The sequence below is a fragment of the Salvelinus fontinalis genome, chromosome 12 (genome assembly GCF_029448725.1).
Source record: "Salvelinus fontinalis isolate EN_2023a chromosome 12, ASM2944872v1, whole genome shotgun sequence".
NCBI lineage: Eukaryota > Metazoa > Chordata > Actinopteri > Salmoniformes > Salmonidae > Salvelinus > Salvelinus fontinalis.
In genome coordinates this window covers 19,248,189-19,450,688 of record NC_074676.1, presented here as the reverse complement: position 1 = coordinate 19,450,688, position 202,500 = coordinate 19,248,189, and the positions used below count along the sequence as shown (strand labels likewise).

General features: G+C 43.1%; 2 protein-coding genes across 7 annotated transcripts in view; both read right to left on the bottom strand.

Moving 5' to 3' along the window:
• Positions 1-15,897: 15,897 nt before the first annotated feature.
• On the bottom strand, positions 15,898-127,807 carry LOC129866921 (low-density lipoprotein receptor class A domain-containing protein 3-like). 2 transcript variants are annotated; one of them, XM_055939953.1, is made up of 6 exons: positions 127,455-127,807; positions 76,767-76,913; positions 55,065-55,190; positions 53,244-53,375; positions 21,600-22,002; positions 15,898-21,170 (listed from the first exon to the last, which is right to left on the bottom strand). In XM_055939953.1, exons 1-6 carry the CDS (start codon positions 127,504-127,506, stop codon positions 20,954-20,956), a joined length of 1,077 nt encoding a protein of 358 aa, XP_055795928.1. In that variant the 5' UTR covers positions 127,507-127,807; the 3' UTR covers positions 15,898-20,953. The 2 variants fall into 2 exon arrangements, with proteins under 2 accessions (XP_055795928.1, XP_055795927.1); XM_055939952.1 differs by having other exon boundaries at positions 53,244-53,378; positions 127,455-127,806.
• A 63,533-nt stretch (positions 127,808-191,340) lies between these two features.
• LOC129866920 (tripartite motif-containing protein 44-like) overlaps positions 191,341-202,500 on the bottom strand; it is a 91,020-nt gene continuing 79,860 nt past the window's right edge. For 3 of the 5 annotated variants that reach the window (XM_055939950.1, XM_055939951.1, XM_055939949.1), the window contains exon 6: positions 191,341-194,370. In XM_055939950.1, the coding sequence (XP_055795925.1) occupies positions 194,286-194,370 (85 nt within the window). In that variant the 3' untranslated portion in view covers positions 191,341-194,285. Of the gene's footprint in view, positions 194,371-200,163; positions 201,612-202,500 lie in introns of all 5 variants that reach the window. The other 2 variants (XR_008761551.1, XR_008761550.1) reach the window with 1 other exon arrangement.

Genomic DNA, 202,500 nt, shown 5'->3' with positions numbered 1-202,500 from the left:
TGGTCAAATAATAATAATCACAGTAGTTGTCGAGGGTGCAACAAGTCAGCACCTCAGGAGTAAATGTCAGTCGGCTTTTCATGGCCGATCATTGAGAGTATCTCTACAACTCCTGCTGTCTCTAGAGAGTTGAAAAGAGCAGGTCTGGGACAGGTAGCACGTCCGGTGAACAGGTCAGGGTTCCATAGCCGCAGGCAGAACAGTTGAAACTGGAGCAGCAGCACTGCCAGGTGGACTGGGGACAGCAAGGAGTCATCATGCCAGGTAGTCCTGGGGCATGGTCCTAGGGCTCAGGTCCACCGAGAGAGAGAAAGCAAGAGAGAATTAGAGCATACTAAAATTCACGCAGGACACCGGAAAAGACAGGAGAAATACTCCAGATATAACAGACTGACCCTAGCCCCCCGACACATAAACTACTGCAGCATAAATACTGGAGGCTGAGACAGGAGGGGTCAGGAGACACTGTGGCCCCATCCGATGATTCCCCCAGACAGGGCCAAACAGGCAGGATATAACCCCACCCACTTTGCCAAAGCACAGCCCTCACACCACTAGAGGGATATCTTCAACCACCAACTTACCATCCTGAGACAAGGCCGAGTATAGCCCACAAAGATCTCCGCCACGGCACAATCCAAGGGGGGGGGGGGGGGGTGCCAACCCAGACAGGAAGACCACGTTAGTGACTCAACCCACTCAAGTGATGCACCCCTCCTAGGGACGGCATGGAAGAGCACCAGTAGGCTAGTGACTCAGTCCCTGTAATAGGGTTAGAGGCAGAGAATCCCAGTGGAGAGAGGGGAACCGGCCAGGCAGAGACAGCAAGGGTGGTTCGTTGCTCCAGTGCCTTTCCGTTCACCTTCACACTCCTGGGCCAGACTACAGTCAATCATAGGACCTACTGAAGAGATGAGTCTTCGATAATGACTTAAAGGTTGAGACCGAGTCTGCGTCTCTCACATGAGTAGGCAGACCATTCCATAAAAATTGAGCTCTATAGGAGAAAGCCATGCCTCCAGCTGTTTGCTTAGAAATTCTAGGGACAATTAGGAGGCCTGCGTCTTGTGACCATAGCGGACGTGTAGGTATGTTCGGCAGGATCAAATTGGAAAGATAGGTAGGAGCAAGCCCATGTAATGCTTTGTAGGTTAGCAGTAAAACCTTGAAATCAGCCCTTGCCTTAACAGGAAGCCAGTGTAGAGAGGCTAGCACTGGAGTAATATGATCCAATTTTTTGGTTCTAGTCAAGATTCTAGCAGCCGTATATCGCACTAACTGAAGTTTATTTAGTGCTTTATCCGGGTAGCCAGAAAGTAGAGCATTGCAGTAGTCTAACCTAGAAGTGACAAAAGCATGGATACATTTTTCTGCATCATCTTTGGACAGAAAGTTTCAGATTTTTTGTCCTTAAAACAACCTTGATATGTTCGTCAGTATGGTGTTGAACGCTGAGCTGTATTCAATGAATAGCATTCTCGCATAGGTGTTTCTTCTGTCCAGGTGGGTAAGGGCAGTGTGGAGTGCAATACAGATTGCATCATCTGTGGATCTGTTGGTGTGGTATGCAAATTGGAGTGAGTCTAGGTTTTCTGGGATAATGGTGTTGATGTGAGCAATGACCAGCCTTTCAAAGCACTTCAGGGTTGCAGATTTGAGTGCTACGGGTCGGTAGTAATTTAGGCAGGTTACGTTAGTGTTCTTTGGCACAGGGACTATGGTGATCTGCTTGAAACATGTTGGTATTACAGACTCAGACAGGGAGAGGTTGAAAAATATCAGTGAAGACACCTGCCAGTTGGTCAGCGCATGCTCGGAGTACACGTCCTGGTAATCCGTCTGGCCCAGCGGCCTTGTGAATGTTCACCTGTTTAGAGGTCTCACACATTGGCTGCGGAGAGCGTGATCACAGAGTCGTCCGGAACAGCTGATGCTCTCATGCATGTTTCAGTGTTACTTGCCTCGAAAGTGAGCATAGAAATTATTTCTCTCGTCTGGTAGGCTTGTGTCACTGGGCAGCTCTCGGCTGTGCTTCCCTTTGTAGTCTGTAATAGTTTGCAAGCCCTGCGACATCCGCCGAGCATCGGAGCCAGTCTAGTACGATTCGATCTTAGTCCTGTATTGACACTTTGCCTTTTTGATGGTAAGTCGGAGGGCATAGCAAGATTTTTTATAAGCTTCCAGGTTAGAGTCCCGCTCCTTGAAAGCGGCAGCTCTACCCTTTAGCTCAATGTGAATGTTGCCTGTAATCCATGACTTCTGGTTGGGTTATGTACGTACAGTCACTTTGGGGACGACGTCCTCGATGCACTTACTGATAAAGCCAGTGACTGATGTGGTGTAATCCTCAATGCCATCAAAACATATTCCAGTCTCTGCTAGCAAAACAGTCCTGTAGTTTAGCATCTGCTTCATCTGACCAATTTTTTACAGACCGAGTCACTGGTGCTTCCTGCTGTAATTTTTGCGTGTAAGCAGGAATCAGGAGGATACAGTTATGGTCAGATTTGCCAAATGGAGGGCGAAGGAGAGCTTTGTACGCGTCTCTGTGTGTGGAGTAAAGGTGGTGTAGAATTTTTTTCCCTCTGGTTGCACATTTAACATGCTGATAAAAATTAGGTCAATCTGATTTAAGTTTCCCTGCATTAAAGTCCCCGGCCACTAGGAGCACCGCCTCTGGATGAACGTTTTCCTGTTTGCTTATGGCGGAATACAGCTAATTGAGTGTGGTTTTAGTGCCAGTCTCGGTCTGTGGTGGTATGTAGACAACTATGCAAAATACAGACGAAAACTCTCTAGATAGATAGTGTGGTCTTCAGCTTATCATGAGATACTCTACCTCAGATGAGTAAAACTTTGAGACTACCTTAGATATCGTGCACCAGCTATTGTTTACAAATATGCATAGGCCCCCGCCCCGTTTCTTACCAGAGGCAGCTGTTCTGTCCTGCCGATAGAGTGTATAACCCGCCAGCTGTATGTTTTTAATGTCGTCGTTCAGCCACGACTCTGTGAAACATAAGATATTACAGTTTTTAATGTCCCGTTGGTAGGATATACGTGCATTCAGTTCATCCCATTTATTTTCCAGCGATTGAACGTTAGCTAGCTGAACGTTAGGAAGGCAAGGGCAGATTAGCCACTCGTCGCCTGATCCTCACAAGGCACCCTGATCTTTATCCGCAAAACCTGCATTTTCTTTCCCAGCAAATCACGGGGATCTGGGCCTGGTCGGGTGTCTGTAGTATATACCTCGCTTCCGACTCATTGAAGAAGAACTCCTTGCCGAATTTGAGGTGAATAATCCCAGTTCTGATTTCCAGAAGCTCTTTCCGGTCGTAAGAGAAGGTAGCAGCAACATTATGTTCAAAACAAGTTACGAACAACCCGAAAAAACAAACAAATTAGCATGGTTGGTTAACCTCTAACGAGCCTCAACCCCGGATCCGGGAGCAACCCCCCCCCCCACTGATTAGCATCGCTAGCATAGCGTCACAATTAAATAGTAGCATCTAAATATCATTAAATCACAAGTCCAAGACACCTAATGAAAGATACAGATCTTGTGAATAAAGCCACCATTTCAGATTTTTAAAATGTTTTACAGGGAAGACACAATATGTAAATCTATTAGCTAAACACGTTAGCAAAAGACACTATTTTTCTTTGTCCACCATATTTTCTCAACACCAGTAGCTATCAGCAATTCGGCTAAACTAAGATATTGATAGCCACTAACCAAGAAAAAACCTCATCAGATGACAGTCTGATAACATATTTATGGTATAGGATAGGTTTTGTTAGAAAAATGTGCATATTTCAGGTATAAATCATAGTTTGCCATTGCAGCCACCATCACAAATCTCACCAAAGCGACTAGAATTACTACAGAGAGCAACTTGTATTACCAATTTACTCATCATAAAACATTTCTTAAAAATACACAGCACATAGCAATGGAAAGACACAGATCTTGTGAATTCAGACAACATTTCAGATTTTCTAAGTGTTTTACGGCGAAAACACAATAAATCGTTATATTAGCATACCACATATGCAAACGTTACCCGAGCACTGATTCTAGCCAAAGAGAGCGATATCGTATCATCGCCAAAATATATTAATTTTTTCACTAACCTTCTCAGAATTCTTCAGATGACACTCCTGTAACATCATATTACAACATACATATAGAGTTTGTTCGAAAATGTGCATATTTAGCCATAAAAAAACGTGGTTATACAATGAAAATAGTAGCAAAACAAGCCTGGAAATGTCGGTCGCCATCTTTGAGTGATCTAGTTTAACCTGTTTGGGGTGCAAGCCCGACCTCGGACCGAAAATGACAACAGCTGCAGAGCGCGAAATTCAAAATCTATTTTTTAAAAATATTTAACTTTTACACATTAACAAGTCCAATACAGCATTTGAAAGATAAACATCTTGTCAATCCAGCCAACATGTCCGATTTTTTAAATGTTTTACAGAGAAAACACCACATATATTTATGTTAGCTCACCACCAAATACAAAAGTGGACAGACACGTATGAATTATGATTATGAAGTATGAATTATGATTGAAGTAGCATGCACAACCAACCGAAATAAACTAAAACCAACCTAAAGAGCCCAGAAAAAACGACCTCAGATGACAGTCATATAACATGTTACACAATAAATCTATGTTTTGTTCATAAAAAGTGCATATTTTAGCTATAAATCTGTTTTACATTGATGCTACCCAAAAATGCTAATACATAGCTACAGTCTGAATCCAGCCGGGAGTAGCCAGAGAAAATACATACACCAACGTCGGCTACTAATTACACCTCATAAAACATTTCAGAAAAACATATGGTGGATAACTAATGAAAGACAGATATCTTGTGAATACAGACAACATTTCCGATTTTTGAAGTGTTTTACAGCGAAAACACAATATATCGTTATATTAGCTAACATCATAAGCTAGCATAAGGCAGCATTGATTCTAGTCAAGCGCTAGCCTAGCATAGTTAGCAGCGTTAGCATTCAACAGTTCGACATATATATGAAAAAGCATCCCAAATTGGGTCTTATCTTTCTTGGTACTCCATCAGAATGTTGTAACGGGGTCCAATGTCCAGTAGAGTCTTTAGTTGGGTTCCAGAACGAATTATTTCCCTCTTTGGTTAGCTAGCACGGTAGCATTGCTGCGCCAGAAAGCGTTTCTTCAAAAAATTCTTCCGTCGTTTCACATCTAAAGTCCAGAATAAATTGCAATAATATAATTAAAGTATATTGAAAAAACCTACTTTAGGATGATTTTGTGACATGTAGCAAATAATATCGTAGTCAGGCATCATATTCAACGTTACCTACCTTGTTCCAGAAGCCGAGATCAAATTATCCTTCGCGCCCGGATTTTTATTTTAACTGCGCAGCTCTCACAAGAAGTTCTGTTATTCAGTCCAGGGACGAGATATTCGACTCCCTTCAATTCTCACTTCCGCATTACAGTCTGACGTACGCCTCTGACGTGTTTATATGGTCCCAAGTCAAATGGCCTTTTATAGAGAAGGTCTTAAAGAGACACATCGCATTTTGGGAAACTCAATTCGGCTGGGAAAATGGCTGTAAAAATATTTCTGTTCGACTTAGAGAAACAATTCAAACCTTTTTAGAAACTACAGACTGTTATCTATCCAACAGTAGTAAATATATGCATATTGGAAAATAAAAAGTTTCTTAGGAGGCCGTTTGAAAATGTGCACACATTTTCCAGTTTTTTCAATATTCAGCGTGCAGCCCAAACAGGTTAATCAATAGCTAATCATATACTTGACAAAAAAATACAGGGTTGACAGGAATCGAAAGACAAATTAGTTCTTAATGCAATCGCTGATTTACATTTTTTAAATTATCCTTACTTTTCAATACAGGTTGCGCCAAGCGAAGCTATACAAAACAAAATGGCGGCGTAAGCGTTTAACATTTTTCGACAGAAACACGATTTATCATCATAAATTGTTCTTACTGTGAGCTGTTCTTCCATCAGAATCTTGGGCAAAGAATCCTTTCTTGGGTCTAATCTTCTTTTGGTCGAAAGATGTCCACTTGTCCGTCGAAATGCCCACTAACGTACGACCGGGACCCCGAAATGTGCCCAGCGCTTCAAAGTGCACAACAAAGCAATGCCTCAAAATCGCACTAAAAGGATATAAATTGCTATACAATGGTTCAAATTAACTACCTTATGATGCTGTTAACACCTATAACGGGTAAAAACATGACCGGAGAAATATTACTGGCTAAACTAACGCTTGGAAGAAGGCGAGTCAGAAACTGATTGCGCAATCGACACCATTCAAAGCGTCATCACGCACTGACATCCAGGGAAAGACGTAAGCAGTGTCTGTTTCTCCATAGCATTTACAGTGAGCTTTAAACTGACTCCAGATCAGTGGCCAAAATGTTTGAAATCTGACTCCCTATCATGAAAAGCGCTGTAGATTGAGTTCTGTTTCACTCAGAGACAAAATTCCAACGGCTATAGAAACTAGAGAGTGTTTTCTATCCAATAATAGTAATAATATGCATATTGTACGAGCAAGAATTGAGTAGGAAGCCATTTAATCTGTAATGCAAATTATGCTAATGAGAAAACAGCACCCCCTATAGTCGCAAGAAGTTAAGAGCCGATAAGACAGCAGCCCTCCCCTCCAGCTCCATCACATCACATTAAACATTACACTCACAAAGGTTCCAAAAGAATAAAAATATTTCAAATGTCATATTATGTGCAAATACTGGAGATAAGGTTCAGGGGAAATAAATAAACATAAATATGGATTATTTTTACAATGTTGATTGTTCTTCACTGGTTGCCCTTTTCTTGTGGCAACAGGTCTAAATCTTGCTGCTGTGATGGCACACTGTGCTATTTCAACCAGTGGATATGGGTGTTTTTCAAAATTGGGTTTGTTTTTGAATTCTTTGTGGATCTGTGTAATCTGTGGGAAATGTGTCTCTAATATGGTCATACATTTTGCAGGAGGTTAGGAAGTGCAGCTCCACCTAATTTGATGGGCAGTGTGCACATAGCCTGTCTTCTCTTCAGATCCAGGTCTTCCCATGGCGGCCTTTCTGTCACGATCGTCTTTACGTGAATGAGTGGACCAAGGCGCAGCGTGAGAGACATACGTCTTCCTTTTATTAGACGAAGACGAAACACTCTTACAAAAGTGAAGCTATAAACGAAAGTGCACACACAAGCTACTAACGTTCAACATTGACAATTACCCACAAAAGCCTACTGCCTATGGCTGCCTTAAATATGGCTCCCAATCAGAGACAATGAATGACAGCTGTCTCTGATTGAGAACCATTCAGGCAACCATAGACTTACCTAGACACCTACACTCAACACAAACCCATACACTCTACCAAAACCCCCTATACCATACAACCACCCCAGACGAGACAACTATACACAAACATCCCCCCTGTCACACCCTGACCTAACCAAAATATTACAGAAAACAAAGATAACTAAGGCCAGGGCGTGACACTTTCTCAATAGCAAGGCTGTGCTCACTGAGTCTGTACATAGTCAAAGCTTTCCCTCTACAGGATCGGTGCACCCCCCCCCCCCCCCCCATATTCTCCTACATTAATTTCACATTTCCACAAACTTCAAAGTGTTTCCTTTCAAATGGTATCAATAATATTCATATCCTTGCTTCAGGTCCTGAGCTACAGGCAATTAGATTTGGGAATGTCATTTTAGGCAAAAATTCAAAAAAAAGATTAGATCCTTAAGGGGTTAATTTCACAGTAGTCAGGTATTCTGCCACTGTATACTCTCTGTTTAGGGCCAAATAGCATTCTAGTTTGCTTAGTTTTTTTGTTAATTATTTCCAATGTCTGAAATAATTGTCTTTTTGTTTTCTCATGATTTGGTTGGGTCTAATTATGTTACTGTCCTGGGGCTCTGTGGAGTCTGTTTGTGTTTGTGAACAGAGCCCCAGGGCCAGCTTGCTTAGGGGAATCTTCTCCAGGTTCATCTCTTTGTAAGTGTTGGCTTTGTTATGGAAGGTTTGGGAATCACTTCCTTTTAGGTGTTGTAGAATTGAACAGTTATTTTCTGGATTTTGATCATTAGCGGGTATCGGCCTAATTCTGCTCTGCATGCATTATTTGGTGTTCCCACGTTGTATGCAGTGGATATTTTTGCAGAATTCTGCATGCGGAGTCTCAATTTTGTGTTTGTCCCATTTAGTGAATTCTTGGTTGGTGAGCGGACCTCAGACCTCACAATCATAAAGGGCAATGGGTTTTATAACTGATTCAAGTATTTTTAGCCAGATCCTAATTGGTATGTCAAATTTTATGTTCCTTTTGATGGCGTAGAAGGCCCTTCTTGCCTTGTCTCTCAGCTCGTTCACAGCTATGTGGAAGTTACCTGTAGCGCTGATGACTAGGCCGAGGTATGTATCGGTTTTTGTGTGCTCTAGGGCAACGGTGTCTAGATGGAAAGGCAACTGGACCTTTTTTGGAATACCATTATTTTTGAATTACTGAGATTTACTGTCAGGGCCCAGGTCTGACAGAATCTGTGTAGGTGATCTAAGTGCTGCTGTAGGCCCTCCTTGGTTGGGGACAGAAGCACCAGTTAATCAGCAAACAGTAGACATTTGACTTCAGATTCTAGTAGGGTGAGGCCGGGTGCTACAAGCTGTTCTAGTGCCCTCGCCAATTCGTTGATATATTTGTTGAAGAGGATGGGTCTTAAGCTATATCCCTGTCTCACCCCACGGCCCTGTGGAAAGAAATGTGTGTGTTTTTTTGCCAATTTTTACCACACACTTCTTGTTTGTGTACATGGATTTTATAATGTTGTATTTTCTTCCCCCGACACCACTTTCCATCAATTTGTATAGCTCTCTCTCTCACACACTCCCTGTTTATCTCTCAGTTTGTCTCACTCTCATTCTCTCTTTAGTTTTCTACCTCCCTTCTCACATGCAGGCCACTGATCCACACCACTGAACACCAGTGATCTGAGCCCTGGGTGTAGAGTGGAGTGGAAGGGCCCCTGACGCCCCTATTGGCCCTCTGAGGGAGGGAGTGCCCGGGGAGGCGAGAGGAGGGCCGGGGCGTCCTCTTTTGACAGCCCAACACAGAGAGGTTGCTGGTGACCAGGGGGCCATAGAGGGGGCCGAGCCTCCTGCTTTAGAGAGCACCACACCCCTTCTTCAATACACCCCGTCCCCGGCCCTTGTCCCCCCTCAAGAGAGGGTGTGTTTGGGGGAGAGGCCGGCGAGAAGAGGCAGGGCATGGGACAAAAGCCTGGTCCTCAGGCCAGCACTGTTCTGCATGGTAGCGGCCTTATTCTTCTCCTCTTTTTGCCTTTTCTTTTCTTCTCTGGCTGGTATTGTGGGGCTGAGTTGGAGGCTGGGGGGTTGATATGATGGATGGGGCTGGGGAGATGGAGGGATAGAGGGATGAAGGGATCAGGAGCGAGGAGGTTTGGGGGGGGGTGGGGGGCGCAATGTCATGCTCACTGTCTGAGAGGAACGTGCGAGGCGTGGGGCTGCCCTGGAGGGTGGGCGGGTCAGTTCGGGGTGAGGGAGGTGAGGATGGGGGAGAAGTGTTACGTGTGGGGTGTAGAGAGGGGGGAACTGCATGTTTGAATAAGGGTGTGGTGGGGGGGGGGGTGTTGCCTCAGAGAAACATGCAAGGCGTTGTGCTGCCCTGCAGGGGTGGACGGGTGGAAGGGAAGGGTTGAGGGATGGATGGAGAGGGGATATGTATGGGTGGGTCAGGGAGTTGAACTGGGGTATATGTGACAGTGTAGTGGAAGTACGTGTTGGGATGTTGGGGGTGAAAAGGGGGGTACGTGTTGTGTGCAAGGGAGTGTGTGGGTTGAAGAAGTGGTACTTATGTGAGTGGTGTAGAGGGGATCCAGCATGACGATGTGGTGGAGGATGTGAGACAATGGCTCAGACCCGTCCTAGTTTAGTGTTTCACCTCCAGGCTCTCTGCATAAATATGTCTGTTAGAGAGCCACGAGAGCTGGAATGTTAACATGGAAAAGATGGTGTTTGGGCATATATATTCTAAAGTATTGCCCTTGCACTTCGGGCCATAAGAACTATTGATGATACTTCAATCGGGGGCGCAACATTCACTGAGTCATCCACAGGGTGTAGAGACAGATGAGGGCATGTTGGGTCCAGGCCACCATCTTTCATCACAGACAGGATAGAAAAAAGGCTGGGATAACAAGAGTTTATAATAATAATTATCGAAATCTTGTCTACCACCAACACTACACAGTTCCACACACTCTGCAAAAAGCCATGCTTCATCTTTTCAGACAATATCTTGAACTCCCTCTTCTTTCTCTCTCTCACACACACTCTCTCTCTCTATTTATTTTTCACTCTGTCACCTCTTCTGTCTCAAGACGGGACCTCTCTGCACCTTGCACTGTGGAATGTCCACACACAACCAATCAATGGCTGACTCCCCCTTTCCGATCCTCTCAGCCTCTCTCCCAGCTCTCCACCTTGTGATGAGGAATTCACTGGTCCTTAGGGACATACAAATAGACACTCTCCCCAGGACTGTCCCAAAACTCTCTCCCCCTATATCAAAGCCTTCTCAGCCCCAATTGACACCAATCCCTCCCTAACACAAAGATTGACAGTGGTGAGTGTATTCCATCCCTACTGCAGTCTATCAGGCCAGCCGGGGGGCTTTGTTTCTCACACAGACCACCCGCTGTAAGACAGCCACCACACGCCACACTCTCACTACCCAGAGACAGCTAACATAACTCTCCCTGCGCATCCCGGACAGAAAGGGAAACAAGGACAAACGCCAATCTTCCGCCCGTCAGAAATCTGTCAGGGCTTGGCAACGCACTGTTTGCTGCCCAGGAGAAATGAGGCTTTAGGATTTGGCAACCTGCTGGCTAAAGCAGGACCATCCAGGCTGGTGGTTGTCACCCAGTGCCCAGAGAGAGACATCGGCAGTGGGCTGCGTGGGGACAAAGGTGGCCTGCCCTGGGGATTAACTATTAGCATGCTGGTGTGTGTGTTTAGGCCTGGTCTGAATGGGGAGGACAAGAGCCAAGGACCCGGGCTATTCTTAAACAGGGAAGTATTTCTGTTTCAGCTGCTAATGCTTCCCCCTGACTTATACATACATGCATATATATGAGAGGAGTCTGATTATCTATCGGTATGTGGATTTTTGTGCTGCGCTGACGGTTGGGTTTTAGGAATAACATTTTCTCATACAGGAAATACGATATATGAATGAATTACTGTATTTGAATTGTATGTATGAAATACTTTTAAAACAAATAACAAAGGCTTGATGAGGAGTGACACCTGCAATGTGTGGTTGGCATGTGAATGAAGAAGGGAGGTAGCAGAAGACAGTAAAGTTGGTGTAGGTTTACTGTCAGTGACACAGACCAGTAGCCCTCTTCTTCCTTCAGTGTAGTGGGTCTTGTACTAAGCTGACATATTCAATTGTTTTAAGATAGTCTTACCATGGATAATTTAGCTATTTCATTTTGAATTTTAGGACCCCTTTAGGTATCAAAAAAACATATAAAAAAAATATTTGATAAAATATAGAATTTGGCCTTACTACTGTAGCCCATAGCAACACATTGAATAACACATTTAAAAGTGGCAAAAAAGGCAATCAAAAGTGTCTGTCCTAAATCTAGGAGATTTAAGAAATCTCATAAAATAAATATATATGTCTTTTTTTTGGGACACATATTTAACCCTTATTTTTATTGGCACCAAGCTACCTCCATACTTCCATTATTTTGTATGGGTTACCTTTAGACGAGTCCTGTCACACTTGTGGAGAACACCATTGTCTCCATCAGTCTCCCCATTCCATAGAGTGGTCAAATTAGTTTTGTAGGCCAAACCGTTTAGATGCTATAAATGATTTCGGGAGAAGACATATTTTTGGGACTTCTCATGGTCTGACAAACACCTCTGTAGCTCGGCCACCTTCCACTGCAGATGTGGAAAGGCAACATACTGTAGGTGTTGGCGGATGTGGTAGATTGAGACGCAGCCCATGCAAAAAAACTGATAGGCCTATCTACTGACAGATTTTAATGGAGATATTTTTATAATGTTACTTAAATTGACGGACGGGTGCATCAACAGACTCTTAAGGATTTTAAAAGACTGGAAAAGAAACAGACTGCTTGATCCATCTTTCTTTCTGTCTGTGTGTGTTTCTTTGTGTGTGTTTTAACTTATTTGAGTGCGTATGTGTCTGTGTGTGAACGTGATTTAACGCACCTGATGTGTGTAGTCATAAAATTGGTGTGTGTGTGTGTGTGTGTGTGTGTGTGTGTGTGTGTGTGTGTGTGTGTGTGTGTGTGTGTGTGTGTGTGTGTGTGTGTGTGTGTGTGTGTGTGTGTGTACTGAGGCATGCTGGATAGTGGCTGAGCTTAATGCTGGTGTGTGTCAGTGTGTGATTTTCTGTGTCTACTCTGTATGTGATTGAGCTTGTGATTTTGTGATTGTGGTATGTGCACACCCTCGCTGGCCGGTGGCTGATAATAACACAAGAGACTGTGTGTGTGTGTTTGTGGACATCTTAGCGTTGGGCTTTCCCACCGTGCTCAGTGCGTCTGGGCTCTGTGTGTTTTGGGGTTGCACGCGTGACTCCGCCAGCTGTTCTATTCTCCCCTCGCTTCCCCCCCCCCCCCCCCCCCCCCCTCCCCCTCTGAGGCCTGTTCTTCATCTGATAAGGGTCCAGCTCACCAAGCCCTCAGCAGAGCCCCTCAGAGCTGCTCCACACGAACAATACGGCCGCCTTCCATCTCCTGCCCCTCCACAATCACTACATTTACATGAGAAAACACAGTCTAATCTCCAGTTCACTGGAGCTATGGCAGAGCAGCCCAGTAGCAGAGTGTGTGTGTGAGCGCAAGTGGCTGTGATTGAGAGTGTAAGAGAGTGAGAAGAAAATGAAAAGCTTGTGGTCCACTCAGTGCACCATTGTCATTTCACAGAGATACACTTTTTTTGTGAGAAATCTTTGAAAAAGAACAGGAATTTCACATTAATATGAAGTGTAGACTAAAATATCAAAATACTACATGTCATGTCTCAAAAATGATACCAACTTACCTCTATATAACGAGTTCAACGGTAAGCCTGTCAGTTAGCCTTAATTCTCTCACAGCAACCTGATGCAATGCTATTTTCCCATTTTTGTAACCTCTTTTTTTCTCTGGCCTCCATTGATTTAGTCACCCTAATTTTGGCCATCCTACAAAGGTAAAACCGACAATAACATTTAAATGGATTATGATAGAGACATGTTTGGAACATTGGTAAAATATGCCTTTTTGATTGGACACCTTACAGTATACTCATTCAGTTATAGTAAAGCTGTATAGGCCTACTTCAGAATGGCCATAATTATTACAAGAGGCAATGTGGAATCATGGGATGTATCTATAAGAGTATGTAATGACTCTACAATGCATGTTTTAAAACATTTGAAAGGAAATGTGGCACCAACCAGATGCATCACACGTGTAGTGCATCCAACAGCCATGGGCGGTGGTAATGTAATACAAATGAGAGTCCCAGGAGAGAGAAATCCCTTGCCCCTTAGCTATATACCCTGCCAACTTATTATAGCATGTGCATCATCACACTACCACCATCAACACCACAATTAGCACTTCAACAGTCATGTATGAGGTGATATATATATATATACTGCTCAAAAAAATAAAGGGAACACTTAAACAACACAATGTAACTCCAAGTCAATCACACTTCTGTGAAATCAAACTGTCCACTTAGGAAGCAACACTGATTGACAATACATTTCAAATGCTGTTGTGCAAATGGAATAGACAAAAGGTGGAAATTATAGGCAATTAGCAAGACACCCCCCAAAACAGGAGTGATTCTGCAGGTGGTGACCACAGACCACTTCTCAGTTCCTATGCTTCCTGGCTGATGTTTTGGTCACTTTTGAATGCTGGCGGTGCTCTCACTCTAGTGGTAGCATGAGACGGAGTCTACAACCCACACAAGTGGCTCAGGTAGTGCAGTTCATCCAGGATGGCACATCAATGCGAACTGTGGCAAAAAGGTTTGCTGTGTCTGATTTCACAGAAGTGTGATTGACTTGGAGTTACATTGTGTTTTTTAAGTGTTCCCTTTATTTTTTTGAGCAGTGTATATATAATTTTATTTAATGACACCCCCTGGGCCATTAAATCAGTGTTATGGGCTTGCTCTCATTCCCTTGGGGACCCAGTGGTCATCATCTTCATATACCGCGGGCCATACTAAATCAACACTTCACCTGTGTCTTTGTCTGTGTCGCCACGTCGTCTCTTCCTGGGTAGCTATTGGCTGTTCTCTCTCCTCCACACCAGCTGTCTGGTAGGCCTGGTCTGCCTAACTCTGAACTACAGATTAATTATGAGGTCCTAGCAGAGTTGGAGACACAGGAGAGAGAGAGACACAGGAGAGAGAGAGACACAAGAGAGAGAGAGACACAAGAGAGAGAGAGACACAAGAGAGAGAGAGACACAAGAGAGAGAGAGACACAAGAGAGAGAGAGACACAAGAGAGAGAGAGACACAAGAGAGAGAGAGACACAAGAGAGAGAGAGAGAGAGAGAGAGAGAGAGAGAGAGAGAGAGAGAGAGAGAGAGAGAGAGATAGAGAGAGAGAGGAGAGAGAGCAATCCTTTAATTAAGGCTTGTGAGGATGGGTTGGGACTATGCAAACAGGGTCCCCCACCTCCGTGTTTGGGTAGAGAAGAGAGAGGGGCCGAGGCAGACAAAGGGGTAGACATGGGGAGATGGGGACAGAAAGGGATGAGAGGGTAGAGAAGGGGAGAGAGTAGACTAGGGACAGCCTGATTCAGAGATGTTATGATGCTATCTGTTGTTTCCTAATTTAATTTTTTTAAACCTTTATTTAAGGGGTGAGGAAGGTGGGGGGGTCTGAGCGTTCAAACAATACACCACTAAGAATGGGTGACTGGCCCAAAGGCATTATACCTGTTCACTATGACATTAAATTCAAACCCTTGACAAATATTAGATTTTTACTAGTTGTACCCTGATATCGATCAAAGCACAGACATACTAACATCATAAAATGGTGGAAGCCCTCTTTGTGACAACAGGCACAACTCCGACATAAAGTCATTTTTGGGTAAGTTGCCAAAATGCCACGTGCGTCCACTTATATCTTAGGGGGGCTCCTGAGTGGTGCAGCAGTCTAAGGCACTGCATCTCAGTGCTAGACGCGTCACTACTGACACCCTGGTTTGAATCCAGGCTGTATCACAACTGGCTGTATCACAACTGCCTGTGATTGGGAGTCCCATAGGGTGGCGCACAATTGGCCCAGCATCGTCCGAGTTTGTCCGGTGTAGGCCATCATTGTAAATAAGAATTTGTTCTTAACTGACTTGCATGGTTAAAATAAAGTGTCATAACCACTTAACCATCATGAAACTTCTATTCAATCAAATAAGCCTCACGTAGAAAATTAGCAATTACATTTTTTGATGACCAAATTCGGCACTCATTGACCATACAAAAATTCCTCACTTCATGGGCTTATTTTCATGATTTTGGGCAGAGTCAAACTTCTCGCTTCACCTCTTTCTCTCTGACTATAGTGGTTTAAAGACTCAGATTCAGACAACAGCGTCCCTAAGCCTGGCCAATTGTATTGTAGGGAAAGAGTGGCACCAGGTGGTAGGATGATTGAACTGAATCCCAGGCACAACCATGTGGAATGAATCAACAATAATTACATTTAACATAGATTATGATGGTAAACAAAGACTGAATCTAATGAGAAAAACACTTGACACATATTTGAATCAGAACCATTTTATATTACTTTTAATGTACAGAATATATTTGATCAGACAGAAAAGCAAAGCACAAAAAGGTGGTGTGTAAAAGATACAAACAACATGAAACACAAGTCTCCAACAGAATGGAACAACAAATCAGTCATCCCTCTATATCGCAAACGAAAGCATAGTGTCATGTGAAAAGACTATCAGACCATTGTAACAGAAAAGATACAGACCAGGGTTGCATTCATGAAAGTGACAATTGACTATTTCAGTTAGTTCCTCAGCATTTCAGCCCACTTGCTTCTCTTGGCTCCTCGTGAATACAACCCAGATTGTCCTGAGACTGAGTAACACCACTCCTGGTCCTCTAGTCAGTTAGGTATCTGACACAAAACGAGACACAACACTACTGGGGACGTGACTTTGGAGAGTAAGCCTTATCTTCTGGATTTTATAATTATAATGAATGATAATCTTTGGTTTATAGGTTGTTCAACACCACCAGCCAAATGACTGCTGGGGATATACAGTGAGCTCCAAATGTATTGGGACAGTGACAAAAGTTTTGTTGTTTTGGCTATGTATCTCAGCACTTTGGATTTGAAATTATACAATGACTATGAGGTTAAAATGCAGAAAGTGAGAAAGTTAGAAACACAAATATCATACCCCCCAAAACCAACAAAAATGCTAACCTCCCCTGTTATTGTAATGGTGAGAGGTTAGCATGTCTTGGGGGTATGATATTTTTGCGTCTAACTTTCTCACTCACAATTCATTCAGGATTATCTGTAATCATGGTAGCGTCCACATGAATGTAGAGGTGTTTAGAAACTTGTTATTCTTATTTACAATAAAAGGGACTCCAAAATGACACTACAATGGGGCACAAAATCATCAGAAACAACCAAAGCAAAACAGCAAATGCATTCAACAAATGTGTAGTCACAAGCTTGATTTAGTCATTGAGAGCTATGAATATGAGACCAAATACTTATCTTTTTACTACTTTAATACACATACGTGAATTTGTCCCAATACTTTTGGTCCTCTAAAATTGGAGGGGGGGGGCTATGTACAAAAAGTGTTGCAACTTCTAAACGGTTCACCTGATATGGACGAAAATACCCTCAAATTAAAGCTGACAGTTGAATCATTTCAAATCCAAAGTACAGAGCCCAAAACAACAAAACATTTCAAAGTAATATGTTTGATAATGAAACATTATTTTCTTAGTTTAAAGTCTAAATATGATGTTTTTAAATAAATGTCTCTACTCTCTCACTCTCCGTATATGTACATGGTCACACGAAACCCTTGACAAGTTCTGAAATGGAAATGACACGACAACAACAATACATTACAGATCCTTCAGATAGGAACTTTACCAGTCAGTCAATTAATCATTCTAGTTATTGCACAGTGGGCTGGGCGGTACAGACAAGACAGACAAGACAGACAAGAGAGACAGACAGACAGACAGACAGACAGACAGACAGACAGACAGACAGACAGACAGAGACAGACAGAGACAGACAGAGACAGACAGAGACAGACAGAGACAGACAGAGACAGACAGACAGACAGAGACAGACAGAGACAGACAGACAGACAGACAGACAGACAGACAGACAGACAGACAGGGAATGGCAGTCTTCTCTCTCTCACATCATCTGTACAGCTGAGACTTACATATTTCTGAACAATGAATTGGGACACTTATAATAAAAAGATTGAGTATTTTTCTTCTTTATCCAAACATTATTTGGCGTCAATTAAATTGGTCAAACAGCTATGGTAGAAATTCAGAAAATAGTCTGTATAATAGGAATGGCAGTTACAGCATTTGAGACAGTTGGGATCCTATGAGTATGTGATTGAGTACGAATCAAAGAAATACAGTAAGAGAGACATTTTAACCAAGTTACTATAGGTAAAACAGTCCCAAATGGAATGAAACTTTCACTGCTCCATACAAAATGCTTGTCTTACTTTACATTATTTTCTGTGACTTCTCAGATGCTCTTATCCAGAGCGACTTAAAGGAGCAATTAGGTTTAAATGTTTGCTCGGGATTCAAACCAGTGACCTTTCTGTTACTGGCCCAGTGCTGTTAACCGATAGGCTATCTGCCACCCACATGTCTGCCTCAGCAACCCAGTAAGGATACTGAGCTGATACAGTTCTGTTGAAGTACTACAAGAGGTTACAATGTTACGTATGCAGTCAAAACAGTATATATCCTTAATCTATCAAAATGCAATTTGTAGAGCAACATTTTTTTCCTTCTGATTGACATATTGAAATACACTTTAATACTATTTAGTGTGTGATAACACTGCATGCGCGACCAACCACATCTGTGATGATTCATTTCAGTTTGTCAGGAAATACATGCTGGGAGATGGTGCAGTCAGTAACACATCATTATGGAACCAAGGAGAAAAAGTCTGATCATTTTTGTCAGAGAATATATGAGAGTCAATTGAGCAAATACTTTTTTACTGGGTTGAATAATGCTCTTACAGTTTTTTCTCAGTCAAGCATTTTTTTGGAACTGTGGTTAAATGTCCGTATAGCAAAACAACAATGATCAAATGCTTAAATACATTTGTAGATTGTCTGATCATTTTCTTGTTTTTGTACCTGGATTGCATATTTTAGATTAACTTTAGCAACAATGTCAATACAATTGTCATTTAAAAAAAAAAAAATCGCTGATAAGTGTTTTGTTCACAGAATGTCAACACATTGTTTTCATCAGAAGAGAAAAGGTTGCAATGTGTTCCCTGTTTCCGACAATCAGTTAATACTACTGCACAAAATAGACAATGGTTTTATTCATAGTAAATCCGGTACAGTATAGAGAAAGATCTACGCAATGCGGACAGCCTAAGTTTTATGATTGTTTCCAACATGCAGAGATGCAGAAAATGAAGTTCAGTTCCTTCCAAGTACTCATGAGACAAGTCATCTCCAATATTACACACCTTTGGTTTGGTGAGGATTGAGGCCTATAAATTCAGTTGTTTTCCTCCACTGTATTCACCTGTCCTTATATCTATTGGGGATTGTGTGTCTGCTTGCCAATGGAACATCTACAAACCTATGAGCAGAACAGCGTATGTATTGAATACATGGAATTGGATTGTGATGATACCAGTGAATGAATTCTGCAAACCATGTGCTTTGTTTCCATGTTCTTTTTGATCAGGAATAATACTTGATTTGATGTGTATGAAATAGTTTGGTAAAGTATGCATAAAAGGAGAGTAATTGTCCATAGTTCTGCACCCTTTGATAGTTGTATTTCCTGTTTCGATCATCATGATGTAGTAGTGACTGCAAAGAAAATCTATTGACCAACTGGTGTTTTTAAAAGACAGAATAACTTTCTGTTTTGTCAGCTATATGTACAGTGCATTCGGGAAAGTATTCAGACCCCTTGACTTTTTCCACATTTTGTTAAGTTACAGCCTTATTCTTAAAATGGATGAAATTATTTTTCCCCCTACACACAATACCCCAATACACTGTATGTTTGTGTTGATGTTTTTGCAGTAAGTCGTCTTCTTTTGATGAATTTGCAATTTCGGTCTCATTTAGCCTTGCTGAATGTATTTGTGTATTTACTGTTTTGCAAGCAGCCACATAGTTCTGTGTGTTGTGAGCCTCGTTTTGAAAAAAGACATTGTTCAACAAAAATGATTGTATGCAATTGAGATTTGTTTTTACTTGAGGATAATCCCGAATGCTTATTTAAATGTACACACTTGTGTTCCAAGGCACCGAGTGGAAGGGTCTCTGCTCCAGTCCACATCATTTCTGCACTTCCTCTTTATCTCTTCCCTGACAAAATGTTTGTCCTGTGCTCTCAGGCAGCAGAGTGTAACATTCATCAACATAAAAACACTAGCCAGACATGAAGTGCAGTCTGAACATTCTGCTCCTCTCTGCCAAAGTGTCTGAGGAGATATATCAAAATAAAGCAATTTGCACTGTTATCATGGGCAGTAGAACAAGATCTCAATGAACAGCTGTCAAACTAGACCCTGAGTGGACATACAGTTAACTTATATTTTAGTGCTTTGAAAAGGCACAGATACCAAAATAAACAACCTCACTTTGGGACCTTACTCAGTCAGAGAATTTTCATCCACATGTTCTCCTCCTCAAATAATACTTCCATTTGAGTTCCTGCCAAAACATAAGTTACGTGCATACCCAACAATCACCACAAGTGCTCTATAACAGAGAAATATGATTCCAGTTATTCCTATGAAATGAAAGAGATAGCCAATGAGAATAGAGATTGAAGAGAACCAGCATCATGCAATATGGATGGGAGGGAAGTGCAGTATGTCCACTACCCAAGAGCTTCTGTGGCTAGCTGGTTGTCCTAATGTGCTAAACTGTAACATTACAGATATGACACTGTGCCTTTTTCACTATTCTTAAACAACATATACATCTGCCACTGTAACACCATGTGACATTTGACCCATTATGAGTACCACAAATACTGTTAGTTAGTGCGACTCCTACTTCATTGTTAATGCATGACTGTACTACACAGGTTGACCATCTATCCAGTCAATTTAATCCAAGCTAAAGGATCTCCGCCCAACCACCCAACTGGTCTTCACCAGTCCAACAGGAGATGAATAGTGTTGGGAGGCTGTGGAAGTTTTTCTCAGTCTTTAGAAGTTTAGGCTCTGGTTTCTGTTAAGCAGACTGTGGGAAATTAATTTGTAAAAAGCACTATATAGCCACAGATTAAATGCAATTGACTGATGATTGACTGATTGATTGAATGAGTAGTTAGCCCAGTCAGGGATATGTAGATACATTTCCAGCAGAGGGCGCCAACGTACAAGAGTAATGATTCCAAGTGTCTCAGTAAGTCAGTCAGTTGTAGCTATAGGTAGAATAGTGCCTTGTCTCTCATTCCCACAGCAGGCAGGACAGTGCTTTGGGCCTTAACATATCGCACAGCTCTTCTCTCTTCAGCCATCCACAGCGCTGAGGCTGGGTACTGTAGTCCTACGTAGATGCAGTAACCAGAGGACTACAGCTGGTCCGACTCCTCTCTGGAGCTGGAGCTGAGGCTAGGCCGGGACAAGCCTGGGGCCACAGTTCTGGGTGTAGGGGGCTCAGATGGGCATGTATTGGGCTGAGTGGAGGGCACTGTGGGGGCTTCGTACTGGGGCAGCTCACCTTCTGACGGCAGCTCCTCCCCGTCTGGGAGGTAGGGAGGCGGGGGGAGGTCGAACCACGGAGGCCGGCTGGAGGCGAGATGGAGAAATAGATAAGTAAAGGAGCGTACATATAATTATGCTACTATTGCACTGTTGCATTCTAACGTCCTAACTAATACATTGCCAAATTATGGTCAGAAGTATTCTGAATTGTATTTAGTTAAGTTTAGAGACAGATCAATTCTTAGTTAGATTTGTGTGTATTAGGTATTTGTTGTGAAATTGTTAGATATTACTTGTTAGATATTGCTGCACTGTCGGAACTTGAAGCACAAGCATTTTGCTACAGCCGCAATAACATCTGCTAAATATGTGTACGTGACAAATACAATTTGATTTTGAATATAACAAACACATTAAAATAGACAAAGCTACAGCTGGCAAAATGATAAGCCTCACACTACCCCCTCCAGTACACTACATTTACAGTATGTCTCAATCGGACTCTCAGCCTACCTGACATCCAGTACAGCCTGGGAGTAGGAAGGTGGTGAGTCCATGGGCATGCCAGCTGGGTAGAGGGCCCCAGACAGCAGCTGTAGCCCTGGGGGACCTGCAGGGTACTGGGCCGCAGCAGACGGGGAGGTGGGGGAGAGGCCAGGGCCAGCCGGGTGGACATGTCCCCGGTCTAGGATGACCAGGCGGGACAGCAACAGGGGCTGGTGGTGGTGGTGGTGGTGGGAGGACCCCCGGACCCCACGGGGCAGCAGCACGCTGCGCTTCCTCTGATGGTGCAGGACCAAGGCCAACAGCGCCACCACCAGGACGAAGATGACAGCGCTGCCGATGACCGCGTAGGTGATGCTGGGGTAGTAACGCAGCCGGTAGTCCAGGGTTACAAAGTCCTGACCTGGAGCCTCTGGAGGAGAGAAGGGAAATATATGGATCTGTTTAATGTAGGACTAGATCTAAGGGGGAAATGATCTTACAGTTATTTTCTAGAGAACATGCAGAGTTCAGGAGCTTCGTGTCTGAGATGAACAGAGAGACATGTCTGAGATGAAACAGAGAGCAACACTACGGGGAAGGTCAGATTACTGCTGTTGAGGAGTGAGCAATGCGTGCACACACACGAGAGTAACACTTAGGAACTCACAGGTCAAGATGAGAAAAGGGAACAGTGGGATAGTAGTCAGAAACACAGCAGCAGCCTACTGGTTGACATTAACAGGAGTTGCAACACTAATAAGGAGCACTGTGCTTTATTATTCCAGATGAGAGGAGGGAAACATTTCCTGTATGGGGGCGGGTAGTCTGGGGAGACCAAGGGCCGCACTCAGAACTAGCCTGAATAAAATGTGCGTCCCCCCTCCCCCAACAGTCGCTACTAAACAATCACCAACACCCCTTCCCCTGTCATGGTGATGCTCATTCACTCAGACCGGGCCGTTCCTTCCCTCAGTTCCTTGGTCCTATTCATTATGCGCTGAGCTCTGCAGAGAGCGGTCCAAAACAAAAATTAAATACTACAGTAATACTTTTTTATACCACATAAATGATCAAAATGACAAGCGACTCTGACATTTACATACTGCGATCAATAAAATGAATCCTAAATCCTTCAATCTCCTTGAAAGATATACAGTAAGTAAGTAACCGGCCGAACTAATCGCATTTGAGACCAGATGAAGTTAAACACAGCCACCTCATGAGAAAAAAATGTAACATTTCAGCACATAAGAAATTACATGGTGTTTTTGGCATAACAGTGGCCTGACATTATCATGTTATTATATTCGGTTTATATTCGGATTGATAAGTAATCATTAAGAGATCTTGAGAGACATAGCACCATTGTGAAAAGTGGGGGTGCGTGGCTCTGTTGCGTACCAGCAGCACTACGCCCCTGATTATAACGGTTAGATGACTTTGGGAGTTAAGTGGCACATTCAGTTGACACATTTTGTTTTACACCATTGCAGCAGCGCAAAAGCTTATTGGCTGACCCAAAATCATTCGGGACTAAAGCCCCAAAAGCCAGGTCCTGGTGACGTCCATGCTCATAATGCCTCCACATACACACTGGGTAGGTATTTGGTGTGTTTAGCGATAGAGGGCCTATATGAAAAGGATACTGTTCTGTCTCTACTGCACTACCTGCTCCGTGCTAATGAACTGCTGTTTCTGATGCAGACACATCAGAATAGAAGCACACACGCATTTTTCTATTCCATAAGGGAGCTTTGCCACTCCCAGATGACACCATCACCTCTAGCAGAGTCTCTATACTCTAAGTGCTCATAAACCTTTCCCCCCAGAAGAGGTAGAGGGCCAGGGATCACACAGGCTCTGCCTGCTGTTCCCACAGACCACTTTAATCATACCAGAGTGGCTTCTCTCACCCCCTTCATCTCCCATCCTCGCAGCGCCTGCTCTCCCTTCTTAGTACCTGCACTACCTCCTCCTTTCTCCCAGCTCTCTTCCATCTCCCCCAGCCTCTCCTCTATAGGCAGTAATTTACTACCATGGAGATGACATGTAGCTGGAACAGGAACATGTCATACATCAACTGCATTCAGTCTCTCTCTCTCTCTCTCTCTCTCTCTCTCTCTCTCTCTCTCTCTCTCTCTCTCTCTCTCTCTCTCTCTCTCTCTCTCTCTCTCTCTCTCTCTCTCTCTCTCTCTCTCAGCAGTTCGTCTGATGCCTCCACTGTGCAGTGGTACAGGTCATTCTACAGCCATGCTTCTCCACCTCTTATTAAAGGGCAATGAAAAAACAGACTGCTGACTGTGTGAATCAATTACTAGAAAACTCAACAGTGTGTTCTCTAACATTACGGCCGAGACCATATACGGGTGTAGGATAAATGCCAGTGTGTTTGACAGCCTGACTCAGAAATGCAGTCCCACCAGGTGTATTCTTGTCATTTGAACTGAGAGAGGATGTGGAGTGGAAGGTAGATCCTTTAAAGTGTCATCACAGAAACACAAGGGTGCAGTTACAGTGTGACACACAAACCTAAAAACAAAGCCTGACAAATAAAGTCATTTCTACCTGCCTAATCTCTTTCTTGCTCATGATCCAGATGCATAGACAGGAGTAAGACATACAGGAAAGTGAGACACGGTATTGGAGAATGCCTGCTATATTGAGGGCCAACATATTGAACATGCAGTGGTTATAACGAGCAGCACTGAAACTCTTCTTTGTCTGATCAAATCAAACTATGACAGACATTAACAGAACACTGCCATTTTATTGCTGGGATACAGGGGATTTCTTTGAAGCGCATTCTTTCATCCTGATTGGACACCTGCCGGCAAGTATGCTAATGAGCGACTCATGTCAAAATGAATGACAAAAGAGAGAGAGAAATAGGGAGCTGGCAATACTGGAATAAAGGAATAGAGACATTTTCCCTGCTCATACTCCAGGAGAGGAGATCCACATCCATACAAATAAAGCCGTACACAGCACAGCAAATCCTTTCTCTACGTACCTTAACACATAATGTATTCACATACTCTCCTTTAGAAGAGAGAAAAAGAAAACAAGGGGAAAAACATCTCCTGCTATAACATTCCACTGCCTCGTCTCCAGTTGATTGGTGTGTTTGCCTCATTCCATGGAGGTGGGGAAACGCCGTGTGACGGTTGATAATTACAGGTGTTGGTTCAGCTGCCGGCACGGGCATGACAGCGAGAGAGGTTTGTGATGATGGTGCAACAATGGAGTCAGTGACAAAGCTGGCCGCTCCTCAGATCAACACATTAGCTTGAGCCAGAGTAAAGATGGCCATGCCGTGGAGTGGAGCAGTGGTGAGACGTACCACTAGGGGGCAGTCTGTTCCTATATTTTCACCACATTTTGGGAAAACTGGTTCCCCTCAGTGCAGGCCTAAAACCTCAAACAGGACTATTCCTCCTGTCCAAGCTCCCCCAGTGAAGGGAGGCCGACACCCCTCACCCTCTGGGCAGCCCTCCAGAGCAACAGCCGAAGAAGGGGTAAAACACAGCCCAAACAGGCGGACAAGCCATCTGCCTAACAGGCTTCAAATATACCCCGGCGCATGTGCGCACTCACACACATACTAAGTGAGAAAAAAAGCAATTAACACTATTCAAAAATTACAACACGTCTTTCATTCTGGTCCAAATCTGCTAACTAAATCCTAACCCACATGGAGGGAAATCTATAAATGAAAAACGACAAACAAGTAGTAGGGGCCATGCTGTTCATGCCCCCTGGGAGTACTATTCATATGCTAGCTACTCACTCTCAGATTCCTCTGTCGGTGGAACAGTATGTAGAGAGGGAAAAAACAAACTCTTAAAAATGACTGTGGTGGATGTGGTGGGCAACTTGGCTGAGGGACTGACACCATACTCCCCCTCTCCTCTCAGAATTCCATTGGCTGTCTGGCCATGCTGCTCTCTTTAGCAGTAATAGCATAGCGTAGCATGTTAGCTGCTCCCTGACAGACACCATTACTCCTCCCTGCCTGCTGCTGCTGCGTTACTAGTGTTCATATGTCATGTCCCGTGTGACCCTCTCCTGTTATTATGTTCTGAGAGAGGGGAAGTGAATGACAGAGAGTGTTTGGATGAGTGAGAAAGTGAGAATGAGAGCGAAAGAGAGAGGTAGGGTGGGATCAACAACATGGAGGAAACAACAGAGAGAAAAAGAGAGAGTGAGTGAGGCCACGATAGAGAGTGAGAGAAAAAAATAAAAGAGCCAAAGGTAGTGAGGGAGGGAGAGAGGCAGCCCCCAGCGCCACAGAGCTGGGAGGAGAGGTTTTCATGCTCTATCAAGTCTCCATTTGCCTGTCCTGTAATAACTTGTCCGCTCCATTGCCTGCAACTATCACCACGGCCATTACACTCTGTCACACGGTTACAGCAGCACGACCAGCCATGTTTGGAGGCAGGCAATGGAGACCACTAACAGATTGCACCACATCCATACACACTGGGAGAGGACGGAGGGATTGAGGAATGGAGGGGTTGAAAGACTGCTAAAAGGAATAGAAGTGAAGAAGAATGAGTGATGCAGGGTGGAGGGAGGGACGTTGGGACAAAGTGAAAGAGTGGATTAATAAAATGTATTGCAGGGAACCAGACTTGGCTGGAATAGTGCAACAATGACTTGTCATTAGGGATTCCAGTGAAGAAAAACGTCTGGGTGCTTTGGTGCAACACAGAGTGTGTCAAAGACTTTCAAATGCAGAATTCCTTACAGATAAGCGGTGGGGTGCTGGTGTGATGTGTGTGTGGTTGGGGGGACAGAACCTTCTGCAGGAATAGTAAGACAAGGGAAGGGTCAGTGGTTAGAAAGAGCTTTGACTACAGGCCCCTCCTACTGAACCTGAGGGGCCCGTCTCCATAGTAACTGTGTGCTTTGGGCCGAGAGGTGAGAGAGGAAGGGAAGGGTGGGAGAAGTGGCTGTACACACACACTAATGCCCCCTGGGAGTACTATTCATCCATGTCAGAGAGACAAAGGGAGTCGGTCTGTCCATCTGTCTGTCTGTCTGCAGTCTGCAGGATCCACAGGTTGAGGACAGACCTCCCAGAGGAGACAGCTATGCTGTGTGCGTGCGTTCAAAGGGAGCTATCACAAAACCCCATGGATGCAGCAGGACACTATGAGAGAGATACAGAGTCATGGATGCAGCAGGCCACTATGAGAGAGATACAGAGCCATGGATGCAGCAGGCCACTATGAGAGAGATACAGAGCCATGGATGCAGCAGGCCACTATGAGAGAGATACAGAGTCATGGATGCAGCAGGCCACTATGAGAGAGATACAGAGCCATGGATGCAGCAGGCCACTATGAGAGAGATACAGAGCCATGGATGCAGCAGGCCACTATGAGAGAGATACAGAGCCATGGATGCAGCAGGCCACTATGAGAGAGATACAGAGCCATGGATGCAGCAGGCCACTATGAGAGAGATACAGAGCCATGGATGCAGCAGGCCACTATGAGAGAGATACAGAGTCATGGATGCAGCAGGACACTATGAGAGAGATACAGAGCCATGGATGCAGCAGGCCACTATGAGAGAGATACAGAGCCATGGATGCAGCAGGCCACTATGAGAGAGATACAGAGCCATGGATGCAGCAGGCCACTATGAGAGAGATACAGAGCCATGGATGCAGCAGGCCACTATGAGAGAGATACAGAGTCATGGATGCAGCAGGCCACTATGAGAGAGATACAGAGCCATGGATGCAGCAGGCCACTATGAGAGAGATACAGAGCCATGGATGCAGCAGGCCACTATGAGAGAGATACAGAGCCATGGATGCAGCAGGCCACTATGAGAGAGATACAGAGCCATGGATGCAGCAGGCCACTATGAGAGAGATACAGAGCCATGGATGCAGCAGGCCACTATGAGAGAGATACAGAGCCATGGATGCAGCAGGCCACTATGAGAGAGATACAGAGCCATGGATGCAGCAGGCCACTATGAGAGAGATACAGAGCCATGGATGCAGCAGGCCACTATGAGAGAGATACAGAGTCATGGATGCAGCAGGCCACTATGAGAGAGATACAGAGCCATGGATGCAGCAGGCCACTATGAGAGAGATACAGAGCCATGGATGCAGCAGGCCACTATGAGAGAGATACAGAGCCATGGATGCAGCAGGCCACTATGAGAGAGATACAGAGCCATGGATGCAGCAGGCCACTATGAGAGAGATACAGAGTCATGGATGCAGCAGGCCACTATGAGAGAGATACAGAGTCATGGATGCAGCAGGCCACTATGAGAGAGATACAGAGCCATGGATGCAGCAGGCCACTATGAGAGAGATACAGAGTCATGGATGCAGCAGGCCACTATGAGAGAGATACAGAGCCATGGATGCAGCAGGCCACTATGAGAGAGATACAGAGCCATGGATGCAGCAGGCCACTATGAGAGAGATACAGAGCCATGGATGCAGCAGGCCACTATGAGAGAGATACAGAGCCATGGATGCAGCAGGCCACTATGAGAGAGATACAGAGCCATGGATGCAGCAGGCCACTATGAGAGAGATACAGAGCCATGGATGCAGCAGGCCACTATGAGAGAGATACAGAGCCATGGCCACTGCCAAACTTTTTATCTGATGTCCTTTATCATTTTATTTATGCAGGTGAGGCTCTTTGAGATAAAACATCTCCTTTTCAAGTGTAAAACAGCAGAAATCAGACTCATTAAAAGTGAAAAGTATACAGACACAGACATATATAGATATAGCTCCACAGCCAGTAAGCAGGGTAAAATAACAACCACTAACTTCATGACAGGAACAGGAAATTAGACCATTTAGATTTTTCACAAAAGTACCCAAAAAGGCTGTTTTTAAAAATGTGGATCTAGCTGCTGTGCTTGAAGTCAGGGCCTGACGAGGAGAGTTGGTGATGCTGTTACGGGGAGAATTGCCGCCATCGGTGGCGATATTTGGAGCTAGGGAAAGGGGGATACCTAGTCAGCTGTACAACTGAATGCGTCTTCCCCATTTAACCCAACCCCTCTGAATCAGAGAGGTGTGGGGGGCTGCCTTAATCAACATCCACATCTTTGGCGCCTGGGGAACAGTGGGTTAAACTGCCTTACTCAGGAACAGAACAACATATTTTTACCATGTCAGCTCTGAGATTCGATCCAGCAAGCTTTCGGTCACACGAGAGAGAGAGAAGAAAGGCATAAAAACAAAGAGAGGGAATGAAACAGCGGTGAGGAGCAAGAGAGAGAGAGAGAGAGAGAGAGAGAGAGAGAGAGAGCTGTATATGGTTGTATGTTTTATTGAGTGTATAATATAGACTGAGTGCAAAACTGGAGACAAATTTAGCTCCAATAACTCCTGTGGTATATGTGTCAACAGCAACCTTGGGAAAATCCTCTGCATTATCATAACAGCAGACTCCTACATTTCCTCAGTGAAAACAATGTCAAATTGCCATATGACAGACCATGTATTCACCCTGCACACACCAATTGACAAACAAACAAAACAAAAGCAAAGTCTTCTCATGCTTTGTTGATTTCAAAAAAGCGTGTGACTCAAATTTGCATGAGGATCTGTTATATAAGTTGATGGAAATCGGTGTTGGGGGAAAACATAGTATATTATAATATCCATTTTTCAAAACAACAAGTGTGTGGTAAAAATTGCCAAAAAACATATTGATTTCTTTCCTAAGGGCCAGGGGCCGAGACAGGGATGCAGCTTGAACCCCACCCTCTTCAACATTTATATCAACAAATTGGCGAGGGCTCTAGAACTATTTGAAACACCTGGCTTCACCCTACTAGACTCTGAAGTTAAATGTTTACTGTTTGCAGATGATCTGGTGCTTCTGTCCCCAAACTAGAAGGGCCTACAGCAGCACCTAGATCTTCTGCATAGATTCTGTCAGACCTAGGTCTTTAGGCTCAGTTCATCTCAGTAAGACAAAAATAATGGTGTTCCAAAAAAGGTCCAAAGACCACAAATACAAATTCCACCTACACAAAAAATGCTCCCTACCTTGGCCTAAACATCAGCACTACAGGTAACTTCCACAAAGCTGTGGACGATTTGAGAGACGAGGCCAGAAGGGCCTTCGACGCCATCAAAAGGAACATGAAGGCTGACATCTCAGTTAGGATCTGGCAAAAAATATTAAGATCAGTTATAGAACCCATTGTTCTTTGTGGTTGTGAGATCTCAGGTCCATCACCAACCAAGAATTCACAAAATGGAACAAACACCAAATTGAGACTCTGCACGCAGAATTCTGCAAAAATATCCACTGGGTACAACATAAAACACCAAATAATGCACATAGAGCAGAATTAGGATGAAAATAATCAAAATCCAGAAAAGAGCAATTATATTCTAGAACCACCTAAAAGGAAGCGATTCTCAAATTCTCCATAATAAAGTCATCACCTACAGAGAGATTAACCAAGAGAAAAGTCATTTCAGCAAACTGGTCCTTGGGCTCTGTTCACAAACACACACAAGACAGCAACACAACTAGGCCCAACCAAATAATGAGAAAACATTTGTGACCTGTTGCCACAAGAAAAGGGCAACCAGAAGAGCACAAACACCATTGTAAATTCAAAAATATTTATCTGTTTATTTATTTTTCTTTTGTACTTCAACTATTTACACATTGTTATAACTCTGTACATAGCCAATAATAGAACATTTGAAACGTCTATGTTCTTTAAATAATTTTGTGAGCTTAATGTTTACTGTTCATTTCTGATTGTCTATTTCCCTTGTTTATTTCCCTTTTGTTTATTGTCTATTTCACTTGTTAAGGCAATGAAAACATATGTTTCCCATGCCAATAAAGCCCCTTGAATTGAGGGAGAGAGCAAGAGTGAGAGAGAGAGCGAGAGAGACACACACACACCTAGAGATGTATAATAAACAAACCGGTCCTTTAGCTCACCCATTCTTACAGCAACAAATCCTCCTCTACCCCATGCCCTAGGTTATGAAAACTAGCAGAATTTAGGATATGTTCCCCTTCAAATGTATGCAGCTTATATCAAATCCCATTAGATTAGCCTATAGACTCAGTCAGCACTGGGTATTTATCCAACTTAATACCTTCCTTGGGGTTCCTGTCCTAACGTTCACAGGCTTTGAACAGGGAAATCCAACTGGGTACATGTTAAATGTTAGACATATTTCAAGCTACCTTTAGAGGACTTTATATTGCTCCCCTTAGATCTAATAGAATAGAATATGCCTCACACTAAATGATACCAGGAGAATTGTAGCTACAGGATTTTAACTCAAAGTGCTCCCCCTCTGGCCAGGAAAGCATATCGCAGTGGCTGGAGAAAACATAGTCAAGTCTTTAGATTTAGATTTGATTAGGATCCCTATTAAGCTGACGCCACGACAACAGCTAGTCTACCTGGGGTCCAACAAAATAAAAAAAGACATTACAGACAAAAAGGTTTGGGAGCATAGATGGGACACTGATCTGCAAATGGGGTTGGGGGCTGACACACAGGCACAGACCGAGCGTTTCTCATTGTAACTCTAGCCACATGGGAACTGGTGGTGACAGGAGTCTTTGTGAGCGTCTGAAGATCAGGTTGAAGGTCATTTAGTGCTCAGCACAGGAGATCATATATGGCAGGGGTAATGAAAATACAACGTGAGTGGGTCCTCCATATCTCTGTCACACACACAGATGCACACCCCACAATTGGACCAGTCTGGGCATGGCTTATCTGCAACAGTAATAGAGACCAGTGGTTTTTCCACATAGACCCAGTGTCTCCAGCCATGACATGTTCTGATAAAGTTGAGCCCAGAGTGCTGGAAGGGAGGGAAGACCGGAGGGAGGGAGGCTGGCTCCTGGTGAGTCGATCAGAGTAACATACATCCATCCTGTTTGGCCAATACACACATGCAGTACATGCAAGTACTACAGACAGATAAACATGCATATTACCCACACATGCACACACACACAGACACTACCCTTGGTTATGAAATGCACCAAGGTTTCAGATGCAGATCATTGTATCGAATCGCCTCTCCTCAAACACTGGGCCTGTCCAGCCCTACGGACGGGAGAGGGCGTTGGTCTTATCACTGTCCACAACACAGCCCATATCTATGGACCACACTACTGCAGATACAGTTGAAGTCAGAAGTTTACATACACCTTAGTCAAATACATTTAAACTCAGTTTTTATTTCAGCTTTTATTTCTTTCATCACATTCCCAGTGGGTCAGAAGTTTACAAACACTCAATTAGCATTTGGTAGCATTGCCTTTAAATTGTTTAACTTGGGTCAAATGTTTTGGGTAGCCTTCCACAAGCCTCCCACAATAAATTGGGTGAATTTTGGGCCATTCCTCCTGACAGAGCTGGTGTAACTGAGTCAGGTTTGTAGGCCTCCTTGCTCACACAGGCTTTTTCAGTTCTGCCCACATATATTCTGTAGGATTGATGTCAGGGCTTTGTGATGGCCAGTCCAATACCTTGACGTTGTTGTCCTTAAACCATTTTGCTACAACTTTGGAAGTATGCTTGGGGTCATTGTCCATTTGGACGACCCATTTGCGACCAAGCTTTAATTTCCTGACTGATGTCTTGAGATGTTGCTTCACTATATCCACATAATTTTCCTGCCTCATGATGCCATCTATTTTGTGAAGTGCACCAGTCCCTCCTGCAGCAAAGCACCCCCACAACATGATGCTGCCACCCCCGTGCTTCACGGTTGGGATGGTGTTCTTCGGATTGCATGCATCCCCCTTTTTCCTCCAAACATGACGATGTCATTATGTCCAAACAGTTCTATTTTTGTTTCATCAGACCAGAGGACATTTCTCCAAAAAGTATGATCTTTGTTCCCATATGCAGTTGCAAACCGTAGTCTGGCTTTTTTTATGGAGATTTTGGAGCAGAGGCTTCTTCTTTGCTGAGCGGCCTTTCAGGTTATGTCGATATAAGACTCGTTTTACGGTGGATACAGATACTTTTGTACTTGTTTCCTCCAGCATCTTCACAAGGTCCTTTGCTGTTATTCTGGGATTGATGTGCAATTTTCGCACCAAAGTACGTTCATCTCTAGGAGACAGAATGCGTTTCCTTCCTGAGCGGTATGACGGCTGTGTGTTCCCATGGTGTTTATACTTGCATACTATTGTTTGTACAGATTAACGTGGTACCTTCATGCGTTTGGAAATTGCTCCCATGGATGAACCAGACTTGTGGAGGTCTACAATTTTTTTTCTGAGGTCTTGGCTGATTTCTTTTGATTTTCCCATGATGTCAAGCAAAGAGGCACTGAGTTTGAAGATAGGCCTTGAAATACATCCACAGGCACACCTCCAATTGACTCAAATGATGTAAATTAGCCTACCAGAAGCTTCTAAAGCCATGACATCATTTTCTAGAATTTTCCAAGCTGTTCAAAGGCATAGTCAACTTAGTGTATGTAAACTTCTGACCCACTGAAAATGTGATACAGTGAATCATAAGTGAAATAATCTGTCTGCAAACAATTGTTGGAAAATTACTTGTGTCATGCACAAAGTATATGTCCTAACCGACTTGCCAAAACTATAGTTTGTTAACAAGAAATCGTGGAGTGGTTGAAAAACGAGTTTTAATGCCTCCAACCTAAATGTATGTGAACTTCCGACTTCAACTGTATTTGGCTCTACTCAGCTCTGCCTGGATGGAAGAGAAGGCAAGGTGGCTCTTGGGATGTAGCAAGATTCCCTCGTTGCATTGTCAAGTCTGTCTGTTCACATACCTCTCTCTCTTTCTCATAGGAGCTTTATTGGCATGGAAACATATGTTAAGCAATACATATTTTTTATAGTAAACATTACACAAAAGTTCCAAAAGAATAAAGGAATTTCAAATGTCATATTATGGCTATGTACAGTGTTATAACGATGTAGAAATAGTTACAAAAGGGAAAATACATCTTCACTGGTTGCACTTTTCTTGTGGCTAAAGGTCACAAATCTTCCTGATGTGGTTGCACACTGTGATATTTCACCTAATAGATATTGGAGTTTATCAAAATTCGATTTTTTTTTTTGAATTATTTTTGGGTCTGTGTAATCTGAGGGAAATATGTTTCTCTAATATGGTCATATATTTGGCAGGAGGTTGGGAAGTGCAGCTCAGTTTCCACCTAATTTTGTGGGCAGTGTGCACAAAGCCTGTCTTCTCTTGAGAGCCAGGTCTGCCTACAGCGGCCTTTCTCAATAGCAAGTTTATGCTATTGATACCTTAAAAAAAAGGTAGGGTGATGCGCCGGAGGGGAAGGCTGCTGTCTTATCGGCTCGTCACCAACCATGCTATTTATTTATTTTTTTGCGTTGTTTGTAACTTGTTTTGTACATAATGTTACTGCTACCGTCTCCTATGACCAAAAAGAGCTTCCGGACATCAGAACTGTGTGTCACGACTTCCTCCGAAGTCGGCCCTTCTCCTTGTTCGGGTGGTGTTCGGCGGTCGACGTCACCGGCTTTCTAGTCACCACCGATCCATTTTTCTGTTTCGTTTTGATTTGTCTGCATAATTACACACCTGGTTTCAATTCCCCTATTATGTTCCCTATTTAACCCTCTGGCTTTCATTTCTGTTTTGTCCGTGATTGTTTGTTACGTTAGTGGTTGTTGTTATTTCTTATGATGTTTTGTAATTATTCCCTTTGTGGATTTTTGCTGTGATTTTGAGTAAACGTTTTGTGTTTTGCTCAACACCTGTGTCCTGCATTTGACTCTGCTACTTCGCCGCACACAACCCTGACACTGTGATTTCTCACCTCAAACTGGACGAAGAGTTCTTCTTCAATGAGTTGGATGGGAGGTATATACTACAGACACCCAACCAGGCCCAGATCCCCGTTATTCGCTGGAGAAGGAAATGCAGATTTTGCGGAAAGAGATCTGGGTGCTTTGTGAGGATCAGGCGACGAGTGGCTAATCTGCCCTTGCCTTCCGTCCTGCTAGCTAACGTTCAATGGCTGGAAAATAAATGGGATGAACTGAAAGCCCGTTTATCCTAAACTCAGCAAAAAAAGAAACTTCCTCTCACTGTCAACTTAACGTTAATGTGTAAATATTTGTATGAACATAACGAGATTCAACAACTGAGACATAAACTGAACAAGTTCCACAGACATGTGACTAACAGAAATTGAATAATGTGTCCCTGAACAAAGGGGGAGGGGGGGGGTCAAAATCAAAAGTAACAGTCAGTATCTGGTGTGGCCCCCAGCTGCATTAAGTACTGCAGTGCATCTTTGTGCAGATTTGCCAGTTCTTGCTGTGACGTGGTTTGCCACTGAGGACGATCAGCTGTCCGTCCTGTCTCCCTGTAGCGCTGTCTTAGGCGTCTCACACTACGGACATTGCAATGTATTGCCCTGGCCACATTTGCAGTCCTCATGCCTCCTTGCAGCATGCCTAAGGCACGTTCACGCAGATGAGCAGGGACCCTGGGCATCTTTCTTTTGGTGATTTTCAGAGTCAGTAGAATGTTTTCATAACTGTGACCTTAATTGCCTACCGTCTGTAAGCTGTTAGTGTCTTAATGACCGTTCCAAAGGTGCATATTCATTAATTGTTGGGAAACAGTGTTTAAACCCTTTGTGAAGAAACCCAATGAAGATCTGTGAAGTTTTAAGGATTTAAATAAATTATCTTTGAAAGACAGGGTCCTGAAAAAGGAACATTTATTTTTTTGCTGAGTTTACCAACGGGACATTAAAAACTGTAATATCTTATGTTTCACTGAGTCGTGGCTGAATGACGACATTAAGAACTTACAGCTGGTGGATTATAGACTCTACCGGCAAGACAGAACAGTAGCCTCTGGTAAGACACGGGGGCCTATGCATTTATTTAAACAACAGCTGGTGCACGATATCTAAGGAAGAATCTAGGTTTTGCTCGCCTGAGGTAGAGTATCTCATGATAAGCTGTGGACCACACTATCTACTTAGACAGTTTTCATCTGTATTTTTCATAGCTGTCTACATACCATCACAGACTGATGCTGGCACTAAAACCGCACTCAAAGAGCTGTATACTGCCATAAGCATATAGGAAAACGTTCATCCAGAGGTGGTGCTCCTAGTGGCCCGGGACTTTAAAGCAGGGAAACTTAAATCAGTTTTACTTGATTTCTATCAGCATGTTAAATGTGCAACCAGAAGGAAAATAATTCTAGACCACCTCTACCCCACACACAGAGACGCATACAAAGCTCTCCCTCGCCCTCCATTTGGCAAATCTGACCATAATTCTATCCTCCTGATTCCTGCGTACAAGCAAAAATGAAAGCAGGAAGCACCAGTGACTTTGTCTATAAAAAAGTGGTCAGATGAAGCAGATGCTAAACTACGGGACTGTTTTGGTAGCACAGACTGGAATATTTTCCGGGATTCTTCCGATGGCATTGTGGAGTACACCACATCAGTCACTGGCTTTATCAATAAGTGCATCGAGGACGTCGTCCCCACAGTGACTGTACGTACATACCCCAACCAGAAACCATAGATTACAGGCAACATTCACATTGAACTAAAGGATAGAGCTGCCGCTTTCAAGGAGCGGGACACAAAACCGAAAGCTTATAAGAAATCCTGCTATGCCCTCCGACGAACCATCAAACAGACAAAGTGTCAATACAGGACTAAGATTGAATCGTACTACACCAGCTCCAACGCTCGGATGTGGCAGGGCTTGCAAACTATTACAGACTATGAATGGAAGTACAGCCGAGAGCTGCCCACTGACGCGAGCCTACAAGACAAGCTATGCTCGCTTCGAGGCAAGTAACACTGAAACATGCATGATAGCATCAGCTGTTCCGGACGACAGTGTGATCACGCACTCCGCAGCCGATGTGAGTAAGACCTTTAAACAGGTTAACATTCACAAGGCCACAGGGCCAGACCGATTACCAGGACGTGTACTCCGAGCATGCGCTGACCAACTGGCAAGTGTCTTCACTGACATTTTCTACCTCTCCCTAATACCAACATGTTTCAAGCAGACCACCATAGTACCTGTGCCCAATAACACTAAGGTAACCTGCCTAAATGACTACCAACCTGTAGCACTCACGTCTGTAGCCATGAAATGCTTTGAAAGGCTGGTCATGGCTCACATCAACACCATTATCCCATTATCCCAGAAACCCTAGACCCACTCCAACTTGCATACCGCACCAACAGATCCACAGATGATGCAATCTCTATTGAACTCCACACTGCCTTTTTACACCTGGACAAAAGGAACACCTATGTGAGAATGCTATTCATTAACTACAGCTCAGCGTTCAACACCATAGTGCCCTCAAAGTTCATCACTAAGCTAAGGATCCTGGGACTAAACACCTCCCTCTGCAACTGGATCCTGGACTTCCTGACGGGCCGCCCCCAGGTGGTAAGGGTAGGTAATAACACATCCGCCACACTGATCCTCAACACGGGGGCCCCTCAGGGCTGAGTGCTCAGTCTCCTCCTGTACTCCCTGTTCACTCATGACTGCACGGTCAGGCACGACTCCAACACCATCATTAAGTTTTCTGATGACACAATAGTGGTAGGCCTGATCCCAGTCAACGATGAGACAGCCTATAGGGAGGTCAGAGACCTGGCCGTGTGGTGCAAGGACAACAACCTCTCCCTCTACATGATCAAGACAAAGATGATGATTTTGGACTACAGGAAAAGGAGGACCGAGCACTCCCCCGTTCTCATCGACGGGGCTGTAGTGGAGCAGGTTGAGAGCTTCAAGTTCCTTGGCGTCCACATCACCAACAAACTAACATGGTCCAAGCACACCAAGACAGTCGTGAAGAGGGCACGACAAAACCTATTCTCCCTCAAGAGACTGAAAAGATTTGGCATGGGTCCTCAGATCCTCAAAAGGCTTTACAGCTGCACCATCGAGAGCATCCTGACGGGTTGAATCACTGCCTGGTATGGCAACTGCTCGGCCGCCGACCCGATTGTAGTGCGTACGGCCCAGTACATCACCGGGGCCAAGCTTCCTGCCATCCAGGACCTCTATGTCAGAGGAAGGCCCTAAAAAAGTCCACAACTGGCAGATTCATTAAATAGTACCCAGCAAAACACCAGTCTCAACATCAACAGTGAAGAGGCGACTCTGGGATGCTGTCCTTCTTCTCTTTGACTTGTGAGGCGTCTGTTTCTCAAACTAGACACTCTAATGAACTTGTCCTCTTGCTCAGTTGTGCACCGGGGCCTCCCACTCCTCTTTCTATTCTGGTTAGAGACAGTTTGTGCCGTTCTGTGAATGGAGTCTTACACAGCGTTGTACGAGATCTTCAGTTTCTTGGCAATTTCGCGCATGGAATAGCCTTAATTTCTCAGAACAAGAATAGACTGACGAGTTTCAGAAGAAAGTTATTTGTTCCTGGAAATGTTGAGCCTGTAATCGTACCCACAAATGCTGATGCTCCAGATACTCAACTAGTCTAAAGAAGGCCAGTTTTATTGCTTCTTTAATCAGACAACAGTTTCCAGCTGTGCTAACATAATTGCAAAAGGCTAACACAACGTGCCATTGGAACACAGGAGTGATGGTTGCTGATAATGGGCCTCTGTACGCCTAAAAAATCTGCAGTTTCCAGCTACGATAGTCATTTACAACATTAACACTGTCTACACTGTATTTTTGATGAATTTTATGTTATTTTAATGGACAAAATAATAGCTTTTCTTTCAAAAACAAGGACATTTCTAAGTGACCCCAAACTTTTGAACGGCAGTGTATGTGCGGCTGTCATGTTGAGGTCCTTGCTGCAGGGGCGGGGTGCAGAAGGGGCGTAGGTGGGATCTGGGGAGGCCTATATAGAGTGTGGCCAGGGTTTGCTTGGGGGGGGGGGGGGGTCTCAGCTGGATGGGGTGGGGCTGGTGATGTTGTGGTCTGGGTGTAGGTCCTCTTGGCGTGGGTTCTCTTAGTGCAGGTCCTTCGGGAGGGTGTCTGGCTGGTCTGGGTGAGGTGTCCATTCTCTGAGACTCCTGTGTGAGGTGCTGGGGCAGCATTTGAGGGTGCTGCAAGTGGGGGGCCCGGGTTATACTCTCCACTGCACTCTTGGCTATCTTGATCAAGCATTCCTTCCTCCATCTATTCCCTCCTTTACTCCCTCTCCTTCAGTATCTTTGTTTTTATGCCTTTCCTTACCCAGTAATTAGCCTCGCTCTCTCTTTCTCACTCTCTCTCTCTCAGCTAATTTGCATTTGACTGTAAATCAAGTGCGCCTGGAAATAGCAACCCCTCCCCCACGAGAGAACAACGGTCAATCAGGAAACGCAACACAGAGAAAATGCTATTGAACGCCGCTCTCCTGGCTACCCAAAGCCCAGAGTGCTGCCTGCTTACCAGGAACATTTGACACTGGAGGAGGGACAGTCAAAACGGAACCAATTAAGATCAATGCTTGCACAATGAATTATGTATGGGTGTATGTGAGAGAGCTGCGGAGCTAGATAAAAGCATGGGGCCTGCCAGTGGGGGGCCTGAGTTATACTCTCCACTCTTGGCTATTTTGATCAAGCATTCCCTTCTTTACTCCCTCTCCTTCAGTATCTTCATTTTTATGCGTTTCCTTACCCAGTTCTTCTTTTTTTTTTTTTTTTTCTCTCTCTCTCTCTCTCTCTCTCTCTCTCTCTCTCTCTCTCTCTCTCTCTCTCTCTCTCTCTCTCTCTCTCTCTCTCTCTCTCTCTCTCTCTCTCTCTCTCTCTCTCTCTCTCTCTCTCTCTCTCTCTCTCTCTCTCTCTCTCTCTCTCTCTCTCTCTCTCTCTCTCTCTCTCTCTCTCTCTCTCTCTCTCTCTCTCTCTCTCTCTCTCTCTCTCTCTCTCTCTCTCTCTCTCTCTCTCTCTCCTCTCTCTCTCTCTCTCTCTCTCTCTCTCTCTCTGCACACACACACACACACACACACAGCTGCTCCACATATAAACACACACATTTGATCACATACAGACACTCATAATCACACACACAGCTGCATTGTTTTCATTCTTAGTGATGGCTCTGTTGTTCGATATGATAATAAGCCACAATAGTACCTGCACGCAGCTTTTTGGGGGGGTGAGCGCCAAGGAAGGCATATATCGACATCTTTAGGCCCTCTTCAACCATCCAAAATCGACGGATGTTTCTAGTGACCAGGCTGACAGCACAGCCACAATACAACACAGCCACACTACAACACACCACTATACAAAGGATCTCAGGAGAGAGAGGCCAAAGGTAACACATACTCAGAGAGAGAAAGTCTCTTTCTGATTTTCTCTCTCCATGCCTCTAGCGTGTAGGAGTCCAAAGAATCCTACCCCACAGAGACACTAGAGAAGAAAAAGAGAGAGAACATAGAGAGAGGATAAAAACCACCACAGGAGCAGAGCAGAATTACCATTTCAGGCATCGTATACAAGTTTTCCCTGTGAACACAGACTGCTAGAGGAGAGGAGAGGAGAAGAGCAGAGGGGGGAGGGGGGAGAGTGAGTCAGGATGCATACAGGCCCCCACTGGCAAACAGGGATCAGAACATAAGAGGTGTATGTGTTGGGGGGGGGGGGGGATGAAGAGAGCAGAAGACACATTTCTGTTGTTCGCTGTAACTATGGACAGTAAAGTTGTATTGTATTGTGTGTGCGTTTGTCATCACCACACATGCTATAGTCTAGTAATGTACAGAGAGACACATGCCCTCCAAATGCGTTTTAACCTTGTCCACAGAAAGAGAGGGGGAGAGAGAGCGGAGAAGGAGAGAGCGAGTCCAGTTGAGCTCAGTAATTACCATTAATGAAAGCAGCGTTGCATGCAGGGACTAATCCTGCTCTCCTATTCACTCTCTGGGCCTCAGGGACCCAAAATCACACTCTCTATCAGACCAGCTCTATCAGTCTCTCCTAATTCTTTCTCCTTCCTCATCTTTCTTCAACTTCCCTGTCTGTCTCCCACCTTTTCCTCCGCATTCTCACCGACTCTTTCTCAATTTCAATTCAATTTATTGCCATGGGAAACATAGGTTAATATTGCCAAAGCAAGTGAACAAGATAATAAACAAAAGTGTGTTGGGGTTTGTTCTTCACTGGTGGCCCTTTCTTGTGGCAACAGGTCACAAATATTGCTGTGGTATTTCACCCTATAGATATTGGAGTTTATCAAAATTGGATTGGTTTTCAAATTATTTGTGGGTCTGTGTAATCTGAGGGAAATATGTCTCTAAAATAAGGTCATATATTTGGCAGGAGGTTAGGAAGTGCAGCTCAGTTTCCACCTAATTTTGTGGGCAGTGTGCACATACACTGTCTTCTCTTGAGAGCCAGGTCAGTCTATGGAGGCCTTTCTCAATTGCAAGGCTATGCTTACTGAGTGTGTACATAGTCAAAGCTTTCCTTAAACCAAACTTCTCTCTCTCCCCTTCTATCTATTACTCTCTACACAATGAATCCGGAGGGTTATATTTTGTACATCTCCATCAACTCCCTATTCTTTCTCTCCCCGGCTCTCTGCCGCTCCCTTGCTTTCATCTCCCTCACATTCCACTCTTTTTCATCCCATATTCTATCTCATTCTCCCCCACCCTCCTCCTCTCGCATTTCTATCTCTCTATCGTTCTCCGACACACAATCACTCTTCCCGCTCTCCTGGGCACGCTTTGGTCTCGCTCTAGTCAAGCCTTTTTCCTCCTGCATTTCCCTGACGGATACACACACACCTCCACCATCCTGGAGACGTACGACGTACGCGCGCACACACACGCACACGCGCACACACGCACACGCACACGCACACGCACACGCACACACACACACACACACACACACACACACACACACACACACACACACACACACACACACACACAGCTCCCTGATGGATACGAACACTTACACCTCCACATACACCCTGAACGATTCAGACACTTAGCTCCATACCCACACACACCTCCCTGTCTGCACACCTACAACATATGCTCACAGTATTGTGTTGTCAGGACACAACATCCATTAGTAGTAGCCTATTAACAGTAATCCAACTCTGCCAGTCATAATGCCAATGGCACAATACAAACACATTGGCGAGAGAGAGAGAGACAAACATAAATACATAAACATGACCTTGTAGTGATGGGCCCAGCCTCCTAAGTGACTGTCCACACTGTATGCAAGGATTTCCTTTGTGTTGTCTTAGGAATGCTGCATTATCTCACCAACCCCCTCGTCACATCTCTGTGAACCAATTGATGCTTTTGCTTTTACATCTTGTAGGTCTGATATCTGATTGGAAGTTCACTTTTAGAGTATTCTATTGGTCAATGACTCAGATTTTGAATCCAAACATGGTCAAATGTTATAAAAGGGGCTTAAATTCATTGTCTCTTTCTCTCTTTGTTCCTGACCTGCTGTGGTGAGATATACTCTGTCTCTTCCCTCTCTCTCCAATGAGCTATGGCCCATTTTATTTTTTATTTTATTTAACTAGGCAAGTCAGTTAAGAACACATTCTTATTTACACTGACGACCTAGGAACAGTGCGTTAACTGCCTTGTTCAGGGGCAGAATGACATATTGTTTTACCTTGTCTGCTTGAATCTTCGGTTACTGGCCCAACCCTCTCACCACTAGGCTACCAAGCCATGGTTTCTTTGTATCTCTCTCTCCCTCTCTGATCATGCATATATTGTAATTATTGTTAATGCTTTGTAACTTAAACTTGTGCTTTGTATGTGAATTTATTGAATTTTACAATGTAATTAAATCTATTTGCCTTTTATAGACAACTCTCAAAACTTTCTTGGTAGTTTAATCCTGTAACTGAACAATAGTCCTGCTTGCATGTTGTTGAATCATCTTTATGGAATGAGTTGTCATATTAATTGCATAGTCTTATCATAGGTCCGTTGTGAGGTACGCTATATATAATATGACAATATTTACCCCACTACAACCCAATGCATCGTGCTTATTAACTCATATTCATTAACATTGATGGATTCACTGGCTCCTCTCCATGGTGTCCCTAAAAACAATAGCAGCTACTGTATGTTGGCACTGCCATGTTGAACTGAGCCTTGCTGTTGAAAAACCTCTACAGTGTCCGACTTTCGACTGTCGCAGACGCAGCTCCCCCAACTTCACACACCGACTATCGTCTACAGTCGGCTACGTTAGTCTTATTGCCCAAACACAACCTGTATCTTACGTTAGATGGCGTCAATCCTAGGCAAAGCATGTCTCTCAACCGATCTGCCTTACAGGTCGTGGAACTCATATTCAAATTTTAAATATTCCAGAACGAAAACATAGTTCCTATATTTTTTTTTATCACTGCGCTCTCTCATGACTCTCCATGGAATAGACAGAATAACTAAATTATTAAAAACGTTATTACAGTGATTTTGCAATTGTGCAAAAATAAAAAACTAAGCGGTGGCTAGCTCCTGCACAAATTCTGTGCAAGGACGTCGGTCACCAACGTGACTTGATCAGCTGCTTAGCTAACGTTTGCTGCTAGTTTACTGACATAGGTAACGTTAGTTATCTAGCTAGCTCTACCTTCAGTTAATGACATAAAAAGCTTGGTTAGCCTGTTTAAAATATCCTGAAGTTGTAGACATTAGGAGGGACAGAAATCAGTCTGTAAATCAGCATGTTTCTCCACTAACGCTAACATACATCTTTGTATTGTTGGGTCAACTGAGTACAGCAGCTGACTCAGGAGGCTACTGCAATGACTCGCGGCAGAACAGCTGCTTCATGAAAACTCTTAATAATGTTAGCATTAGCACTACTACAGTAGCTTACTAGCTAGCATTTGTTGGAAGCATTCTACATTGTGTGTGCTGCACTAAGTAGGTAGCTGGTTGGTTAGCATCATTTCAGTGACTGGCTCAGCTAGCAAGCTATGTAATGTTGGCTTTCGTTCCCATTGTCTTAACGTCAGAAATACTGCTCCATGAAACACAAAATCCTTAGCTAGATATAAAACGGTGGGACTAAGACGTCCTCAACAGACAAAAAGTACACATTGTTGAATGATGTATTGTTCTACAGTAGCTTACATTCATTTAGACTGTTTTGAGGCAGAAATGGGGTTCAGCGGGGTATGTCACCAATGTAATATTTTTTGCCAAACTACTTTGGATCTATCTCATTACCATTTGTGAAATTCGAGACAGAACAGTGCAAATGGAATCAACGCGCTATCTGACGTAAGACAATGACAGACTCTGGCATTACCTCCCAGTGATTAAAAGTTTTTCAGCCTGTTTGACTTGTGATAGCCTATTCTATATGACCTTCTGAAGTTACTCTGCTGCTTATGGATGAGCGCATTAGGCATGTCACCCAGGTAAAGTAATGATATGATAAAAATAGTGTGCTGGTGAAATGGCCTTCTGGGCACATCACTACCTCTTAGAGTAGGTCTATTTTTAACACATTCATCATCAACCCTCTGCCCAGGAGAATGAAGTCATGTGGATCACACCTCTTCACTCTAATCCATTAATTCCTCTTAATGAAACATTTTATTAAATGGCAGAAAAGGTTTTTTGCATACCCCCTAGGCTAAAGAGGTCTGAACTAATGGCGAGCTTCCTTACTACGCATGCAGAAGTGTCTCAACATTATAACAACGTGGGCAAGGTCTAATTATTCCATGTGTCTTGAGTTACTTGATAACACGTTCTCTTCAGCAATTACGTTCTGGCCAAGAGGTTGAGATGGTTATGTAAAGAACAGGCTGAGGGGAGAGGAGGCACAGTGGAGTGGTTCCTGAGCCTTATTCAAACACAGATAATGGGTACGGAAGAGCAGGCTCTGCTCACGCACACGCACACACCGACACACACTAGAGAGGGGCTATGGGTATTAGTAACAGTAAAGCCTCGACTGGAATTCCTCTTCATGTCCGTGGGTGGAGGTTGTACCAGTTGACCACCATCGTCATGGTGACTGAATGGGGTTGGATGTAGCAGAGAAAGGTTGTTAATTTTGGGGAGCTCAGACAGAGTGGAATGGCTGGCCATCGTTTAATGACATGGGGATTCATTCAGACACAAGTGCAGTGGGAGGGCTCTTTCTGGCCATGGCCAAGACAGTTAGGCCCTTACACTGACGCTCAGCCATGGTATAGGTTAGAGCAGGGGTATTCAGCATGGGTGTCTGCAGCCCCCCCCAATGTTTTTATGAATATTGCTAGCAACAACAAAATAAACACATTTTTTTATGACATACCTACAGTAGAAATAGGAGAATATACTATTTGTAATGATGTCAACTTTATTTCTTAACTCCTAATATTGAGCAAATTACACTCATTGGAGCCAATTGTACTCACTGGAGTAGGTAACATAGCCGCTGGCTGCTGGTAAGGTTTCTTGACTTGGACATTTTTGCCAACACATGGCTAACCTTTGTTAAACCAGCTAAACAGCTGCTCTTAGCGAAAATGTGTTTTGAGTTTCCATTTTAGCTAATAGGAGTTTACACTTCCTCTTCCAATTATAATGTGGGGAGGTCAAAATAATAAAAAACTATCTACCAAATCTATTCAAAATGTTTTTTTGCTAACATATGATGGGGGTCCCTGGGTCGCCGGTTTGCCTGGGAGAGGCTCCCTGGGCAATAGAATAATGAAGACCCCTAGGTTAGCGGGCTACTTCTAATAGAGGAACAGGGAGGGGAGGGGGGAGAGGAGAACAACAAAAGAGGGAAGAGAAACGTGGGTACACACACACACACACACACTGAAAGTTGAACTAGTTGAACTCCCTGGGCAGTAGCGTGTCCAACCTCTTCTATTCTGCTCTGTCCACTGAGTGTTGGCTCTGATAAACTAGCACTATTATATTCCACTCTCCCATTCCCCTCCACCATTTTACGCTTACTCCCACGGCATTCTCCCTCTGTCCTCGCCTTCTGTGGTAATGACGGCGCAAGACAGACCCACACCTTACACACAGATGCCCGCATGCACACACACACGCCGCACACACACATACACACACGCTGCACACACACACACGCCGCACACACACGCACACTTACACCTCCACCATCCTGAAGACGTACGTACGTGCGCACACACACACACACACTTACACCATCCTGGAGACGTATGTATGTGCGTGCACACACACACACACACACACACCCAAAACTCCCTAGGATTAACTTGTTATTTTAATCTATAGCACCTATTCTCTGGCCCAAATTCCAGCAGAAATCAATGGGGGATATGGAGGCTGATAAGCCATTAAAAGTAAAGGGATACCACCAGCGATGAACACAGCCCATGAATCTGTAATCACACTGACATTCTAGATTCAGTTTATATATCAGCGTGACGGCAGGTCCTAATGTGTGCTTTAATGTGAACTCTAATGGTGAGGTGGAAATTAGTGTTATATATCGTCAGTGTACACACAAATCTGTGTAAATGACGTCTGTTTATGAGCTGGTGTAGACGGCTGGCCCTGGGATCCAGGTTTCTCATGCATAATGGTTATGCAAAGCAGAAGATGCAGCTGTGAATCTCCTCTCACACAGAGGAAGGCGATATTAAATATATAGATTATACTCTGTAGACGTAGTGCTTCTCTGGAGTTCAAAAGAGGCTCTCAGAAGTTTTTACTGGGAGGAAGGAGAGAAAATTCTGTGTCCAAAACTTCTGAACCCAAGGATTCAGAAGCCAGCTTCAAGGGGTTCTTAGACAGACAGTATGTAGTGGTAGATATAGGGGAGAGGGGGAAAAAAAGGGGAGATCACAATTCTGTTTGCACAGTTGTTTACATGGATACGCTTCTTAATAAAAACCTATTTGAAACAAGCCATTACATTTCGTTATTATCATGGCATTTCATTATTATTCAGGTTCTTACTTTTAAATATGAATCAACAAATTAAGAGGGGTTCTGTTGCATTTTTGTATTGACAACATTAATTAGGCTAGGGTCTATTTTACTCCACTTCCTGTCTGACTGACATGCCCAAAGTAAACTGCCTGTTACTCAGGCCCAGAAGCCAGGATATGCATATAATTGGTTCCATTGGATATAAACACTTTGAAGTTTGTAGAAATGTTAAAATAATGTATGAGACTATAACACAATTGATATGGTAGGAGAAAATCCAAAGAAGAGCCCATGCTCTTACAATGGAAAGCTATGGGTTATATGCAATTCCAGCTCCCAGATTGCAATTCCTATTGCTTCCATTAGATGTCAACAGTCTTTGTTCAAGGTTTCAGGCTTGTTTCTTCCCAAATGAGGAAGAATTTAGAGTTTTGGTACTGGGAGTCAGAGTTAAAAATCAGTCTGTGCGCATGCAACGAAGAGGCATTTGCTTAATAAGCATTTGCTTATTTTGCTTTTCAATTGAACATACTTATTTCCGTATGAAATATTATAGTTTAATTACATTTTAAGGTACCCGAGGATTAAATAGAAACGTATTTTGACTTGTTTTAACAAAGTTTAGCAGTAGCTTTTTGGAATCCTTTCTCTGCATGTTGAACGAGTGGATTACTCAAATCGATGGTGCCAAATAAACTGACCTTTTGGGATATAAAGAAGGATTTTATCTAACAAAACGACCATGCATGTTGAAGCTGGGACACTTTGGATTGCAAATCAGAGCAAGATTTTCAAAAAGTAAGTGAATATTTAATCACAATTTGTGATTTTCTGAAGCCTGTGCTGGTTTAAAAATATTTTAATGTGGGGCACCATCCTCAAACAATCGCATGGCATGCTTTCACTGTAAAGCCTATTGTAAATCGGACAATGCAGTTAGATTAACACAAATGTAAGCTTTTAACCGATATAAGACACTTGTATGTACCTAGATGTTTAATATCCATAATGTTTATGACTATTTATTTGAATTGCACGTCCTCCAAATTCACCGGAAGTTGTCGACAGTTGTCCCGCCTATCCCAGAGAGGTTAACGGAAATGTATGAAGGAATTGACAAGGAAAGTATGAAGGGGACACCTATGCTATAGTATGAAGATGAAATTGACAATCATTAAAATAGAAACATGCAACATGTCCATAGCCTATTTATTAGCAACACTGATTGTCAAGGGAGAGAGTATTGGAAAGCTTTTTCAAATACTGTGAGGAACTATTATAATTTGAAAAGATGTTAAAAAAAAACCAGACCTTTGTTGACATACTGTGTGAGGTGAAGAAACATTACTGAGAAGCCCAGCTGGGCAGGTACTTCTACGCTTGAATCGGCATGCACGCTCCGTCAACATGAGCAGGACAAAGAAAGCAGACACATGCTCATTGTTCACATGGAGTGCATAAATGATGGTTATGAAATAAACCACAACTTGTTTCTCATAAGTGTAGCAGGTTGTGAATGTTTCCACTCCGAGAATGAGAACAGTAAATTACTGTAATTAATACATGCATAAACAGAAATTAATGTAACCAAATGAGAGAGATTAACGGTAAATTGCCTGTTTTACAAGCAGTCGATTACCACATGGGCAATGTTCCCTCTAAGCTGTGCACGTGCGTGGGTGAGCAGTAGCACTGAGACTGCTGCGCAGCTCCCTGAGCTCCCTGGACTGGTGTACAGAATGCAGAAGAAATATCAGCCCACAAAGAGAAGCACGAGATTTACCTTCACTCAACTTTCTAGAGTTTTCCCTGTTAGTTAAGACTACCAACGTTTCCCTTTACTGTGGCAATTGTGATCGAGTCAACGCAATATTAGCCACTTTCAATGCAACATACCGGAACAAAACAAACTATGCAAGACATTTTGTTATAGGCAGAACGCATAGGAGTAAGATTCTATTGCGCACGACTCAACGGCACAGCCAATCAGAGCTGCAGTAGGCCTACCTGCAAATAGACCATTGCCATATATGAATCTGCGCTATTTAGCTTGAACTGGACTGTGTTTACAGCTGTGGTCTTGAGTAGATGCACTTGTTTTGAGATCAAAGCAAGAGCTGCATGTAGCCAGATGTGCAAATTTTGTTCATATCCTTTGCCAGTTAGTGAGTTATTAGCCCAGTTATATATAATTTGTAGTCAGCAATAGAGGAGTGATTGCTTCCTACAAGAGCACAAAACGTGTACATTTCTAGACATCGTTGAAAAGCAGGTTAGGTAAAGAGCTTTTTTATGTCTTAAAGGGGCAGTGCTGTATTTTGAGACAGCCAAGTAGCCAATAGGCAGAGGGTAGCATAATTTGTCTGATTGCCTGTAATAATGGTATGAGAATAATAATACATTTTGTTTTATAAAGTTGTTTCCTGCATCAAACAACGCAGCAACATTTTCAGTCAAATCCTTGTCAGAAGGACAAGTGGATAAACAGGTTAGTGTCTAAAGTCTCATGGAATGTAGGCCTACATTGAACATCACACATTGGCTGCTACTGAAGGCTGAATAATTAAACAGTCATTTCCATGTTAAAATGTTATGGGATGCATTTTCTCCATTGTTTTTGATGGTAGGTCACTCTGGTAGGCCTACATTATGATCTCATAGTCACAGTAGACAACTTAGCCAATGTCTGAAACTGCAACTTAAAGTGGGCACAGCCTCAGTGTTCACAGTAAACGTGCACTGGAAGTTGCACAGAATATTGGCAACATTCAGGACTGGGCATGATCAGCATTGATTAGTTTATAAATTAAAATATGCCATATCGAATTATACCATGCCAGGTTGGAGAGGACTTGCCCATTGTCCATTTGACACAACGTTAGCGCATTATAGGCCACAGAGCCAGAAAACTGGACTTAATATCAGGAGTGTCTGCTAATGATTATAAGCAATTGTTTTGCTAACTTAGTCTGTCTATTCAACTTTCTATATCTCCTCCTCTTTCCAACTGATAATAGGTGCTATAGGCTATGGTACTTCAGTAAAATTTGGTTTGATTTGTGGACTTTTATACAATTCACATTTTAATTGCTTGCTAGTATAAATCTCTCTTCTTTTCAAAAAGGTTTGATGTGTCTGTCTATTGATTAATGATTTAACATCTTTCGACAAGGCGTTTACCTCCATGGAACTGAAGCGAATAAAAAATAACTGAAATCTTAAAATGAACGTAGGTTTATTTAAACGGTTTTGATGGTTATTTTATTTACATGGTCTTCATCCATAACCATCAGTGACATGGTTATTGAATTACCGTCACAGCCCGAATGTCAGCCTCTTTCCCTGCTCCTTCTGGGTCTCTTCTTACATTTAATTGGCTGTCTGACAGTCCTCTATGGACCTGTAGGCCACTGATTACACTGATGGGGTCAGTGGCAGGGACAGTAATGTGACCAAATACATGTTGTGACAGTTGTATGGTTACTGAAGCAGCAAGGGACATATTTATGATGAGAGGGTTTCAGTTCAGCATGAAACTGGACTGCAGGCCTTGAAGATATCATGGTGTATTGGTGTGTGTGTGTACTCTACAGCATCTTTGCATTTGTGAAGTGTGTGTGTTGCATATGATAGTGTTTGTAGTTGCCACATATTTAGCATTGAAGGACTTCAGTTTAATGGTCACCAGGCCTCCAAACAATCAGGATGTACAGTGTGACTATCTGTGAGGGGGAGTGGTAAACATAGCAAGTCACTATGGTTCGATCCCTTAAAGTAATGCTGCAGGATAACCTTGATGAGAAAAGTTGGTTATAAATAGGCTTTGTTGTGATGTGAAGGGATATGAATGTAAATGACATGCAAATGTGTCCAACAAACATTGCATCTGTATTCAAATGTGCCTTAGATACTGAAATGTGAGTAAGGTTTGGGACTGGGGACATGAAACAGAGCTTTGGTTGAAAGTGGATGCGAATATGAGCAATAATGGAGAAGTTTCCCAGAGCCTTCGTGAGCTCTACTCTACATGAAGAAACTAGCATAATCCACACTGCATTTCTGAATTCCTGCATATTGTTTGGAATGTAAATATTTAATGATAAACTCTATTTGAAAATGGTTATGTTCAATTTTTTGAAAAAGTGGAAATGTTGATAACTAACTTTAAAAATGATCTATGTTTTCTACAGTCCACTGGAGAGATTGGTGCTGATTATTCAAACACGCACACACAGACAGACGTGCGCATCCAGGGAGCGTGCCAAAACAAAAGCCTTTGATGCCGGTGATCAGACAAAGCATGCAATGTCTTCAGAAATCCACAAAGCCAGTTGAAAGCTTCACAACCATCAAATCCTCCTCTACCTTTATGTCACTTTGTTTTGTTTCTCTCTCCATCTATTTCTCACAACTTCAGCAGGGATGGTCATCAGATGTGAGAATGAATCACTCCAACATCACCATGTACATAATACACTGTGTCATTAGTCTACTGAGACAATTCAATGGCTGTACTTTGAAAGAATGTCCTTTCTTAGCAGATTTGAAACAACTTTCACCCATTCTGTGAATTAATGTTATTACTTAGAAAATAAACTCTTCAACTTTCCAACTCAAAGAGAATACTTCATCCACAGTCGGGCATTAAGCAGCACTCTGCATGTCTCTCACTATTTCACATTCACAAACTTCCTGATATTAGACTGCTGACGGTCAGGGAGTTATACTGGGTGTATTAATGCTTTAGTGTGTGTGAGAGTGTATGTTTGGTGCTTGGGTATGCAGAGTGCTTCTCTGGACCCCAGTATTCAAGTGTGTGTGTGTGTGGGGTGTTCCTGTTCCTAACCCCCTCCAACACTGTGCACCCAAACACACATTTGAGAGGAAAGGTAAATCTCTCTCTTTCTCTCAGACTACTGCCCACCTCTCTAAATGTCCCTCTAAGTCACTTCTATCTATTCAATTCCCCTCCTCTGGCTTCCATTTCACTATTCCTCTGTCTTCGATCTACAGTGGGGAGAACAAGTATTTGATACACTGCCGATTTTGCAGGTTTTCCTACTTACAAAGCATGTAGAGGTCTGTAATTTTTATCATAGGTACACTTCAACTGTGAGAGATGGAATCTAAAACAAAAATCCAGAAAATCACATTGTATGATTTTAAGTAATTAATTTGCAGTTGAAGTGTACCCAAGATAAAAATTACAGACCTCTACATGCTTTGTAAGTAGGAAAACCTGCAAAATCGGCAGTGTATCAAATACTTGTTCTCCCCACTGTATATCAGCTCCACCATCTCTCATTCTCATTCTCACTATCCCTCTCCCATTTACCTCTCTTTCAACCTTTCATGTATTTTATTCCTACCTTTTCTATTGCTCTCTATTTTTCTCGTATTCTCTCTCTATACACTCCCTATATTACACCACCTATCCTTCCCTCTACGTATCTCTCATATCCCTCTCTCAGCATTTATTGGATCAGTGCATTTATAGATGCTTGTATATTGAATTATTACATTGTTTGCCACTTCCCTCCTCCAAAACCAATTATGCAATAAATAAATAGATAAACAACATAGCGGCCATCCTTCATGGCTGTCTAACAGTGCCAAATGGCCTAAATCAGATTGCCGGAATGAAACAATAAAAATATAAAATGCTGAGAGTAGGCTAGATTAAATTATCAGACACCTTAGTGGCAGGTAACCCAAACAGCATTTGACTACAGGAGATGTCCAACCTAGCAGATACACAATCCAGGGAGGGGACTAGGAGGACATCAGAAAGTAAGATAGGAGGAGAGGAGGACAGGCTGAGGAGAAGAAGAATGTAGTGGGGGTAAGGGAGCAGAGGAGGAAGAGGAGAAGGAGGGAAGGAAAAGTACATGTGGGGGAGGAAGAGAGGAGTAGAGGCAGAGAAAAAGAAAAGGAATGTGATGAGGAGAGGCGAAGGAGAAGAAGAGGGGAGTGTGGGGGAAGAGGAGAGGTAGAGACGCAGAGAACAAAAAGAAGCGGTGAGTGTGGGGAGTAGGACAGGAAGAGAGGTGGAGGATAATATATATAGAAGAAGTGGGGTGTGGGGGGAAGAGGACTGTAGAAGAGGTGAAGGAGAAGAAGAGGTCTGTGTGGAGAGGAAGACGGGATTGTAGGCTGAGCTCAGGTGTCTTAAAGCAGATATTACTGCCTTATCTGTCACCTGCAGCAGCTCAGCTATTATTTTAGAGAGAGAGAGGAACTGCTAGGGGAGGGAACATAGATGGTGTGTGTGTGTATACCTTTGGGTGTGTGTGTTATGTAGATTAAATTCCCCCTTCTCCTCCTCAGCACAGAGGGAAAATAAACACGGTAAACACTGAGCTTCACTTCTCTGCTGTGCTGTAATCTGTTCTGAAGGCCACGGGGGTCTGGGAGATGTGTATGGAGGCACATGTCAACTGTCTCTGCAGGAACAACAAGCTAGAGTCTTGCTTCTGACTGCAAAAGTTGGCTTGGAGTGCAAGAGGAAGCCAAGTATTGAATCCTGGTGAACACTGTTAAGGATAATAATGGTGCCTTGTGACTGTGATCCCATTAGCTTGTAGCCGTGATAGTGTGTAGTTTGCGCATAGTTAGCATGTAGCTGCGTACCTGCAGTGGTCAAGCAATGCTGCTCTGTTTCAAGTAGTTGGCATGTAACTGTCGAATGGCCGTCTTTCTACGGTGGTCATTAGCATGTAGCCGTGTTAGCGTGTAGTTATGCAGCATATAACTCCTTACCTGCGGTGGTGAGGCAGTGTTCCTCATCGCTGTTGTCCTGACAGTTGTCTTGTCCATTACACAGGAAGCTACGGTCCACACAGCGCCCGTTACGACACTTGAAGCGGGCCTCCAAGCACACCAGCGGGTTACCTGCTGTGAGAGTACCACAACATGACTCAGAGGTTAGAGGTCATGGGTTAGAGATGAGGTATGTGATAAACATACTGTAGGCATTGTTTTGATTTGTTTTTATAACCACTAGCTCCTTAACACTAGAAGTGCAGAGACCAAACTGCGCACAGCTCACCTGGCAGTTGCCCTCGGAACAGAACCTACAACATCTGCAAGCGAAATGTTTATGGGAAGTGTTGCAAGCCAGAAAAAGCGAAGATTTGTCGACTCTTAGGACAAGGGATAACAGCAAAAAGAGATCCAACTGATGCCATTGCATGAAGACAGATGCTTTAATGTAAGCACGAGTGAGGCCAAAAATAATATGTCCAATAAATGACAATAATGGACTATTTTTACTTTCGTGCTGTTTTGACTATTTATCAAGGCCACTTTGAACTGATACTGATGTTTAGGATAATGATAATTTATTAATTGCACCGTGTGTCTTGCTGACCGTGCGTCTTAGTGGTTTGGGTATTTGCATTTGTTTTGTCGTTATAGAATCAAGTTGTTACCATGTTCCAACGCACATGCTTTTTTTCAACATAGTTGTACAAAGGAAAAACTATGAATAAAATTGGTTTATCACTTGAAATTCTGTGCTTTTAGTGTTTTTCATTTTTACATATAGCCTAGAGTAACATAAACGAATAAAAATGCTATTATGTAAAAATATATATTTTTCCGTATTCTAATGTTACCTAAGACCTTCATAAACACAACCAAAGGATTATTTTCCCGATAACATTACATTTATTTATTAGACTGTTAGAATGTTGATGCCCCAAACGTCATTGGCTCAAAGTGGAGTCCCTCGAGGCCTGGCACTTTAGGTGTTAAACTAAAGAGCAGAAGCTGTCCAAAAAAACAAGAGAAACCTCAAACCTCAATCCAAAACATATACTGTAACACAGTCCAATTTAACAGAAACGTTGGGATTTTAGACTATCCAAAATTATCAGACATTTGAAGAGGGGAGTAATGAAAAAATGTAACACATCACACGGGATCGAGAGATACAGTAAAACCATTTGATCAGGGTTTTTGATTAGATACAAAAAAATCTAACTCCAACTAGCATGAGAGACATCAGAACAGTTCTGATTCCTCTTTGCACTCTGTGCTGCTTGGCCTTTGTTCCAAGCCTGGGCAGAATTAGGCGGAATTATCTTGTGAGACGATTCCGACAATTACCCAATGGAGATGATGTGGTCGGCTCTGAGAGTGTGCCGCTCCCAGCACAGAGCACACGGAGGGATAACAGCTCCATTGAAATAGCTAGATTAGATGTGTAAGCCGCGTCAGCGTGGGGGCCTGCGGGCTAGGCATAGTGTTTTTGACGATGGAGAGTGATTGGTTCGTTAGAAGCTGCCCGATTGAGATGGAGAGAGACAGGAACAGAGACACCACTCCCACCAATCCCTCTCCCAATCCTCCACTATAATATACTACAGCTGGCTCCCAAATGATTCCTATCTCTGTACCGTGTCTGCTAACAAGAGGGCAAATCGCACTGACTATAGGTCCAGAAGACCAACCTGAGTGTGAATACAGTATGTGGCTAAATAGAGAGTGGTTTCCATGATAATTGTATATTAGGGTCATGATGAGGTTTGGTTGTAAGGGTTATTATGGGATGGGAGGTGGTTGCCGTGGGATACTCACTGCAGTTCTCCTCGTCGCTCCCGTCAGGACAGTCACTGAAGCCGTTACAGCGGAAGCGCCCGATGATACAGTGGATCCCGTTGGCACAGGCGAAAAATGTCGGAGCACACTTGGACTTTATCTTGGCTGTGGGGAGGAGATAGGGAGAGAGAGAGAGGGAGAGAAGGGTCTGTTATTTAGGACGATGGCAAAAATATCTATGGATGGATGATGCTGTAGTTTTAAGTGTGTCATAATAGAGTTGAGCTGTGGGGATAAGAGAAGTAGAGAGCGAGAGAGAGAGAGATAAGGAAAAAAAGAGAAGGAAGCAAGGACAGCAGGAGAGAGATGGAGAGGAGAGGGAAAGAAAGGGAGGGAAGGAAGGAGAGAGATGAAGAGCAGGACAGGGAGAGAGCGGGAGAGAAGGAGTGAGAGAGAGGAGGAGAATGGTAGGGAGAGAGGGATGTGTTATATGGGACATACCAGACAACCACTGTATATTACAGGATGTTGATGGAGTGTCATTCATGGCCTTAAAGGATCCTCTTATTCTGGCAATGGTATTCTGGCAATGGTGCACTTTGAATACAGAACTGTTGTTCTGTCATACTAAAGGTCAGTGAATTAATCTGTTCTACTTATCCTGCAGTACTTCTTTGCACTTTCTCTATTGGCCTACTGCCCTCAACTTAAGAGCTACTGGTTGGAGACAGAATGGAAAGCAGTTAGGAAGGAGAGCAGGCAGAAAGCAGACAGAGACAAAAAGCGAACAGATAGTGGAGGGGACCCTTGGAATAGATCCAACACCAGTCAGTCTAAAGGAGGGTAAATGGAGAGAGGGCCAGAGGACAGATCTCAGTGGACAGCCAGGAGATTGACGAGCCTCCACCCCCATCATTCAGCACCGTTTAACACCAGTAGCACCTAACTTCAGCTGCATGCCTCAGACATATTGATCTCCTCTCTCTGGAGGAGGAAACACTGTGCAGGAATTGCTACACCACAGACAAAGACTTGTGGGGAGAAGTCAGACCAGAAAGACCTTGGATACTTGGTTACTGCTTTTCAATCCATTGCCGATAGTGGCATTCTAGGGCCAGGATTGACATTTTGAGAAGTGCATTGGATTTGCACATGGAGTCTGTCCCATAGTGTGACCCAAACCTGCCATAGCAAGATGAGTCCACCATCTGGGACATGCTACTGTGCAAATCAAAGAACCCCTGAGAGTGTTATCTAGATTAGAAATCCACTAACTGGAGAGAGAAAGCTGAAAACATGTCTAAGTCCATGTTTAATTCCCCCTGGAAAATGTATGCAACACACAAGCTTAGTAACTCAGGCGCTTAAAGTATAGATCAAACTTTCTGTCTAAGTAATCCACCTCATACGAGAGCTACAAAAGTAGTTTGCATAGCTAGCAGCCAGTTGAGCAACCACTGCCAGTAACCAGTTAGCCACCAGTATGTGGGCACAGACACTGCATACATAACAGGCGGCTCTAGTAAAACCCAGCATTTGAAAGCAAGGCCTCAAACCCCCTGAAGGCGGTGTAGTGAGTGGGTACACAGTACATCTCTCAGCCAGCCAACAGCCAAACATCTCCCTGTGTTTTCCCCACTCTTAATAACAAAGAGAATCGGCCTGTCCATGGCTTGGCACAGCAATGTTTCATATGCTAGTGGCTCACATTTCTCCCCCTACAATCTATTGTGGTAGGCCGATTTATGAGCTCTTTCAAGCTGTGTCGATAATGTGTGGTAGAGGGAGGGGTACGCAGGGCACCCGCATATTCTCCTCTCCTGGCTGAGGAGTGGGTGTGTGTGTTTGTGTGTGTGCGTACAATCTGGGAAGCCTTTGTTTACTGCCACAGAGGAGGCCCTGAGCGCTTAGAGCCCATTTTGCATGGGTGGTATATCACATTCATTAAACAAACGCTGGGGAGAAAAAGACATGGCTCCGAGCTGTAGCACAACATTAAAGCAAGGATCTAAACAGGCTGTGTAGGTGTACATTAAAGCTAATTTGTCCGCAAACAATGAAGAAAACTCAAAGGTTGTTGTTTTTTCTTCATATTTTCTCTCACTCTGACGTAGAAAAGAATAAAAACAGGTTCCCGTCTATCACATATCATGTCTTGTTTGTATTTCATGTATTGTTTGTATTTCTCCCAGAAAGTGAGAATTCAAGCTGAGAATGATTTGTGGGTATGAGGTGGCTACATGGATCTGAAGTATCAATCTGCCTCTTGTCTGCTCCTTTCCTTTATCATCTACTCATACCATAGAGAGGGGTCAAGGAAAGGAAGCCATTTAACACCATTGAGATGCACCCCTGTGGAGGTGGGTAGTAACCACATGCTATAGCGTGGTATGAAACAACTTCTAATTGAGGAACCACTGTATCACATCCGGTTGGGGTCGCCTTGTCCTTCACAGGTAGAACAGAGTGCAGCTCTCTGGACATAACAAACAATCAAAGTTGATTGGAGAAGCCATTTTGGAGTAAAATAAAGGAAGTGAAGAGGGCAGGGACTTAACAAAATAAAACTCAGACCCTGTTATTACATTTTCTTTGTTTCTCTTTGTTTTTGTTGCATGGAATTGTTCGCTCTCCACCTCTCTAAATTGAAGAACTTCCATGTTGCTGTTTTTTCCTCTCAGAGCATTGCTCTTCAACCTCTCCCTCTCCCCCTACCTCTTTCCCTCTCCCACCCGTCCTGTGACTCTTTCTCTCGTAGTTGAACTTCTTTCATTCTGGGCCAAGTTTTTTTCCTTTTTCTCTGTGCCTAAATAGAAGTTGTTTACAAAAAGCCCCAGTTTTTTTTCTGTGTTGAATGGCTTCCAAAGTTAGTGGCAGTGTTCAGCTCAGCAGAAAAAATGAAAACGAATGGGCCTGCAGTCAGGCCGAATCCTCTAGATTCTAGATCACCAGCAGTAAAACACAACCTGATCTCACTGACACACACACTAACACATGGACGGAAGCACAAACAAGCGCAGAGGCATGCCCACGCACGCACGCACACTTCAGGGGTGAGTGCTTTTCCTTTCAAATCTCTCCTAAACCTTATCCAAGAGAGCATTCTTAATTGCAAATTTGTTTGCCATAAAACTTCGAAGCATGCAAGCAGCAAATAACATTTTTTCATTGCTTTAATTAAATACTAAGGTTTTCCCTTTTCATGCAGACATTTGCAGCCAAACGAAGGCCATTGCTGCATAGTACACATACTGTTGAACCTTTGAGTAGCTGGTGATTCATCTGAGTCCCTTTATAGACGGACAGCATGAAAAGCAGCGCATATTAAAACACATTATCGTTTCTTTAAATCAAATCAAATGTTATTTGTCACATGCTTCGTAAACAACAAGTGTAGACAAACAGTGAAACGTTTACTTACAGGCCCTTCCCAACAATGCAGATATATATATATTTTAATAATAGAAAAATAATAAACATGAGGAATAAATACACAATGAGTTACGAATCGTTGGCTATGTACACAGAGTACCAGTACCAAGTCGATGTGCAGGGGTACTTGGGGTAGATAGGTAATTGAGGTAGATATGTACATATAGGTAGGGATAAAGTGACTAGGCAACAGGATAGATAATAAACAGTAGCACCAGCGTATGTGAAGAGTCAAAAACATAGTGCCAAAAGGGTCAATGCAGATTGTCCGGGTAGCTATTGGTTAACTATTTAACAGTCTTATGGCTTGGGGGTTGTTCAAGGTCCTCTTGGTCCCACACTTGGTACATCGGTATCGCTTGCCATGCGGTAGCAGAGAGAACAGTCTGTGACTTGGGTGCCTGAAGTCTTTGACAATTCTTAGGGCCTTCCTCTTACGACGCCTGGTATAGAGGTCCTGGATGGCAGGAAGCTTGGCCCCAGGGATGTACTGGGCCGAAATCACTAACCTCTGTAGAGCCTTGCGGTCGGATGCCAAGCAGTTGCAATACCAAGCAGTGATGCAGCCAGTCAAGATGCTCTCAATGGTGCAGCTGTAGAACTTTTTAAGGATCTGAGGGCCAATGCCAAATCTTTTCAACCTCCTTAGCGGGAAGAGGTGTTGTCGTGCCTTTTTCACAACTGTATTGGTGGGTGTGGACCATAATAATTCCTTAATGATGTGGACACCAAAGAACTTGAAGCTCTTGACCCGCTCAACCTCAGCTCCGTCATTGTGGATGGGGGCGTGCTCGGCCCTCCGTTTCCTGAAGTCCATGATCAGCTCCTTTGTCTTGCTGTTGTTGAGAGAGAGGTCGTTGTCCTGGCACCACACTGCCAGGTCACAGACCACCTCCCTATAGCCTGCGCATCGTCGTCGGTGAGAGAGGCCGAGGAGTTGAAAGGACATTATCTGACCTTGCCTGTGCGTTTGTGAGGGAAGGAAAATCGATGGGTAATGGAGTCTGGGTGAAAGAAAGGAGGGCAGCCAGAGACTGAGGCAGTCTGCTAGGAGGCTGGAAGATCAAACTAATCAATCTGGCACCTTCAGGGTCCTGGCCCAGTCTGGCGCCGTACAATACAATAACCTTCTGAGGGAGAACAACCTACAGTAGGTTTCCCCTAAAGAGCCGCCTTCAGCCTTGCTTTCTCTTGGCCCTGAACCTTTAATGGAACTTTATGGTCACGCCAGGCCAACAACGTTCAAGCCATGTTACCGATGTGCAAAAGAGGAGCAGTGAGTGACTCCCATATGCTGTACGTATTTACAATATTTGAAAATAACAACATTTCAATCAGCCGACATCATAAACCATCAAGTCATTATGAGCAAACGTTTTCCTAGTTGGTGATGCCACAGGGCAAGCGACCTTCTGTCAAGACAAGTGTGTGCAATATCAATTATGAAAACATCATTTCCAACGCATCTGCATCTAGAAAGCTGGCTTTTTTAACGGATGGTAAGACAGAGAGCGATACAGACAGGCTACTTGGTGTAGAGAATGAGCGTTGTTTAGTGCAGCGATAGATCTCCCCAATAAAGACTCTGTTGCAATATTCATCAGGGGGGCTCATATCTTCTAATAGCCTTGTTTCAAGTCAGTGCATCCGACAATGTGTGCTCTACAACGTCACATTAGCATTTCTTTTTCTTTTGTGGATTTCAGGGAAGCCGCTTTGCTGGAGCGCAACTGTCTGAGGGGCAGGGAGGGAGTTCAATCTGAAGTAGAAAGAGACAGAGAGAGAGGAGAAAGAGAGGAGAAAGAGAGAGGAAGAAAGAGAGCGAGGCCTTAATCAATATTTCATCCTGGTCTGTGGTATTAATTGCAGAAGCTCATTGATCAGTCATCCATTAAGCGTCTGCACCAGACCTATTCTACATCCCTCTGCATCTACTCTGCACTCCTCTCCTCCTGTCCCCATCCTTCTACTGCCCCCTCCTCTTCTTCTCCGCTCCTCTACTATCTTTCTATCCCCTCCCCTTCCTCCTTTTCTCAATTTTGTGTCTTTCCCCTCTTTTCTTTTCCTCCCCTCCTTACTTCTCTCAGTTCTGATGTATTTTTTTATTATCAATGAGTTTAATAAAAAAAGGTGTTCCTTTAATGTTGAAATAGATGGTCTCTTCTCCTCTGTGGTGTGTGAGGACTGTGTCTGAGACAGAGCTGTAACAACAGATATAAAACCACACACACACTCCCTCTGTAAGCCCCACAATCCTCTCTGGCCTCTCCTCCCTGATACAGACTTTCCATAAGCTCCACACTCCCAATGGCCCAGGGAGGACATGGAGGGACAAGGGAGAGATGGAGTGAAAGAGAAAGAGAGAAAGCGAGAGAAAGAAACACATGTTGCATGCTCGTTTCACAGACACACACAAGCTCAGAGACATTGTGGTGGAGCTGAAAGGATCATGGCCAAACAGCCAGTAGGAGATGGATTCCTACACAGAGAGGGCAAGGCTTTCTGGGATTTACTCATTTTCATCCCTTTACTTTTTCTGCCTATATTCCCATCTCCCCCTTTTTCTCTCTCTGTCCTTTGTCCATGCCATCACCACCTCTCTATCTCCTTCTCTTACCATCTTCCCTCTCTCCCACCTCTCTTCCCCTCTCTCCCTCCTTCAATAAGGCTGGTGGTTAATCTCCACTAAGAGGGCATGGACCAGTAAGCCCCGTTAGCTCTCCTCTCCATACATATAACACATTTACATGCATGCATGTATGTATGTATGTATGTATGTATGTATGTATGTATGTATGTATGTATGTATGTATGTATGTATGTATGTATGTATGTGCAAACTACCAAACTGAGACACGCACACAATCTATTTTCCACCCTTAGGAGCTAGAAGCAGATGTGCCATATCTGTCGGCGCCATCTGTAAGCAATAAGCACACAAAACACTGCATTTCAGGAGTTCTGTACTAGACGTGTTCATTTGGGACACAGATGTAATGTGAAAAATGCTTCATTTGTAAAGGGGATTGACCTTGCATTGGCTTTGCAACACAGTAACCAAATAACTTACATGTGTAATGTAATGTAATAATGTATTTCAAGGTTATGTTTTAATTCTCTGTCTTGAGGAGATATACAAGGACATGGAGATATTAGGCTTTTTTTCTCTGAGTGCTGTAGATGTTGAATGCTTTTTCAAAGCGAGCGGCCGTATTAACATGGCTCTGGCTGACCTTTTTGCTGGAGCGCAATTGTCTGAGGGCAGGGAGGGAGTTCAGTCTGAAGTAGAATGATAGATAGAGAGAGAGCGCGAGAGAGATAGAGAGGGGGAGAGGCAAAGAGAGAGAGAAGCACACTCAGTTCTATCAGGAAGAATGTATGCTGGCAGAGAGAAAGAGAAAGCAGAGAGAATGCAGGAAATACAGGCCAGGTTTGTATGACTCCCTGGGCCAAACTTTCAACTGGTTGTCATGGGGATACGATGCAGGAAGGAAGATAGCAAAAGCTACTGGGACATCGAGATAGCAGCATATTTCCTTGGATATGATCAAGGTGTGTGTGTGTGTGTGTGTGTGTGTGTGTGTGTGTGTGTGTGTGTGTGTGTGTGTGTGTGTGTGTGTGTGTGTGTGTGTGTGTGTGTGTGTAACCATGTGTGAAGAAAATAAGTGTGAGCTATTATTGTGTATGAGGTGAGTGTACAAGTACATAGCTGGATATGTTTACTTGTGAGTTTGTGTGCTTGTGTGTTTATATTTGTTAGTGCATGCGTGTGTGTGTGTGTTTATACATTGTCTGAGTTGCATATGCACATGGGTCTCAGTGTGTACAAACAAGTCATTTGCATGTCCAGATCAGCCTGTCAGCCAGCACTCCAGTCCGTTCCCCCTTGGCTACATAAATTCTAAAAACAAATTCTCATTAATGAGTCATGGGGGATATCTGATTGAATATGACCTTTACTTTCAGCTCTGCACGAAAAACCCAATTTGTGTGAAGGCCGCCCACATCAGGGCTTACCACTGGCTAAGTAGCCTTGTCTTCTGGGGGGTTAAGAAACCAGAGTAATGATTCTCATCCACCAGACAGAGGCAGAGCAGGGAGCTAAAAGGACAATGATACTGTACTGCATGGACTGGTACAACCTTCTGGTGCAATACAGCTGCCATGGCATCACTCACATGGGTGCTACATGTTAGTAGTTGAGTCCTTAACTTCCTACCTTTAGTATGTAAAGCACTTTGAGCACCTGGGAAATAGGCTATACCCAGACAAAGTAGTCATTCTTATGCAGGACACAGAGGTAGGGCAGCTAGCTAGCTAAAGGCTAATCGAATAACAGGGCAGTCCAGGCTTCATTCAGCCAGACTGCAAATTGACTGTAAGAAGCCTTAACAGATATATGAAAATCTGGATACCGCCCAACCCTAATAGAGTTGTACACTGAATGTACAAAACATTAGGAACACCTTCCTAATATTGATTTGCACACCCTTTTGCCCTCAGAACATCCTCTATTCGTCGAGGCATGGACTCTTTATTTCCTTCTTAATGCGTTTGAGCCAATCAGTTGTGTTGTGACAAGGTAGCGGTGGTATAAAGAAGATTGCCCCATTTGGTAAAAGACCAAGTCCATATTATGGCAAGAACAGCTCAAATAAGCAAAGAGAAATGACAGTCCATCATTACTTTAAGACATGATGGTCAGTCAATGCGGAACATTTCAAGAACTTTAAAAGTTTCTTCAACTGCAGTCGCAAAAACCATCAAGCTCTATGATGAAACTTGCTATCATGACAACCACCACAGAAAAGGAAGACCCAGAGGTACCTCTGCTGCAGAGGATAAGTTCATTAGAGTTATCAGCCTCAGAAATGGCAGCCCAAATAAATGCCTCACAGAGTTCAAGTAACAGACACATCTCAAAATAAACTGTTCAGAGGAGACTGCGTGAATCAGGCCTTCATTGTCGAATTGCAACAAAGAAACCACTACTAAAAGACACAAATAAGAAGAAGAGACTACCTTGGGCCAAGAAACACAAGCAATTTGTCAGGACCCGGTGCGAGAAACAGTCACTAATAAATCGGCAGAACCCAGAAGATGAGGCAGACACAGCAGTACTAACGATGGTGGTTTAATAAAAGAACAAGATCTTCAGGCAAAGAATATAAATCCACAATGTCCAAAATAAAGCCAAAAGGCAAAAATGGATATCTTCCAAAATACAAAGAAAATCCACAAAGTGGTAAGAACAGCAAGGGAAAAAAGAAACCTCAAAAGACTAATCCAAAATACACAAGAACAAAACCAGAGAACCTCTGGAAAATCCAACAAGAGAAAATATATGTTCACAACAAGGCTGGGGCTGGGTGCTAACATACAAACACTGAGCAAAGAACTGAGGAACACACAGGGTTTAAATACTAACAAGGGAACGACATACAGGTGCAAACAATAATTAGAGCAAGGAAAAAACAAAAGGTTCAAAAAAGGTGCAATGGGGACATCTAGTGACCAAAACCAGAACAGTCCTGGCCAAAACCTGACACAATTGACATTAGACCGGTGGAAATCTGTTTTTGGTTCCAACCGCAGTGCCTTTGTGAGACGCAGAGTAGGTGAACGGATGATCTCTGCATGTGTGGTTCCCACCGTGAAGCATGGAGGAAGAGGTGTGATGGTTTGGGGGTGCTTTGCTGGTGACACTGTCGGTGATTTATTTAGAATTCAAGGCAAACTTAACCAGCATGGCTACCACAGTATTCTGCAGCGATACACTATCCCATCTGGTTTGCGCTTAGTGGGACTATCATTTGTTTTTCAACAGGAGAATGACTTTTTCACGGTAGGCTCATTTACTTGTGTGGCTGCCAGCCAAATAGCGTTACACTTCTATTGTCATCTGATGAAAATGAAGCTATTTTCTGCCGAATGTGTTGCTTTAATGTATTTTCTGTGAAGGAAAACTTCTATTGAAGCACAAAAACACTCTTGACTTTCAATTTAAAACACGACACCTGTCAATACACAGCTGGACTGACCTGCTCCTGCCTTCTACCATTGTGCTATTTACAAACAAACACGTGACTGGCTCACCTGTTCTGGGGAACTACGGTAAGCTTCATAATGTAAAATAATGTGACCGGTGAAATGAAGAACGCGATCTGCTTTATCTCCTAAATTATTATAACAAGTATACTGCAGGTGTTTGCATAATAAGTAGCTACAAATATGAAAATAGAGTAAAAAACGTCAGCATTGGTGATATTGAAAAACAATCCTGTGGCTATTTCCAAATACCCCGGTATACGGTATATACGTTATACCACCCAAACATACTCTCTATTATGCATGGAAATACTTTGGAACAGATTAAAATCACTTGGAGCTGATATGCTGGTGTTTTTACAGTCTTTTTGACATTTTCTAATAATAACATGTAGATGTTTGTTTTGCTCAGAATACTTGGAGGGGCCAAATAAAAAGCCAGTTGGGGAACCCTGCCCTACAGAGAATCAGAGATATGGCCTCACAACTAGAGATATGAAACATGAGGTGGCAAACATCCTCTCTATCAAACTAGCAGCAGCTCATATCGCAGGTGACACATATTTCCTGTTGCTGCTGCTGCGTTGGCAGAAAGGAAGCAAGGTTAACACTAATGGTAGTCATAGTGATAAGGGTTGCCATGCATACAGATAAGCACGGAAGAACCCGAGACAAGCAGAAATGGAAAGCATGTGTAGTACTGGTATGGAGGTGGATAGACAGTGCTTCCAACCTACATGTTGAGTGAAGGCACAGCTCTAAACGACAGGTTTGTACTAAAAAACTAAACATTTGTTGAATTCCCAATGTGTTATCACTATGCTTACTACCATCTAATAGAACAACCAAATTCCAATTGGAAAACAATGTTTGATTTTTGGTGTAGTTGTCATTAAAATGGGCTATCACTGCACTTTCAACCATTTAATGCACAACAAAGTTAAAATGGGAATACAATGTCAGATATTTTGTATTTATACAACAACGTCATGTCTTTTCACTGTGCTTCATAAAGATGTTTTATTGTCACATGCACCAGATAGGTGCAGTGAAATGTTTTGTTTTATAGGGTAAGTCATAGTAGTAAGGAACCTCCTGGAGCAAATTAAGATTAAGTGCCTTGCTCAAGAGCAAATCGACAGATTTTTCACAATGTCGGCTCGAGTATTTAAACAGCATCCAATTTGTTTACAAATGTATAATTGACATGTTGGATTCACGTCTCCATCTCAAACAAACATCTAATTTAAAGAATAGAACTAAATCTAATCAAACTTTAATTGCACTTTAAACAACATTTTATTTGATTTAGTCTTATTCTTGAACCCTGGGTTAAATTGAAAGAGCTGTTAAGGACTTCGCAAACGCTACATAGACCTAAATAGCATTGTTGTAGTCGAGTCACTAAACCTCAAGTCCAAGTCGAGTCCAAAGTCTCCAGTGCTCTGAGTCGAGTCACAGTATACAGTCTACCGCTGTCGGCGTACCTGGAAGAGGGCTTAGTCCGCTCTTCTCAAGACCATCTCCAAGTATTGTCGAACAGGCAGATCGACACCGGACCCCGGCTCCCTGCTCTCATCTTGGGCAGAGGGTATGGCTGTCTAATCGGGTTCTGCCCCACCGGGTAGAGTCCCGTAAACTTTCCCCCCATTTTATCGACCCTTTCCCAAGATCCCTAGCACCTCTGCTGTTCATCTTCTGTTGCCCAGCATCCTCTGTATACATCCCATGTTTCATGTATCCAGGATTAAACCTCTGTCTCACAGCCTTCGTCTACTCTTTGTTACTTCGAACTGTCTGCACCTGTGTCTTATCCTGAGCTCTGATAAAAATAGTGTTTAACATAATTTTTGAATGACTACCTCATTTCTGTACCCTACACATACAATTATCTGTAAGGTCCCTCAGTCGAGCAGTGAATTTCCAACACAGATTCAACCAAAGAGCACGGAGGTTTTCCAATGCCTCGCAAAGAAGGACACCTATTGGTAGATGGGTAAAAATAAAATAAAGCAAACATTGAATATCCCTTGAGCGAAGTTATGAGTTTGAGTGAAGTTATAATTTCACTTTGGATGGTGTATCAAAACATCCAGTCACTGCAAAGATACAAAAGTCCTTCCTAACTCAGTTGCTGGAGAGGAATTAAACCGCTTAAGGATTTGACCATGAGGGCAATGGTGACTTTAAAACAGTTACAGAGTTTAATAACTGTCATAGAAGCAGACTGGGGATGGATAGACAACATTGAAGTTCCTCTACAATACTAACCTAAATGACAGAGTGAAAAGAAGGAAGCCTGTTCAAAATACATATATCCAAAACATGCATCCTGTTTGCAATAAGGCACTAAAGGAAATTGCAAAGAAATGAACTCTATGTCCTGAATACAAAGCGTTCTGTTTGGGGGAAATCCACTCTTCATATATTCAAGCATGGTGGTGGCTGCATCATGTTACGGATATGCTTATCATTTTGCAAGGACTAGGGAATTTTTTGGGATAAAAATAAATGGAATAGAGCTAAACACAGGCAAAATCCTAGAGGAAAACCTGGTTCAGTCTGCTTTCCAACAGACACTGGGAGAGAAATTCACCTTTGAGCAGGACTATAACCTAAAACACAAGACCAACTATATACTGGAGTAGCTTACCAAGATGACATGAAATGTTCCTGAGTGGCCTAGTTACAGTTTTGACTTAAATTGGCTTGGAAATCTATGGCAAGACTTTAAAATAGATGTCTAGAAAATATCAACAACCAACTTGACAAAGCTTAAAGAATTTTTAAAAGAATAATGTGCAAATATTTTACAATCAATGTGTGCAAATCTATTAGAGACTTAACCAGAAAGACTCACATTTATTTACTCAGGGGTGATTGACTCAGGCGTGTGAATACTTATGTAAATGAGATATTTCTGTAATTCATTTTCAAAAAATTTGCAAACATTTTTGAAAACATGTTTTCACTTTGTCATTATGTGGTATCATGTGTAGATGGGTGAGAGAGAACATTTAATTGAATCAATTTTGAATTCAGGCTGTAACACAACAAACTGTAGAATAAGTCAAGGGGAATGAATACTTTCTGAAGACACTGTATAGTGAAAGCAGGTGCTTCCACACAGGTGTGGTTCCTGAGTTAATTAAGCAATTAACATCCCATCATGCTTAGGGTCATGTATAAAAATGCTTGTCAGGATGTTATTTTGGCTATCATGGCTATGCCCCCATAGGATGGCAATGCCAACATCCACAGGGCACGAGTGGTCACTGAATAATTTGATGAGCATGAAAACGGTGTGTGTGTGTGCGTGTGAGCACATGATGGAGCCGGAGGGTAGGGCTGCCATATTATCGGCTCTCAAGCAATCATGCTATTTTGTTTGTTTTTTCGTGTTGTTCGTAACTTGTTTTGTACATAATGTTGCTGCTACGGTCTCTTATGACTCAAAAGAGCTTCTGGAAATCAGAACTGGGATTATTCACCTCAAATTTGATGAGGAGTTCTTCTTCAATGAGTCGGAAGCGAGGTATATACTGCAGACACCCGGCCAGGCCCCGATCCCTGTGATTCACTGGAGAAGGAAACTGAGATTGAGGCCAAAGATCAGGGTGCCTTGCGAGGATCAGGCGACGAGTGGCTAATCCGCACCTCAATTCCGTTCTGCTAGCTAACTTTCAATCGCTGGAAAATAAATGGGACGAACTGAAGGCCGAGCACATATATCCTACCAACGTGACAATAAAAACTGTAATATCTTATGTTTCACCGAGTCGTGGCTGAACGACGACATTAAGAACATACAGCTGGCGGGTTATACACTCTATTGGCAAGACAGAACGGCAGCCTTTGGAAACACACGGGGCGGGGGCCTATGTAATTTATGTAAACAACAGCTAGTGCACGATATCTAAGGAAGTCTCAAAGTTTTGCTCGCCTGAGGTAGAGTATCTCATGATAAGCTGTGGACCTCAATGTCTACCTAGAGAGTTTTCATCTGTATTTTTCGTAGCTGTCTACATACCACCACAGAGTGAGGTTGGCACTCAATGAGCTGTATTCCGCCATAAGCAAACAGGAAAACACTCATCCAGAGGCGGCACTCCTAGTGACCGGTGACTTTAATGCAGGGAAACGTAAATCAGTTTTCCCGAATGTCTATCAGCATGTTAAATGTGCAACCAGAGGGAAAAAAATGCAAGACCACCTTTACTGCACACACAGAGACGCGTACAAAGCTCTCCCTCGCCCTCCATTTGGCAAATCTGACCATAACTATATCCTCCTGATTCCTGCACACAAGTAAACATTTAAGCAGGAAGCACCAGTGACTAGATCAATAAAAAAAGTGGTCAGATGAAGCAGATGCTAAGATAGAGGACTGTTTAGCTAGCACAGACTGGAATATGTTCTGTGATTCTTCAGATGGCATTGCGGAGTACACCAGATCAGTCACTGGCTTAATCAATAAGTGCATCGAGGACGTCGTCCCCACAGTGACTGTACGTACATACCCCAACAAGAAGCCATGGATTACAGGCAACATCCGCACTGAGCTAAAGGGTAGAGCTGCCGCTTCAAGGAGCAGGACTCTAACCCGGAAGCTTATAAGAAATCCTGCTATGCCCTCTGACGAACCATAAAACAGGCAAAGCGTCAATACAGGGCTAAGATCGAATTGCACTACACTGTCTCCGACACTCGTCAGATGTGGTAGGGCTTGCAAACTATTACAGACAACAAAGGGAAGCACAGCCGAGAGCTGCCCAGTGACACAAGCCTACCAGACGAACTGGGCCAGACGGATTACCAGGACGTATACTCCGAGCATGCGCTGACCAACTGGCAAGTGTCTTCACTGACATTTTCAACCTCTCCCTGTCTGAGTCTGTAATACCAACATGTTTGAAGCAGACCACCACAGTCCTTATTAGAGGTCGACCGATTATGATTTTTCAACGCTGATACCGATTATTGGAGGGCCAAAAAAAGCCGATACCGATTAATCGGCCGATTTTTTGTGTTTATTTGTAACAATGACAATTACAACAATACTGAATGAACACTTATTTTAACTTAATATAATACATCAATAAAATCAATTTAGTTAGCCTCAAATAAATAATGAAACATGTTCAATTTGGTTTAAATAATGCAAAAACAAAGTGTTGGAGAAGAAAGTACAAGTGCAATATGTGCCATGTAAGAAAGCTAACGTTTAAGTTCCTTGCTCAGAACATGAGAACATATGAAAGCTGGTGGTTCCTTTTAACATGAGTCTTCAATAGTCCCTGGTAATAAGTTTTAGGTTGTAGTTATTATAGGAATTATAGGACTATTTCTCTCTCTACCATTTGTATTTCATATACCTTTGACTATTGGATGTTCTTATAGGCACTTTAGTATTGCCAGTGTAACAGTATAGCTTCCGTACCTCTCCTCGCCCCTATCTGGGCTCGAACCAGGACCACATCGACAACAGCCACCCTCGAAGCAGCGTTACCCATGCAGAGCAAGGGGAATAAATTCTCCAAGTTTCAGTGCGAGTGACGTTTGAAATGCTATTAGCGCGCACCCCGCTAACTAGCTAGCCATTTCACATCGGTTACGTCAGCCTAATCTCGGGAGTTGATGGGCTTGAAGTCATAAACAGTGCAATACTTGAAGCACAGCAAAGAGCTGCTGGCAAAACGCACGAAAGTGGTGTTTGAATGAATGGTTACAAGTCTGCTGGTGCCTACCATCGCTCAGTCAGACTGCTCTATCAAATCATAGACTTAATTATAACATAATAACACAGAAATACGAGCCTTAGGTCATTAATATGGTCGAATCCGGCAACTATAATCTCAAAAACAAGACGTTTATTCTTTCAGTGAAATACGGAACCGTTCCGTATTTTATCTAACGGGTGGCATCCATAAGTCTAAATATTCCTGTTACATTGCACAACCTTCAATGTTATGTTATAATTACGTACAATTCGGGCAAATTAGTTCGCAATGAGCCAGGCGGCCCAAACTGTTGCATATACCCTGACTCTGCGTGCAATGAACGCAAGAGAAGTGACACAATTTCACCTGGTTAATATTGCCTGCTAACCTGGATTTCTTTTAGCTAAATATGCAGGTTTAAAAATATATACTTCTGTGTATTGATTTTAAGAAAGGCATTGATGTTTATGGTTAGGTACACATTGGAGAAACGACAGTCCTTTTTCGCGAATGCGCCCTGCATCGATTATATGCAACGCAGGACACGCAAGATAAACTAGTGATATCATCAACCGTGTGTAGTTATAACCAGTGATTATGATTGATTGATTGATTGTTCTTTATAAGATACGTTTAATGCTAGCTAGCAACTTACCTTGGCTTCTTACTGCATTCGCGTAACAGGCGGGCTCCTCGTGAGGCAGGTGGTTAGAGCGTTGGACTAGTTAACCGTAAGGTTGCAAGATTGAATCCCTGAGCTGACAAGGTAAAAATCTGTTGTTCTGCCCCTGAACAAGGCAGTTAACCCACCGTTCCTAGGACGTCATTGAAAATAAGAATGTGTTCTTAACTGACTTACTTAGTTAAATAAAGGTGTAAAAAAAAAAAAAAAAAAAAAAAAAAAGGTAAAATCGGCATCCAAATTTACCGATTTCCGATTGTTATGAAAACTTGAAATCATCCCTAATTAATCGGCCATTCCGATTAATCGGTCGACCTCTAGTCCCTATGCCCAAGAGCACTAAGGTAAACTGCCTAAATGACTACCGACCCATTGCACTCACGTCCTTAGCCATGACATGGCTCACATCAACACCATTATACCAGAAATCCTAGACCCACTCCAATTTGCATACCGCACCAAGAGATCCACAGATGATGCAATCTCTATTGCACTCCACACTGCCCTTTTCCACCTGGATAAAAGGAACACCTATGTGAAAATGCTATTCATTGACTACAGCTCAGCGTTCAAAAACATAGTGCCCTCAAAGATCGTCACTATGCTCAGGACCCTGGGACTATACACCTCCCTCTGCAACTGGATCCTAGACTTACTGACGGGCCGCCCCCAGGTGGTAAGGGTAGGTAACAACAAATCCGCCACGCTAATCCTCAACACGTGGGCCCTTCAGGACTGAGTGCTCAGTCTCCTCCACCCTGTTCACTCATGACTGCACGGCCAGGCATAACTACAACACCATCATTATGTTTGCTAATGAAACAACAAAGGTAGGCCTGATCACCGACAAAGATGAGACAGCGTATAGAGAGGAGGGTGGACCTGATCGTGTCTCATCGCTGTAGTGGAGCAGTTCCTTGGCGTCCACATCACCAACAAACTAACATGGTCCAAGCACACCAAGACAGTCGTGAAGAGGGCATGACAAAATCTATTCCTCCTCAGGAGACTGAAAAGATTTGGCATGGGTCCTCAGATCCTCAAAAGGTCTTACAGCTGCACCATCGAGAGCATCCTGACGGGTTGCATCACTGCCTGGTATGGCAACTGCTTCTACAGAGGGTAGTGCATACGGCCCAGTACATCACCGGGGCCAAGCTTCCTGCCATCCAGGACCTCTATACCAGGCGGTGTCAAAGACTCCAGCCACCCTAGTCATAGACTGTTCTCTCTGCTACCGCACGGCAAGTGGTACCAGAGCGCCAAGTCTAGGTCCAAGAGGCTTCTAAACAGCTTCTACCCCCAAGCCATAAGACTCCTGAACAGCTAATCAAATGGCTACCCAGGCTATTTACCCCTCCTCCCACGCTGCAGCTACTCTCTGGTATCATCTATGTATAGCCACTTTAATAACCCTACCTGCATGTACATAATTACCTCAATTACATCGACACTGGTGCCACCCGCACATTGACACAGTACCGGTACACCCTGTATATAGCCCCGCTATTGTTATTTACTGCTGCTCTTTAATTGCTTGTTTTTCTTATCTTTAACACATTTCTTTTTTAGGTATTTTCTTAAAACTGCATTGTTAATTAAGGGCTTGTAAGTAAGCATTTCACTGTAAGGTCAACAACATTTGATTTGATGTGTGTGTGTGTGTGTGTGTGTGTGTGTGTGTGTGTGTGTGTGTGTGTGTGTGTGTGTGTGTGTGTGTGTGTGTGTGTGTGTGTGTGTGTGTGTGTGTGTGTGTGTGTGTGTGTGTGTGTGTGTGTGTGTGTGTCAAGGAGGAGACAGACAAAAACAACTAAATGCTCTGACAACAAAGTAGGGATATCTATAAGGTATTTTAATACCAATGCATCCACTCGGCTTCAGTGTCAATTAGAGTAACTTCATGCGAACCCATTCACAATGTTTCAGCATCAATTCAAATGATTGCATACGAAGGCGATCACTGCACGTTAGCATCAGTGCAATGGTGAGGTTAAAACTCTTGACAGAGCAGAGAGCTGTCTGAAGAACCAAGCCTAACCTAACCTGTCTGCTCTGCCAAGACCAGGAGGTGAAGTGATGGAAGTGAAGGGGATGGGTTAGATGGATTACAGAGACCTCAGGCTGAGAGAGGAGAGGAGGGAGGAGGAAAATTCTGTCCAAAAAAGTTGTACTGAAATGAACAAGAGTGAGTGAGAGAGAGAATGAAAGAGAGAGAGAGAGAGAGAAAGCGAGAGAAAGAAAGAGAGAGAGATACATGCAGAATTCTGTCGGAAAATCCTACAAGTCCAGAGAAATACACCAACTAATGCATGTAGGGCAGAATTGGGCCGCTTTCCAGTAATAATGAAAATACAGAAAAGATCATTCAAATTTTGGCTACATCTAAATTCAAGTCCAAATTCGAGTCTGCAATTTAAAGCACTTCAAACCCAAGAGCTGAGCCCAGAAACGAGCCCTCTCAGTCAGCTGGTGTTGGACCTCACAAACCAAGCTGACACCAGCACTGCTTCAAAAGAAAGAATTCCAATAAACAAAATCATGAACCAATCAAAGGACTCATATACACAACATTGGAAAAACGAAACAAAATCCCAAAGCCGACTAAATTGCTATCTGACCCTAAACAGAGAATATGAATTGGCTGAATATCTCTACTCTGTCAGAGATACGAAGCAGAGACAGATCCTTACCAAGTACAGGCTGAGTGACCACCGATTGGCAATAGAAACCGGCAGAAATAAAAAGACATGGCTACCCAAAGAGGAGCGTGTATGTGGTCACTGCACGACAGGGGATGTAGAAACAGAGATGCACTTTCTCCTTTACTGTGATAAATATTCCTCACCAAGAGATTCATTATTCACAGAAATCTCTACATTTATTCAAAATTTTAACTTATTAAACCCAGAGGAAAAACTAAAAATACTCATAGGCGAAGGAGCAATGGCTCCTCTTGCAGCCAAATATGTATTTGCCTGCCATAGCCTGAGGGACACTGAATAATAACATCTGCATAGTAAGCAGTATTATGACTGTTACTTATTATGACTGCTATTGTTATTACTGTTATTGTTATTTCTATTATTATTGTTGTTTATCATTCCAAGTAGTAATGGTATGGGTGGTAATGGTAATGATAGCAGTTTAATGATGGTGGTGGTGGTAGTAGTGGTAATGATGATAGTAGTTGTAGTACCAATGTAATGGTGAAGATGACCGTTATTAAGTTATAAGTTAGTTATAGTTTCATTTTTTTTATTACATTACATTCGATTATTGACTGTTACCATTTTATTGTTACTATTTTTATATTTAATTTTGTATTATTATTATTTACTGCCATTCTATATTATTATTTGTCATTGTTTATAATTTTATTACAATGTATATTGTATACATTGTTGCTTTGAAAATATTAACACAATGTTTTTCATGCCAATAAAGCAGCTTGAATTTGAATTTGAATTTGAGAGAAAGAGAGAAAGAAAGCGAGAGAAAGAAAGCGAGAGAAAGAAAGAAAGCAAGAGAAAGAAAGAGAGAGAGAGAAAGAGATGGAGAGAGAAAGAAAGAGAGACAAAGAAAGAAAGAGAGACAAAGAAAGAGAGACAAAGAAAGAGAGACAAAGAAAGAGAGAGAGACAAAGAAAGAGAGAGACAAAGAAAGAGAGAGAAAGAGAGACAAAGAAAGAGAGAGAACGAGAGAGAGACAAAGAAAGAGAGACAAAGAAAGAGAGAAAGAGAAAGAGAGAGAAAGAGAGAGAAAGAGAGAGAGAAAGAAGGAGAGAAAGAGAAAGAGAAAGAGAGAGAGAAAGAGAAAGAGAGAGACAAAGAGAGAGAGAGAAAGAGAGACAAAGAGAGAGAGAGAAAGAAAGAGAGAAAGAAAGAGAGAGAAAGAAAGAGAGAGAAAGAAAGAGAGAGAAAGAAAGAGAGACAAAGAGAGAGAGACAAAGAGAGAGAGACAAAGAGAGAGAAAGAGAGAGAAAGACAAAGAGAGAGAGACAAAGGGAGAGAGTCAAAGAAAGAGAGACAAAGAGAGAAAGAAAGAAAGAGAGACAAAGAAAGAAAGAGAGACAAAGAAAGAGAGAGAAAGAAAGAAAGAGAGAGAAAGAGAGAGAGAGAGAAAGAGAAAGAGAAAGAGAGAGAAAGAAAGAGAGAGAGAGAAAGAGAGAGAGAGAGAGAAAGAAAGAGAGCGAGAGAAAGAGAGAGAGAGAGAAAGAAAGAAAGAAAGAAAGAAAGAAAGAAAGAAAGAAGAGAGTGAGAGAAAGAGAGAGAGAAAGAAAGAAAGAAAGAAAGAGAGAGAAAGAAAGAAAGAAAGAAAGAAAGAAAGAAAGAAAGAAAGAGAGAGAGAGAGAACAACAATCCATGAACAACTCCAGTGTGACTTGTCATCTTGGGAATCAGGGTCCCGTTGGCAAAATGTTGGCGAAGAAGGAGAGGACATGGGGAAGGACTGTGTGTGTGTGTGTGTGTGTGTGTGTGTGTGTGTGTGTGTGTGTGTGTGTGTGTGTGTGTGTGTGTGCGTGCGTGCGTGCGTGCGTGCGTGCGTGCGTGCGTGCGTGCATTGGGTTATGAGAGTTAGGAGGGTATGTAAACTGGGGCTGAGCCACATGTACATTTCCCAGAGGCGTCTTAAAGTCTCAGCAGAGCCAGAAGGGAAGGGGGTGAGTAGATGTTTGGCAGGGACCTGATGAAGACAGCTTGCCTGTCGAAACGTTGGTAATTAAATATTTTTGCATCTGAGCTCCTAGAGTGTGCGGCTCTCCTTTATTTTCTACCTAACACCCGTCCCACCCAACATGAGGAGGCAACATGTTCCTTAATTGGAGAAAAAAAACATTAGGTGTGTGAAAGGTAGGGTAACAGTCATCAGAGGGGAATGAGGGGGAAAACCCACCTGGAGATGAAGAGAGGGGGCGAGAGAGAGCGAGCAAGAGAGAGAGAGAAATGTGATACTTGTAGACATATTCACTTAAGAAGGGAGAATGAGACGGGGTGTGGAGGGGGTGTCGATGCACTTGAGATGGGAGTTCCCCTTAAAGGGGTAATCAACAATTGCTACATCCATTATTGTACTTGTAAATTCACGATATGTACCCATTGATTCTTGAAGAATATAACTTAGAAATGCCTCAGGTGCTTAGTTAACTGTCTTACCCCATCAGAACCCAATATATGAGGTTGTTTTACTCCAATGTTAGTGTACATTTACTTTGTTTACAAACACTGTATATAGGCCCAAAACATGACTAAAACTATCATTTGGATATCATGGACGGTCAGTTCTTGCATCCATAGCTGTCTATGAATTTGAGATCCAGCCCCATCCCTCAGCTTTTTACCAAAACAGGGGTGGGGAAACGCTTTGTTATTGTTTCTACTGCTGATTGCCTCTTTAAATATGTCAGGAGCTCAAAGTCAATGCTTATCAACATTCCCATCTTTATGTGGAGGAGGGATAAAGAGGTGAGAGCGGAGATAGAGAGAGAGAGAGAGAGAGAGAGAGAGAGAGAGATAGCAGGATAGACGAAAGCTCAATAAAGATCAAAGCCAAGCAACACTAGTAGGATCATGACTTTACTGGATTAAATTACCGTGGTGTTACAGTAGCATTATAATGTGCTATTTCTACACAGAGGCGTAATCGTCCATTGCTTTGATGGTATTAAGTTTCCCCAAGTGCTAAACTGGGGCTATGGGTTTGGATAGGGGGATGGGGGTGAGGGGGGCTAGACAAGAAAGAAGGGGCGAAGCAAGAAGCACAGGACTAAACCTGGTCTCTGGTTCCCTTAAAATGCTTAGAGAGAGAGAGAGAATGAGAGAGAATTAGAAAGTGGAGATGGTGAAAGGGAGCTGTACTCACGGCAGCCTTTCTCGTCGCTCTTGTCGAAGCAGTCGGGCAGTCCGTCACACTGCCACCCGCCTGGGACACACTTCCCGTCCCCACACATGAAGTTCCCTGGGATGTTACACTCGGTGGTGAAGTTGTTCCCCGGAAGGAGCTGGCTCTCTGTAGGAGAGGAGGAGAGAGGGAGGAGGAAAGGAGAAAATGGAGGAGAGGGGTGGAGGGGAGAGGAGAGGAGAAGGACGAGGATGGTGAGGATGAGGAAGGAGGATGGGAAAGATGAGGAAAAGGAAGATGAGGAGGAAGAGGGAGATATTGTACAATCTGAGAACTTGAACGGTAGAAGGATATTGCATTGAAAAGATAATAATCTCACAGTCAAAAGGCAGGCTATTTTTATCTCCAAATGGAAAATATTAAAGGCATTCCTATATCAGTATCCAGGCAGGTCATAAAAACAGAGGATAGCATCATGAATACCAATATGAAAGTATGAAAGGGTCATAATGGTGATAACAGTCAGTCTCTGAGTCAGTCTACTGCTGGCTAATATAAAGAAGGGCAGATAAGGACACACACATCAAGCACACACACACACACACACACATTTTCCCTCTGATTTCCCTATCGCTAAATACGACAAAACGACAAATGATGTGTCCATCATTGCATAGTGAAGCTTCTTTTCTAGATTCCTATGTAGACTATGACCCATTTGCCTTAGAAGGCAATATGGGTATGTATGGCATCAAGTACATTTGCAAAGCTCTTCCATTGTATGATCCATTGATCCACAAGCAGAGCAGCAGAGAAGCATAGTGGCCTGTGGGCAATTCCACAATAACGGTAACAGACACTCAGATTGCCAAACAGTATACCAAACAAAAAACATTGATTTTAAAGTTTAACAAACCATACAACTCTATGCACAATGACTACTTTTAACAATGTACACAGAACATAACACATTTACTGGAAGAACTGTGCAGATGCAAAGTTTGGTAACAGAATTACGGTAAAATCTCCCTCAGATTTTTGTGTCCACGCTTTCCAAAAACTCTGTTAGATCTCTGCTCCAAATGAAGAGTTAAAGATGTCTGCAGGAAGAATGAGGGTGAAGTGGATTTACACCCGGTGACGGAATTGCGGTAACAAAATTTCATCATGGGTCCCTGATCTGTACTACACAGAAATGCATAATTTTGGATATGAATGTCATTTTCTTTAAATAGGTACAGAAAGGTATAAATATGCAATATCCTTCTTTGCATATTTAGGTATTATTCTACACACTAGCTATTCTTTTAATAAGATCTGCCCCCAAACAAGACCAAATTCGGTTGGTCCGGTCTGGGCCAAATCTAAACCAATCATAGAAATCAACGTACAGCACAGTAGAGTACAATAGAGTACAGTACAGTAAAGTGTTGTACAGTACAGTTCAGTACATTCTAGTGCACTCAACTCTAGTGTGCTCTACTGTGTAGTGTACTCTACTTTACCTTAATGTACTGTACTGAACTATACTCTACATTTATTTTATTTGGTAACGAAATTGAGTTTTAACCACTTAATAAACAAAAATGCATAACAGTAAAAACACTAACTAATTGATAGGTCTACCTTTAAATCTTACTTCTGTGAACTTCCATTATCCTCCCTCCTCATGACGGAGAGAAATGAGAAAATATCTTAAAGATATTTTTTTTTGGTAATAGAATTTGAACTGAGAGATGGCAGAAAAACTTATCCGAAACAAAATATAAGTGTTGATATTAGTTAGCATGGGTCTTTACTTCAACATTCTTATGTTTTCATACGTTTCTCATACATTTTTAGACTTTTCTGGTAGATGTTTTCATAGAACTCTTTTCTATCTCTCTGACCAGAAATCAAAGCCTTTGCTTATTCCTAATTTTTAGGATGGACAATTGTTGGAAAATGTACACACTACCGGTCCAAAGTTTAAGAACAGACCTACTCATTCAAGTGTTTTCTTTATTTTTACAATTTTCTACATTGTAGAATAATAGTGAAGACATCAAAACTAGGAAATAACATATATGGAATCATGTAGAAACCAAAAAAGTGTTAAACAAATAAAAATATATTTTTTTCAAATAGCCACCCTTTGCCTTGATGACAGCTTTGCACACTCTTGGCATTCTCTCAACCAGCTTCACCTGGAATGCTTTCCCAACATTAGTGAAGGAGTTCCCACATATGCAGAGCATTTGCTGGCAGCTTTTCCTTCCTTCTGCAGTCCGACTCATTCCAAATCCTCTCAATTGGGTTGAGGTCAAGGGGATTGCGGAGGCCAGGTCATCTGATGCAGCACTCCATCAAATTCCATATACGATTTTTCATAGTTTTGATGTCTTCACTATTATTATACAATGTAGAAAATAGTAAAAATAACAAAAAATCCTTGAGTAGATGTGAATGAGAAGGTGTTCTAAAACTATTGACCGGTAGTGTATAAGCACTGTACCTTAATTTCAAAGGAATATAGACTCTTAGCTTTCATTTGACAGCCAATTTAACATGATCCTAAGAATATCACATGTTGCTGCTCATGGGTATTTTACATGGAAATGACCCTGTCTGATCTTTAATAAGTGGGATAGGGCTGAACTTGTTGATGCACTCCAGCAATAGACTAATGAGTTAGAATGTAAAACATGTGCTGCTGGGCTGGCTGGCTGGCTGGGCTCTGACACTGTGGTGGGGAAGGACACACTTAAGTGATAATGCCCGAGGAGCCGGTGTTTGGAGGATATACAGTTGAAGTCGGAAGTTTACATACACTAGGTTGGAGTCATTAAAACTCGTTTTTCAACCACTCCACAAATGTCTTGTTAACAAACTAGAGTTTTCTCAAGTCGGTTAGGACATCTACTTTGTGCATGACACAAGTAAATTTTCCAACAATTGTTTACAGACAGATAATTTCACTTATAATTCACAGTATCACAATTCCAGTTGGTCAGAAGTTAACATACACTAAGTTGATTGTGCCTTTAAACAGCTTGGGAAATTCCAGAAAATGATGTCATGTCTTTAGAAGGTTCTGATAGGCTAATTGACATCATTTGAGTCAATTGGAGGTGTAAGTGTGGATGTATTTCAAGGCCTACCTTCAAACTCTGTGTCTCTTTGCTTGACTTCATGGGAAAATCTTAAGAAATCAGCCAAGACCTCAGAAAGAAAGTGTAGACATCCACAAATCTGGTTCATCCTTGGGAGCAATATCCAAACACCTGAAGGTACCACATTCATCTGTACAAACAATAATACGCAAGTATAAACACCATGGGACCACGCAGTCGTCCTACCGCTCAGGAAGGAGACGCGTTCTGTCTCCTAGAGATGAACGTACTTTGGTTGCGAAAAGTGCAAATCAATCCCAGAATAGCAAAGGACCTTGTGAAGACACTGGAGGAAACAGGTACAAAAGCATCTATATCTACAGTAAAACGAGTCCTATATCGACATAACCTGACAAGCCGCTCAGCAAGGAAGAAGCCCCTGCTCCAAAACCGCCATAAAAAAGCCAGACTACGGTTTGCAACTGCACATGGGGACAAAGATCAAACTTATTGGAGAAATGTCCTCTGGTCTGATGAAACAAAAATATAACTGTTTGGCCATAATGGCCATTGTTATGTTTGGAGTTAAAAGGGGGAGGCTTGCAAGCCGAAGAACACCATCCCAACCGTGAAGCACGGGGGTAGCAGCATCATGTTGTGGGAGTGCTTTTCTGCAGAAGGGACTGGTGCTCTTCACAAAATACATGGCATCATGAGGATGGAAAATTATGTGGATATATTGAAGCAACATCTCAAGACAGTCAGGAAGTTAAAGCTTGGTCGCAAATGGGACTTCCAAATGGGCAATGACCCCATGCATACTTCCAAAGTTGTGGCAAAATGGCTTAAGGATAACAAAGTAAAGGTATTTGAGTGGCCATCACAAAGCCCTGACCTCAATCCCATAGAAAATGTGTGGGCAGAACTCAAAGTGTGTGCAAGCAAGGAGGCCTACAAACCTGACTCAGTTACACCAGCTCTGTCAGGAGGAATTGGCCAAAATTCACCCAACTTATTGTGGGAAGCTTGTGGAAGGCTACCAGAAACGTTTGACCCAAGTTAAACAATTTAAAGGCAATGCCACCAAATACTAATTGAGTGTATGTAAACTTCTGACCCACTGGGAATGTGATGAAAGAAATAAAAGCTGAAAGAAATAATTCTCTACTATTATTCTGACATTTCAGATTCTTAAAATAAAATGGTGATCCTAACTGACCTAAAACACATTTTTACTTGAATTAAATGTCAGGAATTAGGAAAAACTGAGTTTAAATGTATTTGGCTAAGGTGTATGTAAACCTCCGACTTCAACTGTATTGTCAAGGATGTTGTTAGGCCCGTGCCAATATATCCTCCAAACACTGGCGTCGAGAGTATTATCACTTTTATACAACGGTTTACCAACATATTCAAATAATTATTTACATATTTTCATTAAAAACTTTATTTGGAGGAATGTATAAATACTTTTTCATCCTTCCACAAGATATAGTCCCGACACACATCTAGGGTTGCTACCCAAGCCGGCTGATCGTTCATTCTATCGGTTTGGTTGCTAGAGACGCGACCCAGTCATTCAGCCTTTTGTTCTGTATCTATGGACGCGACCCAGTCATTCGTTCTTGTCACGATCGTCTTGATGTGGAAGAGTGGACCAAGGCGCAGCGTGATACGAATACATATTTTTATTATAACGAAGACGTAACACGAAACGAAAACACTTAGACAAACTAACAAAAACAACAAACGACCGTGAAGCTACAAATGAAAGTGCATACACAAGCTACTAACGTTAGACATAGACAATTACCCACAACCTACCTAATGCCTATGGCTGCCTAAATATGGCTCTCAATCAGAGACAACTAATGACAGCTGTCTCTAATTGATAACCAATTCAGGCAACCATAGACTTTCCTAAACACCTACACTGAACACAACCCCATACATACTAAAAACCCCTTAAACAATACACACACCCTAAACTAGACAAAACACACAAACATCCCCCATGTCACACCCTGACCTAACTAAACTAATAAAGAAAATAAAGATAACAAAGGCCAGGGTGTGACAGTTCTAAATGTTCCATTGCCATAATGGCTGGCAACGTTCTTATCCTTTGCTTCCTTGTTAGCCAACTACAGCTAACTTACAGTCACGTCAAAAAGTGCAGCCAGAATAACAGCACAGTAGCTGCAATTGCATTTGTTTAAGGTGTTTCTAGTGACATTTATTTGGATACATCCATAACATTGAGCTAATGAGGCACGATTTCACCTGGCATAGAACATGTGCTCACTCGTTAGGACACTGTTGTTCAGAGGAGCTAGCCACACCACCGCTAACACAATCACTTCACACTGAAGATGGAAAGACTGCAAACTAGCAGCACTTCGTTTCGTTGGACCTTTTTTCAATTGACATTTCTTTGTATATATCCATAAAAATGATGCCAGCTGATTCATGATTTCGACTGGCTGAGAACCGCTGCCTGTCTGTCTCGTCCCAACTTCCGACATGTTCATTACTATGGGACAGCTGGAGATCGAATTTGAATACTAAAACAATTTTGCAAATGTCGGAGACAACCAGCAAGGTTTAAACAACTCTCCACTTTGAAAACTACATGTTAGTCTAAAGGAAATGTGAGATAATGTCTAGATGCTTTTTATAGAGGAGATAAAGTTTATAAATTGCTTGGCTGGGTTGATGAGACAGTGGATTGCGCAGTCAGATCGAACAGAGTAAATAGGCATTTTAACGTCATAGATTTAGCCGGTGGTAACTTGTGGAATAGACACCGGCTGGAATGCGGTTTTAACCAATCAACATTCAAGATTAGACCCACCCATAGTATAATAACAAACAACACTACTCTATAGTCATCTAAATTATAACTTAAGGACACCAAGGCACAGGATGTGTCCCAGATAGCACCCTATTCCCAATACTGTACAGTGCACTACTTTTGACCAGGGCCCAGAGGTCTCTGGTCAAAAGTAGTGTGCTAAATAGGGATCATTTGGGACGCATCCACAGTTTCACTCGGCAACCCAACCTGTACCAAACTAGGGGAGGAATACAAAGTTGTAAAAGTCCAATTTATAAATAGGCCTGTATTATAATCAGTGGTGTAAAGTACATAAGTACAAATACTTGAAAGTACTACATAAGTAGTACTTAATATTTACATTTTTGAGAACTTTTACTTCACTTAATTTCTAATAATGTCATTTTTACACCATACATTTTCCGACACCCAAAAGTACTTGTTACATTTTGAATGCTTAGCAGGACAGGAAATGGTCTAATTCACACAATTATCAAGAAAACATCTATGGTTATCCCTACTGCCTCTGATCTGGTGGACTCACTAAACACATACTTTGTTTGTAAATTATGTCTGAGTGTTGGAGTGTGCCCCTGGCTATCCGTTAGTACATTTTAAAAATAATTTTTAAAATGATGCCATCTGGTGTGCTTAATATAAGGCATTTGAAATGTTTAATACTTTTACTTTTGATACTAAGTATATTTTAGCAATTACATTTACTTTTGATACTTAAGTATATTTAAAGCAACATACTTATAGACTTTCACTCAAGTAATATTTTACTGGGTGACTTGCACTTTTACCTGAGTCATTATCTATTAAAGTATATTTACTTTTACTCAAGTATGACAATTGGGTACTTTTTCCACCACTGATTATAACTAAGGTAGACAAACTGGATTTAGTAAGAAGATTGTGAGCTGTGTTATAAAGTTGCTGCCTGTAGTGACTATGCTTTTGTCGTTGTTATTGAGGTGCAACAGGCCCAGTATTTTAAACATGTTGTATTATTAATTAACTGGTAACAGAATCAAAATGTTTTCCTCTATTTTCATCAGCACACAGAAACAGTGAAAACATCAACCCACGTGTTCTGGAGGGCAGAACACACTGTTCGCACTTTGTTTCATTAGACTATATGTGAGTACATCATCAAACACACCTACACAGACACCCAGAAAACCTGCTAGGCAAGAACCTCGCTGTACACCTGTGTTTTTTCCCCTGACCATCTGATCCAAAAAATACCTCTTGGTCCAACAGAGCTAAAGAGTCCTGTCTACTTGTTATACATCTCTTCAGATCCAGCCACTCCCAGTGCTACATCTGAGTGATTGACAGCTGGTATGAGTCATAAAGGGATTACAGCTGTATGAGAAATGCTTCATCATCACCCTGGCCATTTCACACTTGAGGTTCTGGAAATGTCTATATAACATCCCTCTCCTCACCCTCTCAGAGGGTGTGATGCAGGATACTCTCTGTTTCTTTCAATTAAAATGAGAGAGGGATCGAGGGAGAGAGGGACAGGGAGAGAGGAAAGCTGTTGCTAGGTCAGGCTTTTATATGTAGCATACTAATTGCTATTTCTCTGCTTGGCAGTAGAACGTGCCAGCGAGTTTTGTGGGATGGCTACACTGGGTTGTTTCTAACAGCTCGAGAACAGAAATCCACATTGGTGCACATGCACACAACATGCATAAAGACTTGAGGGAACTAGGCTGTTTGACAAGAGGCAATGGGTTCATTGGAGCTGCTCTGTGACGCTGTGTGTGTGTGTGTGTGTGTGTGTGTGTGTGTGTGTGTGTGTGTGTGTGTGTGTGTGTGTGTGTGTGTGTGTGTGTGTGTGTGTGTGTGTGTGTGTGTGTGTGTGTGTGTGTGTGTGTGTGTGTGTGTGTGTGTGTGTGTGTGTGTTTAGCTTATCACTATGATTTGATACAGGCTGCTCCACGGCCTGGTACTGTTACAGCAAACCCCAGCAGCACTCCTGACACTTCTTAGATTGGAACTAGCACTACACAAGGATATTGACCTACACTCAGACACTCACATACGCACACATGCAGGCACATACACACACACACACAGACACACACACGTTGATCCCTAGCCTAGCTGTACCCTGGGCTGTATCAATCTATAACCTCAATCTATAACCCGACATTAAAGTGGCCTCTTTGACCCAGCCAGGTTAACATATCTCCCCGCCATTGATCTGGATGGAGGAAGAGGTGAGAAATAGATTGGAATGGCGTTAGAAAATTCTTGAGGGAATTTTAGCAAAGGGTGTATACAATGTACTGTAGCACTGATGTTAGCATTGACACACACTGTCTGTGAGCAAAGGCACTCCGCTCCCATGGTTACTGCAGACAATGGTCCACAACATAGCTACACGTCGTGTCACACACACACCCCAATTGAGAAAATACAGACAAAGTAACATTTTCAAGACTCCAAATCTAATGAAAATGCGGAAGGGATTTTTGTGTTTGACGAAAATAAGAATAAATTAGGGGATGGATCATTATTGGACAGCTCAGAATAAGCCTGGCTTTTTATGGCTAGATGCAGGAACTTGTTTTCCAATTACACACTGATTTTAATGGGCTGGCTGTATCAGGAGCTTCTGAAGCACAGAGGGTGGTGGAGGGAAATTGGAGCCCCATGTGTGTGTGTGCGTGCGTGCATGACTTTGTGTGTGTGTGTGTGTGTGTGTGTGTGTGTGTGTGTGTGTGTGTGTGTGTGTGTGTGTGTGTGTGTGTGTGTGTGTGTGTGTGTGTGTGTGTGTGTGTGTGTGTGTGTGTGTGTGAATATGTGTGAATATGTGTGAATATGTGTGAATATGTGTGAAAGTGTGTGCATGTGACAGCTCATAGAGAAGGACAGGATTCTCATCCCTCTTCCTTAGACTCAACGGAGCGAATCACAAATGAGCCGACAACCTTTGGCCTGGTCAATTAAAGACACCACAAACAGAGAGAGAACAGCTGGCTGCAACACACACACAATTAACACACAACTCAAGGATCTCAGCCACCTCGCTACCATCTAGTAAGGCAGGGACAGTACAGGTTCATCAATGCTGATAAACAGCTTCTATCTCCAGGCCATGAAACTGTTAAAAAGTCCCCACTAGCCAGCCTCTGCCCAGTACCCTGCACTGAACCTAAGTCACAGTCACTAGCCAGCTGCCCCATGTACATAGAGTTATTGAACACTGGGCACTTTAATAATGTTTACATACTGTTTTACTCACTTTAAATGTATATACTGTATTCTCCTCATGGCTCATCTTATATAACTACTGATGTACACACGTTTTCTATTCACATAATGTCCATAAATCAAATGGAAAGTATTGGTCACATACACATATTTAGCAGATGTTACTGCGGGTGTAGCGTAATGCTTGTGTTCCTGGCTCCAACAGTGCAGTAGTATCTAACAATTGAAAACAATACACACAAATCTAAAAGTAAAAGAATGGAATTAATAAATATATAAATATTAGATTGAGCAATGTCGGAGTGGCAATGACTAAAATACAGTAGAATAGAATACAGTATATACACATGTAATGAGTAAAGCAGTATGTAAACATTACTAAAGTGACCAGTGTTCCATTATTAAAATGACCAGTGATTCCATGTCTATCTACATGGGGCAGCAGCCTCTAGGGTTTAGGGTTGAGTAACCGGGTGGTAGCCGGCTAGTGATGGCTATTTAACAGTCTGATGGCCTTGAATATTAGAAGCTGTTTTCAGTCTCGGCCCCAGCTTTGATGCACCTGTAATGACCTCGCCTTCTGGATGGTAGCGGGGTGAACAGGCCGTGGCTAGAGTGGTTGATGTCCTTGATGATCTTTTTGGCCTTCCTGTGACATTGGGTGCTGTAGGTGTCCTGGAGGGCAGGCAATGTGCTCCCAGTGATGCGTTGGACAGACCGCACCACCCTCTGGAGAGCCCTGCAGTTGCGGGTGGTGCAGTTGCCATACCAGGTGGTGATACAGCCAGACAAGATCCTCTCAATTGTGCATCTGTAAAAGTTTGTGAGGGTCTTAGGGGCTAAGCCGAATTTCTTCAGCCTCCTGAGGTTAAAGAGGCGCTGTTGCTCCATCTACACCACACTGTCTGTGTGGGTGGACCATTATAGATTGTTGGCGATGTGTACGCTGAGGAACTTGAAGCTTTCCACCTGAAGTACACGATCAGCTCCTTCATTTTGTTGACGTTGAGGGAGATGTTATTTTCCTGGCACCATCCGGCCAGGGCCCTCACCTCCTCCCTGTAGGCTGTCTCATCATTGTTGGTAATCAGGCCTACTACTGTTGTGTCATCAGCAAACTTGATGATTGAGTTGGAGGCGTGTGTGCCCACACAGTCATGGCTGAACAGGGAGTACAGGAGGGGGATGAGCACGCACCCTTGTGGGGCCCCTGTGTTGAGGATCAGAAGAAGTGAAGGTGTTGTTTCCTACCACCTGGGGGCAGCCCGTCAGGAAGTCCAGGACCCAGTTGCACAGAGCAGGGTTCATATATATTCCGTACTCTGACTTTGCTCGTTCTGATGCATTCTGACACAGTGATGCATGAGCCATGTGCCCAGTGTTCCCTGCCCTCTGTACAGACCAATAACAACCCAGGAGAGAGGGATGACTAGGGAGGAAGAAAGGAGCTGAGGAGGAAGAAAAAGAAGGTTAGGGGAGGAGGAAAAGATGAGAGGGATGAATGGAGAGTTGTGCATCAGTCAGCCCTCTATTGATGTGACCTTGGCGTCTCCAGCCAAGACTCCCTGATGTCTCTATTTACACACGCACGCTCACCCACGCCCGCTGCCATGCCCACACACAGCAATGTACAGGAGCCTGTATAGCAGAAGCTCTCTCACTAGAGGTGGGATAGTGGCAGCTCTGCTTCTACCTGCTAAGCAACTTTGCAGTATTTTGTTTTTTGGTTATTTCTTTCATCTTTAGCCCAGCATTTTTTTGTGTTATTACATACAGTTGGTTAGAACTTGTGGATATCAGAGTGATGGTAACTCACCCGCATTACGAACACGATTACGACTTTACCAAATTGGATCGTTTGTTCGCACCCCGCAGGGCAATTTAACTTATCCCAGAGGCTGCTCCTAGACGCCGTCGGCTGAGAAGAGGTATTCGGAGTGGACTTCTAGTCCGACTCAGGACGCGGGCACACCCTCCACCGCTTCACAGTCTCTGGACAATAAAGTAGACGAGCTCAGGGCGAGGATCTCCTTCCAGAGAGACATCAGGGACTGTAACATACTCTGTTTCGCAGAATCATGGCTCTCTCCGGATATACTGTCCCCATTCATACAGCCAGCTGGGTTCTCAGTACACCGCGCAGACAGAAATAAAGAACACTCCGGGAAGAAGAAGGGCAGTGGTGATTGTTTCATGATTAACCACTCATGATTGTGATAATGTAGAGAAACTCAAGTCCTTTTGTTCACCCGAGCTAGAATACCCTACAATCAAATGTCGACTGTATTACCTACCTCGGTTATAGTCACAGCCGTGTATATTCCCCCTCAAGCCGATACCACGACGGCCCTCAAGGAACTACACTGGACTTTATGCAAACTGGAAACCACATATCCTGAGGCCGCCTTTATTGTAGCTGGAGATATTAACAAAGCAAATTTGAGGAAAACGCTACCGAAGTTCTATCAACACATTGACTGTAGTACTCGAGCTGGGAAAACACTTGCCCACTGCTAGTCTCTCTTCCGGGATGCCTACAAGGCCCTCCCCCGCACTCCATTCGGCAAATCAGATCACAACTGAATTTTGCTCCTCCCTTCCTATAGGCAGAAACTAAAACAGGAAGTGCCCATGCTAAGATCTATTCAACGCTGGTCTGAACAATCAGAATCCATGCTCCAAGATTGCTTTGATCACGCAGACTGGTTATATGTTCCGGGTAGCCTCGGAGAATAACAATACATGAACGGACATGGTGACTGAGTTGATCAGGATGTTGTTCCCACTGTGACTATTAACTTCTTCACTACCGTCCCACCTGCCCAACATCTGGTGAAATTGCAGAGCGCCAAATTCAAAGTACAGAAATACTCATAATAAACATTCATAAAATATACAAGTGTTATACATTGGCTTAAAGATTAACTTCTTGTTAATCCAGTCACTGTGTCAGATTTAAAAAAGGCTTTACGGCGAAAGCATACCATGCGATTGTAAGCGCCCTGCTTACAAAAGCATACAAACATTTTCCAGCCAAGTAGAGGAGTCACAAAAGTCCAAAATAGCGATAAAAATAATAACTTACCTTTGATGATCTTCATATGGTTGCACTAACAAGACTCCCTGTTACACAATAAATGTTAGTTTTGTTCGATAAAGACCCTCTTTATGTCCCAAAAGCTCTGTTTTGTTGGCGCGTTTTGTTCAGTAATCCACTGGCTCCAAAACATGCAGACGAATACATCCTAATAATACCGGTAAAGTTCATCGAAACATGTCAAACGATGTTTACAATTAATCCTTAGGTTGTCTATTGTCTAAATAATCAATAATATTTTAAATGGACAATAGCGTTTTCAATAGAAAGGAAAATCAACGAACGGCGGTTTTCGCCTGCCATATCAGTTCTGTTATACTCACAGACATCAGTTCTGTTATACTCACAGACATTATTTTAACGGTTTTAGAAACTTCCGAGTGTTTTCTATCCAATACAACCATGCATATGCATATCCTAGCTTCTGGGCCTGAGTAACAGGTAGTTTACTTTGGGCACGTTTGTCATACAAACTTCAAAATACTGTCCCCTACCCAAGAGGTTAAAACTTACCAAAACCAGAAACCGTGGATAGATGGCAGCATTACAGCTAAACTGAAATCACAAACCATCTCATTTAACCATGGCAATACAAACAGTGTAGTTATTTCCTCCGTAAGGCAATCAAACAGGCAAAACATCAGTACAGAGACAAAGTGGAGTCGCAATTCAACGGCTCAGACACTGTTGAGGTGAGGAACACAAGTATTTCGCAACACCCGAATAACATCTGCTAAATATGTGTATGTGACCAATAAAACTTGATTTGATAACACACAGAATATTAGCACAGTTAGCCAGGCCAAATCCCACTACGTAGTAGACTGATTTTTCTTTTGAGCCCTCCTGACTCAACTACAACAGAATATCACAAGGCACAAACAGCACAACACATCTGTTATCTTACTATTGTACATGTCTACCAAGATCTTGAAACTCTGGTTATAAACACCAATCAAAAAACTGCTCTTGTTCAGTCACATTAAAAAAATATGCAGAAGCAAGACCCTACAAAGGCCTTTCCATTGGAGTGTTGATTGATGAAAGGAGGCTTGCATAAAACAGGCAAATGCGCACACAGCTTTCTCCAGAGAAATGTATCCAGTAAACAAATACGTCTGGAACCCCGCCCTAACCCCCAGGACACATGCACTACACTCTGAGTAGTAAACAAGTCGCTCCACATGGGTCTGGGCTCTAGGATAAGTGTACTAACAAAACGTATGCAGGGTTGTTCCACCTCATAAAGCACCCACCATCTCAGATTGTTCTGAAATTGTTTCTGTATTTAGTAACAGATACAATTAGCATTCCTGAAACATTATTTTGTTGAAATATAATTTAATCTCTCATTTAAAATTGTAGGATTCAGATAACATTCAATAAATATAGTACCCAACATTTGATTTGGCCCAAACTTCCTACCAACAAGTAAGACACAAATGGATCCCCAAAAATGTTCCAAAGCCACCCACGGACCCCCCACCTCACATGCTAATCCAATCTAAACAACCAGTATACAGTATTGGTTCTCTGAGTTTGACAAGAAGTATGACGCTTTGGCTTGGAGTATTGCTTCTCCATACTATATAATGTATTCCCTGTGAATCTAGTTTTCCCCTGTTGAGAAAAATGTGTCATTAAGTCACTTGCATTATTTACCATAAAGAAGTGCGGAAGTACCATGTTATGACCACTAGATAAGAAGAGGTTTGGTCCAAATAGGATGTTGAATACCATATTTATTGAATATCATCTGAATCCTATAAATGAAAATGGCCAATTTGGGTGCAATCAATTTCTCCAAGATCAAATACAATTTCAACAAAATTATGTTTCAGGAATGCCCGTCTTTCCTGTTTTTAACTACATAAATGATTTCAGAACAATCTGAGATGTTGAGTGTCATGGCTTGCTGAAATGACATGAAGCGGCTCTGCAGTCTATTGTGCCTAAAACAGTTGGTGCCGCACGCTCTTTTCTCTTGTTGTTGGAAAATAAAAAAGGCGCCTGAAAACAATAAAGTGCACATTAACAGCGTCCCAGCTAACTGAGCTAAACGACTACCGCCCCGTAGCACTCACTTCCGTCATCATGAAGTGCTTTGAGAGACTAGTCAAGGACCATACCACCTCCACCCTACCTGACACCCTAGACCCACTCCAATTTGCTTACCGACCCAATAGGTCCACAGACGACGCAATCGCAACCACACTGCACACTGCCCTAACCCATCTGGACAAGAGGAATACCTATGTGAGAATGCTGTTCATCGACTACAGCTCAGCATTTAACACCATAGTACCCTCCAAACTCGTCATCAAGCTTGAGACCCTGGGTCTCGACCCCGCCCTGTGCAACTGGGTCCTGGACTTCCTGACGGGCCGCCCCCAGGTGGTGAGGGTAGGTAGCAACATCTCCACCCCGCTGATCCTCAACACTGGGTCCCCACAAGGGTGCGTTCTGAGCCCTCTCCAGTACTCCCTGTTCACCCACGACTGCGTGGCCATGCACGCCTCCAACTCAATCATCAAGTTTGCGGACGACACTACAGTGGTAGGCTTGATTACCAACAACGACGAGACGGCCTACAGGGAGGAGGTGAGGACCCTCGGAGTGTGGTGTCAGGAAAATAACCTCACACTCAACGTCAACAAAAAAAGGAGATTATTGTGGACTTCAGGAAACAGCAGAGGGAGCACCCCCCTATCCATATCGACGGGACAGTAGTGGAGAAGGTGGAAAGTTTTAAGTTCCTCGGTGTACACATCACGAACAAACTGAATTGGTCCACCCACACAAACAGCGTTGTGAAGAAGGCGCAGCAGCGCCTCTTCAACCTCAGGAGGCTGAAGAAATTCGGCTTGTCACCAAAAGCACTCACAAACTTCTACAGATGCACAATTGAGAGCATCCTGTCGGGCTGTATCACCGCCTGGTACGGCAACTGCTCCGCCCACAACCGTAAGGCTCTCCAGAGGGTAGTGAGGTCTGCACAACGCATCACCGGGGGCAAACTACCTGCCCTCCAGGACACCTACACCACCCGATGTCACAGGAAGGCCATAAAGATCATCAAGTACAACAACCACCCGAGCCACTGCCTGTTCACCCCGCTATCATCCAGAAGGCGAGGTCAGTACAGGTGCATCAAAGCAGGGACCGAGAGACTGAAAAACAGCTTCTATCTCAAGGCCATCAGACTGTTAAACAACCACCACTAACATTTAGTGGCCGCTGCCAACATACTGATTCAACTCCAGCCACTTTAATAATGGGAATTGATGGAAATGTATGTAAAAATGTATCACTAGCCACTTTAAACAATGCCACTTAATATAATGTTTACATACCCTACATTACTCATCTCATATGTATAGACTGTCCTCTATACCATCTACTGCATCTTGCCTATGCCGTTCTGTACCATCACTCATTCATATATCTTTATGTACATATTCGTTATCCCTTTATCCCTTTGTGTGTATAAGGTAGTAGTTGTGGAATTGTTAGGTTAGATTACTTGTTGGTTATTACTGCATTGTCGGAACTAGAAGCACAAGCATTTCGCTACACTCACATTAACATCTGCTCACCATGTGTATGTGACAAATAAAATTTGATTTGATTTAGCTAGCACATAATGTTCTGAGAACAATATGTTTCTTAGAGCTTGATGAGAGTGTGGTTGTCCTATGGTTATGTTACATACAACCTTCCCACTGCTTTCTGGGAATGGTGCAGGATAGTTGCTTGGCTTTGGATCATTCTCATCACATTAAGGAACTTGACAAAAAATATATTTTTTGGAAATTACTTTTTATTTTATTTTTTTAAACGTGGTTACACTTAATTTCAATTTTGGTAATGTTCTCAAACTGGTTTGTATTTGGCAATGCTCCCAAATAATTCAGATAATGTTAAGAAACAATGTTCTTCTGTGGGAATTTCAGCATAAAGTTTCATATAGGTTTCCTCGTGGTTCTATTTAAAGTTAAGTTCTCAAATTGTTCCAAAAACGTTATGAAACAACATTCTTCTGTGGGAATTTCAGTACATCTGCATAATGTATCCTACATGTTTCCTCATGGTTCTAATTAAAGTCATGTTCTGAAATTGTTCTGAGAACATTAAGAAAACTTTCCATAAAAGCCACAAGAGACTTAATGTTCAGAGAATGCTCTAGGAATGTTATTAAAAATGATATACATTCCATTCTCAGCATCAACAAAACTCTTTCTGTCCTTTATGTTGTTAAGTGTGTTCAGGTGTGTTTGCCGTGCCCAATAATTGGCCACACCTGATCTTAATGAGTGCTTGTTTCCTTTGAAATTAGGTCTGGTTGAATAGACTGAAATGAACTGTAGGGTTGAATCTCACTGAGGCTGTGTAACAATAAAAATTAATATGTTTGCATGATTAGGGCTGTGGGGTCACAAAATTTCATCAGTCAGTGATTGTCAAGCAAGTAACTGTTGATCTCACGGTAATTGACCATTAACCTGTCTCGCCCCTCCCCCCACATTCCACTGAAAAGGCAGCGAGCGAAATGCAAAAAATATTTTTTTGAAATATTTCACTTTCACACATTAATTAACATGAACACATTCATTTTTTTATTTATCCATGTAATATAGCCTACACCTTCACAATAAAGCCATTATTTATTTTAGACAGGTCTAAAAAAGCATGAGATGAAGGAAATGTTGTCTATTTCAGAAGAAAACAATCGCATACTCTGAGTTGTCCTTATGTTATGTCCTGATCTGGCTATGCCAAATGGCTGTGAGCTACACTAGTTCATTTAGCAGACAACACCTGCTTAGAATTTCGTGGCATTATTTTATAGTTTGAATAATACAATTGAACAAAGCTGAATACAATATAAATATTTTCTCAAAACGATTTGAGGGAGTGCACACAGGCGGCTATTCTGTGTTGAGTAGTTAAAATAGGTACTCCCTATATGCTTAATTTAGAGTTATTAATGAGTTATTAGAGTTATACATTTAGTTGTTCTACAAATGTTGGGCTATATGTTTTGCTTTTTAATAAATTGTTAAAAAAAAGTCGCTTGAAAAGGCATGAGCTCTGCTTTGTTTATGCGCAGGCTGTACACACTCCAACAGTCTCTCATTCACAATTTGACAAGCACTTGATAATGCCTCGAATTTCATGGTGGCATCCCCTTTGTGGCCGTAATGCACCCTAAAAAAAATCCATGCCTTTTGCGGCCCGGAGTGCTGCGTTGTGCCCTTCTCCCTGAGTGCTGCACAATCCAAAGCGTCTCTCACTCACATGGCTCTCCGTCACGTGACCGGGTCTTTCTCACAGGCTACAAGTGAAGACAGACACATCAGGGACGCAACTCCTATGCCCCATAGTACAAAAGTCGACCTATTCTATTCTGTGCGAGAAATACATATTCCAAACATAGTCTGGGACAGTTGTGAGGTGCAATAGATCCCAAATTAATACAACCACTAGCATCAAAAAAACTTTTTTACGCAAAGTGGCTGACGCAACAGATCAGAACGTTTAGCTTAAAATGTTGATAAACTATTAGGCTATATTTTCACATTATAAGGGCAGCAATGTACACATGGCATTAGGCTATAAGCACAAATGTTCCATTAGCGGGAAAACACCTTTATCAAAAGTGACCGCAAATGCGATTATGAATGTAATGCTTTTATTATAAAAAGGTGCATTTTTATGGTGAAAATTATCTTCCCAAAACTTGAATCTCACGCACTGCTTATGTATGCCAGTTAGGCCCTTGTAAAGCAGATTAATGTGCTTAATTTTAATAAGGTTTGTGATACAAACCTTATCAAAACATATTGGCTTATTGGCTAGGCTACATAAGGTGTGCAACTATGATTCTAAAAAGACAGTTTCTTATGCTGGGAATCATTCACAAGTGATAATATATAATTCACAAGTGATAAGCTAATACTGTCATCCATCAGACTATTCTTGATTTAATCTTGTCTTTACATACACTAAATAATATAAGTGTGAAATTTGTTTTGATTTAGAATGGACCATTATCATGCACCTGTCTGTCTCGAAACAGGGGCAGCAGGAAAACACAAATGTCATCTATGCACTTAAATAGCAAATGGAGGACGCTTTTCCTTTGGTTCATTTTCATGTGAGACTGTCACGTTCCTGACCTGTTTTTCCTTTTTCTTGTATTTATTTAGTTGGTCAGGGCGTGAGTTGGGGTGGGTTGTCTATGTGTCATTTTCTATGTTGGGGTTTTGTGTTCGGCTTGGTATGATTCTCAATCAGAGGGAGCTGTCAATCGTTGTCCCTGATTGAGAATCATACTTAGGCAGCCGGGGTTTCACGTGTGTTTTGTGGGTGTTTGTATCTCGTGTCAGTGTTCGTGCCACACGGGACTGTTTTTGGTTTGGTCACGTTTGTTGTTTTTGTATGTTTAAGTGTTCCGTTTACGTTCATTAAATAATGACCACTTTCCACTCTGCGTGTTGGTCCGATCCATGCTCCTCCTCGTCCGAGGAGGAGGATTACGACTGTCGTTACAGAGACAGGTAGGCTATACTCCTGTTTTAAAAATAAACAGCGTGCTTAATATTAGGAAAGATGAGAAATAAATATAGTAGGCCTAGCCTATGAAAAGCTGATGAGATCCTCCTCTTTTTAGTAGAGGCCACCACTCTGTTTTCCCGGGCAATTGCAAAACCTATAGAAATGTTGCTCAACATGAGCTCATGAAGTGTTTGATTCGATTTTTGAACACATTTGCATTGATGTTAGAGTGATTCGAGGGACAATAGAGTGCTGAGTACCAGGCAGTTGGCAAGTTTGGTAGGCTACTAATGACCATCAGCAGCATCAGAGCTTGGAGAAGCCTAATTACAATGAATAAAAGGGCACATGGAATTTGACTGCCTTCATGACTCGTGACTGCCGGTGTGCCAGTAATACGGTCCGCCACACCAGCATGATTAATGCTGAAGGAAATACATTTCTGTGCTGGGAATTCAAACAAGTGCAGTGTTACTGAAACATTGAAACATTCTGTGAAAATTTTAAGGAAGTTATTTAAAAACCTTAAAATAACCTATAATTTCCATTCTTAGAGCATTAATAAAATCTCCCAGGAATACTATAATGGAACCAGAGTAAAACATTCTTAGAACAGGCAGAACGTTCACTTCCGTTCTCAGAACACAGTTTTACCAGTCAGTAAATGTATGGCTATTCCCACAACCAATGTGAAACCAATAATATACATTCCCACAATTTACAAGAAACCAAATCTGCTAGCTGGAGTGTTTATTTCTAGTTTGAGTATAAATCTAAGCCTTTTTCGCTAGAATGTGACCGCCTAGTGACTAGCAGGCAACGTAGAGGGGCACTAAAGCCTTGTTAAAAGCCTCTGCTCCAGCCTCTGTTCTAAACCATACATTATTGATGATCAATCTGTGGCCTAAAAAGAGATGTGGCGCTAAAAGAGGATGGAGAGAGAAAGAGAGCGCAATAGATAAGGAGAGTGTAAGGGAGAGAGAGCGAGGGGCAGAGAGAGTGAGAATGAGTGAGAGAGAAGAAAGAAGCACAATTGAAATTGATAAAAAACAAAACAAAAAAGATCACAGATGACAACTGGTTTGATGCAGATTGTAAAATTATAAGAAAAAAAATTAGAACACTATCCAACCAAAAGCACAGAGACCCAAATAATGGTGAATTACGCCTTCATTACTGTGAGACTTTAAAACTCTATAAACGTACACTCAGAACCAAAAAAGCCCAGTACAACAGAAAGCAGCTGATGCTAATTGAGGAGTCCATAAACACAAACAACTTCTGGCAAAATTGGAAAAAATTAAAGAAATCTAAACAAGAGGAATTAGCGATACAAAATGGTGACATATGGACAACCCATTTTAAAACACTCTACAACACCGTTCAAATTGACACAAACGCAGAACAACGCCAAATTCATGAGAAGTTGAATGGATTAGAAAAAGCTACAAAGGACAACCAAAATCCACTGGACTCCCCAATTACTGACCAGGAGCTCTATAAGAAACTTCAGGCTCTCAAATTTAAAAAGGCATGCGGACCTGATGGCATCCTAAATGAGATGCTCAAACTCACTAGTGCAAAATTTCAATTGGCCATATTAAAACTGTTTAATTTGATCCTGAGTGTAGGTTATTTCCCTGACATCTGGAATCAAGGACTCATAACCCCAATCTTTAAAAACGGAGACAAATTTGACCCTAACAATTACAGAGGCATTTGTGTGAACAGTAACCTGGGGAAGGTTTTCTGTAGTATTATAAATGTAAGAGTTCTAAACTTCCTTAATAAGCACAATGTCTTGAGTAAAAGCCAAATTGGATTTATACCAAAACATTGCACGACCGATCATATTTACACCCTACACACCCTGATAGGTAAACATGTCCACCAAAATAATACCAAAATATACGCTTGCTTTATCGACTTCCAAAAAGCATTTGATTCTATTTGGCATACAGGACTGTTCTACAAAGTTATTGAAAGTGGTGTAGGGGGTAAAACATATGACATAATTAAATCAATGTATACTGGCAATATGTGCAGCATTAAAATTGGCAAGAAAAGAACAGAATTCTTTAACCAGGGGCGGGGCCTTCATCAGGGTTGTAATCTGAGCCCTGCACTCTTCAATATTTACATCAACGAATTGGCCACTATTCTAGAAAAATCCTCAGCCCCTGGTGTTAGTCTCCATAATTCAGAGGTTAAATGCCTACTCTTCGCAGATGACCTATGCCTGTTGTCACCCACAGCACATGGCCTACAGCAGAGCCTGGATCTGCTAGAGCAGTACTGCCAGACCTGGGCCCTGGCAGTAAACCCCAAAAAGACTAAAATAATGATTTTCCAGAGAAGATCCAGATCTCAGGGAATTAGACCAAAGTTCTCAATTGGTACAAAATATATAGAGTACTGCACACACTACAATTACTTAGGTTTAAAAATAAGCTCAACTGGACACCTTAATGAGGCAGTGAATGAACTGAGAGAGAAAGCACGCAGGGCATTCTACGCAATTAAAAAGCAAATTCAAATTGAAATACCTATTAAAATCTGGCTAAAACTAATTGAATATGTCATTGAACCAATTGCACTTTATGGCAGCGAGGTGTGGGGTCCACTTGCAAAACAAGATTTCATCAAATGGGACAAACATCCCATTGAAACCCTGCATGCAGAGTTCTGTAAGATTCTCCTACATGTCCAGAGGAAAACTACAAACAATGCATGCAGGGCAGAATTAGGCAAATATCCACTAATAATAAAAACTCAAAAAAGAGCAATTAAGTTTTGGAAACATCTAAAATACTGTGACCCCCTCTCATATCACTACCAAGCCCTGCAATACCAAGAGCTGAGCAAAGAAAAGAGTCCCCTCATCCAGCTGGTCCTGGGGCTGAGTTCACAAACCTGTTCTACTAACACACTGAAGCCTCAGGACCAGAACATCCAATCAATCAGAATAAACCAAATTACAACACAGTCAAAACAAAACTACATTGCTTATTGGGAAACACAAGCACAAGCACAGAGCAAAATGCAGTGCTATCTGGCCCTAAATCGACAGTACACCGTGGCTAACTATTTGACTATGGTTACTGATCAAAACCTTAGAAAAACCTTGACAAAGTACAGGCTCAGTGAGCACAGCCTTGCCATTGAGAAGGGTAGACACAGGAAAATCTGGCTCCCTGTAGAGGAAAGGCTGTGCAACCACTGCACAACAGCAGAACCTGAGACGGAGCTGCATTTCCTGACAAAATGTCAAAAATATAAAACAATTAGAGAGTGCCATTTCCCCAAATTTGAAACTCTTATTCAAGGTTTCAAAGACCTCTCTGATGAAGATAGGCTACCCGTCCTGTTGGGGGAGGACGCAGAGAGCTGTGGGTTGGCAGCGCACTACATTGCTGCCTGCCATAAGTTGAGGGACAGTGTCTGACAGACCAATCAACCTGCACATGTACTCTACTGTATGTTTATTGTTATTGTTGAATGTATGGTTATTTTGACACTTAGTTATTGTTGTTACTGTTGTCCCGTTGACCATTTTGATTCTCATTTTTATATTGTAAATAAGCTTTGGCAATATGTACATTGTTACGTCATGCCAATAAAGCAAATTGAATTGAATTGAATTGAATTGAGAAAACCCTACTCTCCGCTCCTCTTCCATTTCTCACAGCAGCATCTGCCTGACCCTGAAGGTCATAGACAAGGTCTTGGCAGAAACCACAGGATCCACTTTTAAGGCCAATCCTTCAGTGGGGGAATTATGTGTGCATGCATGCAGACAGTTAGCTTTCTCAATTCCACCACAACTCTGCTGCCTTTTCATTTCAGTGATGTGATAGTAATGAGATAGCTCAAACTTCCCTTCAACTGTCTAACCAGCACTCTCTCTAGAAGACTGGGCTATTTCCCTTATCTCCACTAAGAACCATCAGATCCAGTAATCACCGTAAATACCCTTGTCTCCACTGCCTATTCAACTTTAACGTGACAACATTAGGAGATTGGTGTGTTTACTTCCTGACGAAAGAGGAAACTGCTGTATAATGCAATGCTCCCTCCCATACACGTGATTAATATGAGTGTAATTCCAATGTCCCCTAGAGTACAGAGCAGTTTGTATATGGCACGGGCTAGTTACATTAGTCTGGATGGTTTGGGATGCTTTCCTAATCTCAACTAAGTAGAGCTGTTTTAATGTTTTTGATGTCTATTGCGGAACAGATTCCAAACTTCTGTCGACTTACGTTTACTACTTTGCTGATTAAATTAAAAGTGAATCCACAGGAATATCCTAAAAGCGTGCGAATAGTGCGAGTCAGTGCTCTTGGTAAACACAAACATAAAGATGATATTACCATTACACAGCCCTAACCCTGCTCCAGTCTCCAGTGTGTTTAATAGAGCCAGTGATGGCTGCTGTTGGATCAGATTCACACTGGATGCTGACTGGCCACATTAGCCTGGCCTGAGCGAACACACTGCTATTAAATTACACAGGAAACATCCTAAATGGCACCCTATTACCTATATAGCGCACTACTTCGAACTGGAACCCTATGTGCCACAGTCATAGGTAGTGCCCTATTTTGGGAATAGGGTACATTTGTGATGCAGAACTATTGCTCATGAATTACTATGGGATCACAGATCAAACTGCCTCTAATCTAACACAACATCATCTTATTCTGGGTGGATCAGTAGTGGATAGAGAGACGGTCACACTTTATTTGGATAGTCAGGATAGTTCATCGGTAGATGCTCTACAGATGGTCATACTATCAACAAACTATCTGTTGATAAGCAACTGCTTGCTAAGTTGAGGTTTAGAATAAGGGTTAGGCTAAGGGTTAGGGTTAGTAGAGAATTAGTTGTAATGTTACTGATACTCTATAGAGCATCTACAGATGGACTATCCAAATAAAGTGTTACCAGAAAGACCAAAAAACACACTCACTGAAAATGTATGTAAATTAATGAATTTGTTGTGGCAACAGGTGTATTTAGTGCTTGTGTGATAGACAATCATGCATCAAGCATATCTGATTGAGGGTAAATAACTAACTAATACACAGTACCAGTCAAAAGTTTGGAAACACCTACTCATTCAAGGGTTTTGCTTTATTTTTACTATTTTCTACACTGTAGAATAATAGTGAAGACATCAACACTATGAAGTAACACAAATGGAATCATGTAGTAATTCTTCAAAGTAGCCACCCTTTGCCTTGTTGACTGACAGCTTTGCACACTCTTGAGATTCCGTCAACCAGCTTCATGAGGAGTCTCAGCATCACTCTGTTGCCATGGAATTGCCCTGTTACAACTCATGTGACCCCAGACAGGGCCAACGTCAGGGCATGGTCACATAGAGATGCGTTTCTCTCAGTCACATCAGGTCTACGCTGCTTGGCAGCCCCGCTCAACACTCCGCCATCTCGGATCATCCTTCACTGTCTGCCGCCGCTCCCCAAATGTCACTGTGCCCGCATGGTCATGGTGAGCAACTGGGACTGAAGGGTAGAGTGTGTGTGTTTACTTGGCTGACAGATGAATAGAGAGTGCCTGAGTGTACAAAAGAGAAACTAGCACATACAGTGCCTTAAAAAAATATTCATACCCCTTGACTTATTCGACATTTGTTGTGTTACAGCCTGAATTTAAAATGAATTACATATATTTATTTTCCATCTACACAATATATCCCATAATGACAAAGTGAAAACATGTTTTGTAGAAATGTTCGCTAATTTATTGAAAATGATATACAACTCATTGATGGCTTGATGACTAGTTGACCAGTTGAAGCAGGTCTGCTTGTCCGTGGTTAAAATATAAACGTGCACTGTTGGGGGTACTAGAAGACCAGGGTTGGGAAACACTGTTTCGGTTATTGTCCTGCTGAAAGGTGAATTTGTCTACCAGTGTCTGTTGGAATGCAGACTGAGACAGGTTTCCTCAAGGATTTTGCATGTACTTAGTTCTATTCCGTTTCTTTTTGTCCTAAAAAAAACTCCCTTGTCCTTGCCAAAGACAAGGATACCCCTAACATGATGCAGCCACCACCATGCTTGAAAATATGTGACCCGTTTCAAGAAGCTAGGACTATTTCGCACAAAAATTTGTTTTTTTTGCAGAAATCCGTTCTGCAACATGGTAACTTTCATGTGCCTTAATATAGTCATATAGTAAATACAGGAACCTTCCCGCTAGCCATGACTGGCTGAGATAATGGGTGGGCTGGACATGCAGAGAGATGAGTTTGGATTGGTCTACCATGTATGCTTCTGTCTATAACATGAGCTGCTCTGTAAGTATAGATAATCATTTCTACCGTGGCTTTTTTTGAAAGATCATGAAGAACTGAAAAACGTAAGTTAACAGGCGCTATCGGCAAAGATCAGTGGGAAAAAGTTGTGATGGACTACTTTCTGGAGGACGATTGTGCCATGCATACAATTAATTTAAAATCAGTGAAGTGATGCTCAGTGAGTTACTGAAGGATGGTAACATTGGTTTGTTGTGCTCGCTCTAAAAATTAATCAGACGATGAGGAAATTCCTTTTGGGTAAAATAATTTTCATTGCACCCGACAATGTAGAGTCTTCTGATGACAGTGATGGGTAAGAAACAGCGACCAACATTGTCATTGTCACGGCAGAAGTTGACCAAGTTTTTAAATCAGTGGAATGCCCGGTGGAAGCAGAGAGATGATTGCAAAATGCAGTGAGAGTTGAAAAGAGAACACATAAGGCTGTTATATAAAACACCTGTCTCTGGATTACATCTTCAAACTAAGGGCAACCATGGCATCCATGACAGAGAGGGAAAAGCATTCATCCATGTATGGTTGAAGTCAGAAGTTTACATAAACTTAGGTTGCAGTCATTAAAACTTGTTTTTCAACCACTCCACACATTTATTTTTAACAACCTATAGTTTTGGCAAGTCGGTTAGGACATCTACTTTGTGCATGACACAAGTCATTTTTCCAACAATTGTTTACAGACAGATTATTTCACTTATAATTCACTATCACAATTCCAGTGGATCAGAAGTTTACATACACTAAGTTGACTGTGCCTTTAAACAGCTTGGAAAATTCCCAGAAAATGATGTCATGGCTTTAGAAGTTTCTGATAGGCTAATTGACAACATTTGAGTCAATTGGAGGTGTACCTGTGGATGTATTTCAAGGCCTACCTTCAAATTCAGTGCCTCTTTGCTTGACATCATGGGAAAATCAAAAGAAATCAGCCAAGACCTCCGAAAAAAAATTGTAGACCACCACAAGTCTGGTTCATCCTTAGGAATAATTTCCAAAATGCCTGAAGGTACCACGTTCATCTGTACAAATAATAGTGCGCAAGTATCAAGACCATGGGACCACGCAGCCGTCATACCGCTCAGGAAGGAGAGGCATTCTGTCTCCTAGAGATGAATGTACTTTGGTGCGAAAAGTGCAAATCAATCCGAGAACAACAGCAAAGGACCTTGTGAAGATCCTAGAGGAAACAGGAAATAAAGTATCTATATCCACAGTAAAACGAGTCCTATATCGACATAACCTGACACGCCTCTCAGCAAGGAAGAAGCCACTGCTCCAAAACCGCCATAAAAAAGCTAGACTACGGTTTGCAACCGCACATGGGGACAAAAATCATACTTTTTGGAGAAATGTCCTCTGGTCTGATGAAACAAAAATAGAACTGTTTGGCCATATTGACCATCGTCATATTTGGAGGAAAAAGTGGGAGGCTTGCAAGCCGAAGAACACCATCCCAACCGTGACGCACGGGGGTGGCAGCATCATGTTGCCACCCCCGTGCTTAGCTGCAGGAGGTACTGGCGCACTTCACAAAATAGATGGCATCATGAGGGTGGAAAATTATTGAAGCAACATCTCAAGACATCAGTCAGGAAGTTAAAGCTTGGTTGCAAATGGGTCTTCCAATTGGACAATGACCCCAAGCATAGTCCCAAAGTTGAGGCAAAATGGCTTAAGGACAACAAAGTCAAGGTATTGGAGTGGCCATCACAAAGCCCTGACCTCAATCCAATAGAACATTTGTGGGCAGAACTGTAAAAGCGTGTGCGAGCAAGGAGGCCTACAAACCTGACTCAGTTACACCAGCTCTGTCAGGAGGAATGGGCCAAAATTCACCCAACTTATTGTGGGAAGCTTGTAGAAGGCTACCTGAAACGTTTGGCCCAAGTTAAACAATTTAAAGGCAATGCTACCAAATACTAATTGAGTGTATGTAAACTTCTGACACACTGGGAATGTGATGAAAGAAAAAAAGCTGAAATAAATAATTCTCTCTATTATTATTCTGACATTCCACATTCTTAATAGAAAGTTGTGATCCTAACTGACCTAAAACAGGGAACTTTTACTAGAATTAAATGTCAGGAATGGTGAAAAACTGAGTTTAAATGTATTTGGCCAAGGTGTATGTTAACTTCCGACTTCAACTGTAGGATAGGGATAAAGTGACTATGCATAGGTAATAAACAGAGAGTAGAAGTAAATTTATGCAATAAATCTAACTGATTGGATTAATCATTCAATGTAGATGAAAAATCTGAGATATTAAAAACAATCCTAAATAAAAATCTACCTGCAGCAGAGCATGCTGGGAAATATGCTAATGATGGGTGTCATTTTTGAATGATAGGACTTTTTTACTTTCCACGGTGTAAAACAATAACTCTGGTTACAACACAAACACTATGGGTTCTTTTACACCACTGTAACTCCTGAATCAACACTAGAAATGTTACACTGAAAAATCAACACTGGCCAACTTGCTGTCTACAAAAGGCCTGTCTGTTTACAGAGGTCACTCAAGGGGAGATAATTTAATCATGATCCTTCATAATCAGCTGCTTGGCTGCTCCTTCAAGAGTCACCAGCTCCTGACCCGTATCGGACATGTTGCAAGAAAACATAATTTCACAAAACATGGGATGTTCACTAGCTTTAGTTGTATCGGCTTTCTTGACACTTAAGCTAGTTACTTCACTACTAAGTTCAGACTTTACACTGAGGGGTGTGGATATTTATTTGGCATGTCTATAGCGTTCTTCACACAGTCAAGAGACCAGGGAAGTTAATATTACAGTGTGATCACGCTCTCTCATTTTACTTAGCTTGTCATACCTGAAATGTTGATCAAAAGTGGTACCATGACAAGCACTTCTGAATATCATTAATACACCTACTTAACATCAGCCTCGGAATTAAATTAAAGCGTCAATCTCGTAAATGGACATCAAAGAGCTGGGGGGAACAACCTCCGAGTGTATTAATACTAAGCTCCAAAGTCAGTCAGAAAAATCCCAGCAATCCTTCATTAGGCCTACGTATCTGGAGTCATTAGCTGAGCTGGAGGAGGGCTTGTGTGTCTGATAGTCTGACACATTGTCCGGGGCAGAAGAAATGAGTCACAACTCCAGTCTCTAGCTTCTCATTAGACCAGGGCTGCACAGAGACTAACTCAATTACCATCTGCAACATCACTTCGTCTCCTCTCCTGTAGACTAAAACAGCCCAACTCCAGCCTGACCTGCCTGCCCTCTACTAAGACAACCCCTGTACCTCTACCTACAGCTGGGTGATAGAAAAAAATCCATATGGTGATAAATTGCCTGAATTGATGTGATAATGATAAATAGAACAATATTTTTTTATCATCAATGTGCACGACAGTTTTGTTTTATTATCCTGTGAACTAGAGGTCGACCGGTTATGATTTTTCAACGCCGATACCGATTATTGGAAGACCAAAAAAATTAAACACGTATCAGCTATTTTTATATATATATTTGAAATAATGACAATTACAACAATACTGAGTGAACACTTTTATTTTAACTTAATATAATACATCAATAAAATACATTTAGTCTCAAATAAATAATGAAACATGCTCAATTTGGTTTAAATAATGCAAAAACACAGTGTTGGAGAAGAGAGTAAAAGTGCAATATGTGCCATGTAAAAAAGCTCACGTTTAAGTTCCTTGCTCAGAACATATGAAAGCTGGTGGTTCAATATTCCCAGTTCTTCACTATTCCCAGTTAAGAAATATTAGGATGCAGTTATTATAGGAATTATGACGCGTTGACTATTTCTCTCTCTACCATTTGTATTTCATATAACTTTGACTATTGGATGTTCTAATAGGCACTTTAGTATTGCCAGCCTAATCTCAGGAGTTGATAGGCTTGAAGTCATAAACAGAGCTGTGATCAAGCATTGCTAAGAGCTGCTGGCAAACGCAGTAAAGTTTGAATGAACGCTTACGAGCCTGCTGCTGCCTACCACCGCTCAGTCAGACTGCTCTATCTGTCACGATCGTGTGGAGGATTGACGGACCAATACGCAGCACTTGGAAAATAAGCCATCTCCTTTTTATTTATGAAGACGGCACACGAAACAAAAACACTTAAACACTAAACAAAACAAGAAAACGATCGTGAAGCTAAAACAACGATGTGCACACACTGGCTACAAACGTATCACATAGACAATTACCCACAACCAATGAGAGCCTATGGCTACCCTAAATAAGGCTCCCAATCAGAGACAACCGAAATCAGCTGTCTCTAATTGGGAACTCATTCAGGTAACCATAGACTCTCCTAGACAACTAAACATACATAGACAACACTAGACACATGTACTCCACACAAACCCATATACTATACCCAACAACCCCTTTACCATAAACAACACCCAAAACCAACAACACACAAACATTCCCCATGTCACACCCTGACCTAACTAAAATAATAAAGAACACAAAGAATACTAAGGCCAGGGCGTGACACTATCAAATATCAAATCATAGACTTAATTATAATATAATAAACACAGAAATACGAGCACTTGGTCATTAATATGGTCAAATCTGGAAACTATAATTTCGAAAACAAAACACTTATTCTTTCAGTGAAATACGTAACTGTTCCGTATTTTATCAATTTATTACCCTAAGTCTAAATTTTGCTGTTACATTGCACAACCTTCAATGTTATGTCATAATTATGTAAAATTCTGGCAAATTGGTTCGCAACGAGCCAGGCGGCCCAAACTGCTGCATGTGCACCTCTATTGTAAACTACTACTACTACTGTAGTTTGATGGTTGTAACCATCAATCGTCACATTGACAATAACCCATATTAGCAAATTAATTTCATTTCAAACTTCAAATGTATCTCTTACTGAACAAAAATATAAAACACAACATGTAAAGTGTTGGTCCCATGTTTCATGAGCTGAAATAAAAGGTCCCAGAAATGTTCCATTAGCACAAAAAGCTTGTTTCTTTCAAATTGTGTGCAGAAATTTGTTTACATCCCTGTTAGTGAGCATTTCTCGTTGCCAAGATAATCCATCCATCTGACAGGTGTGGCATATCAAGAAGCTGATTAAACAGCATGATCATTACACAGGTAATGTGCTGGGGACAATAAAAGGACACTAAAATATGAAGTTTTGTCACACAACACAATGCTACAGATGTCTCAAGTTTTGAGGGAGCGCACAATTGGCATGCTGACTTGAGGGAATGTCCACTAGAGCTGGAACCAGATAATTTAAATGTTCATTTCTCTACCAAAAGCCGCCGCTAACGTTGTTTTAGAGAATTTGTCAGTACATCCTCATTACCGCTGACCACGTGTAACCACGCCAGCCCAAGACCTCTACATCCGGCTTCTTCACCTGCGGGATCGTCTGAGACCAGCCACCTGGACATCTGATGAAACTGAGGAGTATTTCTGTCTGTAATAAAGCCCTTTTGTGAGAAAAGACATGCTCCGCAGTGGATGGGCAAGTGAGGGCATAGGCCCACCCAATTGGGAGCCATGCCCACTCACTGGGAAGCCAGGCCCAGCCTGGCTGTGACCCTGACCAGACATATGAAATCCATAGATTAGGGCCTAATGAATTCATTTTAATTGACTGTTTACCTTTTATGAACTATAACTGAGTAAAATCGTTGAAATTGTTGTATGTTGCGTTTATATTTTTGTTCAGTATAGTATAGGCTACTTTTCGCAATGATTGATATCAGCAAAATGCCTGTGATAAGTGATCAGTATGGTTGGTGTAGATACTTTTAGATTTATCTTCCCAGCTCTACCTCCACCCAACAGATACATACTGTATACACATGATTTAGAATATATATATGTGTACCTTTATTTATGCATAAGTGGGTGCACACAACCCATTACATCACTGGGGACAAGCTTCCTGTCAGAGGAAGGCCCAAAAAAGTAACCAAAGTCATAGACTGTTCTCTCTGCTACTGCACGGCAAGTGGTACTGGAGCGCCAAGTCTAGGACCAAAAGGCTCCTTATCAGCTTCTACCCCCAAGCCATAAGACTGCTGAACAACTAATCAGATGGACATCCTGACTATTTACATTGACCCCCCCGATTGTTTTTACATTGCTGCTAGCCACAGTTTATTATCTATGCATAGTCACTTTACAAATTACCTCGACTAACCTGTACCCCCTCACATTGACTCGGTACCGGTACCCTCTGTATATAGCCTTGTTATTGTTATGTAATTTTCTTGTGTTACATTTTGATTTCATAAAAAATAATTGCTTTAGTTTATTTAGTTATTTCTTAACTCTATTTCTTGAACTGCATTGTTGGTTAAGGGCTTGTAAGTAAGCATTTCACGGTAAGGTCTACACCTGTTGTATTCAGCGCATGTGACAAAGAACATTTTATTTGATATGATTTAGTGGCCTGGTCGTGGGGAGAGATGCCAAGCCACGGTTGACAGAGAAGCAGCATTAAAGCAATTAACATGGGCTTTGCATTTGATTTGGGCTGGCAAGGGGGGAGATGTAAACAGCAGGCAGCATCAGCCGATTAGTTCTGGTGAAGATGAGCGCATCGTCTCCACTGTCCCCCTCCAGGAGAGGATTACCCATTACACACATACACGCTCCCAAACATTCACGCGTTCACACACACGCGCAAGCCGTTTGACTTTGTGTTAAGAGAGATTGAGAATGTGTGTGTGTGTCTCCTAGGGGTTTAAAGACAGATTTCTGACACAACAGGAGTGAAACAATGTGCTCCTCCTCCTTCCTCTCTCTTCCGCCTGAATTCACCTCTCTAAAATCATTCAGACAGGCAATATTATTGCCTTCCTTTCTTACATGACATATTTCATCATCCATTATACACCAGGGAGAACGCCCAGGCTCCAGTACGATGCTCTGAGCTGATCTCCGCTTAACGAGTGGTATTTTCAGGTAGGCAATAATGGGAAATTCAATATCAATATCATGGGGTCTTAAGTCAAAGCTTTGAAATTAATTGTGACAAAGAGGTAATTATTTATAGTCTGCCAAATTGAGATTGATCTTATTTGTTCATTGATGCACTTGCCTGGGAGAGTAACATCAAGTGCGTAATTGGCTTTTCTGTTGAAAGATTCTCATCTGTGATTGGAGTTTCACCCGAGAGGTTAGTGTCTGTGTGAGTGTAATAAAAGGTGGAGAGAATTCCACTGGTAGCCTCAGCTGAATGCCAATGTGATGTGAGAGAAGAGGGGAGGAGGGGAAGATCATAACTAGGTATTTAAAAAAACGAAAACATTTGATCCTCTCCTCTGCTCCTGACTCCATGTGCTGCTGTTGCAGGGAGTCATGACGGTTATTTTATTTTCATGATGGTCTTCATCCATAACTGGCAGGTACACGGTTATACGGTAATTTTGCAAGCCCTAATCACACCTCTCCATCCCACAGGAGGAAGGAGAGCTATTAGAAGTCTTGATGCGTCAGCTGGCCACTTCACTCAGAAAGAAGTCAAGCCACCATTCAGTCATTCCGTCTGTCCGTCTGTCTGTCCATCAGTCACCAATTTGGTATGTTACTCTTGTATTTATGTTGCTTTATCTCTATGAAAAACCACAGAGATAAGGCATATTCAATGTTTTTTATTAGTATTCACATCAGTATTTATTCTAAAGTATGCAGACTTGCGGAGGGATGACTGAAAAAAATGCAGAAGGGCAAAGTACAAATGTAATCGAACACTGAGCAAGACAAACTCCCAGCCTCAGTGCAGAACAAAAACTCTGCAATGTTAACTGGAGCAAGTAGAACAGCAAAGTCTGCAAACATTCACCATTTCACACTCTAGACATCTCAATTCTGATTTGGAGTTTCACATAAAAAACGTGTTTGAGAAAATACTTTCTTCAGTGGTGAGTGTGACGTGTTGTTTATCCCTGTGCAAACAGTGAGTTTACCCCTGGATAGCATATATATATATATATAGAGAGAGAGAGAGAGACCAGGTTGCACTTCAGGTTATTGAGGCCCTGTGGACCGTTTTCACTTAAGTTCTATATGTAATTCTATGAGGAATACCAAAGAGCTTGCTATGACAGCAGACACACCTAATAGAACAATGAACATTTGATTCAGACAATTTACATCAGGGCTCGCCAACCCTGTTCCTGGAGGGCTACCGTCCTGTAGGTTTTCGCACCAACCCTAATCGAGCGCACCTGATTCTAAAAATTAACTAGTTGATAAGCTGAATCAAGCAAGATTGAAATCCTACAGGAGGGTAGCTCTCCTGGAACAGTGTTGGAGCCCTGATCTACATATTTATTAGAAATTATACAAAACACACAAGTCAGCTAGTAAGCTCTCCAATTTAAATAAAACTATTTGTGTGTTTGGTTTGTGTGTTTGAAATGTACAGACTTTATGACTACTTTGCCAGTGATTGCATTAGGGCTGACCCCATTTAGGTGAATGGACGATTGTTTGGTCGACTGGCTGTTGGTCGACCAAGATTATTTTAGTTGAGCAGTGGAAAATATATTTAAAACAATTATGGCACACTAGACACCTGTCTGATTCACGCCTGTCTGAGTAGACTAATCCATTGCGGAGGCCGCAGGGATGGCACGCCAGTATCACCAGTAGTACATTTACCGTTAATTAACATCCTTTATAATCTACAATGTTTGTTTGGTTACAGTCATTTCTGTTAATGCATTCATTATACTATTATTACAGTCTTACCGTTGTCATGGTAGGAGAGGACACGTTGTTTGCAGAGGGCACAACCTTGGCTACACCTGGGGGGGTTATTTCATTCCATTTACGAGTTGTCAATTCATTCATTGTCTTGTTTGGAGCACTCCTGTCAATAATGATGTAAGGACACGTACCTGATTACGCATATAAGTAGGCCTAGCCTACCTGGCCTGCGTGCAAATGTAGGCCTAGAAATGTGTCCATTTGGGGATCTGATACTATTTCAGATTTTCTTAACTCACCATCACTTTTGAGCTTCTCAGTCATTTTTTCTTCGCCTCAAAAAGCAAGTAAACAAAGTCTGTTTTTACATCCATTGAGAATGACAATAGTTCCTCAACGTAGCCTATTTGAAAAATCTTTCCAGCTCTTTCTCTTTCGATAACCACTCAGCATGAAAGGGGAAAAATGTTATACTCTGATCAGGTGGAAACGTCATAAAAAAGGCTTACCTGATTATCCCTTGCGCAAATAGCCTACAGCTGTGTCTGTCTGTCCGGAGCTCATTGGCCTGAAGCTCCAGAATATTGTATACAATGTTACAGGTTTGCTAGCAGGAGAAGTTAATAGTTGATACAATGTGTCAAGTTCCTTGCAGACAGGCCATGTGTAGCCAATGTGATGTATAGGACACATATTTTTTTCAGGATATATTCTACTTGAGGGCTGCAATGTTTTTATTTGTTGGCTTTTGCTAAAAAATTTGAAACTTTAATGTGAAACTCCAAATCAGAAATGAGATGTCTAGAGTGTGACATGGTGAATGTTTGCAGACTTAGCTGTTCTACTTGCTCCAGTTAACATTGCAGAGCTTTTGTTCTACACTGAGCCTGAGAGTTTGTCTTGCTCAGTATCGGACTACATTTGTACTTTGCCCTTCTGCCTTTTTTTCAGTCACCCCTCCACAAGGGAATGCTGACTTGCCTAGTTAAATAAAGGTTAAAGAAATAAAAGATCTAATAAAAACAACAAGGCCAGCAGCGGGAGGAGGGGGGGGTCGGGTGGGGAACACGTTTTTGTTCTTCTTGTTAGGCTATATTGATCTCTGATCTCTTTAGTCATTTGTGTGTCTTCATTTTTAAAGAAGTATGCATCAGTGCTTAAAGCATCAGACAACCTCAGTAGCCTATATAGAGTTGATTTTATTCAAACATAGGGTGTGTCTATATATGGAAAAATAGATGTTTAAAAATGTTGATCAATTGAGAAAGAAAGCAGACTACTGTCAGTCAAGCTATTTTTTTGTCAGAGACAGCCATAGATTGCATATTTAGAGCATCATATTAGATAATAATGTCATGACTGTCCACAGCTATTGTTTGGAGTTCAGCTCTCCACTGCAAGCACATGAATATAACAACAAACCATGCACTTTGCCAATACATCCATACCAAGGTTTAGTGTAACCCAAAAACTATCATAAAAATAATGTAGTAGCTCTTATCCAGTGACCTACACTCAGTCAGCACATAAGTACACAATCAATGGTATATAGCAGATAGTACACAACAGCAAATAACACCCTGTGAGCCAGTCTCAGAGGGATGATGGGATTGCTGTCTGTGTCCGTGATGCCACGCTGGGTGACACAACACAGCAAATGACTCCTGATCGCAGGGACAGCAGGGGACCCAGCTGTCTGGCAGGCAGCAGGAGGACAACACAAGGCCATAATGGCCTTTTCCAACACACAACACGAGAGAACAGAAGAAAACCGACAGAGAGAGGGAGAGAAGAGGTAATGGTGTGTTGTAGGCATCACAAACAATTAGTAGATTTGGTCATCCATGTGAGATAAAGTTATATCCACCCTTGCCCAGAATGAGGGGAATGGAATCTCCTACCTCCTCAGGCTTCCTTGTTTCTGTGGCGATGATGAGTTAATGGGTTGCCAGGAGACAGAACTGCAGTGACATGAAACACTGTCACTCTACATGGCACTGTCATTATATTCTAAAAGACGGTATTCGGATAAATACGTTTTTTTTTAAAGTAACTCTTCTCTGCTGCTACTCCTTGGCTTTGGCGTACAGCTAGGTGTGTGTGTGTTTGTATGTGTGTGTGTGTGTGTGTTCATGTGTGCAAGTGTGTGGAGTCAATTACTACCAAACAGACAAGAGTCTCCTTTAAAAACTCCCAAAACAGATTTATCGCCGGGACCTAACTCCCAGATTAAAGCCTATATCTCATATTAATGTTTGAAAGTTTAAACTTGTGACAGGCCATTTGAATGAAGACCAGAAGTGACTGGATCAATGTTAGAAACTCCAAGGGAAAGAGCATACAGCACATTCTAGGCCAAACCATGGTGGGCAGTACAGTTAACAAGTCATATGTTATGAATATACCTTATTGAAATATCTCACCAGGATTACAAACTTTGGCCCACCGAAGTTAGCAGTACAGGGTCTTTGAACTTCACAAACTAAGTCAGAGAAGATTCTTAGCTATCGATGTATAAAACCATCCAACCAGTCAAAGGTTTAATCTTGTAGATATGATCGATAGACGACAATGATGAGACTGAGCCTTTCATGGAATAGCAAAGCACTTTGGATCGATGAGCAATCAATTTCTAATGAGTTCTCTGGACAACCTTTTATTCAAACCTCTCTTCTTTTGTTTCCCCTCCGATCCATACATCTCCAGATAGATCAGATCCATGAAACATGAAGCAGCGCAATTAATAGATCACAGAGCAGAGCTCAGGTTGGATGGAAGGAGATGCTACATCTCAGGTAGAGATGGACAGAATCACATCAATCATTCATTTATATCCCATCCAAATTAAATGAAAATAATACAGAAAGAATAACAAAAAATTGGTCTAATTAATCCCATTACGTGTAGTATTTTATTCAGGAATTCAATGATTGCAGATAGAGGATTTGTCTGCACTTTTGAAAGCACAGCGTGGGAAATTCTCATATCTGCTGCAACTACTGAAATCTGTCTGTAATAGTCTGGCCCATGTCTGTAACAGGGATAGAGGTTCAAAACACAGCACTGGTATTGAGTTGAAAGTGTGGTGCTGTGCTAGGGAGGTCTGAAAGGTGACTCCAGTCATGTGGCTTTGTTTAACAACTCTGGGAAATGGCACCAACTCTATCACACACAAGGCAGGCCTAATTCAAGGGACACAGTAGGACAATGATTGGGAGCATATCAGCTGAGGTGAAAACACACACACACAGGCATACACACACATGGTATGCACACACTGCACAGACACACATACAGTCACAGATGTTTGTGCGTGGACACACACACACACACAGGGCTAGCCACTAAACACTCTTCTCTGACAACAGAACAACCCAGGAGCACAATATCAACCAAAGGTAAACAATATACAACATGGTTCTGCTCCTCGACTCTGAGTCTCACCAGGTGAGAAATGATTACGGCACCCGACGGTGGTTATGAATGAAAACATCCAACCACCTGTGTCTTGAAGTGTGAAGTACTATTGAGACTGTAATGGAACACATTCATCTTGATTATGGAGATATCGGGCATGCTTACGTCTGTCTGTTTCCTCACACTGCCATTGCTGTTATTTTTAGGGCACTGCTTCACAGTAAATACAATAACAAATCTGAGGACGGCAGATATAGGAGATGGTCATTGAATAAATAATATCCTTGTTTGGACTCCAGGAAGAGTAGCTGCTGCCTTGGCAACAGGTAATGGGGCTCCTAAAAAAAATATATATACTATGTCTGATAGAAAGAAGTGATAGCATGCGTGCATGTGTGTGTCTGTGCAGTAGCAGGCACTATCAGGCCATGAGGACTCTGCAAGACAATAAGGTTTGACATACAATCGTGGCCAAAAGTTTTGAGAATGACACAAATATTAATTTTCACAAAGTCTGCTGCTTCAGTTTGTATGATGGCAATTTGCATATACTCCAGAATGTTATGAAGAGTGATCATGAGAAAATGAACTGAATCCCCAAAAAACATTTACACTGCATTTCAGCCCTGCCACAAAAGGACCAGCTGACATCATGTCAGTGATTCTCTCGTTAACACAGGTGTGAATGTTGACGAGGACAAGGCTGGAGATCACTCTGTCATGCTGATTGAGTTCGAATAACAGACTGGAAGCTTCAAAAGGAGGGTGGTGCTTGGAATCATTGCTCTTCCTCTGTCAACCATGGTTACCTGCAAGGAAACATGCGTCGTCATCATTGCTTTGCACAAAAAGGGCTTCACAGGCAAGGTTATTGCTGCCAGTAAGATTGCACCTAAATCAACCATTTATCGGATCATCAAGAACTTCAAGGTGAGCGGTTCAATTGTTGTGAAGAAGGCTTCAGGGCGCCCAAGAAAGTCCAGCAAGCGCCAGGACCGTCTCCTAAAGTTGATTCAGCTGCGGGATCGGGGCACCACCAGTACAGAGCTTGCTCAGGAATGGCAGCAGGCAGGTGTGAGTGCATCTGCACGCACAGTGAGGCTTAGACTTTTGGAGGATGGCCTGGTGTCAAGAAGGGCAGCAAAGAAGCCACTTCACTCCAGGAAAAACATCAGGGACAGACTGATATTCTGCAAAACCTACAGGGATTGGACTGCTGAGGACTGGGGTAAAGTCATTTTCTCTGATGAATCCCCTTTCCGATTGTTTGGGGCATCCGGAAAAAAGCTTGTCTGGAGAAGACAAGGTGAGCGTTACCATCAGCCCTGTGTCATGCCAACAGTAAAGCATCCTGAGACCATTCATGTGTGGGGTTGCTTCTCAGCCAAGGGAGTGGGCTCACTCACAGTTTTGCCTAAGAACACAGCCATGAATAAAGAATGGTACCAACACATCCTCCGAGAGCAACTTCTCCCAACCATCCAGGAACAGTTTGGTGACGAAATATGCATTTTCCAACATGATGGAGCACCTTGCCATAAGGCAAAAGTGATAACTAAGTGGCTCAGGGAACAAAACATCGATATGTTGGGTCCATGGCCAGGAAACTCCCCAGACCTTAATCCCATTGAGAACTTGTGGTCAATCCTCAAGAGGCGGGTGGACAAACAAAAACCCACAAACTCCAGGCATTGATTATGCAAGAATGGGCTGCCATCAGTCAGGATGTGGCCCAGAAGTTAATTGACAGCATGCCAGGGCGGATTGCAGAGGTCTTGAAAAAGAAGGGTCAACACTGCAAATATTGACTCTTTGCATCAACTTCATGTTATTGTCAATAAAAGCCTTTGACACTTATGAAATGCTTGTAATTATAATTCAGTATTCCATAGTAACATCTGACAAAAATATCTAAAGACACTGAAGCAGCAAACTTTGTGGAAATTAATATTTGTGTCATTCTTAAAACTTTTGGCCACAACTGTACAGTGAGGTCCAAAAGTATTTGGACAGTGACATATTTTTTGTTGTTTTGGCTCTATACTGAAATGGTACAATGACTATGAGGTTAAGTGCAGACTGTCAGCTTTAATGTGAAAGTATTTTCAGCCATATCGGGTGAAACATTTAGAGCAGTGTTTCCCAAACTCGGTCCTCTGGATCCCACGTAGTGCACATTGGTTTTTGCCCTAACACTACACAGCTGATTCAAATAATCAACTAATAATCAAGCTTTGATCATGTGAATCAGCTGTTTAGTGCTAGGGCAAAAACCAAAATGTGCACCCCTTGGAGTCCCAAGGACTGAGTTTAGGAAACCCTGGTTTAGATAGAACAGCACGTTTTATACATAGTGCCCACATTTTAAGGAACCAAAAGTATTCTGACAAATTCACTTATGCAGTATGTGTATTAAAGTAGTCAAAGGTTAAGTATTTGGTCCCATATTCCTAGCAAGCAATGACTATAAGCCTGTGACTACAAACTTGTTGGATGCATTTGCAGTTGGTTTTGGTTGTGTTTCAGATTATTTTGTTCACAATATACAGTACCAATTAAAAGTTTGGACACACCTACTTTTTATTTATTTGTACTATTTTCTACATTGTAGAATAATAGAGAACACATAAATGATGAAATAACACATATGGAATCATGTAGGAACCAAAAAAGTGTTAAAACAAATCAAAATATCTTTTATATTTGAGATTCTTCAAAGTAGCCACCCTTTGCCTTGATGACATCTTTGCACACTCTTGGCATTCTCTCAAACAGCTTCATGAGGTCATCACTTGGAATGCATTTCAATTAACAGGTGTGCCTTGTTAAAAGTTCATTTGTGGAATTTCTTTCCTTCTTAATGTGTTTGAGCCAATCAGTTGTGCTGTGACAAGGTATGGGTGGTATACAGAAGATAGGGCTATTAGGTAAAATACCAAGTCCATATTATGGCAAGAACAGCTCAAATAAGCAAAGGGAAATGACAGTCCACCATTACTTTAAGACAAGAAGGTCAGTCAATCCGGAAAATGTCAAGAACTTTGAAAGTTTCTTCAAGTGCAGTCGCAAAAACCATCAAGCGCTATGATGAAACTGGCTCTCATGAGGACCGCCACAGGAAAAGAAGACCCAGAGTTAACTCTGCTGCAGAGGATAAGTTCATTAGAGTTACCAGCCTCTGAAATTGCAGCCCAAATAAAAGCTTCACAGAGTTCAAGTAACAGACACATCTCAACATCAACTGCTCAGAGGAGACTGCGTGAATCAGGCCTTCATGGTCGAATTGCTGCAAAGAAACCACTACTAAAGGACTTGGGCCAAGAAACATGAGCAATGAACATTAGACCGGTGGAAATCTGTCCATTGGTCTGATGAGTCCAAATTTGAGATTTTTGGTTCCAACCGACGTGTCTTTGTGAGACGCAGAGTAGGTGAATGGATCATCTCCGCATGTGTCGTTTCCACCGTGAAGCATGGAGGAGGTGGTGTTTTGCTGGTGACACTGTCAGTGATTTATTTAAAATTCAAGGTACACTTAACCAGCATGGCTACCACAGCATTCTGCAGTGATACGCCATCCCATCTGGTTTGCGCTTGTGTGGGACTATCATTAGTTTTTCAACTGGACAATGACCCAACACACCTGTGTAAGGGCTATTTGACCATGAAGGAGAGTGATGGAGTGTTACATCAGATGATCTGGCCTCCACAATCCCCCCACCTCAAACCAATTGAGATGGTTTGAGATGAGTTGGACCGCAGAGTGAAGGAAAAGCATCCAACAAGTGCTCAGCATATGTGGGAACTCCTTCAAGACTGTTGGAAAGGCATTCCATGTGAGGCTGGTTGAGAGAATTCCCAGAGTGTGCAAATCTGTCATCAAGGCAAAGGCTGGCTACTTTGAAGAATCTCAAATATAAAATACCATTTGATTTGTTTAACACTTTTTTGGTTATTACATGATTCCATATGTGTTATGTCATAGTTTTGATGTCTTCACTATTATTCTACAATGTAGAAAATAGTAAAAAATTAAGAAAAACCCTTGAATGAGTAGGTGTGTTCAGACTTTTGACTGGTACGGTAAATTAATGGTAAATAATGTAGTGTCATTTTGTAGTCACTTTTATTGTAAATAAGAATGAAATATGTTTCTGAACAATTCTACATTAATGTGGATGCTACCATGATTTTTTTTAAGGGGGGGGGGGGGGGGGATTATGATATTTATGCCTCTGTAACATTCTCACTCATCATTATTCACAATTCATGAATGATTATTCGTAATCACGGTACCATCCACATTAACGTAGAATTGTTAGGAAACATATTCTATTTTTATTTATACTAAGTGACTCCAAAATAACACAATACATTATTTCCCATTCATTTCTGTTGGGTACAAAATAATCAGAAACAACCAAAACAAACTGCAAATGCATCCAACAAGTTTGTAGTCACAAGTTTGATGTAGTAGTCATTGTTTGCTAGGAATGTGGGATTAAATACTAAACTTTAGACTACTTTAATACACATAATGTCACGCCCTGACCTTAGTTCCTTTATGTCTCTATTTTGGTTTGGTCAGGGCGTGAATTGGGGTGGGCATTCTATGTTTTTTTTCTATGTTTTCTATTTCTATGTGTTTGACCTGGTATGGTTCCCAATCAGAGGCAGCTGTCTATCGTTGTCTCTGATTGAGAACCATACTTAGGTAGCCTTTTCCCACCTGTGGTTTGTGGGTAGTTGTTTTCTGTTTGTGTTGTAGCACCTTTCAGGACTGTTTCGATTTTTGTTGTTTCACTTTGTTATTTTGTGTTCAGTTGTAATAAATTAACATGGACACTTACCACGCTGCGTTTTGGTCCGATCTATCCTGTTCATCAGATGAAGAAGATTGTTACACATAAGCGAATTTATCAAAAAATTTCTGGTTCCCTAAAATGGGGGGACTATCTATAAAAGTGCTGTCTTTTCTAAATGGTTCATCTGATATGGATGAAAATACCCCCCAAAAAGTTGACAGTCAGCACTCATAGTCATTGCATCATTACAAATCCAAAGTGCTCAGTACAGAGCCAAAACAACAAAACAAGTGTCACTGTCCAAATACTTTACCTCACTATATATGCTACGCTAGCACCATCATTTCATTACACATTCATTCTGACAGGTGAGACATGGTCAGGTGGAGCTTTGGTGATTCACATGGGTCTTCAATGAGAATATAGTGGAACACCACTATTCTATAGTGCTAATACAAGTTTTTTTGGCCATTCTCTCACTTTACCTCACTTCAGGGGCAAGCCTGGAAAAGACCACAAAAAAGACTACACACACACACACACACACACACACACACACACACACACACACACACACACACACACACACACACACACACACACACACACACACACACACACACACACACACACTCTCTCTCTCTCTCTGAAGTTATTCCACCTGTATTCCAGCCAGGTCTGTTGTGATTTATATGGTTCAATATAACGGAAATTCTTTACAACCCAACCCGACAGAACAGGGTGCCATTGAACACAGAGTCACGGGAGGAGGAAGACACATTAAATGGCCTCTGCAGAGCACAAACAGACAGACCTGGAGTCCATTTTGGAAAGTTATATTTACAATGCATGTGCAGGTTTAATTTGCTCGGTTTCACTTTGTTATTAATAATAGCCAGCTGTGTGTGTGTGTGTGAGTGAGTGATCAGGTCTGGGTGACCTTGATCGGTCAGACCAAAATGGGTCGGTCGCAGAGTGGAGGCCTGAAGTTTGACAGCCCTCTAAATCTAATAAAACATAGAACTTTAACACATTTAATGCATGTGTCATATGTATGGATTTACCACTGTTTAAGATATTACCAACTAAAGTAATATAGGCCTTCATACTGTACTGAGACTGAGACTGCGTTTTATACCAGATTTCACAAGTGCTAAACAAATGTGAAATGAGAGTTACCGAAAAAGACATCAAGACAAAAGTGTGTCAGCTAAAAAACCTTCCCGCATTCCAAAATGTAAAATGAGTAGCAGAATGGCAGATGGCTGGGAATTAGTTGTCAGAATTAAAAAGACATCCCTTTTAGAGCCCAAACATGCAGCAAAAACAATATTTATTTCAAAAGCATGAGTCTCACAAACTGACAGGTACAGTAGTAGGCTACACAGCTAAATGATTTGAGTCTGGGACCCATGAGCACCAACATGTTGTCACGCCCTGGCCTTAGTATTCTTTGTTTTCTTTATGTTTTTTAGTTAGGTCAGGGTGTGACATGGGGAATGTATGTGTTTTTGTAGTGTCTATTGTAGTTGTCTAGTTATGTCTATGGCTGCCTAGATTGGTTCTCAATTAGAGGCAGCTGTGGTTCATTGTCTCTGATTGAGAGCCATATTTAAGGCAGCCATAGGCATTGGGGTTTTGTGGGTAATTGTCTGTGTCTATGTTCTATGTTGCATGTTGCATGTGTGCACTTAGTTCATTTATATAGCTTCACGTTCGTCTATTTGTTGTTTTGTTTCGTTTTTCTTCTTAATAATAAAGAGAAGATGTATTTTTCACACGCTGTGCCTTGGTCCACTCTCTCACCCTTAGACAGCCAGAATTACCCACCTAAATCGGACCAAGCGGCGTGTCAAGCGGCAACAGGACAAACCTACACAGGATTTCTGGACATGGGAGGACGAATTGGATGTAATTGGACCTTGGGCTCAACCAGGAGAAGATCGCCGCCCCAAAGCTGAGCTGGAGGCAGCGAAAGCCGAGAGGAGGCGATATAAGGAGGCAGCACGGAGGCAAGGCTGGAAGCCCGTGAGTACTACCCAAAAAAATATTGGGGGGGGGGGCTTACAGGGAGTGTGGCGAAGTCAGGTAGGAGACCTGCGCATACTCCCTGTACTTACCGTGGAGAGCGAGAGTATGGGCAGACACCGTGTTATGCAGTAGAGCGCATGGTGTCTCCTGTACGCGTGCATAGCCCGGTTCGGTACATTCCAGCTCCACGTATCGGCCGGGCTAGATTGAGCGTTGAGCCTGATGTCATGAAGCCGGCCCAACGCATCTGGCCACCAGTGCGTCTCCTCGGGCCGGCTTACATGGCACCAGCCTTACGCATGGTGTCCCCGGTTCGCCTACATAGCCCAGTGCGGGTTATTCCACCTCCCCGCACTGGTCAGGCGACGGGGAGCATACAACCAGGTAAGGTTGGGCAGGCTCAGTGCTCAAGGGAGCCAGTACGCCTGCACGGTCCGGTATTACCGGCGCCACCTCCCCGCCCCAGCCCAGTACCACCAGTGCCTACACCACGCACCAGGCTTCCAGTGTGTCTCCAGAGCCCTGTTCCTCCTCCACGCACTCGCCCTATGGTGCGTGTCTCCAGCCCGGTACCACCAGTTCCGGCACCACGCACCAAGCCTCCTGTGTCCCCCCAGAGTCCTGTGCGTCCTGTTGTTGTTCCCCGCACTAGCCTGAAGATGCGTGTCCTTAACCCGGTACCTCCAGTTCCGGCACCACGCACCAGGCCTACAGTGCGTCTCAGCCGGCCAGAGTCTGCTGTCTGCCCAGCGGTGCCTGAACTGCCCGCCTGCTCAGCGGCGCCTGAACTGCCCGTCTGCCCAACGGCGCCTGAACTGCCCGTCTGCCCAACGGCGCCTGAACTGTCCGTCTGCCCAACGCCATCTGAACTGTCCGTCTGCCAAGCGCCGCATGAACTGCCCGTCTGGACTGAGCCTTCAAAGCCGCCCGTCTGCCATGAGCCTGCAGAGCCGCCCGTCTGCCATGAGCCTTCAGAGCCGTTCGCCAGACAGGAGCAGCCAGAGCCGTCCGCCAGACAGGAGCAGTCAGAGCCGTCCGCCAGACAGGAGCAGCCAGAACCGTCCGCCAGACAGGAGCAGCCAGAGCCTTCCGCCAGACAGGAGCAGCCAGAGCCTTCCGCCAGACAGGATCAGCCAGAGCCTTCCGCCAGACAGGATCAGCCAGAGCCTTCCGCCAGACAGGCTCAGCCAGAGCCTTCCGCCAGACAGGCTCAGCCAGAGCCTTCCGCCAGACAGGCTCAGCCAGAGCCGTCCGTCAGCCATGACCAGCCAGAGCCGTCCGTCAGCCATGACCAGCCAGAGCCGTCAGCCAGCCATGACCAGCCAGCGCCGTCAGCCAGCCATGACCAGCCAGAGCCGTCAGCCAGCCATGAACAGCCAGAGCCGTCAGCCAGCCATGAACAGCCAGAGCCGTCAGCCAGTCCGGAGCTGCCGTCCCTCAGTCCGGAGCTGCCGTCCCTCAGTCCGGAGCTGCCGTCCCTCAGTCCGGAGCTGCCGTCCCTCAGTCCGGAGCTGCCGTCCCTCAGTCCGGAGCTGCCGTCCCTCAGTCCGGAGCTGCCGACCCTCAGTCCGGAGCTGCCCCCTAATCCAGTGGGGTTAATTTGGAGGGTGGCCATTTGGAGGAGGCTACCAAAGCGGGTATTGACAATGGTGGAGTGGAGGCCACGTCCCGCACCCGAGCCGCCGCCATGATGGGGCCCACCCTGGACCCTCCCCTTTCTATGTCAGTTTGTGCGGTCGGAGTCCACACCTTTGGGGGGGGGGGGGGGGATGTATGTGTTTTTGTAGTGTCTAGTGTAGTTGTCTAGCTATGTCTATGGCTGCCTAGATTGGTTCTCAATTAGAGGCAGCTGTGGTTCATTGTCTCTGATTGAGAGCCATATTTAACTTCTTGCGACTATAGGGGGTGCTGTTTTCTCATTAGCATAATTTGCATTACAGATTAAACGGCTTCCTACTCAATTCTTGCTCGTACAATATGCATATTATTACTATTATTGGATAGAAAACACTCTCTAGTTTCTATAGCCGTTGGAATTTTGTCTCTGAGTGAAACAGAACTCAATCTACAGCACTTTTCATGATAGGGAGTCAGATTTCAAACATTTTGGCCACTGATCTGGAGTCAGTTTAAAGCTCACTGTAAACGCTATGGAGAAACAGACACTGCTTACGTCTTCCCCTGGATGTCTGTGCGTGATGACGCTTTGAATGAATGGTGTCGATTGCGCAATCAGTTTCTCTATAAGACACCAAATAGCGGAAGTAGCTTCCCTTTGCTGCCTGCGCCTTGCGCGCGAAGGACATCGGACTCGCCTCCTTCCAAGCGTTAGTTTAGCCAGTAATATTTCTCCGGTCATGTTTTTACCCGTTATAGGTGTTAACAGCATCATAAGGTAGTTAATTTGAACCGTTGTATAGCAATTTATATCCTTTTAGTGCGATTTTGAGGCATTGCTTTGTTGTGCACTTTGACGCGCTGGGCACATTTCGGGGTCCCGGTCGTACGTTAGTGGGCATTTCGACGGACAAGTGGACATCTTTCGACCAAAAGAAGATTAGACCCAAGAAAGGATTCTTTGCCCAAGATTCTGATGGAAGAACAGCTCACAGTAAGAACAATTTATGATGATAAATCGTGTTTCTGTCGAAAAATGTTAAACGCTTACGCCGCCATTTTGTTTTGTATAGCTTCGCTTGGCGCAACCTGTATTGAAAAGTAAGGATAATTTAAAAAATGTAAATCATCGATTGCATTAAGAACTAATTTGTCTTTCGATTCCTGTCAACCCTGTATTTTTTAGTCAAGTATATGATTAGCTATTGATTAAACTAGATCACTCAAAGATGGCGGCCGACATTTCCAGGCTTGTTTTGCTACTATTTTCATTGTATAACCACGTTTTTTTATGGCTAAATATGCACATTTTCGAACAAACTGTATATGTATGTTGTAATATGATGTTACAGGAGTGTCATCTGAAGAATTCTGAGAAGGTTAGTGAAAAAATTTATATATTTTGGCGATGATACGATATCGCTCTCTTTGGCTAGAATCAGTGCTCGGGTAACGTTTGCGTATGTGGTATGCTAATATAACGATTTATTGTGTTTTCGCCGTAAAACACTTAGAAAATCTGAAATGTTGTCTGAATTCACAAGATCTGTGTCTGTCCATTGCTATGTGCTGTGTATTTTTAAGAAATGTTTTATGATGAGTAAATTGGTAATACACGTTGCTGTCTGTAGTAATTCTAGGAGCTTTGGTGAGATTTGTGATGCTGGCTGCAATGGCAAACTATGATTTATACCTGAAATATGCACATTTTTCTAACAAAACCTATCCTATACCATAAATATGTTATCAGACTGTCATCTGACGAGGTTTTTTCTTGGTTAGTGGCTATCAATATCTTAGTTTAGCCGAATTGGTGATAGCTACTGGTGTTGAGAGAAAATGGTGGACAAAGAAAAATGGTGATTTTTGCTAACGTGTTTAGCTAATAGATTTACATATTGTGTCTTTCCTGTAAAACATTTTAAAAATCTGAAATGGTGGCTTTATTCACAAGATCTGTATCTTTCATTAGGTGTCTTGGACTTGTGATTTAATGATATTTAGATGCTACTATTTAATTGTGACGCTATGCTAGCGATGCTAATCAGTGTGTGGGGGGGTGGGTGGGGGGATTGCTCCCGGATCCGGGGTAGAGGCTCGTTAGAGGTTAAGGCAGTCATAGGCATTGGGGTTTTGTGGGTAATTGTCTGTGTCTATGTTCTATGTTGCATGTGTGCACTTAGTTCATTTATATAGCTTCACGTTCGTCTATTTGTTGTTTTGTTTCGTTTTTCTTCTTAATAATAAAGAGAAGATGTATTTTTCACACGCTGCGCCTTGGTCCACTCTCTCACCCTTAGACAGCCGTGACACATGTGAAGTTCATATTGGGTGTCAAATGAAAGCTAAGTCTCTTTGTATTTATTTTTATTAAGGTATAAAAAAAAATAGGAATAAGCAAAGGCTTTGATTTCTGGTCAGAGAGATAGAAAAGAGTTCTTAGAAAACATCTACCAGAAAAGTCTAAAAATGTATGAGAAACGTATGAAAACATAAGAATATTGAAGTAAAGACCCATGCTAACTAATATCAACACTTATATTTAGTTTTGGATAAATTATTTGCCTACTGTACATTTTTAAAACATGACCTTATGCTTGTAATTCTGTTGCCAAAAACCTACATATTTTTAAGATATTTATTTCTAATTTCTCTCCCTCATGAGGGAGAACAATGAACATTCACATACGTAACAAGGAAAGTTAGCTGTACCAATTAGTTCGTGTTTTTACCGATATCAAGTTTGTTTTTGAATTATTAAGTGATTAAAACTCGTAATTTCCGAAATCACAAAAAAAAATCAGAAATCACAGTTGGGTCACGTGCTACTGTCCTCCTTTCCACTGGCATACTGTTATGTTCAGCACATAACGGTTTTCTTTCTCTATCTGTCATCTGGTGGTCAAAGCAAGACTATAAAAACTATCTGGACAACCTCTCCCTCCTCTCTCTCGCCAGTTAGTCACTGCCGTTACCGACACCTACCACCTTTCCATTTACTGTAACAAGGACATCCATGGATGGGCCAAATATGAACCAATCATAAATGTCTGTTTCACAAGTTTGGACAGCACAGTACAGTACAGTAGAGCACAGTAGAGAACAGTAAAGGGCCCGGTTTTCCAAAAGCATCTTAAGACTAAGTTAATCGTTAGAACCTGTACAGTATAGTACAGAAAGGTACAGTAGAGTTCAGTAAAGTACAGTAGAGCACACTGGAGTAGAGAACCATATGTGCTGTAATGCACTGTACTCTACTGTACTGAACATATGTACTTTACTGTACTGAACTCTGCTGTGCCATACTGTGCTGTGATGTCCAAACTTGTGAAACATGTCTGGTCCGGACCAACCAAATGTGGTCATTTGGGGGCAGAGCTCATTCAAATAATAGCCAGTGTGTAGAATAATACCCAAATATGCTAAACATATATTGCATATTTCTACATTTGTGTACCTGTTCAGGATGCATCACCATGAAGAGAATGATATTCATACCCATAATTATGCATTTCTGTATAGTACAAATCAGGGACCAATGATGTAATTCCGTTAGCGGTTTAAAATCCACTTCACCTACTGTAGTTCAATAACCAAAATAAAAAATGTGAAACTCAACGTGTCATGTCAAAACTGTCTTCTTCCAGGCATCCTTGAATCTTCATTTTTGGAAAACGTTGTCGCATTAGAAACTAAGGGCGATTTTACCGTAATATCGTTACGAAACTTTGCATCTGCACAGTTCTTCCAGTAAATGTGTTGTGACATTTTCTGTGTAAATTGTTCAAAGTAGTACTTGTTCATAGAGTTGTATGGTTTGTTAAACTTAAAAAATCTATGTTTTTTTAGCATACATTTTAAAGTGACAAATCTGTTCTCGTTGCGGACAAGTCAACTCAGTACTCCGATGTAGCCTTTAAATCTGAAACATGTTGAGTTTGAATAACAAAAAGGCATCATCTTTTGAACTCCCATTGCCCTCATAGTGTGGCTCAATGTGTTTTGCACAGCAAATCAACTCTCACCTGTCAGTCTGTATTCGAACCTGTAGAACAGTCTATGCAACTTGGTAATAGTTATCATACTAGAGCCTACACTGAACTTTATTGAATGAAAAACGATCTACTATGTAACTATAAACACAATATTGTTACTACAGTTTTTCTGTGTAGGCTAGTTGCTCTCAATATAGGGCTCTGGTTACATGTACTTAAAATAATTATATAGGCATACATGGAAGGCCACAAATTCATGTAGCCATACTGAAAGCATTTAAAATCCTATCCTGGTAATGTAATTCTGTAATACTTACTGCCTGCTGCACAGTCTGATAGAAGTAGGCTTCTCTCCATGCCCCCCACTCGGCCCCTCAGCTGCCATGGCGGGGCAGGGGCACAGATTGACTTGTCAACGCTTCCCTGTCAACAACCTCAGATCATAACTACCCTGTGTCCTCTGGCTCCTCTCCCTCTGATTCACCTCTCACACTTCACATAGCATCCTTACTCACAAACACAACAGTATAAGGCAATCTAGCCCTACACATGGCTGCCAAACGTTTAACGACATAAACTGATATGCAATGCGATGTCCTGGGAAACATAGCCTACACGCCACAAGAAAAGAACGGGAATTTGAGAATAGCCTGCTGCTTTCGGGTTGGCAAAAGTAAAACAACGGGACGTAGCGGAACTAAATCGACTTCGCAGCCTGTTGGTTGCACATACTTTGTCCCAACTCCGCTTGAAGTTAGCGCTGGTTACATTGCAACAGTGTAACATTTATGACAACAACGACATTGTGCACACAAAAGTGGCAAATAGGATATATCGTTTTTGTTACGTCTGTTGCGAAAGCACGCTTGTTCTTTCCCTTCCAGAGCAGCCACAGCGGCACTGTTAGAAGCGCCGACAGACGAAAAAGCTTGAATACGAAAAGCTATGTATTTAAAAAAATAAAAAAAACTTACCAACCGAGCTTGAGCCAGTCCCCGAACTAAGCAAGATGTACCAGATCCACATCTTATGGTCTTTTTTCGGCCTGCCCTTTTTGCACCCCGCCGCGGGCCAACAATCGGGGCAATAGAACACTTATCCGGTTTGCTCCTATCTCCACTTTTCGCGTTGTTCTCTCCTTTTTTCTATTCGTGACAAAGTTAGAAAATGGCTTGCGTGAAGAGCCGGATTCTCACAGGGACAGAGTTTTCGGAATCATGGCTGGGGAGGAAGAGGCTGGCGGCGGTAGGGGCTTGGGGGTGGTGGCAGGGGATTTGGAGTGAATGGGGATCACTGGGTGGGGATCGGGTTAGCGCCGTGTGAGAGGCGGAGACTTGTGGCTGCTACAGAAGACTAAAGGTCGGTTGGGAGTAGGACCATGTATGTGCCTCGAAGGCAGGCACTCACACGAGCTCTTGATCACAGAACGTGTGATATAGCCAGGCATCTATTAATCCGAAAAGCTTGAAAATAGTGACATTCAGCCATTAGTTGTTCGTCCTTTATACATACTTTGTGAGATTAAATATCTGTAGATTTTAGATTTCTGGTTTATGAGATTAATTCTCTGTAGACTTTAGACTTTGGAGACCTGGGAAAAACTATGTGAAAGGTGCACTGAGCAGTTTAAATAGGCTACAGCTCCCTGTTTGCTCTCAATCCCCCAAAAATACAGAAGTTAAAACATCCGTTTCTAAATAAATATGTATACAAGTGTATATGTTTTTCCCCTATGTGAACTTCTATTTCAATAAGAGTAAACTATTCAGTCAATGTATCAAGATATGCATTGCATTAGCATCTCTCTCTCTCACACACACACACACATATACACACACACATATACACACTCAACCAAGCAAGCACGCACCCACACACCCAAGCATGCACACACACGTACACACACAATCTGTCTGTCACAGTGTCAGTGTTATGAATAGTGTGTCAACTCGGAAAACAGAGGGAGCAGATAGAAGAGAAGAGGAGTGATGAGCTTTCACCAGAGCAGATCTATCCTCTTTATCGTTCAATGCAGCTGTGTGAAGTCAAAGACAGACCCAAACAAAAAGCCAGCTTTTGATAACACCCTAACCTGCAGGCATATGATCTGGAAAAGCCCCCACTATCAAACAACCTCCAGCCCTGAAAGAATTCATCAGCACATTGCTTATCAAGGCAGCTGGGCTTGGAGCAGGCAGCACAGGGGGTCAGATAAATGCATGAGGCCATTGTCATCAATCTCAGTTTGATCTACAATACCAGTCAAAAGTTTGGACACACCTGCTCATTCAAGGATATTTCTTTATTTGTACTATTTTCTACATTGTATAATAATAGTGAAGACATCAAAACTAGGAAATAACAAATATGGAATCATGTAGTAACCAAAAAAGTGTTAAACAAATCTAAATATATTTTATATTTGAGATTCTTCAAAGTAGCCACCCTTCGCTTTGATGACAGCTTTGCACAGTCTTGGCATTCTCTCAACCAGATTCACCTGGAATGCTTTTCCAACAGTCTTTTGAGGAGTTCCCACATATGCTGAGCACTTGTTGACTGCTTTTCCTTCACTCTGCCATCCAACTCATCCAAAACCATCTCAATTGAGTTGAGGTCAGGTGATTATGGAAGCCAGATCATCTGATGCAGCACTCCATCACTCTCCTTCTTGGTCAAATAGCCTTTACACAGCTTAGAGGCGTGCTGGGTTATTGTCCAGTTGAAAAACAAATGATAGTCCCACTAAGCGCAAAACAGATGGGATGGTATATTACTGCAGAATTCTGTGGTAGCCATGCTGGTTAAGTGTGACTTCAATTCTAAATAAATCACAGACAGTGACACCATCACACCACCTCCACTATGCTTCACGGTGGAAACCACACATGCGTATATCATCCATTCACCTACTATGTGTCTCACAAAGACACAGAGGTTGGAACCAAAAATCTCAAATTTGGACTCATCAGACCAATGGACAGATTTCCACCGGCCTAATGTCCATTGCTTGTGTTTCTTGGCCTAAGCAGGTCTCTTCTTATTATTGGTGTCCTTTACAGTTTATTTTGAGATACATCTGTTACTTGAACTCTGTGAAGCATTTATCTGGGCTGCCATTTCTGAGGCTGTTAACTCTAATGAATTTATCCTCTGCAGCAGAGGTAACTCTGGGTCTTCCTTTCCTGTGGCTGTCCTCATGAGAGCCAGTTTCATCATAGCGCTTGATGGTTTTTGCGACTGCACTTGAAGAAACTTTCAAAGTTCTTGACATTTTCCGGATTGACTGACCTTCATGTCTTAAAGTAATGATGGACTGTCATTTCTCTTTGCTTATTTGAGCTGTTCTTGCCATAATATGGATTCCTTTCTTTTTTACCAAATCTTCTGTATACCACCCATACCTTGTCACAACACAACTGATTGGCTCAAACACATTAAGAAGGAAAGAAATTCCACAAATTCACTTTTAACAAGCCACACCTGTTAATTGAAATGCATTCCAGGTGATTACCTCATGAAGCTGTTTGAGAGAATGCCAAGAGTGTGCAAAGATGTCATTAAGGTGGGTACTTTGAAGAACCTCAAATAACTATTTTTCTGGTTACTACATGATTCCATATGTGTTATTTCATAGTTTTGATGTCTTCACTATTATTCTACGACGTAGAAAATAGTAAAAATAAGGAAAAACCCTTGAATGAGTAGGTGTGTCCAAACTTTTGACTGGTAACGTATATCGGTTGTTATGGCCAAATTTAAATGCCATTAGGATGCAGCACTTTCTTTCTCACTCGTGTACTAAATTGTTTTCCATACTACACTGAAATCAATCAAATTCTGTATTATGAGGAGCAGAGATTGAGAGACGAAACACAAATGTTCCAGTCACTTAATAGCAAATGGATTCATAATCGAGAGAAGCCCTTGAGTTGCTGATGATAATACACCATAACAATACCAATACTGAATTGCTAAGCAAAAATATCTCTAATGAATGAGGAACACAGAGCAGAGTAAACAGTTTGAGGCCTGTGGTCCCTCCTTGGTCCCTGCAGTGGGAACGTCAGAACAAGGAAATGTTCCCCTCACCATTGATTGACACGCAAAGCTCTCAGTAATGTCCCATCAATTAGCTGAAGCTATCTATAAACAGCAGGCCTGCAGGACCTAATTAGCCTGTTGGCGAATGACAAATGTATTTAATGTAACCAGTGACAACCACCAACCTCATTAGTGAACATTAAACTCTAATATGAAGGTTGTTATTGGCTTAATCACAGGAGAAACCCAATTAGACGGCAGGTTGGGAAAATTATTCTGGGTCAGAGATGTACGATGTGATTGGTGGAGAAAGGGAAGGAAGGAGGGGACAGAGCAGTGCAACCTGAGATGACAGCCTGTGGGGGCATTGATAAAGGGAGGGAGCGTAGGGAGATAGAGATTTTTTTATTACATTTTTTATTTCACCTTTATTTAACCAGGTAGGCCAGTTGAGAACAAGTTCTCATTTACAACTGCGACCTGGCCAAGATAAAGCAAAGCAGTGCGACAAAAACACAGAGTTACACATAAACAAACTTAAAGTCAATAAAACATTTTTTTTTAGAAAGATCTATGTGTGCAAATGTAGAAGAGTAGGGAGGTAGGCATTAAATAGGCCATAGAGGTGAAAATAATTACAATTTAGCATTAATGCTGGAGTGATATATGTGCAGTTGATGATGTGCAAGATATTGGGGTGCAAAAGAGCAAGAGGGTAAGTAATAATATGGGGATGAGGTAGTCAGGTGTGCTATTTACAGATTGGCGATGTACAGGTACAGCGATAGGTAAGCTGCTCTGACAGCTGATGCTTAAAGTTAGAGAGGGAGATATAAGTCTCCAGCTTCAGAGATTTTGCAATTTGTTCCAGTCATTGGCAGCAGAGAACTGGAAGGAAAGGCAGCCAAAGGAAGTGTTGGCTTCGGGGATGACCAGTGCAATAAATCAAATCAAATCAAATTTTATTTGTCACATACACATGGTTAGCAGATGTTAATGCGAGTGTAGCGAAATGCTTGTGCTTCTAGTTCCGACAATGCTGTAATAACCAACAAGTAATCTAACCTAACAATTCCACAACTACTACCTTATACACACAAGTGTAAAGGGATAAAGAATATGTACATAAAGATGTATGAATGAGTGATGGTACAGGGTATATAAACATAAAGTGGCATAGTTTAAAGTGGCTAGTGATACATGTATTACATAAAGATGGCAAGATGCAGTAGATGATATAGAGTTTGGTATATACATATACATATGAGATGAGTAATGTAGGGTATGTAAACATTATATTAAGTGCCATTGTTTAAAGTGGCTAGTGATACATTTTTACATACATTTCCATCAATTCCCATTATTAAAGTGACTGGAGTTGAGTCAGTATGTTGGCAGCGGCCACTAAATGTTAGTGGTGGCTGTTTAACAGTCTGATGGCCTTGAGATAGAAATATACCTGCTGGAGTGCGTGCTACGGGTGGGTGTTGCTATCGTGACCAGTGAGCTGAGATAAGGCGGGGCTTTACCTAGCAAAGACTTATAGATGACCTGGAGCCAGTGGGTTTGGCGACGGATATGTAGTGAGAGCCAGCCAATGAGAGCATACAGGTTGCAGTGGTGGGTAGTCTATGGGGCTTTGATGATAAAACGGATGGCACTGTGATAGACTACATCCAGTTTGCTGAGTAGAGTGTTGGGGGCTATTTTGTAAATGACATCGCCGAAGTCAAGGATCGGTAGGATAGTTAGTTTTAAGAGGGTATGTTTGGCGGCAGGAGTGAAGGAGGCTTTGTTGCGAAATAGGAAGCCTAGATTCTAGATTTAATTTTGGATTGAAGATACTTAATGTGAGTCTGGAAGGAGAGTTTACAGTCTAACCAGACACCTGTTTATTTGTAATTGTCCACATATTCTAGGTCAGATCCGTCCAGAGTAGTGATGCTAGTCGGGTGGGAAGGTGCGGGCAGCAATCGGTTGAAGAGCATGCATTTAGTTTTACTAGCATTTAAAAGCAGTTGGAGGCTACGGAAGGAGTGTTGTATGGTGTTGAAGCTAGCTTGGAGGTTTGTTAGCACAGTGTCCAAAGAAAGGCCAGGTGTATACAGAATGGTGTCGTCTGCGTAGAGGTGGATCAGAGAATCACCAGCAGCAAGAGCGACATCATTGATATATACAGAGAAAATAGTCTGCCCGAGAATTGAGCCCTGTGGCACACCCATAGAGACTGCCAGAGGTCAGGACAACAGGCTCTCCGATTTGACACACTGAGAAGTAGTTGGTTAACCAGGCGAGGCAGTCATTTGAGAAGCCAAGTCTATTGAGTCTGCCGATAAGAATGCGGTGATAAACAGAGTCGGAAGCTTTGGCCAGGTCGATGAAGACGGCTGCACAGTACTGTCTTTTATCGATGGCGGTTATAATATTCTTTAGGACATTGAGAGTAAGTAATAGTTATCGTAGATTTATCGGTGGTGACGGTGTTTCCTATCCTCAGTGCAGTGGGCAGCTGGAAGGAGGTGCTCTTATTCTCCATGGACTTTACAGTGACACAAAACTTTTTGGAATTAGTGCTACAGGAAGCAAATTTCTGTTTGAAAAAGCTAGCCTTAGCTTTCCTAACTGACTGAGTATATTGGTTCCTGACTTCCCTGAAGAGTTGCATGTCACGGGGGCTATTCGATGCTAATGCAGAATGCCACAGGATGTTTTTGTGCTGGTCGAGGGCAGTCAAGTCTGAGGTGAACCAAGGGCTATATCTGTTCTTAGTTCTACATTTTTGATCAGAGAGATGAGAGATATGGGGTATTGAGAGGCTTGGAGTGTGAGAGAGTGTTGGAGAGAGACTAGGCTGTGGTAGGGAAAGAGTGGCAGAGAGGAAAAGACAGACAGACAGACAGACAGACAGACAGACAGACAGACAGACAGACAGACAGACAGACATTGAGAAAGGTAGATGTTGAGAGAAAGCAGTAGAGGCAAAACTGGAGGGGAGATGAGTAAGATGGTAATGTGAGAGAAAGTGAGAGAGAGGAGGGAGAGGAGATGAGACAGGAGTGGCTGTGTGAGAGAGGAGAGGAGGTATGAAAGGTATACTTGTTTTTTGTATACAGTTCTTGTCGTTTTTGTTCTGAACCCACTACCCGCAAGTCGTTGTGACGTCGTCAAGTTTGGCACCCCCCACCCGTTCCATTGTTTGGTTGCACCGGTTGGTCTGCCCTGTACGGAGCTCACATGCAGCCCTGTTGCTCCTGTTTTCTAGTCTGCCCTGTAGGCGCGTGACCGGTATCCAAACATGCATGGCTTGAGATGTGGTCACCGGTCGAGTGTGTGTAGCAAGCTACCTAGTTTAAATATCAGCAATCAATCAAATGTATTTATAAAGCCCTTTTTGCATCTGCCGATGTCACAAAGTGCTATACAGAAACCCAGCCTAAAACCCCTGTCTTGTCTCTGCTATCATTAAATGTGAAGACTTATTTGATCAAATCAATTCTCTATGTGTAATTATTATTACGTGATAAAACTAACCATGTAAACTTTAATTAACTAGGAAGTCGGGGCACCACCAAAAATGTTGAGATTACAAAGTTATAATTTTCCGAATATAACTCTTCAGATATTTTAATATCTGACCAATTAGTCTTCTATTAATGAATTATTACCTGTTACCTTCCGTCAGTCTTATCAGAACGTCGTAAAATGCTTGGTTATGTCACGCCCTGGCCTTAGTATTCTTTGTTTTCTTTATTATTTTAGTTAGGTCAGGGTGTGACATGGGGAATGTTTGTGTGTTTTGTCCAGTTTAGGGTGTGTGTATTGTTTAAGGGGTTTTTAGTATGTATGGGGTTGTGTTCAGTGTAGGTGTTTAGGAAAGTCTATGGTTGCCTGATTTGGTTCTCAATCAGAGACAGCTGTTTATTGTTGTCTCTGATTGGGAGCCATATTTAAGGCAGCCATGGGCTTTAGGTGTTTGTGGGTAATTGTCTATGTTGAACGTTTGTAGCTTGTGTGTGCACTAACGTTTGTAGCTTCACGGTCGTTTGTTGTTTTGTTTCAGTTTATGTATAGTGTTCGTTTCGTGTTTTCTCTCTTCTAAATAAAAGAAGATGTATTTTTCACACGCTGCGCCTTGGTCCTCTCTCTCACCCATGGACGATCGTGACAGGTTATCCGCACGAACCCTAGTTTCCATAATGAATCAGCAATATACAAATTGGCTTAATTATTTATTTACTAACTAACTAACTAATCACAGAAATACATCACAATCAAACAGTAGAATTGGTTTCTAAACAATGATAGAAAAGTCCCTAGTGGGCTAAGCCGATATGCCGGCTTGGTAGACAAAGGAAAGGGCGTGTGGACCGCTCGAGGGGGAGATTTATAGCTGATAACTACACTCATAGAAATTGCTAATACTTTACATGAACGACCGCTCATTCAAAAAAAAAAATGTAAATTACATTTATACGAGTATGTCTTGTTGTCTCTTTCTCTGGTCGCCGGTCCATCTGCTGGAGAGAGTCGACAGAAAAGTCTCTGGTTGGGTTCCCCAGAAGTCACAGTCTGTCTTTCATGTTTGTCGGTGGTTAGAATGGATACTTCAGAGTACAATTCAAAAATGTTCTCATAAAATAGATGCTTCGGCAGTTGGTATTCGGTATTCTTGTTCTAAGTTTACGTAATTTCTAGCTGCAGACTAGTAGTTTGTGTTGTCTAGAATTTGTTCCTTCTGTAGTGAATCGACAGTCTCAGAGTGTAACCATTTCCAGCCGTGTAGCCAATGCTCCACATGGGATGGTTTTCTAGTCTTATGGTTTGCGTGGTCTTAACCATTCGAGACGTCCAGCTTACCGTGGGTCTCTTTGGCAGAATAGTTTTTTGTTGTTGTCACAAGTGATTTAATACTCTTCTGGGAAAAGGGGACGTTCCATGATCCTGTGTCATGTGTGTGCTCACGGGGGCAGGGCCACTGACTAATTAATCTTCATATGAAAATCCATACTCTCATTTAGAGGGTTAACATAACAATACATCTTTTCACAAATAGTTTCATGTTTAATCACATATGTTTCACAATATTTAGATGTTAACCTGACAGCTGGGAAATGTACACTTGAAGTGAAGTGCTTTGTTCTCTTTCTACATGACCAGGGGGAAAGAGTCTCTGACAGGAAATTATGACCTGAGATAACAAAATCTGGGTTTAGGAGAGAGAGTGAGAGAGAGGGGGGGGTGCACATGTAGAAGCACAGTGGCTAGGAAAAACTCCCTAGAAAGGCAGGAACCTAGGAAGAAACCTCGAGAGGAACCAGGCTCTGAGGGGTGGCGAGTCCTCTTCTGGCTGTGCCGGGTGGAGATTATAACAGTACATGGCCAAGATGTTCAAACGTTCATAGATAACCAGCAGGGTCAAATAATAATAATCACAGTGGTTGTAGAGGTTGCAACAGGTCAGCACCTCAGAAGTAAATGTCAGTTGGCTTTTAGCCGATCATTCAGAGTTAGAGACAGCAGGTGCGGTAGAGAGAGTCGAAACAGCAGGTCCGGGACAAGGTAGCACGTCCGGTGAACAGATCAGGGTTCCCTAGTCGCAGGCAGAACAGTTGAAACTGGAGCAGCAGCACGACCAGGTGGACTGGGGACAGAAAGGAGTCATCGGGCCAGGTAGTCCTGAGGCATGGTCCTAGGGCTCAGGTCCTCCGAGAGAAGATATAAAGAGAGAGAATGAATAAATTCACACAGGACACCGGATAAGACAGGAGAAATACTCCAGATATAACAGACTGACCCTAGCCCCCCCGACACAAACTATTTCAGTATAAATACTGAAGTCTAAGACAGGAGGGCTCGGGAGCTGCAGCATAACATTTTACTTGGTCTGGTTGGCTGATAGCCTACGCTCAGCAGAAAGACAGAGGGGAGCGTTTGACTCTAGAACCTTCCAACCCAACTCCATCCCTTCTTCAGTCGGAAGTTGCAGGTGTGTCAGGGAAGCATCAACACAGATAGTCTAGAGATTCTAGCTAACCACCATATACTACAATATCTACACAAGCCACTAGCCAGACAGCCATATAGGCCTACCATAAAATAGAAGATTATGAATATTTTATAAAACCGTAAGTTTGGATCGTGTATGCTGATTGGTTCACAATTATTAAAGGAAAATGCCATGATGCCATAATGCCATAATTACCTTTCAAGTAGCAATGCCCATCCACTGTCCTGCAGTCCAGCCAGGCATTCATAAACGTAATCTCCCCCGAAAAAAACATCTAGACATTATTTCCCCATGCTTCTTGCCCAGCATTTGGTTTGGCACAGTGGAGGTTAATATAAAACTTATATTTTTGCAATCTCCACCGTGCCATGCATATGAATGTGATAAGACTAAAAGCTTTTCCGATCCAGGCAAATTCATTTATTTGAAACATTATAATGGATATACAGTATCCAAAGAATTAGCAATAGAAACAAAGGTAAAAAAAAAAGGAAAATGCACAGTTTGTCATTTCAGCTGCTTGATGTGATTGTGTGTTAGCTTTAGGTTACTAGCTAGCTAGAAAAAGATAACTAACATTAGCCTAGCTATACTTCATAACTATCTTATTGACTATCAGCTGGCTGTTGCCTATTTATAAATGATTGATTAAGTCATTATTTGCTGAAGTTTGTTGCTTATTTATAAAGTGCCTTCAGAAAGTATCCACACCCCTTGACCTTTTCCACATTTTGTTGTGTTACAACCTGAATTTAAAACTGATTAAATTTAGATTTTTTTTTGTCACTGGCATACCCACAATACCCCATAATGTCAAAATGGAATTATGTTTTAGAATTTTTTTTAAATAAAAAAAATGAAAAGCTGAAATGTCTTGAGTCAATAAGTATTCAAAGCCTTTGTTATGACAACCTAAGTTCAGGAGTAATACTGTGCTTAATAAGTCCCATAATAAGTTGCGTGGACCCACTATGTGTGCAGTAATAGTGTTTAACATGATTTTTGAATGACTACTTCATCTCTTTACTCCATAAAATGATCTGTAAGGTCCCCCAGTTGAGCAATGAATTTCAAACACAGATTCAACCACAAAGACCAGGGAGGTTTTCCAATGCCTCGCAAAGAAGGGCACCTATTGGTAGATGGGTAAAATAAAAAAGCAGACACTGAATATCCCTTTCAGCGAAGTTATGAGTTTGAGTGAAGTTATTAATTACACTTTGGATGCTGTATTAATACACCCAGTCACTACAAAGATACAGGCGTCCTTCCTAACTCAGTTGCTGGAAAGGAAGGAAACCGCTCAGGGATTTCCCCATGAGGCCAAATGGTGACATTAAAACAGTTACAGAGTTTAATGGCTGTGATAGGAGAAAACTGAGGATGGATCAACATCTCTGTAGTTACTCCACAATAGTGGAGTGAAAAGAAGGAACCATGTAAAAACATGCATCATGTTTACAACAAGGCACTAAAGTAATACTGCAAAAAAATGTGGCAAAGCAATTAACTGTTTGTCCTGAATACAAAGTGCTATGTTGGATTGACCCCAAACATTACTAAGTACCACCATCCATATATTCAAGCATAGTGGTGGCCTCATCATGTTATGGGTATGCTTATAATCGTTAAGGACTGGGGAGGTTTTCAGGATAAAAAAGAAACTGAATAGAGCTAAGCACAGGCAAAATCTGAGAGGAAAATCTGGTCATCTGCTGTCCACCAAACACATCTGCTTACCACTAGAATGAAGTCACCTTTCATCAGGACAATAACCTAAAACACAAGGACAAATCTACACTGGAGTTGCTTACCAAGAAGACAGTATATGTTCCTGAGTGGCGGAGTTACAGTTTTGACTTAAATCTACTTAAAAATCTATGGCAAGACCTGAAAATGGTTGAACAATTATCAACATCCAATATGACAGAGCTTGAAGAATTTTGAAAAGAATAATGGGCAAATGTTGCACAGTCCATGTCTGGAAAGCCCTTAGAGACTTACCCAGAAAGATTAACAGCTGTAATTGCTGCCAAAGGTGCTTCTACAAAGTTTTGACGTAGGGGTGTGAATACTTAAGTAAATTAGATACATTATCTGTATTGCATTTCCAATAAAAAAAAACTAGCTACCCTGTACTGGCCAACAGCTCAGCACCCCCTAGAGCAACTTGCCTAAGCCCCCATCCCCCACATCTCCTTCAACCAAATCCAGACAGATGATATTCTAAAAGAGCTGCAAAATCTGGATCCTTACAAATCAGCTGGGCTAGACAATCTGGACCCTCTCTTTCTAAAGTGATCCGCCGAAATTGTTGCGACCCTTATTACTAGCCTGTTCAACCTCTCTTTCGTATCGTCTGAGATCCCCAAAGATTGGAAAGCTGCCGTGGTCATCACCCTCTTCAAAGGGGGAGACACTCTAGACCCAAACTGCTGTAGACCTATATCCATCCTGCCCTGCCTTTCTAAAATCTTTGAAAGCCAAGTTAACAAACAGATCACCGGCCATTTCGAATCCCACCGTACCTTCTCCACTATGCAGTCTGGTTTCCGAGCTGGTCATGGGTGCACCTCAGCCACGCTCAAGGTCATAAACAATATCATAACCGCCATTGATAAAAGACAGTACTGTGCAGCCATCTTCATCAACCTGGCCAAAGCTTTCGACTCTGTCAATCACTGCATTCTTATCGGCAGACTCAATAGCCTGGCTTCTCAAATGACTGCCTCACCTGGTTCATCAACTACTTCTTAGATAGAGTTCAGTGTGTCAAATCGGAGAGCCTGTTGTCCGGACCTCCGCAGTCTCTATGGGTGTGCCACAGGGCTCAATTCCCGGGCCGACTCTTTTCTCTGTATATATCAAAGATGTCGCTCTTGCTGCTGGTGATTCTCTGATCCACCTCTACGCAGATGACACCATTCTATATACACCTGGCCCTTCTTTGGACACTGTGCTAACAAGCCTCCAAACGAGCTTCAACACCATACAACACTCCTTCCGTGGCCTCCAACTGCTTTTAAATGCTAGTAAAACTAAGTGTATGCTCTTCAACCGATTGTTGCCCGCCCAACTAGCATCACTACTCTGGACGGTTCTGACTTAGAATATGTGGACAACTACAAATACCTAGGTGTCTGGTTAGACTGTAAACTCTCTTTCTAGACTCACATTAACCATCTCCAATCCAAAATGAAATTTTTATTTATTTTATTTTACCAGGTAAGTTGACTGAGAACACGTTCTCATTTGCAGCAACGACCTGGGGAATAGTTACAGGGGAGAGGAGGGGGATGAATGAGCCAATTGTAAACTGGGGATTATTAGGTGACCATGATGGTTTGAGGGCCAGATTGGGAATTTAGCCAGGACACCTGGGTTAACACCCCTACTCTTACGATAAGTGCCATGGGATCTTTAATGACCTCAGAGAGTCAGGACACCCGTTTAACGTCCCATCCGAAAGACGGCACCCTACACAGGGCAGTGTCCCCAATCACTGCCCTGGGGCATTGGGATATTTTTTTATCTAGAATTGGCTTCCTATTTCTCAACAAAGCCTCCTTCACTCATGCTGCCAAACATACCCTCGTAAAACTGACTATCCTACCGATCCTTGACTTCGGCGATGTAATTTACAAAATTGTCTCCAACACTCTACTCAGCAAACTGGATGTAGTCTATCACAGTGCCATCCGTTTTGTCACCAAAGCCCCATATACAGTGGGGCAAAAAAGTATTTAGTCAGCCACCAATTGTGCAAGTTATCCCACTTAAAGATGAGAGAGGCCTGTAATTTTCATCGTAGGTACACTTCAACTATGACAGACAAAATGAGAAAAGAAAATCCAGAAAATCACATTGTAGGATTTTTTATGAATTTATTTGCAAATTATGGTGGAAAATAAGTATTTGGTCACCTACAAACAAGCAAGATTTCTGGCTCTCACAGACCTGTAACTTCTTCTTTAAGAGGCTCCTCTGTCCTCCACTCGTTACCTGTATTAATGGCACATGTTTGAACTTGTTATCAGTATAAAAGACACCTGTCCACAACCTCAAACAAATTTGAATAAATGAGGAAAAAAATTTAATAAATGAGAACAAAACCAGAGTACCTCAAGAGAATCCAACTGGAGTAACAAATGATCACAGCATGGCTAGGGCTGGGTGTTAACATTCAAACACAGAGCAAAGAACTGAGGAAAACTAAGGGTTTAAATACATTCAAGGGAAACGAGGCACAGGTGCAAATAATAACTGAAAACAAGGGAAAAACAAAAGGGTCAAAAAAGCACAATGGGGGCATCTAGTGACCAAAACCGGAACAATCCTGGCCAAATCTTGACAAGTCACACTCCAAACTCCACTATGGCCAAGACCAAAGAGCTCTCAAAGGACACCAGAAACAAAATTGACCTGCACCAGGCTGGGAAGACTGAATCTGCAATAGGTAAGCAGCTTGGTTTGAAGAAATCAACTGTGGGAGCAATTATTAGGAAATGGAAGACATACAAGACCACTGATAATCTCCCTCAATCTGGGGCTCCACGCAAGATCTCACCCCGTGGGGTCAAAATGATCACAAGAACGGTGAGCAAAAATCCCAGAACCACACGGTGGGACCTAGTGAATGGCCAGAGAACTCGGACCAAAGTAACAAAGCCTATCATCAGTATCACACTACGCCGCCAGGGACTCAAATCCTGCAGTGCCAGACGTGTCCCCCCGTGTCCCCCTAATCCTTCCCACTGGTGGAAGGATTGAATAACATAACAAATACATTTTTTAATAAAAACCATGTAGTTAATATTTTTTGGAATATGTTGTCAACCATTATGTTAAAGCAATAAGGTCCTCGAACCCAGGAATTATCGTCTCGGGCCTAAGAACAGCCCTTAGTTGGGAGTTATCACACGATAATCACCTGGGTCTCATATCTTATTGCTTAAATATTATGAAGTTATTATATCCAATCAGTAAAAAAGGAATCGAGCTAACTAGCAGATTTACATCAATTATCAACCCACCCTCTTTACCCAATGTCAATCATGTCTTTAAGAGGCACTTTAACTAGCTTGCTTACAATTTGTGATGAGTGAGTGTGTTATTGCAGAAATAAATATGCTAAGAAATGTCCCGATGGGTGCCCCTTTTTCCCATTTTGAGCACCTACCCCCTGAAAGGTCTGTGCACGGCCCTGACCCCAAGGCAGTCTGGGATGTTGATTTAACTTTGCCAGTTGTCTAGTGCTCCACTGTTAGGTCATCCTTAATGCATGACTTTAAATCCATCAAACATTACTACTGCATCTGAAGGAGAGTAATAATAAAAGTCACAGAGCCTTCAGGATGACATGACCTTGTCATGTTGGACTGCTGTCACAGCAGCTGGAAAATGCCAAGGTTCTTAAAGGACTGGCTGATAGGAAGATGTGTGTGTGTACCTCCCTCAACACTCGTCACAGACTTAATAAACACCCTAGTGTACAGTACGTGAGGAGTGGTGTGAAGGACAGCGCTGTGTGTGTTTGTGTGTCTGACAGAGCAGAGGACACTTCAGCGGACATGCCCCTGATGATTTCAGCAAGAATCTGTCTGCTAGCTCATTAGCACATCCACTCTGGTGGCAAAAATCCAGCTCCATGGACCACACACATGCACGTGCCGTATGCACACACACTCACGCAAGGGTAAACACACAGACACATAGTCCTTTCCCTCAGACACACGCACTTATGCAAATATGCACACCCACGGGTTGTTTCACATCACCCCAAAGTCTCCTTCATGCTTCTTTAAATGCATTAATTGATTAATCAATGAACTAATAATTGTATCTCTCCCCTCTGACACGGGTAGTTAGTATGGCAGACATCTTGCCAGCTGCCGATGCAGAGAAACACCAGATAGGCATTGCCAATTAAATGAGGAGAGGAAAAGAGTGGTGTGTGTGTCATTCTTCAAAGTTATGTCTCTCCTCCCCTTGAGGCAGGCAGCCTAAGACACCTGTCCTTGACACATCCTTTACTTTATAGTTATATCCAGTGGGTGTTGTGTCCAACCTTTATTTCACTCCTTCCCTTCCCTTCATTCCTTCCTCCTTCTGTCCCCATTGCACTATTCCCTTCTCCCTCTGTCCCACCCCTCCATCAGTAGCCACCTTCCAGGGAATTGACTGCCACCTCATCAAGGATGTTCCCGTTAAGTCATTAATCCTGCTTATCAAGGACAAGATTTCAATCAGTTTGGGATTACAACAATTATTCATTCCATTTTCGCTCTGTGTGACGTACAAGTCAGTACCCACTGGGTACAGACGTCAATTCAAATTCTATTCCACATTGACTAAACGTAATTTCTTTTAAATTACGTGGAAACAACATTTATTCAACCAGTGTAAGACTTTTGGGTATATACTGTAAGTCAAATGAAAATGTATACAAAGAGAGAGGGGGGGGTGAATAGGTAGATAGAGAGAGGCCGGCAGAGACGGAACTATAGAGGGAGAGAGAGAAAGAGATAAAGATAGAAACTGTGCAAGAGTGAGAGAAAGAAAGAGAGCGAGCTAGAGACGGTCAAGGGCAGGGGGAAGAGAAGCCCCGTAACCAGTCTTACCAGCAGGCATCGCCTGTTTTACTGACGACAGCTTGGCTGATCCTGTCTCAGCTCTCAGCCCCTCGGCTTGCTTTAGTGGCACACCAACTTTCTGCTGTAGGTGGGTTTTTTTTGGCAAAAGTGGGACACTCATTTCCTGCCTCCTTTCAATGCCCCCACTCCTGCATATTTCAGAAGCCTGCTCTGAGCTATATTTGCATGTCCATTAGATAAAACACCTCAGCCATGTCAAAGAGTAATGTTGAGTATAACCTTGTGCCGATTAAAACAGCTAAAATATATATTTTTTAAGTTTGAAATAATTCGAAACTGCAAGATTTCATTGAGAAAGTGACTGGACTGGATAGTGTTTGAGTTACATAATTATTATGAGTAAGAGAACAAGGTTTGTGACATTAAGAAAAGGGGAAGAGAGTGTTGAGGTAAAACACAAAGGGAAACCCAGCCGCGAGCTGACCAGGGACACAAGTTTACCAGACAAGCTTAATTCCTTCTATGTTTGCTTCGAGGCAAGCAACGCTGAACCATGTATGAGAGCACCAGCTGTTCCGGACGACTGTGTGATCTCACTCTCCGTAGACGATGTGAGTAAGACCTTTAAACAGGTAAACATTCCCTGTTCACCCACAACTGCGTGGCGGCGAACGACTCCAACACGATCATTAACTTTGCTGACGACGTGCCCGTGGTTGGCGTGATCACCGACGACAATGAGAGCAGTGTACACAACCTTTCCCTCAACGTCAGCAAGACAAAGGAGCGTATCGTGGGCCACAGGAAATGGAGGATAACGCACACCCCCATCCATATCGACAGGGCTGTAGTGGAGCAAGTTGAGAGCTTCAAGTTCCTTGGTGTCCACATCACTAAGGACTTATCATAGTCCACACACACCAACACAGTGGTGAAAAAGGAACCTCCTCTTCCTCCTCAGGAGGCTGAAAAGAATCGGCAAGGGCCCTCAGATCCTCAAAAAGTTTTACAGCTGCACCATTGAGAGCATGTTGACGGGCTGCATCACCGCTTGGTATTGCAAATGCTTGGCATCCGACTGCAAGTCTCTAAAGAGGGTAGTGCGTACGATCCAGTATATCACTGGGGCCGAGCTCTGTGCCATCCAGGACCTCTATACCAGGCGGTGTCAGATGAAGGCCCTAAACATTGTCAAAGACTCCAGCCACCCAAGTCATAGACTGTTTTCTCTGCTACCGCAAGACAAGCGGTACCGATGCAGCAAGTCTGGAATCAACAGGACCCTGAACAGCTTCTACCCCCAAAACATAAAACTGCTAAATAGTTAGTTAAATAGTTAACCATTAGCTATATTGCTACATATCTACATTGACCCTTTTTGCATGAACTCTTTTTACTTATCACTTATGCTGCTGCTACTGTTTATTATCTATCCTGTTGCCTAGTCACTTTATCTCTACCTATATGTACATATCTACCTCAATTACTTCGTACCTCTGCACATTGACTAGGTACTGGTACTCTGTCTACATAGTCAAGTTATCGTTACTCATTCTGTGTTTAGTCCTTGTGTTATTATTTTTCTATTATTTCTAGCAAGCATTTCACTGTTAGTCTACACCTGTTGTCTATGAAGCATGTGAAAAATAAAATGTGATTTGATTTGAGGTGACGATGGGGAGGAGGAGGTCTGGTAAAGGAGGAAGTGGATAACAGTATAGCTAAAGAGGAACATGTGATTGTGACTATGTAGGGAGGCAAGGGATTGTCCCTGCAGGGTCCAGCAGGTACAGGTAGCAGCATGTGAAGGGGTGTAAGGCTGTTTCAGACACCATGAAGTAGGCTAACTGATAAAGACATTAGAAAGTACAGTGGGGGCAAGGGGAAATAGTTCTGTCCAACAGTTTAGGGTGGCATGAAGTAACTGATGAAGTGAGTAGCTAGGACTTAAGGGGTCAAAGGTGAAAAATAGTGGTGAAGCATATAGGGGGTAAGAGTTGAAGAGAGCAGGGTGTAAGATTTGAAGCGGGCAGGGGGTAATGGCCAGGCGGTGGCACCGGAGGTCTCCTGGGCTCTGGGATAATGAGGGCTGTCGCTGCAGGCTTAGTGTTCACGCCTGATTTACCTCAACCCTGACTAGAACACAGAGAGGAGGAGAGGAGAGGAGAGGAGAGAGGGATTAGAGGAAGGGGCTGCTTTAAGGGCCTTGTTTGGGAGGAAGGGTAGGGAGGAAAGGAGAGGAGAGGCAGGGAGGAAGGGAGTAAGGAGGAAATGAGATGGAGGGTGAAGATGGCCTTTGATCACCCAGAGAGGAATTACCAGCTCATTGCCCACGGCTCTTGCGCCCCAGCTCCGCAAAGCATCATGGGAAATGGTTCTGGGTGGCTTAGGGTACAATACACAGACTCTAACTAACCCCCTACTCTCTATGTCCCCAGTACACACACACACACACACACATGCACACTCACACACACTACTAAATATCTTTGTTTCCTCACCCGGACTTGGGCAACTCTCATTAGAGTCAACAGTGAGGAACTATGTGGGCCGTGACACACAGAGAAATACAGAGACACACAGAGACAAGAGGAAACACCACACACTTCACAGAGCCTACAGACACAGAGACACAGTGACAGAGCAAGAGAGACATGTTGTTAGCAGGATCTGGACAATTAATAGTTTAAATGCACATTCATAACCTTTCTTTGTGAAGAATAAAATGTTTTCAGGCAGAAAAACTGTTTCCCTAGTCTGTAGACCTCAACCTCAATGACAGGTATTATTGGACCAAAACAAAGGATCAGAATAGTGGTAAATAGTGGAATTCGAAAGATGTCTATTTAGCTGGCTGCAGAACACCCCATGCATGCCTAAGTGTACAGTGACTGAGCACCAACGACAATTGGCTGGAGGAATATAAACAAGAAGGCCGGGAATATGTATTTCTGAACCAATGGCTTAGATCCGTAGATGGCTGCAACATTCCCCTCTAGTCAACACACCTAAGTCCACACTGACTGTAGAGCAAGGACAGGTCCTTAAGAATATACAATAAGGCTAAACGGTTGGAATGCTCATTTATTATCTCTGTCAGACTGCATGCCTGAGACTAAAGAACTAGAACAGGTAGATTGGAATCATCGGCCCAGACAGTGGGAATACATATGTGAAGATGGGTAGAGTAGCCTGCCTTAGTAGTGGTCCTACTCGATACTCTATTGCCCTGAATTAGACGTTTTTCTTTTGTAAAACTTGTACATTTCAATAATTCCGTTTCATTGAACATATCAGTAAAATTCCGTCTCAGTAAATGTATCAATAAATTCAGTCTCCTTAACCATATCGATAAAACTCAGTTTAATAACCATATTCCTATCGACATATGAATGGTACTGTAACTCCTTAGGATCTATTTACAGGAACCGGACGTGTTTGAGGACTGTCACTGGTTGGCAGGGAAACGTTCTCTCTCGATTCTGACCCTAAAATACTGACCGTGCCTCAAGGTGGCGCTAGCTGAAACAGTTCGCCGACCGCAACACTGATCCCCTCCATCTTCTTCCCTCATCTTGCTCCCGAGTGGAACAGCGGTCTAAGGCACTGCATCTCAGTGCAAGAGGCATCACTACAGTCCCTGGTTCGAATCCAGGATGTATCAAATCTGGCCGTGATTGGGAGTCCCATAAGACGGCGCACAATTGGCCCAGCGTCGTCCAGGTTTGGCCGGGGTAGGCCGTAATTGTAAATACGATTTTGTTCTTAACTGACTTGCCTAGTTACATAAAGGTTAAATAAAAAAAAATACAATTACCTCTTGACAGGCGAAGCAATGGAGCAGTCCCACTCACACACGAGCACACCTTTGGACACAATGTCCTCAGCCGACTCCTCCATCTTGACAGGCGTAGCAGCTATCAACGGCTTCCCATGAGCGACCCTCTCTTGACAGGCAGAGTTCCTCTCTCCCTCCTGACAAACACAGTCTGCTCCTCCCCCACCCTCGTCTCAGGAGCTAAGGAGGGGAGCAGCGGTAGTTCTTTGAAGCTTGCTAACACTCACCTTCTCACAAGGTTGTTAACAGTTTCCATTTAAACTGATATCTTAGGACACAACAATGTCTCTTTGCGTTCTACCTTTGATCGCAACTTCTTTACAGCTAAACTCGCATTGTTACATTATTTTTTTTGTCTTTTGTGTCGGCCATATTCACATCAGCATCATCGCATTCCACCATCCTTTCTTTCTCCACGCGTTTCCCCTCCTCCCCAATCTCACAATCTATTATGACTGCCTCGCCTGGTTCACCAACTACTTCTCAGATAGAGTTCAGTGTGTCAAATCGGAGGTCCTGTTGTCCGGACCTCTGGCAGTCTCTATGGGGGTGCCACAGGGTTCAATTCTCAGGTCGACTCTTTTCTCTGTATATATCAATGATGTTGTTGTCACGATCGTCTTTGGGTGAAAGAGAGGACCAAGGCGCAGCGTGATATAAATACATTATGTATTTATTGAAGAAAGACGAAGAACACTAAAACAAACTAAACAAAACAACAAACAGACGAACGTGAAGCTATACAAACAATAAGTGCAGACACTGGCAACTTACACATAGACAATCACCCACAACCTACCTAATGACTATGGCTGCCTAAATATGGCTCCCAATCAGAGACAACGATAGACAGCTGTCTCTAATTGAGACCAATCTAGGCAACCATCGACTTACATAAACACCTACAATGAACACAACCCCATGAACTCTACAAACACCCCCTAGACAATACAAACACCCTAGACGAGACAAAAACACACAAACATCCCCCATGTCACACCCTGACCTAACTAAAATAATAAAGAAAACAAAGATAACTAAGGCCAGGGCGTGACAGTTGTTCTTGCTGCTGGTGATTCTCTGATCCACCTCTACGCAGACGACGCCATTCTGTATACTGTATAGCTAGGTTACCTAGCCAGCTATCGAGGTTACCTAGCCAGCTACACTTTCAAACAAAGTCAACAACGCAGCCACTGCTAGCTAGCCTACTTCACCAGTTAGCAGTACTGTATCATTTTAATCATTTTAGTCAATAAGATTTTTGCAAAGTAAGCTTAACTTTCTGAACATTCGAGACGTGTAGTCCACTGGTCATTCCAATCTCCTTTGCATTAGCGTAGCCTCTTCTGTAGCCTGTCAACTATGTGTCTGTCTATCCCTGTTCTCTCCTCTCTGCACAGACCATACAAACGCTTCACACCGCGTAGCCGCGGCCACCCTAACCTGGTGGTCCCAGCGCGCACGACCCACGTGGAGTTCCAGGTCTCCGGCAGCCTCTGGAACTGCCGATCTGCGGCCAACAAGGCAGAGTTCATCTCAGCCTATGCTTCCCTCCAGTCCCTCGACTTCTTGGCACTGACGGAAACATGGATCACCACAGATAACACTGCTATTCCTACTGCTCTCTCCTCGTCTGCCCATGTGTTCTCGCACACCCCGAGAGCTTCTGGTCAGCGGGGTGGTGGCACCGGGATCCTCATCTCTCCCAAGTGGTCATTCTCTCTTTCTCCCCTTACCCATCTGTCTATCGCCTCCTTTGAATTCCATGCTGTCACAGTTACCAGCCCTTTCAAGTTTAACATCCTTATCATTTATCGCCCTCCAGGTTCCCTTGGAGAGTTCATCAATGAGCTTGATGCCTTGATAAGCTCCTTTCCTGAGGACGGCTCAGGAAAGCGTCTACCTTTGACTGATTCCTCTCTGCCTCCTTCTTTCCACTCCTCTCCTCTTTTGACCTCACCCTCTCACCTTCCCCCCCTACTCACAAGGCAGGCAATACACTTGACCTCATCTTTACTAGATGCTGTTCTTCCACTAACCTCATTGCAACTCCCCTCCTAGTCTCCGACCACTACCTTGTATCCTTTTCCCTCTCGCTCTCATCCAACACTTCCCACACTGCCCCTACTCGGATGGTATCGCGACGTCCCAACCTTCGCTCTCTCTCCCCCGCTACTCTCTCCTCTTCCATCCTATCATCTCTTCCCTCTGCTCAAACCTTCTCCAACCTATCTCCTGATTCTGCCTCCTCAACCCTCCTCTCCTCCCTTTCTGCATCCTTTGACTCTCTATGTCCCCTATCCTCCAGGCCGGCTCGGTCCTCCCCTCCTGCTCCGTGGCTCGACGACTCATTGCTAGCTCACAGAACAGGGCTCCGGGCAGCCGAGCGGAAATGGAGGAAAACTCGCCTCCCTGCGGACCTGGCATCCTTTCACTCCCTCCTCTCTACATTTTCCTCTTCTGTCTCTGCTGCTAAAGCCAATTTCTACCACTCTAAATTCCAAGCATCTGCCTCTAACCCTAGGAAGCTCTTTGCCACCTTCTCCTCCCTCCTGAATCCTCCCCCCCCCCCCTCCTCCCTCTCTGCAGATGACTTCGTCAACCGTTTTGAAAAGAAGGCCGACGACATCCGATCCTCGTTTGCTAAGTCAAACGACACCACTGGTTCTGCTCACACTGCCCTACCCTGTGCTCTGACCTCTTTTCCCCTCTCTCTCCAGATGAAATCTCGCGTCTTGTGACGGCCGGCCGCCCAACAACCTGCCCGCTTGACCCTATCCCCTCCTCTCTTCTCCAGACCATTTCCGGAGACCTTCTCCCTTACCTCACCTCGCTCATCAACTCATCCTTGACCGCTGGCTACGTCCCTTCCGTCTTCAAGAGAGCGAGAGTTGCACCCCTTCTGAAAAAACCTACACTCGATCCCTCCGATGTCAACAACTACAGACCAGTATCCCTTCTTTCTTTTCTCTCCAAAACTCTTGAACGTGCCGTCCTTGGCCAGCTCTCCTGCTATTTCTCTCAGAATGACCTTCTTGATCCAAATCAGTCAGGTTTCAAGACTAGTCATTCAACTGAGACTGCTCTTCTCTGTGTCACGGAGGCGCTCCGCACTGCTAAAGCTAACTCTCTCTCCTCTGCTCTCATCCTTCTAGACCTATCGGCTGCCTTTGATACTGTGAACCATCAGATCCTCCTCTCCACCCTCTCCGAGTTGGGCATCTCCGGCGCGGCCCACGCTTGGATTGCGTCCTACCTGACAGGTCGCTCCTACCAGGTGGCGTGGCGAGAATCTGTCTCCTCACCACGTGCTCTCACCACTGGTGTCCCCCAGGGCTCTGTTCTAGGCCCTCTCCTATTCTCGCTATACACCAAGTCACTTGGCTCTGTCATAACCTCACATGGTCTCTCCTATCATTGCTATGCAGACGACACACTATTAATCTTCTCCTTTCCCCCTTCTGATAACCAGGTGGCGAATAGGATCTCTGCATGTCTGGCAGACATATCAGTGTGGATGACAGATCACCACCTCAAGCTGAACCTCGGCAAGACGGAGCTGCTCTTCCTTCCGGGGAAGGACTGCCCGTTCCATGATCTCGCCATCACGGTTGACAACTCCATTGTGTCCTCCTCCCAGAGCGCTAAGAACCTTGGCGTGATCCTGGACAACACCCTGTCGTTCTCAACTAACATCAAGGCGGTGGCCCGTTCCTGTAGGTTCATGCTCTACAACATCCGCAGAGTACGACCCTGCCTCACACAGGAAGCGGCGCAGGTCCTAATCCAGGCACTTGTCATCTCCCGTCTGGATTACTGCAACTCGCTGTTGGCTGGGCTCCCTGCCTGTGCCATTAAACCCCTACAACTCATCCAGAACGCCGCAGCCCGTCTGGTGTTCAACCTTCCCAAGTTCTCTCACGTCACCCCGCTCCTCCGCTCTCTCCACTGGCTTCCAGTTGAAGCTCGCATCCGCTACAAGACCATGGTGCTTGCCTACGGAGCTGTGAGGGGAACGGCACCTCAGTACCTTCAGGCTCTGATCAGGCCCTACACCCAAACAAGGGTACTGCGTTCATCCACCTCTGGCCTGCTCGCCTCCCTACCTCTGAGGAAGTACAGTTCCCGCTCAGCCCAGTCAAAACTGTTCGCTGCTCTGGCACCCCAATGGTGGAACAAACTCCCTCACGACGCCAGGACAGCGGAGTCAATCACCACCTTCCGGAGACACCTGAAACCCCACCTCTTTAAGGAATACCTAGGATAGGATAAAGTAATCCTTCTGACCCCCCCCCCCCCCCTTAAAAGATTTAGATGCACTATTGTAAAGTGGCTGTTCCACTGGATATCATAAGGTGAATGCACCAATTTGTAAGTCGCTCTGGATAAGAGCGTCTGCTAAATGACTTAAATGTAAATGTATACATCTGGCCCTTCTTTGGACACTGTGTTAACAAACCTCCAAACGAGCTTCAACACTATACAACACTCCTTCCGTGGCCTCCAACTGCTCTTAAATGCTAGTAAAACTAAGTGTATGCTCTTCAACCGATTGCTGCCCGCACCCGCCCGCCCAACTAGCATCACTACTCTGGACATTTCTGACCTAGAATATGTGGACAACTACCAATACCTCGGTGTCTGGTTAGACTGTAAACTCTCCTTCCAGACTCACATTAAGAATCTCCAATTCAAAATTAAATCTAGAATCGGCTTCCTATTTTGCAACTAAGCCTCCCTCACTCATGCTGCCAAACATACCCTTGTAAACCTGACTATCCTACCGATCCTTGACTTCGGCGATGTCATTTACAAAATAGCCCCCAACACTCTACTCAGCAAACTGGATGTAGTCTATCACAGTGCCATCCGTTTAATCACCAAAGTCCCATATACTACCCACCACTGTGACCTCTATGCTCTTGTTGGCTGGCCCTCACTACATATCTGTCGCCAAACCCACTGGCTCCAGATCATCTATAAGTCTTTGCTAGGTAAAGCCCCCCTTATCTCAGCTCATTGATCACCATCGCAACACCCACCCGTAGCACGCACTCCAGCAGGTATATTGAACTGTTCATCCCCAAAGCCAACACTTCCTTTGGCCGCCTTTCCTTCCAGTTCTCTGCTGCCAATGACTGGAACAAATTGCAAAAATCTCTGAAGCTGGAGTCTTTTATCTCCCTCTCTAACTTTAAGCATCAGCTGTCAGAGCAGTTTACCAATCGCTGTACCTGTACACAGCCAATCTGTAAATAGCACACCTGACTACCTCATCCCCATATTATTACTTACCCTCTTGCTCTTTTGCACCCCAGTATCTCTACTTGCACATCATCATCTGCACATATATCACTCCAGTATTAATGCTAAATTGTAATTATTTTCACCTCTATTGCCTATTTATTGCCTACCTCCCTACTCTTCTACATTTGCACACACTTAACATTGATCTTTCTATTTAAAAAAATGTTTTATTGACTGTACGTTTGTTTATGGGTAACTCTGTGTTGTTGTTTTTGTCGCACTGCTGTGCTTTATCTTGGCCAGGTCGCAGTTGTAAATGACAACTGTTCTCAACTGGCCTACCTGGTTAAATAAAGGTGAAATAAAATAAATAAAAATATAATCTGTTGTGAGGAGTAAAATGCTGCCTGACTGGTGACTGAAATATACAGTGCTTTAAGTGTGACCACTAGGAATGTGTGGGGTTCCCATTTATCCTGTATTTTGTTTCTGCCTATGGGCTTATGATTGCTCATGAGTACTCGGTCACCAGGCCTAACCAGTGCAGTGTGAGACATCCTGTCATACATCCTCTTGTGTCTCTTTGAAGCCTCTTGTGTGGCGGAGTTGCCAACTTCTGCAACAGTTTTCAGTCTCTCATGGTGGTTCAAGACCCAGTCATCCAGAATATCAAAGTCACATTCCTCCAGGTCCTTTCCTCCAAGCACATCCAACTGCAGCTGTGCATCTCTTCCAAAGAGGAGGTAAAAAGGTGAGTAGCCTGTTGAGCAGTGCACATTGCTGTTCTATGCCACCACAAGCTCAGGTACAGTGCATTCGGAAAGTGTTCAGACCCCTTCCCCTTTTCCATATGTTGTTATGTTACAGCCTTATTTTCAAATGGATTAAATAAAAATGTTCCTCATTAATCTATACACATCTGAAGAAACAGATGTGGCCTGAATGCCAAGCGTCTGGAGGAAACCTGGCACCATCCCTACGGTGAAGCATGGTGGTGGCAGCATGATACTGTGGGGATGTTTTTCAGCGACAGGGGCTGGGAGACTAGTCAGGATCGATGGAAAGAAGAACGGAGCAAAGTACTGTACAGAGATGTCCTTGATGAAAACCGGCTCCAGAGTACTCAGGACCTCAGACTGGGGCGAAGGTTCACCTTCCAACAGGACAACATCCCTAAGCACAAAGCCAAAACAACACAGGAGTGGCTTCGGGACAAATCTCTGAATGTCCTTGATTGGCAGCCAGAGCCCAGACTTGAACATCTCTGGAGAGACCCGAAAAGAGCTATGCAGCGACGCTCCCCACCAACCTGACAGAGCTTGAGAGGATCTGTAGAGAAGAATGGGAGAAACTCACTTACTGAGTAAAGGGTCTGAATACTTATGTAAATGTGATATTTTTTTATTTTTTGTTTTATACATTTACAAAAATTTCGAAAAACCTATTTTTGCTTTGTCATTATTGGGTATTGTGTGTAGATTGATAAGGGGGGGGGGGGGGGACGATTTCTTCCAGTTTAGAATAAGGCTGTAAGGTAACACAATTTGGGAAAAGTCAAGGGGTCTGAATACTTTCCGAATGCACTGTAAATATTCCTTCCAGTCTTACTTTTTATCAGAGGTGTTGTCACATTTGAACAGGTTATAGGGGAAGAAATCTTCAGAAATACATCCTTGGCTAGTGGACAGCATTTGCACTGCATCACCCAACACTACATCCTGTGTCATTGTGGGCCAGTAGGAGCTCCTCCTCATCATCTCAAGTGTCCTCGTTCCATCGGAATGACCACCGTGGTCAAGTTCCAAAACACTTTGCGACGCAGTGGCTCAGACACCACCAACTGCCACACCTCTTATCTGTCCCTAGGATCTCATTTACAGCGAAACAACACTCCAGAGTGTAGCTTCAGCCGTTCCCACTGGTTAGGCAACTTCTTCAGAGGTGGCTCCATCCCATAGACGCTACCTAGGCTTGGACGGTCATTTCTCTTCACGGCAAGGAGGATGGGGCCAACAGTGGAATCATCTCTTTGCAGTCCGTAGATTTCATCCCATTTGTGCTCCTCAATCCTTCCCTTCACAGTAGCCTGCATAACGATTTCCACTTCTGTTTTGCCAAGTTCAACTCCTTTAGCAGGCCACAGGCATGCTTGGACTTCATCTGATTTCAATATCATTAAGTCTTTCTCTGTGACTTCCCTATCAAGCTCTCTCTCAAAATGGATCCTTGACAAGACATCAGCATTAGTTGTCACGATCGTCTTGAGGATAATGAGTGGACCAAGGCGCAGCGTGTGAAAAATACATCTCTTTTATTTGAGACGAGTGAAACACGAAACAAACACTTATAACAAAATGAAACAAAACAATAAACGACCGTGGAGCTACAAACGTAAGTGCAATACAAAAGCTACAAACGTTCTACATAGACAATTACCCACAAAACCCAATGCCTATGGCTGCCTTAAATATGGCTCTCAATCAGAGACAATGAACCACAGCTGCCTCTAATTGAGAACCAATCTAGGCAGCCATAGACATACAAACACCTAGACAAGACACTGACCCATTTGACATACAAACCCCTAGACAATCCAAAACACATACATTCCCCATGTCACACCCTGACCTAACTAAAATAATAAAGAAAACAAAGAATACTAAGGCCAGGGCGTGACATTAGTGTTCATTCTCCCCAGCTTGTAGTGTACCTCAAAGTCGTATTCAGCCAGCTGGGCTCCCCATCTCTGTTCAATCGCTCTGAGATTAGCCATCTCCAGGTATCTCAAGAGATTGTGATCAGTGACAACATTGAACTTGGAGAACAACAGGTAGGTAGTCCCTGAACTTCTCAGTTACAGCCCATTTAAGAGCTAGGAACTCTATCTTAAATGCGCTATATCTCTTGTTATTTCTTTCTGAGCCTCGCAGACCTATGCTAGCCGAGGTCACTTTCTCAAGAGGAGACTAAAATCTGGGTACGCCAGCACTGGCGGGAATATCAGACATCTTCTTAATCTGACATTCTTCGCTCCAGACAAAGGACATAGCTGCAACTACCTTGCTTCCCTTACCCACTTTATCCACTAGTATGTGCAGTGGTTTAGCAATGTGTGTGAAGTTTGGCACAAAGCGGCGATAATAACTCATAAACCCTAGCACTTGCCTTACTTCTTTTGGCGTTTTGGGGACAGGCCAGGTTTCCAGGGCCTTGTCTTTCTCCCCATGGACTTGGATATCGTCTGCCAATGATACGTGGTCAAAGAACTTCAACAGGAAACACTTACTAGGTTTGAACCTCCATCCATGTTGCTTCAGGCTGTTCAGCTCAAGATCCCGCTTCTTCAGGTGACACTCAAAGTCCTCAGAGAAGAGTATGATACTGTCCAAATATATGAGCAGGAAATCAAAGGCAAGAACCCAGCACCACCTCTATTAGGCGCTGAAAGGTGGCCGGTACATTACACAGCTCAGGCATGTGGGTCCACTTGAAAAGGCCAAACGGAGTAGTAACATCTGTCTTCTGAACTTAGTTCAGGCCCCTATGATCACAGCAAAAACGTACACTGCCATCATTCTTAAAGACTATGACGGCTGGTGACGCCCAGGGACTACTACTCCCTTTGAGGACCCCTTGGGCAACAACGCCCTGGACATGCCTCTTAAATTCCTGGAACACCTGGGGAGGGACCCTCCAATGTTTCTGCTTAATGGGGTCTGCCTCTCCAGTCAGGATGCTGTGTGTCACAGTGGTGGTGCAACCAAAATCATTCACATCCTTGGAAAACATCTCAATACTTCTCAAGCAGCTTATTGAGTTATTGGTGTTGTGCTGGGGTGAGCTCTTGAAGATGTACTTGGACAGGAACTGCCAACAGCCCTGGCACCCATTTTACAGTCTGGCTCACATCTTGCTTCATAGCTCTAACAAAGAGTTCCTCCTCTTTTTCTTTGACTGCCACCAGCTCTTTGTTAAACACTTATTGTGGTTTATATAGCTCTGCAAACCTGGCTCTGAGAGGTAGCTTTATGGCCTTCCTGCTTGTGTTGAGTATCTTTTCAGGGACCGTTCCTTGCTTTAGCTAGGATGTTGGCAAGTTTGTTTCCTGGCAGGCTTCCACAAGGACCTGGCATGTTGTCTTGGGGGGGTTCTGCAGCACCCATCAATTACCTTTTCGCTGAATGGGGAAATAGTGACTGCTTGTTTTCTCGCTACCTTTAAGTATCCAGTCGTTCCACTCGGGCATACAAACTTTGACACTTTCCCCAACCATGCCAACACACGCCTCAGGTTGGCCTCTCCTGTAGGCCATACCGATCCATCCTTTTCACTCCTTTCGCCTGAATGAGCAGATCCTGCAACTCACTGTTGATGTTCATTCCTATTATACCTGGAACTAGATCCATACCTTCTACCCCAGGGCCAGTGTCTGTCAGCACAAACACACACTTCCTGTGAAGGGTCTTCCCCATGCATTCCATATAAGCATCTAGCCAGTCTACTATAGGGATGTTGAGGCCATTTGGGGCAGTGAGTGGCACCCATTTGGCGGAGGTGAGAGCAAACTCCTGGCCTTCAGTGCCTCCTGTAGAAAGATTCAGTGATGGTTGTCACCTCTGATCCGATGTTTAGTAAGCAGTTAGTTTTAACACCACCGATCGTTACTTCAATAGTCAAGCAGTCTCTGAACGCTTTACTCCTTAGAGACAGGGTCTCTTCTCCTTCAGCCCACTCTACTTTCCTACTGCCCCCATAGATGGGGAAAGACCGCTCTGCATACCAGGGTCTTCTGCTGGAGCACCATCTTCATCCGAGTTTGGCTTGGTTGGCAGAGTTCTCTGCTCTGCCCCTTTGTTTTGCTGGCACTATCGGCTAGTATGGCCTGGCTGCCCATACGTGTAGCAGATTAACTGTTTGTCATTGTCCTTCAGTGGTGGTCTTTTAGGTTTGCTCTGTGACTGCTTCACTCTCTATGTGTCATGCACCGCCTTAAAGAGCACTTCTTGGCATGTGGCCAGATTTTGTATTGTTTCTGTGAATAGACGGTAGCAGGGCCTTGGTGAGCCAAGGTCTGCCTGTCGATGACAGCTTTCACAAGGGAGAGAACTTCTCTTTGCTCTTCTCTTGCCTGTAGCAAGGCACTAGATTGTTCTGACAGGCTAATCTGTAGCCTTTCTATCTCTTCCTTTAAATCTTGTAGCTCGGCCATGTACGAGCCCTCAAAGACCTGGGACATTTAACTTGTACTACAGCGCATAACCTTTAGTGCACTGTATTCAATAATTATTTAAATCTTGTTTGTGATGCAAGATGTGACGACAGGTAGACTAGCCCGCCTTAGTAGGGGTCCTACTCAATACTATTGCCCTGGATGGCTGAGATAACAGAAAGATCTTGGTCTTTAGCCCCAACACATTTCGCCTCTGCTCCTATTCTGTATTACTTGACTGGATGCAGTGAGGTGAGGATTTTTTATTATCAAAGTGAAGACCTGAAGTGTAGCAGTGTGTGTACTAACAGGATTATAAACCCAACCTAGTAACCTCTCCCTCATATGTCCTACAGAAAAGGAGAGACGCCCCTAACCCAGGGTAAAAGACTATCACAGCATGAGTCATAATACCCATAAAACCTAGAGGTCAAACAGGGAAATGGTTCCAATTCGTTTTCCACCATTCATTTTTGGAAACACTTAAAATAAGGGCTGTGTTTCGTGTAGGCTTACAGTGGCGTGATGTTTTGATAACCGTCTAAATCTTTCTAGGACAAGGTGACGTTTATCAATTTATTCAACGGTATTTACCACCCAGAAATGAAATGCTAATTAGCTGTTAATGTGGCTATAATATTAATATAAGTGAACAATTCTGTGAACTGTCTTGTGCAAATTTTAATTTGACACAATACCTGTTAGCAAAGGTATCAGCAAGAGAGGGCATGTGCTTGCAGTTTTGTAGTTTTGCATGATGTTTATTTTGATGTAAATTACCATTTTCGAATCCGAGAGTAAATATAACCAAACATATTGATAAAAGTCACTGTGTCCTAGAGAGATTTACATGGTTATCAAAACGTCACGCTAGGGTAAGCCCTAAGTGTTTCTCAAACCCCTATGGGAAAAATTAATGGTGGAAAAATTGTTGGAACCATTTTCCTGTTTGAACACTAGGTTTTATGGGTATTATAACACCTCCACTGTGGGACTCTATGGTCATGCATAACTCAATGTCTAATAAAACAAATGTTATATTTATTTTCAAGAGTAATTCTAAACAAAAATAAGAAAAGGTGGTTGGCGTAAAATATATACTTGTTATTAGGTCAATTAAATAAAAAAAGTATATATATATACAGTATATCTTCACCACTGATAAATCTACAATAATCTATGCTTAATTATCTACGAAAATAATGCTTTCCACCTGGCTACCCCTACCCCTGTCAACAGCTCTGCATACCCCACAACAACTTGCCCAAGCCTCCCCCATTTCTTCTTCACCCAAATCCAGATAGCTGATGTTCTGAAAGTGCTGCAATATCTGGACCGGCTGGCCATGCTTTCCACCTGGCTACCCCTACCACGCCCAACATCTCAGCACACCCTGCAGCAACTTGCCCAAGCCACTCCCCCCGCTTCTCCTTCACCCAAATCCACGCAGCTGATGTTCTGAAAGAGCTGCAAAATCTGGATCACTACAAATCAGCTAAGCTAGACAATCTGGACACTCTCTTTCTAAAAGGTTCTGCCGAAATTGTTGCAACCCCTATTACTAGCCTGTTACACCTCTCTTTCGTATCGTCTGACAACCCCAAAGATTGGAAAGCTGCCGCGGTCATCACCCTCTTCAAAGGGGGAGACACTCTAGACCCAAACTGTTATAGACCTATATCCATCCTGCCTTGCCTTTCTAAAATCTGCAAAAGCCAAGTTAACAAATAGATCACCGACATTTTCGAATCCCACCGTACCTTCTCCACTATGCAATCTGGTTTCCGAGCTGCTCATGGTTGCACCTCAGCCACGCTCAAAGTCCTAAATGATATCATAACCGCCATCAATAAGAGACACCCAAATCCAAACAGCTGATGTTTTGAAAGAGCTGCAAAATCTGGATCCCTCAGCTGGGCTAGACAATCTGGACCCTCTCTTCCTAAAAAATACCACCGAAACTGTTGCAACAACTATTACTTACTCTCAATGTCCTAAACCATATTATAACCGCCATCGATAAAAGACAGTACTGTGCAGCCGTCTTCATTGACTTGGCCAAGGCTTTCGACTCTGTTAATCACCGCATTCTTATCGGCAGACTCAATAGACTTGGCTTCTCAAATGACTGCCTCGCCTGGTTCACCAACTACTTCTCAGATAGAGTTCAGTGTGTCAAATCGGAGGGCCTGTTGTCCTGACCTCTGGCAGTCTCTATGGGTGTGCCACAGGGCTCAATTCTCGGGCCGACTCTTTTCTCTGTATATATCAATGATGTCACTCTTGCTGCTGGTGATTCTCTGATCCACCTCTACGCAGACGACACCATTCTTTTTTTTTTTTTTTTTTAATTTTTATCCCATTTTCTCCCCAATTTTCGTGGTATCCAATCGCTAGTAATTACTACCTTGTCTCATCGCTACAACTCCCGTACGGGCTCGGGAGAGACGAAGGTCGAAAGCCATGCGTCCTCCGAAGCACAACCCAACCAGCCGTACTGCTTCTTAACACAGCGCGCCTCCAACCCGGAAGCCAGCCGCACCAATGTGTCGGAGGAAACACCGTGTACCTGGCCCCCTTGGCTGGCGCGCACTGTGCCCGGCCCGCCACAGGAGTCGCTGGAGCGCGATGAGACAAGGATATCCCTACCGGCCAAACCCTCCCTACCCCGGACGACGCTATGCCAATTGTGCGTCCCTACCCCGGACGACACCATTCTGTATATACCTGGCCCTTCTTTGGACACTGTGCTAACAAACCTCCAAACAAGCTTCAATGCCATACAGCACTCCTTCCGTGGCCTCCAACTGCTCTTAAATGCTAGTAAAACAAAATGCATGCTCTTCAACCGATTGCTGCCCACAAAATCCTGCCCGACTAGCATCACTACTCTAGACGGTTCTGACCTAGAATATGTGGACAACTACAAATACCTAGGTGTCATGTTAGACTGTAAACTCTCCTTCCAGACTCACATTAAGCATCTCCAATCCAAAATTAAATCTAGAATCGGCTTCCTATTTTGCAACTAAGCCTCCCTCACTCATGCTGGTAAAAATACCCTTGTAATACTGACTATCCTACCGATCCTTGACTACGGCGATGTCATTTACAAAATAGCCTCCAACACTCTACTCAGCAAACTGGACGTAGTCTATCACAGTGCCATCCGTTTTGTCACCAAAGCCCCATAGACTACCCACCACTGAGACCTGTATGCTCTTGTTGGCTGGCCCTCACTACATATTTGTCCAGGTCATCTATAAGTCTATGCTAGGTAAAGCCCCGCCTCAGCTCACTGGTCACCATAGCAACACCCACCCGTAGCACGTGCTCCAGCAGGTATAGTTCACTGTTCATCCCCAAAGCCAACACTTCCTTTGGCCGCCTTTCCTTCCAGTTTTCTGCAGCCAATGACTGGAACGAATTGCGAAAATCACTGAAGCTGGAGTCTCATAGCTCCCTCTTTAACTTTAAGCATCAGCTGTCAGAGCAGCTTACCGATCACTGTACCTGTACACAGCTAATCTGTAAATAGCACACCCAACTACCTCATCCCCATGTTGTTATCCTCTACGGGATCGGTGTGTCCCCCACGGGACGGTTGAGCTAACGTAGGCTAATGTTATTTGCATGAGGTTGTAAGTGCGCCGACCGCAACACAAATATCCCCCGTCTTCTTCCCTCTTGACAGGTGAAGCAATGGAGCAGTCTCACTCACACACCTTCAGCCACCACGTCCTCAGCCCGCCTTTACAGGTGTAGCAGTGCTCATCGGCTCTCCATGAGCGACCCTCTCTTGACAGGTAGAGTTCCTCCCTCCCCACAAATGCAGTCTGCTCCTCCCCCACCCTTGTATCAGGAGCTAACGAGGGGAGTATTAGTAGTTCTTTGAAGTTTGCTAACACTTCTCAGTCTCACAAGGTTGTTAACAGTAACTGAAAGGTTGCTTGATCACATCCCGGAACTGACAAGGTAAAAATCTTTCCCTCTGCCCCTGAACAAGGCAGTTAACCCACTGTTCCCCAGTAGGCTGTCATTGTAAATAAGAATTTGTTTTAAAAACGTCTTGTCAATAGGGGGGCGCTGTTTCCACTTTGGAAAAATTCATGCCCAATTTAAACGGCCTCGTACTCTATTCTAGATCATACAATATACATATTATTACTATTAGATAGAAAACACTCTCAAGCTTCTAAAACTGTTTGAATTATATCTGTGAGTAAAACAGAACTCATTTGGCAGCAAACTTCCATATAGGAAGTGAAAAATCTGAAAACGAGGCTCTGTTTCAGGGCCTGCCTATTCAACTGGCTTTTATTTATCGATATGCATGCACTTCATACGCCTTCCACTAGATGTCAACAGGCAGTGGAAGGTGGAATGGGGTGTCTAGCTTGATCTGAGGTCGAATAAGAGCTTTTGGAGTGACGGGTGCGGTATTTTCTTTGTCCTCGAAGGTGCGCAGGGGAGCTCGACATTGTCTTCTGAAAAGCGTTCGGTATACACGTCGAATATCTCCGGCTCTGATTTTATTTGATACATATGATAATAACATCATAAAGTAGTTTTTTTCAACCGAGTTTTATCAGTTTATTCAACGTTTATTGTGACTTTTGGAGTTTTCCGTTCTTTGCGCCAAGAGAGGGTGGGAATGTTAGCAACCTTGGCTTGCATTGTGGCGCGAATTCGACAGAAGAAATGGACATTCTAAAACCAAACAACGATTTATTCTGGAAATAGGACTCCTTGTACAACATTCTGATGGAAGCTCAGCAAAAGTATGAAAACATTTATGATGTTATTTCGTATTTCTGTGGAATATGTAGAATCCAACAGGGCGGAGAATATGTGAGCGCTGTCTCACAATAATGTATTTTGTATGTTGTAGTAAAGTTATATTTAAAAATCTAACACAGCGGTTGCATTAAGAACCAGTGTATCTTTCATTTGCCATACAACAAGTATTTTTATGTAAAGTTTATGATGAGTTCTTTGGTCAGATTAGGTGAGTGTCCAAAATATCTCCGGACATTCTGGGAAAATGTTGCTACGTATTCACAATGTATAACCACGATTTACAGCTCTAAATATGCACATTTTCGAACAAAACATAAATGTATTGTATAACATGATGTTATAAGACTGTCATCTGATGAAGTTGTCCAAAGGTTAGTGATTCATTTTATATCTTTAGCTGGTTTTTGCGAAAGCTACCTTTGCGGTGAATAAATGTGTTTGTGTGTTTGGCTATTGTGGTAAGCGAACATAATTCTATATTGTGTTTTCGCTGTAAAACACTTAAAAAAATCGGAAATATTGGCTGGATTCACAAGATGTTTATCTTTCATTTGCTATACACCACGTATTATGTGTTTCACGTTGCTCTCTGTAATTATTCTGGCTGCTTTGGTGCTATTTTTGATGGTAGCTGCAATGTAAAACTATGATTTATACCTCAAATATGCATATTTTCGAACAAAACATAAATGTATTGTATAATATGTTATAAGACTGTCATCTGATGAAGTTGTTTCTTGGTTAGTAGCTAATTTTATCTCTATTTTGTCGGTTTTGTGAAAGCTACCTATGCGGTGGAAACATAGTGAAAATATGTGGTTGTGTGTTTGGCTATTGTGGTTAGCTAATAGAAATACATATTGCGTTTTCGCTGTAAAACATTTTAAAAATCGGAAATGATGGCTGGATTCACAAGATGTTTATTTTTCATTTGCTGTATTGGACTTGTGATTTCATGAAAATTATATTATATGATATCCCTGTCCCGTTAGGCTAGGCTATGCTAGTCAGCTTTTTTGATGAGGAGGATCCCGGATCCGGGAGAGAGAAGCGGTAGAGGTTATTAACTGACTTGCCTAGTTAAATAAAGTTTAGATAAAAATGTATAATTTACATTTAAAATATTTATTTATTAAGAAAAAATGACATGTTTTAGATCCGTCTTTGTAGACCAGAGGAGGCTCTTCAGAGGAGGAAGCGGAGGACCATCCTACTCAGTGAATTTCATAAAATTTTTAATATTCAAACATTTAAAAAGTTGAGAGAGAGAGAGAGTTCTTACCTACTTCCTCAGACTTACACAGTAATTATGACAACTTTTGGAGGACGTCCTCCAACCTATCAGAGCTCTTGCAGCATGAACTGACATGTTGTCCATCCAATCGAAGGATCAGAGAATGAATCTGTTACTGAAAGCATAAGCTACAGCTAGCTACAATAGCACTGCAGTGCATAAAATGTGGTGAGTAGTTGATTTAAAGAAAGAAAGACAATAGTTGAACAAATTAATTTCTAAAAAAATTAAGGAGAAGCAGTAGAGAGAGAGGGAGATATTTGATCATATATTTTTCTTCAGTTTCACTGTCACCTATGCTAGCTAATGCAACTAATTTACCCTACTCAACATCCTGACTCAAACAGAGAGGAATGATTGTCACGGTCGTGAAAAGAAGAGGACCAAGGTGCAGCGTTGTGAGCGTACATTTTATTTTATTAATAAAAATTACGCCGAACAAAACAATAAACACTACAAAAACAAACTGTGAAGCTAAAGGCTATGTGCCCTAAACAAAGTCAACTTCCCACAAAGACAGGTGGGAAAAAGGGGTACCTAAGTATGGTTCTCAATCAAAGACAACGATAGACAGCTGCCTCTGATTGAGAACACACCTGACCAAACACAAAGAAATAGAAAACATGGAAATAAAGAAACTAGAATGCCCACCCTAGTCACACCCTGGCCTAACCAAAATAGAGAATAAAAGCGTGAACATGATAGTTTTGTTAGCTAGCTGGATAAGGCTGTCCAACACTCCAACTCTTCTAATTCAAGGTAAGCTTTCGTTTTTACAAATATATTGCCACCCTGGCCTGCTAAACTGCATGCTGTACACTACTGCGTGATTGTACACATGGATTGTGGGTTTACTAACGTGTTAGTTATAGTAGTTATGTTGACTATAACATTAGCTAGTATAGTAACAATGATGTAGGCTGTGTGTAGCGGTTATGGTATGTATATGAAGGTTTGGCTTGGAGAGGTTTTTTCACCTGGTCACAGACAGCTGCTGTGTTGTACACTGAAGTACACAAGCAAAGGGAAAATTAGGAGAGCGCGAAGATGCGATGATGCTGTTTTTCTGGCTGCTATGAAAGTGAACTGTGTGTGCGGGTGATCAGGTGTATTCATTCCACCAATTCTGTTGCAAAATGGGGATGGACCTACCGGAATTTGTCCAATAGAAACTGTCATTTTATTTGGAAAATGTAGCGTTTTGCAACTGTTTGGACTAATGATCACATCCTAGATCAGCTAGATGCAGACAAGAGTGTTCAAGGCGGTATTGAACGTGTCACTGTCTCATCTTGATTACTCCAATTTATCTCTTGACCTGTGCACCTACGTTTTAAACTTGAATTTGTAGGCTAGGTTGTAGCAACCTCATGGATATAGGTCAAATTCGAGTGTCATGTAGTAGCCTAAACCTATTGATGTTACGTTGAGCTGGGTGAATGTCTGTCATTGATATTTCAATCATCCAACATACTGTAATTGAAAAAAGGCCTTCCTAATCTTAAACAGCACCGACTGCCACTGGTGCAGACTGACAGCCTGGGGGCTACTCTGTAAGCTAATGCAAGGGAGTTAGTGTGAGTGTTGGTCGATGGGGTTTCCCTCCCTCCCTCTAGCAATACTCATAAAAATTATTAAAAGGTTTTAAAAACAATTGTAATAAATGCAAAAGTTGGACAATGGAATTCAGGTACAGTGTGGTTTGGTGGAGAACAGATATTCCCTATGTACCACATTCTAGGCCAGAGTAAGTGTTCTGCTATTGATAGCGCCTTCCTCAAGCTATGAATGATGAAGGAGCAAATGTTTCCTGTGCACACATCAATGGGGCGAAGGGGGGTCAGCCCTTCCTGTCACTGAGTAGCTTACAAGATGCCCCTATCACAGGAACAATATCTCCTCTCCCTTTCTTCTTTATAAAACTCTGTGTCTCCAGAAGGAGGTCAAAGAGACAAAGAACAGACACTTTCTGCAGATCAGTAGACCATCTTTATGATTTACAGGGGTTTACCAACTAGACTTTTGGGCACTATAGATGTGGATTCCAAGAAAGGCGGGGTTCAGGCAATGATATTCCTTGCAACAACAGGGAAAAGTACCGCCAATTGCACCAGTGTCATTTAAACACATTTTTGAACAATGTATCAAAAATGAAGGACTCATGGAGCATACAACTTGAAGCATACTGTAATATTTTTCTTCAAATGTTTCTATGCCATTAAAAAGGGATATAATGTTGATTTGCTGTAACATGGAGTGTATGTATTTTACTCAAGACATGTTTAGAACTTATAGGCTACATGTTTCATCCTATGGACTATTTAAATGTTTTCTGTACAGTAGGAACATACTGTGGACACTTGTGAGGATATCTCAATGGACATAAGTGTGCTGAGTTCTTAGAATCAACGGGTTGGTCCCGTGACACCCTGTCCGGCCTATCAGCCCGCCCTCTGTGAGTATCCCTATAGTTACAGGACTTGCTAAAAGACTGATAGATCAAGTTTCTTCGAGTGTGGCCACGCCATCTAAATTAATTATCCACATCTCTATGGAAAACCCAAAAACCTATCTTCTGTCTGAGTAGACCTATCCTACTCAGACAGAAGCAATCACACCAGAGGTGATCCTACAGAATGCAGAGATGGACAGAGAGAGTGTAAGAGGGAGAGAGAGAGAGAGGCTGAGAGAGAGAGAGCGAGGGTGAGAGTTGGTGGGTATAGCTCCTTCGGGTTTAAGCTACTGCAGCCTGCTGGCCTCAGCACTACTGAAAGACTTGGACAACAAACCTTTTATTTCACCAGTCCTCAAAAATATGTTTACATTCTCAACTTCATTTTTCATGTTCACAATTTATTTTATTTTGAATTCAATTCATATTCTATTGACCCCATACGTCCTCCCCTCAGCAGCCTCCACTGATAGATAGCTCACCAACCAGGAAAAGGGTAAATTACTTGCATGTTGGTGTTGCCTGTCCAGCTGGGTTAAGATGAACTGTCACTCCAAAACTAGACTCGTTGTCTACGCCTCCCTCTAAACCCCACCCTTCACGGAAAAATAATGCCAAAACTCGCAATCGAAAAGACTGGCAGTGAAAGCAAAGAAACAGACATAGAAAGAAAAGATACGAGTAGCGTAACCAAAAGGAAGTACATGCAGGCAAGAGTGTAGGCAAAATGTATTCAATAGGATTGGTTGCTTGGAGAGTTTAACCGGAAACTATTTTTGCATTAGTTTTCTAATATTTGTAAAAATTATTTACGTACAAGTTTTTGGGTTTTGCTTTTGATGTCTTATTTTTGTTTACAATTCTATACATTTTGCTTTCAATTGTTTGGTTTTTGATTTTCATCATCCATTATTTAATCCATCCTCGAAAAGATAATGTTTACATTATCAACTTTATTTTTCATGTTCACTATTTATTTTATTTAGAATTCAATACATATGGCATGAAATTGACCCCATAAGGACGTTTCATAATAATGGCTGTAACGGACCAATGGAATGGCATCAAACACATGGAAACCATGCGTTTGATGTATTTGTGGTACCATTCCACAGATTTTGCTCCAGCCATTACCACGAGCCTCTCCTCCTCCATTAAGGTGACACCAACATCCTGTGCTCTATATAGTTTCACGGTTGTGAAAGCCTATGTCAATGTAGCCCTCTCTCATTTTCTCTTTAAATGAATACGATCATATGATTCTCAAAAGTCTTGAGTTGAGTACGGAAGCCTATTCATATTTACCTCCGGAGCATCTCACCTCAATGACTGTGTTGTATCCCATTGTACCCTGTCTTTATATCGTATCGTCTAACTGCACCTCATTATCTAATTATTTGTGGCACTTAAGTCATTTGTGAGCGACTGGGTTTTTGCAGTTCCTGGGGGAACGGCTATTCAGAATGAGAATATTGTAAATTGCCTGTTGGTTAGGCTATTGTTGATATGTAGTGATTCATGGTATAACAGTTAATGATAACTACTGATATAGTTAATTTAAGGGTTTTTCTGTATCCAACTCTTAATGGTGCCCTCTTAGATTAATTTGGATAGGATAGCCAAATTAATAATTTAATTAATTATTACAGTAATTAAGTCAGTAAATGATCTTGAATAGTAATTTGCCAAAAGCCATAACAAACCAGTGTGTCAATAACAGGACACCCTCAACACGATCGGCTCTATATTACACCTATCTATACATACCAGTGGTAGGAATCACGCTTGCAACGTCAGTAGGCTACAGTAGCCTAAGCTTCAGAAGGGGACGGGCATGTTGCCTACACGCACAAACACTGGCAAAGATTTTCAGCTGCCAGGCAGACGCTGGACTACGTTTCTGAGTGACAGAGTGAGGGCATTGGCATAGGCGCGTAGTTGCATTTTTGTGGGACTGAAAAAAAAATGTCCCGGAATGTAAAATGACGTTATAAATCGGTTCCTATGCTTTAAAAATTATGGTTTAGTTCCAGAATAGTATAGATCACTTTCGTTCCAATTTCTGTTCCTCGAAAAAAAAATATTTTCCAGTTTTCTGTTCTGTTCCCTGAACCGGTTCCAACCCCTGATACGTTCTTTACATTGTTTGCGAGATCAGACATAATATCACTATAATCCGAGTGTTCATTTTCGGAAGATGCTTTCATTTCACGCATCTAATTTGTAAACATTTCAACTGTATTCAATTATAACTTGTTTTATTTCCAAGAAAAATGTACACCCAGCTAAATAAAATGATCTTTCTTCTCTTTCTTGTGATGTAATTGTTGAGACGATGCGTTAAATCCCAGACGAAGCATTAGCGTTCTTATAGATGCAACCGAAAGACAATGGTCATGTCCGAATACCCATACTAGCATACTGAATACTTACACTGCATACTTGCATACACTGCATACTTATTGTTGCATACTGTTTAGCATGTACTGTTTAGTCAAAAGTATGCCACGACCGCAACACACTAGCGGCTACTGATTGGCTTGGTTATCTTCCCAATTAAGTAGCCTAGTTTTGTTTTTGGTTATTTGGAGAGAACTAGGGCCTATCACTCACAGCTAACCTCTTCAAATGCATTGTGATAAAGTGTGCATTGAATTCTACTAGATGAAGTACCACAATTTGTATAACATCCTGTCATTTAAACCATAGTCGATTTTCAAAATGTTGCATACTATTAAACATTCTATTTTCACATACTGAGAATGCAACATGCGTGATTGCGTTGTTTCCCACTATTCATTGATTTCGGTAGCACATCCCCATATCTAATTGATCAGCTGTTTTCAAAGCCGAAATGAGTATGGCATTCATGCATTTATAGTATACTCATTTTCGAAATGTCAAAGTACTCAAACGGTCTACTATTTAGGACACAAGTATGGGTATTCGGACACGTCCACATATTCCATTCAGTCCATTTCAGCCATTACCGGGGTGTGTTTGACAGGTCATTACAAACATTCTGTGGTTGTAACGTTAACGAGAAGAAACGACAGGCACAAGCAAGAGTATGAAAGAGTCGTAGGAATAAAATGAAAGCAATCAATCCAGCCAGATTTAAGTAACAAGTGGATTTTGTAAGCCTCAAACACAGGGCGGGGCACACGTGCTGCTACTCCCTTCATTCCTTTCCGCCCTCCCGGCCGCCTGTTGCAGGGGAAGTGTGCATTGAATGTGCATTGTGCAGTAAATGTCAGCATAAAATGAGCTAGTCTCTAAGTGGAGAGAGGTTGTGTGTATCCGTGGAGGCTGCTGAGGTGAGGACGGCTCATAAAAATGACTGGAATGGAGTCAAACACGTGGTTTCCATGTGGTTGAGACCATTCCATTGACTCCATTGAAGCCATTATTATGAGCCGTCCTCACCTCAGCAGCCCCCACCGGTGTGTGTGGGTGTGTAGGAGGATTCTGCTCCAACATTTAATGCTCCTAAAAACTAATCAGGCTGTATTTAAGATTCTGGAGGGGATGAGAGGAACTCCTCCACCAGAACTTTTCATTGGGACACAAACTGCCAGCCACAACATCTTAACACTCAGTATATCTCATAAATGTGAGCTGGTGGCAGAGGCCTCTCTCTTTGTTTCCCTGCTGATTATTTAATTGAGTAAGTCTCATTAAATAGCATTGCCAGTGGTGGAAAGTGCACAGACACAAGCTGAGGCTGACCTTTCATCAGAAGAACAATTAATATGAATGGGCACTCGTTTAATCAGAAGGGCATTTTATTATCATTATCTTTATGGGAACCCATACATCATGGTTACAGTCAGAGCCTGGTAGTTTCCCTTAATGTGGTTGCTAGGGTACCGAGGCTGGCACATAGGAAATGCAGCACTCTGATCTGTGATCTAAGAATCAAAACACTTCTAATCAAATAACTATGGCCCCGAGTTACTCCTGGCCATGGGGATATGGAGGGTCATGTGGTCAGGAAAAACTCCTGGCCCTATTCATGGGTTGCACGTTTTGTCACAGTTTTAGGACTGACGCCCGACTGATCATTCTACTCAATGGATTGTCATTGGCGCTGATGAAGATTTCCTCAAAAGTTTATTACAGTAGCTTGGAATTACAATAACAATTCTAAAAGGAGGTAAATAATTAGTAGGAAAACTTTTTGTCATCCCTGTAGCCAGATTGACTTTAGATGCAGCCAACTAAGATTCTGGGGACAGGACTGGATTTTGCTAGCTAACGTTAGCATTGCTTGCTATTTTTAACAAACTTTGCCTGAACATTGCTAAAACCTTGCCTACATTAGCAATGTCATTGTATTTCCAGGACACTAGAGTGTAATTTATACGAAACAGTCATTAGCCCTCTTCAGAATGACTGGGCATCTCTCAACTTTTGGGCACAACTATGGCAGAGGGTGGCTAAAGAACGTTAATAACAATGGCATGACGCAACCGAGTGACGGTGCAACACATGAATACAGAGCACCATTGAAATGACAGACAGAAAGACAGGAAGAAGAGAATGTTTTGTTCCACTCAGAGATGCACTCCCTTATTGATGCTCTTAACTTCCCAGAAGTACTTCTTTGCAACAGTGCTCTGAATACAATGAGGCCTCAATTGAAGCGTAATGTGAATAAATAGTCTTTCTGCAGTATTTCTCAGGGCCGAGCTGTTCTTTCTCTTCTCAGTGGGCCAGCTGAGATGAGTGCGTCTGCATACATTTCTCCGCCATCTGTTAGCCTGCTACGCTATCAGCCACCCAGGACTCTGTACAGGCAAAGTAGTCCAGGACCAGGCTCATTAGATACATTGTTAGAGAGGGGCCTTCGCAAAAGAGGTGCGTGCTGTTGGAAGGGTGTATGTGTTTTTAAGAATGTGTGCATGTGTTTTCAGTGTGTGTCTATGCTACCCACAGGGAGAGCCTGAAAGTTGACTAAATAAGTTGCAGAGCCCTGGGATACACACTACATTCACACACTCCCTCAGTCAAACTCTCACCTCAGGCCTCCAGCACTCTCAGAGGGCTGTCACAAAATAGAAATAGATTAATTCCATTCCCCATAGCAACCCTCACGGGCCTCTATTTCACTAGCAGAGACATATCGAAAAGAAAGCAGAGACGATTCTGTGGTATGTCAACTAATACTAAAGAGTGGAAACACGTGGCCCATCTGACATTGCATGTTTGATCTATATGTTTGTATTGAGGATACAGCCTTGATGAGCAAAATATGGCCTCAATTTCCAGACTGACCTTGTCCATATCATGGGTTGGCGCCCTCCCTCTTGTGTTGTGCCGTGGCGGAAATCTTTGTGGGCTATATTCGGCCTTGTCTCAGGATGGTAAGTTGGTGGTTGAAGGTATCCCTCTAGTGGTGTGGGGGCTGTGCTTTGGCAAAGTGGGTGGGGTTATATCCTGCCTTTTTGGCCCTGTCCGGGGGTATCATCAGATGGGGCCACAGTGTCTCCTGTCTCAGCCTCCAGTATTTATGCTGCAGTAGTTTATGTGTCGGGGGGTTAGGGTCAGTCTGTTATATCTGGAGTATTTCTCCTGTCTTATCAGGTGTCCTCTCTCGGAGGACCTGAGCCCTAGGACCATGCCTCAGAACTACCTGGCATGATGACTCCTTGTATGATGACTCCTGGCCGTGCTGCTGCTCCAGTTTCAACTGTTCTGCCTGCGGCTATGGAACCCTGACCTGTTCACCGGACGTGCTACCTGTCCCAGACCTGCTGTTTTCAACTCTCTAGAGACCGCAGGAGCGGTAGAGATACTCTCAATGATCGGCCATGAATAGCCAACTGACATTTACTCCTGAGGTGCTGACTTGTTGCACCCTCGACAACTACTGTGATTATTATTATTTGACCATGCTGGTCATTTATGAACATTTGAACATCTTGACCATGTTCTGTTATAATCTCCACCCGGCAAAGCCAGAAGAGGACTGGCCACCCCTCATAGCCTGGTTCCTCTCTAGGTTTCTTCCTAGGTTTTGGCCTTTCTAGGAAGTTTTTCCTAGCCACCATGCTTCTACACCTGCATTGCTTGCTGTTTGTGGTTTTAGGCTGGGTTTCTGTACAGCACTTTGATATATCAGCTGATGTAAGAAGGGCTATATAAATACATTTGATTTGATTTGATCATCCAGCACCGGTGTCACATATACAGGTAACTGCCAAATTTGATTTCACCTTTATTTAACCAGGTAGGCTAGTTGAGAACAAGTTCTCATTTGCAACTGCGACCTGGCCAAGAATAAAGCAAAGCAGTTCAACACATACAACAACACAGAGTTACACATAGAATAAACAAAAATACAGTCAATAATACAGTAGGAAAATCTATATACAGCATGTGCAAATGAGGTAGGATAAGAGAGGTAAGGCAATAAATAGGCCATGGTGGCAAAGTAATTACAAAATAGCAATTAAACACTGGAATGGTAGGATGTGCAGAGGATGATTGTGCAAGTTAAAATACTGGGTTGCAAAGGAGCAAGATAAATAAATAAATACAGTATGGGGATGAGGTAGATAAAGTAAACACTTGAGTAAATGAGGCATATAAAGTATATTGAAAGCAGGCGCCTCCTCACAGGTGTGGTTCCTGAGTTAATTAAGCAATTAACATCCCATTATGCTTAGGTTCATATATAAAAATACCCAGTTGCCCATTATTTTGGTTACCATGGCTAGAAGAAGAGATGTCAGTGACTTTTAAAGAGGGGTCTCAAAAGAGCATATGGTTTGTGTGTTCTTGTGTGTGTGTCTCAGTCACTAGATCTCAACCCAATTGAACACTTATTGGAGATTCTGGAGTGGCGCCTGCGACAGCCTTTTTCCACCACCATCAACAAAACACCAAATTATGAAATTTCTCATGGAAGAATGCTGTCACATCTGTCCAATAGAGCTCCAGACACCTGTAGAATCTATGTCAAGGTGTATTGAAGCTGTTCTGGCGGCTCGTGGGGGTCCAACTCCCTATTAAGACACTTTATGTTGGTTTCCTTTATTTTGGCAGTTACCTGTAGCTTCCCCCTGATGGTGTCCCCTCATTCTTTCTTTTCACTCCCCACACTGGCAAACCCTTTCAAAGTTTATTTTCCTCTCATCTGCCTGTCTCTTCCTCCCTGTCCCCCTCCTCTCTCTCTCTCTCTCTCACACTCCTCCTTGAATGACTCATCCCGTGTCCAGACTGTTTGTTACCTCTGTCATTCTTCCAGCTCCTCACACCCTGCCTGCCCCTCTTTCACATCACACTTGTTTATTTCTGTCCCCTCTCGCTCTCTCACACTTCCTCCCTTTCCTTGCAGAAAGGAAACTTCTTCCGGCGCCGACAGAGATGGCCGCCTCGCTTCGCGTTCCCAGGAAACTATGTAGTATTTTGTTTTTTTACGTGTTATTTCTTACATTGGTACCCCAGGTAATCTTAGGTTTCATTACATACAGTCGGGAAGAACTACTGAATATAAGAGCAACGTCAACTCACTATCCTTACGACCAGGAATATGACTCTCCTGAAGCGGATCCTGTGTTTTGCCTTCCACCCAGTACAATGGATCTGATCCCAGCCGGCGACCCTAAACAACGACTCCGTAAAAGGGGCAAACGAAGCGGTCTTCTGGTCAGGCTCCGGAGACGGGCACATCGCGCACACTCCCTAGCATACTACTCGCCAATGTCCAGTCTCTTGACAACAAGGTTCATGAAATCCGAGCAAGGGTAGCATTCCAGAGAGACATCAGAGACTGTAACGTTCTTTGCTTCACGGAAACATGGCTCATTTGAGAGACACTAACGGAGTCGGTGCAGCCAGCTGGTTTCTTCATGCATCGCGCCGACAGAAACAAACATCTTTCTGGTAAGATGAAGGGCGGGGTGTATGCCTTATGATTAACGAGACGTGGTGTGATCATAACAACATACAGGAACTCAAGTCATTCTGTTCACCTGACTTAGAATTCCTCACAATCAAATGTCGACCGCATTATCTACCAAGGGAATTCTCTTCGATTATAATCACAGCCGTATATATTCCCCCCCAAGCAGACACATCGATGGCCCTGAACGAACTTTATCTGTGTAACGACTCTCGTCGTTGGTAGAAGGAGAGGAGGACCAAATCGCAGCGTGGTATGTATCCATATTTATTTGAATACTTTTTTTAAGACGAACAAAACAATAAACAAAACGAAACCCAACGACGCTACAGTCCTGAACTTGAGAATATATAGAACACAAATAACGCACAAACAGGAACAATCACCCACAAACAAACAGTGAAAACAGGCTACCTTAATATGGTTCCCAATCAGAGACAATGACAAACACCTGCCTCTGATTGAGAACCATATTAGGCCAAACAACAAAACCAACATAGAAACACAAAACATAGAATGCCCACCCAGCTCACGTCCTGACCAACTAAACAAAGACTAAACAAAGGAAATAAGGTCAGGAACGTGACAATCTGACGCTATGTAAACTGGAAACCACACACCCTGAGTTTGCATTCATCGTAGCTGGGGATTTTAACAAGGCTAATCTGAAAACAAAACTCCCTAAATTCTATCAGCATATTGATTGTGCTACCAGGGCTGGTAAAACCCTGGATCATTGTTATTCTAACTTCTGCGACGCATATAAGGCCCTCCCCCGCCCTCCTTTCGGAAAAGCTGACCACGACTCCATTTTGTTGCTTCCAGCCTACAAACAGAAACTTAAACAAGAAGCTCCAGCGCTCAGGTCTGTTCAACGCTGGTCCGACCAATCTGACTCCACGCTTCAAGACTGCTTCGATCACGTGGATTGGGATATGTTCCGCATTGCGTCCAACAACAACATTGACGAATATGCTGATTCGGTGAGCGAGTTCATTAGAAAGTGCATCGGCGACATAATACCCACAGCAACGATTAAAACATTCCCAAACCAGAAACCGTGGATTGATGGCAGCATTCGCGCGAAACTGAAAGCGCGAACCACTGCTTTTAATCAGGGCAAGGTGACCGGAAACATGACCGAATACAAACAGTGTAGCAATTCCCTCCGCAAGGCAATCAAACAAGCTAAGTGCCAGTATAGAGACAAAGTAGAGTCGCAATTCAACAGCTCAGACACAAGAGGTATGTGGCAGGGTCTACAGTCAATCACGGATTACAAAAAGAAAACCAGCCCCGTCGCGGACCAGGATGTCTTGCTCCCAGACAGACTAAATAACTTTTTTGCTCGCTTTGAGGACAATACAGTGCCACTGACACGGCCCGCTACCAAAACCTGCTGGCTCTCCTTCACTGCAGCCGAGGTGAGTAAAACATTTAAACGTGTTAACCCTCGCAAGGCTGCAGGCCCAGACGGCATTCCCAGCCGCGTCCTCAGAGCATGCGCAGACCAGCTGGCTGGTGTGTTTACGGACATATTCAATCAATCCTTATCCCAGTCTGCTGTTCCCACATGCTTCAAGAGGTCCACCATTGTTCCTGTTCCCAAGAAAGCTAAGGTAACTGAGCTAAACGACTACCGCCCCGTAGCACTCACTTCCGTCATCATGAAGTGCTTTGAGAGACTAGTCAAGGACCATATCACCTCCAATCTACCTGACACCCTAGACCCATTCCAATTTGCTTACCGACCCAATAGGTCCACAGACGACGCAATCGCAACCACACTGCACACTGCCCTAACCCATTTGGACAAGAGGAATACCTATGTAAGAATGCTGTTCATCGACTACAGCTCAGCATTTAACACCATAGTACCCTCCAAACTCGTCATCAAGCTCGAGACCCTGGGTCTCGACCCCGCCCTGTGCAACTGGGTACTGGACTTCCTGACGGACCGCCCCCAGGTGGTGAGGGTAGGTAACAACATCTCCACCCCGCTGATCTTCAACACTGGGGCCCCACAAGGGTGCGTTCTGAGCCCTCTCCTGTACTCCCTGTTCACCCACGACTGCGTGGCCATGCACGCCTCCAACTCAATCATCAAGTTTGCGGATGACACTACAGTGGTAGGCTTGATTACCAACAACGACGAGACGGCCTACAGGGAGGAGGTGAGGGCCCTCGGAGTCAGGAAAATAACCTCACACTCAACGTCAATAAAAAAAAGGAGATGATTGTGGACTTCAGGAAACAGCAGAGGGAGCACCCTCCTATCCACATCGACGGGACAGTAGTGGAGAGGGTAGTAAGTTTTAAGTTCCTCGGTGTACACATTACGGACAAACTGAATTGGTCCACACAGACAGCGTTGTGAAGAAGGCGCAGCAGCGCCTCTTCAACCTCAGGAGGCTGAAGAAATTCGGCTTGACACTAAAAGCACTCACAAACTTCTACAGATGCACAATCGAGAGCATCCTGTTGGGCTGTATCACCGCCTGGTACGGCAACTGCTCCGCCCACAACCGTAAGGCTCTCCAGAGGGTAGTGAGGTCTGCACAACGCATCACCGGGGGCAAACTACCTGCCCTCCAGGACACCTACACCACCCGATGTCACAGGAAGGCCATAAAGATCATCAAGGACAACAACCACCCGAGCCACTGCCTGTTCACCCCGCTATCATCCAGAAGGCGAGGTCAGTACAGGTGCATCAAAGCAGGGACCGAGAGACTGAAAAACAGCTTCTATCTCAAGGCCATCAGACTGTTAAACAGCCACCACTAACATTTAGTGGCCGCTGCCAACATACTGACTCAACTCCAGCCACTTTAATAATGGGAATTGATGGAAATGTACATAAAAATGTATCACTAGCCACTTTAAACAATGCCACTTAATATAATGTTTACATACCCTACATTACTCATCTCATATGTATATGTATATACTGTACTCTATATCATCTACTGCATCTTGCCATCTTTATGTAATACATGTATCACTAGCCACTTTGAACTATGCCACTTTATGTTTATATACCCTACATAACTCATCTCATATGTCTATACTGTACTCTATACCATCTACTGCATCTTGCCTATGCCGTTCTGTACCATCACTCATTCATACATCTTTATGTACATATTCTTTATCGCTTTACACTTGTGTGTATAAGGTAGTAGTTGTGGAATTGTTAGGTTAGATTACTCGTTGGTTATTACTGCATTGTCGGAACTAGAAGCACAAGCATTTCGCTACACTCGCATTAACATCTGCTAACCATGTGTATGTGACAAATAAAATTTGATTTGATTTGAAATAAAGTCTCCCAATACAGGCCTGAACATGTACAGTGTCTCCATGTAGTAGAGTAGACTATTGAGTCACTTTTTCATAGAAATTAGTGCGATTATTTAGGATATTTTTCACAAAGAAAAGCTGAAGCCTGACAATATGTCTAATACAGGTGCCATGATAAAGAGTCTGAGGGCTGGACACTCCATAAGATGTAAGAACTAGACCAGATAACTAGACCGTTCTTCGGCACTATGTGAGGCTATGGGCAAAAGTAGTGCACTATATAAGTAATAATTTGTGAGGAACACACAACCAAAGCCAGACTCTATATACAGAATACAGTATTTCCCGCCTGCATGCAGCTGTGTTTAGTAGAGGGGATGGATTCATCAAGCCAGATGCACATTGCTCGGCTCAGTGAGTGAATGCTTACCCATCAGTGGTTTGTTTACCAGAGTCTCTTCCTCAGTCATCAGCACATCACTGCTGCTGCTCTAGCTTTTTTTTTTAAATTCTGCAGAGAATCAGCAGCGATTATCATAAGGACATCTACAGACATCTACATGTAAACTGTTCAATCCTATTCTCAACTGATGTGGTGACGTCATATCAGCACACAAAATACAGTAAATGTCTTATCATCATCACCCAAATCCAATTAGGATCCGCTTTTTAATCTGCGTGTCATCTTGATTAACTGATTGCCATGGGGAGAGTCAGAGAGAGAGAGAGAGAGAGAGAGAGAGAGCAGAGTACCAGGAAGACGCAGGAGTGAGTGGGTGGAGAGACCTAAAGACTTAAAGCCAATTGGAGTCACTCGTTATGGAATAAAAATGACTGCATAATTCAAACTCTGTGAGACTGCTTCAGTCTTTAAAGGGTCATTATGGCTTTGAAGTCATCTTAAAACCGCAAAATGTTTGTCTATTTAGCAGATGCTCTTTACCAGAGTGACTAAGTATCACACAATCCCTCTCATCCTGAATCTCAAGTCAGAGCAGAATTGATAATAATAAGATAACAATGATAATAATAAGCAGAGGTAATGTGACCTACACAAATATGTACAGTGGCTTGTGAAAGTATTCACCTCCTTGGCATTTTTCCTATTTTGTTGCCTTACAACCTGTGACAAAAAAAGTATTTTGGGAGGGTTTGATCATTTGATTTACACAACATGCCTACCACTTTGAAGATGCAAAATATGTTTTATTGTGAAAAAACAAGAAGAAAAAACGGAAAACTTGAGCGTGCATAACTATTCCCCCCCCCCCCCCCCCCCAAGTCAATACTTTGTAGAGCTACCTTTTGCAGCAATTACAGCTGCAAGTCTCTTGGGGTATGTCTCTATAAGCTTGGCACATCCAGCCACTGGTATTTTTGCCCATTCTTCAAGGCAAAACCGCTCCAGCAGTTGGATGGGTTCCGCTGGTGTACAACAATCTTTCAGTCATACCACAGATTCTCAGTTGGATTGAGGTCTGGGCTTTGACTAGGCCATACCATGACATTTAAATGTTTCCCCTTAAACCACTCAAGTGTTTCTTTAGCAGTATGCTTAGGGTCATTGTCCTGCTGGAAGGAGAACCTCCATCCCAGTCTCAAATCTCTGGAAGACTGAAACAGGTGTCCCTCAAGAATTTCCCTGTATTTAGCGCCATCCATCATTCCTTCAATTCTGACCAGTTTCCTAGTCCCTGCCAATGAAAAACATCCCCACAGCATGATGCTGCCACCACCATGCTTCACTGTGTGGATGGTGCTCTCGGGGTGATGGGAGGTGTTGGGTTTGCGCCAGACATAGCATTTTCCTTGATGGCCAAAAAGCTCAATTTCAGTCTCATCTGACCAGAGTACCTTCTTCCATATGTTTGGGGAGGTTCCCACATGCTTTTTTGGCAAACACTATACGTGTATGCTTATTTTTTTCTTAAGCAATAGCTTTTTTCTGGCCACTCTTCCGTAAAGCCCAGCTCTGTGGAGTGTACGGCTTAAAGTGGTCCTATGGACAGATACTCCAATCTCCGCTGTGGAGCTTTGCAGCTCCTTCATGGTTATCTTTGCTGCCTCTCTGATTAATGCCCTACTTGCCTGGTCCGTGAGTTTTGGTGGGCGGCCCTCTCTTGCCAGGTTTGTTGTGGTGCCATATTCTTTAAATTTTCTTTATAATGGATTTAATGATGTTCAAAGTTTTGGATATTTTTGTATAATCCAACCCTGATCTGTGCTTCTCCACAATGGTATGGCCAGGCATAACCTACGGACAATGAACACAATTGCATTTTATCAATGGAAATTTTAATGCACAGAGATACCGTGACAAGATTGAGGCCCATTGTCATGCCATTCAACCGCTGCCATCATCCCATGTCTCAGCATTAAAATGCACATCCCCATGTCGGAATAATCTGTACACAATTCCTGGAAACTGAAAATGTCCCAGTTATTTCGTTGCCTGCATACTTACCAGATATGTCACCCATTGAGCATGTACGACAGCGTCTTCGCACAGCCAGACACAATTCCACAGGCCACAATCAACAGCCTTATCAACTCTATGCGAAGAAGATGTGTTGCGCTGCATGAGGCAAATGGTGGTCACACCAGATACTGACTGGTTTTCTGATCCATACCCCTACTTTATAAAAAAGGTATCTGTGACCAACAGATGCATATCTGTATTCCCAGGCATGTGAAATCCATAGATTAGGGCCTAATTTATTTATTATTTAAATTGAGTGATTTCCTTATATGAACTGTAAGTCAGTAAAATATTTTAAATTGTTGCTTGCTGCGTGTATTTATTTGTTCAGTGTAGTTATTTATTTATGGAGCCATACCGTGTTTAATTTCTAGGCCTCCCAGGTATTTGCAATGAAAGTAATGTATATGAGTATTGCCGCTAGGGGGAGCTATGACGTCAATGGGGAGCGTAGTGGGATCGTGAGGTCCCAGTTTCATCATTCCACCCTGTTAATTTAGGTATATTATCTGCTGACCACATCTCAGTCCGATGCGTGTAACAGTAACAAATTGGCGTACCTTGAGCTGACACTCCTAACAAGGTGTCTGTGTCCTTTAACTGTCTCTGAAAAGGAAGAAAGAATGACCTGACCATGTCATCAAACAGAAAGCAGCTATGTGATGTGCCAGCAGAGGGCAGGTTCTGGGGGCAGGACATAGGCCATATGGCATCACCCTGCACTGCCACGTTGCCCGCCACACTCCTGGACAGAGCAATTAGACCTGCTGCCTCACACACTGTACTGTGTCGCCACCGCAATTACCAAGTTCCGGAGGAGCCTGAACAACGACAGAGTGAAAGACTGCACAAACAGCGTGAGGGATGAGAGGAAGGCGGAGGAGAGAGGGAGGGTGAAGGGAGAATGGAGAGAAAACCCATGCAAGAGGGTGGACATGCCTGGTTGCTGGGTTGTAGTGAATAGCCAGTGTAGGCGGGTGGCAGAATCATCACAACAATCAATGCTGTCCATTTACTGAGAAAAAAAATACTTCAAATTCGGAGAGTTTGATGCACACCTTTCTTCCTCGAAACAAGCATGATTAAACTGTTTTTGGGGTGAGTCTTTTCATGCTCCGTTTTGATGATGCAATCCAGGGTTCTATTGTTTTGTTGTTACCTGTACCTGTGGGAGAACAGAGAGTTTGGATTATAAACTCCTGGAAACTGTTGCGCTTTTTTCTCTCACACCCAGAGTCGTGAATATGATTCATCATCTGTGTTGATGAAATTCTGCACCTGGGAGAGGGGGAGACGTGGGGAGAGGGGGAGACGGGGGGAGAGAGATGGTGGGGATGGAGAGAGAGAGAGAGCAAGTGAGAGAGAGATTTGCTACGGCTCCCAGATGGAACACCAAGAGGATGGGTATCTGCCGCAGCATTACATTTTATTCAAGCACATGTTCAGTATTCACCGACTGAGAAGGAACCAACCATCTCTACACACACCCAGAGACAGACAGATTCAATGGGCTAACAGACCTACAGCAGACAGAGAATGCAAACAAGGACAGACAGACAGTTCCAGACACAAACTGATCTAGAGCCAGTGAGAACCAGAAAGACCTAAAGACAGATTGATGGACAGGAGGTCATGTTGGTAGACCTAGTGACAGAGAAGAGCGATGAAGACTGTCAGTGAGAGATGGATCTCTGGACCCTCTCATTTCCACACAGTCATCGCTCATCAGTGGGTGTTGCCAGACACCGGTCTTTCCTTGTCACACCTGACAGACGCCTCCTGTCACTCTGTCTGGGATTGGCCAAAGCCTCAGACAACATTATCTGTCTCACTCACACACGGACAAACGAGAAGTTAAAGATGGAATCCGCATTAGGGGAAACAGTGCCACTGTTCACCACATGGTCATTGCTTCTGTTCTATCATGCGTGCAGTGAATTCCAAGGGAAAGAAAGAGTGTTTGTTGTTTGCAGTAGCTTCTTTGTTAAAATATCGGAAACAGACGTAACAGTTTAAGGATTTCAGCTATAAGGACACGGACACACACACAAACACACACTTAGGGCAGCGCTTTGGTCACTGCGGTTTCTAATTTAGGTATGCAATGGAGAACAGGCAAATTTGGAAGTCCCACTTTTCATCTCGTCGGCTCCAGAAGACCAGATGATGACGATGATGAGCCAAACCCGAGACCAAACAGTCACTCTCTGATTCAGAGCTCCAGGAATAGGCATTTTAGTCTGCTGTGTTTTCAACTAGCCCAGACAGACACAGAACTAATCAATCTATTGAAGCAGTCCTCTTTCAGGTTAAAACTTCTTAGGGCTAGGCCCCTTTTTTCCCCAATATGCGCCTGAATGAGGTGCCCAAAGTAAACTGCCTATAGCTCAGGCCATGAAGCCAGGATATGCATATAATTGGTATCATTGGAAAGAAAACACTTTGCAGTTTGTAGAAATGTAAAAATATTGTAGGAGAATATAACACAATAGATATAGTCGGAGAATAACCAAAGAAAAACCAACCCGAAATATATATTTTGAGAGACCATCCTCTTAGAAATGCAATATTAAGGTCAAATTGAAAATGAGCTCCCTGGCTCCTATGGCTTCCACAGGGTGTCAGCAGTCTATGTTCAAGGTTCCAGGCTTGTAACTTCAGAAACGAATAAGAAATAGCAGTTTTAGTACAGTAGACACAGTATTGGAAATTCGTGTTTGTGCGCGCCATGAAGACAGGACGCATCTGCTAAAATTGGTTTCCTATTGAATATACTTCTTTCTGTAAGAAATATTATAGCTTGATTACATCTGCGGAGTAAATAGATTTTTTTTTTGACTTGTTGAAACAAAGTTGAGGGGTAGATTTTCAGATTCCTTTCTCTGCATGTTGAACGAGTGGATTATTCAAATCGATGGCGCCAACTAAACTGACTTTTTGGGATGTAAAGAAGGATTTTATCTAACAAAACGACACTACATGTTATAGCTGGGACCCTTTGGATGACAAATCAGAGGAAGATTTTCAAAAAGTAAGTGAATATTTAATCGTTATTTGTGAATGTATGAAACCTGTGCCGGTGAAAAAATATTTTGATGTGGGGCATCATCCTCAAACAATCACATGGCATGTTTTCACTGTAATAGCTACTGTAAATAGGACAGTGCAGTTAGATTAACAATAACTAAAGCTTTCAGCCCATATAAGACTCTTATATGTACCTAAATGTTTAATATCCATAATTTGTATGATTATTTATTTGAATTGCGCACCCTCCAGTTTCACCGTAAGCCTATCCCTAATTACCTTAGAAAACCGCAGCATTAGGGAACATTGCCTTTCCCCTAGAGTAGATGTCTGAGCCCCCGCAAAAATCTAATTTGCATAATAAAATAATCCCCATCAAAATCAGTCTGTTTAAGCGAGAGATATCGTTTTTTTGCATAGGCTGCGTCTCAATCCTCCGCATAAGCCGTTGTTAGCATTCCACCTCTGCAGTGGAAAGTGACAGAGCTACAGCGGTGTTTGTCAGACCAGGAAACATCCCGAAAATTGTTCTTCTCGCGAAAATGTCAGAAGCGTCCAAACGGTTTTGCAAACTAATATGACCCCTCTATAGAAAGTTGAGACTCAATGGGACTCGTCTGAAGTCAGTACTGCCGATCTGCCAACTTCTGTCTGTAGTGTCTTAACAGTTTGGGCTACACACAAATATGTCCGTTTTGCTCTAGGACACCACACGCCTCACAACACTCCTCTGAAGGTAGCCCGGTACCAATTAAAAACATTATTGGAAGTATACAGTGCCTTCAGAAAGTATTCATACTCCTTAACTTTCAGGAAATTAGGCGTATGTCTCACGTCACTTCTTCACAGGAGAGGCATTTAACAAAATGCTTTTTTTGGAAGAAATGCCTTCTGGAACATGTGAATTTTATGTGCCTTAATTCCAACCTTGTATATCATCCGTAAATACAAATAAAATTGTTAAATTACGAGTTGGTTTAGCTATGGAAAAAGGTAGGAACCTTCCCACTAGCCATGGTTAGACATGCCGGGAGATGAGCTTGGATTGGTCTGCTATGTAGCATGATTCTGTCTATAACGTGAGCTGCTCAGTATATGTTGATAGTCCTTTCTACCACGCGGTTTTTGAAAGATATAACGCCAGCCATCAAGAACTACTAAAGTTTTGCTACTTTTCTCAACAACATTGATGCCCTGAATTTAGCAGGCGCTATTGACAGATCAGTTGGAAAAAGTGATGGGCTACTTTCTGCACAAGCCACAGTCAGTGTTAACCAGAGTGACTTGACACAACACCTGCCAAACAAGGTAAAGCTACAAACAAAACAGAGTTAAAATGGTTCTAGTCTGCCGTGAAGCACTCATCCATGTTTACAAGTAGGAGTCGAGCAAAATGTTCAGATATTATACGTTTTAATTTTCCTTGCAAGTTAAAGCGTACTGTTAGCTAGCTAGAAACATTAGCTAAAGTTACGTGTATGATCTGTGAAGTAATATTATTCGAATCAGAAAACCATTTGCATTACTAGTTATAGCCTAATGTTAGCTAGCTAGCATTGAACCTAGTTGTTAGCTTTAGCTACCTGCAGATTCATACTACAGCTATGACAATGTTTGTATTGGTAGTAGTATGAGTCGAGATGATGCATGTTCATTGTTTAGCTAGCTAGCTAGTAGCTACATGTTAAGAATGCACCAGAGAAGAGGGTTGATGCTTTACGTGTTCCTATCCAATTGTGTTTTTTTGATTGTTTCTTTGCGTTGTTAGTAACTTATTTTGTACATAATGTTGCTGCTACCGTCTCTTATGATCGAAAATAACTTCTGGACATCAGAACTGCTATTACTCACCACGAACTGGCAGAATCTTTTTTTTTCCTTTAACGAGTCTGACGAGCCCAAGGTGAATGACATACTGTTTTCCCGGGAACAGTCCCAGATCACCGTCATTTGCGTGAAGAGAAGGCGGAGAAAAAGGGGCCGGCGGGCGGGCGGGCTGCCTTCTGAGAATTCTTAGGTGATCATATAAACCCCCACTTCCTTCCATTCTGCTAGCAAACGTGCAATCTTTGGAAAATAAAATCGATGACCTACGCGGAAGATTAAACTACCAACGGGACATTCAAAACTGTAATATCTTATGCTTCACGGAGTCATGGCTGAACGATGACACTATCAACATACAGCTGGCTAGTTATACGCTGTATCGGCAGGATAAAACAGTGGCGTGTGTTTTATCCAGGACCTCTATACCAGGGGGTATCACAGGGGAAGGCCCCAAAAATTGTCAAAGACTCCAGCCACCCTAGTCATAGACTGTTCTCTCTGTTACCGCATGGCAAGCAGTACCGGAGCGCCAAGTCTAGGTCCAAGAGGCTTCTAAACAGCTTCTATCCCCAAGCCATAAGACTCCTGAACAGCTAATCAAATGGCTACCCAGACTATTTGCATTGTCCCCATCCTTTTACACCGCTGTTACTCTGTTGTTATTGTCTATGCATAGTCACTTTAATAACTCTACCTACATGTATATATTACCTCAATTACCGACTAACCGGTGCCTCCGCACATTGACTCTGTACCGGTACCCCCTTGTATATAGTTTTGCTATTGTTATTTTACTGCTGCTCTTTATTAATTACTTGTTACTTTTATTTCTTATTTGTATAAAAAATGTTTAAACTGCATTGTTGGTTAGAGGCTCGTAAGTAAACATTTCACTGTAAGGTCTACTACACCTGTTGTATTTAGCGCATGTCACTAATAAAATTTGATTTGATGTCTAAACAAAAGACTCCACTTCGAAGGATGATTGCATGACCCATCTAGTTAGCCAGGTGTGTCTGGGGGTGATTACGCCATATATTGTATTTCATGAACGTGTTGATGTCTAGACAATAGTGACCCATCCACTTAGCTAGATTTATAGTATAGTATTTCCTTCACAAGACCCATCAATTTAGACAAGTGTGTTGGGTAAGCATCATCTAATTATAAACTATTTATATCTATACACTTTGTTTTTTATATTGCTACTATGCACGAAACCATTTCAATGTACCGTTTACGCCTTCTGAATCATGTGCATGTGACAAATAAACGTAGATTTTATTTGATAAAGTGTGTGTTTACCAGAGATGGTAATGTAAAGGACAAAATGACCTTAACAAAATTCAGATTAAGATACAGGCCAAGGACTAGATGAAGTGTATATTTACCTGCAGTTTTTCCTTATTGTAGGTTACTACTTTTACCACTTTTAGTCTTGAAATCTTTGGTTGTTTAATAAACTACTCACTCTGTTTATCACATTGCTTCACATGTGAATCCTTTGTAACGGGTGTCGTCGAAAGGAAGAGACCAAGGCACAGCGTTCTTTGAGTTCCACATAATTGAATAACGAAGGGAAAGTTTGAAAGGACAAAACAATAAAGAATACAACGACCGAACAGCTTCGATGTGCAAACTACCTGCACACAAAGAACAAGATCCTGGCTGGATACCCCCTGTAGCCCGGCAAGTGCGGGGAGCTGGAACAGGCCGCACAGGGCTGTGCTTGCGAACCGGGGACACCGTGCGTAGAGCTGGCGCAGGATAACCTGGGCCGAAGAGACGCACTGGAGGCCAGGAGCGCTGAGCCAGCACCATCCGTCCTGGCTGGATGCCAATTCTAGCCCGGCAAATGCGGGGAGCTGGAATATAGCGCAACGGGCTATGAGTGTGCACTGTAGACACGTGCGCTTTACCACATAACACGGTGCCTGCCCGGTCACTATCTCCCAACGGCAAGCACGGGGAGTTGGCTCAGGGACCGTATGGGACTTCAATCACGGCCGGTTGTGATTCAGCCTGGATTTGAACCAGGGTGTCTGTAGTGACGCCTCTTGCACTGAGATGCAGTGCCTTAAGACCGCTGCACCATTCGAGAGCCCCAACCCCAGGTTTCCTCCAGACTTTTGTTACTCTTGGCATTTGTTTTTTTGTATATGTAACCATTATTTATTTAACTATTTAAAGAGCTCAATCTTGGTTTCATCAGATCAGAGAATCTTGTTTTCATGGTCTGAGAGTCCTTTAGGCGCCTTTTGGCAAACTCCAAGCGGGCTGTCACGTACATTTTACTGAGGAGCGGCTGCCGTCTGGCCACTCTACCATAAAGGCCTGATTGGTGTAGTGTTGCAGAGATAGCTGTCCTTCTGGAAGGTTCTCCCATCTCCAAGGAGGAACTCTGGAGCTCTGTCAGAGGGACCATTGGGTTCTTAGTCACCTCCCTGACCAAGGCCCTTCACCCCCAATTGCTCAGTTTGGACGGTCAGTCAGCTCTAGGAAGAGTCTTGTTGGTTCCAAACTTCTTCCATTTAAGAATGATGGAGGCCACTGTGTTCTTGGGGACCTTAAACGCTGCAGAAATCTTTTGGTAACCTTCCCTAGATCTGTGCTTCGGCACAATCCTGTCTCGGAGCTCTACGGACAATTCCTTCGAACTCATGGCTTGGTTTTTGTTCTGATATGCACTGTCAACTGTGGGACCTTATATAGACAGGTGTGTGACCTTCCCAATCATGTCCAATCAATTGAATTTACCACAGATGGACTCCAATGAAGTTGTAGAAACATCTCAAGGATGATCACTGGAAACAGGGTGTACCTGAGCTCAATTTCGAGTGTCATAGCAAAGGGTTCGAATACTTACGTAATTAAAGTATCTGTTGTTGATTTTTTTATACATTTGCAAAAATGTCTAAAAACCTGTTTTCACTTTGTCATTATGAGGTATTCTGTTTAGATTGATGAGGAAAATGTTCCATTTAATCCATTTTAGAATAAGGCTGTAACGTAACAAAATGTGGATAAAGGGAAGGTGTCTGAATACTTTCCAAATGCACTGTTTGTGAAATTTGTTTTGATTTAGAATGGACAACTGTCTCGAAACGGGCAGGGAAACAAAATAAACTCAGCAAAAAAAGAAACATCCTCTCACTGTTAACTGCGTTTATTTTCAGCAAACTTAATGTGTAAATATTTGTATGAACATAACAAGATTCAACAACTGAGACATAAACTGAACAAGTTCCACAGACATGTGACGAACAGCAATGGAATAATGTGTCCCTTAACAAAAAGGGGGGGGGGGGGTCAAAATCTAAATATCTGGTGTGGCCACGAGCTGCATTAAGTACTGCAGCGCATCTCCTCCTCATGGACTGCATCAGATTTGCCAGTTCTTGCTATGAGATGTTACCCCCCTCTTCCACCAAGGCACCTGCAAGCTCCAGGACATTTCTGGGGAGAATGGCCCTAGCCCTCACCCTCCGATCCAACAGGTCCCAGACGTGCTCAATGGGATTGAGATCCGGGCTCTTCGCTGGCCATGGCAGAACACGGACATTCCGGTCTTACAGGAAATCACACACAGAACGAGCAGTATGGCTGGTGGCATTGTCATGCTGGAGGGCCATGTCAGGATGAGCCTGCAGGAAGGGTACCACATGAGGAAGGAGGATGTCTTCCCTGTAACGTACAGCGTTGAGATTGCCTGCAATGACAACAAGCTCAGTCCGATGATGCTGTGACACACTGCCCCAGACCATGACGAACCTCCACCTCCAAAATTCATCCCGCTCCAGAGTACAGGCCTCGGTGTAACGCTCATTCCTTCGACGATAAATGCGAATCCGACCATCACCCCTGGTGAGACAAAACCGCGACTCGTCAGTAAAGAGCACTTTTTGCCAGTCCTGTCTGGTCCAGCGACGGTGGGTTTGTGCCCATAGGCGACATTGTTGCCCGTTATGTCTGGTGAGGACCTGCCTTAAAACAGGCCTACAAGCCCTCAGTCCAGCCTCTCTCAGCCTATTGCGGATAGTCTGAGCATCGATGGAGGGATTGTGCATTCCTGGTGTAACTCGGGCAGTTGTTGTTGCCATCCTTTACCTGTCCCGCAGGTGTGATGTTCGGATGTACTGATCCTGTGCAGGTGGTGTTGTTACACATGGTCTGCCACTGCGAGGACGATCAGCTGTCCATCCTGTCTCCCTGTAGTGCTTTCTTACGCGGCTGACAGTACGGACATTGCAATTTATTGCACTGGCCACATCTGCAGTCCTCATGCCTCCTTGCAGCATGCCTAAGGCACATTCACGCAGATGGTCAGGGACCCTGGGCATCATTCTTTTGGTGTTTTTCCAGAGTCAGTAGAAAGGCCTCTTCAGTGTCCTAAGTTTTCAGAACTGTGACCTTAATTGCCTACCGTCTGTAAGCTGTTCGTGTCTTAACGGCCGTTCCACAGGTGCATGTTCATAAATGGTTTATGGTTCATTGAAAAACATGAGAAACAGTGTTTAAACCCTTTACAATGAAGATCTGTGAAGTTATTTGGATTTTTACAAATGATTTTTGGAAGACAGGGTCCTAAAAAAGGGACGTTTACATGTTATCTATGCACTTAAATAGCGAATGGAGGATGTTTTTCCAGTGGCAAATTTTCATGCCAGCCAGGTAGGCTATACTTCTGTTGTAGAGAAGCAATGTGCTTAAAATTAGGAAATAAATAAAGCTGATTTGATCCGCCTCTTTCTAATAGAGGCCATCCCTCTGTTTTCTCATGCAATTGCATAACCTATAGAAATGTTGCGCAACATGAGCTCATGGGCTCTCATGAAGTGTTTGATTACATTTTTGATTACATTTGCATTGATGTCAGAATTATTAGAGGGACAATAGAGTGCTGAGTACCAGGCAGTTAGCAAGTTTGGCAGGCTACTAATGACCATCAGCAGCATTAGAGCTTTGAGCAGCCTAATTACCATGACTAAACGGTCACGTGGAATTTGATTGCCGTCATGACTCGTGACAGCCAGTGTGGCGTTAATACGTTCACCATAACAGCCCTAGGCAGGGGTGGGTCTCGTCAAATAAATGGATGCCATCTTAGACAGGCCATCACTCACGCACACACACCCCCACGCAAACACACCCACATGCTGTCTTGTAAAGCTAACCTTGTGGGGACTCACAATTCAGTCCCATTCAAAATCCTAGCCCTAACCCGTACTCTAACCTCAAGCCAAAAACCTAACCTTAACCCTAACCAAATGTCCCCAGTTAGTCAAATTTGAGTTTGTTTACTATTCTTGTGGAGACTTCTGGTCCCCACAAGAATAGTTAAACACATCCACGTGCACACACACAAAAGTACAGCCACATATTGAAAAGGGCAACCGTACAACCAGGTTTGAGCCTCTTGCAGTGTGTGGTACAATTTCTCCCTGCTACTCCAGGCTTGCATGCCAATAAGCAGAATCATTAAAGCATGTCATAGTGGGAAGGTGGGCGTCTGAGCTGCTCTGCTACTCTGAAACCACAGCCTACAGACGTGTTTTAAAATTATTAAACACACTAATTAAAGCCACCCGCCACTAGCATCCCTATCACGTAACTAATTTCATCTCACAACCCACAAAGCAATTAATTCCTGTCAATACAAACAAACATATTGTCTCTTTTGCCCATCGGGAAAATGGAGGTCTAACAGATGTGTGTGTGTGTGCGCGCGTGCATGCTCAGCGAGGTGAGCCCAGCCTGCGAGAACAGGTGTAATTGGATGTGTGAAAAAAGGAACCTTGTGGTCTCTCTCGCTCAATTAGATCAAACAATCTTCTCCTCTCCATTTCCTCCTCAGTCAACAGGGTGCATTGTTCCCCCTCAGGTCTGTTATTATTGCTTTGATCACGTTGGAATCAACGATCGAGGCGACGTAGATGACAGGCTAATGATAACGCGTTGAAACCAGCCCTCCTTTGATAGCATAAAAGCCCCTCTCCCTCTATACGTCTTGTCTGGACAAAATCAATTTAGCCGCACAAAGAGGAAAAATATGCCCCACTAATAGGGTTTTAGTGCTTTGGTCCGCTGACACTCAGCAGTGGCTTAGCCATGCCTGCATGGGGATCAATGACTCCTACAGTAAGTCATTAAGGCCCATGTCTATAAAGGGAAACAGGTGAGGAGAGAAATGTAGAACCGCATACTAAGCTCCAGCTGACCATGGCCAGTCGTTTACAGCCGTTGAGTTCTCAATGCAAAGACATTGGCACATCTGCTGAAACTGCAGCTCCACACTTGATGGAGCGTTCCATATACATTTGAAAGCAGGTGTGAAGCCGCAGTGTGTGCTGCGCCAGGATTCTGTTAAATGCGTAAAAAGGGAAGTGGGGGGAGCAGAAGATGAGACAAAGAGTTTGACTGCTGCTGAGAGAGAGAGAGTGGTTCTAGCTTGGCGGGGTATACGGGGAATCTCTTGCTGGCTGTTGACTGCAATTAAATGGTGTGGCTGTTAGAAAACATAATTTAAGAGCAGCTATCCTTCTCCCCTTTCCCTCCATTCCTCTACTTCCCCAACCCCCAGTTCTGTCTGAATGAAAGGGTGCCATGAATCTTGATTAAGGAAAGACAGAAAATGATTCCCTTCCTTACCCAGCTCATCTACCCCTCCTTCCCTCCCTCCCCTACAAAGAAGTGCTGTTGAGGTGCCGAGAAGGACGGTGATGGCAGATGGTTTGAGAAATGGCCCTCACAGATGGAGGATGAAAACACCACAGAACTTAGCTTGTCTAATAAATTATTACTAAGGGAGAAAATATGCTTGTGAAACCATTATCTGTCATTTCATTTATTTATTAATTCAAGGCAACAGCAAAAAGAAACAATTTCATATCCTGACTATTTACCTTTACCCGTACCATGATTGCTGAATCAAAACATATACATATACATATATATATACACTGTTCAAAAAAAAAGGGAACACTTAAACAACACAATGTAACTCCAAGTCAATCACACTTCTGTGAAATCAAACTGTCCACTTAGGAAGCAACACTGATTGACAATAAATTTCACATGCTGTTGTGCAAATGGAATAGACAACAGGTGGAAATTATAGGCAATTAGCAAGACACCCCCAATAAAGGAGTGGTTCTGCAGGTGGTGACCACAGACCACTTCTCAGTTCCTATGCTTCCTGGCTGATGTTTTGGTCACTTTTGAATGCTGGCGGTGCTTTCACTCTAGTGGTAGCATGAGACGGAGTCTACAACCCACACAAGTGGCTCAGGTAGTGCAGCTCATCCAGGATGGCACATCAATGCGAGCTGTGGCAAGAAGGTTTGCTGTGTCTGTTACATCAAAGTTGGATCAGCCTGTAGTGTGGTTTTCCACTTTAATTTTGAGTGTGACTCCAAATCCAGACCTCCATGGGTTGATACATTTGATTTCGATTGATAATTTTTGTGTGATTTTGTTGTCAGCACATTCAACTATGTAAAGAAAAAAGTATTTAATAAGAATATTTCATTCATTCAGATCTAGGATGTGTTATTTTAGTGTTCCCTTAATTTTTTTGAGCAGTGTGTATATATATACATAAATACACACACACACACATTATATATACAAAAGTATGTGGACAGCCCTTCAAATTAGTGGATTTGGCTATTTTAGCCACACCCGTTGCCTATACTGAAGAGCTCAGTGATTTTTAACGTGGCACCGTCATGGAATGCCACCTTTCCAACAAGTCAGTTTGTCAAATTTCTGCCCTGCTAGAGCTGCCCCGGTCAAGTGTAAGTGCTGTTGCTGTGAAGTGGAAACATCTAGAAGCAACAAGGGCTCAACCGCGAAGTGAACGGGGCTCACAGAACGGGACCGCCTATTGCTGCCTCTGTAAGCAATGTCAGCCCAAGAACTGGTTGTAGGTAGCTTCATGAAATGGTTTTCCATGGCCAAGCAGCCGCACACATAAGCCTAAGATCACCATGCACAATGTCAAGCATTGGCTAGTGGTGTAAAGCCTGCCGCCATTGGACTCTGGAGCAGTGGAAATGCATTCTCTGGAGTGATGAATCACTCTTCACCATCAGGCACTCCGACGGACGAATCTGGGTTTGGAGGAGGCCAGGAGAACGCTACCTCCCCCAATGCATCGTGCCAACTGTAAAGTTTGGTGGAGGAGGTCTGGGGCTGTTTTTCATGGTTTGGGCTAGGCCCCTTAGTCCAGTGAAGGGAAATCTTAACGCTATAGCATACAATGACATTCTAGACGATTCTGTGCTTCCAACTTTGTGGCAACAGTTTGGGGAAGGCCCTTTCCTGTTTCAGCATGATAATTCCCCTGTGCACAAAGCGAGGTCCATACAGAAATGGTTTGACGAGATTGGTGTGGAAGAACTAGACTGGCCTGCACAGAGTCCTGATCTCAATCCCTTTGAACACCTTTGGGATGAATTGGAACGCTGACTGCGAGCCAGGCCTAATCGCCCAACATCACTAATTCTATTGTGGCTGAATGTAAGCAAATCCCCGCAGCAATGTTCCAACACCAGAAGAGTGGAGGCTGTTTTATCAGCAAAAGGGGGGACCAACTCCATATTAATGCCCATGATTTTGGAATGAGATGTTCGACGAGCAGGTGTCCACATACTTTTGGTCATGTAGTATATATATTACTTATTTTGTAGCAGTCATGAAATGATTAATAGAAAGATATATATATCTTTATATTAATCATTTCATGACTGCTACAAAATATATCTTTCTATTAATCATTTCATGACTGCTACAAAATAACATGATCCATTGGGTAGGGCTTGGTCCTGGTCACAAACCCAATCATATTGATTAGGTTAAAGGTTACTCTCTCCTTTAAGACAAAATAGACCGCATCAAAAACAAAAATATACCTTCTGTATGTGATTATTGAATGACATGATGGAGTAAGACAAAGTACTGTGTGCAGTTAGTCGTCAGGAGTCAGGACTGTTGTACACTGCAGATTGTCTCGGGTAATGAGGCATAGTATTACAGAGAACGCTGACACTGCACAGAGAGCTATTACATACACTTCGATTTCCCGTAACATGTACGCAGCAGCTCTCAGAAATCAATATGTGTCAACGCATCATCTGATGATGGATCTGACAAACACACACACAAGAGGAAGGAGGGGAGAGAATTTGAAGGTGAGGACAAACAAGAGAAGAGGAGAGCAGTTGTGTTTATACGTCAAGGCAGATTTAAGACACTTGTGATATATTTCCCTTCAGAGTATAAAACAAGAGCACCTACCTTGTCCTGTACATTCTATATTCCTCCTCTGATCTAAGGTGTTCTGTCAACTTATTTTGCTTAGCTTTTTTTTGGACAATGCTGCTTGTCATTACTAAATACATAGAAGAAATGAATGTAAAGCACAGCGTGTCACATTCAGAATTTCATGTTCCAATCCTGACATCCTCAGATTTTCTACCTACACTCCTCACTGAGCACAGCTCACCAGACAAGGATCTGATTGAGTGTGAAAATTTTGCCTGACGGTAATAGATTGCAATCGACTCATGAACCTCAATTAAAAAAGACTTAGTAGAGTTTTAAAAGTTCTGGAAGCAGAAAGAAAGAGCCATCCATTTTGTTACAGCCTTCTTCATTCTCACTCCATTGTCGTCAGACATGGAGAGGAGAATCTCTCTGGTTTTGTTGGTCTCCTGGACAGAAGTAGGAGGAGAGAGAGGAGTGGGAAGTGATCTGTGATTGGGCAGCTGGTGTCAGGGGGCGTGTCCCATTGAGGATCTGGACCCACCCTCTCCATAGTCCCTGGGGTCCTGAGGGTCTCGTCTCGGCTCTGGGAGTCTGAAGGAACGAGACACACAAGAAGATCTGGTGAGAGGAACATCTCTTCCTTTCTGTCACTTTCTCACTCACTCTGCCACACACACACACACAAACGTTTGTTTTACTATCCTTGTGGGGGCCAAACAATTGACTCCCATTCAAAATCCTATTTTTCCTGACCCCTATCCCTAACCTTAACCCCAAACCCTAAACCTAACTCTAATTGAACCCTAACCCCTAAGCCTAAAATAGCCTTTTTCCTTGTGAGGACCAATGAAATGTCCCCACTTGTCCAAATGTTCCTTGTTTTACTATCCTTGTGAGGAGCCAAAAAACAGACACATTTGCAGGTGCATGCACAAACACTACAGTTCATGTCACCAATCAAAAGTCTTAGCTTGTATTATTTTGAGATGTGAAGTAGAAATGCTTTATTCTACTTAGTGGCTGTCGAGTGACGCAGGTAAAGTGATTGCCAAATTGGTGGAGCCTATAGCAATCAGAGACAGTGTGATAGATTCCATTCTACCGGGGACAGGCTACACTAATCATATCCCCTAATTGGACAACCTTCTGAGGATGACAGAATGACAGAACAGCCCTCCTCCCAGAGAGAGAAGGGATAGGAAAAAAAGACTTCTCCCTCCTCCTCTCATCCTACTCTCATTCCTCTTTCTTCCCAGAGAGAGAGAAGCCAAGAAACAGACCGTCTCCTCATTTCTTCCTCCTCATGTCTGCACACTCATTCTCCTCTCTTTCCCTTTACATCCTTCCCTCTCTTCCTTCAGCCCACTTCCTACTCTTTCTCCTCCAACTCCCCACTTTGCTAACTGAACTTTCTCTGTACTTCTAACCATTCTCCCCTCTCACTCTACTCACCCCCTGATCTCCTCCCAAAGATCACATCTCTGCTGGATCTCACTTTGTCTGAATTCCAACATCCCTCTCCTGCCTCTAGGACCTCCTCAGAGGCTACTACTCTGTTCTCTTCTCCTTTAACAACCCAACAGCCCTCTCCTGCCTCTTGGACCTCCTCAGAGGCTACTACTCTGTTCTCTTCTCCTTTAACAACCCAACAGCCCTCTCCTGCCTCTAGGACCTCCTCAGAGGCTACTACTCTGTTCTCTCCTCCTTTAACAACCCAACAGCCCTCTCCTACCTCTAGGACCTCCTCAGAGGCTACTACTTTGTTCTCTCCTTCTTTAACAACCCAACAGCCCTCTCCTGCCTCTAGGACCTCCTCAGAGGCTACTACTCTGTTCTCTTCTCCTTTAACAACCCAACAGCCCTCTCTTGCCTCTAGGACCTCCTCAGAGGCTACTACTCTGTTCTCTCCTCCTTTAACAACCCAACAGCCCTCTCCTGCCTCTAGGACCTCCTCAGAGGCTACTACTCTGTTCTCTCCTCCTTTAACAACCCAACAGCCCTCTCCTGCCTCTATGACCTCCTCAGAGGCTACTACTCTGTTCTCTTCTCCTTTAACAACCCAGATATTTGGCCTTTCTCCCTCTCCTCTTCCCTCTCTTGCTCCCCTCAGACTGTGGTGCGGCCTCAGGCAGCAGAGCAGCATATCCATGAATCGGAAGCAGGCAGGCAGCTATCAGGGCACTTCAAAGAGCAGATCACACACACACCTGCAAGTACACAATCCCACCCACCACTTCTCTTCATCCTAATTTGTGGATGCTCATCACTCATTTCGTACTATATCTTACGAATTTCAAATCGTACAACATGTTATAAATTTGCAATTTGTTGTGGCTAACGTTAGCTAGATGGCTAACATTAGCTAGGCTTCGGGTTAAGATTAGGGTTATATTAAAGGTTAGGAATAAGTGTTAGGGGTTAAGGTTGGGGTTAGTGGAAGGGTTAGCTAACATGAAAAGTAGTTGCTAAGTAGCTAATTAGCCAAAATGCTAAAGTTGTCCGTAATGTCATTCAACCTTTGGGTTGCTAGATCTTCACGTTATACGCCCACCCATCCTCCCCAACCAGCCTTCTTCCTTTCGTTTTTTGATGTAACCTTCTGTCTTATGTAACCATTTTGGGTTTACTACCTTTTTATTTGGGCATTTTTATTGTTCAGAAATGTGGTGGGTACTCTCTTCGTTCGCTGGACTTTATCCTGCTAACTGTTCCAAATGTCCGAACTGAATTTGGTAAAAGGGCTTTTATGTACTCTGCACCATCGTCTTGGAACGCCTTACAAAATACTTTTAAACTTGAAGAACTTGTCCCGATTGGTATTTTTAAATTACTGATGAATGATCTTGAGACTGATTCCCTGACCTGTCAATGCTGTTTTTGATTGTTATACTCTTGTGAATTCTATGGTTTTTACTAGATCACTTGTAGTTTTTCATGTTGTCTGTCTGTAATGTAATGACTTGGTGCTGCCCATCTTGGCCAGGACGCTCTTGAAAAATAGATTTTAAATCTCAATGAGCCCTTCCTGGTTAAATAAAAAAATATATAAATCTGTTGACTATGTTATGTCTTTTAGGCCAAGTTGTTGTCTTTATATTTTTCTTCAACAAAGTCAGTGTGAAAGTATACACCTTCGCACCTCTGATGGCTGTTATACTCTAAACGCCTTTTCTCAGAGTGAGAGCAAGACAGAGAGAGAAGAGAGAGGTTTGCGAACATACACACACACTGACACCGTTCCCCCATGCCTGACATGAGGGGGAGAAGCCGTGTTTTGGGAGTAACTCCGAAAGTCTTATTTGTGTAAGGCAATTTCATCTTTCATCTCCAGTCAACCAAAAAGTCTCCCTGCTGTTTGATATGAAAATGTAATTATACATATATTCACATGGCTCCCCTACGGTGGGAAATTAACTATTTCTATTGCAATAGTCCTGGCTCAGCCCTTGGACGTAATAACTTATTTATTTCACCCGCAGGAGACAGGGCAGTACGTCTAGAGAGAGAACAGGGATAGCGTTAATAAGGAACAAAATGTCAGGATGAGGGGAGAAATATTCCCTACAAGGTTAGATTCCCGCTCTCTGCTTTTACCTCTCTCTCTTTCTGTAAAAGTGCACGCGCACAAGCTTGTACACACCTCTCCTCCAACACCTCTCTTAATCGCTCTCTTTCTCCCTTTCCTTTCACCACCACCACCTCCCTCCGTCTTAAGTCCCGTCTTACTGAGGACTAATGCAGTCCATGCATTATTGATTATCACCAATACGTTTTTGTCCCTTTGCCTGTGATCGTGGCCCGCGGATAGGGGGCACGTTGAGCTGAAAAGCCCAACGCGGGGCTCACTGTCTGGGGTGAGGAGAGTTCTGAGACCCCTGGGTGATGGATGCATAGATGGGGTCTCAATGGATGGGATCAGATGTGTATGTGTGTGAGAGAAAAATGTGTGTGTGTGAGAAAAAGAGCGTGCTCTGGGGGAAAAGTTTTTAAAAAGTCTCAGAATCTTACTAACATCCACTGACTGTGTAAATGTCTCACCCTCCCTCTTAAAATGAACCAATCTCTCATTTTGGAAAACTTTGTTCTCCCCGCGAGGAACAGGGGGTAGGATCAAGCACGGTGTTGCTGACTTTGTTCTTTATTTTTTTGGTGGGGGCCGGGTTGCTGAGGCCTATAGAGACAGACAGAGAGGGAAGGAGAGAGGGAAGGAGGGGAGATGTGGCCTGATTGAGTTTGATTCCCTGCTCTTGGCAGAGAAATTGCAGGGCTTCTAAGTCATCATCCGGAAATGCGCCCATCACGCTCCAGCCTTGCCGCGTCAATCTAGCATTATTGCTTAATCAGACTGCGGTACTCTGGATAGGCTCAATGTGGGGGGGGGGCAGGGGTAGGGGAGGTAGGGGGCGAGGTCCCTACTGATTTAGCAGTACTTTAGTGCTTGAAGGCGACTGGGAGAAAGCGGAAGTAGTGGAGAGATGAAGAGGAGAGGCTGATGAGGAGGGGACAGGGAAGTAACTTAGGTCTTTCCTGGTTAAGCATAGAGGTTGTCGGAGTGAGCACTTCACCAGAGCACCAGAGTAGAGACACTCATGCCAGCCATCCAAGTGGTAAATAAATATCCCCCATTTGCATTTCCAAACAGCGGTGATGCCGCCTGGACCTACTACTCAATCACATTAGCTAGGGAGAGAGAGGCCCATTTCTCAGGACCCCTGGGGGCCTGTGAGGGAATGGGCCTGTAATGAGAGAGGATCCTTAATGGTTATCGATAGGGCCTCCAGGACAGTCTCTTACCCTGGCTCTCCAGTAAGCACTGCACTCTGCCACTACTTAATGAAGTAAAACTTGAATCTTCTCCGGGATGATTTAACATCGCACACAGCTCTGAGACATGGACCAATCAAGAAGTAGATGGGGCAGTGATATAGGAAAGGAGGGAGAAAGGGATGAAGAGAGGATGAGAGGAAGTATGAGTGAAGAAGATTGAGTTGAGGGTTATTAGCAAAAGAATGAGAGAAGAAAGAGAGTGAGCGAGCGAGAGAACACAAGTGAGAGAGAGAGTCCAGATGGCAGTCTGTTGTGGAAAACGGAACCAGGGGTATGATGGGTAATTTGACATAGCAGAGTGAACACTCCACTGGGCCTAATTGGCCATTGTCCTGCGAGGCACAGCATCCCTTTCCTCCTCTCTCTCCGCCTCTCATTCTCTTTATTTAGCGCTCTTCCTCTTTCCCTCTCTCCATCCTCTCTCCGTCTCTGTGTCCGCCTCGCTCGCTCTCTCTATCCCCATCTCCCTCTCTCCATCCCACTCTCTCCGTCTCATGGTTAATGTCAGTAGATCTGTCCTCTTCCTTTCTATCTGACATCTGCTCTGTGTGAAATGTGTAATTTAGAAATGGCCCCTGCTCATCCACCTGTCCCTGGGAGACCCTGTGCCATCCCCCAGCACTTTGTACTGCAATCATCCTGCCACAGAGAATTTGAGCTGGGGATGGAGTGTGATGAGGGGAAATGCAGAGTGGAAGGAGGCGTGGGAGGGAGGGTAGGGAATAAGGGAAAGAGAGAGATGGAAAGGCAGAGAGGAAGGAGGCGTTGGAGGGAGGGTAGGGAATAAGGGAAAGAGATGGAAAGGCAGAGAGGAAGGAGGCGTTGGAGGGAGGGTAGGGAATAAGGGAAAGAGATGGAAAGGCAGAGAGGAAGGAGGCGTTGGAGGGAGGGTAGGGAATAAGGGAAAGAGAGAGATGGAAAGGCAGAGAGGAAGGAGGCGTTGGAGGGAGGGTAGGGAATAAGGGAAAGAGAGAGATGGAAAGGCAGAGAGGAAGGAGGCGTGGGAGGGAGGGTAGTGAATAAGGGAAAGAGAGAGAGATGGAAAGGCAGAGAGGAAAGAGGCGTGGGAGGGAGGGTAGTGAATAAGGGAAAGAGAGAGAGATGGAAAGGCAGAGAGGAAGGAGGCGTGGGAGGGAGGGTAGGGAATAAGGGAGAGAGAGAGAGATGGAAAGGCAGAGAGGAAGGAGGCGTTGGAGGGAGGGTAGGGAATAAGGGAAAGAGAGAGATGGAAAGGCAGAGAGGAAGAGAAATATATACTGTATCAGTGCTTCACATGAAGCTCGAGAAGGAAATGGATTCTCTGTCAGAGTGATTCAGAGGAAGCAGGAGGAACTACTATTATGTAAATTGGAGATTGTGTGTTTGTCAGTGCATAGCGTTTCATAGGTTGAAATGGAAGAGAGGATTTTGTAAATGCATGCTTTCACCACAGCGCCTCTAGATAAGAGCTGTCAATAGCTATTCAGTACGCTGGATGAGAGTAGTCGTTCTATAAAAAGCTGTTATTGATATTGGAGTGTCTATTATAAACTGGAGCGGCTTGGTGATGCAACCTACCCCGACCGGAGAGGAAGTGAACGCCTTCACGCCCATCCACCCACACATCATCTCACTCCTCTTCACTTCACACCAGCCCACACACAAGCACGCACACTAAAATAGAGACAAAGAGTGAACAGATGGGCTAATAAAGCTGTGAAACAAAGCCGCAGAGGGAAAAATAACAGGAGTAGAGGGAATATTTTTCCATGAGAAAAGAGATATCATCGCAAACCATTCAGTGATGCCTGACATAATTCCCAGAACATTCTTGAAAACAATTCCTTTGATAGAGCTACCTCAAGCCTAAATTGCAGTAGAGAGAAAGTGAAAACGCAAAAGCTATATAGCCACCAATCATGTCCTGAGTGTATGGAGAAGCCTGTCATGTGACGCACACACATACCATTCTATGTACTAACCATTCTGTAATCTCAGCCCACAGCCAGATAGATACTGCATTCCCTCTCATCCGTATCCATACATATATTTATACAGTACTGTCAAGGGTACAGCAATAGTGTACACCAATGGGAGAAGTGTGATGCTACAGGCAGAGGAGCATAGGATATGACCTTTAGTTTACATTGCATGTGATTGATGTGAGCAAAATGCTGCTCAGTACAGTTGGAGATGAATCCATCTCTTTAGCTTACTGATCCACAGCCTCCAGCCGCACTGATTCCAGCTCATCTTCATACATGCCATTATGTAAAAATGTACATTATGAAATTCACTGGATACTACCACCCACTCGCCAGAAGAAATCCATGCAATCCCCCCACCATGTGAAGTGTAGCATACATTAGCCTGAACATGCCTCTGTGTGCTACCGGCTCTGAACCACAACTCTGGAACACACAAGGTCAGTGATGTGGAATTAAAACAAGCGTTGGTGATGTTTATCCAATTGAATAATCATTGAGGAGATGTGAGTTAGTAGCAGTTTTGCAGCCGGTATGAACACTTATCCACCCAGAGCCAATTTCCTCTGTGTGTCCGACAACGTACGCATCTGCCTTAATCCTTTACAGGAATTAACAAAGAGACATTCTGATAAGAGCATTAACTATTGTAAAGAGTCAATCTGACACAGGCTCATTTAGTGCTTTTACAATCACTGTTGCCACAGGGAAAATTGAGGAATTAGCCTAATTGAGGGGAGTTGCATTGAGCAACACTGTCTCCGCCGACTGCGTAGGCCGCAGAAATAAAATCTCTCATTAATTAGTAGTGTGAAATTTAATTTGGCGGCTCTGTGCTCCGGGGAGGGCTGTTAGTGTAGCGCAGTGTCACGTGGCTGATAATTCCCCCATAAAGCCAATTTTCACAGAGATGTAAATAGATTGATAAACAATTAGAGTGCATTCAGCACAACCTGGATCAGCCGGCGCCTGCCTCCAATATCTCCTTGAGAGTCGTTAAAGTCCTGTTAGTCCGCGTTAATTCCTTTCTTAAAGAGCATCCTATAGAAGAGAGGAGAGAGAAGAAAAAACCCAAAAGCGGAGGGCCAGGTATAGAAAGAGGAGTCGGAGGGAGAGAGAGTTTTAGTTTAGTTTATCCATTCGACCATTGAAAAAAACAAGCACACCTGAAACTTGAAAAGCCTGCTTTTTCATATACCATCTCCTCCCCCCTACTGTTTAGTTTGTTTTTGGTAGTACTACTACAGCCTAGTTCCTTAAATTATTTCTAAAGCTTTTTAGGGTCATTTTTGAGAGAGAGAGAGAGAGAGAGAGAGAGACAGAGACAGAGACAGAGACAGAGACAGAGACAGAGACAGAGACAGAGACAGAGAGAGAGAGAGAGAGAGAGAGAGAGAGAGAGAGAGAGACAGAGAGAGACAGAGAGAGAGAGAGAGAGAGAGAGAGAGACAGAGACAGAGACAGAGACAGAGACAGAGACAGAGACAGAGACAGAGAGAGAGAGAGAGAGAGAGAGAGAGAGAGAGAGAGAGAGACAGAGACAGAGACAGAGACAGAGACAGAGACAGAGACAGAGACAGAGACAGAGAGAGAGACAGAGACAGAGACAGAGACAGAGACAGAGACAGAGACAGAGACAGAGACAGAGACAGAGACAGAGAGAGAGAGAGAGAGAGAGAGAGAGAGAGAGAGAGAGAGAGAGAGAGAGAGAGACAGAGACAGAGACAGAGAGAGAGAGAGAGAGAGAGAGAGACAGAGAGAGAGACAGAGAGAGAGAGAGAGAGAGAGAGAGAGAGAGAGAGTGAGAGAGAGAGAGAGAGAGAGAGAGAGAGAGAGAGAGAGAGAGAGAGAGAGAGAGAGAGAGGAGGAGAGAGAGAGAGACAGAGAGAGAGAGAGACAGAGACAGAGAGAGAGAGTGAGAGTGAGAGAG

Excerpts from the sequence above, each read along its gene's own strand:
- LOC129866921 (XM_055939952.1), bottom strand. The coding sequence starts at position 127,506 with ATGTGGATCTGGTACATCTTGCTTAGTTCGGGGACTGGCTCAAGCTCG. Across the intron at positions 55,191-76,766 it reads GAGCGACGAGAAAGGCTGCC|CCAAGATAAAGTCCAAGTGT; the intron begins GTGAGTACAGCT and ends TCCTCCCCACAG. Across the intron at positions 53,379-55,064 it reads GAGCGACGAGGAGAACTGCA|CAGGTAACCCGCTGGTGTGC; the intron begins GTGAGTATCCCA and ends GTACTCTCACAG.